At 37.3% G+C, this 288358-nt stretch overlaps 3 protein-coding genes across 6 annotated transcripts; 1 reads left to right on the plus strand and 2 right to left on the minus strand.

Moving 5' to 3' along the window:
- Positions 1-1211: 1211 nt before the first annotated feature.
- Positions 1212-122731, minus strand: tmtc2b (transmembrane O-mannosyltransferase targeting cadherins 2b). 2 transcript variants are annotated; one of them, XM_081372956.1, is made up of 12 exons: positions 122302-122731; positions 71632-72205; positions 29276-30098; positions 27435-27549; positions 26467-26552; positions 25143-25327; positions 24827-24905; positions 21490-21611; positions 13259-13340; positions 10776-10890; positions 6845-6908; positions 1212-3414 (listed from the first exon to the last, which is right to left on the minus strand). In XM_081372956.1, exons 1-12 carry the CDS (start codon positions 122382-122384, stop codon positions 3235-3237), a joined length of 2508 nt encoding a protein of 835 aa, XP_081229082.1. In that variant the 5' UTR covers positions 122385-122731; the 3' UTR covers positions 1212-3234. The 2 variants fall into 2 exon arrangements, with proteins under 2 accessions (XP_081229082.1, XP_081229081.1); XM_081372955.1 differs by having other exon boundaries at positions 29276-30101.
- A 63017-nt stretch (positions 122732-185748) lies between these two features.
- On the plus strand, positions 185749-211454 carry cracr2aa (calcium release activated channel regulator 2Aa). The gene is made up of 18 exons (XM_081372358.1): positions 185749-186043; positions 193946-194190; positions 196378-196489; positions 196636-196825; positions 198640-198786; positions 199777-199867; positions 200314-200409; positions 201486-201673; positions 203785-203856; positions 203933-203978; positions 204061-204152; positions 204421-204775; positions 205216-205348; positions 206859-206940; positions 207089-207203; positions 208398-208499; positions 208745-208821; positions 210197-211454. Exons 2-18 carry the CDS (start codon positions 193996-193998, stop codon positions 210279-210281), a joined length of 2178 nt encoding a protein of 725 aa, XP_081228484.1. The 5' UTR covers positions 185749-186043; positions 193946-193995; the 3' UTR covers positions 210282-211454.
- Positions 211455-215639: 4185 nt separating this feature from the next.
- Positions 215640-252586, minus strand: LOC308694499 (protein arginine N-methyltransferase 8-B; the record flags this gene model as incomplete). Of its 3 annotated transcripts, none has more annotated exons than XM_081372057.1 (10): positions 215640-216104; positions 218812-218933; positions 221021-221171; positions 226624-226739; positions 227790-227877; positions 227988-228130; positions 229829-229892; positions 237692-237847; positions 240539-240772; positions 252518-252586. In XM_081372057.1, the coding sequence occupies 10 exons, from the start codon at positions 252584-252586 to the stop codon at positions 216021-216023; spliced, it is 1227 nt and encodes a 408-aa protein (XP_081228183.1). In that variant the 3' UTR covers positions 215640-216020. The 3 variants fall into 3 exon arrangements, with proteins under 3 accessions (XP_081228183.1, XP_081228182.1, XP_081228181.1); XM_081372056.1 differs by having other exon boundaries at positions 240539-240778; XM_081372055.1 differs by having other exon boundaries at positions 240539-240778; positions 252509-252586.
- Positions 252587-288358: the final 35772 nt, after the last annotated feature.

The raw sequence follows: 288358 nt of genomic DNA on the forward strand, positions 1-288358 counted from the left end.
ATGTCCAACATTATTTTATATATAGTTTTTAGAAAGATCAGATTGTATTGAGTTATTTGCATTTGAGTTCAGTAACTTTGGAAGGAAAAAGAAGACCACAGAAGTAGAGAAATGTGAAGAAACGATCGTCTGAGAGACCATCAAGATGAATGCATGACAAGTTCTGGGTTTATTCCCTTTAAAATGCTCCCTTTACACATGTCTCAGTGAAACAATGGATGAATCAGTTCAGCGCAAAAATGTGTTATAATAAAGGGCATCTTGAATCAGAAAGTTTTAATACACTTTTAACATAACACAGAGCCAGCTGTTTTCTTTCTTTTTTCCATCAAGACAAACACAAAAAGGAATAAGTTAATACTGACTCGGCTGTCCGAAATGGCATTTGTTAGGACTTTAAAGGGATAGTTCACCAAAAAATGAACATTCCGTTGTTTATTCACCCTCATGTCATACCAAATACTAGCCTGACTACGTCAGACTTCGTACTTCCGCTCAATTTCAGTTCGCTTCTGTACTCAGTCTGAGACAGCGTCATAGCTTTCCGTTTTCCTCCGGCCTGAAAACAGCCGGGCCAATCAACGAACAGAGGGCGGGCTGAGAGCCGTGACGTAGACACTGATTGTACCGTGGATGCGTAGATTTACTTCACATAATCTGCAAAAGTCGTTCACAGCCATGTTCACTCCGGTATTTCGCTCGATGGTTTTGTTTTCGCATCATACATGTGTTTACAGTGGAAGTTAGATGCGGCTGAGCATGCGCATAACACACGCCATAACCAAACGTTATGTGATTGGCTTACGGGTAACTAATGATTTTAAACTTCAGACAAGCGACTATAGCGACCCCCCGCGAGAGAGAAAACACTTCTCTATGTTGCCATTCCAGACTCTGTCAAAGCGAAGTAGCAGAGGTTGGTATTACCAGGCTAACCAAATACATTCGGTTGCTTAATTCCATGCTTTTGCAATGAATGGGAACTATAATCATGAAAGTGGTTTATGTAACATTCCTATATTCGTTCCTGACACAAAGCTATCATATAGCTTCAGAAGATGTAGAATATAGCGCATGAGTCGTATGGACCACTCTTGTTGCTTTTTTGAAGCTCCATTGTAATAGCATGGAAAAGATACGTGATTTTTCACTGAAAGAAAGTAGGTCATGTGGGTTTTAGGGTGAGAAGATAAAGACAGATTTTCATTTTTGTGTCAGAATTCTTTAAAATAATGGAGAGAAGGCTCATATTACAAAAATCCTTCATAAAAATAGTTGGGATCACCAAATAAGAGCACCAAGTTAAAGATCAGGAACATGCACGGAATAAAGACTATCATGAAACAAAGTAATCGCTGAATGAACTAAACAAGTAATTCGCATATCGTGATTCTGGCTCATCGTTTTCTGTTTGAGCAACAACATCATACTGTGTAATGTGTCATTTTATATATTAGGCTCCATTTATACACTCAAACATAGAAGAAAATATTAAACCAACAATACATATAAACAATCCCTTACAAAACTATGGCTGTATATTGTTAGATAGGTACAACAAGTAAACTTATCTGTATTTGGTTAGGAGTTACCAGTCAAAACTTTGCATTTCTGGTCTGTTGAACCAATTCAGTCAAAAGGACATTACCAGCAGAACTAGTCGATGCCCATGGTCCTAATGTTCAGATCTAATAAACACTACCGTTCAAAAGTTTGGGATTTTTTAATAAGGACGCATTTGATTTGATCAAAATGCAGTAAAAACAGTAATTCTGTGAATATATTTACAATTTAAAATGAAGTTTTTATTTATTTTAAAATGTCATTTATTTCTGTTAAAAGCTAAATCTTTAGTGTCACATGATCCTTCAGAAATCATCATTCTAATATACTGATTTGGTGCTCAAGAATCAGTTCTTAATACCAATGTTGAAAACCTTTATGCTGCTTAATATTATATATTTTGTGTAAACTGAATAGAAAGTTCAGAAGAACAGCATTTATTTGAAATCACTTGTAACATTATAAACGTCTTTACTGTCACTTTTGAAGAAAGAAAACTTACTGTCCCCAAACTTTTGAATGGTTGTGTAACTGTGAATAAACTCACTTTGCTAAATGTGATATTCTAACAAATGCGAATTTGTATTAGTAACGCAACAAGGAAATCAAATCCGCTGAATCTATCAGTTACAGAACAGTTTTATGCAAAGTAAGGCAAAAATTTGCAAATTCAATTCGCTAATTTCCTTCAGGCTACATAGCTTATCGAATGTTCCTTTCCTGTCATTTTTGGCAATATGCAGCAAATGGATCCAATTTCTTGACCCCAGAAGTTACCGACCACTAGTTATCTTGTGTTGTGGGCGTGTCATGTCTGGATTGACAAAACGTTGATGGAATGTGTAAAAGCATTCGCTAAAAATTCTGCATCCCAAACCAAACTTCACATATTATCTGTGCTCATATGTACAGTGTCATTAAGGGTGTGTTCACACTTAGCAGGTTTGGTTAGATTAAAACGAACTCTGGTACACCCGGACTAAATTAATTCTTTTCTTTTTTTGGTCCAGACCAAAAGAACCAAGAGAACCAAACTAAAAGTGTGAACACACCCTAAGTCTACAACCTCACAAATCAATCATTTCGACACAATTGGCATTTGTTTTTACAGTTAGAAAGACTTATGACATGTTTGGCCTATTTACCTAATTATTTTGATGATGTTTAGACAATATGATTTGTTTTTTGTTTTTTTTTGCGTCCAGGCGTTTCTGTCAGCCATGATGTGCTCATTAAATATTAATGATTCCAATCATATGAATGGAGAAATGACATTTAAATGTACTGTACATGCAGAGTATAGCCTCATGGGGGTTGTAGCACTCTCAATTCCTTCTCAGTCTCAGGGCAAATATTGCCCTTCAAGACTATTAAGCATTGACTAACTAATTAACATCTAATCTATCATGAGACTTCAAGTATGCATCTATGGGCCACTTCAAGTTAAGGACTCCCGACACGTCTGAAGAGCTCCGCAGTTCTAGATTGTTCCAGAATGTCTCAGTTTTACCAGACGAAGCCGCTCTCGCATGCTTAAGCATCCCATGGGTAACCCAGGTTTTGAAGATGTTCTTTGTCAGCCCTAGGATGTCAATTACCTCATTACTGAGAGCTCAGAGAGAACATCTCCTTTACAACTTCAGAGAAGCGGTCAGATCAAATGTGTCCAAGTCAAGGAGCCATGGTCCTTAAGCCCTGTTTTTCCATGATGTTCCACAGTTTCCGCAGGTTGGACTGAGTGATGGTATCGTCCGGTTTCAGTTGCAAGGCTCGCAGGTAATTGGCCTCCGCTTCTTGGAGTTTGCCATTGAGATGGAGAATAGCTCCGAGGTTCATGAGGGCTGCGGGATACTGTGAGGAAAAAAAACACCAGTTTAAGGAAAACTGTCACAACGGTCACATTTACCGTTGTTCGACATAATTTTGCAAGCGAAATCCAGTCATTTTAATTGGACTTTGTGCGATTGAGAGTTTTGTGAGAGGATGAAATATTTCACCACGAAGATTGTACTCGTTCAAGTTGGTCATGTGAAATTGCCACGCTGACCAACAGAAAGTTGGTTGGTTTGAAAGTGACTTCATACTGTTTAAAATTGAACTTTTTTGGCATGCAAATTTTCACTAATGTGACTACACCTTATGGAAGCAAATAATATTGTTTGCATGCTTATTCTAAAACAAACCAAGGTTATAGCGAATCTTTGGCATTTTGGAAAAGTTTTCAGGTTCACATATCCATAAATTTAACCAGAAACTCTGTTATTCTACAGTCTATAACTCTCCTGGATGCACATCATCTATTTTACTTATGTCAGGTTACATGAGTGATGTTGAATGCATCAGGCTTCAATGGAAACAATATGTTGTCTACGCCAATTCTTCTCACATAAGGAGATTTCAATAGATACATAAATCAAAATGAACCGTAACTAAACCCAGCATACCATGAGTTCTCACATGGACATACACAAACACATTTTTTTGCAGAAGTTCAACACAAATGTTTTTAATGTCTAAAATATATAATTATAAGAAGTTACTGTGATTTAATACAAAACCATTTCTGCTTCACTTGCCACCTCTGAAGGGAAAGACTTGTATATTATCTAACTCTCAAGAGAGTAAAACTTACACTGACTTTTTAGGCCAGCTGCCATGGTTTCCCGCACGGAAAAGTAGAAAGAGACGATCGTTGTAAAATTACACGACGTGTAAGTAATATATTAGCACTATTTGACCCAACACAGAGAAGTCAAACCTCAAAACAAGACTGAGGGACAAATGAACTGCAAACTGTGGCATTAACTGCACTCAGGTGACACGTATACCTTCCTCTCAAAACCAAATATATTCAAAGACATATTCAGCCACTGTTTCACTATAGCTCCAAGTATCCAAGTACACTGTAGGAAAAAAGGTACTGGTAATTTTCTGCCAGGACATTTTCTGTTAAGTTTAAGGACATTTCCTTTAACCCTAAAACACAATACAATGTGCAATTAAAAATAAGGGTAAAACATCTGTGTAAAATCAATACAAAAATTTGGTAACACTTTATTTTAGTGCCCTTGTTACATGTAGTTACTATAATGATATCTATAAATTATGCATAATTACAACTAACCCTAAACCAAACCCTAATCTAACCCTAACCCTATAGCATGTAGTTAATTAATTTTACTCAGTACTTAAATGTACATTTCGCTGGCTATTTTATCAGACCGTTTTTAAAGTGTATGCATTTAAAATGCGAGTTTGATATGACCAAAAATATGCATCATTGTATGATTAATATATATAATAAATTAATACATTCATACTTTGGTTTAAATTGTAAAGGGATTATCCAGTTAATTCAATTATTTAATGAAAGTTACTTATCTAATTTTACCCATTTTATTTTAAGCCAAAACGATTAATAAAATAAAAAAATAAAATAAAAAGTTGATTTGAAAATGAAAAAGATTAATACAGTATATATCCTTAACAAAGGGTAAGTCTGGCATCAATGTAAAAACATCTTCATATTATGTATCAATAAAAAAAAAAGCCAAAAAACATCCTCATTTAAGGAAACAAAACGGACTTAAAAGTCAAGCCAACTCTTACATGTGCATATTTCTGTTTGTATACTTTTGAGAAGGGTGTAAAGGTTTGATTGTTCACCACAATATAGAGGCTTTCTAGATACTGTCAGGTGAGAGGAAGTGAGCAGTGGAGGGGAATCTGCCCCGCTGTGGCCTCCAGAAGTTTTCTGACCTCTTTCCTTCCTCTTCATCCTACACTCTAACCGCACAGTATCCCTCACAACACTATCACGGCATGCAGTCACAGCATCAGCAGTACCAGATGTGGAAAGGATCTTGGGACCTTTGTTGAAACAGCTGCTAAGGAGACAAACATCCCTAAAGACAGTGCAAAAAGTCCAGACACTGTACAATACTGAAATAAAGGTGGCATTTTTGAGATGGGGTAAATGTAGTTTAAGTGCACTTAAAATTAATTAAACATTACCGGAATAACTATATTTGACATTGGCTGACGCACATCAAATATTCAGAATATTCATTTAGCTACATTTAAAACAAGTCATGCTTGCCGGAATTTCAATAATGATTCTGTTCATATACAGTGCTATGCATAAGTTTAGACACCCATACTAAAGTTGACTAAAAAGAGGAATAAAAAAACATCTTTTGGAAACTGAACTTAATGCCTTAATTTAAAAAAATTAGGAAAAATCCAACCTTTATGGACACCAATTTTCTTTGTGAATGAATAATGTATCGTAAATAAATAAATATTCTTCCTTAAAATACAGGGTGCATAAGTTTGGACACCCCTATGTTAAATTCCCATAGAGGCAGGCAGATTTTTATTTTTAAAGGCCAGTTACTTCATGGATCCAGGATACTATGCATCCTGATAAAGTTCCCTTGGCCTTTGGAATTAAAATAGCCCCACATCATCACATAGCCTTCACCATACCTAGAGATTAGCATGGTTTTATTTCAGTTAGCCTAATAGCTGGTTTGATTTGCATTGAGAGATGATCTTATGGAAAATACTCCATGCCAGTCTCTAGGTATGGTGAAGGCTATGTGATGATGTGGGGCTATTTTAATTCCAAAGGCTAAAAGGCTAATTTCTCCTTAACAGAAATAAAATATAGAGTAGAGAAAAGAAAATAAAGTTATGCAAAGAATGAATATAAGCAAACATAACCATCACTCAGACAAAGCTATTTTTTAATATAATTATAATACTAATACCAATGATACTTTTTTTTTATAAATTAAACATACATAATTTTTTATCTGGTTAACTGTATGATAACTTACTCCACCATTGTTGTAAAGAGGGCTCATTACCGGTTTCCTAGTTTTTTGTTTCTTTTGTCTTTGCTTCCATACCAAAAAAAAAAAAAGTCAACCTCACCTTTCCATTTTTCCATTTTACACTTCTGTGTGGTTTACAAGGCAACTTCCTTTCAGGCAGCTGCACACCAAACATCAAACGCATTCACATATTCCAAAGAAATCAAACAACTGTGTGTTTTGCAAACCTCACAGCGCACGTTTCTGACACAATGCATCTCTTTAAAGTTTGAGACTGATGCTGTGAAAACAAACCCCAAGACCGCCAGCAGAGCTTGTACAGTTGGTCACTGATACAACTTATGGGGGATCATCTGAGTCACACCAATCAATTAAATTCAACCACCATGTGTGTGGATGGCACATGTCCTACAGTTTATGAGTGGGACTGCATGCTTACTTACATTGGGTCTCAGGCTGGCTGCTTGTCCGTAGTACTTCTCAGCAGCATCATTGAGGCTCGCTTGCCTGAAAGAGCACATAAACATAGTGTGTTACTTCATCCTGTCGCACAGGTTTATTGCTGGCCATCAAACCAGGGATCATTTGTTGACCAACTTTACTGCTACGGAGAAACTGAACCAAATAGGGATATACAATTTTTGAGCAGAGAAAAGTGCCTTTATTTCTCAGGTCATGACCTACAACCTACTGGATGCTCTTTGAAGATCTTTAGCGTCTTTACAACCTAAAGGTTTTGTTTTTTTCCATATAAAAACCACCCCACATGCATATTCTAGATGCTTGTACCTGCTGGTAGCAATAACTTCTTTGAGAAGTGAGTTCAATATGGAGACAATGACCGTCAGCCAAAGACAGGCTGGGTTGTAATGATGAAAGAGCCGAAGATTATTAATGATAGAAGACCGCTTGTCTTATTCTGGCCAGTTTTATAGACCCTCCTTCATCCTCAACAAACTGTTCTCGCTGAAAAGAGCTAAGGTTAAACGTTTCAAGAAATAGCTTTTTATTAAGAAAAAATAGGATGGACTGTACTTGAAACATTCAAGCAATGAGATGATGGATAAATTATGTCTGTGGAAAACATTCCGGTTCCAACCTTGACATTAAAGAGAAAGATGAATAAAGAAGAAGATGAATGAAGACATAGCATTAATATACCATTCAGGATGAAATTTCTACAAGTGTATGAAGAGGGTATATGTAGGTTAAGCAGAATTTCAGACACATGCTCTGTTGCTCATGTGGGTGACACACGTTTGAGTTCGGCTTGCAATATTTCCCAATCCCACTCTCAACTCCTCTCATTTGAATTTCCTGCCCTCATTCTGATATACTATGATTAAAAAAGCCCAAAATAAAATAAAATGCTGAGTGGGAGAATAATTTGGATCATGGTGAACTTTGAACAGCTAAAAATGGTGTATTTTCCGTTTTTGCAGTTGCTCTGTATATTTCTATTGCATCGCTGTTGAAGAGTAATTAGCTGGTGAAGTGTATTTACTTATTGTAAAGTTATTTAAAGTTATCATGGGCATTGTAATGTTTGAAGCTGATGTCATAAATGTAATTAGACCGGGAAGATTTTAAAATGAGCGGCTCATTCATAAATCCGTAAGATCTTACCTTCATGCTGTAGAAATACAAACTGGAAGACCGAACACAACAAGCACAGCGCTGAAAAGGGGCGGGGCTACATAAGGTCTATAATGATGCGACCTGATGTATATTCATGGTGTATCTTTATATTATCTATATTTACAAATGACTGAAAACAGCAAATCTAGATCAGTGGTTTTAATTCCCTTACAATCATTAGTGGTTTTAAATTACGGTGGTCAATGGTTTTAAATTACGGTGATGTCCAGTTGGCTTCTGTAATAAATAAAATAAAGTCAGTTTGAAAAAATATCATTTTAATTATTGTATGAGAATATTTTCTAATCATTTACAAATATTAACTTATTTAGTACATTGACTATTATAAAAAATGACTTTTTCTGCACTGTTGTTGCTTTCTTATGCAGTATAAATGAGTCTTAAAATATGCATCTGCCTTCATTTAAACTATTTAAAACCTCTCATTTAGATGTATCCAGTTTGAAAAATGTATGATTTGTCTTCCTTCTTAAACCTTGAATTTTCCCTAATGGCCCAACTTTTCGTGAACACAAGGGTCAAAATTATTTAAAATCTAAAGATAAAAAAGTTACATAAAGAAAAATCTAAGATAAAAAGTTAGACAAAAATCTGTGGGATGACCGGTTCTCAACAGTGGACTTAAGCATTTTAAGCAGAACCATGTGTTACTGTTCACCATCCCCAATTCTGTTTTACAATCCTTTCCTCTTAAACGACGAGTCGGTGTAATTTTCACATTCACATGCACACAAAAAACCATAGCTTGATCATAACCACAATTGTCTGCAGGGACAAAGAATTCCCTTATAATAATCAGCTGGAAAGTGACCACTCTTAACAGAGTCAAAATCCAACAGTATTAGGACTAGACTGGCCTCTATGACCACATTCCACAACTGCAATATATGGTGAAAATCTAAAAGACAGCATCCACTTGAACTCCCTAGGTCTGATCTACAGTAAACCTCCAAAATACAATAAAAACAAATGTTTAATATCTGGCAACCAAAACTGTTCCTCCATCTCACCGCAATCTGCTCATTATATCATTCCAAAGTGGTCACCAACCTTCAGAGAAAAAGCATAAAATAATTCATAACTTCATGTAACCATCTAAGACTGCATTACATGAGAGCTTCAATGGTAACCTTTTATTGTACAAAGCTACAGAAATCCTCTAAAACAATGGAGAGCTATGGATTATGGATAATAATGGGAACAATGCTCAAATGCAAACAATGCTAAAAGGCAATTTGTCTGAAATCAGACAGCAATTGTCATGAAATATATTGTGGAAGGAGGTGAATGTGTTACAAAAGTGGTGCTTAAACAGAGATTAATTTAGAGACGCAATGAAGGAGGGGTTTAGCATGCTGTAGACTTAAGACTTCCAGCACGCTATAATCCTCTCTAAGAAGATGCATTTATAAATGTATCCCCCTTAAAGTATTGCTGCTAAAAATACTAAAGCAGAAATGACACTGAAAATGATACTTTCACAGACAAACAAACTTGTTTGGAAGTAGTAAAATTAGACGTAGCTTTTCCTTAGCGTGGCAGTGACAGTTTGGTCGGGGTTTAGAATAACCAGCGGTCATTTGAAGAGGGCAAGGAAACTAAAACTGATAGTAAGGAAGCAAACTTGTCGGTGCAGACGGGCCCCTGAGAGCCGTAAGAAAACGCTGTACATCTGAAGCGGTCTCGTACTTCCCGATCCCACTCAAATTCGCCCCCCCCCCACACATCTGAGACCCTTCTGCATTTCCTTTCAAGACAAACACACCAGGAACCTGATCTTCAAATAAGTCGGACCGCAAGCCAATATGAAGGCAGGGGACACGGCCTAAGACAGCAATTAACAACCAAGTGTTCGTGTAGCATAAAGCCCCATGCAAAATCTGCTGAAGGGCTGTAATACTTTTTAGGAAGTGTGTAACTATATACCATGTGAACTCCATGTAGTAATTATGAGAAGTGTATTCAACAGAAACCTCGAGGCGAGGGTATTAATGCAGGCTTTCCATTACATGTCCTGTGGTGCACTGCAAAAGAAAGAAAGCATCCATACAAATGGGTAGGTGGAAAGAGTAAGAGAAAGAGAGACAGAGGGAGAAAGAGATAGAAAAACATCCTCTAATGCAGTGGTTCTCAACCGGTTTTGCTTCAGGATCCAGATTTTACATTGGACATCAAAGTGGCAACGAAACGCATGACCAATATTGTTCATCGTAAAAACAGGGTTGTGCACCATTCACAATCAAATTGACAAGACTCTTTAAACTCCAGTTTAATTTCAAGATTTGCACTGAATTATTATTATTATTGTCGTAAACAAAGTGGAACTGCAACTTGAATTTAAGGAATATTCACATATACATATATACACACATATACATATATACATACATATATATATATATATATATATATATATATATATATATATATATACATATATATATATATATATATATATATATATACATACATATACATATATACACACACACATATATACACACACACACACACACACACACACACACACACACACACACACACACACACACACACACATATATATATAAAGTTTGTAAAAAATGTTTTTAACTATAAATGCTGTATAAAGTCGAACCGAACCAGTACGACTGCTACAAGAAACATTCATGCTTTGTCCAGGGTATTTAATCAATACAAAATGTTGTCTATATGGATTTAGCATGTCCTTCTCACCTGAGCATGTGAGCTGCACTGAAAACCACATCAAATTCTTCACTGTCCAACTGGGCGGCTTTCTCTGCCATTTCGGCAGCCTCCAAAAGCCGCGAGTCCTCCAGCAAAAACTGACCTGAGGAAGAAAAGGGGGGAATTTCATTTTATATTTGCTTTTACTCCCTCAGAAAGACAAATGTGAAATATTTCCTTTGGCTGTTGGACGGATAGTTTGGTCTGCCCTCTCAATGATTCTGTGAAACATGAGATAGCAAGGGCGCTGCACGCCGCGCAAACCATCTGACAGACCATTTGTCCAATTGAGATTTCTCCGATAGGCATGTTTCCGTGACAAATTAAACGCTTACTCCTGTAAGGTTGTGGAAAGGGGACCGACTGGGATCTGAAACCTCTGCAGTATCGTTGCTAGAGGCATCGGTCAAGACCGAAGTGGAATAAACAGCCTGTTGCTATTTGGCGAAGCGGCTCTCCACACTCCTGAACACTGCAGGGCCAAAACCAAACATTTTTTCCCAAATAGCAATGGACCAAAGTAGAAACATAAGAAGTGATGTTATGCAAAGGAAGAAAGCTTAAAGTGCCCCAATTATGCTTTTTACAAGATATTACCTTTTTATGTAGTGTGTAATATAGCTCTTTGTGAATGTAAAAATGCTGCAAAGTTTCAAAGATCAAAGTTTTATTGTCTCCCTAAAGAACAAACTGATTCTGAACTGCCTGAAACTAGTGGTCAGTAATTCCAATCTTACTTCCTGCATGAACCTATGTAGGTTTTTGCATAATGCCAGACTATGGTTTTCATTTCACAAATGTCTACCACATAGAAATGTCCTGCTGAAGTTGTGCTCTGGTTGATCAGCTACTTTTTTCAATGTTTCATTATTGGACTCGAACTGATACGGTAAAACCAACACCATTGTTACTGTTCGTATCACTGTGTATACAAGTGCTGAGAAAGCTTCCAGAGCTGAAATTGGGATATGGTAATGGCTGTTTAGTTTACAACATGAGCTGTAAACCTTAGACCAATCACAACAAACTGGGCAACAGATCTGACCAATCAGAGCAGAGTACACTCTCGGAAAGGAGGGGTTTAGACAGACCGAATTTACTATACATTGAATTCCAAAACATTGCAAATTAGACATAAATAAAATTGTAATGGGGCACTTTAAACATTGTCATCAATTAAGGTATGTCTGGGTGGCACAAATATTGCAAAAATCAGGCATAAAGCAGCTTTCTCCCTTTGGTAAATGACGATGCGGTCGATCATGCAAAACGGAAAATACAAAGAAGGCGGCACGTTCTCCAGGACAGTGGTTATACACCAGAGAACAATAGAAGGAAATAGAAGATCATCCTTATGGCCTTTGGATAGTACGTGTTCTAAAGATGCCTGATCAGACACGTACTAAATAATATTACGCAGATGCCTTGGCAGCGATTGAGTGGAAAACACATTGTTGGGGTTAGCCAGTGATGCTGTGTTTTTCTGGACTAAATCCATACATGGGAGCATCCAGGGACAGGTCAACTATGAAAATCTAGGATTTGAGGGAAAACGATACAAGGAAGACCGATATGCCGAGATAAAACTAAAAACGCATCCTAAGGATAATTAACCTTTTTTTTAACATTCAATTTGAAACGACTTTAAATTTAAAACAAATACTGTTGATAAAAATACGATGGTAAACTACGAATAATGCACTTAGAATATTTTTTTAAATGTTTTAGTTTTACAGTTTGGTTTCTCACATTATCATCAACTAAAATGTTATTTTTCTCAACATTTCCATTTCAAGAACAGCAAAATGGACGAAATTAATGAAAATGACAGGACAAAAAGTTGATTAAACTCACATTTTCATCAAAAACTGTTAATATAAAAAACTATGTAAAAATTAACACGAAAAATGAGGATGTGATGCACAATAATAATTTAAGAAAGAGGTTCTAACAAAACAAAAATATTGTACAAGAAAAAAAAAAGAGTAAAGAAGTAAACTGAAAAAATGGTCGTAGGCTACAGTTTGGCTAAACCACATACATGCAGACACACATGAACCCTCGTATGCTTTTTCCTAAGAGAAATAAGGTCTCGTTATCTATCTTTGCTCGCTGAGGCGTGGGTGGTTATGTCTCCCTGGAATAACATCTGTATACAAGGTATGCTTCAGATAACACCCAAACAATGACTTCCTGCACAGCACCATCTATCTTGGTGTGAAAGAGCCTACAAATGTAACCTCAATTACAAGACTAAGCTAAAGAGTTAAATGTGAACAATTATGGCCAAAACGGATTGTAGTGAAATTGTGAAAGTATTTCACGAATTTCCCTGCATCAGCAAAACTAGAGCAGATGCAATGTTTGGAATCATATGACCTCATTATTTTTGCATTACTGGATGACTAGCTAATGTCATTTCAGCCCATGTGGGCACGTTTAGGAGTGATTAAAAATAAAGCACTACCAACCATAATGCATATAGCAGTTTCCTTTAGTAGGATCGAGCTCGATCGCCTTGAGAAAGAACTTCTCCGCTTCAGTTTTCTGACCCTGAAATGAAAACAAACAAATCATAATCAGGAATTTCTTCAGGGTGAGGTTTTCATGGAATCTTTCACTTTAAACCTGATGATTTCGGACCGTATACAGTATAACGTTCACTGGAACAACAGGAAATGTGTTTAGCAATTCCAGTGCCTAATGCTGTTATACTTTATACACCCTTTGACAGCATGATTTAAATGTTTTAAATGTAAAAATGTAATAGACTTCTTGCAAACACACACAAAATATCATAAAAAATATCATAAAATCATTTTATTAAGCGAAAAGAAAGTAACTTTAGAATGATGAGATACAAAAGTGAATAAACTTCCATTGCAATTTAAACCTTAAACAATACTCATTCCAGTCTGAGAGGCATTATCATTGCACGCTCCCACGATTCACTTGATTAACAGTGCATGAAGTTACCTTCAGACCAGCTGCAAATCAGTGAAATATTTTTATTTACACTGTATAATTTAAATCCCCAAAGCAGTGATGTGTAACTTTAAATCAATGTATTGCACTCACAGTGATGTCTACACTATATACAACCAGTGCTGTTTAATGTTAGACATGGATGTTTGCGAACTTACACAATGTTGAGAGAGTGAAAGAAATAAAGAAAACAGACACATGAGACACTTGACTTTTATAGTTTTTGCAACGGGGAAAAAGGGTTAGAGCAGTGGTGCAGTAGAATAAAGTACATGTTATTCACGTGGTGACAAAACTGAATTTTCAGCAGCCAGAAATCGTTCTAATATGCTGATTTTCTCAAGATACATTTATCTTCTAATTTATTATTCCTAAAAACAGTTGTGCTACTTAATAATTTCCGCCACAAAGTTAAATCTGTTAACGCCTAAAGAAAGCCAAATTCTGAGCACTTTTTACGGTATCAGTCGAACTTGGCAAATAGGACAATGCAAACAGCTGTATTGCACCATCAGTCCATTTCACGGCGTGGTTTCTCAGCCGTCACAGAGGATGTGTTAAAGCGGACATAATGCCGTCATATTGATATACTGCCCTAACGAAAGCCAAATTTTTAGCAAATAGATAATTCATGCGATTTTTTTTAAATGAATGCGCATCCATACTCTCGTTTTCTTCACAGTAAAATGGCAGAGATGCACAGAGGAAATACAAATAGTTTCTCATGGGCACGCGAAAGTCTTTAAATCTTTTTTTTTAATAAAAAAAAAAAAATAGTACGGCTCCGTACTATTGAATGGTACACTGGTGAGCCAAAACAATATGACCAGTCACAGGTGACGCGAATATCATTGATCATCTCCTAACAAGGCCACATATTAAGGTCTGAGTAGATTAGATGGTAAACAAACAATCGGTTTTCATTATTCGTAATCAGCGTGTTGGATGCAGGAGAAATGGCTAGGAATAAAAATCTGAGTGCCAAATTGTAATGACAAGGTGACTGGGCCAGAGTATGGCAAGGCTTCTGAAACGGCAAGGCTTGTGGGTCGCTCTCGGTCAGCACTGGTGAGAATTTACCAATAGTAGTCAGAGGAGGGGCAAACCACAATCCGGCTACATGGTGCTTGGAGGCAACGAAGGCTATGGTGCTTGAAGGCAACGAAGGCTATCACGCAAGTGTCGGAACTGGACCTTGCTGCAAACCAGGTACAACCCTTCATGACAAGGGTATTCCCTGGTGGAAGTGGTGGAAGTCACCCTGCCACCTTACACACATTGCTCAGGAATGGTTTGAGGAACATGATGGAGAGTTCAAGGTGTTGCCCTGGCATCTGAATTCCCCAGATCTCAATCCACCTGAGCATCTGTGGGATGTGCTTGACCAACAAGATCACTCCACGGTGGCTCCACCTTGCAACCTACAGGACGTGAAGGATCTGCTGCTAATGTCTTTGAGCAAGACACCACAGGACACCATCAGGGGTCTTGTAGAGTCCATGCCTTGGCAAGTCGGCGCTGTTTTGGCAGCACACAGAGGACCAACAGCATATTAGGCAGATGGTCATAATGTTTTGGCTTATATATATATATTTTAGAGTATATACATATACTGTATACTTTATATATTTGGGTTTTGATTCATATGAAAAATATGCGTCTCCTTATTTGAATAAGTAAGGACATGCATCAAGATAAGCTTCGTCAAGTTCCTGACAAACACATGTCAGTGTCATTCACTGAGGTCATGTTATCACTCTAAAGCAATATCCTGCTTCACCCCCCTTTCCTATGAACACGCACACACACCCCTCTCTGCTGGACCCCCGACCCCTTAATCTGAGCATGACATCAGAGAGACAACAGACACACTGCTGTTCCAATGTCTCCGAGGTGTTCTCGAACGGATTCTGAGCCTGATTAGCGACGGAAATGAGAGAATTCAATAACGCAGCTGAAGCACTCATAACACACACACACACACACACACACACACACACACACACACCCCCCTGGGGAGGGGCTCTTTGACCCAGTGTTGTGTTGAATGGAGGTCAGGGAAGGTCAGCACAGCAGGGGAAAGGACTGAGTTTCATCATGTCTCCTTCTTTCAACCCTTGACCGTGAAGATTTCCCTGCCCTCTCCTGGAAATGATGCCTGGGACAATGTGATGGTGACTGCATGAACAATTTCTCATTGTTAATGTACATTTTTTTACATTAATTAATGACATTAAGAAGACTGACAAAAGTGACAGTGAACACTTTTACACTATTGCAAAAAAAAAAAAAAATTATATATATATATATATATATATAATTTTTTTTTTTTTTTTTGCAATAGTGTAAAAGTGTTCACTGTCACTTTTGTCAGTCTTTTTAAATAAATATCAATTTTAAATAAATGCTGTTCTTTTGAACATTCCATCCATTCACAAAAATATTTCACAAAAAGCAGCACCGTTTTCAGCATTGATAAGAAATGTTTCTTGAGCACCAAATCCTCACATTAGAATGATTTCTGAAGGATCATGTGACACTGAAGACTGGTGTAATGATGCTGAAAATTCAGCTTTGCATCACAGGAATAAATTCCATTTTAAAATATATTCCAAAAGTCAACAAATATTTTAAAATGTTTTTAAAAAGACCGGGATATGAATATGTTGTATTATCTAAACCCAATTTAAAGGGCTATTATAATTATAAGGCTGCCAATTTAATGCTTTAATTCAGTGTAATTAATTAAAAAAGCTATAAATGAAAGCAATTAATCATGCCTTCTAATTAATTGCAAGTGTATGTATAGGAAATGTTTCTATCCTCAGAGCAGTTCAAGCATGAAATACGTTTGTTTCTAATATATGCATTTAATTTTATTAATTTGCATATCACAAAGTTAAACCAATTCTTAAATTTATTCAATTGACAGCCCGAATAATGATACATTTTGTTTACATGGGGAGAGTTTGCCCTCTCAACCATTCAATTTAGTTCAAGGTCAGAAAACTGATCAAATCACAGCCCAGGTTCCTCTCATCCCTGAGAAAGTTTTGTTTTCACCCAAAGGATTATGGCTACTCATGTTTTCCTCTGTTTCTGCATCAAGCAAGAAGAAAACACAAGGGCCTGAAAGCTTTGAGCTGAAAACTTAGTTCAAAATCAATACGGCTCTGAAGTCAAGACAACACCTTTTGAATTTGCTTTCACTCGAGCGAGTTTCATCACAGCAGTGCGGTTCTGTGATGGATTGACTGTCTCTGGTGGACTGACTTTGTTCTGGACTCTTCAAATTTTAACAGAAAATCAAGTATAGGCTACTGAATGCGTGATTTGGCATGGCAGAAAGTGTGCAAAGATTGCTCCCTTCATAATCACTTAAAAGCTGTCACTCAGCTTATTTTAATTTTAAACTAAATTAATCTAAAGTTCTGTTATAATCAATGAAGCTGACTGAACAATTAATCTCTCATAATGTCTAGACTTTATGATGAGAGGATTTGCGAGCGTACAGAACTCAGCACTGAACGGTGAGTGAATTCTAATTTGAATTCCAATAACACCTCTGATTGGCCATTGCGTTTAAGAAATCAACAGAAATGTTTGTGATTGGCAACATAGCTCAACGCCGCAAAAATGTGTACAGAAAAACGCTCTCCAGAGTGCCAACACAGACACGTATTGGATTGCTTGCAAAATCTGTTTCGCCCATGCTATTATTACGAAGAAAACTGATCCTAGACCATTAATTAAGGCCAGCTTTTCCCTATAAAAGTAATCAGAAGCAAATATGGGTGCAACAGGTCACAGTTGATTCGTGATCCAAATGGACCAGGCCCAGCGGTTTGACATGCATGTGATTCGCGGATTAATTGATAAGTTTGACAATTATAGAGAGAAAGTTTAAAAAAGTTTTGGTACTATACGGTTATCCGGACCACACCTGACCACACGTGACCACAACCGCTCTTGGTTGGTCGTAACCCCAGTGACGGGTAGGTTTAGGGGCGGGGTTGGGGTAGTGTGGTCCGGATAACCGTATAGTACCAAAGTTTTAATTATAGCAAAGTTACATTAACCCCCCTATTTTTTTTTTGCTGATCAGAAAAATTATCCAATCTGCGATTCAAAAACCGTAATATGATCTGAACCATGAGTTTTGTGATAGAAGCAAGAGCAAAAAAATAGAAGCAACAGCAACAGAACTTACCTAGGCTTACACACACCTCGTCTATGTTTGCCCCTGTGAATCGTTTTGAATTTTTTATTTTTTTTATTTTAATTGTTATTGTTGATTTTGTGCAATAGAGCAATAACAATTGATTTGTTTTTGGAAATTTTATTTTTTAGATATTTCTATTTTGTCTTATCATGCGTCTAGTGTGAGTCCCTGTATTAGTCCCTGTATGTTTGCGGACAGAGTGGGGTTTACGTCAACTAACATGAAAGGAATGTCAAAGAGAGAGAGGGACAGAGCCCTTTGATCTCACATCATTTATTCTTGGCTGTGTGAAATGATGTAACTGACAGAAATGTTTGGTCAATCTAAACTGTTTACGGAGTTTTATAAAAATAACTTCAGCCAATAGTGTTTCAAATTTAACCCATATTTGAAAAGTCAGTTATGGTACTAGCAAAAAAAAAAAAAAAAAAAAAAAAAAATATATATATATATATATATATATATATATATATATATATATATAATAATATTAATTATATAATAATTATAATATAATATAATATAATATAATATATATATATATATATATATATATTTTTTTTTTTTTATATATGTACAAAAAACTCCAAAAGCAAATATATATTATATCACTGACTATTAACCTTATCATTACCTTTGACACAAAACTACTGAACGTGAACATAATAGCCTGATATAAAAAAGAAAAGTCTGGTGGATTTAGAGGATTTTGCATCTGAACTCTTCATATATATGTGTGTGTGTGCGCACATTCGGATATATATACAGTGCTATGCATAAGTTTAGACACCCATGCTAAAGTTGACTAAAAAGAGGAATAAAAAATCATCTTTTGGAAATTGAACTTAATGCCTTAATTAAAAAAAATAGGAAAAATCCAACCTTTAAGGACACCAATTTTCTTTGTGAATGAATAATGTATCATAAATAAATAAATGTTCTTCCTTAAAATACAGGGTGCATAAGTTTGGACACCCCTATGTTAAATTCCCATAGAGCCAGGCAGATTTTTATTTTTAAAGGCCAGTTACTTCATGGATCCAGAATACTATGCATCCTGATAAAGTTCCCTTGGCCTTTGGAATTAAAATAGCTCCACATCATCACATAGCCTTCACCATACCTAGAGATTGGCATGGTTTTATTTCAGTTAGCCTAATAGCTGGTTTGATTTGCATTGAGAGATGATCTTATGGAAAGTACTCCATGCCAATCTCTAGGTATGGTGAAGGCTATGTGATGATGTGGGGCTATTTTAATTCCAAAGGCCAAGGGAACTTTATCAGGATGCATAGTATCCTAAAAAAATACTTAAAAATAAAAATCTGCCTGGCTCTATGGGAATTTAACATAGTGGTGTCCAAACTTACGCACCCTGAATTTTAAGGAAGAACATTTATTTATTTACGATACATTATTCATTCACAAAGAAAATTGGTGTCCTTAAAGGTTGGATTTTTCCTAATTTTTTTAATTAAGGCATTAAGTTAAATTTCCAAAAGATGATTTTTTATTCCTCTTTTTAGTCAACTTTAGCATGGGTGTCTAAACCTATGCATAGCACTGTATATGAAGAGTTCAGATGCAAAATCCTCTACATCCATCAGACTTCTTTTCTTTTTTATATCAGGCTATTATGTTCACGTTCAGTAGTTTCATTTTAAAGGTAATGATAAGGTAAATAGTCACTGAATAAATTAACTTTTTTTACATTTTTGGCTCATGTGGATGAAAGACAACAACTCCCAGAATGCACTTGCTTCGCTTCCTACGAGGCCACTTCCAAGCCATGCCTACTGGTTACAGAGGGCATTATCGGAAGAAATGATACAACTAGGCTACTAGTTGACTCGAAACTGAAAAGACGCCGTTTTAACGTGAGATCCCACCCCCTATGGGCGGGTTGAAAACATGCAGAACTAGCTCCTACTACTGGCTGTAGTCTCTAGCCTCTGGCCAAAAAAAACCTCAGATGGCGCAAAATGACGATTTTTTTCTACAGCTTCGGCCTTTATGCCTCATTTTAATGAAAGATGACAGAGCACAGGAAAAATGTAGAGAGGGATCCCTTATGGACACAACACACACATGATATGAACCAACATTTCCAAAATGAGCACCACAGCTTAACATGCCTGGAACATGTTCAACTGCTATTTCACAGTGCGATTCAGGAACCTGTATTAAGAAAGTATGTTGATTTTACACGATACCGCTAAGTAGTGGAGATTCCATCACATTTCTCATTTGATTTTATTGCCATAGTAGCTTAATAGTGAAGCTCCATTTCTGCTAGAATCCGTCAGAACAATCCCTCTTTCAAAAGCACACTGCTTTCCTTGTACTGTCTTGCTGAGCTTTCAAAGATGCTAAATTAAGACAGCCTGTATTTTCTTTACACAATCAGCTGGTGGTGGCCTCATGGAAGAAAAAGGCCCGAAGAGGACCATATGGCCAGAGTGGAAATGAAAGGAGACAGACACAGGTAAACTCTCAGAGCAATCGCCTCCCCTCAACCTTTTTTTAACACATCTTCTCTCATATCTGTCCACACGTATTTCTGCTGAGTGAATTCAGAACCAGGGCATATGTGCGAGTAATCCGGTCTTCTGTTTTTTTAGCTAGATCAGTTTTTCAGTTCTAAATTTTAAGATTAGAGAGAAAGAAAGAATGCCTTTGGTTTTAAGGCATGACTTCTTGGTTTAGATTTATAGATGAAAAAGGTTTCTTTATGTAATGGTATCTTCTTGCAGAAAGCCAATATGTGCTCAAGCTACACTATGCCTAAAGGGTATTTAACGTTCAATGAGAGAATTTTGACTTTCAGATAAGGACGTTTACGGAGTTACTAATAGGTCATTTATATCTGATGTCTCAGTTTTTTGTCTGTAAAATGAAAGAGGTCCAATGTTGTTTGGGAACCTTTTGACTTTTATTATATGGTCAAAAACAGTCCTCTCTATATCAGTAAGCACTGTTTCTGAACTCCCTGAAACGTCTCGATCATAGATTTTTTCCAGGAACGTACTCATCACAATATTCCTCATTTAAATAATTCCAACCCAAGGCATATGCAAAAAAAGAACAAAAAAGAACAAAAAAAGAAAAAGGGGTAAGGCCTGGTTGAGTTGCTTTAGTAGTGTGTTGTTGCCATGTCCAAGTGTAAGCTGAAACTTGCGGTTATAGTAAGGGATGTGACATTTGCGAAACACGCTTGAAGTGGTTGACCAATCACAACACACTGTGCTTTTCAGAAGGAGGGGCTTCATGGAGAAAGGTACTAAACAGAGCGTTACTGACAGAGTGGGAAGAGGGGTTCTGCAACAATGTAAAATGTGAAAAACAATGTGTTTCTTGAACATTCGAGCATGAAAACCTATTCTTATACACACCAAAAAGAAAATTAAAGACATTGTAAAAGGACATAAAATGGCCTCTTTAACAACTAGGTAACAACCCATTATTCGGTTAGTGTTCATTAGATTGTGAGTTTACCGTCATAGCCAGGAGCTTGCCGTAAGTGAGGTGCGCAGGTATATGGTCCGGCTTGGATCGGAGAGATTCCTTATACCAGTGTTCTGCCTCTGTCAGTTTGTTCAGCCTCATGTAGGCCTCTCCTATGAGGGGAGGAGACAGGGGTCAGGTCAACATGTCAAAAGTTAAGGAAGCACATAAACCCCCCCCTCGCCGTGGTTTATCCCATAGCAAAAATAGAGGTAATCAACTGAAAAAAACTAAAAGTCTGAAATGTGATACTGTAGCCTGTAAAATGAGCGTTGAGTGAAACCAACATTAAGCTGGGTGATTGTTTAGTGACCAGCAGACATTCAATTATTTATGAGATTACATTACATTATTTAAATTAGACAATTTTTGCATGGGATATTTAAAAAAAAAAAAAAAAGGCCTCAAAAATAATCCTGCCAATGGCATTTTGGATTTTTTAATGTTTCTGAAAGAAAATATCCTCACCCAGGCTGCATTTATTTGCTCAAAAACAGCTAAATATTAGTATAAATATAAAATATATTAAATTATATAAATATAATATATAATATTAGTAAAAATATAAATATTAATTATATATATACACACACACACATACATATATATATATATATATATATATATATATATATATATATATATATATATATATATATATATAATCATTTAATGCATCCCTGTGATGGCAAAGCTGAATTTTCAGTGTCAAATGATCTTTCAGAAATCATTCTAATACATTTCAGGATCTAATATGATGCTAGATGAATAGAAAGTTCAAAAGAAAAGTATTTATTTTAAATATAAATCTTTTTAATAAAATAAAAAAATTACTCAAACTTAGTTCAGTATTAATTTTGGACTGAGCATAAAAATTTAAAATAAAAGTAAATACATCACAAGCAAAAACGAACTTTAAAAATGTAAATACTTAAATTAATTGGTTAAAAATTCTCTAAAAAAAGAAAAGAAAAAGAAAAACTATATATAAGAAACGAACAAACAAAAAAGTATGTATACTACTCTAAAAATACAGCGCCCCTCTCTGGCCTTCAGCTCAGCAATTGTCCTAACGCCAACACCACTCTTATAAATCCAGATGTAAAAGCAGACTCTTTAAGACACAAGTATAAACACACACTCCTATCCTTTAAACATCATCTAATATAAACACCCATCTGCAATAACACACACGCTCCACTCAGACAGATTATTATAGAAGAGCGAATCACAGCTACTTCACTGAGATAACACAGCCTAAACATTGTTAATGTAATGTAATTAGAGCAAAAATAACATAAGCAGAGGGTACGTGACTACACTGGGGTTTCACATGACCCGCCAATCTGAATACAAGTCTGTCTGTGTTGTGTTGGTGTCAAATATAGGACATGTGAGTCATTAAAACAGCCTCAAATCAAATAACTCTGGAATTTTAAGTATTATTATTATATATCTAAAAAAAAAAACAGTAATCATCATCTAATCACAGTTCAAGAGAAGCATATCTTGCAAAAAGAAAAGAGAGAGGGGATCTTGTTTAATAGTTATTATAGTGCTCCATTAAAGTCCATTAAGTCATTTTGAGGGGTGCATTTTTGATCTTTTAATTAAAAATTCTTAACCGACTTGCGCTGTGGATTTTTTTTTGTATTGATTTAAAACATGACTTTGTTGTTATTCAATCACAATTATAGTGTATATAACCAATCTATTGCACTGTAGCCTATTCCAGTTCTTATGTTCTGAATGTGATATCATGTGATTTATTCTATTTTTGATCAATTTACCACTTCAACTTCAATGGAGACTGTTGACTAAAACACTTGTATTTGTAATTACACCCCCCCCCCCAGCTATTGTTTTGAATGCATTTATATGTATACTTCCATGATTATTTTTCTGTCTTTAAATGTAAAATCGAATGCTTAAGATATTAGTCCCTAGAATGCAATTACAAATTGATATGAATAAAATACACAACCACATAATAATGTGTTAGGCACTGTAGACACTCAAAGGGTTAGGATTTTTACTCAAAGGGTTTTTACAAATATTTGGTTGCACCACCTGACAAAATAAAAGTCAAAAAATGAATTTAAACACTTTGAAATGTTATTTAACAACATAATTCCCGACTCTGCATTTTGAATATGCAATACATCCATTTTGAAAAAAAAAAAACTTTTCTGAAGCTTTGTCATTGACCCAAATGTACAAAACGTACACATGTTGGTCTATTTAGCAATTTAAAAGGATTATTTAACATTTCAACACAATCTGATTTCCTCAGTAAAGTTGTATTTGGCTTAGTTGGTCAGAGAACACAGCTGTACATTTTGGCTGTTAAAATGAGCTAAATACAGTTGAAACAGCAAAAACAAACAAAAGAACACAGAAAAAGACAAGTGACCACAAATGAGCTTGGGGAGAAACAAACAGGGAAAGGAGAAATGAGTGTTATGATGAGATAATTGTGAGAAAATGGATGAGAGGGAAAGCTGTGGGTTGGTAAATGGGTTGCATAAGATATTAAAATCCAACAGTTTGCTCCCATGCTTTAAATAAAATGGGAAAACGATTCTCACGCTCTCTGCGTTGTACAAAGCGTCTAACTTATCTTGTTTGTGAAGCTGTTGACTCGAGCTGACAAAATCAATTCTATAGATCAAAGAAAGCTTTGGAAATGGGTTCATGAGAAAACGCACCAATAAAGTAACAGACCCAGACTTGTGAGACAAGATAAAAAAACAACAATATGGAGTTACACTTACAGTATGTAAGGGATAATGTACAGTGAGTCAGTCTTTATCACAAAATAAACCTGACACTGATGGTTTGCATCATCCTGAAGTGGTTTATTTTGCAACAATGACCTACTGACTGTACATTATCCCAGTTATTACACAAATGTGTATGGACATGAAATATTGATTTGAGTTGAAATATATTTAAATTATCTTGTGGACAGCTTATCTTGTGTATTTTATTATTTTGTACTGTAGCTATCTTAAAGCATAATGCATAAAAAAGCATAATGGTTGCGACAGACAAAACAAAAAACAGCTTTGCCATCACAGGAATAAAATACATTTATTTTAAATCTTAATAATATTTGACTATTTTTTATTATGAAAGACTACTTTTTTTTTATCTTACTGACTAGTTGGATATAAAAGTTCCATTGAATGTTTTATGCCCATTTTTAACAATACTATTCTCCAAGAGATACAATCACATAAATAAATATGAACTGCAGTAATATAAATATAAAAATACATATGACTCGGAATGAAGCATTCTTGAGAGTCGAAAGAGACATACTTACCCATCATATTATAAAGGCTCTGTGGGGCAAACTGCCTGGGCATATTCTGAATTGCCTCTTTATATACAGATATGGCCTCCTAAAAAAGGATTACACCATTAATTCAATAAAAAGCCACAACTATAAGCATAATGAAGCAAGCACTCAGACTAAAAGTCAATTCCTTTGAAACCTTTTTTTTAAAAGGTTTATAAATTACAATTGTGGTGCAAAAATGGGTTGAGACTTACACTTTCATGTCATTTGATCATGTCATCAGATTTGGTGTAAACAGACTTTAAAACTAAAGGGTTTAACTGTGCAAAGATCAGCTCACCTCCTGGTGACCCTGTTCATGAAGAAGCTTTCCCAGGTTATACAGGCAGCTGGTGACGGAGCTCTTGTGTGCATGAGGATCCTTCAGGTTTTCATCTGGGATATCGGCACAAGTGACAAAGGTGCGCTTGGCCTCCTCTAGACGGCCCTGGTTCATCAGGACAATTCCTGTGTTCAAGTAGGCGGCTGAATGGGAGAGAAAAACGGTGAATATCCATGCAAAAGGTAACAAGGCTTATTGAGGCTCAAAGAAAGACCTCCACTGGGGCTCCTGGAATGAACTAGTTGATTTATGCAGATTGGCGGCCTGCAGTCTAGTCGATAAGGTGCCAATACATATTCACTATCCTCCTGGCCAGAATCAACTCTGAATCAGCAGGGGAATATCCACTCCAGCTGCAAGCTTAATTCTGATTAACTTAATAGATCATAATATACACATAGAACCACAGATAGAAATGAGTTTACATCACAGAAAGGGACAATACATCACAACTTATGCAGCAAGGAATCAGGAAAAGTACAGTAGATATCCATCAGTCTCCTGAAGGCTGCTCTGATCTCACACTATTACAAATCTGTTACAGACGTCACAAAAACCACTGGCTGCTAAAAAGAAAAGAAAAAAAAAAGGCCAAATTCCTTTCACACTATCTGGCAAATACGGACGCATTTGCATTTAGTCTGAAATCAGGAAGTCAGCAGGAAATCAGGAAGTTGCACTAAATGTCTTATGCTTTTGTGAAGCAAAACTTAAACTTACAGGGATAGTTCACCCAAAAATGAAAATGATGTTATCATTTACTCACCCTTATGTTGTTTCAAACCTGTATGACTTTCTTTCATTTGTTTAACACAAAATAAAATATTTTGAAGAATGTTGGCAACCTAAAAGTTTACAGTAGTCATTGATTTCCATAGTATTTTGTCCCTACCATGGAAGTCAATGGCTACTGTCAACTGTCTGGTTACCAACATTCTTCAAAACAAGGGTGAGTAAATGATGACAGATTTTTCATTTTTGGGTGCACTAACACTTTAAAAATCCCAAGGCCCCACTGTACACTGTACAATATTTGCCAGATAGTATGAAAGGATTTTTTGGCCATGATTTTTTCCCCCAGTTGAAATCAAATCAAACGTCTGTCATTCCCTGACAAGAGTGGAAACAGAGCAACTGTTTAGGCCTGTGAATAATCATTATTTCTTTAATGCTGGACTTCATCTACACACCTACACACACACACACTCAATTTGTAGTTGCCTGGACACAGTAAAGACTAAGAAGGCTTGAAATTGTTCATAAAAAGAGGAGCTGTACTTACAAGCCAGTGTTGGCCTGCTTCCAATTGCCAGCTTATAGTAGTGGAGGGCCTCTGAGAATCTATTGTTTTCCTGGAGCAACAGACCCCTGCAATCCAAGGGAAGAAAACAAAAAAACAAAACAAGAAGAGTTTCAAAGTATAGTGTGACGACCCAATAGTGCAACACAATTAATTAATATTGACGAAAAAGGAAACAGGTCATAAATAAACCATTATAGCCACTTCATTTATATCCAAATTTGTTCAATGATATTTGAGATACATAACTATGAAATCGACTTCCAGAGAACAAAAACTAACATAAATCCCTTGATGTTGTACTAATATTTCAGAAGGCTGGAGTAATTTTTTTTTTTTTTTCCCAAATGCATTGTGATGGGTTCAATTATTCTGGAAAAATAAACAAATAAAAACACACACACACACACATATACAGTATATACACATTATAAATAAAACTATAAATCAGAATATAATTGTTTTATAGGATTATATTATTAATATATACTTTTCTTATGAATAATATAATGCTGTTTATTATAAAAAACATTTGCAGGATAACGTTCCATGCAGTGGGATGGAGTGTGCAAAATCTGTCACACTAATCTCAGGCAAGTGTGTATGTATGCGCTTGTTGAAAAATTGAGATGCATCGAGAATCGTTTTGTAATCACATCACGACTCTCTGAATTAAAGCCAAATCGAATTGTGAGGTGCCTAAGGATTCCCAATCCCACTGCTTTATATGGATAACTGAATAGCCCAAACGTGTGCGGTTTATGAATTATGTATTAAGTGCCTTAATGCCCTGACTGTGGAGGTTAATGTGTCTAGGGGGGTCCCTGTCACCGTCCTCTGGAAGACTGATGAATCTGGGGATAGTCATCGTCTGGCCTCTCTGAGATTTCCTGAGATTTAATAGGACAGATCGATAGAGTCTGCCGCGAGGAGGAAGTTCGCTCACTCACAGGTTATACAACATGTCAGCCATGTTCCTCCGGTAGTACAGAGCGTTCCTGTAGGCTTGCTCGGCCTCCGCCACCTTTCCCTGGTTCTTGAGGACGTTTCCCAAGTTACCCCAGGCTGAGGAAGGAGAATAAAACATATTTAAATGAATAGAACAAAAAAAATGAGTCTGGACACATCTGAAATTGATGGACAAACCACCTACAAAATACTAAAAAACTACCATTTTTTCCTCAGAAAAAAGGAGATGCAAGTATGCACTACGAAAAAAAATAAAACTTAAAATAATTAAATACAACTTTCCATGCCATTTTATCATGGTTGTATAAAACACATATTTAGCAACTAAAACGTAATATGCATGTTGCCGTGTGGTACATTTTTTTTCTGGTTATCCAAATATGTAAATTGCATGTACTTTCTTTGTTACATTAATGGTTTAATCTTTGAAGTAGTCTCCAGACTGTTGCATTTTGGTTGCGGTTAGGTTACAGTGCAACATTGTGAAATTTTATGAAAATGTTTTGTGCTTGCAGATACAGAAATTGAAATTCACAAAGGTTAATAGTGCTTATGAGAGGCACAAGCAAGGGGAAAAAAAGTAAATTACATTAAAATAATGCAATCTTAGACTCAACCCATGCATAGTATCTGTGCCATGAAAAGGGGTGAGAGTGCCATAGCCTGTAAAATTGGATCACGGGGAGGTAATTACAAAGTCATATTGATGCAGTCTGGCTTGATAAATGATTTAAATGAAATTGTGATAATCAGTTTGAGAGATTTCGCAAATGAAGATAACGGGCTGTCATTAATAGATTGAATTTAATAAGAGAGGATGATCATTTAACAGTTCGGTGGTTCTCTTACACACAACAAATGGATTTGATGCATAAATCAATGTGAGTGATAAACTGAAGGAACTTTTAAATTAATCTAATGCACTAGCATTAGTGCATTATGCTTTATGCATTATGCTAATGCTTACAATAAAATAAAATAAGTAACATTCTCAGTGTTAATGGAAAATAGCACTTTAAAGGCATTTGCGGTTCTTTTTTAGTATTTTTTACACTTTGTAAATGTCAAGATCACTTAGTTAAAAAAATATAAATTAATGTTTTATATTTAAATTAAAATCTTTGAGAAATACACCACTAAACTCTAAAAGAAGTACAGAAATGAAGAGATGCTTAGGAAACCTCAAATCTTTTCATGATGAGCAACTGCCATTTTTGGTTTGCAAAAGCATTTTATTTTTATTTTGGGGAAATAAATGATTGCAACACATCCTGCTTTCACATCGTCAAGTAACACTTTCCAACTCCTGGTTGTTGTTGATGGATGAGAACTTGACTTTGGGGAACTAAATACTACAATATGGCTGAATAAACTAGAATTATGGTCTGAATAGAGCAGGGTTATTACAGTCAACTAGAATTAAAACCATAAAAAACATTTGTCACATTAAATAAAATATTTGTTAATTGAAATATATATATATATATATAATGTAAACTTATTTAATTTCAGCTAGTTGCCAAGGCAAAATTTAACTTTAGCTTATGTACTAAAATAACTAAAACTAAAATAACATTTAATAAAATCTACATAGACATAATAAAAACAAAGATTTGAAATGAAACTGGAAAATATAAAAATACTATTTCAAAATATTAATAAAACCTATTATACAATCTCAATGATACTAAAATAACACTGGAATAGAGAACAATCTTAAAAGCTTCAAATGGTGATTATAATATCTTTGAATAATTACATAATAATAGGGAACAGAAAATAGGTTGAATCTTCTGAATTACTTGGACTATATTAAAATTACCTTTAGCAGGGTTCACAGATATTCCTGACTTGTATAGCATCTCCTCGTTCTGCCAGTCACGGTTCCTCAACACGGTCTTAATCCCAAAGAGAAGGACCAGGGCGGCAGAGCAGCCTAGAACCAAAGTTCTGGAGGACTTCCTCCTCAATCTAATGTATAAAGCTCTCATCCCCACTGCTACCAACAGGCAGAAGCCCATACTAGGGATGTACAGTACTCGCTCCGCCACCACAAAGCCCACATAGAAGAACAGGTTGATAGCAGGCAGGAAGGGAACGACCAGTAGACCCAATGAGAAGACCACCAAACTCTCTGTGGTGGGTAAAGATGACGAATAGTGTTTTGCAGTACCGTTTGTTCCATTCACGTGGACTGAGTTGGAGTAAAAACTCGAGAGTTCATAATCAGAGCTACAACTGTGTCCGTTCGTGGACTTCCCGTTTGCTACATGATTGGCTTTCCCGTTGGTCTCCTTGCTTTTGGTTGGGTATTGGCGAAGGCCAAACCACGTCAGCGTCAGAAGCGAGGCGTAGAAGGCAACGGTGTGGAGGTTTCGCCAATCTGCAATGCTCCTCAGAAGAGGCAGGGCGTCCATTGACCAATCAAAACTCAGCATGTCAGGGCACAGGAGGAGCCAAACGTTCATGGCGGGGAGGAAAAGGAACGTTAGCGTTCTAGTCAGGAAACAGGGACAATCGGCTGCAGGGTTGTCCGAGTTGGAGAAGTTTGGAGGTTTGTTGCCCATCCAGTAAAGACGGCAAGCCAGAAGGATGATACCCCAGAAGCCCAGAAGAAACACGCTCAACAGCAGGTGCAGGTTCTTCTTCTGAGAAACAAAAACAGAGAAAACAACATAGATGAGAGCACAAAATGACTGAAATATTTAAAAAAAGCAGAATCAAATGTATTCAAATGTATACACAATAAAATAAATTAGGCTGGGCACAATCAAAAACATGCAAAAAAGGAACTTGATTTCATTTAGAAAAAGAGACTAAATAAGTAGGCCTATGCAATAATAATAATAATAATAATAAAACATAATATATCCAGTTTAACTGAACAAAACAACAGCAAATAAATAAATAAAATCTTTTCAGGAACATTGTAGTTTGGGCTGACTTGATTTGAATTGATTACATAAAAATGAATGACATTTTTAAGGCAAATTCTAGGGAGGCAATTTCTGCACGAAAACAAAACATAGATGAGAACAAACTGACTGGAACATTTCAATAAGGAGAACCATTTTATTTTTCTGTATGACTTCAAACCCTTGAGCTCAGGTCTGGACAAGGTCTTGTTAGTAAATCAACACCAAGACTGACCAATAAGTCAAAGATTTCCAACTGCATTAAATATGAAATAGAAATGAAGAAAATAAGCAGCAGATCCAACAGCAAGTAAATTGAGATCGGAAAAATAAATACTGTAGCCCAATCTGGAACACAAGCAACCTTAATGAGAAATTTGTTGGGAGTTTTAAGTGTTATTCAATACGTACATGCACGTACTACGGTTTCATCGTGACATCAATCCTTGCAAGGCCTGCGATGGTTAACGAGAATCAGATCTTTGCATATCCAGTCACTGCAAACAATTTAAAACCGTTGGCCAAATGTAGACACACATTTTCCACATTTTTCAGAGAGCCCAGAATAATAAACGTAGCGTCACTGACTGCTGGTCAGCGAGTACAGCTTGACGTCACAGCACAAGGCAGCGCCGCATTTATCTCTGTCTCGTACAGCCGGCTTTTACAGACTTTATCAAATAAACAAGATATGGCCTCATAAAGGTGCCAATCCATCATACCGCAGTGCTGATATTAAACACTCCAACATGAAAATGATTTCAGAGTATTTATGGAGTGTTTGAATATTTTACATGTTAAGTAAAAGGGGGGATACATTGTATAGTTCCCAGTAGAGCAGCTGCAGAGTTCAGTACTCCTTTTTTTATGTTGATTTTGGATCGAGGACACCCTCGAGCAGTTTTATGACTTCCTCCAAACACGGAACTCATTCGGCACGGATGGCAAACAAACACACAAATGATTACTTCAAGGCCGCGTCGATCGCCATTAAAGGGATAGTTCACCCAAAAACGAATGTTTACTCGCTCTCATGTCGTTCCAAACCCTGTATTACTTACTTTCTTCTGTATAACACAAAAGGAAATGTTAGGCAGGATGTTAACAGTCAATTCCAGTACAATAAAAGTGAATGAGAACAGACACCGTTGAACCACAGAAATCAAATGACTTGTATGTCATATTCAAAGCCTTATGAAACCATATGCGAGGAATAGACCAAAATTGAAGTCGCTATTTGCTGAAAATCTTCATTTTTGGCATCAGTTATGATAAATTCATGTTTCGTAAGTTAAATAACGCAACACAGAACTGCAAAATATATTTCAGATCTGTGGCGGAGGTGAACATTTTCAGCTAGAAACATGCTTGACTCATATGAACTATATATATTTTTTTTGTCAGTTTAAAGGAGAACTCCGGTCAATTTTAACATTGTAATCGATTCCACAGTAATCGACTGTCGAGTTCACGCGCGTGATCATAGGTAACTAAACCTATGCGCGTGAACTCGACAGTCGATTACTGTGGACTTCGACCAAAAACAGGAAGAAAATACAGGTATGTGCGCTGGCTGAATTAACATCATTTTTATTAATATCTTTCACATCTACTGCAGTCAGATTCACCCGTGTTAACTATAAAGGAATCACTCACATGGCTGGGCACTTGTAATGACACTTCAAGGATGTTAAGAGGCTAAAAGCAGGTTTAAAACTTGCCCCATTGAAGTCAACAGGGTGCAAATTTTAAAAAGAGGATAACAAGGTGTAGGCAACACCGATTTTTGTCGTTGTTCTCTGTACTGACAGCACTCCAAATTTACAAAAAAATGAGCTCAATGTTAAAATTGACCGGAGTTCTCCTTTAAGAGTTTGCTAGCATTCACCTCCATTCACTTTCAATGTATGGAAAAGAACAGAATACATCTCCTTTTGTATTCCACAGATTTGGAACAATGTGAGTGAATGGCAGATTTTTCATTTTGATAAAAGATGTTATGTACAGTACATCTGGAAAATGCTGATATTAAAGATTAATGCGGGAAGAATTAACAAAGCATTCCCCCTAAAGGTTATTTGTGAAAAAATAGTCAGTCCAAGACACCATTATTGTAACTTAGAGAATTGTTTCCCCTCCCTGCTGACTCCCTAACAGAATATGAGACAGTGAGTATGTGTTCTGCATTAATGTCCAGCTGTTCTATACAATATTGATTTTTTTTGGTCCTGTTTTTGGTCATCTCTGCTTCAGACAAAGAGCACATTATTGCTCACAGGGGAAATGTCTGTAACAGGCCACTTCCCATGTAATCATGTTATGTAGCACAGATGTACAGAGCATATCCCAAATGACATAACCTGTACCATAAGTCCTGACAGGCACACATCTCTGAATGTGTGACCACATGCCACCAGAGAGGCTTAAAAGAGAGAGAGAATTGAATAGACAATCGTTTTAATAATATACAAATACTGTATATATATACTTATTGCAGTACAGTATCCATGTCTGTAAGACATATCAATCTGTCATCAATTAAAGTCTGGCACAACATCAAGTTAACTGCCTGTCTCTCTAGTTCCTGTGACATCTGTTTAAGTTTGCTGACCGAAGGTATGATGCGTGCATTAATGATCCTGAAAGATGAATAAGCAATACAACTAACTACAACAATAGCTTGAACATACATAAAATGAGTACAGTAAGATATTACACACAATAATTGTGTACATAAAAATGGTTAGCATGATAAATATTGATAAGATCTCAAGATATTTTGATTTCATGCATACAGTATGGTTGGCTGTTTCAGGTGGAACGCGCATGCATGTCCCGGCGGAGTGAACTGCAGGCTGAAGGGAAGAGGTCGTAAACGGGACGTCCCACAGGGGTCTTGAAGCGGCATGCTACAGAGGCCAAGCGGAACTGTCCGACTGAAGAGAAATACAGAACTGTAGCCAGGCAGGTTCTGCATCTTAGAACCTAAACTACCGTGGTATGAAGTTTAAAACTGCCCACATAAATCTCAAAAAAGTTAATTTCTTGTATTTCTTGTATCGTTTTCTATTTTTTTTATGGTTGCCTGTTTGTATGTCTTGCCGTAAAACTAATTGCCCCCTCTGGGGAGATAAATAAAGTTGAAGTGAAGAAGAAAATTAGAAGAAAAAACTACTGCAGCAAGTAGAGCTGAGCAAAAACAAGAGTTTTCAGAAATGATTTTCATTTAAACAATTTAGTATCGATTCTTAAAGAACAAATCGATGAAATCCAGAACAAATCAATCTTTTAATCCATGTCTTTTTCAGTGGTGTTCGACAACTAGCTAACAATGAAAACACAAATGTTTTTTTTTCCACAAATAAATGTGAAATGAATAATATAATAATAATACATCTAATATTATAAATATACATAAAAATAAAAAGTTTAATCTAATGTTTTGGGCCCTATTGTTCATGCTAAATCCACTGGAAATCAGTGCCAATACCAAGCTTTAGCAATTGTGTGCATATAATTAAAATATTTACCAAAAAAAAATTTTTTTAATAATATAAATAATAGCACACCAAAGAGTTAAATTATCTACTAAATAAAATTTGAATAAAGTCTGTATGTTCAGCATAAAGTGTTCACATATGTCCATTTAAACTTTGTTTTGTGGATAATTTCAGTCTTGCTTTTTTATTTTTGTTTTTTTGTAAACTTTATACTTAAAAAATCTAGATAAAAAGTTTAAAAAAGAGGTCACTGTAGAATTTGCACATATATGCATAGAGAATTGTACTGTAGTCAGCGAAGACATCGTGTTGCTTCTTCAACTGACTGAAAACAAGATGCCTGCCGAGTGTCATGATAATTGATAACATAAATAGCGGCTTTGATATGGCATTTTATTTATTTATGATTTTATTTAAAAGCAAATTCATAAGACTGGATACAACTCTAACAAACATTTTTTGCTGCCTTGCAAGATCTGCAATTTCCTTGGTTACACTTGAAAGTCCTCACATACTTCACTACATCTGTAGTACAGAGTTAGATCATGTCCCTAATTAGTGAACTGCACCAGTAAGCCAGCGACGATCACACAGCATATAAGCATAACTACATCCTCGGAGTCAAATAATTCACTGCAGGAAAAAAGCTTTCAAAATGTCTTCTCATCTAATGACACATCTCGTCTGAATGTTTCTCTTCATTGATATGGGATTTTTATATGGGCCGGGAGAGCTTTGGGGTGATGTATTACACAATCTTCATCTAGCACCGAAGGACTGTGAAGTCAAACAGATGAAAGTATGAGAGACGTTCATACTTTTCAACAGGTATAAATCTCTGCAAATAAGTATAGTAATGGGGACGCATCTGTCATTTTAGTGCACTTACAAGAGAATCACTGAACTCCACATAACCCTGTCAGCCAACACTCATGAAAAGCCTGCAAATATGGGCAGTTTCTTGCACACACACACGTATAAATATATAAATAAATAAGAACTCAACTCTATACATATTACCAGCGGTCTAACGCCGCTTAAGCCCAGTGGGGGTGATACTGAGCGAGAGAGAGCGATTGTGGAGCTCTAGCGGAGGCTGAAGATGTGTCAGTGAGGTCATGCGGGAGTGTGAATGCTTGCACACAGGATTCTCACTGGATTTATGAGGCGGCTGCAGGTTTGGGACTGTGCAGGCTCTCAAAAACCAGCATGGGTTTTAGCACTTGCAGGTTCAGAGCCAAAACACATAGACCCTGGGATTTGCGTAGGTTTGAATCTCTCTCTGTGTGTGTAGAAGATATTACACATGTACAATTCTGTATATTGTATAATTTTAAGATGAAGCAACTACATTACTAACTGAAAATAAACTAAAACAAAAATTAATTCAACCTAAACAGTAATACATAAAAAATATATATTAATACAAACAAGCATTAACAAAATAAAGCAAATTAAAAATATGAATGAAAACCATGATAATATTTAAATAATACTAAAATAACACTGGTTCGGTCTTGTGTATAATTCACCAGAGCACACTGTTGTGAGGAAAAATATCTTTATTGCATAATATTTCATGCAAATGCAATAACGTTCTCATACTTTCAGTATAACATATTGGGTTAGTTCTGCCAAAAACGAACATTCTGTCAGTAATTTACTCACCCTCATGTTGTTCCAACCCCGTAAGACTTTCGTTCATCTTCGGAACACAAATTAATATATATTTTTGATGAAATCTGAGAGCCGTCTCATTCCTTCATAGGCTACAAGGTAATTTCATCTGCCAGCCCAGAAAAGTTAGTAAAGACATTGTTAAAATAGTCCAAGTGACTACAGTGACTCAACCTTAAGTTTATCAAGCGACGAGAATACTTTTTGTGCGCAAAAAACAACAAAAATAACGACTTTATTCAACCATCTCTTCCATGTCATTCTCCTAAGCTGTTGACGTAGTGTAACTCAGCGCTTCTGGGTTGTATGTCAGAACGTACAGTAAGCTCACTATTGGCCGACGCTGGTCATGCGTGTGATGTGTGTGATGCTGGCCAATAGTGAGCCTACGTTCTGACGTACAACCAGAAGCGCTGCGCTGTTACACTACGTGAACTCACTCAAGAGGCCCACAGAGAAGAAAATGAATAGTTGAATAAAGTCGTTATTTTTTTATTTTTTTTGTGCACAAAAATGATCCTCGTCGCCTGATAAACTTAAGGTTGAGCCACTGTAGTCACTTGGACTATTTTAACAATGTCTTTACTAACTTTTCTGGGCTGGCAGATATCAATTACCTAATATCTTAATTTGTGTTCCGAAGATGAACAAAAGTCTTACGGGGTTGGAACAACATGAGGGTGAGTAATTACTGACAGAATTTTTTGGGTGAACTAACCCTTTAAAGCTGCAGTCTGTAGTTTTTCCTCTTTGTCGCCGTCTCTGTTCGAAATCTGCAATTGCAGTTATTCGCGGAATTACAAACTTTACATGGATTGCGTCTCGGCACAGCACAGCGCGGATGAATCCAATGTTTTGAGGAGAATGTGCGGCTGTCAGTCACCACGACGGTGTGGATACTGTCGTTCGCAATCACAGATTCTACTTTTTGGAAGTATGACCAACATAAGAATTTTCACCGGAAAATGTAATCTGAACAAGTAACATCCACTTTTGTTCTGACCAACTAAGGGAAAAAAAGCATTGCAGTAAATTGTGCTGGTTAAATCAAACGATCGCTGATCATATCATTTTAATTCAGTCATACATACACTCTTAAAAACAAAGGTTTTTATTTGCACCCTGAGTATCCCAACTGATAAAATCAAGTTCCATATATACATTATTCTCATTGCCACTCTGAAAATAAGTAAAGGATAATCCACAGCTAGCTGTGCATTAAAATTTTAATGCATGACATGGAGGCAAAAAAACCCCAAATTTTTCTTTTGACACCATATTTGGGCAAGAACGTGTTTGCCTTATTGTATCTGATGCACAATGCTGGATTAAATGTGGCTGTGTTTAACCAAGCGAAAACATCCTCAGGTTGTGCGGGGGGGAAAAACATAGTAAAACTTTTTCACACTACCTGGCCATCTAAAAAAAAAAAAGTCACTTCTAGTCTGTCTAGTAACTAGCACTGGGGAAAACACACGTTACTATATGCATGTCTATGCAGACGTGTCACTATAAAAGAATAGACTCTCAAAGCACTATCACACAGTACAGAAAAATCAATTCTATGCGCGATGTTCATTTCCCTGTAATGGCATTCAATTCTCTAGAGATGAGCTTGAACAGGGGAATAGAACAAGACAGAGAGGCAGAAAACCATCTAGAAAGGCAGAACAAAATCTGATAAGACTGAACCCTTAGAGAACGACCACCAGTCATAGACTGAAAGGGATTTTAGTGCTTGGCTCTATCTCCATCATCTCCTGCATAAACAAATGCATAAAAGTGTCCATCTTCATAACACAGGCCCTGTTTTCAATGTCAGGCCCTCTGCAGCCCAATGTGGAATTTAGCTTTTGTCTTTAATCCAGTTTGTCTTGAAATAAGTGGTTTAACACTGCCCGGTAGGAGGGATGCAGGCTTTCTCCCTTCCTCCCATTGTCAGATTCTCTCCATCAGTTTGAAATTGAACTACTAGAAACAGGCATATGAGGATAATATCCATGGAGATAAAGCACACAACAGACCAATTCAAAAGAAAAGTGAAAGAAAGAAAGAAAGCCATTTTTGGCAGAATTATTTTTTTTCAGGACATTTTGGAGGTTGCCAAAAAATCAATAAGCTTTGGATTCTTTTTTTTTTTCTATTTTCTGAGATTTATAGAATAAGAAAGGTATAAAAAAACTTTTCTTTTACTGTTATTTTGCTCAAATGTATGTAGTAAAAAAAAGAAGAAGGAAAAAGAATTGGTAGATAACAATTAGTTGATCATTATATTTATGTTACTACTCTTTTCATGGTACAGTAGCTATTAAAAGTATATACCAGAAAGAAAAAAAAAATACATTAAAAAAATATAAAAAAACAATTTTAAATGCTAAAAGGTGCATATATTTTTTTAAATTATAAATGATTTTATATTTTTTTATAAATAAAAAGTACAATATAAATAAGAATGCACAATTAATTATTAATACTGATTTCTTAAAAATATATACAACTTCTACTAAAAATAATATCAGCCGCCAAGAGAAATTAACTGTGCTTTAAGTTTAAGTCCTTTGGTGCTTAATATTTGCATTTCCAATATATTTATACAAATTTAATATTCAAAAGGCAAGCAGTAATGCATTGATGTAGCTCTTAAATTATGTTTTAAAAAAAAAGCAGTGAGGCCTGAAAAAAAAAAAAATCAATGCCTGGAGGTTTTAATATGCTGATATCCGACTGAGAACAACACCATAACTAAAAATAAATTCATAAAAAAAAATGTAAATAAAAAATTAATTCATTGGAGCTCTTATCTTCTCCATTCACAGGTATGCTTCAACCTAAATCAAAGTGCCGGCCGCTCAAACAAATAAAATGCACATGATTGAAAAACATCTAAGTCATTCTGTCAGAGCGAAAGCCCTGTGAGATTTGCAATTCAGAGCTGAATATTTACTCTGAAGCTGCTTTGAGCACAGTTATAAACGGATCAAGAAAAAACAGCCCATCAGCCAAGATGCCATATGAGGATTTAGCTTTTAAAATTCACTTAAACCAACAAGCCGCTCTCATATTAAGTCCAGACTGCACTTCTACCAGTGTATTTTGAGCTTTCGTCAAAGTTTCGGAGTAAGGATTTTTGCTGAAAAGTCTGTCAGTGTTTCCAGTTCCCGAGTGCTAACGCATGCTCTCGGATTTAACCTACATGATTGATAGAAGAGGGAAGTGTTAAATATTTCACTTTTCTTCATGAGTAAATGGGCTGTAACCAAGAGGGATTTGGTGTGAGCAGAGTCAATGGATAAAAGCCATCCGGGTCTGCACTCAATAATCCGCTGCTCTTAATGAGACTTTTCACATGAATCTGCAACTTTGGGGCTGAAGACAAGTGTAGAGCTAAGGAAGATGATTTACTGAGCTCAGCCTCAGACAACAAACCTCCAAGCACCACCAATAAAGATTTATGGGGCCACTGTCCGACCCTACGGCATTATTTTAACCTGAAACTATTCTACGGTTTACATTCATAATCTTAAGGTAAAATATCTTGAAAATTATAGATTGAGACATAAAGACTGACATAAAATGACTGGGATCGTTTTAGCTATGGATCAAAGTCTGGAGGATATGACTAAGTGAAACAATGAAATGAAACAAAAAAACAATTTGTAACTTATATTTAGAATAAAATAAAAAAGAAGGAATAGACCCCAGGATAGGACAAATAAAAAATTCACTGGAACAACATACTGTCCAACAAGAAAAGCAGCAGCAAAGGGATTGAAGAATCCAAATTTAAGAATATGTTTAAGATCTGCTGATCTTACTTCCTTACATAACATCACATGAAAAACTAAGGTGAATTACACTGTATTGGGCATTCAAGGTGAACATGATGGCATCAATTTACTGATCAGAAGTCAGCTTTAAGTCAGCTGTCTAAACATTGTAATAGTCAGGGGTTTTGTTAGCCTTTGATCTTCCAACTAAGAGTTGGACTGTGTGTGAATGTTACCTAGTCTTAGTTCTCGGGACCATTTGTGTTTATAACATTTGGGGAAGTCAGTTGGGGGCAATTACCTCTATTGTCTTTAGATGATTAGATTTAGTGGTTACCTCTAAGGCTGTGTGTATGTTTAGCACCTTTAAAGACAGCCCACTGAAAGGCCTATAAAGAAACCATGTGAAGTATGTTAGTTAGAATGATTTGGGAAGAACTGCAGCCGCGTACAGCGAAGTCCTCAATAAAGAATAACTTTGTTTGAACGTGATCCCCAACGTCTCCTGGTCTCTTGCTTCGACGAAGAAAAAGTTTTCAACAATTTGGTGCCGTGACCCGGATGGAGAAACTGAAACTCAACAAAGAATGAACTTTCCAGACGGAACCTTGAAAACTTCAAGCTCAAAGATCTTAACAAAGGTGACTGAGTCCCAGACTGCATCTTGAAACTTCAAGCTCCAAAAAAATCTCAAAGACTGAATTTTTCCAGACGGAATCTTTCTCTACAAATGAAAGACTCGGTGAGTTTCACTCCATTAAAAGAACCAATGCAGACCAGTACAAATGTTTTCCTCTGCGCCGTTCAGAGAAGTAGTTAACAAACAGCTGTAGAGTTTGGTTAACTAAAGATAAGCCTCTAAAAAGTTTTCTTTTAGAGATGAAATTGATCCTCTGTTGTTGACAGGGAAGATTAACAGTTACATGTTAATATTGTGTGTATGCTCTTGCTAGAGAAGACCTATCTGTAAGCTAGAGAATTAGCTTTAGAATTAGATTAGCCTCATGTGCTAATAAGATTGTACCCTCTGTTTGCAAGACAGTAGAGAGAATTTTTTTTAGTGTTTTGTGATTAAGTAACAAAGGAAGTCACAAAATGGTTAGAAGGAATGCTAGGCTGATACCCACGACAGAGAAAGGTGGATTAGCTAGCCTGTTATGGACAGACAATGAGTTTAAGTCCTTGTTAGGAGAATGCATGGACTCAATCGTGACTGAGGAAGTCAGATTGAATTTAACAAAGAAATTTGGCATTGATGCAGTCAAAGTTTGGTCAATTGAAGATTGTAAGAAGGTACTAGGAGCAAGTATTCGCAAGAACGATATGAAAGCTATTATCTGTTGTTACCGAGAATTTAGCTTATCCATTGCACAAGAACAAGCTCGTTGTATTGCTACGTTAAACGATCAGAACAAACAATTGCAGACTCACATGTCCTGTCTCAAGACAAAGGTGGGCCATAACAAAGCCTCAACCAAATGTGATTTAGAAGACCAACAGTCAGATGAAAGCTATCCTGATTTACAGTCTTTTGATAGTATAGAGGACAATGTCAATGCAGATGTAAATGCAGTTGAAGTGTGCGTAGCCAGACAAAAGCCTCAGGGAAAAGGTGTTGATACAGTTCCATGTGCAACCCCCATATTGCAGCCACAAGCAATCAAAACATCTTTAGGTCCTAAAGAGATTGAGAGAATTGCTGAAAGTTTGCCATCAGTGCAAAGAAATTTTTCTAAGTTTAGAAGAGCATTGATCAGCAAAATGCGGCTCTATGATATGACTCTAGCTGAAGTCACCCAGCTAATATCACAGATCTTGACTGAGTCAGAATTCAATGATTTTGAAAGTGCTGTAAATAATTCTGAACTGCAACAGGCCAGTAAAGATGAATTAAGAGAGGAAGTTGTTAAAGTGTTAAAGAACATTGTTGGACCGAAAGTGGACTGGTCAAAGCTCACTAATTGTGTACAGAAGAAGGATGAAACTGTTTGTGAGTACACAGAACGATTCTGTCAGATCGCTGCCGTTTACAGCGGAATTGCCGACACTCCAGAGAAAGTGTTAGGTCATAATGGTCCTCTAGTTCGCACATGGTCCGATGGTCTTTTGTCAGAACATAGAAATGCATTGCCTTTCTTAGATCTTACATGGTCAAATAGAACCCTGCAAGACAACTTGGACAGTTTAGCTATTTGGGAAAGAGACTTTGATGTCAAGGCAAGAGTAAAAATTGCAGCAGCATCCTTTAAGGTTAACTCAGAGAAGCCAAAGAAACGCAAAAGTCCTAGAGAAGCCAGTTGTTCTTACTGTGGCAAGCACGGACATTTTGGAAAAGAATGTCGAAAAAATAAAAATAACTTAAGACAAGTTAACAATGTTATGCAGCATTTACTACATTTGTTTGCAACTTTGAAGCAACCCCTCCCCTCGTCACTGGACTCGTGGGTAAGCTTTTTGAGGTGTTAACAATTTGGGCTGTGATTGCTTAATCTCCCCAGTAACTTACAACAAAGATGAAAGACTTATTTTTGTTTAATAGAACAAAAGAAAAGTGACTGTCACAGTCTTTGTTTGGGGGACATTCAGAAAACTCACAGCCTTAAAATGTTATACCACAGAATATTGCAGTTAGACAACCATCCTCTGTTAATGATGTTTATTAGGACTGATGTTTCACTGGAGAATGGAGATGTGTCAATTTTCTCACACACTGTACAGTGTGCACACAACAGGGACAGAATAGGACACGGTTCAGTGAGGGCCCTGGAAAGAACTGACGCAACAGGCGTCAGGGGCCAATCCAGGGTGAAGACAACCTCATAGGCCTTTCCCCATTTAGTCCATCCTTACCTCACTGGTCCATAGGTGTCAAATAAATTAAGAAATAGGGAAAGAATGAAACGACAACAGTAGACTCTGAAAACGATAGAACCATAGTGGTTAAACTGCTACAACCGTAGTGTTTTGAAGAAATACTGCTCTGTTTTGTTTTCTTTCTTCCTCTGTGCAGATAAACACTTGATGGCTGTTCCAAAAATCCATATGCAATGACGTCTCACCTGCATATGAAGCCACAACCTCAAGAAGACAACTACACCCATTGCTGAACGAGCCAATCACAAAAGAAAAAGAAAAAAATACACAACGCAGAGATAAAGAACCTTCAGTCATCCATCGATATGATCAAGACTACAAGCCTGCACCATTATCTGAGTGCTGCACCGGGTTAATGTCAAGTTAACCAACAAGCAATTTTGATCTTTCAACAAAATGACACCCCAGATGACTGAAGATAATTCTTCATGGTTCAGAAACTTGTTCACGAGAAAATTAGTTCCAACCATAAAAGAAAATGAAAAATACACAGCGCAGAGACACCACGGACCCTAATCGCATGTTCGTTTCTGTGTCAACATGCAATTACAGAAAATCAACACAGAACATGTGCGACTTATGGAAGAATGAAGTCCATGCATGAATACTGCTGGTCTGCCGTTTCTTTGTTTTATTGTGTTGCAGGTATGTGTGTATGCCATGATGTATGCCATGAGTCATCAGAGCGACTCTACATGACAAATGGACTCTACAGGAAACAGACTTCACAGCTATTCAGGCGCCATGGACTTTCAAGACTTCCACTCTTATGCTACATGGTTTTCTGTGTAATCATGTGACATTTTACACCCTGCGTCGCAGGTGTCAACAGTTATGGTTTTGAGAAGAACTATGACACTCATGTAAATCAAGGACACAACACAGAGCAAGTTATATGTGCCTGTAACTTACACAAGTTACAAGAATGAACATATGTGATGTGCCTGTAACTTACACCAGTTACAAGAATTAACTTTATGTGTTTAAATTTGTATTTTGTGAGAGTTTTTAAGAACTCTCAAACGGGGGACTGAAGAATCCAAATTTAAGAATATGTTTAAGATCTGCTGATCTTACTTCCTTACATAACATCACATGAAAAACTAAGGTGAATTACACTGTATTGGGCATTCAAGGTGAACATGATGGCATCAATTTACTGATCAGAAGTCAGCTTTAAGTCAGCTGTCTAAACATTGTAATAGTCAGGGGTTTTGTTAGCCTTTGATCTTCCAACTAAGAGTTGGACTGTGTGTGAATGTTACCTAGTCTTAGTTCTCGGGACCATTTGTGTTTATAACATTTGGGGAAGTCAGTTGGGGGCAATTACCTCTATTGTCTTTAGATGATTAGATTTAGTGGTTACCTCTAAGGCTGTGTGTATGTTTAGCACCTTTAAAGACAGCCCACTGAAAGGCCTATAAAGAAACCATGTGAAGTATGTTAGTTAGAATGATTTGGGAAGAACTGCAGCCGCGTACAGCGAAGTCCTCAATAAAGAATAACTTTGTTTGAACGTGATCCCCAACGTCTCCTGGTCTCTTGCTTCGACGAAGAAAAAGTTTTCAACAGGATGCAGGGATTACATTTATTAATGCAGAAGCTGAAATAAGATAAATAAATTAAATTTGAGATTTCACAAAACAAACAAAGACAGACTTATTTTCCTTAGTCAGTGGGAGCTCACCAAAATAATTATTATACCACAATATCTAAATAAACTGATATCTAAAATTACTCGTATCATGAAATTGATCATAATCATTGATTGTATCGCCCACCAATAATAGTGTCAAATAATTGTGATTTCAACATTGACCAAAATAATTGTGATTTTGATTTTTGCCATAATCGAGCAGCCCTAATTTGCTTGGCGTTGGTTAGTGGGACGTTTGAAGATTTCCATACCTGAAGATATGCCAGTGTTCCAGATGGTCATAGTCCTACTGTAATCATTCCAGCTCAAACGGGAATGTGCTCAGATAAGCTGGCTCTACTGATATGCCAAGCGTAACAAACTTCATAATCAAATGGCTAACAGATATCTAAACTCTCAAGGTGAATGTATGGGTTCATTTTTGCCTTGCATTGGATGGCTAAGCAGAAAATAAATGCAGTACTTGCAAAAGAATGAGAAAATAATAATGGATATGAAAAACATTAATCATGAGAAAGTAATAATCTTTAGATTGCAGGTATAGACTCATGCGGAGCTCTAGTTTGAGCCGAAGCGAATATGAAACTTTATATTTAACAAATAAAGAGAGACATTTATTACCTAGCAAGGCCATAACTGTGGAAAGCACAAAGGGGATGAGAAAGTTAAAAATGAAATTATTTTGGCCTTGGGTTTGCTTGCTTTCTAAACTGCTCTCTGTATTTCAGCCAGGTCAGCAGTCCGTTTTGATCACGGACAAAGAAGAATGACATTTGAAGGATTTTTAGGCCTATACGCCAAATTAGAGCTTTCCAAGGTAGCCAAAAGAAATGCCTTGCAGCTATGCATCACCATTCACCAAAAATATGAAGCTCAACCGCAAAAGATGAAAATCTGAAACGTAAATAAAGTGATGAGATTGAGAAACCTCAATCCATTCAAACTCAAAATTGCTCCATGTGAAAAATTTATTGAGTGCAGCCACAGAGAGACCTCCTAGCATAAACTTCTGCTTCCTAAATCGCTGCTGTTTATTTAGCCTGAATGGTTCGGTGAGCCTGTGTGTTTCCACAATCCTCCGTGGCAGTTACAAGATACTGATTCATCCCTTTCAGAGGTCACTAAGGTCGAGGAGAATTTTTTGCAAAAAACTTTGCCATTTAATTGACCACTCTGGAAACAACTAGCATGTTAAGCTATATTCGGACTGGACTCGTTTTCAAAACAGCACTCGAGTCAAAATTATTAACACAGGACGTCTGTGATTTCATGAACTCGCAAGATTTCTGTAGTTTACTCAAAAATTCTGAAAAAATATACTACTTTCTTCTGTAGAACACAAAAGAGCTCTGTTTATACAAAGAAAGTCATTGGGGTCCAGTGTTGCTTTGGAACTATTTGACTTTAAATATATCTTCCATTATGTTCTACAAAACAAAGTAAGTCATACAGGTGTGGAATTACATTGAGTAAATTAGATGAAAGAATTAACATTTTTTGGAGGACTATTTCTTTAAAGTGGGATTTATGAAAGATCACATACTCTGTATATGTGACTTGGATCACAAAACCAGTCACATGTCGCACGGGTATATTTGTGGCAATAGCCAACAATACATTGTATGGGTCAAAATTATAGATTTTTCTTTTATGCCAAAAATCATTAGGATATTAAGTAAAGATCATGTTCCATGAAGATATTTTGTAAATTTCCTACAGTAAATATAAAACATTTATTTTTGAGTGAATGCAGCACAACCGTGAACATAAATGAACAACTTTAAAGGCGATTTTCTCAATGTAATGGAAAGCTTATTTATTCAGCTTTCAGGTGATATATACATCTCAAATTCAGAAAATTGACCCATGTGACTGGTTTTGTGGTCAAGGGTCACATATGAGCAAAAATGTGATTAAATATATAATTAAAACATTACATATTTAATTAAAAGAAGGAATTGATTAAGGTGAGGAACAACAAAGGTTAAAATAAATGAGAAGTGTAAAAAAAAAAATATATATATTTAGCAGAATCACAGACATTCCAATCTGGATCAAATTAGATTTCTCAGAGGAACAGAGTTAGATGAAACACAGCCCAAAATAAGGCATATGAAAGACAAATTTAGCTAACCTTATCTCCTCGGGTAAAACTACTTTCTGGGTTTTTGCAGCTTAACAACTTGGCACTTTCACCATGGCAGAGTTTGGATGTTCTGTGGTGCCGAGTGAGACCTCCTGTGCACCGTCAGCACTGCTCTCCTAAACTAATAATCTGAAACGAACAGGACTTGTGATTTTGCTGGGTAGGTTATAATGTTTGGACTTGCTGAGTTTCCAGCCTTCCATCCTTGTTGCTGCATCAACATATAGCAAATCCATCCAGGGCTGTTTGCATTGGCTGCTCTTGACCAAAGAAAACACGCTGGACATGATTGAGTGCCATCAACAAGCTGTGGTATATGGCAGCCTGTTTGTGTACATGTATGTGGCCACCTTGAGGTCATACTGTGTTCTATTCTATCCTTCCAGTACTAAGTACATACAAAGAACCTGAATCTTTGACGAAAATGCTAAAAGTTCCCATAAGACATTGCTTAAAAAGCCTTTCTAAGGAAATTATGGATTCCTGAACACCACACTCCATCTTCAGCTAGACCAGCACTGGACCGGAGGGGACAGGCAACAATAAATTAACCAGTCAGCAACTACAACCCAAACAAAGGCTTACTTCGGGCCACGGTTTACATTAGGGCTTACAGTACAAAGACTCTTGCCTCTGAGACTCCTTTGAGACACAAAACGAGACTCAATCTGACTATTTCCTCATCATTAACCATGTACGGCTGTCTTTTTCAAATACAATGGAAGTGAATGTAGACCACAGACAGCTGTGTTCACTGTGTACATTCACTAATATGGGAAAAAAGGAGGTCATACAGGTTTGGAACAACATGGGGGTTCGTAATGACGAAATATTCATTTTTGTGAACTATATCTTTCACTAACTAGTATTTTGTAAAGAAATTAAGGACCAAAAGATAACTTGCACTTGCATAAAATGCACTTATTTTAAATGGGCCATGAAACCCACTGAAATAAACAAGATTTATGCGTGATTCAATTATAACATTACTGTATATAATAATGGAAAGGGATTAATTAATGTGAGGATCATTACCTGATCATTACCCAGAAAATTGGCGAAAATCTCTAAATCAATAATAAATCTGCACCAAAAAAAAAAATCATTATTTGATGAGGAGCAAAAATGCGTCAATCAAGAAATTAAGGATGTTCCAATGAAGATGGGATTACATAAGGACCCCTGAATGTGCCAGAATGTAATTTTAATAATGTAAATGGAATTTTCTCTGTAACTTTAAAACTGTAACTGTAAAAATCTGTAACTTTTACCTAGGATTGTGTGAGATAATCAAAACAGCCATGTTTGATTCGTACAGGATTAAAATCGCTACGTGCATCTGTGCAACACAAATATACAATCCTCAGAGACAACTAGTCCCAGCCTGCACTAAAAGAGAGAGAGAAAAGCAAAATAACAGAGCAACTCCTGCTTCTGTGGGCAAATATCTGCCAAACAGATACAAAGAGAAACATACAGAGAAAAAAATTATATAAAGGAATGGAAAATACACACGAGGGGAGAGACTATTATTAGAAGTAGAGTGTGGGAATATTACAACCTTTCACAGCTTTTTTTGGTTGTTGGTGTTTTCCTGTATTCTTGGCTTCTCTCTAAGCATCTTAACTTGTTAATAATACAAAAGCTGAGCACTTTCCATTGAGGGTTGGGTTAACTATTCCTTTGAGTTCTGTATGTGTTCAGGCACTAGCCTGGAAATCCAGACCTAAATCTGAAAGATTAGAATAATGAAAATCGTCCAGCTCGAGGGGCGGCACCAAGCATGCATTTGAAAATCTCACTGCACGCAATTGGATAACACTACGACCAATCACAACAAGCCCCATACGCTTAGCTACCAGTGGAGCTAACTGGTAGATTAGACTCGGCAAAACAGCAAAAACGCCCTTCTTGCAAAGGAACAATTCGAGCGCCGTCTTTTGTTAGCCTGGCTCCGCCCTCCTACGTACTTCCGCTCAATTTCATTTTCCTTCAGTACTACGTCTGGGACTGCTGTATATTCTTAGGTTTCCAGAAACCAATTTTTTTGTAGGACCAATCAGCGAACAGAGGGAGTGGCTGAGAACGATGACGTTGATGTAGTGCGTCAGTTTGAGTTGGAGTAATGGCAGCCGAGAAAGATGTGAGAAAAGCTATTCGGTCCGTTGTTGCAAAACTGCCGAATATACAGAAGTTAAAGCCGGAGCAAGAACAATGTTTGCTAAGTTTTGTTGGTGGCCATGATGTTGTGGCCCTCCTCCCCACGGGGTTCGGGAAAGTTTGATTTTCCAGCTCACCCAGCACTAGAAGTGCCAGAATTCCATCACTACTAGAACTGCCACAAGCGGTCATTTTGATCGCTATTCAAAACTCTATCTTTAATGATAAATCCCCAATTGAGAGATTAATGCATTTATTGTATTAGGATGTCTTTTAAAAACAAAACAACACCAAACTGTACATTTAAACAAGTTTAATTATAATTTATAAATAAATAATATTTGTAGATGCCCTGAACAAAATGACGGAGATGTTTTCATGTTTCCACTGTTCGATCGCGCCCGCGCCCGCCGACACACACACCATATTCCAGCATTGCAGCCTGTTCATTATAGCCATAATAAAATATAATAATAAAATAGTCAACCTAACATATAAAAATTCCACTGCTCTGTTTCTCAGTACTAGTAGGCTACAATTCGTACCATTTTATGCGTGTGAAGAGGATGATTTTTTCCGTCGATATTGGAACGTGAGTGAAGTTCAAAGCCTATATGATAAAGAATAGTTTAGCATCCAAATACATCGCAAATGTTGAAACATTTTGATTCTAATTAGAGAGTTACGTGAGCCCAACGCCGCTTACTTTCACTTTCGCGTATAAAGCATTTCATTTTGGCTTTAGTTATTTTTTCATTCTTGTTCTGTTCTGAATATCATTACATTTAAATTATTTGTTGTTGAATATGTTTAGTGTATTTTTTACCACATTTTATTGTTGCGTATATTGGTATAATAATACCGCGAAATTCAGTGCGGTCAATATGACCGTTTATGGCCGAAATAGGTAAATATGTTCATTTGTTTTGTTTTTTTGCCTTATGTGTAATTTACATAGGTAATTTATATGAAAAACATTTTAAATGAAAATACAGACACTTTTAGGAAAAGTCAGGTACCAGCAGGATTGTATTTATTTTTTCAACAAAGTTATTGCAGATATAAAATTCAAAACGGTCAAAATGACCGCCATGGCAGTTCTAGTGGTGAATGAGTTAGCTAAGGGGAATGATAGGGATGCAAAGCCGATAGTTGTTGTCGTCTCCCCTCTTGTTGCACCAATGGAGGACCAAGTGAAGGAGGCAGAAAAGTTGTTTCCGTATCGCGCAGTAGCCTGGTGATCACTGTACAGCATTTGCGGCAGATCCGAAACGACCGCAGCGGCGTATTGTTAATGATTAGACCCAGCTTCGACAGTTGACTGAATACATCACTGTCCTTATACATTTTGAATTTGTAAATGTTTCCGGCCGGTTTCGGCGCATGACATACGTCACGACCACACGTTAGCGATTGGCTATGGCAGATCCTGAGTGACTCTGGGCAGATCCAATAGTTTTGAACTTTAACAGAGAACCCGCCTACAAGGAAGTAAACGTTTCTCAATGGAGAGATTCCAGACTCTCTGTACAAATGAAATGTACAAGAGTCTGGTAGAACCAGGCTAGTCTTTTGTTCCTCTTTTAGATAAAAACAAGCCAAGTCTAACTCGTTCATTGTAGCGGCCAAAGCTGTTTCAAACAACTGGTTTTCATTTATAGCCATCTTGCAATGTTTACTAATGACTTCGACGTCACAGCGCTGTCGTCATCTGTTATCTCGCCTATATCAGATAACCCGATGTGATTGGTGCAGCTCGGATACAAGGGTATATTTAATGAGCATCATCAACGTCAGAGTAAACTCGCTGAGCAAATTCAACTTGTGCTCTCGCGAGAACTCTGGATTTCCAGGGTATTCAGGCACACTTCTAAGACACATATTTCATCTCACAATCTTCTCATTTTGTTGTGTGTACCACATTGCTGCTGAATTATAGCTAAATCAAAACGACAGCTCTTCAATACAAAAACATCACAGCGCTGAAATACTGCTGAAGTGGCAACCAACTCTGACATTAGAGAAAAATGGAGCCGTTCCACTCTAAGCAATATTAGCATTCATGTCATGGGTAGATTCTTCATGGTTCTGCTGCAGCATTTAATAATTCCAATGTTGTACAACAAAGAAATGAAAAATGGACCAAGAAAACTCACAAAATACAGAATGTCATGTCCCTTACCATAACTGTGAGTTTCAACAAACTACTAACGCAACACAACCAGGCCTCGCCCTTTTTTTCTGCATATGAAGAGTTCAGATGCAAAAGCCTCTAAGTGCCATCTGAAATGTTCTTCTAGAATGATCATTTTTATCAAGCTCGTATATTTTAGTTCAGTAATTTCACTTAAATGGCAATGAAAATTACCTTTGAATTGTCATTTAAGTGAAATTACTGTACTTAAATATACAAGCTTGATAGAAATGATCCTTCTAGAAGAACATTTCAGGTGGCACTTAGAGGCTTTTGCATCTGAACTCTTCATATATGCCTTATGCAGGAATTATTTAAATGAGTAAATTTGTAATGTACATTCCCAGAAGAAAACTCAAGACTATAATAACCCCTTTAATAACTGTTCTCAGCAACATGACTTTGCACAGCCAATCTGAATTTATTCACTAAATATGATATGTTTACTGTGATTGGATCATTGAGTCAGCTGAACTTCAAAACCGGATCAGTCCAATTCATGAAAAAATAAATAAATAAAGAAGAAAGAAAAGGATGCTTCCTCTATATTAGATACATCCATGTTTGTGAGTGTTCATGAAGTGCTAAATCCAAGTCATCAGGACACATACACGTTGTAAATGGACACAAAACTAACAAGACTGTAATAATGCTGTGAGAACTAGAAAAAAATGAAAGAGTGGGTTGAAGAAGATTAGAAAAAAAACAGCTGTAGAGCATCATGCAACCTTTTTGTGCACATTAGCATAAATAACAAAATATACACGTGAAATGGGAAAGTGGAGTTACCCCGCAGACGTCCCTGTGATCATTAATAATCACACTGCTTAAACTGCCTCTTTGTTTTGATAATGAGCATGAATTCATATTTCTCCATTCCCTCTTGGTTTTATAGAAATTAGTGCATAGCGTAGCACAGAGATATGTGGAGAAAGATTCCTACAGTACACCAACCACATAAGAAATCTCACTCTAGACCTTTAGAAATTGTTCAGTGAAACATTACATTTTACATATCCATCATACTCTCAAGTTACTCTTAAGGCCCGTACACACCGGGACGAATATCGGCGCGCGCTATTCGCCAGCGTTTTTCAACGCGTTTTTTGTGTTCACACCCAAGCGATTTTCGCTGACGATGAGCCGAGTGAACATGCAAATTCATTCCCTGACATTAGATGGCGCTTAATACCACTCCATAACAGTTCTCTTTTATCAAGATTTTTGTAGTCGCTGTCGCGTTTGTCACAGTTCTTTATGTTCCGACACCAACAAGACCAGCAGCTCTACATTCATCTTGCCTTGCATCTTCCTCGTCTTATTTCTTCCCGGCAGTGTTTAGACGCTACTCGGCATATATCTTCTTCGCCGTTACGTATGTGTGCTCGGCAAGACCGTTTTGTGTTTGAGCGCCCCCAAGTTGTGTTTTACTGTAACTTCAGAAGCTCCAGACACGTGAGCAAAAGCGCCAATCTCATTGGTTGGATAGTTTTTGACGCGGCGCGTCAAACCAAAAAAACTAACCCGAGGCGTTTTTAAAAAAATGACGCTTTTACGCGTGGCGTTTTTCACGTCGGTGTGCACACTCACATTGGGGCCCTTTGTTTAGTTACGAGGCGTTAAACGTCGGCGAACCCGGTGTGAACAGGCCTTTACTCTACTCTCAGGTTCTCTTAAATTTCCAGAGCTGATTTCTGCAGTGATGAAGATCTCTGTATTGGGACGTCAGATAAAGGGTAAATATAAAATGGTTTCAATAGATATACTTTAACTTACAGAACTCAACACCTCCCACCCACCCATGATTGTATGCAAATTAAGCCGCACAAAAAGGTTATTTAGAATTCATCGTAGTTGATTTCTATTAACTACTGATAAATCAATTATTAAGCCAATGAGTGTTTGTTTGGCCAATTAACAAAGTGCCAATTACAAAATCTATCGAAGAACAATTTGTTTTGTTTTTTAGCCAATACTATGCAGAAAAAGTTCTCATTTAATTCCAGTGGCATTTACAGTCAATAAATTAACCATTTGTCTTAAAGGTATGGTGGAAAATGGTCATGTAAAAAACAACGTTTTTGTTGTTGTTGTTGTTGTTGTTGTGTAAGCACCTTGGCTAACATTATACTGTAAGTGAAATAAAACGATACAAACATTACAGCCCCTTTACACACATTCCTAAAAGCAGTTTTAAGCCAGAATAAAGCACCAAGAGAAAGTGCCATCTCTGAACATTTCCCTTGAATGCAGCCAAATGAATGCATGGTTCAATGATCGTGCCATTTATGTGAAGCAAGAAATGCAAAATGGCAGCACTGTCTCCAGAGTAGGCTACGCAGTATCTCAGAGCTGCATGTCAGAGCTGCCCTTTAAAACACCATCTCAAGAACCATCAGTATTTACACAGCAATGCAGTGCACAATCAATAAAGACAGAAACATTCCCTAGCAAACATCGCATCAACATATTCTTGATTCATTGTGCAGGTTTTCAGAGGTAGAATGCAAATCTAATTTTGACCCCCATATGCTCTGCTCGCTGATCGAGTAATTACAAGAGTGAGTGAGTCGGCTGAGCATAATGCTAACTGATAATTAGAGAGTGAGAAATTACGAGCAGAAACAATAAAGTGAGCTAATCTGCAAGTAATTTATTTGCCGTCATTAGATTAATAAGATACCCCTCCGATAACAGATAAAAAGCTTTGGCTGTAGTAGCTCATTATGAGTGTGAGAGAGAGAGAGAGAGAGAGAGAGAGAGAGAGAGAGAGAGAGAGAGAGAGAGAGAGAGAGAGAGAGAGAGAGAGAGAGAGAGAGAGAGAGAGAGAGAGAGAGAGAGAGAGAGAGAGAGAGAGAGAGAGAGAGAGAGAGAGAGAGAGAGAGAGAGAGAGAGAGAGAGAGAGAGAGAGAGAGAGAGAGAGAGAGAGAGAGAGAGAGAGAGAGAGAGAGAAAAAGCTTTGGCTGTAGTAGCTCATTATGAAGGAGAGAGAGAGAGAGAGAAAGAAAGAGAGAGAGAGAGAGAGAGAGAGAGAGAGAGAGAGAGAGAGAGAGAGAGAGAGAGAGAGAGAGAGAGAGAGAGAGAGAGAGAGAGAGAGAGAGAGATTGCTTTTTTACAACAGTTCGATGTTTATGTGTAAATAAGAGACAATGTGTCTTTAAAAACCATATTTTGTGCGGAACTACCTTCCACCGCGGATTCATGTCAAGTTGACAGTTTAACAGATTTATAGGTGTTGTTTAAAGAACAAAATAATGTCTTTGTTTACAACATTTGTTTCAGTCCCTTTCCATATAAAAGTCTTTGCTACTGACTCTTTCATTGACGCCATCTAAATGTCATAATAATGTAAATTTCACTAAAGTCGAAATCAGTCACTAGCAGACCCTTTATTTATATAACAAAGTATTATTTATTGAACACTAATATTTAAAAAGACCAATTATACCCATTATAAAAATATGAGAAATTTGTATAAGCAAACAATTCAGTCAACATTCTCTCTACTAGCAGTGAATCTGTAAGTTTAATTATTTCAAATACAGTGACGTTAGAACCTCCTTTCTGAGTAATAGCCTATAATGAAGCAATTGAATAGAAAAGTTAATGTATTAATAAAAGTCATGGGGCAGAGTTGACAAGAAGTTTCTGCTCCTGCGTCTGTGTCTGTGCAGCGCGATGATGTGTGTGTGCGATTCAATGAAAGCAGAGCATATTAAGGTGATTAATATGACTTGGAACTAGATGTTAGTGCTGGGCGGTTTGACCAAAAATCAACATCACGGTTTTTTTCTAAATTATACCGGTTTCACGGTTTTTACCGGTTTTTTTATTTTTTTTTAAGCATGATGGGTGTTAACCACATTTTCTACTGAGTGAGAGAGGAAATACTGCAGTAGATTTACTTATAATGCCCTATTTTATTGTCATGAGTGAATATTATAGAAACAATCCACACTAATATTAATAATACAGCAGGTTTGCAAGGCTGTTTACAAAGAGGTGCCAGCAGGACGCGCTTTAGGAGCGGCAGAAACAGTGGTTTCCCCGGTAACGGCTGTACACAAAGCAGCAACGCTCATATAAACACTGCTTTATCAGGAAAGATAAAGAAAGATTCAATCGTAATAACAAAGAAACTTTTCTAAAGACCGTCAGTTCACTTCAGATACGTTAATACAGTATAAAAACACGCGCGCCGCGAGAAAAAAGACACTCGCACCCCCACACGTCTCGTGCCCATTCTAGTCAATGCTTGTGTTTCAGATCGAAGCTTCCCAGAAGCGGCTCTCCGCGCCGCTTCGCTAAATATAGGCGCCTAGTCTATTTTGACGCACCGCGTGGAGGACGGAATAAAACCTTGTCGCAGCTGTAATGTGCCGCAGACGTGTGTTGTAAATGAGGGGTGAGACTGTCGCGCAGCGCCGCGTTCCGATTAAAGCGACATACACCGGTATTGCGGTATATTAAAAATTCATATCGTAACAAAAATAAACACCGGTATTCGGTATGAACCGGTAAACCGCCCAGCACTACTAGATGTGCATAAAATGGTTTCATTGCACACCTATGGAATTGAGTCGCCCAGAATTGAGTATTCAGACAGGCCATGTTATTAATATAACTACATATATTAATCCAAATATTGGGTTTGCAAACACTGGATTGTGATTTTTGTTTATATAATTCAAAAACCTAAACAATTTTGAGTCAGATATTCCAAAACAAATTGTATTTTTGTCTACCCCTGTAAGAACAAAGCCTGTGGCTTATTGTCTATTGTGTGTTTATTGCAACACTGACTGAGTTCATTCAAAGGTGAAGCAAGTGTTGAAGCTGCCATCGTAACATAAAGGGTAGAAAGCCGGCTAACACATGACGGAGGAATAAACTCACATAGCCATCGGGTTTCGTTTGACTGGCGTGCACACACACACAGGGGCATGCAGTCATTTATTAAGTTGCAACACCTGAACAGCCACAATGAATGAACCACACCCCTTAGGTTCACACCCCCTTAGACAACAGTCATAATAAGAGCACACTCAAGGTAACCAATGTTCAACACCCCCACTTGCTCTTAGGCTGAATAACATACAGTTATCATGTACATTTACATCACACCAAAAATAAAACACACAAACTTATCAAGCATGACTTTGGTTACAGGTTTGGTCAAAATATCTGCAACCATGGATGCTGTAGGACAATACTCAATAGTTATCTTTCCATCTTCAAGTGCAGATCGAACAAAATGATACTTAATATCAACATGTTTACACCTTTGTCGGCATATAGGGTTTTTAGACAAAGCAATTGCCCCTTGATTGTCCTCATAAATTGTCACTGGTGTGTACATACATTCATTGTCCATTCTATTTAGTAACTGGACAAGATATAGGCTTTCCTGTACAGTAGCTGCCAAGGCCATATACTCAGCTTCACATGTAGAAAGAGCAACTGTGGATTGTTTCTTAGACCTCCAAGAAATAACAGGACCAGTGGTAGACAAACTAAAACAGTAACCAGTGGTACTTCTTCTGTCATTTTGGTCTGCTGCCCAATCAGCATCACTAAATGCAAAGAGATTAAGATTTACATCATTTCTCCTATAACACAATTCCTTATTCACAGTTCCCTTTAAATATCGCAATACATGCTTAGCAGCTACCCAGTGTTGGTTCTTTGGTTCAGAAAAGTGTTGTGACAGCTTACTGACAATGAAACCTAGATCTGGTCTAGTACAGGTCATTAGATAGATCAAGCTACCAACCACTTCTCGATACAATTTTGGATCAACACATTCACCTTCATTATCAAATTGCATTTTGTTTTCACATGGAGTTGACCTTGGTTTACAATTAAACATATCAAACTTCTCCAAGATCTTAATAATGAACCTTTTCTGGTTCATTTTTATTTCACCATCTCCTTGTGCAAAATCAATACCCAGAAAATGTGTAAGTTTACCAAGATCTTTCATTTTAAATCTTTCCTCCAACATTCTTTTCACATTTTTGAGTATCTGACTATCGCTTGCTGCAATAAGAAGATCATCAACCCAAACTATCAATATGATTTTCTCACTACCAGTTTGTTTACTGTAAACACAATGGTCAGCAGGATTTTGAACAAAATCATTTTGAATCAGAAAATCATCCAGCATTTTATTCCAATTCCGCCCTGATTGCTTCAAACCATATAATGATTTGTTAAGTCTACAGACAAGCCTCTCACTTGTTTCTGACTTAACCTCAAATCCTTCCGGCTGTTCCATATATAATTCAGTATCAATAGGGGCATGCAAATATGCGGTCTTTACATCCATTTGATGCAGTTCTAAACCATATTGAGCTGCAATTTGCATTAAGCTACGTATTGATGTCATGTCAGCAGTTGGAGAAAAAGTTTCCTTATAATCAATGCCTGCAATTTGACTATACCCTTTCGCCACATACCGAGCTTTGTATGTTGTTCCAACTGGGTTTTCCTTCACTGTGTAGACCCACCTGCCTCCCACTATATTTTTACCTTCAGGTAGTGTTGTAAGGGTAAACGTATCATTCTCTTTAAGAGAGTTCATCTCCTCCTGCATAGCTTTACTCCACAATTCTGACTCTGGTGAACTTATAGCCTCCTTTAGAGTATGGGGTACACCACATGCAACTCTATAACAATAATCAATACTGGTTAGTGCATGGTCATCATCACATTTCACTCTACACTCATAATCTCTCAAATATTGTGGGAGTCTCTTCTCTCTCTGTGGATAACGTCTGCTCTCAACACTTTCTCTTTCACCTGAATTGGGGCTTGGGTCACACGTTCCAGACTTTATGTCCTGGGAATTTATTATTTCTATTATCTCAGGTTTTGGCAGGTGAGTTTCAGCGCTCTCCCTACGCACTTCATCTTCACACATTAACTGATCTGTCTGAGTGTGGCATTCTGTCCCACTCTTTGTGATAAACTCCACCAACCTACTTTTATTCACTTTTCCTGAGTCTGGATAGAAAACTAAATATGCAGGGCTATTCTTGTCATAACCAACGAAAATCCCTTTTTCACATCGAGAGTCTAACTTTTTCTTGTTCTGTTTGTATGCATAACACTTTGACCCAAATATTTTCATTCTTGAAAGATCAGGCTTCTTTCCAGTCAACATATAGTATGGGGTCTGTCCTACACGTCTGTTAAAACATCTGTTGCGAATAACAGCTGCAGTCTGGATTGCATACGTCCATAACATTTTTGGTAAGTTACTCTCGATTAACATACACCTTGCCATATCAAGTAAAGTTCTCCAGCTCCTCTCAGCTGTCCCATTCTGATGGGGTGAATATGGAGCTGAGGTTTCGTGTTTAATTGCATTTTTACTGAGCAGGGACTGAAATTCCCTGGATGTAAACTCGGTGCCATTATCAGATCTCATACATTTAATTTTACCATAAGGTGAAACATCAGCAATGAACTTCTCTGTTCCTTTGACTGTATCACTCTTTGCTCTCAAAAAATATGTAAATATTGCACCTGAATAGTCATCAGTAAATGCCAAGATATATCTGAAACCATCTTTTGCTATTGGCTCCATAGGTCCAGCTAAATCTGTGTGCACAAGTCCAAGAGGAACTTTTGCTTTTTCATCCGCCTCTCTGTTCCTACTCTGAACAAATTTACCCTGTGTACACACTTCACATTTCAAATTAGACAGTTCAGTTCTACCTTTGATTTTCATCCCCTTTGTAACATTTTCCAGTTTCAATACATCCTCATAATTACAGTGACCGAGAATTTCATGCCATGTGTGTATATCATAACATCCATGACATTGATCAACATCGTCTGTAACAGTGCTTAAATAGAACAGTCTATCATACACCTGGATGTCAAATGTTACACCGTTCTTATGAACAAGTCTGTTCTGACCTTCTTTGAAAATGACCGTCGCTCCCTGGGACGTCGCTGCCTTGACTGAGAAGATGTCCTGTGGAAAAGATGGGACGTACAGCGCCCCCATCAGCATCGTTTCCACCACTCGACCTTTGTTGTCTCTCAGGCGAACTTTGGCTGTACCTTTCCTCAAGGCGACACCGCTGGTCCTCTCTCCATCAGCCAGCTCTAGGATGTGCTTGTGTGGCTCAAAACTTTCGTCAAAGTCTTTGAACTGTGTGATGTCCCGAATGATATGCGACGTGGCTCCTGTATCAACCATGAGGCCTTTTTCCTTCACTCCGCTGACCAGGACGGCATCCACTTGGCCCACCTTAAAAGCAAAAGTGTGGTCCTCCTCGTCCATCACCCGCTTCGCGTTGTCCCGCTTTCTCCGTCTACAATTCACATCTCTGTGCGTGGAACTCTTGCAAAGATGACACCACTGTCGCTGTTCTCTATGCTCGCTCGTAGCAGAAGTGCACTCCACAGCCTTATGTCCCTTCTGTCCGCAGTTAAAACAGGTCAGTTTCATGTTCCATCCGTCTCTTGCTTTCATCACGCTGTCGTCCTCTGAGCAAACAGCACTAAACTTTTCTGTGCTCTCATAGCTTCTCAGCTTTGTTTTAAACTCCGTGAAAGTTATCGTTTCATCACTTTGAGTTATATGAATGGAAAATGGCTTAAAAGAATCTGGTAGGCCCTTCAGAACCATTGCGATCAACAAGCCATCACTTAAAGTCTCTTCCGCATTTCTCAACGCTGTAATAGCGGTCTCTGCGCGAATGACATAATCTGTGACGCTCTCATTGACAGCTTTCTGGAGAGACGTAAGCTCTGTGTACAAGCTTATCACTCTTGGTTTCCCCTTACCAGCATAGTGTTCTCTCAGAATCTTCAGCGCTTTTCTTCCATCATCCGCTGCATCTCTCATCACGAGGGAAAGACTTTTATCATCCAACAGCTGAATCAGTTCTGCATACGCATCCTCATTTTTCTCTGCGTCTTCTTCTACACCGTCATCATCAGGTGGTTCGCTCAGTATGGTGCTCTTCAAACTGAGCAGACGCAGGTGCGCTAAAAACTTAGTTTCCCACAGTTCATAATTTTTCTCATCCCCGTCAAAGCATAAACGGTTCCACCGGCTTCCAAACTCCTTTCTGGGCCCATAACCTGTTGAAGCTGCCATCGTAACATAAAGGGTAGAAAGCCGGCTAACACATGACGGAGGAATAAACTCACATAGCCATCGGGTTTCGTTTGACTGGCGTGCACACACACACAGGGGCATGCAGTCATTTATTAAGTTGCAACACCTGAACAGCCACAATGAATGAACCACACCCCTTAGGTTCACACCCCCTTAGACAACAGTCATAATAAGAGCACACTCAAGGTAACCAATGTTCAACAGCAAGCATGTCAGATACCCAGGTCAGCCAAAACCAATCAAATCCACCACATGATCATCTTCATCATACCAGATATCTCCAAATTATCAGTGGATCATCACCGCTGCTGTGTGGCTGTGTGGGAGAGTGAGTCTCGTGTTTCCAGGCTGCATTAACTCAAGCCTGAGGATAGACAGCAGAGGAGAGACCCGCTCAGACACACTAACCACAGAGCACTATATATAGAGGATGCATGACAGATCATTGGATCTGAGCTCTCTTATGTAGAACGCTGGGAAAAACAAAACACTGAAGCTTTGCAACGCTTCACACACACCTCTCCGCAAAGCTGAGAACACATAAATTAAATCAGACAAGGAAAAGGCAGCGATACAGGATACATTTTCACAAGCACAAAAGAAATACTTCTTGTAAAATCTCAAAACCTTCTGCTTACACCATTATAGCTTTTTTTGAGCAGTGGTTTGAGTACTTCTAACCAAAATGTATTAAACTGCTCTGCCTCTATTATCTTATATATATATATGAAGAGTTCAGATGCAAAAGCCTCTAAGTGCTAGTGGTGCAACGAATCATCATTGATCCGTGATCCGTTCGGATCAATATCTTCGGTTCGGCACACACGTGATTCGCGGATTGATTTATATAAAAAAAAAAGTTGTGCGCATGTTCAGTCCACACACAGCGTGGTCATGGCGAGCGGAGGAACCGAACGGAGGAGCTTGAACGCCCCGCGTCATTTAAAATTACCTGTATGGGAGCATTTTGGCTTCCCTGGAACACGCGTCTAATTCGCTTCAAACGCTCGCTTTATCATTATACGCGCGCGGCGCGTCCTATTCGTCTTGGACGCGCGAAAGGATTCAAACTGTTCAAGCATCGAACTAGACGCGAATTTGACGCTCTATTCGCGTTTCGTGTTAACGCAGCAAAATGAACAGGCTGCGATGTCAAGATTGCAATGCTTGCGTGTGTGTGTGAGAGAGAGAGCGAGAGAGAGAGAGGCACGGGCGCGATCGAACAGTGGAAACATGTGGAACAGTCAAACTGTAAACTCTTGTCAAACTGTAACCTAACTGTCACTCAAACACACACACACACACACACACACACACACACACACACACACACACACACGCGGTGTTTAAAAGCAAAGATTATCTAATCTTTTGGACATTCATCATATTGCATTGGTTTTCATTTCTTGTCCTCAAACAGAATACTCTGTTTATTTTGAAGTTACACATTCTACATTGATTAAAAAAGAAAATCAAATGTGTTTTTAATGGTAGCATTATTTTATACAGAAATAAATTATTTATAATTCAGATGAGAATAACGTTAAAGTTTAATTTTAATTTTAAATTCATTCAGGTACAATTACCAAACATATCTAAAGGTCTTTCAAAAGGGTGGCAGTCTTTCATTATCAACTGTTGTTGTGGACTATATACTAGAGAAGTATTTGTTCTCCATTTGAGTGAGATGTTTTTATGTGGCTAATTGAGCAAAGTGCTTCCATATATTTTATTATTAGTAGTATTAGTTCAAGATTAAAATAAAAATGTCGGATTGATTTCGGTATCGGCAAGTAGCCAAAGCTGCGGCATCGGTATCTTATCGGAAGTGAAAAAGTGGTATCGGGACATCGGTGGAAACCTTTTTACAGTCTATGGTGGAAATACATCAAGCATGGCCACTTTACGTCATCCCGTCGCGCACCCACTGTTGATTTTATATATTTTTATTTAATATTTTAAGTGTTAATAAACAAAAAGACAAAACTTATGTTTATTTGTCTTGTCTTGTCTTTTTTTTTTTTTTGCTGATCCGAAAAATGATCCGATCCGTGACTCTGATCCGAGAAACGATCCGAACCATGAGTTTTTTGATCCGTTGCACCCCTACTAAGTGCCATCTGAAATTTTCTTCTAGAACGATCATTTTTATAAACCTTGTATATTTAAGTTAAAGGCACAATATGTAACTTTTTTGCTTTAAAAATAGCAAAAATCACTATATCTATGTTATATATATATTTTTTAGTTGTGTACTTACATTATGCCGACTGTTTCCAACAACTTTCAAACCAGGAGAAATTTGTAATTTAATTCGAGAAACGTCCCGTTTCTTTATTTCCGTTTTGTCGCCGCCAATGGCGTCATATCCACGTTGTCCCTGGTTTCCGCTCGTGCTGCCATGGCAACCAGAGCTATGAACCAGAGCCGTCTGATAGTAACCAAAGCGACTGACGCGGACAACTTTGTAGTTCGCAATGTCTATTTGCACGCTGTTGTTGTTTCGTTCAAACATTATGGACCATGGCAAGCAGACTTTGGATAAAAAAGGAGAACTAAAACAAGAATCAATATCAGCACGGTGTTTTCGAGATGCCGAGAGCTCCCATAGACAGTATATAAACGAGAGCTCCACGTCCGAGACTTCGACCGCTCCTACATGTACTTTATTAAACAGGTGAGCACATTTACATAAAACTAATCAATGTTTTATAGTTTAACAATGATACAATGTCAGAATATGATCTGTATGTTATTCTAATGTTGATCTAGTTTCCTGCTAGTCTCATACAGACAGACTAATGGCGCATTTCCACTGCATGGTCGGTACGGCTCGGTTTAGTACGGCTCACTACTGGCGCATTTCCACTGCATGGTCGGTACGGTACGGCTCCCTTCGGCTCGCTTTAAATGGTACCACCTCAGTTGAGGTTCCAAGCGTACCGTACCGATACTAAAATGTGACGTGAAAACACTGCAGATCATTGATTGGTCAGACAGAATCATCTCTACCAGCGTCATTGTATTTACAACACGAGACACTAAACCCGCTAGATTTAAATAGCCAGTAGACAACAGCCAACCCGTTTTTAAAGTATTTGCTTCAAAAAAAAAAAGATTATAAACTTCAAAAAAAGAAATGGCTGAATCGTGGTCAGTGGACGAGGTGCAGACGTTCCTCTCGTCAGTTGCCGAGGAGTGGATGGGGAAACACGGAATGAAAAATTCGCATTTAATATGATGTCATGGTCGTAGAGACGGCAACTATATAACGATCAGTCCCACCCACTTTGAAGCGGTACTAACTGGAGTGGAAAAGCAAACGAGCTAAACCAAGCCGAACCGTAACGAGTCCAGTCGTACCACGTAGTGGAAAAGCAAAGCGAGCTGAACCGTTCCGTGCCGAGTCAAACCGTACCGAGCCGTACCATGCAGTGGAAAAGCGCTTTAACACATACCGTACATTTCAACACATTCAAATGCAGTTTAGTGTGCTAGTGTAATGTTAGACCAAGTGAAACAGCGCTGCGTTACCTCACAAGTTTAATTTGTCTAATAAACTGACCTGTGAGTAGTAGGGCTGTCACTTTTGTGAAAAAATCCTGTTCGATTTTTGAGGCATAAGTGTTCATTGAATCGATTGTAAAATCGATTTTCCATGTCTAAAGACGTTTCCATTTTAAACGCAAAATATGGGCAAATCCACGGACAACGAACAGGCATTAGGACGAACGTAAAGAGGGCGCTTGAGACGCGCACAAGTCTGCAATATTTCTGATGATTTATTGGCGTGAAGTTTCGTACACAATGACAAACAGGAGTGCAACATTCTCGAAAAACAATAAGTAGAGTGGACTGCCATAGCATAAATGAAAAACATTACCTCAGTCTTCAACATGGCTGTGTTTACGATTAGAAATGTCAAACAAATTTCGCCTACGTTGGCGATTGTAGACGCGTAGCCAGAATCTGAATGCATGAGACTGTCTGCATACCGGCAGAATTCACAGTTTTGTGGTAAAAAGAGACGCATTATGCAGAAGGATAATTTGCTGTTATGCGTGTTTGTCAGAGCCTGCAGTTGCTGTGTGACGCGCGTTCGCAGCGGGCGTATCGTGACAAGATCGTGACGAGCTGGACGCGCTCCGAGAAAAGACCGTTAAAATCGATTCCCTATTTTCGTTTTCGAAACTTGCGTTGGTTGGTCCAATCGATTGTGCAATCGATTTTCGAACGTAAAGTGACAGCCCTAGTGAGTAGTAATTCTGCGTGTAGAATGAAATGTCCGTATTCCTTTATATCCGCGGGACTCACGTCGCGTTTGGAGCTGAAAGCTGTCTCTTAGCAATCCCAAACTGCTTAATATCACAGTCATGATAAAAGCATTGATGTATTCAGTCATCCATAAACATTATTAGATCAGTCGGCTTGACGTTGACGACAAGATCCATAATTCTTAGCAAATGTTGCGTCATCAATCTACTCCTTTGTTATTGTAAATAGGTTAGCGACCCCTAGTGGCGAAAAATGCCATACTGAACGTTTAAGTAATTTCACCTAAATGACAATGAATAGGTAATATGCATTGCCATTTAAGTGAAATTATTGAACTTAAATATACAAACTTGATAAAAATGATCATACAGTACTAGAAGAAAATTTCAGATGGCACTTAGAGGCTTTTGCATCTGAACTCTTCATATGCATATAAACATTAGGGCTGTGCATTGCCAAGAATCTGGCAATATGATATATAAAAAAATATACATAACACAAATACTCTTGTTGTTGATATGACATTTTATTGAACTTAAAATAGGAAGGAAGGAAGGAAGGAAGGAAGGAAGGAAGGAAGGAAGGAAGGAAGGAAGGAAGGAAGGAAGGAAGGAAGCTTTTACCAAAATGTATGAAATTGCTCCACCTCTGAAACTACTCCCCTTTTTACATGATTTCACTTATATTTCAACCCTTCAAGCCCTAAATTTAATAAATTCATAAACAAACCAATTTACTAAAACATTTTTTTATTGAAAAAATAAATAAATAATGATTTTTGGTTGTTAACAAAAACCAAGGTACTCTCTTAGCGAACAATAATTGATGTTTATTAAAATATGGTTATTAAAACTGATGTTTCATCTCTTGTACAAAACAGTCCAAACAACGTGAAGAGGGCACAAGGTGGCAGTGGAGAGCACAGCGTCCCCTCTAGTCCTAGACTCCGCCCCTTTATGCAGATCTGTTTCCTGTGTGTTAGGAAAACCAAAACGGATTTGAGTCCTTCACACATTGTGTTCATCTCTGAATTACTATCTCTGAAAAGTCACGGATATTGCTGTGCTCCTTTGAGAGAAGAAAGAAAGGGTGAGGGCAAAGGGTGAGGGCAAAGGGTGACATGCCCGAATGCACAGCAGGGTCACCGCTTCTGCTGACCTCAACGACACAGCAGATTATTTTAATTCATGATATATGCATGCACAGAGCTTAGCATTTACCTTAATTCAAATTCCCATTTATTGTGAAAAAAGACCGGAAAACAAGATAACAATAGAAAAAAGAATTTAGTTTGCAGCCATTTTGATTTTTGAAGCCGCTATACAGACTGATATAAATGTGCTCCTGGTGGGCAGGTGCTCTTGTACGGGGTGATGCCTACAAAGCATCACTTCATCATACACTGACAGAAGGCGTTAGAGCATTCACATGCCATCTGTGCAAGAGTGTGCATACAGTACGTGACCATGTGTACACACAAGGCCATGTAATAAATTCACACCTGTTCCCTAAAACACAGCAACACACACCCAGAGCTGAACTTAACACATGCTTCATTGACATACCAGGGCTTCTTCTGAACTGAACCACCCACACAGTGAAATCACCAGACTTATCAAATACCACATTGTTTTTATAGGAAAAAGATGGTAGAAACATGCTGCATTAAAACACAACTCTCATGGCCTTTACTTTGGATACCCGAGTCAAAATTTTCATTGATGTTATTAGTAGTTTTTGAATTTCTTTTCAATAAAAAAACATGTATATTGTGGTATAGTTAGACCCATTTTTTTTTTTAAAGAATATTATGAAATAAATGCATTATGGATGCAAAATGCTAAGATACTACAGATAAACAGTCAAAACTAGTCAATTACAACCAAAAACTCAACTTTTTCATGTCTTAAGTTAGTATCTCCTCATTGTCACTATTATGATCTCAAAAAATGTTATGTAATACTGAATTTTCATTTCATCATATAATTATGTTTGACAGCTATTTCTTGTGTGGCAGAAATGGAATTCATAATGTTTGTTTATATCACCCACTATTTCACATACTGCTATTGCACACTTTATTTCAATACATAACACTTATTTACTACTTTCTAGATTGTTATTGATGTCCTTAATTTAACTATGGAAAGCTGTTTCTCATATTTGTCTATTTACCTATCTATTTAATCTCTATGATTTGATTTCTAATGACATATTTACCAAATCAAAACTACAGTTCAACAAATTGTAACACAAATATAAAAAGATAAACAACTGCTAAATAACTTTTCCCTTGTAGAGCACAAAGCCATGCAAAATTCTGTCACAAAACACATTTACCTTATTAGCTTACCAACAATGCCGTTTGTACTGTGGAAAAACAGTAAAATTGCCAAGTCCTCAGGAAAGACATTTTACAGCTTAATGCTGATGAATAACCATTGTGATCTCACTCTGAAAGGTGTGTATGCCAAACGTGCTGTGCTAATTGTATCTAACTTCAGTATCTGTTACTGAAAATGAGCCTATTAACTTGTTCCAGAAAATGAGCTAATAAAACGGCATTTTCCACATAAAGATAAACTGATTACACCATAAATACAATACCTGCCAGTGCCAACAATGTTATACGTGAGAGCTAGATTTTTAAAACCTACATTCACAGAAATGCAGGTTTGACCTGCTCTAAAAATTCATTTTGTTTTAGACTGAGGGTTACAGATAAAGTTTGAAAATCTGCGTCAATCTGGGAGTATAAAATGTAAAACATCTCAGCAAGCACACTTTGATTGGCTGTGAGCGTGGAGGCTTTTTTAAAAGGGTGAGCAATGACCAAAAGCATCCTAGAGTTCTACCAGGACTCTTAATAAAAATCCCCCAAGAGCTTCGCTGGGAGACGCTGCCAAAGGCGCTTAAAACACAGCTCCCTGTTAACTCAACATGTGCTTATGCACTTAAGTCATTCCCTCTCCTTCTCATGTTCATACGCATGTGCAGACTTATGAAACATAGTGAACTGCCTACCTAGACTGCATTTTAGGCATCACAGGTGCCCAATGGAGGCCGTTTCAAAACGTACAAATCCTGATATGAAATGGAAGTTGCGATAGTCTTTTATTCCCTATTGGGACGTATATGATACGGCGAGTGAAACTGCTTCTTGAACAAGACAAAATGTAGTAGGGCAGGACTTTTTGGATTTTGTCCATTGGGAATTAATTGATTTGTTGGGATGGTTGTGGTTTGCCATTGCCGTGATCTCATGTGAGTGACAGGTTCTCTCGCCCTCATGCCAGTAAACACGTCTTCAGAGAACAGAAGAGATGTTGCTGCAAGTGGCGGAGAAAGCTATTATGATTTAAAATTACGAGGGATTAAAACGGATAAATCATTTATAATAAATACTGCAACATTCCATAAAAAAAAGAAAAACAATTGTCTTTTTTGATTAAGTATTCAAGATACCTAATTTTAGACAAATTCTAGCATAGCATATATCACATAATGCACTGCGACAAGGCAGGAGAAATAATGATTACACGTTTGACAATACACATTTTATACAATACTGTAAAGTATTCAATAAAATATTTTATTTTATTTAAAAATGTAATTGTTTTACTCAACATACATTGTCAAACTATTTTAGAATCAATTGATTGAGTAGAATATTCCACATATTTGGGTTCTACACGGATGTGTAGACGGAAGTGTACAAATCGGTCACTCGATGTTAGGATGCAGACAGCTCATTGGATTTTAAAACAGAGCTTTAAATTACTTCTAACATGCTCGTAGTGTAGAAGTAAAATGCAACCCAAGACGTGGCTTGATTTCCTTAAATGCAAGTGTGATTTTTCTCAACAATGAAACCATAATAGAGCCACAAAAACTGTTTGCAGGGATAATGGAATCCCGGCTCTAATGGAAAGAGAAAAAGCCCATTATGCATTCACAGCTGATACGTCTGTCTGGCTATCATTACTGTGGAGAGACAGCAGAGGTGTGAGGAATGCGCAGCCAGAACATTACAGCCTGATCCAGGCAAAAGAGCGTTAGTATGTGAATGATTACAACGATATGGAAAAAGGGTTTCTGACACTGAGTTACAAGTTAAGGGGATTAAAATGCTATTAGAAGATATAAGTCTATTTTTTATAGCCATTTTTGAATTTGCGGAAGAAAAATAGCCATGTCAGTGCAATCGAGTCCAACTCAGGTACAGTAATATATCTCTCAAAATGATTTCACATGAGTCAGGTGAATTGTAAAGCTGGAAATGTGTATAATTTAGGGACAGAAATGTATAAAATATCAGTACCATATCGGTTATTAACATTTTCTCATTTATCAATATTGGTCACTTTTGGTAAACATGAATTTGCTGATGTTGAATAGTTAATTTATTGCATTTTCTTCCTTTAGATTAACTTGCTGCCATTAACACTCTCTAACATCTAATCTTTAAAAACTAATGTTAAATGTAATCTTTAGCAAATCTCAAAACCAATGTTGATCTTCCAATTTTGTACATTGTAATGTTGTAACAATTTCCACAACATCACTACGTGCTTGTCGTTATGAGAATAATCTTTTTTGCATTGAAGTGCCATTTTAAGATGAAGCGTCACTAAATATTGACCACTACAGACGGTACCAATATTAAACGGACTGAACTTCTGTTCCTTTTAGCCTTATTTTCACTCGCATCAAATTAAATGTGGCATCCATTTTGACTTAACTCTACTAATAAGCATATCAAAACACTGCGGTTTTACTCGTATAACGTAAATACAAATTCAAGTTAGAGAAAATTGGAAATAAATTGAGTATTCGGAACAGTCCAGGGAGATTCTAAAAAACACTTTAATGCAATTTAGAAGCCTCACAACATCCAGACCCTCTTAAACTTGAGATTATTGAATCGAAAGCACCATCCATCTCCGTAAGTAATTGTCCTGAGTCTAGACCAGCTGCCCAGGGAGCATTTACTTATAGCAGACATCCTGATTTAGCATCAATATAAAGCTATGGGATGATGTCATAAACTGCATAGCGCAATCAGATAAGCAGCCCAATTTACGATCACACCGCTATTCTCATACACGCCTGCACATCTAATATGGACAGACGATGAACGGCCATTAATATGTCCCTGTGCCTCACACATTAAGCAAGCCCACAGACGTATTGCACCAAAAAGTGCATTGCAGAGAGAATTATAGACGTGCTTATTATGCCACATTGACAGATGTGCATCCAAACGCTGGTGTTTTTGAGTCTATTTCCCCCCTATTTAGTTTATTGTCTCATTACGTCGAATGAGTCTTCGGGCCCTTGGATGTAGGAAGCAGTTTGTCTCCTCACTAAAACCCATCCAGCTTTCATCTCTGGAATTATCGCCGCACTGTAGCCTGGCAGATGAGAGGTATTTGTCCTTGGGCTTGCGGATCGTATACGCCTTGATGCTTATGTGTTTACATAGTAATTCTGGCTTCCCCTTCGACTCTACTTTATGTTAAGCTGTCATAAGTCAGAGTGACTCGGTCTCTACTCAAAGAAGTAAATCTGGAATTATTTGCCTCTGACAACATGCTAAGACTTTTTAACTGGATGACAGCAATGTGAAAACACAGCCGGGACATGATGCAGAAAGGATATTTGAAGCACATGGGTTTGCTGACAAGCGAATGCTCCCTTGCACACTGCAGAGCAAAGCATTTCTACTGTATGGATTAATTAAAACGACAGCTGGGCTAGTAGAAGAGCTGATGATTGATGGGGAGATGGTCAATCAGAGTGAGAAGAGATGTCAGATATGAGAGATCGTGCTCTTTAACACCTATAGGCCAGGCTTCCCGGGCTGAAGTGATGTGCCATTAGAGGGCCTGTCTGCTGCAATCTATGAATAATCCAAAGGCAGACAGCATCACAGCTCAGCCTCTCTCTGAGATGTCACAGGCCATTATGATGAAAAGCCATGCTGGTCCAAAATCCACTGGTGTACTGTACAATGTTTGTATGATTTGTGCCCATAAGTGTCAGAAATAAACTTTAAGGTCTAAATTTGCCCCATTTTCTTCTGGTATGAGCACATTTCTGCCTAACACACAATAAACGCAGAGCATGTCTTCCATTTATGTTAAATGCATTTATTTGAATGAATAAATTCATTGAAATAAATTCTCAATCTAAACAACTGTTACCTACGGAGCCCCTGAAGGAACCTTTGCAAAACAAAAAATATACAGACTTTCATGTGCGCACAAGAAACTATCAAGTACTCTCGAGAAACGTATCTCATGTGCACGAGAAAACTATCGCACGATTTAGTAAACGTTTCTCGTGAGAACGTGAAATTTGTATATTTTTATTTTTGCAAAGGTCCCTTTGGGAGATGCACGATATTACAATTCTGGCCAATTATTTTCATGTTATGGCTGATAACCGATAAATGGCAGATATTAAAGTTCTATACTATTTTGTCTAAACAAATAAAAACTACAGTCAACTGAATTTAGGGATCACAAAATTATGTATAGAATGAAAAATGTATATTTATTTTGTGATCTGCTAAAGATCTGTTTTTAAACATTAACGCATTACATGATGACAATGGTTATCTAAATGTAAAAATACAGGAAATAAGCATGAACATTTAAATATTCAAAATCAACCAATATATCGAGTATCAACAGATGCAATAAATAAATCTGTAATATCACCAACAATCCAATATGGCACTTATTGTGGAATTGAGGAATTCTCCCCATGGTTTATTTCTGAGGAATATAAATACATGAATTTACATTATTAACATTATCTTTACACCCTGGCATGAGAATTCAATGGGTCTCTAATCCTAGTCACATTTGTGCACACGCCAATACAGCTTGCACTGATTGGCTGGGGGTTACGAATGTCTCTGTGTTCTGAGAGCTGATGGTAAATCCTTTTGACAAGACAGGGTTGAGCAAAACTCGACCTGATAGTCGGGTTCTTGGAAGAACAGAGATCTGCCCTAAGGAGCAGGGCACCTCTGTGTGCAATCCTTCTAATATCATTGATTTCCCTGTCTAGCTTTCTCCACCATAACTCTATACGCACACACACTGACTTCTAATGTTTATGAGTGATTGCTGCACTAATTATACTATTCTCATGTAAACACAATACATCCACATCATTAGACGTCATTAGCATTCGTTGCGATTTCACTCTGACCGTTAATAAAACAATTTCAGAATGTTAGCCAGGCTTTTCCGGCCTCACTTGAAAATTTTCCAATTATAAAGGGTTCATTAAAAACAGGAGTTTACAGGGGACTGACTTCACCCGTGTCGGGTTCAGATGAACGGTAGTTTGAGAAAGCAGAGCGGGTCATTGAAATTTAAGGAGCCAGTGTTCAGTAAACTCAAAATCAGGGCAGTGAAAATAGATGCAATAAGGTTACCGAAATTTGATGTGGTGCAGAAACGTTTTCGTGTAATTACAGATCGTCGTGTGCTGCCAAGTGAAAACACAAACATTTCTGGCCAGATGCATGTATGTTAATACACCAAACAAACACCAATTTTCTTTTGATTGCCCTTGGCTAGCATTTTTCTAGTCCATTACGAAGAAGGAAAAAAAAAAACTGTACGGTTTGTTACGGTTCACTCAGTTGAACATGCATGCCAAAATGTTTTCCAAATTTTATCCTGATGGAAAGCAAACACTACACATGAACGTTTATACAAATTATCCACCAGCACACACATGCACTATCCATAGTTTGCCGGGCCACTGCAAGAGTTTAGGAAATCAAATACATGCATAAAAAAAAAAAAAAAAAACACAGCTGGTTTTCCAAATGGCAGATAAAGACTGTTTACCTTCTGGAAGAGAGCGGGAACTTGCTGCAGCTTAAACCTGTGGAAGACAAACACATCGTACATGGCAGCCACAGCCAGCACCGTTACGCCTTGTTCCTTCCACAGCATGCTGAAGGAAGCACATGCCAAGGTGGCCAAAAACCACGTCCAGCTTCGCCTGTGGGCACTCGTCTTCATGGCACAATGGCATATGTAGCAGCGTAGGGCCAGAAGGAAGAAGAGGGCGGCTCCCACGTCGGCCCGGCCCACAATGCCCGCCACGGCCTCTGTGTGAATGGGGTGAGCGGCAAAGAGAAGCCCAGCCAGCAGGCTCCAGCAACCCGACCCAAGCAGCAGCCTTGAGAGGCTAGAGAACAGGGCAGTCGTGGCACAGTGTAGAACCACATTGACCAGGTGGTAACCCCAGGGATCTAAGGCACCCAGGGCGTAGTTGAGTCGAAAGGAGAGTGTGCAGAGTGGGCGATAGGACTTATGGCTACCGCTGTGGGTGAGAAGTGTCCCCCAGAAGTCATCGTAGAAGATGTTGATCCAAGGCGTTTCAGGGAGAAGGTCCTGGTTGGTCTTGATAGCACGGCTGTGTGGAGAAAAGAAAGAGTTGGTGATCCAAATAGAGTCAAATGGCATTAACAGAATTATTCAAATTTATAAAACTGTCAATTAATTCACTACAGTGCACACAAGGACATTGCTTTGAAGAGTGAAGGTTGAGTTTGTCCTCATCCCACATCACTTGCTCTGCTATTGTATGAGCTGCACTATGAGTGTTGTGATTGACATTCGTCACTTGCTAAAGCCTTTAGTCTTCCTAACACAGCAGTCTTCTTCATAAAAGAACAGGGGATGACTAAAACACACACATCACAGGCATGAGACCATGTGTGAAAGTACAAATCTGCATGTAAGCTGACAAAGTCATTAGTCATATAGCAAACTTCTCCTGTGTTTTTGTGTAAAGATTTATTCCCAATTTTTACAATGAACAATGAAACCCTAAATTTTAAGTCTAAAATTAAGTAAAAAAGAAAAGAAAAATATTAAAAAACAATTTTACAAATGATATATGCAGTTTTAATTATAATATGATGTAACCGTTCATAGGGATCATAAAGATCAATAGAAACTGCAAATCAATATGTGAGAATACCTTACATTGATTCTGACATTCCTCAACGTTTAGAAACTGAGGATATGTACCGCACACTTGACCAAAAATAAATAAGTGATAAACAGAAAAACAGGGACATCCATTTAGCTCTAAGCAAGCACGAAGTAGTACCAAATGTCTGTCAATCAAAGCGATCCGAATTTGCCAAAAAGAAACTCAAAGACAAAGAGAAAGATAAAATCTAAGGGGAATGAAAAATGCAGAAATGCAAGAAAAGAGCGAGTTGAAGGAGTAATCAGCCATTTTCTCCCTCCCTGGGAGAAGGCTTTGGGACTCTAAATATGTCTGAAGAAGGCCTCATAAAAGCATAGAGTTGTGCAGAGAATGGGGGAGGCAGGGCGGGATATGCTCTAGTGGCCATAGACACATACTGTGCCCACGTTGTCTGCCTGTGTTGCGCCGCCCAACAAGACTGAGAGCCCTCAAGGCAAACAAACACCACAAACATGTGTAAACAAAGCAACTAAGCAGTTACGTTATTCCATATGCAGTCATCCGTGCCAAAATCCATGTCATTCAAACCCTAGGCAGTGGTATCTTGCTGTGAAACAAACACCCTCTACCCCCTGTGATCGTGAATACACGGCTGCACACATGAAGATGGTGTTGAACCGTCGAGTGTAATTAGTCTCCTTAGAGAGCGCAAGCAATGACATAAGCTGTAATTAAAACATGCAATGGGAAATACGTGACAAGTGCGATAACGTACCATCTAAGCGACAGAATAATCAGTCTTCACAGAAATGGTGCCAAGAATGTGTAATTAACAACGAATGGAGACAAAAGGTTTAATGGAAACATGTTTACAAGAGAAAGATTTGATGCAAAAAGAGCAATGGATCCCTGGCTGTAGAGCCAAAGTCTTTTATCATTTGCTACTAGCTAGCACACTTGCACAGTCGCCAGCAGCGAACGCCCGTCTACTCCTACCCCATGAGAACAGATGGAACTAGGAAAAGTGAGGAGATATTACAAAAGACTAAACTGCCAAAAAGAACTAATGTTATGCTTCAGCTTCTTTGCAGTCTTGAGGGAAAATTTTGACAAGACACGTTGAAATTGCGGCCATTACTTTGTAAAAGTTCACAAGAAAAACAGATGCATCGAGAACTACATTTCTCCATGAGATAAAGCTCTCCATCATCGGACACATTTCAAATTTCTGCCTTGACTTTGATAGATTCACTGTCTTAGTAGACTTTCCAGATTTTTTTCTCCCTAAGGTATACCTTCTTTATTTTATTCCAAACCATTCAGCAAATTAGATCTTTATTCTTCCATACAAATGGATAACACCAGAGCTATTGTGGTTCAATTACACCTCTGAATCAATTGAAAGGAGTTGCCAATTTACTGGATACTTTGGAGAGCAAGAGAAAACAAACTCCATGGCCTGAAGTCTCGACAACCAGCAGCTCAGACAAGACAACAGACTGTGCCAGGGCCAGCAGGCAGGGGCTTCAGAGATCAGCTTTCGCATAAAGTGTGAATCAGAAAGGAACACTTGGAGCTCTAGAGCTGGATTGTAACTGAAGATCAGGAACAACAGAGGTTCTCGGATTGTATGACGAATACATGAATTCTTGAGCCACTGCCTGATTTGGCTTGACAGCACGAAGAAGTCTGACTCCCTAGAATGATTCTAATTGGTGTTACTGAGACAAATAACGTGAAACTCTGGCATGGGTTGATACTTCTTGCCTGTAGAGGATGTAGACAGGAATAGGAGTCCAGTGGCAGCTTTTTTATATGCAGGAGCACATTCTTACTCTCGACAACTCTCAGGGGACCGGTGGTATCACGCAATCCCGAATCTGGGCACTTTATTTCATCTAGAGTCCAATCAGCATGCTGGGGATACTGTGACCACATCTGTCAAAGCATGTTTGCTTATCACTCTATCCTTGCCGTGACTGGTACGTTGTTACATTTTGGATGACCGCAGCTCTAATGAGAAGTGAAATCCAAAATAAGTCCTGTGTAATCTAGATCCCAGTTCCCTCAGACTGGGAGCAAGATTAAGCTCTGCAGCCATGAGAGGAGCTTAAATGCTGCAGTGTTGATAGCAGGCTGCGACCTCAATGTTTTCGGACAAGTACAGCTTTGCTAGATCCAAAACAAAGGCTTATAATTCGAGCCAAAGGCAAAACAAACCATACAAAGTGTCTAGTCTCTGGAATCAAAAGCGACCAACTACAGTGCAACCATATTCCATGGGTTGTCTTTCTTTATGAATCGGACGGATACACTTCTTGAAGCATGATTAGCTTAATGAGTAAATTCGCTCTGCCAAAGTGCATGGATGTTAGCAAGTGTTCCTAAAATGCAAGTCCATCCGGGGTCAATATTTTTTAACTTAAAGCTATCTAAATAACTTATCTTAACGTCAAAAAATGGTTTCAGATATTCTTCTGAAAGTTTGAGTCACAATTGCACATGCACAATTGTTTTATATTTGTGCCAGCAAGTGAAAAGCGGGGGAGAAAGACACAGGCAGTGGGGAGATGTGTTTTTCAGTCTGCCAAGTATGTGTCATCACCCGGCTTCAGTGTCTGAAAGGGCCGCCGTCATATTTTGAGAGTGCCTACAGAGAGGCTGTCCGGTCTGTCCACTCTGCTCTCATGCCTGGGCTTTTGTCTATGGTTTCTACCCATGAGAATGCCTGCAGGTCAATAACAGAATACCTTCCCCTTATGTGGTACTTATGCGAGAAGAGCTCTCAGGGACAACAGCCTTGTTCCTTTGTGTAGTTTCATGAAGAAAAGCTGTATGGGCTATAAAGAGAGGAAAATCAATTAATTTGTCAGAATAAAGGACTGAACTGTTGAGGAAACACCTTCCATGCCGAGTGACTCACAAAGTACAAATGTCTTTCATTCTTTGAGTTATTCACTCCCTCTTTCTTTCAGTTATGCATTCATTCATTCTTTCTTTTGGCCAATCTTTTATTTTTTCCTTTGGTCAATCTTTCATTTGTTCTGTTCTGTCATTCTTTTTCATTTCAGTCATTCTTTTATTCTTTATCATTCATTTTCATTCTCATTCTCTCAATCATTTATTCATTGGACATCGTACATTGATAATACAAGTTTTGGACATGTACTGTGCTAATATCAGTTGGTTCAGATTTGTTTAACCTTGAAGTACCATATAAATGGCATAATACATAAAGAGGGTAATCGTTACAGTATTCTCGCAGGCGGAGCGAAGCCGAGAGCTGTGAGAACAGAGCGAGCGTGCCACACTGGCCTCGAGTCCCACGGAGGAGCTCTGGAAGGATAAAAGGAGGAGTGACAGCAGTGGAAGAGAGAGGACCAGGCCTGGAGTTTATGTTGTTGTTTTGTTTTAGTTTATGCAGCAGTCGTCTGTGAGGGGCTTTTTCTTTACTTTCATTTTGATGTTTGTTCATTGCATCATGTTTTTTCTTTCTGATTCCATCACTGCACAATGGTAATGCCACAGGACTTATAATAATAAAAAAAAAGATTCACGAGAAGAATGTTTTCCAGTAAAATCATTAATCCTTCAATATCAACCAACACCTAAATGAACAGAAATACATGAATTATTATTAGTCATATTAGTAAAATAAATTTAAGATAGAGGAAGTTGGGGTTCATGCTCAACAAATGTATGCAAGATCAACCTGAAATAAAAGTCTGTGCTTTACCAATAAGTCACCGCTAGCTACCACATATGCTATTGCAGTGAATACTTCCTATAGTTCCTCAATTGAAGAGCTTTAGATCATGCTTCAAATCACGTCAAAAGGTCTTAACACCATCAAAGCTTCCTCAAAACTGGAGAAATAAAAAAATATTTGCATACATCATTTATAAATGGCAGATTATGGAGGTGAAAAGACATTTCACCAGGCTAATCTTATAAATGCTGGCATTACAAATCAATTAATACGCCTGGAAAGAAAAATAAGCTATTGACATTTCAAAGTCACAAAATGCATTCCGTCACCAACTTATGCACAAAAAAATGTCAAGGAATGAGTGAGGTACAAAGTGCTCTCTTGAGATATTAACTAATAGAATTGACACTTTGAACTGTTCGTTGTTAAACAACACAAAATCGATACCACGGTAAACTCAATGTATTTCAATATGTCAGTCTGGCAAGTTAGTCAAAATGTCAGCTGGTGTATTATTGAATTAAGGTCAGACAGAGTGGGACTAAAGGCTTTCATTTGGTGGGCTTCAACAAATAGTGCAGCAGACACACACTGAAAGGGTCGGGGGCTCAGCAGTCGGAACAAACCATCTCGGGTCACCATGAAATCAACATGGTCATGGCTGGACATTGTTGATATAAATGCCACAATAGCCACATTATCTAGATTACAACCATGGCAAAGTAAAAAGAGAATGGGTATATAGTATATATTATACATTCAGGCATGATTCAATTTATGACACTTTCTACCTTCCACAAACTCTCATCCTTGAACCATTTTCACAAAATAATATGCACACATCAGCATCCATAACCTTTTCATGTGCATGAATGAATCAATTGTCCACTAATGGCAAATCAATGAAAGCGCCATTTCCATTTAGGCTTTATTGACCAAAAAGAAGGGAAAAAACGCACACTCAGCACATGGTTCTGTGAACTCCCACTAAATTAGCATAGTGAAAAAGCGACCACCACATTTCATTATATCATGCCACCCCTCTTGGGAAAAGCAGCTTTTACAGGACTCACTATTTACAATAGTTGTACCATGAGGAGACTATTATGCTGCAATTGAATTTTACTAATTAGATAACACAACAACTAATAAGATATGCATCTCCTAAAAGAAAAATACTGTATCAGTGCATGCAAAACAAAATTAAACGTATGCTTTAGTTGAAAAACAAATGTGTAATTGTAAAATAACCTAAAAAAAAACTATTTAAATTATTACAGAAAACAGAGGAGAAGAAAAAGGAGCAGAAAAAAAATAAGAGAAGGAGAAGAGAAAGTAGTCACTCCTTTATCCACTTCCTGTGTGCAGAATATCTGCTGTAAATAGCAGACAACTATATACAAAGCATGAGCAGCTTTGGCCAAAAGCGATCAGAAAAAATAAGTTACACCCTACATATTTGCTCTGTAACACTTTCATGGATGGTAACAGACTTTCCAGAAGGACTTCTGTGGAACATCTGTAGGAAGATGCTCTATTAAACCCAAAAGAAATGTCTGGCCTCTAGGAAAAATAGGGGTATTTTAGAGGTTAGCGATTATCACAAGGCGGCATAAAAGCCAATTAAAGAACATGCCTGTATTTTAGAGTCTCTTAAATCTGAGGGCATACAACAAGACAAACTGCTTCCTCACAGCAAAAATATACCAGCAAACCCTGTTACTGTCTTGCCTTCCCTCACTGTCTTAAACACAATTTGTAAAAAAGGCAAATTTTGGCAAAATGACAGGTAACTGAAAATATTCAATTAAAGGTGCACTATGTAACTTTTTTTTGTTCACATTTAACAAAATGTACATAAGTAAATACACCAATCCTTCTTCCAAAACTTTGTCTTTGTCTTTCCCTAATTGACTATGGTAAGCATGTTATAAGTGTTTATATTTTAGACCGAGCTGGATGCTATTCTCTTGAAATTGTGTACTTGTGTCACTTGTCCGTGAGTGTCTCGTGATATCTGTAAATAGAGAGAAGTTATTAATTATTATTATTAAGTTGCTCCTGCTTACTTTGACGCATGTGGGAGTGGCATAGGTTAGTTGTCACCTTGAGCGAGAAAGGTTGACATGGAGCACACTAATATAAACCTTTATTTAACCAGGAAAGAAAACTCACTGAGATTAAAATCTCTTTTACGGGAGTGTTCTGGTCAAGATAGGCAGCTCAGTATAGCTGCCAGTATAGGCAGGCCATAATGCCCCGTTTCCACCGAGCGGTGCGGTACACAATTTCCATTGTCAGAAGTTGTGAATGGTACCCTAATTCCACTTTTTTGGGACCCTTCCATTGGGGTACCTAGCACAATAGTTCGGTACTAAAGGGTGGAGCTAAGCTAGACTCACTGCAGAACTTTGATTGGTTGACAGAGAATCGTCACTACATTACTAGTGCACGTGCTACAAGGGGAATGGGGAACAACACAAAAGGGTGTCATTTTTTTTTTATAATGTTGAAACACAATACCATTTCTTCTTGTGACAAACAGCCACATGTCGAGAAGCAAGAACAAGATCTGTTGTATTTCCTCCATTGTTGTTTAGTGTGTCACTTTCTTCTTCGCAAAAGAATGATTGCTACTTGCCGGCATACACCACGCCTATCAAGTAAGGATACTATTGGCGGTGGAAACGCAAGCCGGATCAGAGTTTACCGTCCCGAATTGTAATGCACTGTCCTGTCCTGCTCGGTGGAAATGAGGCATACATCTCGAACCTCTGGGGGAACCACTTTTTTTTTGTAAAAAAAAAACAAGAAAAAAAAGGCAGAACAAAGGAGCATCTGCTTGATAAAAGAGAACGTGACAGAGCTCGCAATAAAACAAGAATCAACATTGTCTTGGCTTTTCAGAGATGGCAAGAACGGAGGTATTTGAAATGTTGTAAAAGCAACACACAGATTGCGTTTTTATGACTCAACGGGTGAGTAAGTTATTGAACAGATAAATTGCCATATGTAGCTTTCTAACAGAGACCATTGTACAGCATTATTTATTGTGAAGGGTCATTTCATTATGGTTGTTGTAGCCTTGTGCTGGAATTTATTTTCAAGGAAGTACAGTGTCTATTGTTTTTAACCATATGGTTCTATTAACCATAAAGGTTGAAAAACTCTGCTATATATACTCGTCTTTATTTTTTATATTGCCTGCACATACATTTGCTGGCTTCCGTGGCAGATCACACTATAAATAAATGCATCATCACTTACTTTATTTGTCCTCTGTGTTTACTTCCATATGACTGCATGCTGCGTGACGTCTTTTTATCGTTCTTTTGCACATGCAGGTCATTTCAGGACCATGATCTGTTCACACTGGAATCTGATATTGGCCACATTTAAAACAACAATAGATATACAAAAAAAATTGGAGCGATAAATCGGAATTGAGCACTAAGGCTCGCAGTGTGAACACAGCCATAGTGCACCTTTTAAGGAAATAGGAAAAAGCTCTACTGTTCAAATTGTGACTCGTGCCCAACATGGAAAAACCACTAAATGGATTCTTATGGTTTGCACTAGTATTAACAAGAATCAAAAGAGACAAAAAAGCTGAATTTCTGCCAGAGTTTAAGCAATATCATGCAAGATCTTGCACAAACCATTGTTCACAGAGATGTGCGAGCTTTGTACTATATCAGGTAAAACCTTTGGAGCTTAGTTCATTTCCTGGGGATCATAAAGTGGCATGTGCGCCCTCCCGGTCAGCACTTCAGACTGCGAACTAAGCCACCTGTTTGGCATCAGTGTTGACACAAGATACATCTTGCATAAAAGTTACAAATGTGCTGAACAGAGATTTTCTGAATAGTCATCAAATAGATTGTTAAAACAAATGTACTGTTGAACTACATGAGAGACTCGCACACATGCTGCCGACCTGCAGTTAAAATCTCTTAACTTCTGGGTTTGTTGCAAACGGCACCTGTCCTTAAACCATAGACAATACAAACAAAAACTCCCACTCCGCACTTTAATATTGGATCACCCACAACCAGTGTTATCAAAGCTTCTTTGAAAACGTATGCCAAATTCGCCAAAGCTACTCATCATTCCAGCGAAACTCCAGTCAAGCCATTCCTTTGAAAATGTAGGTAGCTAGTAACTAACAAAACAGCAGCTAAAATACACTAAATGGGTAAAAAGAAAAAAAGAAAAAATAGGGCTATCAATCATTTAACCTAGCTTAAATGAGATTGTAATAGTATAACGTTGTCAAAGTTAACATTCAGTTTAAAGAACAATAAATAAAATGTAAGCAATTGTTAGGTTAGAAATGTGTGTAACAGCAATACTATACAGTTTTGAAAACAGATGAGCTACTGTTCACTGCTACTACATATTTTAGTTACTCCCCAACAATGATAACAAACAGTTTTTCAAATTCCTCAGGATAAGCTTTGTCAAATGCTACTTAGCTGCAACAATGGATACAAAATATCATCCATTCAATCTCAATTAGCCTAATCTGCCAAACGTGTCATGCTCTGTGAATCCTCTGGTAAATGAAAGTGCCTTTGTTTTATCCAGAGTTTGACCCAGGTCTGAATACTCAGCCCACTCTCTGGCCACAGTACACAGGCCTCTCAACAGGAGGCTGTTTGTTACGGCTCGAGTCCCTCTGGCCGGAGTGCAATAAATTAGCTGGACTTTGTTCCTGCATGTTTGTGGAGCTTCTTTGTCTTCCCATGGAGCGAGAGAGTGGGCGGCCTGCTCGCTGCGTTTGAGTGCAAGGCCCATCCTGATCACCGATGGGATGGTTTATCATTCGTGCGGCTCTTGTTGACCCACAGGAGCACGTGGGAAGGAAAATGAGGAGAATGACATTGGATGGATGAGAACCAGCTGAAAGAATGCAGAGAGGAACATGTGGTACTAGGATGGGAATGAATGCCGAGGAGATACACACACACACACACACATACACAAAACTCTTCAGATGGGAGCGAATATATTGCGACCACTGAGCAGGCTTTTTTTTTCCCTTTTCTTCCTATGAATTTTCTTTTTTTTCCTTCATTTCTGGACTGGTGTGCCAGCAACATTCTCTGCTGTTGCCTTGTCAGCGGGGTGTCTTGGCTTTCCAGCCAGTTATGTGCAATAGTCTGGCAAATGTCTGAAATTTTCAAAAAGCACATCTGCATTGTAGACAAAAATCATCAGAAATACTTTGAGAGAGGAATGAAATGAAATGAATTCATCGGAGTGTCATTTGCATCTTAACTTGGCTTTGCTTCCTCCACTGGAGTGTACAGACTTCTGGTCTACGGACACGTGGCGGATGTTCTGCAGTTGTGGGTTGGAGTGACTGCCTGCATGCGATGCAGTCCATTTTTTATGAGGCATACCAGCAAACGGGCCGCGCCAGGCCTTGGCATGCTATTGGTTAGCCAAGACTCACTACAGTTAAGAGCACAGCACAACGACCGTGAATGCCAGCAACTCAACCGACCAAATCTGAGCATCTTCAGTAAAATTTTGGCAGCCAAACCCACTTTGCCACCCACACGCAGCTCCCAATGCCTTCAGACCATAATACTTTTTTTTCTTCCTGCTGCATATGGCTATTCCAGATCTTCTCCTCCATCGTGACCCCAAAAACCTTTGTTCATCATAAGTCTGATCTGCTAGGAGGGATACTGATTACCTCAGCCTTTTGGAGGACACCAGGTCATCTATCAACTAGATAGATATCCAAGAACGCAAATCAATCTAGAGGAGGCTGACTACAGCTCAAAGACCTCTAGGGTGATCTGTGATGTCCATGATTTATACTTACAAAAAAATTCCTCAAGAATGCATGGCATTTCAAAATTTTTTTTTTCTCGTGGAAAATCGGTAGTCCATGAATGAAAAACAAAAAACAAAAAAAAAAAAACACTTGCTGCATGTTCAATTTGGTGCAACAGTTCCTGACAATGCTTAATTTAAAAAATAAATAAATAAATAGAATAAATAAGCTGATAAAGAGAGCTGGTTCAGTTATTGGTCTTAACCCAGATGTATTGGAGGTTATTGTGGAGAAGAGGATAAGTTCAAAATTAAAAATTATCCTGCTTTTTGAAGGCCATCCACTACACAATTTGTTTAAGGGACTCAGAAGCTCTTTCAGTAAGCGATTGGTTATGCCTTTGTGCTCTAGTGAGCGCATGAGAAGGACTTTTATTTCCGCAGCGATCAGATACTTCAACGAACATTGTTAATTACTAAATATTATCCTTGTTTTTTATAGTGTTTGTATTTTTATACTTTTGAACTGTGATATTGAATCTTTTTTAAATTGTGTCTAATCAGGTTTTATTAGTCTTCTAATGCAGAATTATTTATTGTTTGTTAGTTGTGTATTGTGTTTGATGGCTGTATGGTTGGTGGCAAACCAGTTTCCCTACCGGGATTAATAAAGTTGTTCAATTCAATTCAATTCAATTCAATTCAATTCAAATAAAACAACAGTAAAAGCTCAGAAAGAGACTAAATATGTTCATTGTTCCTTTAAGTGTTTTTTTTTCAGTGTACTTCCAAAATCCAGTGTTCATTTTGACTGCAAATTTAGAGTTAGTTTTAGTCAGTCTTTTGACTAAAATTCCATAGTTTTAGTCATATTATAGTTATTTGAATTTATATTTTTAGCCGACTAAATACCATAAGATTTTAGTCTACAAAATACGACTAAACTCGTCAGTAAATAAGAAACAAAAATAAGAACAAATAGCCTAACCTAAACACAATATACAAATGAAATAAACAGTGCTTTAAGTTTGTCATGTAGGTCTAACAATAGTATTCAGGTAAGAAATAGTAGCCTACATACAGAAATTAAATAAAGCCATTAAATCTAAAATAAAAGTGCATAGTCTTCCCTGCAACAATCCCTGTTAAAGCTACTAAAGTTACTCATTCAAGAGCAGTGAGTGATTTTCTCTTTTTTCTCTTGTTCTTTGAATTAACCCTTTCACACGTACGATCACACCGGTGTGTTCAGTCTAGGCTGGTCCCTGGAGCGTACAATCACACCTGTGTGATTAGAACGGTCAGTGCATCACGTGATCAACTGCTAAATTCAAATGTGCTTTCGCGCGTTGGCTGGCACTGAGCCAGAGACAGGCACGCTCAGAGCTGTCATATATCACCACTTTTCAGTGTTTTCAACCACATCATGTTTATTTTAGGTTTTAGACATATAAATTCACATAAGTACTAAAAAAATAAAATACACACTGATGTCTATGGAGGTCTAAGGAGGCAATAATAATCCTTTCCATTATAAGTAGACACGTTTTATTCATATCAGATACACATTGTGTAAGTAACTTTAAAGTTTACTCTGTTCTTCTCCCAGTTAACCAGCCACTTACTTTTATGTATTTCGGGAGAAGTGGATGAATTCACGTGTTGTAAATCCAACAGATCCTATTCTCTGAACTGCGTCTGCGGCACAAACTAACATGGCGGCGCCCATCGCGCATACAGCTCAACTAACGCGATCGTTATAAAGGTGTTTAAACAAAACGCTTCCACTTGCATATATTTGACAATCGGAATATCAGATATTTCATGCCATAGCTAACAAATTTGTGAATATTTTGAATAAAAAAGGAAAAATGACATAAAAGCGCGGTGTGTCACGTGACAAGCAATGACGCGTCACCATGGAAACCATAAAGTGACACCTTCTAAATAACGGTCGCCTTGAAAAATGCTGGGGGGTCAGCCAGAATATTTTAAACTTACGTGTGAAAGGGTTAACATTAAGTACTCACACAAAGGAAGATTTAGGCTGCTGTCACTTTAAGAACTAATGCACAGATCCAATGATACATCTGCTTTCTCCCAACTGTTTAGTTTCACTTAAGACATAACCGCTTGTTTATTAGTGTATTTGTCCTTCCAAGTGTGAAAAGAAGCTATTAGAGAGGTGGCTTTCTATGTGCGCAGAAGACCGTCCCGTACGGAGTTCTCTTTTGCGTCGTCTTGTGCTTGAATAGTTTAAAATTCGCCAAACACCTGCAAATGCATAAACTTTTCCTAGGCCATTGTGCAGTCCTTGCTGTCGAGCCCTACATTGTACTGTTCATTTCTTTGTGTTTTTATGGAGTTTCTCAAGAGATTTATTGTGATTGAATCCCGTTCCAAATATTCCCTCCGTAACATTTTCGTCTCGTTCTATTCGTTGACGAAAAGGTCAATTGATTTTCATTTTAGTTTCTCATCAAAAACTGTTTTTATTTATTTATTTATCTCGTTTTCGAGATATTTTTTTTACGAACATTATTCGTCAATGAAATTAACTGCCAAAATCATGAATAATCTTCTTCCTTACAATGCAAAATCCAAACAACTCTCTCTATTCACTGATCTGTATAATGATCTCTATATAGATCAGTGTCTCTATCCCACTGTCAAGCAACCATACAACAATTCCCTTCGTTAATGAGCTCGCCTGAGCACAAAGCACACTTCCATTCGTGATTCCACATGTTCCATGTTAATTATAGACAATCACAGAGGATTGTTCATGGTGGTGCACAGTGTGATCTCATTAGAAACAATCACACTGTTATCACAGATGCCTCTTGTTCAAGCGCACAAGTTATTAGTTGAACATTAGGGGGCTTGCTCATAATTGAAGGTGCATATGTTTTCTGTCCCGTGTGAGTGTCCTGTGAGTGAAATCACAGATGACCCCCAACAGTACATACATGAGACCTTGACTTTGACCCCACCCCCTTCCTGCCACGGAACGCATCATCCTTTCAGCATGTCCAATAATGAATTCTGTGCAAAACATAAGACACAACAGTTGTGTTCCAAAACTTGGTGAGCTGCCTTGCTGCCTACATAGGCATTTTAACAGTCACAGAAAAAATAGGCAGCACAAATAGGCTCGACAAATTCAATAGAATTTTATGATAGCATGCTGCTAAGCTAACAGTGATACTTTAATAAGCATAAAAGCATTGCTCACAAATATTGGGTAATATAATCCAATTTGAATTCCACAGAGCAATTTTTTACCAATAATTTTCGTTATAGAATTAATTTCATTATATAGCTCACTGAGCTCATCGCAGTGCATCAGTTGCAGTTGATATATTATAATAACATATATATATGATATTTATGCTTTTGAAAATGTATCCACTTTAATTGATAAATATCCCCAAAAATTGATATATATATATATATTTAAAACATTTTATATATTTAAAAATAGAATTTATCATTTAAAGTTGATTTATCATTTAAAGAATTTATCACAAAGGCTCTTGTGCTGAAATATAATTGAATGATGTTGATGTTGATTTAAAGCAGCACTAGGTAACTTTTCAACCTTCATAATATATTTCCAAGACTCTTGTGATGGTACATCCACTTACAATAGGTTGAATGACATGTCTGCCATAGCCTGACGGGGTCTGTATCGTTTTTAATCGTACTTTTAAACTTCGGGGTTCGGGTAGTAACCCCCGCACACAAAAAGAACTACAAAATCCGACTGCTTTACGGCATAGGCTACCTCACTTCCCCCAACACGTCCTCAAATGCTGTTGGACTTGTATATTGCTTATATTGTATATCACTCGGACAAGCTTTCACTCGTTGGTGTGAGCTAAAAAGCACCTGGCGTTCTTGTTGAGGGATTATTAACTTAGACATCTTCGGAGGCTAGCTCGATGTTCGATGTCCGACAATTTGAAACGCGTTGTGTTTATTACCCAATTGAACTCGTGTAACTGTCTGTCACACGTTTTACCGTCCACAGCATTACTTGATAGACAAAAATAGGACAAGAATGAGCATCAAACAGAAACAATCCGCTTACGGAATGTTCGAGGCGCACATACAATACAGACTGCCGAAAGTTAAACAGGGCGCGCGCAGCTCTTAAAGGGGACACACCTTATTTCCACTCGTTACAGCTTCTATCCGACTGAACAGGGACCGGTATACAGGGGTACGGTGTACATTTTAGGACATCGTCAGACCTCAGTCATACAATGACAAGGCGTCATGCCTCAGACTAAAAGGCTTCAGTCACAGGACAAAACGGCATTGTGCCTCAGACTGAAAGGCTTCAGGTTTCAAGAAAAACTATGTCAGGTGTCAGGTCTGGTGCAATTAGACATCGGACAAAACGGACTCAGATTAAAAGTTATCAGACAAAAAGACATCAGCCGAAAAGTTATCAGACAAAAAGACATCAGACGAAAAGTTATCAGACAAAAAGACATCAGACGAAACGGACTCAGATTAAAAGTTATCAGACAAAAAGACATCAGCCGAAAAGTTATCAGACAAAAAGACATCAGACTAAACGGACTCAGGTGGAATGTGACGTGTCGCGCTGCCCCGCCCCATATGACGTCACGCGGTTCATAACAAGCAAACTGGTGTGGAACGGTAGATGATGGCAGATAGAGGTAAGTCGCTCCTGATATATTTAATTTAAACGTTTTTAATTAAATGCTAAACTAATTCAGTTGTACACACAGGAGAACATGCATTTCATGAGTATTGTGTGCACGTTTAAAAGTTTGTAATAATGCAATTAGCTAACGTTAGCTTGTACGTTGGCAAACTGTAGTAACAAGTTAAAGTTATCGTTAAAATTAAATCAGGAGCGACTTACCTCCATCTGCCATCATCTACCGTTCCACACCAGTTTGCTTGTTATGAACCGCGTGACGTCATATGGGGCGGGGCAGCGCGACACGTCCCACTCCACCTGAGTCCGTTTAGTCTGATGTCTTTTTGTCTGATAACTTTTCGGCTGATGTCTTTTTGTCTGATAACTTTTATTCTGAGTCCGTTTCGTCTGATGTCTTTTTGTCTGATAACTTTTCGTCTGATGTCTTTTTGTCTGATAACTTTTCGGCTGATGTCTTTTTGTCTGATAACTTTTAATCTGAGTCCGTTTTGTCCGATGTCTAATTGCACCAGACCTGACACCTGACATAGTTTTTCCTGAGACTTGAAGCCTTTCAGTCTGAGGCACGATGCCGTTTTGTCCTGTGACTGAAGCCTTTTAGTCTGAGGCATGACGCCTTGTCATTGTATGACTGAGGTCTGACGATGTCCTAAAATGTACACCGTACAGGGGGGAGGGGATCAGGCCGTGAGTGAAGAGACTGCTCTGCGTGAGTGGTATTTACGACAGTAACGTTAAATACAAGTAGTCCACAGCGACTCTAGGGGTCGTTTGACCAAAACGGAATTCCTACCTAGTGTGGCTTTAATGATGAATTAACTTTAAAATATATTAAAATATTTCCTACTTTTATTATATATTAATAATAAATTTCAATAATAATAATAATAATAATAATACAATAGTATATGTTATATGTTTTATGGAAATATTCAAAAAGTTACCATCGTTAAATAATTGTTCCTCACAAGAGTGAAAAACAAGAAGCCCTGATGAAGCTTCCGGAAAACAGTCCAAATCGCTTCATTCAGTGCAGACTGGCCTTTGACTTTTTAAACAAACAAACTTCTTAAATTAGTGGCTGGAAGGAAAATGAGGGGTGGAAAAGTTTGCAATAAAATGAAATACAACTAAATCTTTCCCCTTAAGGAGTGACATTAATTCAAGAGTTACCAAAATATACTTAGCGGTGCTATTGCGTGAGACGAAAGCGTCTGGTAATCCCGTAAACATTCTTAAAAGGAACCCAACCAGCCACTTAACTGTTTTTAAATGCTTTGTCTTCCACATGGTGTCAATTTGCATTTTTGTAAAGGAGCTCATTTACGCATTTTAGACTTTATAGTCACAAAAATCACAGAAACCACACCACCATCCTGGTAAGCAATTCGGTTTTACAGCCTTTTGATTTCGCAATCGACTTTTCAATCATGTTGGGACCACAAAGGAAAGACATCGGTTCTCCAACAAGTCCAAGCATCACTAAAATTCAAGCTCGAGTTACCAATTACCACCCAAGACTGATTAATTCTAAATCATTTAAAAAATAGCAAACAGATTACACTGCTTGGGAAATTTGGTTCATCATATGGTTTCAATGAATCAGAACCCTAGAGATCTTCAGTGCACGACTGCAGCTGACCACGCCGAGGGGGAAACCCATCAGAATAAAAGCTAAAATTTCATGCACCCTGCCCTCCTCCTCACTGCCTGAGATGGAGAAACAGAGGAATACTCGGAGTACAATCCATCAATCAATACCATTCTGAGCCAAATCTCCACCGTCTTCTGGAATCGAACCCAAACAGACAGGCCATAGCAAATACCTCACTTTGAAAGAGGCCAGTGGCACACCACGCACTCGTCATTATAACTGCATTATCCTGTCGTTAATGTGGAAAAAGACCTAATACACAATACATTACTGACTCACAAGGAGCTAAAATACATCCCACAGTTATAGCTAAAATGTGCATGATTGACTTTGCAAAAATTATGATGACAGAAACCATTTGTTTAAAATAAAAACTGAGGTATTGGGGAAGTCAGCACTTCAGATGAGGCCTTCTTGACAAATCGCTTACTACATTCCTCCAGAAGACAGGACGTACGAGCATGAACCTAGCTGAAAGTGCGTTACAGAGGTGTTTTCATTTCCTCTGGAAAGAAGCACAAACATTCGTCAGGAAAAAGCCATTTCCCATTGTCAAGCGTGCGTCTTTGAAGTCTTCAAACAAAATGTATTTCCTGATTAGCAACAGCCTTGTGCATGAGAAAAAGAAGCTTTCTGTGTTGCTTATGCTTGAGATTATTTTGATAAAGTTCATAAAAGAGGTCTTTCATAAACATCCCAATCAGTGACTGTTTACACGCACAGATTTTCGTCAATCCGAATTTAAGAGTCAGTGTCAAATCTGTGCAAATAGCGGCACAGGAATCGCAAAAACATAAAATGTTTCCGTCCGTCAGCAATTTTTCACGCAAACAGTTAGTCACGCCCCCAAATTCAAGCTATTGATGTCAATGTTGTGCTGGAAGGGATTCTGAACCAAAGAAAAGTTTTGAAATCATTACAGCCATCTGTTTATACTTTTGAGGGAAATCAACCTACAAATGGATTACTTTCATAATTCCAGAAAACGTTCAATACATCCGTTAATATTTCCGTCGATACAGGCCAGAGAACAAGTGATAAAACTTTTGCACTAATAAAAACTGCATGTTTACTAGACAATGCATTAATTCACATCAGTTGTTAAGTTTGCATGAAATTTATAAAATAATACCTTGGGTGAATATTACAGATGGGGAAAAAGCAACTACGCCCAGAGTCGTTTAAGACGAGACCCCAACGACGCAATGCAAGAGAAGGAATTTGCCAACACATCAAACGGTTCTTTGTTTTAACCAGAAAATGACCTTCACATGTATGAGGAATTATGATTGAAACACAAGTCATGGAAAAATATGGAACTAAGTGGTGTATATTATGTTGCAGAACAGCAGATGTGATTATGACAACCATCTGAAGAAGGTCGGGCTCCTTTCATTCCATATAGCACTGAAAATAAAGCTCCGGGTCTGACCTGCACTAGATGCATCATTATGCACTTCTGTAATCAACTGACATTGGGAATTGAGAAAATGTTATCCCTGTGCCACAAAATAATGCCAAGAAGCGTGATTCTATGGGGTTGTCCTCTAAAAGCATAAGCAAACATATGAGACAACCAGCATAGTCTGACATAGTCTAAATATGTGGCTGAAGTAAATATATAAGAATGCCAAGAATAGTTTTACCAAGACTATACAAGTAAAATCTTTTGAAGCATCTACGCGTCTAGGCTTTACAAAGAGGAAGATAAAATACTCAATTCAGACGGCAGACAACTCTGGGATATGAGACAAAACCTTGAGTGTCAATGTCTAAAATTGAAATGCCTGCTTTTCACTGCTCTATCAGGGCAAACGAAAACCAACAAAAGGGAACTAACATTCATAGCATGTCTGAGATGCTTGCTAGTGGTCTATTGTTGGATTGTAGATGGAGAGCAGAAAGATTAGGGGAGGGGGTTGAGGGAGGGTACTCCCAACGTTAAGGACAAAGAACCAGGCTCAGCTCTGCCCAATACACCAACCCTATGAATGGATGACACAAAGAAACAACTGAGGCTCTCAACTGCCGGCCGAGAGTGAGAACGAGGGAGAGGCGGAGAAGGAGAGGTGCTCCTCTGCCCACACTTGAGGGCACGGCAATAGAGGAGCAGTGTGAGCTTCGATTATGTGTGGTCCATTACTCAACCAGTAACAGCTTGACTATTCCCCATGCCTACGAGACAGCGGAAGCTCCCTCGGTGGGTAAATAGGCCTGATAACTAAGAAAAGCCCTGAGAAATAGTTAAGCCCATTCATCGTCGCGGAGTTGGCTATTGAATGCGTCGCAATATGCAGGCACTTCAAAATACCTCGGGGAGAGAAAAACTGTTCCAGGTGGCAACATGGAGAATGGTGAGAGAAAACAGGAATAGTGCAATGACTATCATAGGGCTTGCAAAACTACTCATTTTTACTAGTTGACTAGAGTTCTCCAGAAAACTAATAAGCAAGTCAGTGTTTACCTTCTGTAAATGACACATTAATACCAGGGTTGTGCGTCTTTCAAAACTGAATTGCGAATGACTGGTAGATTCCAGTTAATTTCCTTATTTCTAATTATTCTTTCAATTTCTAATAGGGATGCATGATATATCGGCCACCATATCAGTATCGGCTGATATATGATCATTTTTAATGTTATCGTTATCGCCCCGATAAGAAAATTTGGTCGATATATTACAGCCAATAAAAAATATATTATTTCCTTCAGCTGAGACATTTCAGGTGCGCACTGTTCACCATGATGGTTTTGAATTGCTTGAAATATGATTGGAATCACTTTAAAAAGGAAAATACTTCTATGCAACATGTGCAGCGCAAGTCTGTCATAGTCTACATAAAATTATAATGAGAACATCATAATAATTGTGTGTTTGGGACATGGCTTTAATGGTGAGAGTTTTGTTTTTGTAATCAGGCTCTCAAAAATTATATAAAAATATGGATTTAGATTTATCAGCCAATATATCGCTTATCGGCTTTCAAATATAAAGGATTCTTGGTTATCGGTATCGACCAAAATGTTCATATCGGTGCAATCCTAATCTCTAATTGAGGACTAATTTGTCATCCTGAATACAAGCAGAACTAAAATTTTTTTTAAATATCAAGTCTTTAAGTGAAGAAAGATAGCAAAAAGGTAGAGACGGATAACATTTCCCAAAAATGCATTATCTGTGTTGAATTTGTTTGAACAGTTATTCAGTCTTTTCAGATTCCAATAAAATTTTCTTTGATGTGTGGCTAATTCAATTCAAATTCTCACTCATGAATTAAATAGGAGCCAATTGTTCAATTATGAATTTTGAACAACGCTGGTGAACAAAACTCAAACCATCACAGGTTACCATACAAAACAAAAGACATGCAAATACACCAGGACACGAAGTGCAACTATGTAGATCCATTTGACTAGCCAGTACAAGTACTGGAAATCTGAAATGTGGTCCTTTCTGATAGAAGTAATGGCAAATATAATGTTTTCTTTTTATGTAAGGAGAAATCAAAACAATCTAAGAAGATCAAGAAATGCCTGTCAGAAAGCACTGCTCAAACACGTTAAACTTCTAAAATTACAATGTTTGAGGTCTCTGACTTTTTGGCTGCTCAATGGCTACTTCTGCCAAAACTTATTGCATTAAATAATATTATTTTGGGCTTGAAGAGTTTCAAAAGGTGCAAACTCAAGTCAGTTCTTATTTGAGTGAGATACTGATTAATGCACCTGACTTTTTGTTAAAGTGCAATGTCTTTTTAAAGTCAAAGCAAGCTAAATAAAACAGAGTCTGAGTCTCACTCGTCTCAGACCAAATATCTACAAACCCGTTCTTAAAATCTGAATCTGTGTACGTCAGTCTGTCGCTGCTTTTCCCATCCTGGCCATGCGCAGAACAAGGTCACAAGGCACAACTCAGGAAAACTCCTCTTAAAGAATTAGGGTCAAAGTGTGAGTGCGTGTACAAGTGCGTGTACATGTCAGCGGCGAAGGATGAAGTGTCATGCAGGAAGGAAGGTGTGAAGGATGGTGGCTAAACTAGCTCTGAGATAACAGCCTTGCACTTCCTCCTGAACGATGTTCACAGTCTGCTATATGTGCAACAGGCAATACTGAGAACATAAACAGACAGACACAGATGTCATCAGCCTGTTACCACCGCTGACAGAAGACCATGTGTCTGGGGTGTTTACTAGCATGGACACTATCTTGAGGGCATTTGCTTTGAGTGTGGGAAATACAAGCAGCTTATTCTGCAATAAAATGGTGATGAAAATATTGAAGCAGTAGTGTTTATTTGTCAACAGATTGTATATTATTCACTTAATACTGTGTGTGTGTGTGTGTGTGTGTGTGTGTGTGTGTGTGTGTATATATATATATACACACACACACACACACACACACACACACACACACACACAGTCAAAGCAAAAATTAATCAGACACCAGATCTAATTAGATTTTTTTTTCTTTTTTACTAGTGGGTGCAGGACACTATAGTTCATTTATATTAGTGAGGCTAGCAAAATAAAGTAAACGTGACATATTATACCCCAAAAAAATTCATACAGTGGACTACCAGTAAAATGTATACAAATTTGGGACCAAATATAATTCAGACACTTTGACCTGCCCATGTTTTGCTTAAGGGTTTTTTCTTTAATTGCTAATGCGACCTCTTTGCACCAGGGACTGAATAAAATGAAGCATTGCTTGGTAATTTGTTGACCTAAATTGGTATTATCTAATTGTGTACTTAAATTTAACAACTGACAACTGACAGCTATTCAACCCAATTCATTTGTGAGACAGTCTTACATAAGGATGGCCAAAACTAGTGAAATATCAATTGATTTGATAACTCAGTTCTTGCCAACAGTTATAGATATAGAGATAGATAGATAGATAGATAGATAGATAGATAGATAGATAGATAGATAGATAGATAGATAGATAGATATATAGATGATAGATAGATAGATAGATATAAATATATACACATACTGTACATGTATATAAATATGTACATATACATTCTGAACTTAACCAGATTTATCACTCCAGGGATACAAATGTTCAGCACAAAGACAATTAGTGTTGACAGCCCCACCTAACCACTGCACAATCTATTGCTTAAGCTGTCTAAACATTAGATTATCTTATCTGAGAGCTCAGGCAAAGAAACGTTTGAGCTGAGCCAAGCTACAGCGAAACATCGTGAAACATTACCTTTTCTTATTAGAGAGCTTAAAGCGCTTGGATAAGAAAGGCTCATTTAATCTTCCCCGCACTTTATAACTTCAGCAGGAATTGTGTTTAAAAAAGAATGCAGATAACCTGCAGAAGAAATGCTCTGATCGGGAATTCATGAACATCTTGGTACAAGGAGGACTGCGACTGGGAGAACATCATTCCATAACATGGTCTGTGAAAAGTTATCTGTATAGGTTGATAAATGCATTCATACAAGCCAAGTAAAAATGTAAGATAGTATATTTATGTACTGAGACATCATGGGAGAAAAGGTCATGTTATTCAAAAGGTATAATCTCTAGTTAATAAAAATAACTGGGATGAAAATAAATCAAGTGGTTCATGAAAAACAACAGATGATGCGGAAAAGCTAAAGCTCTGCAATCAGGAAGATCATGAATTAGCCCTTACAATTATATATATATATATATATATATATATATATATATATATATATATATATATATATATATATATATATATATATATATATATATATATATATATATATATATAAAAATTACAATATCATTACACACTGATAACACTGGAAAAACAGTTGAAAGTAGGCATATACTGTACATCGCCCTACCCAAGTGCATACCAATGCCAGTAGTCTACAATGTTCCTAAATTATCTTTAATTCAGGCTAATTGTTCATTGTGATTCTAATTGCTTGGCAACCGAGAAAGAGGTGTGTTTCTGGGTCAAGCTGCTGAGATTGATGCCTGTTTTTGGGAGGTTGATTGGGCTTGGCAAAAGAAAAAAACCCTATTGGTACTTTTTTTGCCCATCCCCCCTCTAGGTTAACCCTCCTTTTTTTATAAACACAGGAGTGCAAGAACAACAAATGATACAGTGACCTAGAAAGCACCACCATAACCGATTCAAAGGCTCTCAGCGGTAAAAGGCTTTCCAGGGTGCCACATGCACAAGCCTTTTAAAGAAGCACTACATCGGTGAAGTGATCATACGCTCATGATTATTTTATGAGGAGGAGAGGAAGACAAAGAAGCAAGCTAGACGAATTTCTCGTTAAATGCCAGTACACGAATTAAACTAACCCATTCTCCCAAAACAATTTTAAAAAATAAAAGCATAGCGTGAAAGGATTTTTAGGATATGTTTACACGACAACGATGTACTAAAAACGGAAAAGTTTTTCCTTTTCGTTTTTTCACGATACAGACGACAACGTTGTCAAAACGATCCCCCTTCACACGGATCCATCAAAACGACTAAAAACGCAGTATTATTCATGCCAGGCCAGTAGTTGGCAATGTCTCTTTGTAAAAAAACAAACAAACAAACAAACAAAAACACTACACATACCACGTAATACGTAAGCGCATGATGTCACCGTTTTCACAAATTCACTTTTTTTTTGGTTTACACAGAGACGATAACGGTATCATTTTCAAAAGCTTGCGTTTTCAGGCCCCTAAAACGTTGTTGTTGTGTAAATGAATGGCCAAACCGCATAAAAAAAGTTTTTCGGTTTTAATTAAAAGCGGTGTCATGAAAACGCCCCCTTTAGAAAAAGGTAAGCTTCACTTTAACTATTGCTCATACTTAAAGTAGGGTTGAGGGCTTTTCAAAAAGCAACCCCCTAGCAACCACCCTAGCAACCACATTAGGTTTGGAAACGCCATGTGAACCATTCCTGAAAATGAAGCGTAATGAGCATCAATTGGCACTGCATATTAAAAGCACATCACTGTGAAAAGCAGTTTTTCCAAAATAGCAGGCATCGGGTCGACTGCCAGTTTGAAAGAGTGACTTATCGCAAAGTTTCTAACAGTGCACTGACAACTAACTGCAACCCAGCGGTGCTTTCATGTGGATACGTTTACCACATTTTAAATCAAAACGACATGAGGGGCCAAGTTTAAAGAGCAAAGAGCACAAGAATTTCATGCTGCTGAAGTGCTGGAACCACATCAAGGCACAAACGTACACCAGACTCCTTTTCTGATGGAAATGTGCCAGTCATTTCCTCAAAATTCACTTTGCTCACACTCAAAATATAGCTCTGTATAGTTTTTTTCTTTTTTCCAATAACCAACTGATAAGGATTTGATACTCAACATACCAGTGGAAACCACTATATGAAGGTATACGAAGTGCTTCTAAAATGTTATAGTTTTGAATTTGGTCATTTTCTCAGAAACAAAGTGCTAGGCTACACCTTCTCGTACCAGACGTTATTTCACGGCAAGATGGCATGAAGGATGTACGCTGAGCCCGGGAAAGCTGGACAGCCAACTACTGGTTGCAATTAAAAGCGTTTTTATGGATGTCCGTCTTCTAGCTGTAACGTAGATGAGAGTCTTGTGTAAAAACAAAGCACGGGATTTAAAACACCTTGCATCTACTGAACCACACGGTATTATGATCGTATAACCCGAAGCACTTCTGATGCATTCAAATATCGGTCGGGGTGCTGAAGTCTTAAAGCAATAGTAGAGGAAGAATTTTACACAAAGGTCAGATCAAATAAATTTGTTTTAAACAATACAGTTTGTGACTTCCAGACCACCTGTATGAAACTCCCCTGTTAAACAGGGACTGGGAGGTCTGGGACGAGAGCTGGGGAAGCGGGCCTGCTCACCCTGTAGGAATCTGTCGCAGTAAATTCTCTCCGGGACATTACAGATGCAAGCTCATAAAGTAAGGACATAAACTACACGGCGGGGTGGCTTCCCAAATGCAAAAAAGAAAGAAAAAAAGAGAAAGAAAACAAACCTCCCAGAAAAAAAACTTCCATATGACTAAAAGTGTCAACTTGAAAAAAGTTAAAAAACCATGAAAAAAAACACAACTTGAATTCAAGATGTGTTTTTGTTTGTTTGTGCATACATTGCTTGCCTTCAGCGCAGACCTAATCGTCACGTCACCACAAAGGCACTTTCTCATCGCCACGGACAAATGAATAAAACACATCATGTGCTCTGTGTCTAGTTTGGGTTTAGGTCGAGCTCTTTTTATAAGCAAATAACATTGCACAGCTATGTCGGGTCGGGTGAAAATCTGTTTTATAGGCACACGTTGTTTGTGAGTCTGGGAAACAGATAGCGGCTGCGAGTAATCTTCCGCATGTTGCCGCATCAAAGCCTTTCTGGAGATCGTCTGCACATTTCCGTCAGTGCCGATGACAATTACACACAACTTCCTCTCATTAAGGACACAGGATAAGACTCTTAGTCTTGCATTTAACACCACACTACTGCACTTGCATCACATTTAATGTGTCTGTGTTAGCAATGCACTGGTATTAAAATTCTGAAATAAACTCTTATGTCCCATAATAAATGGCCTTATTAAAACTATACATGTTTTTGTCTAAAATAAATAAATCAAATACTCAAATCAGTTAAATGCTAAGTGAATAACAAAACATAGTATACAGCATGAAAAATGGATATTCATTTTGAGATTTGAGATCAGTATTATTAAATTATTGGTGTTTAAAAAATTAATTTTACATATTATTTATTTATTCAAATTTGACAATAATTATTTTCAATGGAATATTGCAGTATTTTGCATAAATTATTTAATCACATCATTATCTTTTTTTAATTCATGTTTCCTCAATCTTTAATCAAAATAACTTCCCCTACCACTTGCAGTGACATCTCTTCGAAACGAAATTAAATATCTAATATCTACTGATACACCTAAATTCTAAAATTCTGATTATAAAACCGCTAAATATAGGCTGATAACCTATGTTACCAATATTGTGCATCCCTAGTCTGTTTATTCTTAATAAGAAACTTATTTCGGTAAAACTTTTTTTTTAAAAACTAGTTTAGGGTCCGATTAACTAGTTGCTTATCAGAATGCATATTACTATGATATTGGCTGTTTATTAGTACTTATAAAGCAAATATTAATGCCTTACTCTGCATAACCATATTCTACATCCCTTAACAACTAATTTATTAACTATTACTAGACAGTAATTAGGAGTTTATTGAGGCTAAAGTTTTGACCCTAGAGAATTTGATCCTAATCTAAAGTGTGACCCTGATTTCTAAAAGTAATTTATTTCTAATTTTTTTTTTATATATTTTTTTTCAGAACTGGAAGCAAACTTGCTGCCGTGTATTTCCTCCTGTCAAAAAGAACAATGCTATATGTTCAGCCCAGAGGCAGACAAAACATTATTAAACATTAAGATGGCCTAATGTCAGAGATTTTTCTTCCTAATAATTCACTGTGTGAGCTCAGCTTTTCCAGCATGTACTTATATCCAAGGCCGATACAAAATCTATGCCTGCAAAAGTCATGCAAAAAATGTGAAGACTTTTGGATTGGAACACCGATCACCCAAAAATTTGTGCAAAAAATAAATAAATAAAATAAAATATCCCAGCCTGATCATACCGATACAAATCTTTCCAAGAAACCTTGACATTTCTTGACATATGCAAAAGCATGCCAACACTTAATTGAAGGGACGGAATATAAAATATATACATTGAAAGAAATAGACATCCGAAGGACTAACATCTCAAGGAGATTGTGACATTCAGATGTTTGCAGTGCAAATCAGAGCATGTCAAGCATAATTTCGTGTGTCACTCAGTCCAATGAGGTCAATATGTGACTGGATCAGTGTTTATTATTGCTCAGTGTGATCTGATTTGCGTGCTTAAGCTCAGGTCAAAGAAAACCCTCTCAACCAGACTTATAAAGGTTAATTAGACAATAAATGGAAAGAATGACGGCTTAACCAAGTATGTAAAGGCACCGATATGGATAAAACGGAGATCACAGATGACAACTATGTCAAAGGTCTGGGGAAAAGGAAGGAAATTCACCTACTTAATGTAAAATGTCTATAGACAATACAGATGTTCTCAAGTAAAAGCAAAATAACATTTGCGAGGAAAAACAAGAATGAAATTACCAAACTCAACCCAGGACATGAACCCAATATTTCTGATTGCTTTTGCATTTTTAGATAATTCAAATTCAAATGGGAAATTTGAAGACAGACTGAGCTGGGAGGTCCAAACCTGAGCTTTATGGACCAAACTCTGATGTCAAACAGACTCGGCACCAAAACCTTGCCTAAAAAAAATTTAAGAAAAAAGGAACACAAACCGGTGACAACTGGCACACAGATGACATTAAGTCTGAGAGTCAGGCTAAGACATTTACCGGTGCAGTGTCGAATGTCTTTTCACTGTGTTGCATCACACAGCTTAACAAAGAGTCTTGATGCAGATCACCAAATGTGACTTTCTCTAGGTACAGAGGTTAAGCCTCTCTCAGCAGGATGTGTGGAGGCACTTCAACGCTTTCCACGGCGCTCTGTCAGGTTAATCGGGATAATCCCATACCAATCTTGTGTTCTAGAATGATCACAGATGCAGCTGAGGAAAATTATGATGATAGTGGTCGAAAAAACATTTAGAATTACATTAAATACATTACATTAATTACATACACAATTCTAATTCTAATATTACCTAATTTGATGATACTGACTTCAAAAAAGATCTTTCCATTAAGTACATTAGTAAGAAAGAAGTATTGTATTTCATTCAGTAAATATGATGCAGGGTGATTTTATTTAAAAGCTGCAAAGAGTCTTACCATGTACTAAATAAAATTATACACAATTAAATGAGATAAATATTCTATATTTTTTCCATCAGCCTCGTTGAGAGAATAGCGGCAATTGTCTAACCACACTCCACCCGTACTGCAAAAATAGAGTTCAGATTAAGACACGTATAGCACAGATACTCTCTCTTAGAAGCATGACATCTGTTGCCGCCCATGTATTCTATTCTATTAATGTGCTGAATGAATTAAATCAGCACTTCAGCATATGGGGGTGTTTCACCCAAGCTTCTGCAGAATGATTAAATAAATGAGGGGAAAGAGAAAGAGAAAACAGAAGCGAGACCGGGGGAGTCCGATCGAGTGTGCGCATTCCTAGAGCTTAACTCTTATTAAATATTCAAGTCACGCAAAGTGGGTTAAAACCTCACACAGTACGCACATTCAGCTCTGCTCAGCGGACACAAGCATTTGGGATTTGTGGCCGAATGCAGCTAATCTCAGCACATAATGCCCTGCATCGCTCTGTCTTCCTGCCAAAGTCTGGGCTATGGAAACAGAAGAGGTAAAACATACCCAAAACTCTGTTTTCACTCTACCACAGTACAAGAACTGCTAAAAGATGGTGCTTAAGTCAAAAATCAGATTGATAAAGTCAAGCTGAAATGGTGTTGCTAACATAATTCATGCCTATAAATAGTCTACAAACTAAAAGGTGCACGTGCAAACTACACTGAAAAAAATGATTCGTTGAATTGAATACATTTTTTTATGGTAAGTGGTTGCACACAATTGATTTTAGCTACATTTAAACAAATGCATTAAGTTGAACTAAAATTGATTAAGTTCAACTTAATGCATTTGTTTAAATGTAGCTAAAATCAATTGTGTGCAACCACTTACCATAAAAAATGTATTCAATTCAACATTTTTTCAGTGTACATATTCAAAATCAAGTGGGTTACCTGAATGACTAGTTGATTAATTGATTTTATCTGGAAGCCCTGAAAAATTAGATGAGTTTCCAATTTGGATGAGTTTTTAGTGTTTACATGAGGTGATGCTATAACGATTTTTTTGTTTTACCAAGAAAACTGAAAACGTTCAGCACACTAATAAAACATCATCATTAAAAATACCAACACTAAAAAAAGTAAAGTACTAAAAAAAAAAAAAAAAGTGGGGCTGTAAAATATATATATATATATATATATATATATATATATATATATATATATATATATATATATATATATATATATAAATAACACACACACACACACACACACAATATCTTGTATATTGATATATATTGTATTGTATATACAATTGTATATATATTAAATATATATACAATATTGTATACAATCAGTATATTGTATTGTAGACGCGCACACACAGAGGAATTGATATCACACACATGCACACACAGTTCGATGTGATTAATAGATTTTACAGCCCTAAAAAATACTACTACTAAACAATATAATATTTATTTGTAACATTTTAATGTTTTTAAATACCATTTACAAACTCTTGTACATTTTCATATTGTGGCATCAGTTGTGATAGCCATTTCCCCATTCTGTACTGCTCTCTTAGTGCATTTTTAATTCTTGTTATTATGTTTATAATAGCTGTTTTGCAGATGTTTCTGTCATAAATTTCAATTAATGTTCTTGTTATTTGACTTTTTAATTGCTTATTGATTAAATCCCTTTATTGCTAGCTTAAGGGTTGTTCCATTTATTACGCAAATGTGATGTACATGTGTTTAACTGAACAAAAAAAAGTTTCTGTTCAAAAGTTGACATCGCATTATCATGGACCCACAATCTGCCACAATATAAATATCAAGATTTTGAGCAAGTCACATGTTAAACAGTAGGTTTGCTTCTACATGCATATAGCTGCCCAGACAACACTTTTTTGTCTTTTTATCCAATCGTATTTAACTTAAACAGAAAACGGTAGTTCAGAGAGTATGTCCACATAGTCAATTAAACTCTTTCTAAAGTTTTCCATGAAAGTTTCGCTAATGGAATCCTGACCAACATCCTGACCAACAAGCAGGTGTTTCTACTTTAATACACAAGGTGGTGAAGAGCTGCGAGAGTGTGGAAGATTTGTGCTCCTCTAACAAGTCTTTATCACTTCAAACAACACTCGGAGCAGATGAGTGATCTAGGATTGTGGATAACCCTACTTCACATGCAAGCTCCATTCTTTATGAGGTGCAAAGCAGAGTATTATTTCTACTTCCTCATCCCCTCTCATCTCCTCTCCTCCCTTTCCCTGGCTCAGGACTTCTTAAACCCAAAGAATAATACACATATAGAGATTTTATGATTTGAAAAGTGTAGGTGTAATTGACCAAACCCTGTTTTGGCTGTGAGTGTTATTGCTGGAAGGCGACGTTGCCAGGTATGGTAAGGCTCAGCACATGAAAACACAGGATTTGGATGTGTTTTGATCCAAGAAAGCAGCTGCTTTAACAGTTCCTTATTTTAGTCTACAGAGGAATAAAACCTTTAAACACTCAGAAATACCTCACACTTGACAACTATCTTGACTGTTATAGACTCTTCTCCTGGAAAATCAGTTATTTACAACATTACAACATTAGCTTTGAGTTGGATGAAAATTTACAATGGCATGCTGCTCAATGCATCTTTATGACAAGCACATTTCTCCACCCAGAACACCAGAGAAACTACCTAGCAACTCTCAAACAACTACCAAGATGCCAAGAAGCCTGGATGCCAGACGAACATAGCCCCGCCCACAACATTTGAGGTCGGGAATTTCGGTCTGAACTTGATCCGTTGTAGAGCAACTATGCTCGAACCAGAGCTGTTCGGACCAATCTAATTGTCAGGGCGGGATCAAGGCATTGGTCGATCGGTTACATTCGTAACTTACTCCGTTGCTCTGATTGGTTGTAGGTCTATCCAATTGAATGCAGAGGCATTTTCTTTCCTGGTTCGGTTGAAACACGCCCCTTAATCCCAGCCCAATGGAGCAGCATCAGACTCATATTCTGACTAGAATTTGAGTATGACGACGCCAGGCTAAGACTATGTACAAATTTGGTCAAGATTGCAAACAGTTAAAAAGTGCACTGCACTTGGTCCAGCATATGGTTACAAGAAAGCAAATTGGCTGTGCAGATACTGTATATGGACTCTCCAGTTGTAACACTAGCCACTGTGTGAAAGCACCAGCTTCAGATCATTTTCAATACTGTCAGGTTCAGAAACTATCATATCACTTTGAAACAGCCATCAAAACGGCCATCAGACTACCACTGTTTGCCATGGCCCATACACTTCATTAAAGCAGCAAACAGCATAGGCAGTCTTTGCAAAAAGGAACAAAATGATGAACTACATTCAGTTAAGTTTGCATCTGTGCTGAACAGAGTAATACAAAGTGACTCTTTCCCTATTTTTTGCCCTGAAATGACTTCTCATTAATTGCAAAATTGCAAACCTGAAACGACCCACATATGTCCCATGCTGACACAGGGAGAACATCCAAACTCCTGACAGAAAGGACTCCTGGCTCAGCCAGGGCTCGAACCGTGGACCTTCTTGTTGTGAGGAGACAGTGCTACACAGTGCTGCCCTTGTACACTTCTACACTGAACATGAAAAAAAAAAAGAAAAAAAAACGTATGTGGCATTTAGCTGCCATTAAAAGCTCAGTTGGATCCACTACAGCGATCCTTCCTAATTACCAGCCCTGTCCTCAGCATTGCTGTCGGCCTGTTGGACAAACAGGGCTGTTGTCCTTCAACATTCATTTGAGAGTGTTTTTTTGTCTTTGAGGAGCACTCTCTCTGAAGGCCAGCCAGGAGATGGTTTGCCCCAGGCAGGCCAATCACAGTTAAAATGGGTTAGAACACAGACAGCGCCTTAATTATTCTGCTGCATTGATGGCCTCCGCATCCGTCACTTCACGCACAATCAGAGCCAATAGCGGCACAACGGACATGAACTAATCTGGCCGATTTCAGCTCCACTGCCATTGATTCATCCTTTCCAATTAGGTAATGGAGGACAATGGATAGAATGCCCGAGTCCAAGCATTTATTGGGAACAGTGATGGCGATGACCTCCTTTGATCAATATAGAGTGCAAAGGCCTAAAGGACCGCTCACCGCTGGCCACCATCCAAGTCAGCAACTAATGGATGTACTTTCTCAGCAATGACCTAGTAGCAGCGGCCAAAACGCACCATTCAGCCACATGAATCATCCCTAGAAAAGGCACATACTTAGAAGAAACAATAGACATTTTTACCACTGATCCAATAAAATGGCACAAAGAATCTAAACAGCTTTGAATCAACCAAAATAAACAGTCTTTCGAATTCTCGCAGCAGATGTGAACGCACCGGATGGACACTTGCGGTTGTCTCAACATACCGACTTGAGTCAAAATAATCCCCATCCCAAAAAAAGCACAATCTAGGGACTTTAGAAATCAGGACATTTCGCGGTTTATAGCTAGCTACAAGTTGGGAATCAATATTGAGGCAAATAGCTGTTTGACACGAAAGCAGCTTTGGTTTTATTGGTTGGTCGAGACAATGTTCCACGCCAAGCTAACACCACACAATACATCCTAATAAGTTCAACGATCCTTCTTACGTTACAACTGCACAATTATGCCACTTAACTGCTTATTTAGAAAGTATGAACATTAAATTGTGGCATTGAAAATATCTCTGCAAACCGTAAATAAGCATGCAGAATCAAGACTTGGCACGATTCTTTGTTAGATGCTCAAAGCATTTATTAGTGCTCTTTTGAAATGACAATAACTGGCTTATATTACACTTTTGGAACCACTGACTGTGAATACTCATAAATCCGCTCAGAGTTGAAGGCGTAATAGCAAAGGAGAACTGAAAGATGGTGTCAAAAATATACATTTTCCCCACAACTACCTATTATCGACATGACAGGATTGCCAAACCCAGTAATTCCCCAAACAAAATACTATCTTCACACAATAGTGACAAACCACAAAACTACCTCAAACGTGCCGCTATATGAAAGAGTTATCATCAAATACATCTGGACACAGACATAGTTTGGCAGTTAAAGCAACGTCCTAATGGTCGGATGACAGAGTTAAAAAACAAAAAGTTAAGTCACAAATAAAAGGAATCAAAAGGATTTTCATGTTTTTCCAGTGTCACTTCAGATGCATCCTTTCGGCTGTTTAGGGCTTGAAATGCTACTGTAGTCATGATGATCAGCTTGTGTTATTTTATGTTACTTATTTTTCTATTCTAAATACATTTATGCAATCTCAATGCATCATACTGCTCACAGACAAAAATTCAAAAATTTCTACAAAGAACATATAATAATATATACAAAATATAAAGCGCTGTTTATTTAATTTGTATTTTTGTTCTATTGTATTTGCCTATGCTTGTAATTTGTTCATTATTTCATGCAGATTCACTCCCCTACAAATTCACCCCAATCATTCTAGAATGATTCTTCAAGTCATCTGGTGAAATTGTTTTAATCTCGCAATATGTATAGCAGAAAAACAAAATATTGCAATGTGTCTTGTCAGTGATTGCGCTTCAGATCTGAGCTTATTAAACTGCTTCAAGATAACTTTGAGTTTGTCAGAATTATCCCTGATGCTCTCTGTAGACAAACACTAAATGACTTCAAACAGTGGGAAGGACACAGAAACAAAAGAAAATGTAGGATTTGTAAGTGAAGAACTCAAATAGTGACTAGGGAATTTCATGGCAAGATGTAGAACTTTCATGGAAGGGGCTTGTCAATTTCACATTCATTTCTCACAGCTGGAAATGCTTGTCCCAGTCATAATAAATTCAATAGCTCTTCTCAATATACCCCTGGAGAAAGACAGTATTAGCCTTTGCATAAAATCACATACCGATAACTGACCAATGTGTCAAAAAGAAAGTGAAATAAAGAAAGAAAGAAAAGTGAAAGAACGAGCAAAAGAAAGCCAATTTCAATGGCAATTTCTGGTATAAAAACTAGTGACATTTCAGTATTGTGACGACCCCAATTACATTTACATTTAACTTTAAGCTTGAAAAAGTTCCACACTATACGTGCATGAAACATTCCCAATCTCAAGTCAGCATCTGTAGACTTTCAAGCTCAAGACTTTTCAAGCTTTCAACAAATATGTTTCCAAGTAACACTCTTCTGTGAATGTAACAGGATTAAACAACATGTTTCACTTATAGTTCAGCCTGTTCCAACAGAGAGAACCCTGTGGCAAAGATAATCAAGATGTTTCACGTGTTGTTTTTCTTTCTCTATAAACACAATTATGAAACGTAAGCCCTCCACGGTGTGCGAATGTAAAATTCATGGGAGAGAATGAGGGTTTTCTCAGTCCCAGACAAGGTGCCACTGAGGATTTAACCTTTAATCTGGTTTATCGGGAAAGTCTGAGCCCGTAACAGCTGCCGTTCATTCAATCGGCACCACTGATTATTAAACACCCCCCAAAAAGAGTTCAAATTTAGATGTTGTTGCCTTCATTTACTTGCAACTTAAAGGAACAATTTGGGAACCGAACTGTTTTCACTGTTTTCATGTATATATTGGTAAATTTGTTCTAAAAATATTTTTTTCTCAATTACATTGATTGGTATGGAGCCCCTAATGGGGTCTTTGTAAAAATAAAAATATACAGACTTTCGTGTACGCAAGAGAAATATGGGCGAATGTTTCTCATGTCCCTTTAGGGGCACCATAGATTGGCATGCAGGTATAACATGTTTTCCAATATGTAAAGGATGAATCCCTTTGGTTAAACAGAGTTGAAAAACCATAATTTGAAAGTACAGTATTACTTAAGCCAAGTCAACCTGAGTAGATGCCAAGTAGTCCTGTCAAGACCAGACCCAAAAGAAAGACAATCCTGGCCAATGGATGATTAAAGCATTTAAACAGAGCTTAAATTGTGATATTAACCAACGACAACCATTACACGAGCTGAAACCAAACCCTGTGAAAAGCCAAGTGCCTCCGCGGGTTCTGAGTATATACATTTCAGAGGGAACTGCCATTTCAAATGGATCATTCCGCTATAAATCAGATATGGTCTAAGTATGACAAATAACTCTTGAATGCTCTTCATGCTGCACAGACAATATCCAATTTAACTTGAGAAACTTCAAAGTGACTGGAACGTCGACTTGAACGTGTCGACGTTCAAGTCGACACCACTTGGGTAAAGGAAATAATGGAAAGATCTGCAGCCAGCCACAGTGCCGGTCAAGCCATCAGCGTGACTCCAGCAGTAAGAAATGCAGGGTCTGTATTGTTCACTCAAATGTAAATATCCTATTCATACAAAGCAAGATGATCTTTGTTTAATGGCTGCCTTCCAGATTAGATCATGTTTAACCAGACAAATGCAACGGGTGTCTGAATACAGAACTGAGAGATAATTACTAAAATTAATTTATAATGGAGCTGATTACATGCTCTTAGACACTGTGCAGCAGCAGCTCTGGATGATTAATTTTAACACTGGCTGTGAAATGAACATTTAACCCAAGAAGGCAAGATTATGTAAAATGTATAGTTAAATACATTGAATGGCAAGACTTGAAATAGGGTGGCTTAAAATAACAAATATAAGAAGTCTGAAAGATGTCAAAATATGTGTAGTGCAATATAATTTTAGGATTAAGACAACATATTAGCTTTTTCAACTCTGACCACAACCTAAATCCATATTCAGTGCATATTAAGCTCAAGTCAAAATGGACCCCATTTACTTTCTTTATGAATGATTCTGGTCTTATTACATTTAATTTAACAGGGCATGTTATTCTAACAAAAAATAAAACCATTTTCTATTTTGTCGATGTCACAAACCATATGGCACCATTCTGTTACTGGACTACAAGCTTTCACAATACAATCAATTTTAAATGTATAAAATCAACACCTTTTCTAGCTGAATACAGCTGTTAAACCGCTGTTTGTGAATGAATCGGAGTGGTTGAGTGATTGAGTGAGTGAGTGAATCAATCACTCACTCATAATACTCAAAAAGATACTTAACTCATCAACACCTACTAATGTAATAATGTGACCTACAGAAAGATTCACAGAATTAATTAGCAAACAAAGTGAACAATTATTTTTGGTGAATTGACCAAAATTGACTATTGCTCTTTTAGAACTCATAGTAGGTTGAAAAAATAAAATAGTAAAACAAAAAAAGTAATAGACTCTAGACACTTCAGAATGAAATACATTTATTGGGGGGGGGATCAACTTCGAGTCCCACACTCTGCAAACACCACTTTATTGTCTCTTGATGACATCAGCAGAAGACACAGAGGATGCAACTTGGATAAACCAATGAATTCAAGGTCAGTGTAAAATGTGTTTGGAAAGAAACCTCCCAGTTCTTAAGCTCCATTTGAGCATAGGCATCACTAAGCAATGCCCAATGGAAACATTGTCCTCTTAGGCTTGCGAGACGAAATTGGTCTTTCGTTTCTTAACAAAACCTGTTTTTTGGCTAATTGCCTTCTAAAGCTAGGAGCAAGATGTGATTACATTTCAATCTAAGTTCATGATTACCAGAGATCGCTGTCTCTCTCTCTCTTTTTTTTTTCATGTCAGGCCATTACTGTGCAATTAAAGCTAGATTTTGCCAACAAACATTTGAAGGCAGGAGCCTGCCAATTCATCTTACTACAGACAACCATTATTAATCACAGAGACAATTAACACACCCACATGCATAGACAAACACAAACCATTCCCCAGACACAGTGTGCAGGAAAGATGCCTTTCCCAGACACATTACGTTTATATGTCATTTAGGGCTGGAAAGTAGATGCTACAACCAACAGATGATGTCATTTTATGGCAATCTGCAAACAATGCATACATCTGCTGAGCTTTTCATCAATGTTTCTTGTAATAAATGTGAAAAGTGCTTTTGAAGTCCATGCATGGGTTTGCTATGAACTGGTAATGCTGTAATATGACACAAAACGCTTTAAGATGTGACTTGAGACAATAAATCCACTTCTGTCCATCACAGACAAACTGCATTACCAGGAAGCAACATCTCATCTTGACAGAGTGACTTCCATTACTGCATTAGATGTTTGAATTTCTGACCTTTGAAAGAGCCAGAGACGTAGCCTAGTAGTGTGCAGACGTTCATTCATTAAAAAATAAATAAAATAAAACACTTGTGTAATGTAACCTTACCACAAGGTTCAACAAAATCAATCACAGACAGTGACAGGCCAGCACAATTGAGAGTTCCCAAACAGTTAATTTATTTAAGTCCTTGATGAGAAGATGGAAACTTTGAAGTTATTGTGTTTGTCTCTCTGATGAGAACCATTGACATGGGCCTCAAACTTTTATAGCAGTCAATCACGCAAAAACAAACATCTTCGATAAGCTGAAGAGGGTCCGCATCATTTAAAATGGTTTTAATTAGATATGTTGACATTTTCAACATGTTGGCAGTAAAGCTGGTGGGCTACATCTGGTGGACTACATCTACTTATTGATTATTTAAAGATCCCCACCAAGTCATCAAGGGCGTTTCTTCAGTTCTTAGTTTGTTATTCTTTGAACACTTAAACCTAATCACACTTTTAGACTGAGCTAGAGTCTTTCACTAATCATGCTTAGAGTCTTTTCTGCAGAATAAAAAAGGCTCTTTTTTGTTTTCAAATCTGGGATATTCAGAAGAAGTAAGAACATTACACTTAATATTGTGGCAGGATCAGTGGCCAACCTGTCAAAAAGACACATGTACTCTCTCAAAAGCTAAATTTCCTTTGAGAGCCAAAAATAAACCTCCACTAACTCCCCCATCAAGGAAAGGAAGACCCCACTCTGCCTGATGTCCCACTGGGCAAACTAAACAGTGCGTGAGTTCAAGAGCAAGGGAAAACTTCCTGTAGTTCCGCTTTCTCAAGATCAATGCTCTGCAACACACACAATACACAAAAGCATTTCTTTATCTGGAGGAATGCTTGACTGGACATCTTTTCACAGTAAAGCATAGGATGAAAACTTTCCATTTGGTTTTATGACTGGTATTACTATTAATAATACTATTATTTTTAGTGTGAGAAGTGTAAAAATTTGCAGCCTAAACTTGATATAGACCTTTTAGAGTAAACAGTGGATGTTGGAATAGTATCGGTCTAAGAATGTCAAAAGTTGGTTAATAATAAAAACGCAAGTCTGAATGGATTGAATAAGCAAGGTCAAGCTAAGCACAATGCAAATAATGGTGTATGTCTATTATATTGCAAAAAATATTGCACAATATTATACTACAATAATCTCCAGAAAGAGCACAAAGACACCACTTCCTGAAAAATCACTTCAATCACGGTTTACTTCATTTTTAATATATGTTCCATTGTTTTACATTGTTATATTGATTGGAATTTGTTTCTCTGATCTTTATTGTATTACTGGCAGCACAATTGTTTTCAACACTGAGAATATAAATATTTCTTAGGCACCAATTTGGAAAATTAGGATGATTTCTAAAGGATCGCTTGACAACGAAGACTGGAGTAATGGCTGCCGAAAATTCAGGTTCACAAAAAACAAAACGCATTAAGATTTTACTGTTTAATTTGACTGTTTTAATGTAATTTTAATTAAATAAATGCAGCATTGGTGAGCAAAAGAATTTGAAAATCCTACTGAACTCAACACTTTTGAACGGTATACATTTCTTCTTACATACATGAGAGGGTTTTATTATTCATTAATTTAGCATTAGTTCTTTTTTCTAAATTGCTATCGAGACTTGTGCAATTTCACTTGTTTTGCTGTCGACTACTAAAATTACAGTGTTCTGACAACCCTAATCTAGTCTGTCCCATAAACTACTCTACAAATGCTCTTCCCTGTCATATTGCTGCTGATGTCAGACCTAGAGATGTTTGTATGCATTACAGTGATGACAGAAGAGATAACTTGGAAGTAGGACAACATGAACGCTGTTCCAAAAGCAATGACTCAACCTCCAAGATGTTCTATGCGATCACTCACAGCCAAAGGAAGCCTCGGTGACTGCTGCTGGGTTTGATTTGCTCCCTCCTTCGCTCATTTCTACTGAAAATGTATCAAAATTAAAAAAGAACAGACATCTCAGTGCAGGCTGTCTTGGTCTCCTCAGAGACTGACATTGGTATCACAGATCACAGACTGAAAAAAAGAAGTTTGATGTCTTTTGAATGTTGAAAGACAGAAAACTGGTGACAAACAGCAAGTGTTGTTTTAGACATTCAGAAGTGTCCTCCATGGGGCCAATTAACAAAAGCAATGTGAAGGCCCACAAATATATACACATATATACATATTGACTTTATAAAGAAAATTATTACAGACATGGCACATTTTAAAATTAGCTTTCAATTCGAAATACAAACTCAAATTTATTTAAATGAATTATTCACCAATAAAATGTCAATTTCATCATCATTCACTCACCAAATCTTTCCCTCTACCATAAGTTCTCAAATCCAATTCAGTGACGAGTCAAATTTCACAGGTTCTTGCATGTTTCATGACCGTCAAATTTTTCCACTTTTGAAATTTGACAAATATGAATAAAATGCAAGCTGAATGAAATCTGACAACTGCGGCAAATGGAAAAATAACTAACATTTTGGTATTTTCTTCATGCAGAGCTATCATATGAAATCAGAGGACAAGTGGACTTCTTTTATGACACTTTCATCATGCTTTTATTGTCCATCAGTAACCACTGGCTTTCAAAAGAGCAGCTACACATCTGTGACAAATTTTTTTTCTTTCTTTATCACCGATTTCACAAATTAACATTTTTATTTTTGTAGTTTACATGGAGACGTTAACGGTATCGTTTTTCAAAAACTTGAAACTTGTGTAAATGTACGGCCAAAAAGTTCTATGTTTTTAATTGAAAACTGTCGCGTAAACGGACCCTTAATTCTGGGGTAAATTACCCCTTTAAAGCAGTCAAATAACTCAAACCACACATTAAGATGTTATTTTTAAATTAAACACCTGTCTACTAGAGATACAAGAAACCAGACTGCCGGTAAACAAGGACGCCCTGTGCTAATCATACCATTTGGCCTTTACATCATATTCTAAAGCCTTTATTACTAAATACCAGAATCTAATCCTCCTATCCCCCTGATCTCTGTAAGAAACCAAACGGGCACTGCCCATCTGGCATGATGTCAGATATGGAAAGCAGACGCCGGCTCACATGCCCTAGTTTGCTTACATGAGGTTGGCAAAGTCATCTCTGGCTTGCAAATCCAGCCACAGGATTGCTGAATCAAAGGTAATCTCAATGATAAGATCAGTGTAGAAAAAGGACTGTGGAAAAAAAACCTTTAGAGAAATGAAAGCTTTACTGAGCCTGAGCCAAAAACAACATCATTTGTTGTCTTTGCATAAATGCATTAAAAGATTTGTGCAAATATTTAAAGATCTTTAAAAAGAAAGAAAGAGGGAATACTTTTTGGATTACTGAAAGTCTCAGTAAAATGATTTCCATTTCACTGATACTTATAGAAAGAAGTAAATGCAACAGTTCTGGTGTTAATATCTAATACTGATATGATCTTAAACAATTCAATGCATTTAAATAAATAGATGTTTATGTTGTATATGTGTCCATATATATATATATATATTTGGATTTATAACTATACTTTCAGGCTTATAACTATATATTAGGATTTGCATCTATATATTCAGGCTTATATTCAGATTCACATATTCGGATTTTATACATTTATTTCCAATTCTAATGAATCCAATAAGCAACCAGTACAAAAAACTGACTATACCCTATAAGGTAAAAACAACGCACCTAAAAACACCTAACTAATGCTCTGGTCTTCAAAGGAAGATGTCTGTCCTGGCACGTACATGTTTGCAGGGCTGATCAGATCGTTTCTGACAGGTTGATAGATACACAAAGGCAAAGCATCCATTCCCTGCTCCAAGGAAGAAGAAAAAAAGCACTTCATTGTCCATTTGAGCCAACAGGCAACACAACTGAGGCTTATTTCTCATCAGTGAGCGGCGACGCTAATGGTGTGCACAGGCGGAAGGGTGAATAGAGACCACACAGCTCTCCACTAAGCACAAAAGTTTCTTGGCCAGGTCATGTCGCAGCTTCCTCTGCAGGCATAGAAGCTGCATTGGAGACACTAGAAGGTAGACCAAAGAAAAGAGAGGCTTGCTTTATTTTTTTTAAGTGCACTATAGCATCCTCCTCAGACGCTAGCAACAGGGGGGTTTTGTGCTTCAAATGGATCAGACGCTTTCCTGACACAGCACCCCCCACAATCCACAGGGCACTGCTAATCCTATTAAAATGAAGGCAGGCCGGCACAGGACCGGAACATGGCAATAGATCCATCAAGAATATTAGATGGAAATCAAAGCTCTTGTCTCTGGCCTTTACCCAACTAGTGAAATGAACGAAAATGATTTGAGACCCATGTGTAATGATCAGGCCGTGACATCACATTAACATTTTGTGAAATGGCTTCCAACTAAATATCCCCTGAAGCATCAGCACACTAATTGACAGATAAAATCCATCTTTCTGTCAGTACAGCCAAGTTTTGTTGTTTATTCTTTTGCAAGTTCATTCTTGTCTATAATGTAATTTCAGAGAGTGGTTGTAGTGGTTGTGTTATTTTGACAAATATTGTGACTTCGACTTGAACTGTGATATGATACGTACGTGTAATATTTCCGCTGCTCAGATACAGCCAAAAAATAAAATAAAATACAAAATAAAAACACAAAATCCCACTGAAACAGCAGCTTGATGCACAAAAACTATGCAAGAGTGAAACAGAACTCGAGTGTATTTGGATTTACATTGTATATGAACTTTGTTGAAAGTGAAGTTTTGTTGTATTTAATTCATTTATATTATTTAGCTGCCAACTTTGCTTTAATAAAACTCTAGCAAAGCTAAGTGAAGGAATTGACCACAAATTACAATATTATAATACAATTCTAACATTCAAAATAATAATAATGTATTCTTAGTTATTATTATTTGAATATTATTCATTATGCATTTAACTTTTTTTCATTTGATTGTGTAACCCTAGTTTATAGGACAAAGGGAAGTACATGACTTACCTTAATTTGCATACAGTTTACAGTTTAAGCATAGGCTTAATTCTACCTTAATTAGTGGCTAAATGTGATTAGTTCAACAATTGAAGGGGGCAGAAAGAAGGCGGCCAAAGTAATGAATCTAGACAGATAATCTGTTAGGTTTAAATTAAAATGACAGCCACAAAGACGCAGCACGATTGCGGAGGTAGCCATGCGATCCTACAGCATGTCCAATAAAGTTAATCTGCACTGCTGTCTTCTACTGTGCAGTAAACCCGCCGTACATATGGCCTCCCTCTTCCAGCCCTGATTACGGCCTGTCTGATTTAGAAGGCCTGAAAGGCCATCAGCTGTGACCAACAGCCCATTTTAGAGCCCCTATGGGCAGCGATGGGTCAGGCCGCACTGGCCTGCAGTATATTTCGGCTCACACATCACAAATGACAATCATCTGCCCTGGCAATCAAAGAGAGAAGCTGCTCCCTCAGAGGGCCAATGGAGTGGGATGACGGCCATCCAATCTCAGTCTGTTCTGACAAAGCTTCACTTCAGTAATCAAGCTGGAGGGACAGCCCCCCTCTGCTGCTTACCAAGACGATTGAGGAGAGAGGGGAAAAACCTCGGCTCGCTCCCAATCCCGACATTTCAGTCTAGACGCCATCTGGACAATGGACATGGTTATCAAGAGGCACCTGCATGATTTAAGTATTTTAGCTGTTGCTTTTTAAAATAAAAGCACAAGATAATAGTTTGTTCCAATGTTTGATGTCTATAAAGAAGCCATTTGCAAATGATTAATCATAGTAAAGCATAATTTTGAGTTCAAAAAGGAATACAGAGCTTTGATCTGATGCTTAATAGCGATGCACTGTAAAACTTGAAGGGAGAGTTCACCCAAAAATGAAAATTCTGTCATCATTTACTCACTCAAGTTGTTCCAAACCTGTATGAATTTCTTTCTTCTAAACACAAAAGAAGATATTTTGAAGAATGTCGGTAACCAAACAGTTGATGGACCCCAATGACTTCTATAGTATTTTTTTCAACTGTTTGGTTACCCATATTCTTAAAATATATTCCTTTGTGTTCAGCAGAAGAAAAAAAAAATTCATACAGGTTTGGAACAACTTGATGGTGATGATCAGAGGAATTTTTGTATAACAGGCATTCGTACAGTTCATGTTTAATTCATTAATGTCGTTTCTTTGAAATTATTTGTGAAATTTACAAGCAGTTTCTGTGGTATTCAAATTCTAGTACACCATTTTTTCCCAGTGTGTAAAAATGCTGGAAACTGCTTTTGTTCCAATCCCTATAATCCCAATTTAATTTAATATAATTTTTACAAAGAGTGAATATATCAATGCATCACAAAACTTTGGATACTTTGGATCCCTGTTTTTTATATTTTGTTAAATATAATTATCAAGTGGCAGGTCATCTACACAAGTGTACTCTTTAAAAAGGTTTTTCAAAGTTGTTTCTATGCACAAAAGCGTGAGACATTGAAAGATATTCCTCAAATTCACTCTGATTATAATAGTATGGAAGCTTGTTTCCGCCACTGAATAAAACATTTTAAAAGATAATTGCGACTTTTTATCTCACAATTGCGAGTTTACGTCTTATATTGCGTGATATAAACTCGCAATTATGTGTTATAAAGTCAGAGTTGCGAGATATAAAGTCGCAATTGCGTCTTATAAAGTCAGAATTCTGACTTTTTTTCTCGCAATTGCGACTTTATATCACGCAATTCTGACTTTATAACACATAATTGCGAGTTTATATCTCGCAATTCTGACATCTTTTCTTTTCTTGAGAAAGTCCAATTCTAAGGGAAAAACTTTTTTTTTTACCTTAGAATAGTTTATATCTCACAATTCTGACTTTATAACACGCAATTGCGACTTTATATCATGCAATTTTGACTTTATATCTCCCAATTGCATGATATAAAGTCAGAATTCTGAGATATAAAGTCAGAATTGCGTGATATAAAGTCACAATTGCGAGAAAAAAAAGTCAGAATTCTGACTTTATAACACGCAATTGTGACTTTATTTCACGCAATTCTGACTTTATATCTCGCAATTCTGAGAAATAAAGTCAGAATTGCGAGATGTAAACTCGCAATTGTGAGATAAAAAGTCGCAATTATCTTTTTTTTTTTTTTTTGTGGCGGAAACAAGCTTCCATATGATAGTGTGAGGCAGCTGGAGATACCAATTGTAATTTTTAAGCTACATACCTTTACAGAACATTTCAGAATACACCTCTGCACTGGTATTTCTGTCCGAGACATAGAGAATGGTGTTTTTCAGTCAGTTTAAACCCCAGACACAGAAGAACCGCAGTAAATTGGAGAAATAGTTTGTCCAAGTTTACAGCCATGAAAGTTGACCTTACGAGGTCATGGCCATAGTAATTGTTAGTCAGATTACTCAGTGGGAGACACCAAAACCCCACACAAACACCAACTACAGTAGGGCGGGTTGTGTTTAATAGTGTTTGTGGTTTGTCAGAAGGCCCGCTGACCCAAAACTCAGAGGTTAGAATACGTCACAGAGAGAATGGTCCAAGAGGATTCTCAGAGAACAAAAATGTCTACAATCCACAACTATTAACGGTCCACAACCCTGGTGTTTCTGAGGGCAATGATAACAATGTATTCTAGTCTAGCAATACACTAATTTACACTTTATCGATATACTAATAAAATGCGTACCTTCAATGCTTTGGAAACCTTTTGTGCAATGTAAAGTTATGGATGTTAAAGGTTCTTCATGGAACCGGCAATACCAATAAAGAAGAGTGAAATATAATACAATATTACGTTTTTTTTTTCTTAACATATTTGCGACAGTCGAAATATATGTTACAGAGGGAAAAAAAGCGAATACTATAAAAACATGCTAAATTAATTCCACTGAAATTGTCGTAAAACACAGACGTCACAGATCTTTTCTTTAGTAGACAGTTTGTATGCCAGAGTCGATTCACGCATGTCAAGACTTACACCACTTATGTTGCGGTTCCTAATAAAGTTACAAGCCAACTGGTTACAGGTTGCTGACCAAAGCCAATTTAACCAGCATTTGTCACTATGACAGTGTTAACTTTGGGCTCTGATTCCATCTATACACTCATGCAATGGCAGACTACAGTCACGCCATAATGAACTTAAAGCAAAAATATTTATAATGCCGTGAAAGCGAATGCAGCTGTTTCACAGTGAAATGGCACAGGTGGCTGTTCGATCTGGTGTTTTATTTTATGACATCTCTACTCAAACCAAAAGATGAGGCAATACGTTTTCCTCATTCTGGATGTGCCAAAATACTCCCTGAAGTTATATGACTTAACCCACAGTTTGAAGTCTCTTAAACCTGCAAGTCACTGGCACGCACTTGGTGTAGTTTTGCACTGTCTGTGCATAAAAATTGATGAGCCTCGGTTTTAATCTTATCCCAAAAGATCTAATCATAGAAGTCAACCATTTCACAAGGAAACACATTGCACTAATTAATAAAGAGCAATGCAGAAAACACAACAGACTAACAAACAAAGAGTCTCTACACAGTGTCTGTCTGAAGTACGAACAGACACATTGCACTTGACCACAATATGCCAATGATCCGAGCGCCTTCTCGCAAGGGACTCTTTGAGTCAATGGCATAATTGTAGTCATATGGAATGCTGATGTCTACATCAAACTCCCCATGAATCCTCAAACAAAAGTACAGAAGAGGAGTCACAAAAATATAAAAAAAAAGAGAAACACCCACAATGCTTTGCAAACATGACCATCTGGACTGAGCTGTTGGAGGATTAAAAGGGGGCCGTGTAAGGGTGCTGTGAGCTCTCCCGCTCTAATTTTTCTCTCTCAGAGATAATTACAGGGTACCACTGGGATGGACGGATTGAGGAGAGAGATGCTCCGAGTCTGGGTTGCCGCCCTTGGATCTCGACATCACCACAGAGCCAAAGTGTGCGGTCGGATCCACAGGGTGGACACTCCAGCAGTGCCTGAGGAGAACAGAGCCAGACAGCACCACAAAACCCAAACCAACAGCACAGACTATTTAAAGCGCACACCAGCTCATCCCTGCAGCCTCAGCTAAACAGGCTTGGTAACTAAACTACCAATAGAAGCACTCGGAAAATTGCTTAATGGAGAGGAGTCAGTATGAAGATAAAAGCACCAAAGAAGTGCTTTTTTTTTTAAAGCACACATTTAATAACACACTTATAACAATATTTTGGATTGTTAATAAATTTTTTTAAAAATTCATTGCACTAACATTTTTCTGGAATTAATCCCACCTAAAAATACAATTTGTAATATATTTTTCTACTATAATACATATGTTCACACTGAATATCCTAAATAACGTAAAAAAATAAACAAAGACAGTATATGTTGCATATTTGTTTTGTATTTGTTTATTTACTTCATCTAAGTACTATGAATGAAGGGAAGTTTCACTGATACCAATACTGCTACTGATGTCTCTATTTAATGGAACTTTTCTCAAATTCTGGGGATGAAATGAATCATTTAACAATACAGTATAATTACAAGCCATCGTTTTAAACATTTATTGGGCTTTTAAAAGGAACAACATTGAATTTAAGTGAACTTGAAAATATTTACATAAACCTATTATAATAAATGTCACATAAATGCCTTTATAGTGTTGAAAATAATGCAGTAATATGATGCTGTTTCTGTCAATATTAAATCTCGGTCTGAACGAAAGCTGCCGCAAAGTAAATTACAGGTTTAAACATTTGCTATCAATATTTTAGAACCTCTCGATACAAGGTCAGAATCGCAAGTATTTACACACACATACAAACACACACACATACACATATTATACATACACATATTATATATATATACTGCTTACACAGCCAAGGTTGCACAGAAAGAGAATTTTGTTTTTTATTTACAACTAATATCATAGTCTACAATGGTTCATTTCACTGTACACACAAATCCCATTCTACATTATTTTCAGCTCCAAATTCTTTTACGCTCTGAAAAAGGTCACAATATGGAAGATAAATACATTGCAAATGCCATTTCGTGCTGTCTTCATAAGTACTTGTGGAGGAAGTAGTCAAAACTTATCTGATGCTATTTGACATGTGAAAGGAAAAAAGAAAAATTAGCCATTTAAGGAACTCCAATTCATCCAAAGCTGCCTTCTTTCCAAAACCACAAACCCTAAATAAATACAGCCTGCAAGAACTTGAAACGGCAATGGGTTTGCCCTCAATTTCAGGTGAATGACGACGATTCCTCATGCGACTTCATCTATCAGGCTTCTGGACAGGTTCACAGCAGGCCACGGAGATGAGGCCATAACTCAGCACTGGCATCTCTCCACTCTTTTCTCCATCTCTGCTCTGGGTGTGAGGATTATGGCATCACAGATATGAGCTCCACGAGTTATGGCCTCCACTCAGCGGAGCAGGTGTCAGGGTCGGGTGTGATTTGGAGACAGAGAGCAGATACGGAGAGCTCCCTGGGGACCGCTGGGACACACAGCACTAAAGTCAAGCTTACTGAACGTCTAATAGACCTGAGTGATGGTATGTCACAACAGAGTAAATAGTTCTCGGATACCAGCAGAGAAAGCAGCTGAAGTTTTTAATGAGGAAGCAATAGAAAATGTAGTACCGGTAATAGTTATTTCTCATATTATTAGATGGACAATTTCCTTTTAGATTTACAGCAACTGTCTTCATAAATGGATTTAACAGTGCATCATAAATAAAACCACAAGACAAAGAGATGCAGATGCACTTTTAAAAGGCAACTTATTTAAATCAGGAATGAAATGTTTTTTCACTTAGAATTCTGTTATAATCCTTAAGACAATAATTCCTGTTATAAACTTCTTCCAACATGAAACAGCCATGAGTTGCCTGAAAATGAAACTGCATGTCATGCTTAAAAAGTGACTAGACGTATAACTCATGCTGCCTTTGCCATCAAAATCTCACATTTTTCAGCTTTTTAGCCAGCATTTTGAAGCGAATGTTTTGTGCATTAAGCTGGTTGCAATATATATGTGCAGAACCACTTTGCTAAGTGCTCCGTTTCCTGTCCCCACATTAAAAATCATAACCCCCATTCCTCAACGCTTTTATTATGCTCCAAAATCAAACGCCAACCTCCCGTTTTTAATAAAGCCCTTATACGACTAGGGATATCTGATAGTGCTCTCTTAAATGTTACCAACATTGGTCCTCACAAGCCTGTGGTTCAATAACAGAGGTCAGTGCAGTGATTTAGGAGACGGTTCTCGCTTACACATGTGATATCAGGATTCAAAAAAAGGCTTCTCGTCCCCTACCACGTCACATCTGCTCTTTCTCAGCGCAAATTAAACGATAACTAGCACAGGGTGTGTAACACTGCCCAGGACCGGCCTGAAACTCGTTTCTGTGCTCTTTCCACCTCAAGGAACGCTGTGAGACAAAATGTCATTTCAGTTTTTAAATGACGCCTGCTACTAATTACAAAAATGAGGCATAAAAACAGAAGGTACTGCTTGAAAAGTCTACTCAGACTGCAACTTACACAAAAATACCAATATACAGTGCACAATTTGTATGCTACTATACGAGTAGTAACGGGTACTTTGGTATTATTGCCCAGAGGACTGTACTTGCTCTAATAGCTGAGGAAAATTTAAGAGAAACGCATGTCAGGACGCCCTGAGCCCATTTTTTTAAGATTCCACACATTTTTTGAGATAGTCAAGTGCACCAAGAAAGAAAAACATGATTAGCCTATGGTTCTTATTGCATAAGAAAGTTGTTAGACGTCTAATTAAATAAATTAGTCACAGTAAATTTAGGAATCTAACCCTGGAGACACATTAATTTCACAATCGGCGACAGTTGACGCGTTCATCGCTTGATTGCTCTCTGGATTATTACTTCTCAACTGTGCGGAACTGTCATGCAGCTCTAGGTTTCTTTAATGTTATTATAAAGTGCCCTAACACTACTTAGGAAAATAAATTTTTCATCCCCATGGGGTGGCAGGGTGAATAGCTTATGAAGAGCTACCGTTCTCCCTGTGAGAGTTGATGGATATTTGGCTTTGCCATCCATTAAAAACAAGTGGCTGGAGCAAGTGTTGAGATATTTGTTTTACAAAAAGTATTTAATATTACTAGGGTTTGGATCAGATATTTATGATATATTTTCATGACGTTCTGGTTAATAACTGGGTTCTTCTTATTGAATTAAAAACATGCATTGCGACTGGTCTTACTTCTAAGTCTGTTCCCCATAGATTACTGGTAGGGTTAGGAATAGGATTAGGTTTAAAGTCCATAAGAAACAAAGGGGAGCAGACTTCGACAACACCGGTACGGTCCGAATCAGTCCTATTAACTGGTTATGTTTGGTTGAATCAAAACCATAAAGAGCAGCCAGAACAGCGAGAACAGTGTGATTCCCCAACAGATGAGGAGTCTGTTCTTTTTAGGGAATTAAAGTGATAGTTCACACAAAATTTTTACATTTTCTTCATTTACTCACCCTCATGTTGTTCCAAACCTGTATGAGTTTCTTCCGTTGAACACAAAAGAAGATATATCAAAGAATGTTGGTAACCAGACATTTGACGGCACCTATTGACTTTAATAGTTTTTTTCCCCCCTTCTATGGAAGGCAATGGGTGCCGTCAACGGTCTGGTTACCAACATTCTTCAAAATATATTTTTTTTGTGTGTGTGTGTGTTCAACAGAACACAGAAAGAAAGAAACGCATACAGGTTTGGAACAACATGAGGGTGAGGAAGTAATGACAAAATTTTCATTTTTGAGTGAACTATCCTTTTAAAAACACGTATTAATCAGTCGTTGTGGTTCTTGAATTAATCTGACTCACTCACTGAAACGCAAATTACGTTCGTAATGTCTGATGCAAAATGAACCAAAAACTACGGCTTGTGAAACTTCAATCATAGGTTTTTGATATCACAATGTGTAATCAATTATATTTTATGAATGAACGAAATGTTGCCACATATTTTTGTAATGGAGGCTATAGGCTACAGTTCTAATTCGATCGCACTTGTCCCGCTTAAAAGTCACTAAAAATCTGTGATAACACTTTTTAATGATCTTTTTATAATTAAAATTATTCATTTGTGGCAGAAGACTGCTGGGGGCAATACTAATTCAAATGTATTTCTTCCTCAAAAGTACTAAAATGTTCATAAATGCAATCGGAACATAGCCTAATTCCCATTCCTAAATATCACCATCTGACACTAATCCTAAATTACCAGGCTCAAACACGGCCAGTTCCCCCGGGCTGACACAATTCCCCTGTAATAAATAAACGGACAGATTGTGATATTCTTAGGCATCATCACTTTACATTCAATCCCAAACAGATAGCACGTGATTCGCGTCCTTGAGCGCATTGCAAAACAAAACCAGCAAAACACGCGCAACACTCGAGGTTTGAAACTTGCACGGCTGGCTCTGTTTATCTCCTGACAGTTGTCATGCTCGCGCCGCCATTCCCTGCGTTGTCGCAACATGTAACAGAATCAAAAGAACAAAAGCCGCCGCTACTACATTCGGCTCAACGTTCTCCGGTTGCTACGAAACCGCGGAACTCACTGAGATGACGAAGAACGTGCTGATGTATCAGAGTCATTCATTGGCATACCTGTCATCGTAGCAGAAATCGGCGTCCAGTGTGTTGACATACAGGAGCAGTGCCACGGCGCTGCACACCAACTCTGCGATCATCTCTCAAAAAAGAAAAGAAGGAAAGGAAATGAAAGAGTTGAAGGATGATATTAAAGCCCTTCTTTGATTTCTCTCTTCGTCTTTGTCAAAATGCCTCTGCCAGAAAACAATATCCGAGTCCCCATCCTTGCAAAGAGTTGAAATGAATTATCCAGACATCCTCCTCTTAACCCATGTTATTTGCGGAGAGAATCCTGTAAGGTAGAGTGGATGGGGCACGTGTAGTATTTACAGTACGGTCTACTGTGTTTGGGCGTCCTTACACCGAGAGTGTTGAGGTGATGCATAGTGAGCGCCGAATAAATGTCGTGATTGAGCCGCGTGTGGTTAGTGGCTCCAGTGCGCATGCGCAAAACCCCTCCTCCTGGGTATGTATACACATGCACACGGTCTGACTTAACCCTCTATTGCACACATTATAACATGTTTACGCTATGTTTGATTCACTTTTCTTGCATAAAATGAACCTGTTTGGTGACCTAAAACGTTTTTGAGCAATAACATGTGGGTGTGTTCCTTTTTAAGTAGTCTATCATGTTTCAGTTCCAGAATTTAAAAAACATGACATTTCTGACCTTTTAAATAAAGAAAAATATCTGTGCTCTCTAATGAATTTGAACTTTTTAACAGCTATGCGTCTTTTGCCATCTGTTATATTTGCTCATATTTTTTCAATATAAGAAGGTTTATGTTACATTTCATGTTGTTTATTGCATTATTCTGGTGTTCGTCATTGTGTATATGACACTGTGCACTGTTTGGGTAATGGTTTACCAATTGCCAAAATTGGTAATTTTCTGGCAACAACAGCTGACGTTTTTATTCTGTAAACTTAACAGGATTTTTTACAGTAAAATGAATGCATGAGTAGGACCATATTATATTTCATACAGTTATCATGACCATTACCATGCTAAACGTTTATTCTGTCCTGACTGAGCTTTCTTCTGAAGCCTAAAATGTGTCTCGTGACATAAGAGTGCATGTTAAACAATTACTTGTGTCTCAGATTTAATTTGCTGTGGTGTTAACAGCAATTAATGATAAATATAGCAGTGTAAATTTAAAATGTGCTAAAAGTGCATCCTAGACAAGAGAGTGAAAATTCAAAAGGGTGTCATTTTGTCATTATGCAGTTACCATTGTTTCATCTGTTGAGAGCTGAGATTCAGTAGATCATTAAGGCACAAAATGCAATTGATAATTTTGACACATTGTCACACTTGAAGCAAATGTGTCCAATTGAAAGAATTGGTGCTGAAATCAATTATTTTAGATCTGCAACCATATAATTAGGCCTGTCACGATAACAAATTTTGCTGGACGATAAATTGTCCAAGAAATTATCGCGATAAACGATAATATTGTCGTTCTGAGACCATTTTCATTTAATATAATTATAATGGCATAATAATGCAGGTACACCTTTTCAACGATCTATAAACTTTTATTTCTAAAGAATATTAAACATTGAAAACGGAAAACATTTTAAATATCCAAAAAAATGAACAAAACAACCAAAAACAATGAAAGCAATGGACTCTTAGTGTCTGTTAACAAAATAAATGTCTGTTAATATATAAAATGAAACAAAATTGCACTTCAAAAAATATTAAACATTAGGCTTTAGACATTATTAAATGGTGATACATTCCATAACAGGCAAAACTGACAGTTAGGACCTTTGTAAACAAATAAAAAAAAGCCTCAACAAGCCATATCGCACAATTTTGCACTGTTACTTTGTCCTCCTGTTACTTTGTCAAGTGATTGTGTACTGTCGGGAAGACGGAGACGCACTTTATTGCGTGTGTATGCTACGCACTGAAAATACTTGGTTAGGATTAGGGGTGAGGAGTGCGTGCGTATTACACGCCATAAAGAGCGTATCATATGCACGCAAAAACTATTTTTGGCGTATAAATGGCACGAGAAATAACATTCGTGGTATAGATATGCATTTTCATGTGATCGGGCTCGCTGTCGCAACTCACAACTAGCGTCTTCTCTCTCTCCCGGCAGTAGCCGCAAACAGTCCCGCCTTTCCCACACAAAGACCATGTGACTGACAAGTGCCGCGCCGCCGCCTCCCCACACAAAGACCATGCAACTGACAACAAGAGGGTTCACTCCTCCTATACGCTAAAGAACCGAGAGTGGTCATCCAGTCTCTTTGGTAGAGAGAGAGAGAGACGAGGAAAACAAACAAGCATGCAAATGGAATTATCGCGGCCGGAAAAATTATCGAGCTCATTTTTTTTATCGTGCGATTAATCGACTTATCGACTATCGCGACAGGCCTACATATAATGATTAGTTTGAGTTTATAGCACTCATCTCTTCGGTTGATCCGTTAATTCTATAGCACTCGGATTTTGTCAAAACCAGGTCAGTAGGGTATTGGGGTAAGATAACCCCCAGGGCAAGATGACCCCCCCCCCCCAACCCCACCCTAATTTTTTTTCCTGACCATAGATGGCAGAAAATCTCATCTCAGCACTTTTGTCATTTCATCTGAATATCAATTTGTGAGATTTAGTTTGTCAAAACAGTTTTGAGGTCTCTGGAAAATATTGTAATATGTTGAATTTGCATTATGTTGAGATACGGGGGCCAATTCACCCAGCTTAACCCTCTTTTAATATTTGACATTTTGTGCTGTAACAGCTAAACTAGCAAATGTCTCTATTTATTTCCTATAATAACGCATTGGCTGATGCATCATCATCCTGCACATATCTAAATGTTACAATTTAAAAGTAAATCCACATTGTTCTTAAGGGGGACATCTTCCCCCATCCTGCCCAATAAAAACAGCCATAATGATGATAACAACTACTACTAGTACTACTAGTAACGCATAGTCTATCAAGTCTGTATACATGCAATCCTAAATTAGGTGGATTTTAAAACATCCAGTAGAGGGCCCACATTCAGAGCACATGCCATTGTCTTTGGCAAAAGTGGAGAAACACGAAATGTATCGCTCATATAATCAGGTCTTCCACCTACATACATTTTTCATTTAGCAGCAGCCATACAGTTTAAGCAGGCTTTATGTGTAATATGTACTGCTTTCTTCAAACAGCAGGGAGTATTTGGATTCCTTTGAAGACTTGAGAAATTGAAGAAAAGAAACCAAGGAAGAGAGAAAGAATCAATCTTGTAGTTGCTAAGGACACAAAGAGTGCTCTATGGTCCAGTGAATATTGATGTAATTCTAGTTCAATAGCGAGACCCGGGCTACTTAGACAGGCTTCAATGTGGCCATTCACAGAACAGCAGGACACTATGATGTAATTTATTACTGAACTGATGGAATCACAGGAATTGACCCTTTGTAACTCATGCACTTAGTTGATTTTCACAAAAATTGTTTTATAGGAATGGGTGTGCCACAAGACAACCATTTGTTTTTTCTGAGACTATAGTTTTCAGTTGACTCCTCATGACCACATGGCTTAATTTAAGATAATTCTGTGCACACAGAATAGGGATATACACGGAAACCTCAAAATTCCTGTCACTGTGATAATTCTACGTAGGTACGAGAAGTAGTTAAACTAAGGCCCACAAATTTTAGCTTAGCAAAGTCTCAAATCCCACAATCTCTTTTAGAGCAGAATAAGTACGCTTGAAGCATGTGGCCCTTCAAATTCATTTGCAGCACAGTGCCAGCTGCAAATTACATGGCATACTTCACATTTGAAGGTATAAATGGATTGAGTGCACAATAAAAAGCTCAAAAGCCTATAAGTAGCCATATCTGTTTGCTTATAACAATTCAAGATTATACGATGACTTATAGACCATGCTGAAATGTCATTAACTAAAGTATAATATCAAATTCCTGTATATGAAATAGGTGTAATCCCTCTTGTAAATGTATTATTTGTGCATGTCATTTTTCAATGTCAAATTCATATGATTTTCTAATAATCTGTTTCCTGTGTGGGGAAAAACCTCCGTTACTTTAAGGTGAATATAGCCTGCTATTTGCATATGGGCTTTAAACTCATTTGCCTAGTTTTTTACATTTGCAACTAGCGCTTTTTGGCACTTCATAAATAGTTTGTCTATTTACCATATATTTGTAAAGTACAATTGTTTCAATAGATGTCTTTTTGCATTGGAAGAAATTTTTAGTTCACGAAGTTATTTAAGCAATATCACATGGACATGAGAAACGGTTAATACCGACTGTAGAATAAATCATTGTGAATCTCCAAGAAACACAGAAGTGCTTTGTTGAATGAATCAACATTTTTGAACAAATTGATTCGCTTGACATAATGATTCTATGATTCACACCAATAAGACTGAATTAATCTGTTGGGTGAATAATTCAATGATACAAATATGATCAAATCCGAGGACTATCTGTTGTATGGATTAACGGCTATAACATATTATTTAATAAAAAAAAGAGTAATTTAATGGTTTTTAAAACTTAACACTTTAAGTTTGTTCTTTCTTTGTACTTTATATCCTCCTCTTTTCAAAGCTTCACCCCCTCTGTGTCCATCTGTTCCCATCCAACTGTTATATTTTAATAGATAACAGCCCATAAGATCACATGGTTACAGTTAAAGAGGTCATATAATGGTACATGCACTTTTACAAGTTGATTGTACTGAAATGTGTGTTGGCAGTGCCTGTACACAACCATCATAAAATGATAAAAATCCATCCAGTGTTTTTTTTTTTAAATCTTCTTATATGTTTCCACCCATCTCAAATCAAGCTGTTCGATTTTGTGACGTCACAAAATCGACGCCCCTCCCACGATAGTTGATTGACAGCAGCGTTTCAACACAGACCCGCCCTCGTGAGCGAGCTGTCAATCATAGCACGCGCCGACCGGCGCGTTCATTGTTGATAGCTGGAGCACTGACCAGAATGGCGTCTACTCTAAGCGATTGTGGTGTTCTGTTCTTGGGTGTAATAAGGAACACAGCAGTCATATTGATGTTCCTAAATCCGAACCGCTGAAGACGCAGTGGCTGAGTTTGTTTTCGAAGGGAATATTCCCCACGATCAACATCAATGAATTCATGTTTGCGCAAATCATTTCACCAGACTGCTTTATAAACGAGGGTCAGTATAAAGCTGGTTATTTGCTAAGAAGCTGCTTCTGAAAAAAGGATTGGTACCAACTATTCGTGTTCCTACTGCACCTCCAGAAGAACTGAAGTGAGTGTAACGATTTATTAACCTTTATATTAATATTTATATTAATAAATTTCACGATGAATGCGGCTATTTTTACACTCGGTAGGCTACATTACGGCATGTTTTCTATGTACGACGTTCTCAATATAATTCATAATTCCATGTTTATAATGAACAACGCTTTATGGTAATTGTGTTATTAAAACGGTGTACGCACAGAACAGCGGGGCGGGGCGGGGTGAGCAAAGCTCATTATCATTTAAAAACACATGCACTTAAATGGGGTGCTGAAAACAGAGCTGTTTTTGACCAGGTAAAATGAGTGTTTTCTTACAATACTAATGATAATTTTTAATTAAAGTATATTACAAACTTTGAATTTAGACCCTAAAGAATCATATTAGCTTGTACAAAAATGACATTATATGACCCCTTTAAAAACAGTTTCTTTACATGGCCTTTAGCCGCATAAGTGATATTACTATTTCATTTCAAGGCAGAATGATTTAATGTATAGGATGCGGTGATGGATGGGAGAACCTGGTGTATTTGTCACCATGAGATTAGAAAGAGTGACATTTATGATTGATACCATTTGCTCCTTCATTACTCATTTATGGTTTGCAGGCTTGGTAAGCCTGGAACCAAGGACTGTAAGTGCATGTAATTGACAAAATTTCATAATGCCTGTTTTATTATCAACTTCCCATCAGTGTTTAGAGATATAGAGATTTCCCTGGCCAAAAATAAATAAATAAATAAAACTCTGAATTAATTTTTAAAATGCTGAATTCAGTATAGAGTAGCCATTGAAAATGCCATTTCAATAACAGACCACTTTTGGAGAAGAGTTTTTTTTCTGCATAGTTAAAAAAGTAATTAGTGAGGCATTTATATGAAAGTAAAAGTCATTCATGAGCAAGCAGTCAGCAGGCCATCAACAGCCAACACCAGGAAAATGGAAATATACTGTAACCTTCCTCTATCACTTGACTTAACTTAAAAAAGTGAGGAAACCCATTGCCTTAAATTTATTAAGTTAAAAAAAACTTCATGCGGAATTGACAAAAAAGATATGTGGAATTGTCAAGTTCACATAACTTAATTTTTTCAATTACTCATGAAGTTTATTACTTAATCATTTTAAGGCAACGGGTTTCCTCACCTTTTTTAAGTTAAGTTAACTGAACACTTTTTACAGTACCCACTAATAATAAACTCAAGTAAATAATTGCATAGCGACCTTCAACAGGTTTTGGATGTCTTTCAATTATTAAACTCTAGATTGACTTTGACAGATCAGCATTGAATGAGTCACGGATGAAAAACATTTCCACTCACATGTCCACATGATTTTGACTTTGGGTAACCTTATCTGGGCAAAAAAAGAAGTTGTTTTGCAAGTTCCCTACTGAGCAACTTTGGTCTCGAAGACATGTGTGATGTGAAGTATGAATGAATTCTGTATTTGGAAAAGATCCACTCTATATTATATGAGTTGGCGTAAAGTGTTTCATGCCCATAAAACACAAAGAATCGGTATTTTACGCTCGAGTACCCGCACCTGCACACATTCACAACACATCAAAAGTAGTTAAGGTTATTTCCAGCAGAGATGGAAATCTCATATTACTCACAGAAGTGTGATAAAGAATGAACGGATGGACGGCACTAGCAACAGAAGAACGCAATACAAAATCTAACCCAGAACATCAGTGTAATAACAACTGAAGGCTATAGATAACCTTTCTCCAGGCTCATGTCTACATGAATTTATGTGTAAGGAACTTCCAGGGTGTAAAAGATTGCTTCCTCATGGTATCAGGTAAACGATCCTACCTTTTGCAAGAGAATATCTTCAATTTCCCATCTGTTTATACCGTATGAATGTAGGAATGTATGCATTTTTGTGGCTTTATTCTCAAACAGTCTTAGACAGAAGGGGGTCAATGACTGTCATTAAGAGGCTTGGATGGAGGCCTGTTCCCCAAAACCGGCCTGTTCCAGCCGCCCATAGTTTCTCTCCGCATCCAATGGCTTTCCCACGTCTGATTTACATAATCAAATAACCCAGTTGCACAGTTTTTCCACACTCAAAAAACTCGAATCGCTCAAATAAACCTTTCTTCCATATCCTCATACATTTTTTTTCCTCACATATCAGTCAAATAGAGCATGTTTTCAAAGTCAACTGGCATTCATAACCCATTTTACTTTATAATGTGACACATTTCCGACTGAAACAAGATGTTCAATGAGGAAAAAAGTAAGGTGGGACTTGATCTATTTTTGATTGAAAAATGAGATGGATTGGTGTTGTCAGCTGAAAAGGAAAGATGTTTTCAGCCTCACAAACTGCAGTTTTTATTCATTTTAACATCCAGTGATGAACTGTGCACAATAAAACCAGGAACGTCTATATGTAAGTAAAGAGGTAATTGTTAGTTTTTAACATTGATGAGAGTATCTTCAGTCCATGCACCATGATAGTCTCCTAACGTATGCTTTAAGCAGTTCTCTCTAATCCATCACACTTTAGAAATTTCCCCAGGTGTGATTCAGAAGGCATGCTGACATTTGACCTATCCATGTGCGCAGATGGTGCGCTGCAGAATGCCTTTCAGTCATTGGCCGGGTGCTTCTTCTGGTATCTAAAAGTGGGTCAGCAGACTCACTGGTGTTGACCTTCAAGTCTGAAACCAAGAGAGGGTCGCTGCAAGACATTTGGAATAATTAAGTTATCTAAATTTCTATTTATAGGCTAGCGTGGTTGCTAGGACGTTGGTTTTGGGAAAGATCATAAGAGTAACAAAGCCATGAAATAGAAATGGGAGTTTCGTGGCTTTTAGTCTATTAGCTTTTTACAGATTTTCAACTAGATTTGTATTGTCACACTGTATATGTAAATTAACATGTAAATTTGTCACCTCACCTGCTTGATTTTGACAGCACCAGGGCTTTTGTCAAACCAACAGATCGAACTGTATTTCCGCCCATGGACAGTCAGATCAACAGAGGGGTGGTGCCAAAATTAAAAGTGAATTATGGGTGTCTAAGTTTTTGGCAAAACTCAAGTTTTTTTTTTTTCTCTTGTCAAATAGGACCAGATTTCCACCGCCCTTTCTACTGCATACACAGCCAAGTTTTATTAAAACTTGTCAGCAGTGACTACTCAGTCAATATCTCTTAGGTTATCTGTCAATATGCTTTTATACTGCTAAAATGAGAAAATGTATGCATTTAAAATGTACAGAATTTATATTCCGGGAACAAAATATGCATGTTAGCAATTAATGTTTTCGACTAAATGCTTCTGGCTATTTTAAAAATGAGACAAGCAATTTGATAAGCCCTTCAAAGCCCAATTTTCCTTTGACACCATTTCATGAGGTCCTTAAAGGGATGGTTCGGAGTAAAATCAACCTAGGGTCCTTTGCACCATGACCTCGAGCCAAACACCCATCCAGAAGCTTTTTTTAGCTCGTATCTTGTAAATTACCCCACTAATAATGCCCGTAACACTTGCCGGATGGCTTATGCTACCGCTAACCCGGACATCGAGGTCACTTCCGTGATTTGGGAAAAGCCCGTAAAAGTCCTGGCAGAAAGCAATGCATAAGGATGTAGTGCAACGACGCACAGTTCCAGGAATGCACTAATATTTTGTTGGTAGTACCAGTTTGCAACAATTATTAGTTAACACTAAGTTGTCAACACTTCGGAAAAGTTTTCCACTTTTCCCTTACACTTGTGAGTTTTGCAAAGGACTTTTACGGGCTTTTCCCAAATTAATGATGTTAAGGGAACATTCCATTTGATCATTTTCCAAACATTATGGGAATGTTTGTGATAACCATAACCATCAGATAACTATAAGTAACAAGTATAACATTTAATACAAAAACAGATGAACGTCCAACTAAATTGTTTCAGGAAGAAGAAAAAAACGTTCCATGAACAATGTATAAATAATGTTTTTGTTTTTTTTCTATGCTAATGTTTTGAGAACAAATACCAGATAATTTTGAAAGAGCATTCTGTTAACATTACTGGAGGAAAAAAATTTCATAACGTTGAGAGAGCCTTGCCAGAATGTTATCCAACTTTCTGAGAACGTTCCCTGTTAGCTGAATGTGATAGACAAACATTTAACTGAGCCTCATTAAATTAGATATTAGAGCAATAAACCTTTATGCAAATGTTCTATATGTTAAGCTCCCCCTTTCCATAGGAAAAGCTAAAAGCTTTATTTGCATTAACTTACAGTTGTTTATTGGTGATGACAGGATCATTTCAAGGGTGTGAACAACTATCAACATTTCATAATTCTCTCATAGCCAAAGAACTTTTTTGATTATATATATATATATAAAAAAGAGATTGACAGCTTTGGTTGCTGCACACACCACTCAGCAACAAGGATCAATCAAACCTTCCCATCAATCATTCCAACATATCCAGGCTTTGGCACCCTTTGAACTGTCACTGACAACATGACAGACTCTTCAACAGAGCGTCTACAGAGGTATGTGAGATGTTTCTAGACTCAAATCCTTTTGATGAAGGTTTTTACAACCAGAGCATTGCTGGTTCTGATGAGCAGCATGCCATCATAAAGCCAAGAAACATGTGATGAGATTCCCAGCAGATTGAAGCTAATGTGTCTGGCAGAGGATCCACATGGAAAGCTGAATCATCCTCTAGACCACAGACAGAGCATTCAGGCGTACTACTGCTCTTTGTACGACACACACACACACACACACACACACACACACACACACACACACACACACACACACACACACACACACACACACACACACACACACACACACACACACACACACACACACCTGACAGAAGAGCATATTGTGGGGGTGCTTTACAGGATAAGATATCAAGACTGGCAGAAAACAAAAAAGTCTGAAATGATGTTAATTAAATAAAAATATGTCATCATTTACCCATTTACGTCATTTTAAACCCATATTATCTTCTTTCTTCTGTCAGACGTTTGAATTTATGTTATTACTCCTAAACTTTTAGCTTTTGATTTGGTTTTTTGACTAGCAAATTTGACTGTACACAAGAACATTAAGCTGCATAACTATAAAAATGTGCATTCACTTTAGAAAAAAAAAACCAAAAAAAACAAAAAATGGAAGGTGAATCACACTAATATGCTCCAAAAGGTAGTGATGGGTCATTCATGAAATTTTTTTTTCATCGCATCTGTCACGTGACAACTTAATGAAAGTCTCATTTATGGTTTTCATAATTTATTTGTAACTGCATAATGATTTCCTAATTTGGAATATGATCAAAGATTGCATATTTCAGTGTGTTAGGGGAATGCAGCTGTTGTAAAAATTGTAACTTAGCTCAAATGAACTAAATACCATAAATAAAGATTTACTTTGCTGAACGAGATCCAAAAATAGAGTAAAAAAATTGTAAAACTCAAGTCAGCAATTTTTTTTGTATGTAGCTTGTTTTATGTATCATTAATTCAGATGCATATATAATCACTGTCGGGGGATTTATTTTATTTATGGCGGGGAAACGAAGACTACGGGATTCAAATCGTTCATGAACCGACCCAAATTGACCCATCACTACATGATAAATGTTCCCTAAATGTATTCAACTTGCCTCTTGCACTGTATTGCAAGCCATACTGTATCCAAAATTGCGTACTTCCTGCTATAGTAGATGAAAAAGTATTTGAAAATAGAATGTCTGAATTCACAGTATTCATTAAACATAAAACCTGAATGACCAACTACTTTACTTTACTATCCCATGAGGCCATGGGAGAGGATTTGTGAATGGAGGTGAAGCGACGCAACTGGCAGTGGTAGGTCACATGACAGTGACAACATGGTGAATGCAGTTCGTCCAGATTTATACTATATAGAATGTACTCTTAGACACAAAGTAATTACTTAAAGGAACCGTATGTAAGAAATGTATTTCAATTAATCATAAAATGGCCCTGATATGTCACTAGACATTAAGAAATCATGTTCATTTCAAATACTTATATCACTGACAACAGTAGTACGGCCAGGATATTGTCATTTAAAAAGTGAAGTTGCAGCCCTCAACTGATGTTGATGTTGTCATGTTGTGTTTTGGCCTGAAGCCCCACCCTCCACCTATCTACCAATCACGAAGTCAGTAGTGTTTCAGCATCCGGGTTGCCAGCTCTGCTCTAGTTACCACAGCTGCAGTTACAAACGTTCCTGCTGGATCCTGCAGCATATCTGGCAACCTCGAGTCAGGGGGGAGGGGGAGGAGATACACTTCTCTACAGTAATTTGAAAGTGATTGCAGTACCAGTTTTGGCCACAATCTTACATACAGCTCCTTTAATCAAAAGAAGTACTTACTCAGAGTATGCGATTTCGGACACAGCCATTGTGTTCTGTGACGAACAAAAAATTGGCCTCTCTACCGCCATCTGTGGTTGAAGCATAAAACTGCAGGTAAATTGCAATAACGTTCAGATTTGATGATTAATGCTTAAATACAAGAGTTTTAATCTAGGCAACAGGGAAAATTTCAATAACCTCTACTTCAAAGGCAAACAAAAAAGCTTTAAAAAGAGAATGAATTAAGCTCTTCAGATATCACAGAAACTAGATTCAATGCATTTTACATTGATGTCTAGAGATCGATATAAACTGTAAGACGCAGTTATCTGGCTGTGAAAGTGAAATAGTGAAAGTAGTTAGAGGTGTTCTGGGAGTTTTTTAACGGGGAATAATATAATGCATTATGCATTAGAGTGAATGAAGGTGAGTGTGGACTGAACTTTCATGGGGTATAGAGTTCGGGAAGAGAGAGACAGCAGGTGTTGGCAGGTAATGGTGTGTTACTGTGAGCCGAGACCTGAGATTAACCAGCCTGTGACGCTACAGTGACTTACAATGAAGTGCACAAATCAAATGAATGGCAATTATCTGTCATGGAAATAGCCATTAACATGATTTGTGCACTTTATTTTAAGTCACTCTGGTCAGAAAGCATCTGCTAAGAACATAAATGTAAACTCATGCTGACCTCGCTGTATGTATAAAAGAAAGAAAAAGAGACTGGTGGCTAAAACTGCGTTTAGAAAACACATTATTGCTCATTATTGATATAAAGGCTCTGTTTGCTGTCAACTCTGATGCCTGAGATATACAGTAAGACAGCTCTTCACAGAGAAATGCTTTTCATTTTCAGGTTTTCATGAAAAAGTTGCAATAAAAATGATTCAACCCCCTTGACCTGCAAGACATTTTGCTGCTGAGAACAACATGTTATGAACAAATTCATCAGTAAACTATTAAAGAAAGCATATTAATACACATTTGAGTGATTCTGAGAACATAAAGTTGATGATAAATGAAAAAAAAAAAAAATATATATATATATATCAAATTGGCTCTAAACATTAATGTACAAAATTATTCCTTTTTTGCGCCAGACATAGGCTACCGTTGATCCATGGGTCCAAAAAGTTCCAGTTTGGTAATTTCACTCTATAAAATATTTTTCCAGAACTCCACAGGTCTATCCAAATGAATTTTAGCATATTCAAGTCAGCTTTTTATGTTCTTCTTGGTCAAGAGAGGCATTTGGCAAGATGTCCCAACATCAAGGCCATGCTTCTTCTTATACTCTGCATTGAAATTATTTTTCCTCCTTTCATCAGGTCATCAAGTCTTTGGCAGTAAATTGAGGGTTTTTTTCAGTTGTTCTGATCAAACATTTTATTCCCCTTAATGATACTGTGCTTTTTATACATTTTTATATATATTTATATATTTATTTTTATAAGTGCCCCTAGTATGCTATATTAAAGTTTCCTAATTTTGCTTTGGAGGTCTCCTACAACAGGTTTACATGAATCAAAGGTCAAAAAACACTTTCAGTTTCTCATAATGTACATTGCACATCACCACATTGTTAAATGATTCTCAAACAACTTGTGAGATTTTCAGTCTCTCTAAATCCCTCCTTTCCGTGAGCTTACACTGCTCTGATTGGCCAGACAGCCCAATCTGTTGTGATTGGTCTACCATTTCCAGCTAATGTCAGAAGCTAACGCTTATTATCATAACTGAACTTCAGCTCAGGAGGCTTCCTCAGTCCTTAGCGATTGTACACACTGTAAAGACAGTAACAATGGCGTCGATTTTACCATTTCAATCCGAGCGCGAGTCTGATGATGAAACATTGGAAGAACTTATTCAACCTGAACCTTCATCGCAAGGACGACTTGAGCAGGACGTTTCTCAGTGATAAGCTAATCATTTTGAGGTACATTATGGGATATTGCAACTGTAAATCAGCATTAACAAGTGTATGTCCATCAACAAACCGATGTGTGAGTATATTTCTAATATATTGCGGTGCACATGCGGGACCTGTCTCTCTAGGAACTTTTAGTGTTTTGGAAATCTTCTTGTAGCCATAGACTTTCTTATGTAATAAAACAGTTTGTTCTCTATAGCTTTTGTGAGAGCTCTTTTGACTTGGCCATATTTGCTTCTTTTTTTTTTTGCTATCACTTTTAATTTGCCACTAAACTGTTAAAGGTGCATTAAAAAACTCTGTATCTTTAGAAAAGCTTACATTTGTAAATTATTACAGTCTCCGGGTGGGTTGAATAATTTTGATTGCAACTGTAGCACCTCGCAGAATTGCCTTTGGTAACTTACAACTTCCCCTCCTAAGACCCATTACATTAAAAGCATTACATGAGGAATAGTTTGCCAAAGGCATGTAGCTTTTAAAAGCTTCCCTTTCCCACATAGGAAATAAAAACCTGTTCTTTCCGAATACTTTCAGATTGTCATTTACAAGCTTTAAAATAACCAAACACCTGCACATATGTAGTTCGCAGTTTGACTATTGGTTAACTAATGATTTAAAGGTGCACTAAGTACTTTTTTTTGTTTATGCTTTGTTGGCCGAGTGAGAATTATACCTATTATCATCAGGCATATTTGTCACCCCAATTGGTTTATTTATTCTGGTACCAAAAGTGTCTGATAAAAGGGAGGCTATTGAGATAAAATGAGTATTATTTGGCTGATTATTTGAAGTCAATTTTTGAGTTGCAACGAATACTATTTATCTTATGCAGTTTATTCATTAGATCTGTGATAACTGGGTTTTGTAAAGTTCGTTTAGTGTACAGGCAGACATAGAAAGCAAGAAAACTGTCTGAATTGTAATGAGTCCAGTCCTGAATACTAATGTGAGGAGTGACTCTGTTTTCTGCTGCAAGGCACCAACAATAGAACTGGCCCAGTTTACTGACTGCTGATTTACCACTGAGTGTGTGGACAAAATATACTCTCTCTCTCCTTCTCCTACTCTCTTTTTCAGTCTTTACTCCTCTGTTTTTTCTTTATTTTTCCCCCTCAGTCTTAAATATAAAAGCTTTAACTACACATTTTTTACAACACAAAAATTGTGAGAAAAAAATACCAAACATGCTAAACTTTGCTGAATATAGTACAAGAAATAATTATGCCTTTCGTAAGACAGAGTTGCAGACATGCTCAGCACAGTTAGCCTAAATTGGTGTTCCTTTAGTTGGAAACTTGCGCACCAAGCACCATTACTATGACAACCACTGCCATATTTGCACTATGGTAAAATGCTCCATATACATTTTCATATACAGAGAGGACTGTTACTTGAGGCAAAGCACCAAATGTCAAACCTTGGGCACCGAATTATGTTCAGGTCACCTGACATCATTTGGGGGTGATTTATTTATGTTTATCCGTCCAAACAAATCCAGTATTTAACTATGTGATTCATACCTTCATCTTCCACATATGGCAAAATATACAGAGCCTCATAAAATTTGGAGGGGCAAACACATAAGAATAAGAAAACAAGAATATGCTATATATATTTCACTAGTTCGTCAGCCATTCAGCCTTAAAGGTTAATAGTAAACTAACAATGCTTGCTGTCCTTGGAGGAGGCTCGAACCCGTAAAACTAGTCCATATGAATCGAGCGGTTTAGTCAAAATTTTCGGAAGAGACACAATAACTATAGTGCTATGCATAAGTTTAGACACCCATACTAAAGTTGACTAAAAAGAGGAATAAAAAATCATCTTTTGGAAACTGAACTTAATGCCTTAATTTAAAAAATTAGGAAAAATCCAACCTTTAAGGACACCAATTTTCTTTGTGAATGAATAATGTATCGTAAATAAATAAATATTCTTCCTTAAAATACAGGGTGCATAAGTTTGGACACCCCTATGTTAAATTCCCATAGAGGCAGGCAGATTTTTATTTTTAAAGGCCAGTTACTTCATGGATCCAGGATACTATGCATCCTGATAAAGTTCCCTTGGCCTCTGGAATTAAAATAGCCCCACATCATCACATAGCCTTCATCATACCTAGAGATTGGCATGGTTTTATTTCAGTTAGCCTAATAGCTGGATTGATTTGCATTGAGAGATGAACTTATGGAAAGTACTCCATGCCAATCTCTAGGTATGGTGAAGGCTGTGTGATGATGTGGGGCTATTTTAATTCCAGAGGCCAAGGGAACTTTATCAGGATGCATAGTATCCTGGCTTCATGAAGTAACTGGCCTTTAAAACTAAAAATCTGCCTGGCTCTATGGGAATTTAACATAGGGGTGTCCAAACTTATGCACCCTGTATTTTAAGGAAGAACATTTATTTATTTATGATACATTATTCATTCACAAAGAAAATTGGTGTCCTTAAAGGGGTGGTTCGGGATTTTTGACATCGGACCTCATTTTTAAGTCAGCCTGGTTGTTATTCATCAGTGGAGACATTTAAAAAAAAAAATTATCCAGTCCTTATATTTGGATAGTTAGCCGATGCTAGGCTAGCGCGAGTCAAGGGTAGATGTTAGCCAGCCATTAAAAACCGTTTTACCCACTCCACAGTGCACCAAACGCAAATCAATTATAACACTAGACTATCGATGCAAATGTACGTTGAGAGAATAATGTTAGAAATCAAACTTACCTTTAATCTCAATGATCCCAAAGGAACTAGTTTCTCAGCAGCTGCGGAATTTTACTTTGCTCCGGTTAGTAATGCGGCAAAAAGTAAACACAGAACAGAAGCGCACTACAGTGTGTGTAGTACATGTGTGTACTGGCTCACTCGGTTGCCTAGGTAATCAATATCACTCCGCTGCTGCTGTAGACAAGGCTTATGATTACAGGGAACAAATTATAACTAATGCAATGTGATGAAAGGTAAGTTTGATTTCTAACATTATTCTCTCAACGGACATTTGCATCTATAGTCTAGTGTTATAATTGATTTGCGTTTGGTGCACTGTGGAGTTGGTAATGGCTGGCTAACATCTACCCTTGACTCGCGCTAGCCTAGCATCGGCTAACTATCCAAATATAAGGACTGGATAATTTTTTTTAAAAAATGTCTCCACTGATGAATAACAACCAGGCTGACTTAAAAATGAGGTCTGATGTCAAAAATCCTGAACCACCCCTTTAAAGGTTGGATTTTTCCTAATTTTTTTAATTAAGGCATTAAGTTCAATTTCCAAAAGATGATTTTTTATTCCTCTTTTTAGTCAACTTTAGCATGGGTGTCTAAACTTATGCATAGCACTGTATATATGTTGAGCAGATTGAATTTAGGCTTTTATTCACATATAAACACTGATCAGCAAACATAAACCGAAGCTCAACCAAACCTGCTTGGCGTGTGAGAACAAACCTCTTGCGGAAGCTCAAACGTGCTGCAAAACTGAATGAAGCTCGTTGGTTCTTGCGGAAGCTCAAACATGCTGCGTAACACGAGAATGCACCTCATTGGTTTTGCACGTCAAGCAAACATGCTTGAGCTTCCGCTTACCACAACTGATGAGTGAGTTGATGAATGTTCATATGTGAATAAAAGCCTAAATTCAGTTAGTTCATCATAAAGTGATTGTGTCTCCTCAGAAAATTTGGATTAAACTGCTCGATTCATATGGATTAGTTTTACGATCTCTTTTACGAACTTTTTGAAGCGTCAAAGTGGTAGTTGCGTAGACTGTCTATAGAGGGACAGGAATCTCTTAAATTTCATCAAAAAGATCTTAATTTGTGTTCGGAAGATGAACGAAAGTCTTACGGGTTTGGAACGACATGAGTGTGAGTAATTAATGACAGAATCTTTGGGTGAACTAACCCTTTAACATACTACTTCAATGCATGTGGAAAGATTTGAATGGAAAAAATGCTGGAAATACATTATGACAAACTGAACCCCCTGTTCTGAAATTTTTATCTGAGTGATGAAACATGAAAGAGTCCAACTGTGGCCTGCATATTTTCCCTGCATGCAAAAAATAAAACCTAAGGCACCACATGGACAATGTCCTCAGCTCTACTTTTGTGCACCGCTTGAGGTGCTTTAATTACATCCCACTGGTTACAGTGCTGTCTGAGATTATAGAACCTCTCTGAGCCGTGGGTTCAGTATTGAGTCTGGGAAGTGATCTGTTTGTGTGTCGTGGGCTTTTATCTGGACGTCGGGTCAGCACAGTAGGCATATCAGCATAACACAGAGTGAGACAGATGTACAATGTGGGGGAAAAATATTTAGATTGGTCATATTGATTGATAATATTTTGACAGTCATCCAAAACACAATCTCTTTTTCCATAACCCAGAGCCATGTCTGTTTCCACTCAGCTGGACTAAAACATAAAGACCACTTTGAATTCTATACAGTAAACATCGCTGAAATATGCTTTTAGGTTACTTGGTGTTTGGGTTGCCACATGAACTATGCACACTGCCCACAAATTACATTTCACCAGTTACTTTAGACAAAAATATTGCACTGCTCTAACCACACCTTTGATAAGAATCCATTTTCAAATCTCGCTAAAATAAAGCCAAGAAACCATACTTGCACATGTGTAAACAAAGCTGACCATCACACTGTCAAACATGATACCCTGAACCTACAAACATAACACACCAACCGTCAAATGTTATCGTTGTCTCGTACATAAACTGCTTGCAATGAAAAACAGGATGGAAGATGATTGGTTATCTGTATGTGAGAGGGGCAAACAGCAGTGACCGAGCTGGAAATAGTTTTTCCATTGAGAGGTCAGCACAGGCCACAGTTCACACCCTGTAAAATAGGAAGATAAAGGTTTTACTCTATGTATTTACACCAAGAACAGTTCTTTGCAACTGGTTTTCCATACATAATATCCTCAAGGTGACTCCATGTTTGTCCAGTAATCTTAATGACCACTTCTAGTGTTAAACTCATAGTTAAGTATGCATATTACACATTACATTAGAGTACACGTTCCTCATTGTTGTTCCACAAGTGTTGACTTGTATAGCCTTTATTTGACATTAGCTGATAAAGGGTACTGATACTTTATTTCTAAAAATATGTAAGTACTTTCCTGTTCTATCTACATGTTAGGGTGCCTTCACCCTTGGCAGGTTTGGTTCGATAAAAGCGAACTCTTGTGGGATTGGTCTGTTAGTGTGGTTCATTTGAATAGGTTGTGAACGATGCCATCTGAACCCTGGTGTGCACCAAACAAGAGGACCCAATACCCACCTTTTCAAACTAATGAACCAAAAACAGGATGTGATATCACATGAACACATAGGACAAGATGGTTAATGTCCCGTTTAATCATAGTCCTAAGGGCGTTTTACACAGCACTAATGCTGGAATGCACCAACCACTACTAGATGCTGGGGGTTATCAGTACCCGTTCGCGTCATTCAGCCTTTTAAACATAATATCAGGCCCGGGTGTGTGTCCCCATGCATCTTTGAGCCCAACTGAGGTCTTTACGTCTGATCCAAAGCCACTGGCTACAGCGTTCTGCAGTCGTCCCTGTCTCCTTGATGGACTTGTGCAGGGCTTGGCCGTGGATTCCCAGCTCTTTAAGCAACCTGATGGTTGTTGTTGCCACAAAGCCCCTACAACCGATCTCTACTGGACAGACAAATGCTTCCCATTCTTGCATCCGCTGCCATCTCCGTCTCGTGCTACCTCCCTGTACCTTCTGCTCTTCCCGGATGAACGCCACTGCCTGGGTTGTACTTGATGTTCTAATGGGCAGGGCGTTGGTGGCTACTCCTTTGGTCTTAATCGTTGCGGCCAAGCATTTTAACACTTGGTTGTGTCTCCATGTGTACCTCCCTTGAGACAGGCTTACCTTACAAGGATGTGTCTGAGAGAAGCAGGAGATGAACATAGAGGATATGATGGATCTTCCCCCCCACCACTGCTTGAGGTTAAGATGCAACCCTAAAAAGGACAGATTGCACAAGCAAAACTAAGTTCTTCTCATTATAGGAGCCATGTTGCCTTACATTTCGGTACAGTTGTGGGAACTGCTGTGTTCTTGCAGCAGATATTTGTTTGCATCACATTTTCAAGCGCATTTAGCCCAGCACACGACATTGATTTGGATGTCTGGTAAGTTCTTTGCAAAATATATGTCATAAACATATGTCATATGCTGTTAAAAAATACAGTGTGACCTCTAAGCGAACCAGGACTAAATATGTACGATTTTCTTTTTTGGTCTAGACCAAAAGAACCAAGAGAACCAGTATACATGTATGAATAAACCCTTAGACTGCAAGTGTTTTGTGTATCCAAAATTCCTTAGCAAAAGAAGTGAATGTTAGGATACTTGAATCACATTGATTCTAATATAATCATAATCATCGCGTTTCCACCGAAATTACCCGGAACAATTTGTCCCAAGAACTTTTTTACCAGGAACTTTTTTCCCCCCAGACCTGTTGCTAGCTGCGGTCTAAAGTACCATGAAGATTAGGCAAATAGTCCGGTGACGTAGGACTGTGCGTGACTTTACAGTTCCCACTGGATTTCATCCTCTGAATTTAAGCTTAATAAAGCCTGAACCTCATCATCGGTCCATCTGTTGTATTTTTTAAACTCCATTGTTGATTCGAATAGCAGACGACTGTTGCTGCATGCAACACAACAGATGGTGGTTGAATAAAATGCTGCGTAAAGTCAACCAATCAAAATGCGGCATGAACTCAACCAATCAGCATGTTCAGCACCCAAGTCCCACCTGAAAGTTCTTGAACTTTGAAAAAGTACTACCTCGCGAGCAGGGACTTTCGGAGGGGGAAATATTTACCCGGAACTTCATTTAGACCCATGGTTCCTGCGGCGTAAACACACCGAGTAACACCCCAAAGTTCCTAGTTCCTAGGAAAGTTCCTGTGGTGGAAACGCGGCTATATGTGGTAATTGTTAAGTAAAACTAAAACTATTCAAATCCTTTTTATCAATTTAAATAAAGCTGCTATAGAATAAAATAAATATAGATAAAAATGTTCCCTTCGGAAACCAACTGAAATAAAATAAGTTTAAAAAGTAAAATGATTAAAACTAAAACTGAAATAAAAATAAATTAAAGCTAAATAGAAAGATTAAAAAATACTAATAAAAATAACAAGCACATTCCAAAATCATGATCATTTACATTTGATCATGGCATAGTCACTGCAAATTAAAAGCTAAATTAAAATATTAATAAATACTATAAAATGTATATAAATAATGCTAAACATGTTGCTAAGATAATGACAATATATGCTAATAAGTCAATTGTAAAATAAAAAATACAAAGTCCCTAGAAATATTGTGTCAAATGAGTAAATAATGGTCTACAAATTAGTTTAAGCGGTATACATAAAATATCAGTGTTCAGAAATGTGTGCTTGTCTTACGTTAAGCTATACAATAATGTGTTATATTATCGAGTCAGATTTGGCAGGAAATCATCAAACCATCAGAATTATTATCCATGCAGAAATGATGTTAAAAAAAAACAGCTCCGCAAGTAACTGTTTCAGCCACAGATGGCGAGATGCCAAAGTTCTTTAGTGTGCCTTTAAATTAGAAAGAATTAACTTATTAAAACCAATCACGTGAAGGACAAGAGATAAAAGCAAGATAAAAACACGTGACAAAACACGTGTATCTTTTCGTTGCTTCTTCTTATACCCCTCTGTTTCATCTTCGTCTGTATGTGTCTTGAAACTTAAGTAATGGAATGAATAATTGAACATATATGCTAGAAGTGTAGTGTACTTATGATGAGATATTCCCCTCATGATACTCAAGCTTGTCTGTCACGCTTTATCAAACAGTTAAGAGAAATCTTAGATTCCTGCAAAGCCTTTAAAAGCTGAATGGACGTGTCTTTTCAGTAAGTGGTCATTCTAGGATCTTGCTGTACCTTATTTCAGCATCTAGTGTGCTGTCAGCATGCGGCAGACTGTTGACAGACAGGCTTAAAAATGAGACAGGCGTTCTAATGTGAAAACAAAAAACCTGACAGGACTGAACTCTTTCAACACGATAGCCTTTTTCACAAATAAATGCACATGCACACTAACCATAAAACATAAACACAGGAATTGTCTTCTAATGAGACAGTTTAGGCAGTAGCAAAACAAAATCCCAGACAACATCACAAGAGCCAACTTATAAAGCCATGGTGGCCTGGGCATCAGAACTCTGGGCTCCAGTCCCAGCTAGCACAACTATGCTGTAAAATAAATAAATAAATACATAAAACAAAACCATTTTTTAAAGTTATAATAATACTACTACTACTAATAATAATGATGTGCTTTTTTCATATGCAGCCCCATATATATATATATATTTTTTTTTTTTTATAAATAAATATCTATCTATGCATATATATACTTTTTGCCATTTTGGAATGCGCACACACACACACACACACACACACACACACACACACACACACATGTGTGTGTGTGTGTGTGTGTGTGTGTGTGTGTGTGTGTGTGTGAGGGTGTGCATTCCAAAATGCCAAAATGTCACGTAACTGCAACAAAAATGCAACATTGTGTTGTAAAAACACTCATACAAAATACACTGCTTGCTTGGTTCAGTGAAATGTGCATGTGCATAAAATTAACAATTCAATTTTAATTAGGTTTCATCTGGTCAGCAGTCTGTCCTAGTCACATTTTTTAAATGTTTATTTTCCACTCCTTCTCAAAGCCAGCATTAAGATTCACCCAAAATATGAATCACAGAGCATCATCTGAGCAGTGTCCCAAGGCTAAATTTTTTTAATTAGCTTTGTGTATTTATCTTTCCCATATAATAGTTATGGGAAACAATGTTTATTTACTGAGTGACACATAAAGGCATAATGAAAACAACACAGCTCTGTTTACTGAATGGAACATAATGCATGTGGCTTTGTGCGAGGTGTGCACGCAAGGACCCGACAACCGGACGCAACAACAACGGAAGAGAGAAACAGTCTCTCTCTCACTGTTTGCCTAAAAAAGTACACGCACACATCTTGAATTGCTTAATCTCATCAGTGCAGTTTTATTTGTGTTGCGGTGTTCTCTGAAGTGGTGGGCTTCCTGGCTCCTGCCTGTTCCACCCATACATAATAAAGGGCAGCCAGATGAGGACAGAGGTTTCCAGAGTCCAATTAGTGTGCCGTTCATTATGGCTGATCTGGAGGCCCTCACTGTACTTACTGATTAAGAGCCATATCTACCAACCACCAAGCTTGACTTTTCACCTAACCCTGGAATCCAACACAGAATATTCTAATGTTTTCCAAACGGTGAGTCTACATGAATATCATTGATATCATTATAGCACACACACACACATATTGACTGATATGAGTGCATTTCTAATTAATCTAGTTAAAGGAGAACTCCGGTCAATTTTAACATTAAGCTCATTTTTTTGTAAATTTGGAGTGCTGTCAATACAGAGAACAACGACAAAAATCGGTGTTGCCTACACCGTGTTATCCTCTTTTTATCCCGTGTTATCCTCCGGGTATAGATATATACATAGATGTCGCCTTGGCTATGGGTTCGTTCCAATGAACTGCAGTAGCCAAGGCGACATCTATGTATATATCTATACCCGCCCGCGCCGTCAGATCATTTGGACGTGTGCTGTTTTCAAGAGATAACAACGATATAAATACTGTTCGTTTTCTCACACAAACCGCTCGTTTCGTGTCTTAGGCCATCAATGTGTACTTACGATGGGGAATTGTTTCATTTGGATGATGGGGAATTGTTTTAATTTGGACTCTGTGCTTGTGTTTTGAGCCAGTGACCATCGACCTGCATTATATGACTGGCAGACAAGAATGGTTTGACCTAAAAATATCAAAATTGAAACTACTGTGGAAACAAAGACACCTACATCTTGGATGCCCTTGAGGTAAGCTAAAACATATCAAAAATTAATTTCAAAGTGAACTATCCCTTTAATTCACAAGAATCAATTTTAAATTGCAATAATATTTCACAATATTACTGTTTTGACTGTATTTCTGATCAAATAAACAGCCTTTGAGCATAAAAAAATCTGCCTTAATAAATAAAATTATAATTAAAAACATTAGCCAAAAAGCATCAAATATATATGAAAATGATATTCCTTTGTCGTCGCTATTTCATCACGAGATGGGTTGATGAAGTTACGCCAATTGAAATACAAAAAAATAAAACATAAACATTGGTTTATCAAGTGTTAAAAGTTCTGACAAATACTGTCACATCCTGCAGCTTAAACTAGCAGGCATGTTGATATTATATTCATAAGCTTTCTGTATTTCAGAAAACCCTGTCCCTAAATTAAATGTAAAAACAAAACAAACCAGAATAAGGACTGGTATATTGCTGCAAGTGAAAAGTCTGACTATGTGAGAAGCATAAATCTCCCATCTTCTGCAGTAGACCAGTTTATTAGGACAGACCCAGCAGCCAACAGCATGTCCTCCTACCTATTGTGCTCTGAGAGGTTCTTCAGACCACGTATGGAGCAGGCAATTACCATGAGGCCCAGGCATACGTCTGCCGCCCATATCAAAAGAGAAGCATGTGGCTCTCACAGAGAGCTCTCATCCCACACGTTCACATTACAAAGCCACTGTTGGTCTGTAATACATTTCACGGCATCTGGAGCCAATCTCGGCACACTGACATACGAGCCCCTCTCAGGCACTGACCTGACTGTCATCCGTGTACTCAGCCTTTGTGTTTTATATCACTCCTAATGCATAGAGGAAAAGATTTAGCGTGGAGGCAGAATGTTGGAGAGGAGTGAGCTGGGACATAAGAGACACTTCTCCCTAAAGGAGTGATTTTGGTACCTTAATGAGGTGGTGAGCTCAAATATGCCAAAACTGAGTTACGGTGGTTTACAGGAAATAGGGGAACACGTCTTGTGTTTGTAACCAAAAATAATGACATGTATAGAGCCTCATTACGACATAAAAACCTGGGAAAGCTATTCCAATATGCTGATTTGCTGCTCAAGAAACATTTCTTATTATTATAAATGTTTAAAACTTAAAATATTTGTAGAAACTTTGTGGATAAAGCCAAAATTGGGGTCTTTGACTGCCCCCCCCCCAGAAAGAGAATATTAGAGAGTACCTTTCTATAATTGATTATGGTGATCTTTTAATGATGGATCAGCCCGTTCTCATCCTAGGGCGTCATATATTGACGCTTTTGACATTTCGTCGACATCGAACGCACATGGCACCCTTTAGCGTCAATATGAGACACAGATAGAAATGGGCCAGAAGGCGCCTCCTAGCGGTCTAACCTTAACCCTACACCAGACCCTAAACCTACCCATAACCGAACAAACCTCTGTGCGTGTCATATTGACGCTAAAGGGTGCCATGTGGGTTCGATGTCGACGAAATGTCAAAAGCGTTAGTATATGACGCCCAAGGATGAGAATGCGTTGGATGGATCCTATGCTTTCAAAGCTAGCTTGCTATTGCTAGCCTCTCTGAAATTGCCTAGCCTGGTCCTACCAGACTCTCGTACATTTCATTTGTACAAAAAGTCTGGCCACTCTCCATTGACAAGCGTTAACTTCCTTGAAGGCGGGTATTCTGTTGAAGTTTAAAACTATTGGATCTGCCCAGAGCCACTCTGGATCTGCCATAACCAATCGCTAACATTTGGTCGTGACGTAACCCTACAATTCAAACTAGCGCACGACCTCAACGTCATCGTTCTCAGCCACTCCCTCTGTTCGCTTATTGGAACGGTATAAATTATCAACCCAAGAATATACCTCAAACCCAGACGAAGTACTGAAGGAAAATGAAAACTGAGCGGAAGTACATAGGAGGGCGGAGCCAGGCTAGAAATTGACTACCCTTAATTTATTTAGTTGTTAAATCCTTATAAAAAAATTGTGACTGACAAAAAAAGTGACAGTAAATTATTTTACATTGTTATAAAATAACACGTTTCATTCATAAAAGAATCCATAAAAAATGCTTCAGAACACTTCCTTTCTCCAGGTATTATAGACCACCTTAGGACAAAATGATAAATGGATCAGAGCAAAACATATGGGAGGTAGCTATACAGGCTTAAATAGCATTGCTTCTGCCAGTAAATTACCAATTGTTCACATCTTCAGGGGGAGATTAGTGTAAGTATATGTTCAAAATATCTGCTGGGGGAAAAAATGTGTCTGTGTTTTTGTGAGTGTGTGTGTGTAAAATGAATGCATCTGGGGCCCAGACAAATCTCAAATACATCCATTCACCTCTGTTTGAGCGGGACCCTCCCCTCACAAAACTGCATTAGCACACAACCCTGGGTAATACAGACCCAATGATAAATGTATGTGATGACAGAAAGGATAAAAGCATAGTTATATGTGTAGTCTGACAATAGCAGACCACTACTCAGAAAGTGGGCCCTCAGCCTGATTCATTCTCACCCCTGGGTGATATTTGCGAGAAAGACAGGCGTTGGAAACGGCCAGATCCATTCTCACTCACTCGTCTCACTCTGCTTTCAATTTACACGAGGCTGGGAGATAGCGATTGATGTGAAATGGTCGACAAATTGGTCCTCTGAAAAAGGATGCTCTCAGGCTACATTTGTGATTGATTTAGCTCTTACTTTCACAAAAGATCTATTAAGATCTGGAGTTTGATAATCAGCCAGCACAGGATATTGCTCCATTTTGAAGGTTGTTTCTGAGATGGAACTGTGCATCGCTAATAACAACAGGCCTTTAGGAGAGGTGAACCTCAACACAGCAAAGATTAGCAATCTTATCACCTTTAGGAAGTTGCGCTTCCGCATGCAAATAACCTGTTTGCTTTATCTATGGAAGAAATAAAATACATCGAATTTTAAATAATTTACAGAGGTCAAAGAGAGAGTCAGAGAGTTTTCAAGCATGTTTGTCTGATGCACAATGCGTTATTAACCAATGATGTACTGTTGGTAGTAATGCTGGTGGTAGTTGTAACTGAATGATGTTTACACCCAAATAACATTACTAATGCATCACATTACATATGTATGCATTTTTACCATGTATTGCAGACAATTATCAAATACTATCACTAAGGTGAATGTCATGAACTCTGTCAACTAAATTTATATATATATATATATATATATATATATATATATATATATATATATATATCTAAAATGCAAAAAAAGACAAAACAACAAATTACTAACATTTTAATCTAAATAAAAAACGAAAATCTGAAAAATAAAATAAAAATATTGATATTTATCGATACATTCATGATTTCAACAGAAATTTAAAAAAGAAAAATAACTGGGATTAACCATACATGTTTATCATATGGAAAATAATACATCTATTATGAAAATAAAAGAGAAACAGTGTTTCCTCAAAAAACAACTAACTTTCACAACAACAGGAAGCCAGACCCTGCACACAATGATATGATTTCACACACTCCACAGCTGATAAGAGCTCAAAAAACAAAACAAAAAAAAACTTAGAGATATGTGGCTGTTCTGTGATTCAGAGCAATTCACAATTATGTTGCCAAATGTTCCTTTCACCCCATTTCAGCCGAGCACCTGTCCTCTCGCAGGGTGAATTGAGAATATACGATCAACATTAATAAGTCGAGGGAGTCTTGATTTTCTCCCAGCAGGACCGAGAAAACCCAAAGTTCAGGTAGTAAGTGTTTATGAAGCATGCACAGAGACATGGAAAACACTCCTTTTTTCATAAAGAAGAATTTCTCAGAGGTCTAAACTTTGGCAGAAAGGATTAAAAAGAGCATAAAAAGCCGCTAAATCACGAGACGTTTGGGAGTCTGTAGACACAGTGCAGACTCTGCACTCCAGCTCAAAGAACTGTCAAGGGACATTAGATATAATTAATTCCAGCCCACTGCCATCACCAATCAATACATCTGAGGTTTTTCCAAAGAAATACGCAAAATTAGATTTGCGTTGGTTCCAAAAACAAAATCAGAAATGCGTTTGAACTTTAAGACAAGCTGAGGATGTAAATAAATTAACCAATACGTATAGCCATAATGTTTAATTAATAAATTACATTTTTCCATTAGCACATGCATTGCTCAATGGAAAAATATCTCAAAACTTGGCTGAAAGTGCACAGTTCTGTTCCAAAACCCAACCCAGCATCCTAACCGAAACCGAAGTGTCACGTTCTGTTTGGTTTACATTCCAGTTAGTCTTAATTTTTACCTTCTTGATTAGTTCCTGTTCCCCGTGGTTCCTTTTTACAGTTTGCTTACTGATTATCATCACCTGTGTCTTGTTTTAGTCCTCATTTATCTGTGTATTGCAGGGTAAGTTTACACAACAAATACTAAAAGCGGAAAAGTTTTTCCTTTGCGTTTTTGAAAAGTTGTCAAAACGATCCCTGTTCACAATGACTAAAAAGTGCTAAAAACGACTTAAAACACTATATTATGCATGCCAGGCCAGTTGGCAATGTCACTTTGTAAAGAGCCAACACGCGCCTGAATGATACGCATTCTTCAACAGAGCGGTGAATGCAAACAATTAAGATGGTGAAAGCATCAAACAATTTTGTCTGGACGGACGCTGAGGGTTTTTTTTTTTTTACTACAAGGGACCCTGGACTATAAAATGGCAACATGTCAGGAAAATGTGGACTAGGTGTCAAGTACTCGTGCGTGCCTATAGACTGAACATGACATAATACACATGGCATCACAGAGACAATAACATTTTCAAAAACTTGCACTTTGAAACCCTTTTTCAAAGGTTTGCATTTTCAGGCCTCCAAAATGCAGTTGTCGTGTAAATGAACACCCAAAACGTATAAAATGTTTTCAGTTTTTAGTTGAAAACGGTGTCATATAAACGGCCCCATAGGCTCTCAGTTTCTATGGTTCTTGGTAAAATATTGTCTTTACGTTGTGTTAGTAAAGCTGTTGCGTTTGCCTTCTACTGTGTTCATGTTAAAGGAGAACTCCGGTCAATTTTAACATTGAGCTCATTTTTTTGTACATTTGGAGTGCTGTCAATACAGAGAACAACGACAAAAATCGGTGTTGCCTACACCGAGTTATTCTATTTTTAAAATTTGCACCCTGTTGACTTCAATGGGGCAAGTACTAAACCTGCTTTTAGCCTCTTAACATCCTTGATGTGTCATTACAAGTGCACAGAAAATGTGAGTGATTCCTTCTGAGTGAACACGAGTGAATCTGACTGCAGTAGATGTGAAAGATATGTATAAAAATGATGTTATTTAAGCCAGCGCAAATACCTGTGTTTACATCCTGTTTTCGGTTGAAGTCCAAAGTAGTCGATTGCCGAGTTCACGCGCATAGGTTTAGTTACCTATGATCACGCGCGTGAACTCGGCAATCGATTACTTTGGACTTCAACCGAAAACAGGATGTAAACACAGGTATTTGCGCTGGCTGAAATAACATTATTTTTATACATATCTTTCACATCTACTGCAGTCAGATTCACTCATGTTCACTCAGAAGGAATCACTCACATTTTCTGTGCACTTGTAATGACACATCAAGGATGTTAAGAGGCTAAAAGCAGGTTTAGTACTTGCCCCATTGAAGTCAACAGGGTGCAAATTTTAAAAATAGAATAACTCGGTGTAGGCAACACCGATTTTTGTCGTTGTTCTCTGTATTGACAGCACTCCAAATGTACAAAAAAATGAGCTCAATGTTAAAATTGACCGGAGTTCTCCTTTAATGTTAGCCTTTGTTATTTTAATTAAATAAAGAAACACTGAATTTAGATCTGCATCTCCTCTTCTTGTCAGTACAATACGCTTTTTAAATCTTTATTAAACCTCAAATAACAAACATCTATTATCACTTCTAAATAATAAATCTAATGTAAGCAGCATATTATGTATATCATTTCTTCATTTGTATGTTCTTGTTTAGTTCATGTTTCCTAGTTTGTTTCCATAGTTACTGATTATCATCACCTGTGTCTTGTTTTAGTTCTCGTTTACCTGTGTATATGTTTACACACCAACAATGTATTAAAAACGGAAGCGTTTTTCCTCTGTGAAAAAATTTGTGTCCAGACAACAACTTTGTCAAAATGATCCCGTTCACATGGACTAAAAATAACTATAGTTTTAATATGCACAATACATTGTTTTTAGTCATTTGAGTCAACTAAAAACAACGTATTATGCATGCCAGGCCAGTAGTTGGTGATGTTACTTTGTAAAGAAACACTACGCGTCTGCACACATATGCATTCTTCTACATAGCGGTATATAAACAAAATAATTTATACAAATTATAAATATCAGTTAATAAATTAATATCAGTATAAATTGCAAGTAATTTAGAGAGTTTTTTTTAAAGACATTCCTTTTTCATGTTTTTTTTATTAAATAATTTCCAAATGGCACAAAACTTTGTGTTTTGTTCAGTCAAAAAGTGACTGATTGGAAATGCTCTACAAATACACACAAGCTAATGGAGCTCTAACAAGCATAATAGTAATAATAAGTAGTAATAAGCAAATTGTATAAAATATATATTTTTTGCTCTTTACTATCAAATAATATTTTTAGTGTTAAATTAAAGGTGAACTAAGTAACTTTTTTACCTTAACCGAACAGCTTCGGAGTCATTGGAATAGTTATATGACTTTTTTCGGGTTGAATGGTGGTCGTCTCGCACCCCCCAAAGCGCATATGAGCCGAAAAACCACCCTTGCAACTTAGGGCCGGCGGGCCGCGTGATATCAGGTCTCGCGATGTAACAAATTGCTTTACGGCACTGCACACATACACTATATAAACATTTATAAGCTAGCCGTCTGTGTATCATACATACCTCAGTGGACATGGCTCCGTGCGTTCGCCGGGTTCTTTGAAAACAAATGCACATGACCAGCGGGAGAATATGGGAGGGGGGAGAGTCGTCAACGAGTTTTGACGACAGTGTTGTCAAATATCTATTCCGAAGCTGTAGGGGGAGCTCTATAGAGAAACTCGCGAGCAAAAAGCGAGAAAACAGCAAAGAAATCGTCAAAGCTGCATAGCGCTGCTTTAAATATATATTTACATAATAAACATTTCTCTCACCTCATCCTCCATGTTGATTTCTTTTTTTTGTTGAAGTTTATTGCAATGCATGTGGTTGCCTTTTCCATTAAAAATGTATCATGTGATGTTGCCTTAGAATTTGGCTAAAACAAGGTATCTTAAGAGGCAGCATAATTAAGTCATCTGTGCTGCCCTAAGATGCTGCCTAGGCACCTCATCAGGTTTTGGAACAGAACATACGTCAGTCTTTTCTTTTCTTTTTTTCATGTCACTGTTTGTAGTCTGAATGGAGCCTGTAACCACCAAGACAAAAATCAGAGATCCTCCACCATTAAAACAATACAATAACAGGCATTATGTGGCTTTCTCACAGTCTGTAATCTTGCTATGGGTATTGCAGGCTATAGTGAAATACAGCATTAAAAAGAAAAATAGGCAATTACTGGATTGGGTCAGCACTAAGAATACCTTTTTTAGTGTGAATCATGAATGGCCTCAAGGTAAGGATGTAAACACGTTTTTGCACAAAAACTTTTTTTTTTTTTCATTTTTACTTTAATAATAAAGGTGTTCCAATTTATAATTTAAGGCAAACGGATATCCAGAACTACCCCATTTTTCACTAAAAGTGTTTTAAAAAGCCAAAGGAAAAATACAATTCAAGAGTAATAATCTTAAGTGAAACCCTGTGAATTATCTTCACTGCTTTTTTTTATACGTATAATTTACTAAGGGCCAGAGGGTTTGGTTAGATGAGCTCTTGAATACAGCGATAGATCTCTGTGCATCACTAAAAGTGATAAATGATCTCTTGTGTGAAGCATTTCAAAGCTTTCTTAGTTAGGAGCCCTAAATTCAGACATTTTACTTTTGATATGAGAGGTGAACATGACAGTTTACAAATATATAGTGATCTTAAGTGATTTTGGAAACAGTGTGATAGCATCAAGATAACGTTGTATTACTTTTGTTCTAACTTATTGTGCACTAATTCTAACCAATTACATAAGTAAAATGTGTCATCTCTGGCACTGACGTATTGCACATCTGCAGAAAATCAGATGTAACAGTGAAGCACACATCTCTTTCATTCTTTTCTGCTCTGTCATAGCCATGTCTAACCTCTACAGTAACACTGTGGTTTCCCCGCCATATGTTTTGAGTAACTCTGTGGTCATATCATTTTAACACTATGGCAACCCTCTTGTATCACCGTAATAAAACAACAGAAGACTCTTGTTACGTCAATAGGTAGTTAGTGTAAAGTTCTCATACTGTACCTCTAGGGTGACAACAAGTCAATGTCAGCCTTGTTGTGGTAATAGTCGCAAAATTCACTGTAACCTCATATTTCCAGGGCTAACAATTCTTTAACTCATTGTTAACTATATGTCTTTGCTAACTTTTTTTGAATTTTTTCCAGTGTCTTAACTTTAGGTTACTTTGTTATTTGAGTGAGTCAGTGAATCATTCATTCAACCGATTCGTTCAAAATATTGATTCATTCAGGAATGAAACAAGTAACAAGTGAGTTAAAACAATTCAGATAATCAATTCAGTAACAACACTGATTCATTCAGGAACCAAAAAAGTGATTGTCTTTATGAATGAGTTGCTAAATCATTCACTCAAACGACTCATTCAAGAACATGATTCATTCAGGAACACTACTGCTTGTTCAATGATGCACAATAACTTCTGCTGTAGCATTTGCCTTTTTTTTTGGCAGATCAAATATAGGAAAAATAACTGCCAATATTGTGACAAAAATGTACATTTCTTAATATCAATGTATTAACTGCATACTATGAAGCCTGGTTTCTAGACTGTCAAAAGACTTCGACTGCGTTTTCAATCATGAAAGTCTCCATAAGGATAACATTACATGACTTCAAATAAGTGGCATGGCGTCCCTGCTATAATCAGCTAAAGCTAACTTAACTCCACTTAAACCACAAACAATGCAGTCTGTCTTTTCTAAAACCTCACCAAATTTGCAATCCAAAGCTTCATTGGCTCATCTTTCATCATGTCAAAATATGCAAATGAACACAAAAGCCTTACCGTGCAGATGGCGAATTATGAACTTTCATGATGTCTGCTCAGATTTCCCTCATTGGAGCTTGCTTGCATGTCTGTCGTCAAGACAATCCAACTAGTATGAAAGCTGTGTTGACAAGAGGGGTAGAAAAATGGAAAAACAGACTTTTCAGTTATGATATGCAACATACGTTCACTTTTTAGAGGGTCATATGGGCATTAAGGAAAATGTGCAGACCGGTACTGCGTGGAAGATCTGAATCAAGCAGTTTTGTGTGTCTACACTAAAATAAAGGTTCTTTAGTGGCATTAATGATTCCATGAAGAACCTTTAACATTTATGGAACCTTTCCATTTCCACAAAAGGATCTTTATAGTGGAAAAGGGTTCTTTAGATTATTAAAATGGTTCTTTTAAGAACCGTTCACTGAAAGGGAAACTATATTAAATACTGTCATACATACAACAAATAGCTCACAAAACTGTTCCACGACTGCATTTTCCCTTTGTTTCCTAACTCGCTCACATCCTGGATCAGTGTAATTGTGGTTTACTTTGTCATTGAGCCCTCACAGACTAAATTTAATTCATCATGATTTTCACTTTAATGAATGAGATGGAGATAAGAGACCAGCAAAGAGAAAATTATCCAAACATGCTTTATCTTCTTTGTCAGACAGACATTACATAGAAACCTAACGGATGGCAACAAAGTACACACTGTATCAATTTGATCCATTGAAAACAGATCTCTGTGGGATGTGTGACGTTTTAGGTTTTCAACCAGCATCGCTGAAATAAACTGACTGACATGCCACATGTATTCAGTGTTCATATGTGAATGCTTATTCGTCCTGGTGTTCTAGGGCGGCAGGCAGACACTTGTAATTATAGGAGAGGAATTAAAGAAACATCAGGTTGTGTGTCTGTGGCTTAAAGATGTGAAACCGCACATCTGTGCTGCATATGTTTAAGAATGGGCATACTCTGTCACATACTGATTGGTCATACAGAAATGCCCTATAGGGAATGAATGGATTTATACAATGGCCCTGAAATGTATTTGGACTCTTAGGCCACACTTAAACTGTATGAATTAGAAATATCAAAACTGGTCCCAAGAACCAAACTTTTTTCTGCATATATGCTATTCAAAATTTAAAGAAACTAATATTTTTATTCAGCATGGACACATTAAAGACATTTATGATGTCACAAAAGATCTTTTTATTTTCAAATAAATGCTCTTTTGACATTTCTCATCATGAAATTATCCTGAAACAAATATAAATGAGAAATTAATAAGAAATGTTTCTTTAAAATTAGAATGATTGCTGAAGGATCATGTGACACTTACAAATAGAAACTAAAGCAGAAAAGTTATTTGAAATATTTTACAATATTAGTGTTTTTACTTCATTTTTTGATCAAATAAATGCCTTTGTGAGCAAAACATAAAAAATTCGTACTGACCAAAAACCTTTGCATTGTAGTGTACAGTATATACATATTTTTTAACCTAAAAACCTCTTTTTTTGTGTTTTTGAGTTTTTGCTTTAAAATAAATGCCACTTAATATATCCAAATAATTTTGGGGTCCACTGTATGGTATTATTTTTTACTCAAGGCTGAAAACTCTTCAATGGCTAAGATTGTGGTCTAGATAAGGAAAATCAAAAGCAGCTCAAGTCTCAGCCAAACCTCAGGGTTGTAAAATTGGACCCGCACATAATCAACCAAATCTGAGGTAGCACTAAAATAATATGGGAGGAAAACTGCACGAATTTGAGCCAAACGGGTAAAACCTTATGTGTACCATCACATTTTGTCGTTAAAGGAATAGTTCCCCCAAAATTATTTACTCAACCTCACATTGTTCCAAACCTGAATGTCCAGGGACCTCTTTTGTCCTTTTTGGAGCTTGACAGACCCTAGTCACTATATACTTTTTTCTCATTATTCAAAAATAGAAGTGTGCATTCAGCAAAATTAATCATACTGTATTCATTGGAAGAAAGAAAGTCATACAGGTTTGGAACGACATGAGTGTGAGGAAATGATGACAGAATTTACACCACTTCCCAGCATGCACTCTTGACAGTCTATAAATGAGTGTGTGGAAAAGCATGTCAGTAGTAAATAAATCAGAGGACAGATCACAGCATATTTACATTGAGCCCCGAGCGTGTGTGTCGAGCTCACACGGCTTGATGTTGACTGATTCTGGTCTGCGACTCTAGTGTATGTGAGTGTTTATGTGACTCAGTGTCCGTTTCTACGCGTGCATGTGCTCTGGCATTGTCTGCCCATCTATATGAAGCACAGATTTGCCTGGGAACGTATTTCTACAAGTGGAAGGAGCAGCTGAGAAGTCTCCGCCACAGGATTAGAGCCTGTGAAGGAAACACGGTGGGTTTCCAAAAGTTCCGTGCTGATGTAAAATGGATCGATCCTTCATGTTAATCCCAGTATTTACCCAACACACTCCAGTAACTATAAACACTGGCCGGCACACACAGCGAAACGGATATGTGTGATCAATCAGTGAACAACTGTGGGGGAAAAAAACGGGTTTGTTGATAGGTACTGTAAAAATGGCGATTTTATAGAGCTTCATATGGTAGAGGACTTGAATGAGGCTATTTGTCTTGCCAAATCAGCATTACCACCTGATCCATCTCGTTCTCAAATCTGTGATGGTTTCTTAGTAATGCTTGACAGATTTGCATTACAGAATTTTATGTAGGAATAGATCTTACAAAGAGAAATCAATCCATGTTTAGTTAATGAATCAAGGAGTGGTTTGTACAACAAAGTATTTTCTCTTACCAAATGAATTTTTTTAATATATTTTTTTAATAATACTGCACAGAGGTTGCTCTCATAGCTTAGGGGGCTAACAGGGTTCTCATTGTCTTTTAAGGATAATTTGCTTTATTAGATTTTTAACTCAGATTAGTAGTTTAAAGGTTTTGGGTCGGTAAGATTTTTAAAATGCTCTTGAAATCTCTTTTGTATAAAAAAATACAGTAAAAATGTTAATATTGTGAAATATTATTACAATTTAAAATCAACATTTTCTATTTTAATATATTCATTCCTCTGATGGCAAAGCTGAATTTTCAGCAGCCATTACTCCAGTCTTCAGTGTCCCATGATTCTTTAGAAATCATTATAATATGCTGATTTGAAACATTTCTTATTATAATCAATGTTGAAAACAGCACTGCTTAATATTTCAGGATTCTTTGATGAATAGAAAGTTAAAAAAGACAGCATTTATTTGGTAGGATTGTAAATATCTTTACTGTCACTTTTGATCAATTTAACACATCATTACTGAATAAATAATTCACGGAATAAAATAATAAAATCTTACTGATCTCAAATAGTGAATAGTGTATTGGTCCTAAAAAGGAAAATAAAAGTGATACGGTGGAACATTTGTTAACATACTTTATAATAAAACAGAAATATTAATGTGAATAGCATACAGTAACCTATATTTTTGGAAAATATGGTCTTAGAAAAATTTGATAAGAAATGTTTGAGCTGATTTTGAGATGTATGACTTTTGATTTACAGACTTTTAGATTGCAAATATGATTTGTGACATCTCTTCCGGAATTTGTGAGGAGACTTAAGTGTTTCTAAGGAGAAACATCTGAGAAGCAAATTGCCCTGTCTCATTGCAGTCTTGGAGAAATGATTGAGATTTTAAAGAGACCTCATTAGCGATTCTTCTTATTTATTATAGAACCATCAAGAACTACTATGAAACACGTTCATTTTTTTTCTTCAGCATTCTGAATGGATCCACTCACCAAAGAACTGTTCATTTAAATGCAGTGCCACAGGGATCTCTCAAGGGAAATTATTTCATATGGAAATCAGAGAGGGCAAAGGAAGCCCACCTTGCCTTCATCTTCTCTTATGGTTGTATTTGAATGGATCTGTCAGAGAACAGCAAACGACATGTAATACATATGCCCTCTGGTCCAATCAAAATGACAACATCATTAATCCATCATTTGCAGGACTAAAATAAATGTCCACAGGCATAACTTGAAAAGAAAAACAGTTGACACACTTAAACCTTCTAAACAGAACGTCAATGCGATTTTAAGCACACATTAAACACTGACAGAAAATGAAATACTTTTTTATAGAACTCAAATTCAAATAATTAATTGCATTTTAAGCATTTTAGGGCATGTGTGCAAAAAAAGAAAGAAAAAAAAAACTGCTACAATCCACACTACACAGTGTTTGACTAACTCAATAGATTCTGTCTCCTTAAAGGGATAGTTCACTTTGAAATTAAATTTTGGTATGTTTTAGCTTACCTCAAGGGCATCCAAGATGTGAACGAAACGAGCGGTTTGTGTGAGAAAACGAACAGTAATTATATCGTTGTTACCTCTTGAACACAGCCGCGTCCAAGTGATCTGAGGGCGCGGGTGGGTATAGATATATACACTAGATGTCGCCTTGGCTACTGCAGTTCACTGGAACGAAACCGTAGCCAAGGCGACATCTAGTGTATATATCTATACCCGCCCGCGCCCTCAGATCACTTGGACGTGGTTGTGTTCAAGAGGTAACAACAATATAAATACTGTTCATTTTCTCACACAAACCGCTCGTTTCGTGTCTTAGGCCATCAATGTGTACTTACGATGGGGAATTGTTTAATTTGGACGACAGGGAATTGTTTTAATTTGGACTCTGTGCATGCTCTTTGAGACAGTGACCATATACCTGCATTATATGACTGTCAGACAAGAACGGTTTGACCTAAAAATATCAAAATTGAAACTACTGCGGAAAAAAAGACACCTATATCTTGGATGCCCTTGAGGTAAGCTAAAACATATCAACATTTAATTTCAAAGTGAACTATCCCTTCAATTATCAGTGCTATCGTTTATATTTATTATCACATCTTTTTTTCTTCAGTCAAATCAACTTAGATAATTAATGTGTTTCAGATAACATAATATCTTGAGTTTTGATTAAACCAATCTCCTACATTGCAATAAATCAAAATTTTAAAGCAACCAGGTAACTAAACTTACTTTTTAAGTTAAACCAACAATCATTTTTTACAGTGTGATATATTAAACTTTGGCATGCAACTCAACCGAAATTGTTTCTGCTAAAGAAATGATCAAATTAAGCAACTGCTATGCAGATACTGCACTATTGTTCAGCAAGCACTGCAAAGTAGCATTTCAAGCAGAAAGTTTTCTTTGGAACAAAGAAAAAAGAGATTTCCTGCTTACCTTTTCAACATAACCCTTGGTTCATTAATAACATCTTAAAAGACATTTGGCATGTGAAAAAAACAAACACCATCTTTGACTTTGTGAGCTGAACCTCTGCTGTCAGTGACATTTGTATAAGATGACTAGTGTGATGTTTTCAGCACTCATTTATCATTTGTTCACTTTGGAAGCGATTCAAATTCTACTTTACAATGCTATATGGCCGAGCATCCAATAAAAAGGGGTCAGGACTTTCCATAGGTCACGACAAGTCAGACAAAAACATTCCATCACCTCGGCTGTAATATAACTGTTGATGGATGTGTACAATCTGGCATTATATGCATAGTTTCAAACTTAATGCTTATAAAGGTAGCACTTTAATTTACAGTCATGTTCCCCATGTATATATGTACTTATAATAATTACAATAACTGGGTAATAATTAGGTACTAACCGAACCTACCCCTAAACCTAACCTTAACCAGTTATATTACCCAGTACTATTCTTAGGTAAGTTCACTGTAAGTACACATAAGTGCACATACTGTAAAATAAAGTGTGACTGAGAAAAATAGTACAGAAAATAAATGCCGCCACACATGGTTTATCTAATGGTGTAGTAAGGGAATGATGCAGTTTATTTTGAGGATATTTAGCAGTGTGATTATGCCTGGAGTGGCGCTAAGGGTTTGGGTCTGGTTCACATTAAATTGCCCTGATATTTAGGTCTGTTATCAGACAAAAGTGTCCAATTCAGACTAAAAGATTAGTCATCTTTTGCGTAAATGCATTGAACGTAAATAACATTAATGACAGAAGTTTTAGTTTTATGGTCACTTACTGTAATTGCATATATTGTGTTTGTCAGAGCTATCACTGCCCACTGATACTGTTACTGATGTGCATAGGTGCAGTGTAATCCAAAGGTTCAAATCCTTGGGATTCCTAAAGACCCAGATAAATATTAGTTTAATGAGAAATGTATGATAAATGCATATTTTTTAACATATTAACATGTATGTATAATACTATATATATATACATTTTTATAGACATTAAAATATGTAGCTTCTCTTGCGCTTACTATATTATGAAAACCACACTGTTATCCACCCTATAACAGATTCAAAGGTGACCTATAGGCGAACTCAATGTAATGAGACGGCCGTATTAAAATGTGAATATACGCAGAAGTGTGATATACGGAAAAGCCGAAAAATGCTGCTAATGCTACCATCCAATGTAGCTGGATGACAAAATACTACTTGAGGTTCATCCTGTTGGGCATTTTATTATAAGGGTGTGCTTGGCCAAGACAAGTCACATTTCAGCAATTAGCTAGACTGGAGTCCATGCCTTCTCAACATTGCATAAGTGGAAGTGGAAATTAAACCACATTTGCGCATGCATATGCTCAGAAAATCTGATGGCAAACCGAAGTTGCTGACTCTTTATTTGTTTGTGAAAAGCATCTTTCCTCATAATACAGTAAGGCTTTTGTCTTCCAGTAAACCACAGAAGATTGGAAACACTTATCTATATTGTCCATGAAGCCAGCTTCCTTCACAACAGCATGATTAAACGCAAGCAACACAGCTGAATTGTGCAAAACCAGATGTGAACTTGTCATAATGTTGTCACCACTTGAAACAAGCACAGAAACTTGTTCTCCACTCCTAAACCTTTTGCACTTTTAATTTAGAACTGTTGTGAAACCTAAAAATCCACACTAGCCATTATCACAAGACATTGTTATGTGATGCTTCATCAATAAGTAAAGCTAAGAAAAGCGAAAAGTGCACAGAAAAGCACTGCCATTATGAAATCTTGTTTTGTTCTTTGTAGAATTTCATATTTTAGCTTAAGAGATCTTCCCTCCCACATTCCTTGGCTCTGAAACAGAGAAAAACTGCGTGATAGAGAGAAAGATGTGTGAAAGCGCAGTATAATGTCATATGAGCAAGGTATAGGATTTATCACCCATGTGGTGACCACAAATCTACCTTTCAGAGGAGGACATTTGATTCATGCTTGTTCACTCAGTCTGATTGACTTTATCTGCTTCGGCAGCTTTCTTCATTCCATAAAATAGGTGAAAAAAAATGACCTGAAAGCACATGGGTGAACTGGAATATACTCAAGATAACTTGGTGTGATTGTTTGAGGGTTATAAAAGCATCTTTGTTGAGTTCTCATTATTTATTAGTAGGGCTGCCAATCGACTAAAACAAATAACGCCAACACACTGATTGATTAAAGGTACACTATGTAACTTTTTTGTTCAAAATTAACAACATTTCAATACAATGTCAATACATCATAAATCCTTCTTCTAAAATATGTTTTTGTCTTACCCTGATTCACTATGGTAAGCCTATTATAAGAGTTTATATTTTAGACCTGAAGGGATGGTTTTCACAAGAAATTGCGTACATACGTCACTTTTCCATGTGTGCTTTGTCATATCCATAAATAGGGTGAATTTACGGATACTTTGATAAAACAAAAAAATACTTTGATGCGTGTATGGTGTTGGAATATGGAGTTTCCTTTGTGTCTTTTTTATTCAATCAAACATACTGTGTTTGAGAGTAAAATTAATTATTTTGTTATTTAAAAAATTAAAAGATTTCAAAAAAGTCTTCTTAAGGCTCAAAAATCAAGAAGTTGATAACAAAATTATTTGCAGTGCATGTAAATCTTTGAAAAACTTTGTTTTTCTTTGTGCATTTCGAACACTTTTCATCACAAACGCACTCTTTTTTGTGGGTCTAAATCTTTTGCTTGCAAGTTGAAAAGTTTTGCTTGCGAATGAAGCTGTGTCTGAATGGGCGGTCTCTACCAACCGGCCCTTTTCTATTCGTCACCCTGGATCGAAGTGACAGGTTGACCACGGCCACTACGTTTTCCCGCTGCAGTGTGTCTGAGAGAAGAGCGAGCGAACTTGTAACATGGCGAGAAACAGGTCCTTTACTGGGTAAGGTAACTGATTTAATATCACTGTGGTGAGCAGGACGAGGCCGGTGGCGTGATAACTGATGAGCGACACCTTTGCGACACACTGGTCTCATGTTTCTTACGGAGGAGCGACGACAGTGAAAATGGAGAGAGGACAGGCCTGGATTTTACATTGTGTTGTGTTTTGTTTTATTATGTGTGGCGGCAGTCGTCTGTGAGGGGCTGACCAAATGTCGAACCTCCGGGGAATCACCCATTTAAAAAAAAAAAAAAACACAGAACAGAAGAGAGTCTGCTGGCAAAAAGAGAATGTGACAGAGCTCGTAATAAAACAAGAATCAGCATTGGCTTGGCTTTTCAGAGATGGCGAGAGATGAGGGATTTGAAATGTTGTAAAAGCGTCACAGAGATGGAGTTTTTATTATTTAACAGGTGAGTAAGGTATTTTATTGAGCAGATAAATTGCCATATGTCGCTCTAAAAGAGTTAATTGTAAAGCATTATATATTGTGAATGGTCATTGCATTATGTTTGTTGTAGCGCTGTGCTGGAATACATTTTTAAGGAAATACCGTGTATATTAATGTATATCAGTTAAGCAATTATCATATACCAGGAAGAAAAACAGGACAGGAAAAGAGGATGAGAACATGCAACATCTACAGTACATGCATTTTATTGGTAACTGCCAGAGGAACTCAGTGCTGAATTTCAGTGCCAACACATTTTAGTGTGGATTATTTCCAGGTCTGAGACATCACAGTACTGATGAGGCAGGAAATTGGACTGTAGTGCAGCATGGTGCAATGACCACAGACTCCCATAGGACATTACAGGTGGAGTGACATCATCCTTACAAATAGCCAGCAGAAAAGCAAAACATACTGCAAGTATAGGCTACTTAGAAGGATCTGGCTGAACTTCTTAACGTTCTCTGCAACAAAGTAGTGGGAACCCTAAGGCACTAAAGGGAAACTAAGACTTAGAAGTAGGGCTATTTGTGCCAAATGTGAAGCAAAAAGTGCAAAACTAACTGAGGAAAGGTTTATTCACACAACTGAATATTCATCTGGCTAAATGGAAACCAAATTCATTCTTGTACAGTAGGTGGAGCTGATCAATAAACAAATATATTTAATATATATTTAAGATATAAAAGAAAAAATACGATACAATTGGTAATATGAAAAAAAAAGCTGTTTGTAAAAAACTGTGATTGCGAATCCATTGCTTTTAAAGAGCCCATATTATGCTATTTTAAAAGTTCCTCATTTTGTTTTAGAGGTCTCATTCAATTATGCATCTCGGTTCAAAAAGACCTTTAATTTTCTCATAATATACATTGCTGAAACACCTCTTTCCTCATTTTGTCTTAAAGGATCCGGCCTCTCTAAACCCCTCCTTTCCGAGAACCTACTCTGCTCTGATTGGTCAGATCTGTTGCCAAGTCTATTGTGATTGGTCTACTGCTTACAGCGTGTGTCGTAAACAAAAAGCCCATTACCACATCTGAATATCAGCTCCGGACTCGTCCTCAGCACTTGTATACAAAATGATACGAACAGTAACAATGACGTCGGTTTTACTATATCAATTCGAGCATGAGTTCTTTTCACAGCACAGAAATGTCGACAAACATTTCGACAACACAAACCAAAGTCTTCCAGCCCTTAGCAACAACTACAATATTTGAGCGCAGGTCAAAGTAGACGTTGTTCGTGGGCAACCAATAAAGACCATACTATTTGCATTATGCAAATTTTTTACAAACCTACATAGATTTGTGCAGGAAGTAAGACTGGAATTATTGAGGCAGTTCAGAAACGGTTCTTTCTTTTGGGAGACAATAATTCCATTTGTCTTGCACTTTAATCTTTCAAATGCTGCAGAACTTTTACATTCACGAACAGCTAATTACATGAAAGGAAATATCCACTTTAAACAAAATATTGTTCACAACAAACATTTGCAACAAATATTCATTCTTGGTGTGAATAGACCATAATACTTGAGGTTTTGGTTGTCATAATCATACTTTAAAACTATAGCAGACTTCACACAAGGAACCCATCAACTCAATGAGACGAATTAGAGACTCTCTGCACCCAATCAGGCAGCATCTGATTCGTATATATAAAAAATTGTTTAACTGACTTAAAATGAAGAGGGTTATATAGTCATCCAAGAAACACATAATTAGAAACCTCTTGCACACTGACAACAGGAATATGCCATACAGAGTAACAGCACAACAACAGCAGGGTTTATCATATGCACAGATTGGCAGTTCATTTTAGTTTTGGCTTTGCATAAGAAAGTTATAAACAACCAATTTATGATTCCGCAGTCCAAGACATGTCTCCCACCAACACCTATAAAGAATCTTCAGTCCGAGATTTATTTCCTCAGAGTTTATGTATAATCTGCCAGAGTTTGTGTTTCCAAAATATTTCTTTTTCCATCGTTTTTTGGCTGCTCCCAGCAGCTGCCAGGATCTAAAGCATATTCATGTTTTTCTTGACCTCACAACACCTTTGACGAACACACAGGCAGAATTACAATGTTCACCTTCAGCAAGGATTTTGAATGAGCTATCCATCACAACTAAAATTCAATATGTTTGGAGACTCGGGTTTGAGGGTCTGTCTGAGACATACTAGTTTGTCTTTCCCAGCAAATGTCATAATATCCAGCTCACTGCTAATGTAGTATTGTGAATAAAGTGTCATTTCCCAAAGTGAATTCTGCTTGAATAGACATTTACCTTCAACCAACAAGCCACTACAACAATATTCAATTCAATCAAATTTTTAAGAGTATCTCACGGGACTCTGAAAATAATTATAGGGAATAACAGCATTAATTTGTGTAAGTTCATCATAAGTTTGGATATCAAAATACACTGACTTTTGCACAAAAAAAAGAAGGGGTCTATTTCTGTCATTTCACATTAAACTGCACGGAATCATTGTGGTGTTTTTTTTTTACAGTAAATGAGAGAGTATCCTCTCCTAAGTCCTCGGCTCAACTCGAGTAAAAACGTCAATTGAAGCGTGGGAAGCAAACGATTCTCAGCCAAACATTTGTTTTCACTTTAGTCTGCTAATCTTTTTTTTTCTTTCAGTGTTAAAATACTTTCTATCCTAGTTTCATATGCAGAGTCAACCATAAAGAATTCAGAGGTTGGTTTCGTGAAGAGAGTACAAACTGTGGCACAACGTTGGCTTGTGGGTGGGACTATCTGTTCGTCCGACCAATGGAAAAGTGGGAGGCATTATTTTCTGCAATTCCTTTTGATAATTCTAGTGGAACAGAATTTTTTTATTATTATTATGTTTAATTCTGAAATACAGTATGTCATATAATGGGAAAAAAATGGGTTGCAAATGTTGTTTTATGTTGACTTATATATGTTACCGGCAAAGTGTGTAATCCGGCATTCTATAGAATGCCTAGGTAATGTATAGAATTAGGTAATCCATTTTTGCCAAAAACCATCAGGCATTCTATACATTGCCTAGGCATTCTATACAATACCGGGATTTCACACTTTGCCGGTAACATAAATATATAGTAGCACTGATTCTAGAGATAAGGGACAAAACATGTCCTACACACAAAAGCCCTTTATGTTAAAAATTAAGAAATTAGTTAAAATAAAAATACTTAAAAAGTTACATCTAAAGGAAATCTGTATACTCAGGACATTTTTATTTTTTTTAGGCTTTTATTTTTAAATAATTCATTTTTATAGTATTATTTTAAATACATGTTGTTGAAAAATACATGTAATTTAAAGGTACAATATATAAGAATTTGGTATCAAAATATCCAAAAACCACTTGCACAGTGTTATGTTTCTTTCAATTGTGTACCATTATCCTAAATGTTTCCAAGAATTTGTAAATTCAGAGAAATTCACAATTTTAAAAAGTGCCCAGCCCTGTTCACTTGTCGCCTATCAATAGGCGCGTTTCCATTAAAGATTTGCGCAAAACTTTTGCGTTTTTTTCTAAATATCGACAAAAAACGATTGCGAAATGGCGCCGTTTCCATTAACCGATGTTATGCGACTAAAACGTAATTTTTTCCTCTCGCGATAAGTCATTCCAAAAATCATGGCAACGGACGTTGGTAAGTTTATATATATATATCGGAACACGCCTCCTCTTTGCGCTGAACTGCCCTGGGGAGCGCAAGTGTATTTCCTAAATTAGAATCCAGTATTTCTGTCATTCTTTCTTCTCAAGAACTGTCTCGTATTCTGTCCAAACACACCGCGCCTTCTAAGTCAGCTGACCTGTAAATGCGCAAAAACTGTTTCCATTGCCGTTTTGCTAAATATTCCTTTTTCGAATTGCCTGAAAAACCACCTCATGCGATTGCAAAAACTTTTCTGCGATAAATTGATAAATTTTCCGAAATTGACGTGTTTCCATTGAGCGGATTTTCAATTCGCAATTTCAATTCGCGCAATTTGAAGGGTAATGGAAACGCGGCTAATGACGTAATATCCGCGTTATCCCTGGTTTCCGCTTGTACTGCCATAGTAACCATGGCGACAGACATGGACAACTGCGTAGTGCGTAACGTCTAGCAGCACACTGTTGTTGTTTCGTTCAAACATTATGGATCACGACAAGCAGACTTTGGGACAAAAGGAGAACTAAAACGAGGATCAATATCGGCGTGGTGTTTTTGAGATGCCGAGAGCTCCACATCCGCGACTAACTTGGACTTGACAGAGCTTCACGACTCACGACTAGACAGGGACGCCGCTCTTGCATGTACTTTATTAGACAGGTGAGCAAATGTACATAAAACAAATCAATGTTATATAGCTCAGCATGATGAAATGTTAGAATATGATCAGTATGTTATTCTAATGTTGATCTAGTTTACTGCTAGTCTCATATAGCAAACAAACTAAAACATAGAATAACATTATAACTTCAACACACTCAAATGCTGTTTAGTATGGTAGTGTAACATTAGACCAAATGAAACATCGCTGCGTTACCTCACAAGTTTAATTCATCAAATAAACTGACCTGTGTGAGTAGTAATTCAGCACTTGCAGGTAGTTTGTAGAATTAAATGTCCTTATTCGTTTGTATCCGCGGGACTATCGTGTGCCGCTGATATCTATCTCTTATCGTGACCTGCTTCATACCACAGTCATGTTAAAAAACATTAATGTTTTCACTCATCCATAAACATTATTAGATCCATCAGCATGACAGCAAGTCTCATCATTCCGCTTATCACTGCGTCATCAACCTACGCCGTTGTTATTGTTAGGTTAGCGATCCCTAGCGGTGAAAACAGTTTAACACTTTAACAGTCTTCCCGATTTTTCCAAGTAAGACATGTTCCTGGATCAACATATTTTGTTGATCCTGGAACAACATTCCTGTCCAACAATTTAGTCCTAACTTACCCCTACCGCTAAACCTTACAGGGTGGCTGATCTGACCATTTTAAATTGTCATCGATCTTGAAGATGTCCACAATCTACTTTTCAGGCGAGTCGCAGTGATTGTGGTCTTTTATGTCAGCGTAATAATGTTAAAATAAAGCAATGATTGCCACCTAGATGGCTGCGCTGACTGGTCAAATTATATCATGTGTCTCTATCATGTGCCTTTCATGTGTGGTGACACATTTGAAAAAAAAAAAATAATTCAACAGCAGTAGAATGAGGCACTGATCATGGCAAAATAAAATAATAGTAAAATAATGAACTTTTACATTTTAATGAACACCATTCTATTCATTTGCAATCCTCTGAATATATCTTCTTGTCATTTATAGACCACAAAATCATCTCCAAGACACCATTAGTAAAATGGAGAGAAAACTAAAAAAAGAGCTCTCCATTCTAAGCGTCATATTCTCCATTAAACTCTGTCCAGAAATCTATGTGAGTTACAGCCTATGTCCTGACATTTACAGAATCATCCCTTGAAGCCAAAATTTAGTACGTCCAATTGTTTTAAATTATCTTTAAAGCTTGCCTAAAGACAAAAGGCCAGTCATCTAAATCAAAACTGGCGTGAGAGCAAGAAATGTCTCATAGACAGACATGTTCTCCAAAAAAGGGGGGTGCGGTTACCTTTTTTTAAGTGTTGGTATATATAAACCCAATCCAAAATAATAATATACAAAAATATAGGATGTGCTACCATGGCGGCTTTTCATGGACATCACAAGCCGATAAAATAATCATGTCTGCAAAGTATGCGCTAACTCCACACACAGTTACCATACTTCACTGATAATCCTTACAACCTTGAAGGTCTCTCCTTCACGTCTGCGGGGCTCGAAATTACAAGGGGTTTTTCCACTTCTGTCTGAATGACAGCTTGGCGTTCACCAACCTCAAACCAAAACAGGGTTTTCAATGGATCGTGGTGTCTGACTGTCGGCGAAAGCAGGGAATTTACCCAATGTGCCACCCATGGAACCAGCAATGCCCACTCAGCACAGCCATGGGTGGTCCAACATCATCTGGGAGGGCTTGAATCAAGTTTTATCTAAGATAAAGCACATCCCTGAGCACGGACAAGAGGAAAAGCTTGGTATAATGAGATAACCTGAGCATTTTGGTCTAGGTTTAAAGGTCTGTCAATTTTTCTTTGCCTGAATTACGTGAAATGGCAACTTCCTTTTGGCTCAGGTACAGATCTAAAGCCTGCAATGGAAAGAATTGTTTCAAGCTGAGAGAGAGAGAGAGAGAGAGAGAGAGAGAGAGAGAGAGAGAGAGAGAGAGAGTCCTAGAATTTAAACAACCATCACCCACCCTCCGTTTCTGGGGATATATGCTTCTCAACGCACTTGCACTTCGTTAAGTTTCAGCAAGACACAAAACCTTTTGTGACACTGAGGAATCCAACTGAATTTAATACCTCCAGGGGCTGAACGAAAGCACGATTTACCACTTCTGGCAAGGAAAATAGAAGGTGCAGATAAACCACAGCATACATGCTGGCCAACAGGTACTATCCTCAGAGAGCAAGAGGGGAAAAAGACAAATGAAAATAAAAACATTGCTAAGATTAAGGCTTCAGGGGAGACAGAGAGAAACAGAACAAAACAGTGGCTCACATTCCAGCAGCAACCAAGAATCCAAAATATGTTTGTGCTCCTGAAGAGAGAGAAAAAAAAGGAAGGGGAAAAAAAGCACTAAAGCTGTCAATCAAGATGATGTCTGTACACAAGAGACAAAATGTCTATTAATTTCAAAACCAATTTAATATTTCACTTTAAAGGCAAAGTGTCGTTTGTCGTTAAGGCAAGACACTCCAGATGGACAGGGAAGATTTTTAGGAATAAAATGTTGTATAAAATCCGGCAAATTATTTATGAACAAACCCCTCAGTAAAAACCTTCAGAATATAGATAGAAACAGAACTGTAAAAGTTTGGTTTAAGTAGTGCTATTGAAGTTTTTGCCTTTAAAGATGTATTGTAATGTCTATCGTTTTCTTTCTAGTCTGAAATAACATGTTATGAATAGCAAAACAGCCCCCAAAAAATGTGCCTGTAGTGTCATAGTTGATGAATACAAATAAAAATTCTGTCATAATTCACTCACCACCTATGTTGTTCCAAACCTGCATGACTTTCTTCCTCTGTGGAACACAGTGTGTAGACTAATATAGTTTATATTTAGATTGGCGATTATAGAATTACCTGATGATGTCTGCACACCAGATCAGTCACACTGCTCTGCTCCGTAAGAATCCTCATGATGACCACCTGATGGGTGAATGTGGATATATGAGCCCGTTTATTATCCAGCACTCAACTGTTAGAAGTGCATTCCTGAGGAAAAATGAGCTCAGTTATGCTCATTCAAGGCAAAAGAAAAGTGATTTTCAAGATGGTGTACAGTTTGGGGAGAGAGAAAAAAACAATGCAAGCCAGAGCTCGGTTTTACAGTAATGAACACTGAGAGGGGTGCACTTTTACCTCTGTGACACAAAGTTCTCCAGCTGAGAGTTTTGCTTTACAGGTCAGGTGCATCGGATATTATATTTACATATTACCTTTATCATTTTATGTACAAAACATGCATTTACTTGTACAATTTAGCACCCATGAAACCACACATACATATATAATCTATACACATTACAGTGTAATTGAAGTACTTGAGTAAAAGTACAGATAAAAAATGACTCCAGTTAAAGTAATAAGTAGCCCCTTGGTTTTTTATGTACTGAAGTATGACAAGTAAGAAGTATGATTGTTTATTTATTTAGCAATTCTATATACTCCATCCTGCTGCTCAAAATACGTGTGCGGGGGTGTAATGTACACTAAAAAAAAAAAAACAATGAGTAAAATGTACTTAATTTTTCTTTCGCAAGTTTTTGCACGCATATTTTTTAAGTAAATTTCACATATGAAATTAAGTAAACTCTACTTAACTAAGTTAAGTAAAAAGAAAATAAGTAATTTTAACTTGGCCAGTGTTTTATTTACCTTTTTGGGAAACATCATTTACCCTTTGTCTCTAGAACCTCTTTAGGATTTTTTTGTGTTGACTCCTTAGAACAATTGGAGATTCTGTTTGGAATTACTTCATTTTTTACATTGACTTTGAACTATTTTAATCTTCTGTTTTGGAATTATTTTCTAGACTAATTAAATGAGACAATAAGTGTATTCATTGACTGAGCTCTCATTTCTGCAACTGGGTTCTCAACCTTCTCCTACATTCAGCCCTCACAGCCTTTTTCTAACCTTAGATTTCATTAACTTTTTCATCTAGAAATCAAATTAGTTTTTTTTTGTAGTATTTATTTCACCACAGGCTACTAGACACTAAATAGTTTATAGCTCAGTCTGACATCATTATGAATTGTCAAGTAGCCAGCACTAGTTATGCACTAGAATATGATTTTCATTTACGATAATAAATCATAAAATTCGGCATTTAGTAACTCTTCGTGCCATCAGTCGTACACTCAAGCTTCGAGGATTTTTCGTTCATGGCTCATTTTGTGTCAGACTTGTGAATTCAGTGAATTGTTATTAACTGGCGTCTTGCTCTGATTGGATCATTTGAAACAGTGAGTTGTTGATGTTGTATTACAAATTTGTTTGTATTACAAATGTTTAATTTAGGTTCCAATACAATAGTATATAAACTGAGAAAGTTTAGTAGACTGAATTTAGCATTTTAGGTATAAATGATGATTACCGATGATTATGATTTCTCTATTGTAAGTTAAATGAGTCAGATTACTGAGACACTCACCTTTTGTCTTTAATGGCTCTTGGAGCCCGAGCCCCAGCCCCAGTCGTTGAATAGTTAGGCTGATTGGATTAGCATCTATGCATTTGAATAGTTATGATGATTGGATTAGGATTGGTAATACTCTAGAGTCTAGGGCGGGTTCCTAAACCTGTATACTTCATTTACATGCTTTGTTCCGAGTGTATCCACCTCTATGTAAATCCCTCCCACTTGAAATGTATATAAACTAATGTCTACTGCCCTAGTTTAGACTTGATGACTACAGCGACGCACAGCGAGTTCTCAATAAAGAGTAACTTGTGCTTGAAAGATATCCCAACATCTCATGGTCTCTGCTTTGATGAAGGAAAAGTTTCCAACATTGACTAGAGAACAGATGCAATCGTATCGGTCCAATTCACAAATTAATCATTCAGTGCGAATTGTAAATTGGACACAGCTACATGACAAAATACAACCTATATAGGCGTTTGGAAAGCTGGCATGACAATGAGAGGTCAGAAACACATTTGTGTGCAGTCTAGTCCCAAACAATTTTGTGTTTAAACTGATTTTAAGAATAGCGCAACATTTAGCAAAATTTCTTTCTTCATTTATAATAACTCTGATTCTTCAATATCAAGAACGATAGGAGCCTACCTACAAATGTGTAGGCCTACATGTACGCACCTGTTGTAAATACTGCAGACAATTATTTTGCGTGACAACTTTTACTTCACATGTAAATGCAAGTTGTAAAAAAATAAATTAATGAACAAGGCCCAAAATAAGATTTGGAGTCACCACAGCATTGCTGACTCTACTCTACAATCTTAATAAATGTTTGAGTATTTTTTACATGACAACCAATGTTTGGTGCCCACTGTTTTCACAGCTGGTCTTAACACTTCAAATGAAACCAATGCAGTTGTTCATGTACTTATTAGGTTGTTGCTACGTTACATTGGTTAACCCTTTGAAATGTTTTCAGAGGATTCAGTTATTTTTATAGCCAGGACAAGAACTAATTTAAAAACTAATTATAGTGTGAGCATGATACCACATAGCAAGTAAAGTTTGATCTTGCAAATACGCCTCTTCCCTGTGATTATAAATCATGTAAGGATCTGACTATCACTATCATGTCAAAAACCTCTTTATATTAAAATTTCGCCTTTTGGTTAGACTGCAGACGTTTTAGCAAATAACTAGGTTGGTCACACCATGGTAGTAAATGTCATTTGGTGACTCAGCTATCATTTAAAAATATAATTATTAAATCAGTACAAAGTTCAATGCAGATTTTCTATAATAAAACCCGACTCAGTCGTGGCACAAGGGACTTATGCTTTTAATTGGCCTGGGTTCTGCTGAGAAATGAGTTCTAAAACTGAATGTCCAACATTGGCGGTAACAAGCACACGCAAGGTAGTGATTACTTTTGCATTGTTGAACCAAATTCGCTGGAAAACAAACTGCCCTTGCATCTGACCTGCAGTATTCACAAACAAATATATTAAAAAAACACTGCAGCAAATGCTGGCCTTATTTAGACACACACAATAAGGCTTTTGTAAGTCTCCACAGACATTTTCAATGTTTTGTGAAGGAAAAAATATCTGAAAAACTGTTTACATGACGGTTTATTCAAATAGCTGTAAATGACTGAAAACTCTATTTTTTGAAGGTTATATATATATATATATATATATATATATATATATATATATATATATATATATATATATATACAGTGCTGTAGCACTGAATAAAGAAGGCACATTAAAAAGTTAAAACCTTCATTTAACAAAGAATAATGGTTCTTTTTCAATGAGATGGCTCCATAAAAGGGGACATACAAGTGCCAATAGTTGAAGAAACACCTAACCAAGAATTTTTACCAAGAAAATTGGTATTGCAAGAAAAAAAAAAAAAAACATAAAAAGAAGCACAAAAGCATTAGGAATGTAACAACATTGTATTTTTATTATTTTTTGTTTTTACATGTTACAACCATAACATTTCCTCAGTAAATTTGTATAGTAACATATTTTTCTGAAACCTGTTGTTATAGTAAATCATTCAGAATGAGATTCAGAATTCAAATTGACATCAAATTGACTTGTGCTAAGCTATATATATATATATATATATATATATATATATATATATATATATATATATATATATATATATTATTGTTCTGCTCTAATTTCATGGTTTATAATATCATTTCTCAATGAATTTGTTTCCCTGACTCTCTTTTCAACAAAATATATAATGCTGGGTCAAAATAACACACAATAAACACAAAACCGCAATAATTTTCCATAAAAAGTGTCATTTGGATAGGCAATATGGCTTTCACTCATTGAAGACTGGCAGCACAGCTTGACAGAAAGACGTCATACTGCAACTGCTTTTAGCTGCTCATCACAATGTCATCTGACTCCCTGTGGTATGTAATAATGGCGCTGACTCTCACTTCTGACGAATTTGCACAGTCACTCCTACTATTATAGCACTGCCATGGGTGAATGCCTTCACAAAATGAAAGAAGACTGAGGTGTCTGACACATTTGAATTCTGAATCTCATTCTGAATGATTTACAATAAAAAAAAATATACGTTATAATGCAAATTTACTGAGGAAATGTTATGGTTGTAACATGTAAAAACAAAAAATAATACAAATACAATGTTGTTACATTCCTAATCATTCTATATGCGTTTGTGCTTCTTTTTATGATTTGTTTCTTGCAATACCACAACAATTCATGGTTGGGTGTTTCTTCAACTATTGGCACTCTTATGTCCCCTTTTATGGAATATTCTTTGTTATATGAAGGTTTCAGCTTTGTAATGTGCCTTCTTTATTCAGTGCTAGCTATGGAATTAGTCTTAGCAAGACAAAGGTTGGCTATCATATTATTCCCCCCTAAAAAAGGCATTCAAAATGAAAATATTGAATTTATTTTCAAAGGCCTCAAGACCTCTATTTAAAATGTATGCCTTCAAAAACACTGAATTATCATACAAACTAGTTTATCTTGAACGTAAATGACGCTTGCATGAAATTAATACATTTTTGCTGACACAAATATTATTTCACTAATAACAGAGAGTGATAAATGACTCAAAGAGAAAACTCAGAGATTGATTAATACATTCATTTTATGATCATCATATCCAGGCAGCTTCCCTCCAAGTTAAATATTGCCTCTCAGACCAAGTAATGAACTTAAGAAAAATATTATTAAAATGACATTTAAAGGGCAAGCTGACTAAAACCTATCAATCTATTATTTATTGCAGGGTCTGTAAGGCATATATTATGTCTGAAATTTCATTTCCGTGTTGGAACAACTTGTGAAAATCAAATGCAGCGCACCTATCCTGAGGGATTTGAAGAATTATAGGACAGATTAATTTAATATTTTTAGCTGACCTAGTCAGTATGTTAAATACCACCATGGAACATTACTAAACATTTCATATGTGCAAGTCCAAGGGTAAATCTTTATAACATCACATTGACTTGTTGACTGTTATTGTCCACATTTTATGTATTGCATGCTTATATATCTATTCTATATTATATATATTATATAATAATATATATATATAAATTATTTATAAAATAATAAAAACAAAAATTATAAAATAATATAAATTGTTATTTTGAAAGGTGTTTTCTGAGAGTAGAACTTTGACATTTCCGAATGACTCACCATCTACATTTACGAAACCTGGAATATTTATAGATTTGTAATTTAGAACAGCACCAAAACCAGCAGCGTAAGTATTTCCTATAGCTGTTTCGTGGTTTCAGCCTCAGATGTTTGTGGTCTTGGGATGACAGTGACTCACAAGCTGTTTGGAAGTGTTGGAGGAGAAATGTAGAGTGTGTGCAAAATAAGAGCAAGCCAAACTCAGGCCTGTTGGTGAACTATACGAAAGTAACTGATATGAAGACAAGTAGAAAAAGAACAGTTTCACCTGTCGTTCACTTTATTCAGAGAGCCAAAACACATATACCGCATTCTGAACGGTTTAGCAAACGCTTTAAAATATTTACGTTAAAATACAGACCGTGAAATTCATTGAAATAACACCTGCTGTTCATTTATATGTGCAACATTTATATTTATGTAGTGCAGGTTAAACCATTCAGTCTCTTTCCTCTGTGGAGTCTTGGGTTCTGACTCCGGTGGGCTGTAAAAAAGGTGATTTTTGAGGAACTAAGCCAACTAAAAGGTATAAGGATAATATTTAAGGTAAGAATTGGACCTGAAATTAAAAGGCAGGTGTTTAAAACTACACTCTTGGCGACAAACTGAACAAAACATGTGGATTTTTAATGCACCTCTGGCATCAAGTGAAAACACCACACAAGAGAGAATTTCTACAGCCACACAACTACTGTATGTCTTCAAATAAGATTTTGACATTTTTGCAGACATAGCAGAAAGGGGACGCCAATCAAAAGGTAGCTTGAAATAAAATTAAGTGTTTCACTTTATTTTGATTTTAAGCTCTCTCTCTCTTACTCTCTCTCTCCCGCTCGCTCTCTGTCTCTCTCTGGGTACTTCATTTGAATTCATTAAAATATATATATATATTGGGCTACTTTATTTCACTTCAGAATTTTAGATCTGAGCATGTAGATAAACAAAAAAATATTTCGTTTTTATTGACTATATCTGTTCTGTCAGATTTTGCGCTGCAAAACATTCATGAGTCATGACAGTTGTTATCTTGTACCTGCTGGAAAATAATCATGACCACCCAACATGTCATATAAATAATTTTAATATCACGGCCATTCAAAACCAGGGTCTACCATATGGATAGTAAAACGATCACCAAAAATCATATTGGGCGGCAATTAATGTAAACACAATTATCGGATACCAGTCCTGTCTGAAGTGAGTGTAAACAGTCGGGCCAAAAAATCGGATCTGTGCAGTGTAAATGCAGCCATATTGATGCGTTGTGTATTATACAGTATATAGAGCTGGTAAGTCCCGCCCCTTCCGCTAACCCCACTGGACCTCTAGGTTGAAAAATCGTCAATGCAAGTGAATGTGCCACATTCATGGCACAATTCAAACGGGACCAGAAAATAATTATTTTCTCACATTCACTTGCATTGACGATTTTTCAACCTAGAGGTCCAGTTGGGGTTTTACGGATGGGCGGGACTTACCAGCTCTATATCTATGCAATAGTTTATTGAGCCATTTCTTTTAACAGTTTTAAATTTCAGTTAGGCTACTGTTCGCGTGAAGAACAATTATAGTGTTCTCTACTCCTGTGTTGTGATCTAACCACTGATCTATATAGAATGTCATTATATAGATCAGTGGATCTAACAGACACCCGGTAGAAAGTGATTAAGGTACAGCAATAAAGTCCAGCAAGATAAAGTCATTCTATGTGAAACCATAGACTTTTAACTACACATTAAGTATAGTAACATGAATCATCTTGGAGAAAGTTTCATCGTGTTGACTGTTGTAACCGAGCGCGGCGTGCTGTTTGAATGCTGAACGGAGAATGTTATGGTGCTTTATAATGTTTTTGTGCCTTTTGTGGGGCTTAACAATAACACAGAATAGTAGAGTATACACACAATATCGGATTTGGATGAGTCTCGTCTGACCGATACCCGATCCGGCCAAGAATGGTATCGGAGCCGATACCGATACGATACTAAGTATCGGATCGGTGCATCTAGTTAGAATAAGTTGGCATGTACTTCAAAAGTTATTTATAGTTAGTAGAATGTCTGGGACCATCACAGAAAAAGAGTTAGCAGATATTAAGCACAGTCTACTAATACTCTAATGGGAGTTAGTTGACAAGTAGCCTAGTTGCAAAGTTACTTATAGTCAAAAGAATGTTCAAAAGGGACCATCAAAATAAAGTGTTACCAAATTGAGCAACTGAATTTTGGCATTTACATCAACAGCAAATGTTATTTACATTAGATTGTTTTACCAAATGCCATACTCTATATCATTCATTATATGCAATTATAAAGCAATTTTATTGCATTAAACTTATCTGTAAAAATGCATCTTTTGTGGTATATAGGCTGCTTCCATTTTGCACCCCATGCAGGCCCAAAAATTTAACTCAGCCTGTGTAGCTAATGGTTATTGGGTTTATGCAATGTTAATTACATTTTAATGTTGCAATGGAAACCATATGTTATTATGTTACATCCGAGTATAAAAAGTGACTCTTTCCCCTATTGCAAGCAGCCCAAGAAAGTGCCATCCTGCTCTTTGGAATAACAAGTGCCTTTCGATCAGTGGTGCTTTCACAGGCTAATTAATTACTAGTAAAAAGCCTGTGGCTAATCTCAATTGGAAGCAGGCAAGGTTTTGGACCCCTGACAGCTGGTTGGGGCAACTGAGACTTCTTATCATAGAAGGATCTGGCAACCCGCCCCAGCAGCTTGCTTGAAAATGGGGCGTATAATTACCTTGTCCAGCGCAGTGAGGCAGGACACGCTTAGATAGTAAGTGACAGCGTCACCCAGAAAAACAATACCATATAAAAGATTACATATATTTTCTCCTCTCATAATTTTATGACATTCTGCTCCATAAAAGCTCTCATGTCTACGACTGCAGTAGTTTCTGTAGGCGATTGTGTAAGCATCAACTCATGTGGTCTTGCCCACATTTTCCACTTACAGGCTATTTACAGGTAATTCTTAAGTTGACACTTCTCTCACTTTACAGCATAACACTTCATACGCATTACTCAGGCTCCTTTTCTATCGATATCATTCATGGAACAAATTTCAACATCTTTTGCAGACCTGAAATAAGAGCAGACTCAGGGACACACGCAGCTTGGCACAAGACTTGGAAGTTAAAACACTGCATTGGCCTATCTTATAACCTTAAGGATTTAAATACTGTAATACTCAATATACTGGATTAATCTATCTAATCTATCTAGCACAAAAAATATGAATATAACTTAAAAAGGGTCTATAATACAAATACAATTCATTGTATTATGATTGACATCTTTGCTATTTTTACATAAAATATTGGTTTAACAGCACTACACACATTGGGAAAATGTCATTTTTTACTATAAAAAGGGACAGCTATTGCTGCTATTCCTGAACACGAATATCCTAGATGAGACCTTTCAATTTTAAAACGACAAAATGCAGGTATTATATCCGGGAACCTCAAAGACCTCAACTAAGGTTGTGCTTCATTCAGAATTTATTTGAAAATGCCTTTACATAATTCACTACCTGCATTTGAATTGTATTTGAAATAAGGAAGCTTAAATAGACTAGATTAAATATTAAATAGAGATTTTAAAGTTGGCTTCACTAAGCCTTTGTTTGACAGATTTAATAATGTTTAAAAAGTCTTAAGGTTTAGACAGACAGACAGACAGAGAGACAGATAGATAGATAGATTTTCTATAAATCCATCGGTTGCTATAGTAACGACTTTAGCACAATGCCAAGAGACTTTCCTCTACAACATCTGAAATTAGCTGTCAGCATGGATAGAGAGGACAGAAAACTGGACATTTTGCTTCTGTCCATCATGATATTTTTGTGTCGTGGTTCCCATATGCATGTCATACAAAAGTATAGGTCCTGTGTTTATTTACACAATCACTCATATGCATCTGAAACCGCTCTGTCGTTCACTCATTCACCATTCAAAACACAGTTGATGCCTATCGTGAGAGAGATACACAGAGACATCCCTGACAACAACAGTATTGAAAATCTAACTTCAGACTGAGTTCAATCGGAAATACACGTATGAATTCCATGCGGTTTTTGCTGATCAGACAACAAACAACTAAACAGACTTTAGCTGAATAAACACACAAGCAAAAAAAAAAGCGCTTTTTTGCAGCCTGTCTGAACAAAGCCAAAGAAACCCATCTATTTTCTCAGAAGGACAGGCTAATGGCTTGTTAAAACCAACTCCTTTGTTCCTGTGCAGTCTGGCCTGTGATTACTCTCACTCTCTCTTCTTCTCACTGTTTCCATGCGCTTTCAGAACTTCTAGGCTTATGGAAATTGCTCCTACGGGTACAGTTTGACTCTTCTTCTTCTATATTTCATAAAGCAACATGATTCATAAAGTAAACAAGTGCTTTTCTGTAAAGTGCTTTTGTGTGAAGTATATTTAGACAATCAAATCTGAGTCCAGATTATCACACTGCAACTTTTAGAGGAAAGGTAGCTAAACCTTTTCTTTCTGCCAAATAAAATAAGCGATCTTCCTCTTATTATGAGTAGTGACCAATAGCATACGAGGAGCTGATAAGGGTGAATCACCCTTTGCCTTTTGACAGCTTGTAAGTAAACATCTGTAAGCATTTTCTTTCAAATCCATCTTTGAATAATCTAATCGTTTAGCGCCATCAAGTGGAGGGTTAGTGTAAGGTCACGTGTGATTCTTAAAGAGATAGTTCACCCGTAAATGAAGAGGCTGCCACTGTCATTTGCTGTCAAAAAGAACTGTTTTTGTTAACATAATGAAAGATAATGGGGTCCAAAACAAAAACAAAAAAATATATTCTCCGCGTAAGAAAGGAAATCATGTACAGATTTTTGGAACAACACCGCACATTATACCAAAACAATACTAGAGAAAAATGTTCAGATGTAGGCTATGAACTTTCAAAATTTGCTAAATATTCTCCAACATAATCTGAACTGCAGCATGAGATGAAAATAAATTAAAATGTAAAGAGCCACAAACATGTCTGAATAAACACAAGTAAAAAACAAAAAATAAACACAATCTGTACAATTTATTCTGATCGAAGTGCATGCTGGGAACTCAAGCGGACCTATAGCATAATTTAGGCTACATTATTAAAATCATTACAATTATCCCAAGTTCCCAACTTCTCTAAATTTACCTACTTGTGATTAAACTAATAAAAATAATCAACTCTCCAAAAATAATGCAAATAAAGCAGAATGAGTGGGGGAAAAAAACATGTTGATGTAACAAAATGTATATAATGCTAAATTATGCTATATATATATATATTAGGGCTGTCAAACGATTAATCGCGATTAATCGCATCCAAAATAAAAGTTTGTTTTTACATAATATATGTGTGTGTACGGTGTATAATTATTTGCTATATATAAATACACACACATGCATGTATATATTTAAGAAAATTTTGTTATTTATATATAAAATATTTATATATAATATAAATTATATATAATATAAATATATAAACACAGTATATACATGCAAATATTTCTTAAATATATACATGCATTATATATAGAAAATAATTATACACCGTAAACACACATATATTATGTAAAAACAAACTTTTATTTTGGATGCGATTAATCGCGATTAATCGTTTGACAGCCCTAATATATATATATATATATATATATATATATACACACATATGTATATATATGAAGAGTTCAGATGCAAAAGCCTCTAAGTGTCATCTGAAATTTCCTTCTAGAATGATTTTTATCAAGTTTGTATGTTTATGTTCACTTATTTCACATTACTGGCAATGCAAATTACCTTATTAATTGTCATTAAAGTGAAATTATTGAACTTAAATATACGAGCTTGAAAAAAATGCTCATTTTAGAAGAAAATTTCAGATGGCACTTAGAGGCTTTTGCATCTGAACTCTTCATATATATATATATATATATATATATATATAGCTGGTAAGTCCCGCCCCTTCCGCTAACCCCGCTGGACCTCTAGGTTGAAAAATCGTCAATGCAAGTGAATGGGAGAAAATAATTATTTTCTGGTCCCATTTGAATTGTGTCATGAATGTGAACATATGTTGTCTGTGAATTTTTAATATAATTTTTCGTGTAAAGAATGCTACAATTTAGCGGGTAGAAGTTTGATACGGTTAGACTTTGTGTGTGAGCACTTTGTGGACTACAACTCTTCACTGCTTTCGACACGTTTGAAACGTCACCACCACTCGCACACGGACACTAGCTCACGGATCCCGCTAAACATGTCTGTGTCCCACCGCCTTCTTTCAGGGAGATGACAAAATCGTTGAGGTTGGCAAAAACCACGGGTAAGTCAACTTTATGGGGTGACGTCACATAGGCGACATGTAGTCTTTCTCGTTATGTCTTTTCCACAACTGCTAGCAGAAGAATCATACCATATACTGTCAAACTCGTAACATGAAAAATTATATAAAAAATTCACAGACAACATATGTTCACATTCATGGCACAATTCAAACGGGACCAGAAAATAATTATTTTCTCCCATTCACTTGCATTGACGATTTTTCAACCTAGAGGTTCACTTGGGGTTTTACGGATGGGCGGGACTTACCAGCTCTCTCTCTCTCTCTCTCTCTCTCTCTCTCTCTCTCTCTCTCTCTCTCTCTATATATATATATATATATATATATATATATATATATAGTATATGCATTTTGTTATATCAACATGTTTTTTACTCATTCTACTTTACATGCATTAGGATGCATTATTCATAGAGCCCCCAATCACCACTTCCTGGTTAAAGTATGTCCTTTGCACAACCACAAACCCCCACTAGCCAGTGTTCATTCTGTTTATCGATCATGCACAACCACAGATGCATGTGCATACAGTTTGCAACTGTGCAACTATTTGTCAAAGAGAGAACAGAGAAATCATATGTTTGGGAGAAGGGAAATGTTTGCATTGTGCTCTGACACAAAATGCTGATTTATAAGGGGTCAGACATTCACAAGAACCGGTATAGTGAAACATCTCTAGTAGTCTACAGGTAGGTAACCTGCTCTGATGCACATACCCCACATGTAGAGCACAGTCTGTGTTTTACAGACAAGAAAACCATAGTTCGAATTACAGGGGGTACTGGGGGGTACTATACCCCCCAATGAAGACCAAGTACCCCCCAAAGGGACAGAAATATCAGTTTTGGGGGGGTCAGATAATTTTTCTGATATTGTGAAAAAATGTAATTACAGTTACAATACAAGTCAACTCACTGTAGGATAATTTTAATGTAAAGCGATTTCAGACACCCCTATTGTGGACCGTACCATTTTTAACCACCGTGGCGCTAGAAGCAACGGAGATAGAGAACGACTTCAACTTCTCACGCAAGTGTCAGTTGAATGACAAAACGCTAGTTTCATAAAGTAGCCTATCATTCTTTTCAACATTACTTATTTCTATATACAGAAATATTTAAAATAATCTAATACAGTTATAATTTTTCAATGTAAATTATTTAATTTTATTGGTAACAGCCTAGTGTCTAATTATTTTATATTGAATTATATTGAATATATTTATCAAATTTAAGAATTTGAAATGAAAGATGGAGCATTCATTTAATAAAATTAGGGGAAAATGCCCTTTATAAAGGTACAAAAAATTATTCTGAGTGTTTTCAAACAGTGACGTAATGAAACATTGACAATTTAAGCTTGAAGGGAGTAAAGCCTCTGTTTAGGCTATTAAGGAAATGTAATTTTGCCAAAAGAAGAACTTTTATTTTAAATAAATGTTCATTTTAAATCAGCCTACTTCAGTGTGATATGTTACCATATTATCATGCTTAACACTAAGAATTTGAATAATTGTAATGTGATGATCAGATGCAGATATCTAAATCAAAGAATATGGGCGGTTTGCGGGCGGATTATTTATTTTTAATAGTGGATTCGGGTGACTCAAAGTGCACCAGATTAATGAATTTATCTTTAAAATGTACAAAATTTTCTCCCGGGGGGGGCATGCCCCCGGACCCCCCTAGAGATACCAAGCTCCTCCAACAAAAAAAAAAATGTGGGAAATATATTAGGCTATATTTGATGATCTACAAAAAACACACATTTAATTATCTTATTTTAGACCATGTTTACACCTATAAAACATGTATATGTGTGTTGCACAACACATGTTCCACTTGGCGATCACGGTAGGGATTGATATGGTAGTGGACCATGATGGTCATAGAAGAAGTGAAAGAGCAGTAGCCTACCCCCCAATTATGGTGGGGTAATTCGCACTCTGAAGAAAACCAACGTGGCCTTGGCACTGCTAATAAATGAACGAATGTATAAACATGGCTGGGTCTTCCAAACACTACTTGTAGGCTACTAACTAGCACACAGCAACTACTACTGGTGCTAGTAACACACAATAATCTAAATACATGACATACAGCATCTCAATGTCAACATTTGCAATATTAACATCATAAACTCAGCACAAAAGTATTTTTTTAATTGACGTTCCCTTAAATATGCGGTAAGTGTACAATTTATGCGTCTGTTTTGCCTTGTGAATCTGCACTCAAAGAATCCACTAGGTGGCACTGTGCATTATACATTACCCTCATTCAACTTTCTAGAAATAAGTATATTCTGGTAACTGGTATTGGTGGAAACAACTGCAATGGTAACTTTTGTTAGAAGCACCCTATTTCTCCATTCATGAACAGTACATTATATTTCTATTGTTGATTATTATGTAGCTATCTATGTATTCTGTTAAGAAACAGTTAACTTATACGAGGGAAAATATTTGTATACAGCAAAATGCAATAGAACAGTGAAGGGATTCTAAGTTGGGACTGGGAAATAACAATTTTGAACTATTTGCAAATAATATTTACATTAAAATATGAACACATAGCCTACTTTTATTTGTGTGCCTAGATGTCGAAAGCGTAAACGTTTTTTGTCTCGTCACACTCATTTCAATTCAAAACGGCCATATTTGAGAAAAAAGTCGAGTAGTGTGCATCACTGGGTGTTACTGTCGGTCGTTTAATATTTATATCGTAAAACAGTTGACATGTATTAAATGTTTCGCTTTTTACATCTTACCTCTTTCAACGTTAAACTGACGCTTCGCGCTCTGCTTCTGCGACCAGTAAACCCCGCCTACTTTGATTTGATTGGTCATCTCAAACATATTAGCGAGCGCTGTTGGACCGCTGACGTTGACCAGAATAAATGTAACTTTTAAACCTTTTTGTCATCCAAACAATATACAGAGCGCTGTGTAACGGAGTGCAGCAGAGCAGTATAATACATTCAAATATTCAGTTCACTAACTTACTCTGTCATTTTATTGCGTAACTTGTTAGTTCTACTAATGCACACGACCAACTTCCGCGTGCGTTCCTCCGTTGCTATAGGAACAGACGGATGCAGGTCCACGTGGACGCGAGTGTCCCTCCCCGTGAACGCGCAGCAGTGAGTGTTTGATCAAACTTGTCGCCAGCTTTCTGTTCTCATGTGTCCTTAACGCAGTCAGCTTCAGTTTCAGGATCTTTTGGACGTTCAATTAAACTTCAGCCTCAGTCTTTGCTTTGCAGAAATTTTCTGCAGTCAATGTCACTTCAAGATTGTGAGAAAAAGTTTCACTCTTAATATTAGGTAGACTAATTTTCAATACGAGATTGTCGCTTCATGGGTGGATTTTATGAAGTAACATCAACGGCTGCCTGTTTAAAGGTAAAGTTGTTGTTTTTTCCCCCTAGATCTGCGTTTAACTTAACCATTTCTGCGTTCTGTGCTTTGGTAACTCTGAACAGGAAGTGTGAAAGAAAGTGTGTGAAGGAATCTCCTTCTGAGAGGAGGAAACTAGTGTTCCTGTTTTCATCAACTGCTTGTAGAGTTGCATATTGTTTTTCATGTTGTACACGACTTTTCCACTTTGGTCCATCTGTGAAAGTGCATTTTTTTTTTCTTTGACATTGCACTTCACTTTCTACGTGATAGGCAAGAACAGTGTGACAGTAACAGTTAGTAACACAACTGTTTTGTTCTCTTTTAAATGTAGAGCATCGTCTTTAGCTACTGTGTCAGTCCAGTGTTGTCTAACTAGACTGGCAAGAAAAACTTTCTTGATACAACATAATGTTTGCATAGTGTTAGATCTTTGGTGAACCTACAGGGACACACAAACTGTGGATGGTTTGTGTTAAACTAAAGAATCAGCTGATGATAGTGTTCCTGTAGGTGTACTGCTGTACTGTATATATATATATATATATATATATATATATATATATGTGTGTGTGTGTCAACATTTGAAGTGGAACAAAACCTTTCATCAAAGTTATACATGAATTTTGAACAATACCTATTCTTGCCTTAGGACAACTTTGATTAACCTTTTTGATCCACTTCAAATGTTGACTACTGTATCCAGTCTGGTTTTTAGACGTGATATTTAACTTTGTCCAAGAACCTAAACTGTTTGAACTTCATAGTACAGTACAGTGTTCTCTTCATTAACATGGCAGTATAGATAAAGGTTTCATGCAAAGCAGTAATGATATTCCTTCTGAAGGAAGTTCACAAAAGGATGAAGTAGCTCTGGTGAAAGGACAACTCAATAGGCTAAGATCAACTTATTTTCATTTCCTGAAATGTAGTAAAGAATTTACAAATGATTCAAAGAAATGTCAATAGATAGACTGGGGTTCTTTAAACTTTATCAGGACTGGCGACCATTTGGTATACAGTACATTACCATTAAGAAGTTTGAGGTCAGTAAGAATTGTAAAAATACCTTTATTCAGCAAAGATACATTAAATTGATCAAAAGTGCCGGTTAATAGCCTATATGTTAAAATTCTATTTCAATTAAATACTGTTCGTTTTAACTTTCTATTCATTAAAGAATCCTGAAAATATTAACCATGTTTTCAACATTGATAACAATAAGAAATGTTTCTTTGGCATAAAATCAGCATATTAGAATGATTTCTGAAGGATAATGTGACACTGAAGACCGGAGCAATGATGCTGAAATTCAGCTTTGCCATCACAGGAATAAATTACACTTTAAAATATATTAAAAATAGAAAACAGGTATTTTAAATTGTGATTATATTTCACAATTTTACTGTATTTTTGATCAATACAATTACAGCCTGGGTGAGCATAAGAGATTTCTTTCAAAAACATTTAAGAAAATCTTGCTGAACCCAAAACGTAATGTTGCATAATAGTCTGGCCTATAATTCCATGTGTAAACACAATACACATTTGGTACTACTGTATATTTCGTTATGATACTTATATTGCAAAACCTTTAAATTACCTTTACCTCAAATTTTACATTTTGTTAATAAAATTTTTTTCTGAATAAAGACAAACATAAATAGTAATGAAAGCCAAAATATGAAATGCCATGGATTACTGAATAATCCACTATTTTGTAGAGGGGGGTCAAAATTACATTTTTCACTTAAAATTTAAAGCCAAATTGTAGGGAGAGAAAATGACTTTAGAAAGATGGCAGCATCATTTTATTTTACACAGATGCGTAGGTCTATTAGTAAATTCTGTTGTCTTTAGTTATCCTTGTTGCCTTAAGAATGAATAATGTTAAAAGTGAAATTGTCTTTATTTATTCACATAAAAACAACAATGTTAATATCTTGACTTTTTGGAGGCTAAAAATATACTGTTATAAGAATAAGAAAAACATGGCTATTTAGATGGTGCAATACTTTTTTTCTGACTTTTGTATTTCAGAAATGTCAAAAATCTCTGGAAGGAAGTTAATGTGCCTCTACTTGGCCATTTCGGTGTATTTTTGGTACTAAAATATTGTTAAAATTGGTAGGTTTATTGCAGTTGTTTTGATAAAAGGAAAGAAGATACAATCCTAGTTTCAACATTATTCATTCTTTAGACATTCCTCTTTAAAGGTGCTGTATGTAGATTTTCTACCAAAACGAATCCTTTTTTTATTGCCTGTGTGTGAAGGGGTTGTAATCTCACTTTAAAATGATCCACTTTGCGGGTTTTGCTATTACCTCTGAAAGCAAGTATTCTTATTTTTATGTGAAGGTCCCGGGTCGGATTTACCGCCAGTGACGTGACCTGCATGCGCGCTCCCGAGCCTCTCGCCTCGTCTAGCTTACTGACTTTGCACTCAACAGCGACGACACTGCAACTTATGACATGGACTTATGACTTATGCAACTTATGACATGTCTGATAACATTAAGAAACGACCTGCGCCCAGCAAAACACAGACTCCAACACAAACTCCACATATTGAAGAAAAAAATATATATATTTTATTTTCTGCTGAAGCTCGTAAGGCCAGACGTGAATCGGATGAACTTCGGGTAAAAAACACGGATCAACATCGGCAGGGCATTTGAATAATGGAGAAACCTTATCTACAAACCTAGAATGTACATTTCCTGAAGAAAATGTGAAGTAGTGCTTGCAGTGGCACAATTCGGCACGGTTGATAGGGTTCCATACTTATCATGGTACAAGCATGTAGCATTAGTTCAACGTCAAGATGATAAAAGTAGCCAATTATTTTAACATTGCAGTGGGAGTTTACCTGAGTTTCCAGCATGTTGTGGGATGCTTTGTGTGTTACGTCCGGTTGCGTCTCAGTCTGGCCGGTACCCACAGTGCTCGCTCATAAATTCCAGCACGCGTAAGAGCACGCGCTTGTAAACTTATTGGTTGCCATTAATTAATTAACCATATAGGGCCTTTTAAAATGAACTTACCAAAAGAAAAGTTTAAGGACCAGAATCTAAAAGGATATTGAGATATCTTTAATACTTCTTGAGGTGCAGGTATGCACACTTTGAAGAAGAATGCTTTTTACCATTTTTTTAAATTGTCACCATTGGAATGTAATGAAACAAAGATTGCTAAAGTAAACTTATTTAACTACTGACATGCTGCCATTTCTTTCTAAAGTCATTTTAGGAATGTATTTTGGCTCCATTTTGACCCTAAAGTCATTTTGGGTTACTGAAATATTCATCCAAATCCATCTATTATTTTGGTGTTCATCACTATTAATGTTTGTCTTATTTCAGAAAAAAAAATATGAACAAAATAAAAAATGTGGAAGGAAGCATTTATCTGAACACATTTTTTTTTTCTTTTTTTTTTTTTTTTTTTCTCAAAATGAGCTAGTCTTGTTGAAGACCCTGTGACATAAATTCGCCTGTGGAGGACATGATTTTGGTCTTTCCTTAGTGGGCTATTTTGGAGTTTGTTATTAGTGGTCAAGTTTATAAGGCCACTGAAAGTATCGTTCGGTTTCGCAGCAAACTTGTGGATTTCCCAGTCAATACCCCAGACGAAATGCAAAGCACCACTCTGTGGCATGGCTTGTCAGCTTCCATCAATCCCATTAACGTTCAGCTTGTGGTCACTGAACAAATAACATCTGTATTCCATTAATAATAGAGACAGTCCTCTAGTTTCTGCTATTCTTGACAGCCAAGGACTGATTGGTTTTTTGTCTCTCCAGATGTTTTTATCCAACAAGACCCTGATGAAAGTCATATGCAAGTGCCACACATATTATAGGGAAACTAGATAACTTTTCATGATGCTTTGAACAAGTGCATTAGCTTAAGTTGTGAAATATTATGTAGCTGACCACCTTAAAAAATGTTGTATGCATAAAAATAAGTTGATGTTTAACATTTTTGTTTGATAAGCACATTTTTACATACATATTGTATGATATAGCCTAACTGATTGCCTTCTATACCCTTACCTGCAATATTACAGCTAACTAAATCAATTTGTGGGTAGTAATCTAGCAGGTGTCAGAGAAAAGTTATCAGTGCGATGTGATGCGTTGCCTACTAATGGGCTTTACAGACTTTGAAATTACTTTTGTGCAGTGTAAATGCTAATTAAGATTGAGTTTTTAGACAACAGAAATCAATGTTGCATGTATTCAAGCTGTTTTGACAGGAAAACAAAAGTTTTAATCAAAATGTCTGCCAAGAACCCTGAGGTGCAATCATCATGTATTTCTTATTTCTTCTGCTTTATCTGCTTGCTTCATTTTGCATTAAAGTACCTTACCAGGCTGGCAATTAAAAAAAAAAAAGTTCTTAGTGACTAAGGACCCATTAGAGTTGCTAAGACTTAAATATCCAAGGTTTGTAGAGTATTCTTTGAATGGAAATGTCTCCACTTAAAATTATTTATTCAAAGATGATACATTTTTGAGAGTACGTACATCTATGATACATTTTAGGCTTTACCCTACTAGGCCAGCAGCCATATCACCCTCTAGCCCAAGACTGGATGCCCACTGAAGCTAAGCAGGGTTGAGCCTGGTTAGTACCTGGATGGGAGACCTCCTGGAAAAACTAGGTTGCTGCTGGAAGAGGTGTTAGTGAGGCTGGAAGGGGCGCTCACCCTATGGTCTGTGTGGGTCCTAACGCCCCAGTATAGTGAAGGGGACACTGTACTGTCAAAGAGCACCATCCTTCGGTTGAGACGTTAAACCAAGGTCCTGACTCTCTGTGGTCACAAAAAATCCCAAGAGTAGGGGTGTAACCCCGGCATCCTGGCCAAATTTGCCCATTGGCCTCTGTCCATCATGGCCTCCTAATCATCCCCATATATACTCATTGGCTTCATCACTCTGTCTCCTCTCCACCAATAAGCTGGTGTGTGGTGGGCGTTCTGGTGCAATATGGCTGCCGTCGCATCATCCAGGTGGATGCTGCACATTGGTGGTACATTTATATGACAACGATGTACTAAAAAGGAAAAGTTTTTCAGAATCAGAATGAGCTTTATTCGCCAAGTGTGCACAAACACACAAGGAATTTTTTGTGGTTTTTACAGGAGCTCTTGGTACATACATACATATATTACATTAGAACAAGCATTTAAATGAGAACATAAATAAATAGAATAAACAAGAATAATAGTTTTAGTAAACATCTGAAACAGAAGACTTATGTACAGATTTGTGCATTGTGTGTGCAGCTCTATAAATAAAATTTGTATATGTAGGCTATTTACACACACACACACAAAAAAAAAAAAACCTCTTGCTTCTCTCTCAAGTACTGAATGAATTATACAGCAGGTGTTAATTGCTGTTTTAGCTGTTTAAGCTGGAGATAGCATGGGGGAAAAAAATGTTTTTGTGCCTAGATATTCTAGTGCGCAGAGATCTGTAACGTCTGCCTGACGGCAGAAGTGCAAACAGGTTTTGGCCGGGGTGGGAGGGGTCTGTGATGATGTCCTGAAGGTTGGGGAGGTGTACACCAATGATCCTTTCAGCTGTCCTAACAGTCCGTTGTAGTCTTCTTATATCTGATTTGCTGGCTGACCCAAACCAGACAGTTATAGAAGTGCACAGAACCGACTCAATAACAGCTGAGTAAAACTGAGTCATCTGCGCTTGTGGTATGTTGAACTTTTTCAGTTGACGAAGGAAGTACAACCTCTGTTGGGCCTTTTTGACAATGGAGTCAATGTGATTGTCCCACTTCAGGTCCTGAGAGATGGTATTGCCCAGGAACCTGAATGACTCCACTGCTGTCACAGTGCTATCCATGATGGAGAGAGGGGGGAGTGCAGGGGGGTTTCTCCTAAAGTCCACTATCATCTCCACAGTTTTGAGCGTGTTCAGCTCCAGGTTGTTATGACTGCACCAGACAGCCAGCTGTTCAACCTCTTGTCTGTAAGCAGACTCGTCACCGTCCTGGATGAGGCCAATGACTGTGGTGTCGTCTGCAAACTTCAGGAGCTTGACGGAGGAGTCTTTGGAGGTACAGTCATTTGTGTAGAGGGAGAAAAGCAGTGGGGAGAGAACACACCCCTGGGGGCACCAGTGCTGATGGTAAGGGTCCGAGATGTGACTTTTCCCAGCCTCACTAGCTGCTGCCGGCCTGTCAGGAAGCTGATGATCCACTGACAGATGGAGGAGGGCACAGAGAGCTGGGTTAGTTTATTCAGGAGGGTATCCGGGACGATGGTGTTGAAAGCGGAGCTGAAGTCCACAAACAGGATCCTTGCATAAGTCCCTGGTTTGTCCAGATGTTGGAGGATGTAGTGCAGTCCCATGTTGACTGCATCATCCACAGACCTGTTTGCTCGATAAGCAAACTGCAGGGGGTCCAGCAAGGGTCCAGTGAGGTCCTTCAGGTAGGCCAGCATCAGTCTCTCAAATGACTTCATGACCACAGATGTCAAAAGCAACAGGTCTGTAATCGTTAAGTCCAGAGATTTTAGGTTTCTTGGGTACCGGGATGATGGTGGAGTGTTTGAAGCAGGGGGGGACTTCACACAGCTCCAGTGATCTGTAATTTTTGTAAAAGTAGGCTAACGATTGCGTCATAACCACGCGACTCTCTGTCGCACAGTAGAGAATTACCGTATGGACAGGAGGAGAAGCTTGCGCGCAATCGGGGGGACGTGGAGGCAAAGTGACAAAATAATGAATCAGAATACATAGCAAACGTTTCTCTTGCTCCTAGCTCATGGACAGCTCCTATTCACTCTCTCCGTCTCTGCAAGTTTCGGAAGGGAATGATTCAGATTTCTCTTGGCACAGCTACTAGAAGACAGACGGGTTGCTCACGTCACATCTACGTCGTCAAGCTCAGTTTAAGTCTGCGCAGTACGCTCGACCCCCAGGAAGTAAGAGTTTCTAATTGACTTCACTTTGTCTCCGTTGAATCCAATGGGGTCGCTGTGTCCATTTCTTTTACTGTCTATGGTTTATAATAACAACCACTCAGAACAGAAGCCACATAGAAACACCCTGGCAACCACTCACAACATCCTAGAATTGTGGCAGCAAGTTTTAAAGAATGTGCACCACTAACAGAAAATGTCTATGGTTACCATTATAGTTTTTTTCTTGTTTTTGTTTTTTGTAATAGAACTGTTTTTAAAATAAGTTTTTTATACTCACCAATGCTGCATTTATTTGACTAAATACATAAAAAACAAGTAAAAACAGTAACATTGTAAAAAATTATTAATATTATTACTTTTTTGTGTATTGCACTTTTTAAAATGTAACTGATTCCTGTGATGGCAAAGCTGCATTTTCAGTCTCACATGATCCTTCAGAAATCATTCTAGTATACTGATTTGCTGCTCAAGAAACATTCTTATTACTATCATCAATGTTGTAAACACTTGTGCTGATGTATTTATTCGTTTTTTTGTAACGCCTTACAGACCACAAACTTTTGGACACAGCTCTCTAGCAATTGAAAGCAGATCCATCTGTGGTTTCTCTTAAGATCATTTTCTGTAAATACAGCAATGTATGACAGTCCAGCTATAACATGCCAAATGGGCTGTAAATGCAATGATGCTTTCTCTGAATTCAGAAAATGGACAAGTGTATGACCCTCTTTACGCGAAAAACATAACCTGTCTAAATATACACCTTGGCACTTTCTCTCAATCTGTCGTTCTCTTTATTTTTAATGCTCTTTCTTTTCCTGTGCCCATCTCCGTGCCCTCGTTGTCTAATTAAAGAGGTGGTTGCTAAGAGATGGTGCTTGGCGGCACTCTAAGAGGATGTGATGTGGTGTAACTCAAAAGCTTTGTTCTCTCTCTCTGCTCTTCTCTTCTGTCAAGGGCTGACCCATGTGAGGAAGGAGAGTTCGCACACACATACGCACACACACATGGACACCATGGCATCTTTCTCCACCTTCAACACCTGTGGCTCTAAGGTGGATCGGGCGTCCCATCGTAGGGGAGAAGACAGGCAGGGGACGCCCAGTGACAGCAACTGCAGTGCTGTGCTTGAGAAGACCAAAGAGTTCTTCCAGATTTGTGACATAGAGAGCAAAGGCTTCATTACACGACGGGATATGCAGGTAAGGATGTTGGGAAGGGAAAAAACTAGGCGTCCATGTAATTTGTAATTAGGGAGTTTTATAGGTAAAGAAGAATGGAAACCCCCAAAATGTATTATCTGGTTATCCTGGCATTCTTTCAGCTGCGAACCATGAGCTAATTGAGCAAATTTGTGTTTGTTCACCCATTAAATTGTTTACTTGCAACAGAACATAAACGGCGATCTGAAGTAATTCACTGTATAATAATAGTAATTAATGACACAGATTGTTAAATATGTAATTGGCAATTTGGTCTTGGAAAAAGTACAAATTAAATACAACATGCTTCTGTACAGAAACTTGATTCTTTTCTTTTTACCTAACAAAAAAAGAACTAAAAATATATGTGTTCCCACAGTCTTGGAAAAGATGGATATATCAAGATTTTTTAACTGTAATTTCCAGGCCTGTAAAAAGCATTGAATATCTATCTATCTATCTATCTATCTATCTATCTATCTATCTATCTATCTATCTATCTATCTATCTATCTATCTATCTATCTATCTATCTATCTATCTATCTATCTATCTATCTATCTATCTATCTATCTATCTATCTATCTATCTATCTATCTATCTATCTATCTATCTATCTATCTATCTATCTATCTATCTATCTATCTATCTATCTATCTATCTATCTATCTATCTATCTATCTATCTATCTATCTATCTATCTATCTATCTATCTATCTATCTATCTATCTATCTATCTATCTATCTATCTATCTATCTATCTATCTATCTATCTATCTATCTATCTATCTATCTATCTATCTATCTATCTATCTATCTATCTATCTATCTATCTATAATTTTGTACATGTTTATTTTAACTCTAAAATATTTCATCAGCCAAAAATTGCTCTTTGTGAGTGAATTTTATCTTCATCCATCCATCCATCCATCCTACCTATCTATTCTATCTATCTTTTACATGTTTATTTTAAGGTCTAAAATACTTCAGCTATCAGATTTAAAATATATCAGCTAGAAATTGCTGTATGTGTGTGTGTGTGTATATATATATATATATATATATATATATATATATATATATATATATATATATATATATATATATATATATATATATATATATATATATATATATATAATATGTGTGTGTATGTATATATATATATATATATACATGTGTATATATACATGTGTATATAAAAGAACTGGGGATATATATATATATATGGTGGATGTATATATATATGGTGGATTTTCAGCTTCTGATGTCAGAATCGAAGGAACATGTGAGACCGTCCTGGAATTGGGGTAGGCGTTTTGAGACCACCCCTTCAGTTGTATTATTGTGCAGATTCGATCACCTCTTCCATTGATTGTACAGGCTTCCTTTGAAGTCCTGCTCTGAAGAGCCTCTTTCAAAAGCATCACAGCTTTGATCCAGTGTCTGTGGAACATTCATTAATAAACATTGGTTCCTCATCTTTATTTAAATTATGGCTCTTATTATTTCGACCAGTTTGGAAATAGATCCCACGGTTTTAAATCTTTCTATTAAATCTTTGTGAACATGCTATGAAAACTGTGACAAAACATTTACGTCTTTGGCAAAGTAACTTGCATCATGGGTCTACCACATGTTGCGTCTGACAGATAATGCTGACAACACTATTGATGTTTCAAAGAGCAGCTTTTTTTTCTAAACCTTCAGGCTGTGAAAAAAAAAAGCTACAGGAGGTTTATTACTGTTGTTAGAAGTTGTCACGTTGGTTTGCGGAGGAAAAGGGTGATGGCTCACAGTTTGTGTGCATCTTTACGCAAATGTTTTCACACATCTGTCAGCATTTACAAATGACTTCTACAAGTACAGAAAAAGTCAAAAGTTGTATGGGACAGCTGATACTAGAGCATATCTGAGCAAACATTTGTCAGGTTCCCACACAAGGGTGTGTTGTTTGCTTCCTAAGAATAGTAACGTTCTTGCTGTGTGTTAACTGGGTTGATCACTGAAAGATACAGCGTGTTTGATTTTAAAGGTGTCAAACGTCAGCCTTGTTTAAAACTTTGGTCATGACACAAATAACCTAGTAAAGAACTGGGGAATATGTGGTTTGGTTTGTTTTCATAGTGAAATTCAAAATGCAGTGTGCTTCTCATAACATCTGTATCATTTGTCATGTTGTTGTAGAGGTTAAATGGAGAACTTCCTCTGAGTGCTGACGAACTTGAGAATGTGTTTGACACTTTGGACACGGATGGCAATGGATATCTGACCTTTGAGGAGTTCTCTTCTGGCTTTAGTACGTTTGCATTGCATTGGCGGTTCAGATTTGAATCCATACAGCAGTCATTTAAAAAGCACACACACTTTTTCCTTGATTTATACTATATGTATATTTTGGGTTGTCTATATAATTTACTTGCTAATGTGTTTATGTCTATTCAGGTGAGTTCATGTTTGGCCCTGGTGTGGTGCCAGTAGAGCCGCATTCAGGTGAGGAGCCGGTCTCAAGAAATTCTCCGGAAGTGCTCTACGAGAGCCAATGGGAGGAGAGAATCAGCAGGGCAGAGGATGATGAGGAGAAACACTTCTGCATGCTAATGGAGAACCTGGGGGCGAGCAACATCTTTGAAGAGTGAGTGTCATTTCTGTCAGCCACACTTACTGGAAAATCTACTGCCCTTTGAAATGGATCCTATAATTGATTTTCTTTTTTAGGCTGTTATATATTTTAGTTATTGTTTAAACATCAGTGGACGTTTTCTTGCATGGAACTACACTAGCTAAGATACTGCTTTCATGTTTCAAACGCATTAGTTGTGTATTTCTATCTATAGCCTAATATCTACAGTTATTGTAATTCTAAAGTCGTAATCATATCATTTAAATAGTGTATTTACTCTAAATTAACAAGCCATATGAAGTTAACATATAGATATAAATTCCCCCCAAACAGTCAATAGTAAGAGATAACACACATTGTTTTAGATTTTATATCAAATAATTTTTATATTGTTGTAAAAAAATAAGAATACATTGTTGTATAGAAATGTCTTTATTTTGTAAAGTTTTTCCTTTTGATATTATGATTATTTAAAATTTTACTTTGAGTTTGTCATAAAATTAACCTTTCTTGTTGATTTGACGTTAAATAAATAAATAAGAGACAGCACATTCCCAAAGGAAGGCACCTTTGATAAGACCAAGGGATTTTAATACAGATCAATTATTGTCTTCTCATTCACCATATGGTGAGTTGAGCCCATTTTTGTAACGCATGACCGGATGCACTTTCAGCAAACTACCGCCACTCCTAAAAGGCAAACGGTGATGGTGGAAGACATCAATTATAAAAGTTCATCCTTCTGACTGACTGTAATCCTTGTGTACAGTTATTGCTTTTTCAAAGGGGAGCTGACAGTTTGGATTAGATTCTGATATGCATTTCTAGTCTCAGCCTCAGACTTCGCCACCACCGACCGTTTGCTGAACGTCTGATGCATATGGCACACAACACTTCAGGAGTTTTAGAGTCGTCATCTGATTGGTTGAATTCTCCAGGATTAACGGGAGACATGTGTCACGTTCTTTGACGGTCCGTCTGGATACAAAGCCGTCATAATGCCAAACCCCCTTATGGAAGAAGAAAAATGTCGTGTTTACGAATGTGACAATAAGCACTTATCAGGATCAACTAAACGTTGGATTTTCAAAAGTATGTGAAGTTACCAGCACCATTGTTGCAGTCTGTTATTGTGGGGACATCGACTTTACATTTCCACACCCCTAAACATGACGCGGAACAAAATTAACTGATTGGTTGCTTTACATGTTGGTCAGATGCAGGGCAAATTCCTATTGGAAGTGAGCTTCCCTATGCTTTACTCACTCCTAAGGGCAGAACATGACCATAATTAATTAAATTACTTCCTTGAAGGGATTTAGTTGTTCACATTCAATTAGAACGTGCCTACAAATGGCACCCCCTTCTCGAAGTGCCCTTCAAGGGTGCAAAAAACATCATTTAGAATTCACCCATAATCTTGGGCAGTCCTTGGACAATAAAAGCTGCTATGGAGTTCAGACATTCTGCTGACAGTCTGAAGGTCTGGCTACGCGAGACTAATGCATATGATATATCATATCTGAAATATGAGATGGGAGGAAAAATAATAAGTGAAGTAAATGCTTTTGAGTTCCCCAGATAAACTTTGCGTTTGCTCGCAAAACATTTGCATTCCCCCGAGAAACTTTTCATTTGATTGTTGGAGCACATTGTTTGTGGAGTGTGATGCAAGATTCTACAATAGATAAAACTTACTTTATGTAAAGATAAAACATACAGCAAACTTTAAAAACTGAGTTGTTGTGTTTTTTTTTGTTGTTTTTTTTTTGTTTTTTACAAACAATAATTTGATATGATGCAATAAGTGTGCTGTGATGTCTCAGTCCAGGAGAGGTGCGGAGTCTTTGGGCCCAGCTCAGAAGAGACGAGCCTCACCTCCTGTCCAATTTTGAGGAATTCCTTTCCAGGGTCACTTATCAGATCAAAGAGGCCAACCAGGAGAGGAAAGAGATGGAGACTGCCCTTAAAAGGTCAGATATCACTTTAGCACTTTTTTACCTTTTAGAATGTTAACATATCATGCATTTTAAAAAGGATTTTATATTTGTAGTCATATACAACAAGACATTACTACCATAAATGAACATTTTCTTAGGGTGTGTTCACACTTGTAGTTTAGTTCTTTTGGTCTGGATCAGAAAAAAGAAAATGATACATTTAGTCCTAGTTCGCTTAGCTTTTAAACTGTCATTTTTAACACCGAACCTAAAGATACTAAACAAAAACAAAAAACCTGCTTTTATGACGTATATACGCACATACGGGGGAGCGGCAACTCATAAAGAGCTTATAAAATGTGTAAGTGAGTCAAAACAGTGTCAGGAATTCCTCCGTTGCAAACAAACTAAGAAGGAGATGTGGTTCTGATGCCTGTACCAAACTGTGATGGGCAACATTGTGACTATGACAAGAAAAAACGGGTATGCTTGAGCATTCTGTCCTTTTTGGGGTTCATCTTGTGACATCATGTCCTGTTTTTGGTTCATATACATGTCTTTGGTCTGGTTACGTTCATATTTCCGTCGAACCGCAGAGTTTGTTTAAAAGCAGACCGAGACCCATCTTTTCAGCGTTTTCGGTCCACTTGTTTGGTGCACACCAGAGTTCGGATGGCAGGGAGACTGCTGGCTTGATAGCAATGTCCACTGTAGCTTTTAAAGGCATATTTTTGAAATATGTCAGTCTGACCTGCCAGTTATCACATACGCATGGCATTTATTGTAAATGAAAGATGATATCTTGCTGCTTTCTCTGGCTGCCTTTGTTTCTAACTTTAATATTCTCTCCCAGCAAACCGAGATAATAAAAACATGGGAACGAGTTAAAAATAGAGAAATCTTTCTCACTCCATGAATGCATTGAATAGTGTTTAATACTTTATATATAATATATAAATACTTTAACACTGATGTGACCAAATGACTTAAAAGCTTTTTGATTGATCCTGACATCTTTAATAGGAAAGCGATGACACATGATGATGAAATCCAGAGGCTGTATGAAGAAATGGAGCAACAGATCAAGAATGAGAAAGACAGGATACTCTTAGAGGTGAAGCTTTTATTACAATTGGCCATTTGAAATAATCCTAAACTCTGAGTATACAATATATTAACATTAACCTCAAATTGTGCACTTTAAAGAAAGCATAAAGGAGGACTATACAATGAAGAGAATAAATCTCATAGAACTGCATTGAAGGAGGGATCATCTGAGACAAATGTAGAGACCAGAATATCATAGAGATTTAGGAGAGGCGTCTTTTTACTTTGACCAATAAAGAACTATGTATGGTCTTTAGAGATTAAAACAGTTCTTGATGTTGCATTGTATGTTCCTTTGATCAGATATTTGGTTCCTTGTAATCCTATTTGCATTTTCTTTAAATTAAGTTATGATTTTACAGGAGGAATAATAACTGTTTCTATGTTTTTTGGTGGAAACTGTAGTAAATTGTAAAAATTGGTAAATTTTCGTGTGATCTTTATGTTCTCCAGGATTCCGATCGGTTCTTGTCTCGCAGTCAGGACTTGGAGCATCAACTTTCCACTAAGGAGAAAGAACTGGAAATTCTTTCTAACAAACAGAAACGGGTTGGTCACAACTAATACCTTTGCTTGTTTACGTAGTCATCAAACCAGTTCAACTAGTTAAATTTATCAGGTAATTGCTCGTACACTCAATATTTGAATAATACATTGTAGTTAAATAAAATGAAGGAAATGACAACCAACTGCAGTGAAATTTATATATATATATATATATATATATATATATATATATATATATATATATATATATATATATATATATATATATATATATATATATATATATAATGAAGATATTTGAATAGGAATCTTTTCCAGAAAGAGTTTTAATTCTGAAGTAACTTTTACTCAAGAACAAATTAACATCTACATTTTAAGAACTCTAACTCATATAAATCTTACTCAGCTTTGACATATTTTTCTCAGATTGTGTAACACAATCAGCAGGTGTTGTAGATCATTTGCTGGAAATTTATGTTCAAATTTTAGAAAGCCATGTCTGACGCACACACAAATAAATGCTGATTTATACACACAATAAACAAAACCCAGCAAAGCCTTTCAATGCTAATGAATGAACAGAAAGTAACAAGTCTTAATGCTTCCTTTGCTTCTCTCATTACAAGCTTCATTTTCTTCTCATCTGTGAACAACTAAACCAAATTACTTTTCTTTATTGCTGCAATGCAACTTTGTGCAAAAGTGATTAAACTGACTTTATGTCTGCGCTAATGTGTTTGACTTTTATGTAAAGATCGAGCTAAAGTTTGGTACTGCATGTTTGGTTAAAGACATGGTATTGTGTCCTTTTTGTGTCTAAATTTAGCAGCATAGCTGTGTGTAAAAGCATGAGTGCAAGAGCTTTCTTATCAATTCATTCCTCCCACAATGTCCCAGCCAAACATTCACAATAACACTTCCAAGGCCATCTCATTTCTTGATAGTGGTGTAAAAATGCATGTCTGGCATATATGCCAAACATTTGTGTAAAACCTGATGGTCATTTTATTCAGCATGATTTGAGACTGTTTTAAATATCTTTTTGTGCTTCAATTGTTTTTGATGATAGCTCAAATGTTTCATTTGTGTGTACACGTGTGATGTTTGATCTCCGTTAGCTGGAGAGTCAGTGTCGAGAGCTGCACAGTGAGCAACGAGAGACGGCCGTAGAGAACGTCAAACTCAAACAGTATAATGACGACTTAAGCCGTGAGCTGGAACACACCGCCCAGGAGCTGAGCCTGGCCCAGGAGCAACTCATGCTGCTGCAGGATCAGTCCTCACGCCTGCACGAGGAGCGAGAGATGTGAGAATGTTATGAAATGTTAGGATGTTGGATGTTAGGAAATCATTTAGAACAGTGGTTCTCAAACCTGTCCTGGAGTACCACTAGCCCTGCACATTTTGTATGTCTCCCTATATCTGACACACCCATTTCAGGTCTTACAGTGTATAGTATAGTAGTGTAGTATAGTGTAGTACAGTATAGTGTATGTATATGTATATATGTAAACAAAATTATTCAACCCCCATTGCAAATCAGGTTTATTGGGAAAATTGACAGACGTCCAGCTGTTTACAATGAAGAAATGAAACAAAAGTAATTGAAATAGCTCAACACAACAAATGTTTCTAGTGGTTTCCCTCAAATATATCTGAAAATGCAACTTTTAATGACTTCTGCAGTCTCAAAATGATTCAGCCCCCTGAATAGAATCCCTCACAACAGCACAAATCTGTAAAACAGGTGTTGTCTCAAGCACACCTGATGCAACTAATCAAGGGTTCATTAGTTGCACCAGGCGTGCTTGAGCTAGAACACATGAAATATCTGAACTGGCTAGGTTTGTTGAGTGTCACGTTTGACTGCATGTTAGAAATATGGCTAAGTCAAAAGAAAGGTCCAAAAAGTTAAGAGAAAATATCATCGCTCTTCACAAACAAGGAACAGGATGCAAAAAGATAGCAAAGGCATTAAATGTTCCTAGAGAGACAGTTGGAAGCATAGTTCGCAAGTTCACAGTTAAAGGAATAGTGGTTACACTACCTGGACAGGGCAGAATAAGGAAGCTATCAACGGCTGCAACCAGATTTCTGAGAAGATGGGTTCAGAAAAAACCTTGAGTGACTACAAAAGACCTGCAGCAAGACTTGGGGGCATCAGGCACTGAGGTTTCAGCTGCACACTAAGAAGCGTACTAAACGCATGCCAGAACTCCAAGACGTACACCACTACTGACCCAAAAGCTCAAGAAAAGTCGGCTCCAATTTGCTAAAAATCATATAAATAAGCCACAGAAATTTTGGGATTCTGCTCTGTGGAGCGATGAAGCAAAACTCGAAACTTTTCGGCTTTTGTCTGGAGGAAGAAGAATGAAGTATATGCTTAAAAGAGCACACTGCCTACAGTTAAGCATGGTGGTGGTTCGGTGATGCTCTGGGGCTGCTTTGCGTTCTCTGGCACTGGATACCTGCAGTGTGTTGAAGGCAAGTTTGGATTCATTTTTGTATGTCAGGAAATCCTTGGAGAAAACGTCATGCCTTCAGTGAGGAAGCTGAAGCTTGGGCGTCATTGTAGCTTCCAACGGGACAATGATCCCAAGGATAACTCAAATTCCTCCAAGGCTTGGTTGCAGAAGAAGTCCTGGAAGATTCTAGTGTCCATCACAGTCACCTGACATGAACACCATAGAAAATCTGTGTCTGGTTATACATCTGCTCATCTTGCAGCAGGACATAACACCAAAAGGGTGTTTCACTTTGTACTAAAGATGCTTGCCATGAAGGGGTTGAATCATTTTGAGACTGCAGAAGTCATTAAAAGTTGCATTTAGAGGTTGAATTTGGGGAAACCACTTGAAACATTTGTTGTGATAAGCTATTTCAATTACTTTTGTTTGATTTGTTCATTGCAAACAGCTGCAAGTCTGTACATTTTGCCAATAAACCTGATTTGCAATTGGGGTTGAATAATTTTGTTTACAATTGTGTGTTATACACACCACAAATGTGTCAAATGCTCACCGAGGCTGCATTTATTACATCAAAAAAAATACAATAAAAAGAGGAATCTTGCAAAAATATTATTACAAATTAAAATAACTGGTTTATATTTGAATATATTTTAAAATGTGATTTATTACTTTTGATGACAGCTTAATTTTCAGCATCATTACTCCAGTTTTCAGTGTCTCATGATCCTTCAGAAATCATTATAATATGCTGATTTATGCAGCATAAAGTTAAATAATATATCACAATTTAGTTTCTTGATATTACAGTAATGAAAATTTTATTATTTACTTGTTTATTAATAATGTTGATTTCTCATAATGTCAGTTCAATTAGCCTTTTTTTTCAATTTTTTTTTGTCCATCTTGTTGCTAAACTCATTAAAAGAGTTTGTGTTTTCTTCAGGGAGGTTTATAGGGTTACAGAAAGCCTGCAAAGAGAGAGGGCAAGTCTTCTCAAGCAGCTTGATTTACTAAGGTAAGAAATTACTAAAAATGGAGAAGATCTTTATGTTTGGCCAGAATTGAAATGTGTTCTATTTAATTCCTCCTAGGGAAATGAACAAACACTTACGAGATGAAAGAGATATGTGCTATCAAGTAGGTTCATATAGACGTTATATAAGATATTGTACTGATCTTGCATTTTGACTATGTCAAGTCATTGTTTGCTGTCTCTCAGAAACCAAAAACTGCTGCTGCAAAACTCTCATGGACACAAAGGTCTGGATCAATTACTGTGAATCATGCTGAGCGGAAGCAGTCATTCAAGAGGTAAGGCTGTGTGAAAATGCCCTCTGTACATTCAACGGTACTCAAGATGAAAGGATACAATGAACTTGCAAAATCAAAAAAGATTTGAGTCTCCTGAGATAAAAGAACTAGTCATTTTATCCAAGTTACATCAAAGTTTATTGTGAAGACGTCAATAAGAAGAGGTTTTCTTGATATTTATAGTTTGAGTTATCAAAAAAGATACTACTACATCTTGCTCATGTAATTTTGGTGAATAAATTTAAATATAGGCTGTTGTTGTCTCCAGCGAGGAGGATGAAGGAGTTCTGCCGTATTCCAAGCAGAAGAACGTGAGTGGCGAAAATGGGCGCAGCCTGAACCTGGAGGACATGGTAGATGGACGACCTCCTTCAAAACACCAGCTCCAGAGGATCATCTCAATTGAGGAGGACCCCCTCCCCCACCTCCTTCAGCAGGGTTATCAGGCCCAGCTCAGAGAATGGAGTGAAGATGAGGAGTTGGAGGAGGAGGGCATTGATCTCCAGATGAGCAATATTTACCCCACAACCAGCACTCCAACCTCTGTTTCACCCCCTCTAGGAGTCGCACACACGCCCACCTCACCCAGGGGACAGCCGGTGGGCAAAGAGACAGTCCACTCAGTGAGAATTTATTTTGATTGGTCAAAACCTTGGACATTGTTGAGGTTTCAAAAAGAACCTTTAACCACTTACCATACAGCCTCCATTTTGGCAATTTGACATACCCGAAATAAAAAGGTTGCTGCTCATAATTAATTCTGAATAGACAAGTAACCAACATATATTTAGAATATATCCATTGGATCTTTCCATTGCACAAAAAAAGGTTCTATAGTGGAAATGGGTTATTTAGATTAATAAATTAACCTTCATTTAACCAACTTATTTTCAACAACAGCTTGGCTGGAGAATTTAAATCTCCTGAAAAACATACAGACACACATTGCAATACACACACATATATACATTCAATGAAAATAAAATCTTTAATTTAATTTTGGACTTTGGGAATAAGAGCACTGCTGATACCCTTCCATCATTTTTTTTTTTTTTTTTTTCAGGATGAAGGGTCCAGTTCAGGTCCAGATCGTTTGTTTAAGATCATTCTTGTTGGGAATTCCAGCGTGGGAAAAACGTCTCTTTTACGTCGCTTCTGTGATGACTGTTTCCACTCTGGTACATGTGCTACTGTAGGTCAGTGGCCTTCCATTTACTTGTTAATGTTTACTAGTGTGTATATAGGTATTTTTGATTTATTTAACCTAAATAGCCTCAATAATGAACTAGTTCACCCAAAATGAAAATTGTCATGGTTGACTTACCCTCATATTGCTTGGGTCTGTTACTGTACGTTCACACCGCCGCCGGCGAGAGTGGCAAAATTCGCTCTCGCTGCCCTGCCAACGGAGCCGGAGAAAGATTCGGGGACGCTCTTATGCTTTGACGTAGATCGAAGGCGTGATCTTTTTAAACCAATGTTTACAGGATTGCGTTCTCTGGAATCCTCTCAGGCGGAGGACTTCTACATTCTGATTGGTTGCCGCCGAACCGCGTCTTAGCTTATTACCATAAAGTTGATCTGACTTCAACTCTTCTCGCCGCCCTCGCCGGAGCTCGCCGCCGGCTCTCATTGAAAATGAATGACTTCCGGCCACTTTGACGCTCTCGCCGGCGGCGGTGTGAACACACAGTTAATTCTCCACATTCTAATGACAGTGACACTGTCTATTGATTGTCTATAATATAAAATATATTTAATCTCACAAAACGAGGTTTTACTGACTCTTGATTTCATCCTTTAACACACTCAGGACTATTTCAAATATAACACTAAGTATAGATGTCGTTTTGTCATAGCCTTGCCCTTTACTGCCCATTTCATTGTTTTTTGTTTGTTTTTTGCGTCAGTAATAATAATAATAATAATTTCTATTTTTATCTCTTATATTCACCATTTATTTAATAAGAATACTGTAAAAACATTAATATTTTGAAATATTACCATTTAAAATAACTGTTTTCTATTTAAATATATTTTAAAATGTAATTTATTCCTGTGATGGTAAAGCTGAATGTGTCACATGATCCTTCAGAAATCATTCTAATATGCTGATTTGGTGCTCAAGAAACATTTCTTATTATCAGTGTTGAAAACTGTTGTGCTGCTTAATATTTTTGTGGAAACTGGAACATTTTGATGAATAGAAACAGCATTTATTTGAATTAAAAAAAAATTTTTTACTATGTTAAAGTCACTGAAAGGATCAATAATGTGTCCTTTCTGAATAAAAGTAATGATTTCTTTAAAAAAAAAATCTTACTAACCTCAAACTTTAAAAAATAGCAATGTGGCAATACCATGATACAGTAATACCACAGTATTTTGAGATGTGCTATGATATTGATCGATTATCATATTCAGCACCATACTATTTACATGGCACTTATAAACAATAACATGAAAATAATGTGTCATAATGTGTCTCAATTTGCATGATTCCTATGTTGAGCTGGTTTTAAACATTTATCAATAACTTGGTATTGACTAAAACCTCAAATCAATTCCATCTGCCCTTTAGTCAGGGCTTGTGCGTGTGGAGCTTCCTCTGGGAAGAAAAAAAAAAAAAGCATGAAGACATTAAATGTCAGACCCCCTTCCTCCTCTTTCAGACTGACTTCTTTCATGTGTGTGACGTGTGTGCAGGTATTGACTTCAGTGTGAAGACTCTAACAGTGGACAACAGCCAGGTAGCCCTGCAAATGTGGGACACAGCTGGACAGGAGAGGCAAGTGATATTTTCTAATAAAAACCAGTTTAATTAGTCATAATTTGGATGTTATCAGTGGCCTAGTTGATTGTTGATCGTGCCATTGTGTCTGCTAACTAAGAAAACAGATGAATGCAAAAGTTTCATTGTGGGTTTCCACCGTCAGGTATCGCAGCATCACCAAGCAGTTTTTCCGCAAGGTCGATGGTGTGGTAGTGGTGTATGACATCACTAGTGAGCAGACTTTCACAGCAGTAAGGCAGTGGCTGGCCAGCGTGCAGGTGAGTGATTCATTTCCACTTTCTTCAGGAGTAAAAGACTAAATGTATGCTTATGTACACATAAACCTCTAGAATGAAGTTTGTTTAAGATATTGATTGGAATTTTAATGAAATATTGGGGTAACGATGTATTTTGTCCAATAAAATGCTCTCTAGTTATGAACATGTCTTTTCCACTTAAATTATAAATACGTCCTACTTTCGACTAGTAATAGCAAGTAGCAATTGGCTTTTTTTTTTGTTTTCCTTTTCCAATTGTTTCCATCAGTGGTACACAAGGTTATTATAGTTTTGCATTTTTAAAATAGTTTTTATTTTAATATTATTTTAAAATTTTAGTTCAGTTTTAGTTAGTTTCATGAATGGTTTCATGAATTCTATTTAGTTTTTATATATTTAATTTTAGTTTTAGTTTTTAATTTTTATATATTTAATTCAAAATGTTCTATTCAGACCAGACATTTAGTTTACTTCTACTCTGACAAATGTACATCTATTTCTGGGCTAGACATTCTGTTTGTTTTTTCTGTTTTCTGCTTAGTGTGGTATTTTGTTTAGTTTCACGTGAGATGGTTATCTTACCTGGAATTAAGGTATAGCTATTTTTGCATAAGGTCTAGTCATGATGGAAATACTTATTTGGCCATTTCTGCTTCTTAGGGCTGGTTATATATATATATATATATATATATATATATATATATATATATATATATATATATAAATGTATGTATGTGTGTATATATATGTATATAAATATATATATATATAAAATGTATGTATGTGTGTATATATATATATATGTATATAAATATATAAATATTTTTATTCAGCAAGGATGTATTAAATTTATCAAAAGAGACAGTAAAGACATTTATAATAAAAGCATAAAAAAGCATAAATGATTCTTCTATTCATCAAAGCGTACTAAAAGAATTTATGATTTCCACAAACCTATTTAGCAGCACAACTGACTTTAACATTGATAATAATAAGAAATGTTACTTGAGCAGCAAATCAGCCTATTAGAATGATTTCTGAAGGATCATATGACACTAAAGACTGGAGTAATAATGCTTATATATATCTTATATATCTTAACCAAAAAAAACTTATTTCAAGTAAGCAAACGGTATCATCTCTACAGTTTTTAATAGTTATGATGGGAAGGGGTTGTCATTTTTCATACTACAGGAGGGAGCAGGTGAGGACATTCCCATCATGCTCTTGGGGAATAAGACAGATCTAGACGGCCAGAGAGCAATTCCGCTGGGAACGGGAGAGAAACTAGCCAAGGTGAGTGAATCTGGGCCCTGGAGTGGCACTAATGGATCACCATTAAACATATTAAGCATGGCACTCTTGAAATGAACAAGTAAAAGAACAGGCTCAGACATCACGAATCATTGTGTAGTTTGATGAGATATATTAAGTGGTTTCCTGTCAGTTACTGTTGCCTGTACTCAGCCAACATTAAGAACCATAATGACATAAGAATGACTCTTTATTCTTAACATAAGTCATTCTGTTCACTCTTTCAGGACTTTCAATTGATCTTTTATGAGTGCAGTGCTTTTTCAAGCCATAATGTGACAGAGGCTATGATTCACATGGCAAGGTAAGAGTTTATGGTCACACTGTATTTTACAGTGTTACATGTACTTACTGTACATTACATGTTGCACATTATATTTTACATGCTAATGTACTTACTGTAGTAATAACAGTAAATTATACATAATTACAAGCAACTTTCTGTTCCTAACTCTACCCTATAGTAAGTACATGTTGTTAATTGATATTACTCAGTACGTAAATGAAGTTTATTAACAAATTTATTAAATGACTAATTTCTTTTAAAATCAGAATATGGAAGAGTGTTTTTATGTTCCGGGTATGTTCTGTGGTTCACTTTGCAGTTTAATCTGACCAAGAACCTCCCTATTCACACTAAACGCATTTTTGCTTTTTACTGTGTAGAATTGCCATGTTTTTTCTATGTAAACATGCGCTAGACGGATGTATTTGACATTTGTGTTCATTTTTCGTGCATGACATGCTTGATCTGAAAATGCAGAGCTCAAGGCTTAAAGAAGTTCAACATTTAAAAAATGCATCTCTATTCCACTGCCCTTGAATGCAAAAATGCATTCTGTGTGAACGGGCCCCTTAGACAGGAAATGACAGCCTGACAACCACAAAACAAACCACAAATTGTTTCATTTTCACATGTTTAGTGCCGGGTTTATCTGTAATCTATGATACCACAATAATAGATCATCATTCAAAAAATGGCGCAGTGGTCCCAGTTGTCAAACAGTTTTATAGAAAAGATTGAAAAATAAGAAATTTTGAACATGAATTTCTGTCCATGCCAAACAAATAAATACAGATTATTCCACTTGCATAAACACATGATGAAATATACACTTCTACTCATGACTTTTTTTAAGTTTGCTTTGCTTGCTCTGAAGTGAATCTTAACATTTTATGCCCCCAACTTTAGTTTGCAATCTTAAAATCCAGTGATTAGATAACTTTTTTATAAAAATAGTTTTAGCAGCTTGTGCCTTGTAACCATGTCTGTTTCTGTATTGTTATTATTAATACAATATAAATATTAAATGAAAAAAAAATGTCTTAGCAACTAACAGAAATAAGTTTAAGTTGAAGGATCAAAATTATATATATAAAAAAAACGTAAATAAAAAAATGCATGACAAAAATACTAAAACTAACATTTTGATAAACATTGATAAATACTATAATTATATATTAATAATACTAATACTAATAATAAGCTTCAGTAAGTGAATAGACTGTTAGCATAACAATTCTTAATACCTGGAAAAGTCAATTGCATATGCAACTGCAAAAATGATGGATTTTCACCACTAACGTTTCCGCCAGCTCATAATTCACACATTATTATTTAGTTACATTGTACTGTACTGCACCTCATACGATATAACACTTTTTTCCCTCTCTGCCAGAGTTCTGAAAGAACAAGAGGATAGAGAAAAAGAGAAAACCGTATCGCTAGTAGACAGCGCAGCTAAGAAGAAGTCCTGCTGCTAGTAGAAAGCCATCCCTTAACACTCACAGAAACCTTGGTGTTAATGCTGATCTGGTGTGTCTTGCTCTTATCTTCCTGTTTTCTTTAATGTCAGCATTTTTGTATGACCACTGTAGAGTTAAAAAATGTTTGGTCTTTTTTTATATAAACCACGACCTCTTTACAGTGTGAAACGGACGAGTTTTCAGTTAGATGTAGGGCTTTAGCGCACTATAGTTTTGTACACACTAGAATTCATCAAACGCGTCCCTATTAAGTTCATTTCAAACACCCGTCACACTGTTGAAGTATACAAAGTTGTATTTTCGTATTGGCTGTTGTGGTACTTCATCTTTTTAATATGAAGGTCTAGGAAAGTGTATTTTAAATGAGCAAAACAAGCTCCTACAGACGCTAGTTTGTTTACAGTCGTTTGCACAAATGTATTTATTTATTACTTATGCGATGGATTGAACATCTTGAATTATTCCTTTAGTATTCCTAGCAAGGAATCATGGAAAAATGTCTCTATTTGCTCTCACCAGCATCAATATTTTTAACACACTGCCATGAAGCAAGCAGATAGTTTGCATGAGGATTCGGTTTTAACAGGGTTCAGTGTTGTTGTTTTTTAACTACATTGAAACGATTGATCTATTGAAGTAGATTTTGTCTAACATTGATTTCAGAACACTTTTTGATTGTATTTTATGTATTGTGCCAACAGTGATATATATATATATATATATTTGTATTGCCTGTATTTGTAATTTAATGTAGTCAGTGTTAAATCAGTGCATAAAGTCTCACAGAATTTATTACTCTTCACACTTACCATAAATAACAATTTCCTCACATTTTTAAGGAAGCATTAATTGTCCACCAGACAGTGGACTTATGCACATCTAAGATGAACAATAAGGCTTATACTGTGTTTTATCAAGTCGTTCAGTTTTTCAGTAATCACAATATGAGTCTTGATCTGTAAATTGAGTTTTCATGTGGATTCACACATTGATTCTCTATCACAGCTGGGCAGAATGCACTAAGCTTAAACACCATGTGAACGTTTTAGATGATTTCACGCTCATGGAGTCTTGTAAATGTTCCTGCTTTATTATATACATGTGTAAATATTAAATAGAAATGTATTTTGAGTGAAATGTTGGAATAAAGAATACTATGTTTGCATTCATTCTGGTTCGAGCTTTCAAGGAAATAGCAAGAGGTGGCATTACATGCCAGCTAACAATGAACACTGAAAAATAAGAATTCAGATATTGAAAAGGCATTGTTCTTAAAGCTTAGCCTGAGGTTAAACCGGTTAATCCGGTTTTACCCGTTTAATGTTTAAAATGCATAGACATTTCATCTATTTTTTTTTTCTTGGAAATATTTTATTTATATTTTTTTATCTTGCAGATACTTTGTGGGATACACTGTGGGTTGGTTTCCAAAACCCCCTTTAAATAATACAAATAATTATTTATGATATACACAATGGCTATGTTCGATATAGCGTACCGTATCTCTTAGTATGCAGTGTGTATAATGTACACAGTATGGACATTTCCTGTATGCAAAGATTAACTGAAAAATTATTTTCCAAACTGTGTAATACACAACCAAAACACACTGTGTGGAACAATGTATGCCACAATGCAAAGCATTTAACTTTAGTATATCAAGAGTGATGAATGAAATGGAAGTAATATCAACTGCAATTTTTTAAAGTTTCTTTTTATACTAATTATTTCCAAGAAGTTAAGCCAATTACCCACACGTTGGATTACAAATTCAGTATTGCTGTATTTATTTATTTTTGAAATACTTGAACTGGCCATACTAAAGGAAATATTGAATATTGAAGAATTCATGTGACCAATGGAGCCTACTGAAACATTTAGTGCTGCATATTGCATGTTTCCCATACTAAGTATATGTGACCCTGGACCACAAAACCAGTCATAAGGGTACATTTTTTTTAAATTAAGATTTATACATAATCTGAAACCTGAATAAATAAGCTTTTCATTGATGTATGGTTTGTTAGGATAGGACAATATTTGGCCGAGATACAACTATTTGAAAATCTGGAATCTGAGGGGGCAAAAAGTTTAACCTTTAAAGTTGTCCAAAATGAAGTCCTTAGCAACGCATATTACTAAAGAAGGGAAATAAATGAAATTTACACCATTGATTTAACACAACTAAATCTTTATACACACAAATTTTCATTAAAATATGTCACCAGGAACACATACAATTTTACACTTAACTCTTTCACATTTTTTTCATATGCTCTCTATCAGGGATGAGGTTACGGTCTAAATCTTAAGTCGCATCTGACCTTAAACGGTCCACAAAGTGTTCTTTTATTGTTTTGCCATTGTCCCAGTGGCCTAGTGAGGGCTTCGACTCCTGTATCTCGGTGGCTGACCACACTCACGGCCAAGGCCCCGGCCACACGCTCGCGGTTCAGCATCCTTAGTTTGCTCCAAGAACAAGTTCACCACAATGTCCATTTCTCCAGCACTTTTGTTTTCAGAACCATCAACTGGTTGGACCCTGGGCAAACAGTATCCTTGTAGGGATCATCAACGAAAGGGCGGATGTTCTAATACAGATGCTGTTGCCTCTGGAGTAATAATCCAGGAGGAGTCAGGATTACCGGTTCTCCATCTGGGAAATCCATGCCTTTCAGAAGGATCTGGAAATGCAATTTGTCACTAACTGCCTCTTTCTTGCCAAAAAACATTCCAGGATGCTCAGCATCAAACCTGAAAATTGAATGAGACAATGAGAATTTTAGTGCTTATAAGCAAGTGATGTGGCTGTTCTGAAGGTGTCTTGACATCAACACACACACAAAAAGTATTTTGATAGAGATAAATTAAAACATGTACCAAACAACCCATACTTCCTTGGAACTAGAAAATAAATTGGTCCTGGCTGCAAGGGGTTACTTGGCAGGTGGACTTGCTGGGCTTAGTCAAACGAGTAGTGCATAGTGATGTTGCGACTACATGGCCGATTGCTGCTTATGTCTTTGATGTCATTCTCAACACACACTTTCAAGAGTTCACACTTACATATTAGTGGTTAGTCCATCCTGCTGTGGAAGGAACAAGCCAAGAGTGAGGTGTCAGGGTGGTGGAGGGATGCTGAAAACTGTCAAGGTGAGTCGACTGACTGAATATATATATGCTTCCTCTTATGCTGATGGGATAGACATGATGATTGTTGATGACAAGTTAATTGGATTGATTATTTGAGCATGCTCCTCCCAAACTTTGTTTAATGAAACATCATTTATTGGCCTCTGTGACCATGTTATTGTACAGGGACATCTCAGTTTTAACAATCAATAGATGCTTCTAAAATACAACACTATCCTATTGCTTCAGTATCTTGAGCATTTGGTCCCCTAAAAATGAAACAGCAAACTAGCTTAAAACGGAATTTTATAGATCTGGATTTTGCCAGAGAAAGGCATAGATTATTGTATTTCATTGTTTTTCACTGGACAATGACAAATAACTTCTATTCTATTCGATATTCCTGACATCATGCTTGTTAATGAAGGAACAGTTAGAAAACCGATTAAACTGGTTGATATATTAGCAAGCAAGAGTTAACATGACGATTTATAAACTTGTCATGGTATTGACATGTCTGTACAATTTTCATGAATTATTTTTTTTTTACCCCGGCCTACTAACTGGATGTCAATTCTCTCATGGCTGCTCTCCTATGTTATCATTCCCTCTGGGGTGAAGAGGCGATAGCATGGCTGCCCATCATTGTACTGACAATTACAGCTGAAAACAAAACAATATCACTTTGTTAAATATAGGAGCTGGCTACGGCAAACAATCATCATACACACCTACAAGACATCATCAGCTAAGCTGATGTTTTGTAATTTTATAGTAAGCACTGTATACTGTGCAAAATGCCATAACCAGTGTGTCTGTTTTTCATAATCTTTTCACTCCCCCTTGTGGTCTACAAGTCGTACTACATTTAGAGCACGATCAAGTATTACACTGCACGTTAATGGACAAATGGCTTTTATTTTTTGCTTTACCATCCAACATCTTACATCAATAGATACATATTTATCTTTCATTACAGCATTATGTCAACCTTTACAAACAGTCAAGGACACTTTCAAATATGGCATGCTATTACACCTAAACATTTTACTTGGCTTTAATATTATTAGTTTTAAGCTATGTTATTTACTATTATCTTGCTGAAATCATGGCAGAATTATCATTTTAAAACATTTTTAACATGTAAACCTCAAATTTCAGTAACAAACACTCTATCAGACCTAATTATGAACAATAAATATTAATAAAGGACAATGTGCTTTGCTAGTGAACCGAATGTCTTTGGTGAGGACTTGAACAGTATAATCAGCTGTGACACGGGGGTCACAGATGTACCGGGACGGGACGGATCCCAGTCATCGCCTTGGCAAAGACTCTAATAAGAGCACAGGTGAAGAGCAGCATGCCATCTGAGTCCAGCTCATCAAGATCTCACCGCAGACAGAGCCAACATTCCACATGGCATATTGTTTGATATGTATAAATGATGTACTGTTTCTCTTTCTCTATTTTCAGCTCTGTGCTCTGTTAGCAGATGCAAGTGGAAATGTAATTATCACACACCTAGAATCATAATTAACACTAACATTACATATTGCAATCTCATAAAGCTACTAGAAAAACAAATTCACAAGTTCATCACATCACTGTATTGCAAACTCTCGTTCGGCTTGTAATTTCCATTATTAGCTTTTGATTGATTTTCCTCTGTTATTCTTATAGGCGAAAATATTGTAGGTTTAAAACTGTCATTGATGCCTCAAATCTTATTTTTTTATTATGGATGGGTTATTCTCAGGAAATGGTGTCCACATGATGCACTACATATAATTGTCAGGATACAGAACTTAATGATTTTATATTATAAAAAAAATACTTTGGTGTGTAATGCACAGAAATTTTAAAATAAAACATTCAGTATTAAATGTGTAATTTTCTTTGCAACATGCAAATTGCCATGCAGTTTTATTCCAATGTCCATGCATTATAATATAATATAATATAATATAATATAATATAATATAATATAATATAATATAATATAATATAATATAATATATATGAAAAATGTTCTAAGCAAAAAAAAAATTATAATGTGGTATTGGCCAATGACATTTAACCCTAACCCAAACACAAATGGCCTCGTTTCCTGAGAATGACCTGGATTTTGTCAAAACCTGATCCTAAATCTACAAAACGACTTATCCTACTGCAATAAAGTTGTTCAATTTAGTTCAAATGAATTATTACTACAGGTATGTAAGTGGAGTCATTCTCTTAATACAATATGTTAAACTTCGCAATGTCTGGGACTCAGACGCACACCTTAAAAATGAACTCACACTCCTAATATAAAAAGCAAAGTAACCATAAATTAACACTTAACATTCATAAGCCCATGACATTCTTTTGTTTGCAGTGGGGTGCAGTCATAGTTGGCCCCTGAACAGTCGGAGAGATGGCGTACTAGTGCAGGCTATAGTTGGCAAAGGCAAGGACGCTATTGCTAGAAGTGCCACCCCGCTCCAAAAAACATTGGCAAGACTCCCAGGAATAACTTCTGTCCTGGTCTTTCTCTCTGTGTCGCTGTAGCTATGATCTGGAGCGGCTCCTGCATCTGCTTCTCTGAATGCTGTCAAGAACTTAGCGCATCTTATAGTCGTGAGCGATGGCGGCCTCACATAGCTGACCTTTAAAATCCAGCTCAAAGGTAAAGTCCAGATCACGCTGGATAGAAAACAGGAAGAAGCAGAAACGTTAAATTGTAGAATCATTATAACAATTTGAGTAAATAAAGTTTAACTGAATAATACACTACCATTCAAAAGTTAGATTTATGTAAGGGTTAATGCCCGACGAGGTGTCCATTATCAGGTATTAATGGACGACGGCGAGGCGTGAACCGTCCGACGCGCAGCGAAGTCCATTAATACCTGACAATGGACACCTCGAAGGGCATTAACCCGCTTATACCATGGTCACTTACGAAAGAAAGAAATATTTAATCAATTAATAATACTTTAATATGTTTTAGAGTAAAAATCGTGAGGGTTTTTATTTATTAAGTCGAGCGCACTATTTAATATCTTCCGTATACAGGCGTTGCCAAGCAACGTGGCCACAGCGACCCGACCGCAGCAGTTGATCAGTGAGTTTGAGCCAGCGCAATCATTTAGAACTGTCATCAGGCAAATTGACGGGACGCCTTTCCTAGGTGTACATTATCACTTTTTAATGGACACCCTGCAGCCAATCAGAATCGAGTATTCACCCAGACCATGGTATAATGCATTATAACTGATTCATTTAATCAAAAGTGACAGTAATGACTTTAAGGGCCCTATTTTAATGATCAAAGTGCATGGTCTAAAGCGCAGGGCAGAAGTGCACTTAGGTCATGTCTGACTCCACTTTTGCTAGTTTAACGACGGGAAAAATGGTCGGTGCGCGCGGCGCGTGGTCTTAAAGGGTTGTCCCTATTCTCTTATTGAGTAATGGGTGTGTTTTGGGTGTAACGTGCCAAAAATTAATCAGAGTCTCATCTCCCATTCCCTGTAAAAGCTAGTTGCGCTCGTGCCGTGGTGGATTGCTATTTACATGACGGAATTTGCAAGTGTAAAGACTGAACGCGTCTCCAGAGAGCAAACGGATCTGCTCGCGAGCAGACCCTCTACGGGACAAGCCGGATTCCACCATATATTTTTGTACACTTTAATAATCTTTTACATTGTACTCCTTTTATTTTTAATATTTGGCTAGTTTGTGTGCTGCTGCGCGTCCCTGTGTGTGTGTGTTTAATAAGCAGAGTGGACGCACGTTGTGGACCCGCCTATAGGCGCATATTACTAATGCGCCCTTTAAGGCAAGACACGGCAGGTAAAAACATCGATTTTCATGGAGTGGTCAGTTTTGAGATTTTGGGCTAGTTTAGTCCTTCAATATGTGTTCTTTCAAGCTGCTATAAAGAAAACGTTGAAAATATGCATTAAGATGTTTATTTTATTACATTTTGTTTACTTGCGGCAGTAAGTTTCTCCCGAATTTACCAGGAAGTTTGCATTCCAACGCGACACGCAGAGCTCCGTCTGTTTACTGAAGTCTGTCATGACCGGTATCGTTGTAAAGCTCTGAGTCTCCTGCACAACGCTATGTAACCCAAATATGGGCATTTCCTTTCTATCAGTAACCAATCGTGAATGTCCAAAGGGGGATTTAAAGCTAATGACGGAATCTCATTTAGAGCTATTTAAATCTTTAACTACCGTTTTCTCAAAATGATTTTTTTGTCATTCTCCAGTACAAACATCTCAGCCTGTGTAGCACCTGTGTACACCAAACTTTCCAGTTATACAATTAGCAGTATTCTGAAGATATTTTCAGAGGGATTTGTTAATCAATCATTCCTGGTCTGATTTATGTGACATTTTTGGGGAAAAAAATATGGCGAAAATCGATTTTTTTATGGCTATGGACAGTATATTTTGATTTCCTAGGTAATGAAAGCATATATCCTGAAATTTTGTTTTCACCTTATGTGTAAATAAAATGAAAAAATTGTTTTGCACATGGCTTTAAAAACCTGGTCTAAAGTCAATGGCGCAGTCTATTTCTGTTGCCTCAAAATAGTAACGCGCCAACAATACACCTCGTTTTCAGACCAACACGCCAATGAATTGCAAAAGACAGTTATAATGTCAGAATTGTGAGATATAAACTCGCAATAGATAGTTATTAAGTCAGACTTTTCAGATTTTTTTTTTTCTCACAATTGCGAGTTTATATCCTATGGAAGCTTGTTTCTGCCACAGAAAAAAAAAAGGTAATTTCAACTTTTCATCTCACAATTCTGACTTTGTTTCTCGCAATTGCGAGTTTATATATCGCAATTCTAACATTATAACTTGCAATTCTGACTTTTGCAACATAATTGCGAGAAAAAAAGTCAGAAATGTGAGATAAAAAGTTGAAATTATCTTTTAAATAGTTTTTTTCCGTGGCGGAAAGAAGCTTATATAATATACCGCAATTCTGACTGACTGATTTTTTTCTTACAATTGCAATTACGAAATATGAGAATACAATATGAAAATACAATATGAGTTTATATCTCGTAATTCTGGCTTCGCAATTGCAAGTTTATATCATGCAATTGTGAGGGGAAAAAAGTACAAAAAAATTCAGTGGTGGAAACAAGCTTCCACGGAAAAGTTTTTTTAAATGATAATAATATTTCGCAGTATTCCTGTATTTTTAGATCAAATAAATGCAGCTTTAGTGAGAATAGAAGACGTATTTTCAAAGCATTAATCAAATCATACCGACCTCAAACTTTTGAACAGCGTATTTAAAGAGTCTGGAAAACATGTTTTGAACAGTAGGCTACTTATATTAATCAAAGAAAGAAAGAAAGCATATTAGTAATGAGGGCACATACCACGTTCTTCTCGTTTGGCTTCATGCTGACGGTGCCGACTATCTCCTCTCCTCTTTTCACAGTCAAATACTCCTCCAGATAAAACACTGTCTGCTTCCAGTGTGTGTACGGGGCATCTGGTGCTACAGTGGAGTAAACAGAAGAGAACATAAATAACATTAAATAAATAATAGGCTATATCACACATTGTTACAGCCTTACTGGACTCTCTGAAACACTTAATTCTGATTGGTTGCTGCATTTTGTAGGTCAACTATATAATGGCCCCTACTGACGATTTCGTGCTACCTTTTTATCATATATAATTCAAACTTCAATCAATAAATCTATATTTCATGTTAATATATTTATTTGCAAGGCAGCCATGCAATAGTTGATTAATATTTCAAAATATCAGGGTCCTGATCATCCTGTCTGTCTTTATTTTGCAATAGACGTGAAACTATAACAATACAAGTGAATCTTGTACTAACCCTGACAAATTCACTTCACATATTCAGATTATGCTTTCCCAGACATAAATCTGTGTAAGCCTGTACTTAGTTCAAGATTGCTGCCAAATAAGATGCAAATGTTTGTGTGTGTGCATTTGAGAGAGGAAGAAAGGACTCTAAAGGAGTCTATGTGTTAGTTTTCTTGCCAGCTGAAAGATCACTTGTGCTTCCGTTCCACCCAAGAGGAAACGTCTATAAGCTGACTGAGCAATACGCAAGGCCTGAAAGGTCAATAGAACTTAACAGAGCCCTCAGATAAAAGTCCCACAACACCTTACAACACTGCAACTCGATATCCAGGAGTCAGGTACTCTCTTGACTATACAATGCATCACACTGCTAAGGTACACAACAGGGGGAAAAAAAGAAATGCAACAACCAAACCCCCACACAAATCCTCACTGTAAACCAGGAGCACAAATCTAATTTGTGTCCAGGTGCTAAAAAAAGACTTTGGGGACAGAATTAATAACGCAGAGAACATTATATAGCATACACAAATATTTCACGTCATTGATTTACAGTATGATGAATTGTGGAAAGAAAGACAGCAGACCAACAGAGGGCGCTACTTGCCATTACATTCCAACTGGTGTAGGTTTGCTATTGTTGACTGTATTAAACCAAACGACAGCAAGAGCACCATCATCGTGTCTGACTTTGCTTCAAAGTAAGGTGCATAATAATACACATAAACTCCCTAATATAACCCTATACACAAATAGCGTAACACGCGTTTCATGAATAGCGCTAGATCGCGTTTGTTCTTTATGGGAGGCCAAAAGGGCCAAAACGTGTGAAACTGTCATGTAAACACGTAATTACGTCTTAACACGCAATTTACGCGTTAAACGTCATTTACGAGTTAATACGTAATTAACACGTTTTGGCCATTTTGGCCTTCCATAGTTCTTTAGCATCTTGCGTCATTATTATATAGTTTTTTCTTCAACACACAACGCATAGACTGTAAAAAATAGGCACTTGCATTTCTGCATTCCGTCAAGATGTAAAATTAGTAGCCTACCCTATCTATATGAATGAAATCAAGGTGCGTAATTATTAATTGAGTCATTAGGATATGGCTTAGTTAACGTATGTAAAGTCAAATAGCTTAAAATGTAGCCTATTCATTTGTTTAGCCTACTCAACCTTACCTACATTATACTATAATTAAATAATAAATACATAATTATTATAGTGGGATTTTGTTACTTACTAGCTGGTTACCAAAGTATTATTTTCAGCCCAAAAAGGTTGAGCCTACTCGGTGAATGTCAAGAAAATGAATATTAATGTGCAAACTCAGCAAAGGCTTCACCTCAAGTAGTAGGACTTACAGACTCTGGTTATAGCCTATATGAAATTGTCATAGAAATTGTACTGCTAAAAGTTTATAATAACTTTAATATCGTTAACAAACTTTATAATACTAAATTGTGATAATTAGCAATTATGAACAATATTTTTTACAATGACAAAATATAGGCTATTTTATTTATTATAGAGTGTAAATAGCCTATATGTGTGTATGGAACTATTTTTCAGGTTTACTTCATCCTTGGTGTCTGTTTTGGTTTAATGCAATGTCTTTGGCATTGCTGTTTCACAACTGAGCCACTAGAGTGCATACTTCGACCACAAACTCAAAGTACACATTCACATATGCCACTGTGGCCACAGGTGTATAACATAGAAGTTTTTAAACACGACACCTGTGGAGAAGCCAGTCTTTTTATGACACTTGGTGAATTCGATATTAAAGTAGGTGACCAAAGCATGGACGTAATCGTTCCTCTGGATCTGCAGACAGAAGGAGGAGGTGAAGGACAGTTCCTCTGGCTTCACCGTGTAGATGTCCACTTCCTGAGGAAAGACAAGCAAAGCCTAAGTTGCTATTTCATGGTCAAATGAAGGCTGGCCATGTGCCAGTGGCTAATAATGTTCTCAACTGTGTTTCTTTGAAGTATCAACTATGTATCAAGAAAATTGAAGCAAAAAATAAAATAAAAAATAAGACCTATAAGATTTATATGGATAGCATAACAGATTATTTGTTCTTGGTAGAATGATTATGATAATTTAAAAATCATAATTGTGAGATAATGATTATTTTAAATGTATTGTTTTATTCCATGGCAAAAACAAGCTTCCATTCATTTCTCTTTCCTGTGGGAGAGAAAAAAATCATCCAGCTTGATCTCTCTCTATCCATTTCTTCTATCTAATTCTTCTGAAATGTCATACTGTACTGGTAGCATTACAGTAATTATGTTAGGATGTTATTACTGCTCTTGGATCAGTACGTTCAAACCGCTATTTCAGACTCCATCATTTCCCGACAGTAAACTGAGCCCTGTCTCTCTGTCTCACCACTGATATATTTGCCTGAAAAACAATGGGAAACTGTTATTTTCTCTCTCTCTTTGTGTTTTCCTCTCACTCTCACCTCCATTAGACATCAGGCTTCCCATTTGTAAATGTGTCCGATCTACTTTAGATTCAGTTATGAAACACAAAGTTTGAAATGGAGCATTAATCACTGTATCAAACAAGGCGATAGAGGAGGTCTGTGTGAGTACGTGCTTCACACTTCCATTTAGCACTTCATTTAAGTGCCTTCATCCATTATCCCCCCGCTTTGCTTCATTGGACAGATCTGATCTTTAAAGTAAGTTACTTATCTAAACTTTAAAGAAAGATGGATGCGAGTAAAGGACAAAATGTGACCCTGGACCCCAAAACCAGTCACATGGGTAAATTTTTTTAAATTTGATCTGAAAGCGGAATAAATAAGCTTTCCATTGATGTATGGTTTGTTAGGATAGGACAATCTTTGGCCGAGATACAACTATTCGAAAATCTGGAATCTGAGGGTGCAAAAAAATCGAAACATTGAGAAAATCGCCTTTAAAGTTGTCCATTTATGTTTACGATTGTGCTGCATTCACTCACAAAAATGAGAAAAATTACGATAATTTTGACCCATACAATGCATTGTTGGCTATTGCCACAAATATACCCGTGCGACTGGTTTTGTGGTCCAGGGTAATTTAATTTCCTCATATCATAAGAGGAAAGGTCAGTTCAGGACATGCGTCAATCAGTAGAAAAAAAAGGGTCATACAATGGCTCCAAATGGTATTAGGACAATTAAGTGGCCCCTAAAAATGCATTATTTAAATTTAAAACATTTTTTCTTTTGGAAAGACACCAAAAGCACACTTCTCAGGCAACATATTTTCAGTCAGGATATAATAATATTAATAAATCAATATTTATAAAATATTATCAATTTGTTTTCATTCCATACATTGATTGATGTTTTATGTATATGTGCGTGTTATATATATATCAGTCCCTCCAGAAAACGCTGAGTTTTTTTGTGATTGTTGCGGGCAAAAATCCTTGATTATGCGGCACGTTTTCTTAAAAAATGCGATGGAATATGCAGGATATTTATGCAATTTTATGCGATGAAATTGCGGGAACTTGCAAAAACTGTGGTTTGATGAAAGAGAAAAAAAGTGATTCCCCCAACAAATATATAAAAAATACCTATATTTTTGTGAATTGGTGAATATTCAGGTGAATATTGTTTCGTGGCCACAAATTAATAATACCTCAGCAGGTTATACTAATTTGTTCCCTCGTTTTACTATATTGTGGCCATGTAATTCGTTAAATCAAAATGAGGGAGGGAATTGGTTCAACGTGTCCACGATTTATTAAAGGAGAACTTGGTAACTTTTTTAACTTAATAAAACTGTCTAGAAATCATTTGGATGGTTAAACAACCTGTTCTGGTGATTCTGGTGACTTTCCCCGCTCCCCCCAGCGTTCCCAGGCGGAAAACCAACCTTGCAACTTGGGGACTAGCGTCCCGGCAAAATAGAAATTGGAAGTCTCGTGAGAAGCGGGAACAAGAACGAGAACGAGCGCGAAACACGAATCGCTTTACGGCAATTCAACATAAACACACACGCATGTATGATGTATTACCAGATTACCCACCTCGGTAGACAAAGCTCCACACGAATCGCTTTACGGCAATTCAACATAAACACACACGCATGTATGATGTATTACCAGATTACCCACCTCGGTAGACAAAGCTCCACACGATTCAGTTGGCTTGCTCCGACCAAAACAAACACACATGAGCAGCGGTAGAGAGGGGGAGGAGGCCGCCGCAAGTGAGTTTTTTACGACCGTGTTGTGACATATACGCCCCCCCACAGCTGTAGGGGGAGCTTGTGGGGGAAACATGCGACAACAAAAGGGAAAATCAGCGAAGAAGTGACTAGAGTTCGCTAGAGTTGCCGAGTTCTCCTTTAAAACGAGGGAACAAATAAGTTGTCGTAACAACTAATTATTTAGATCAGTGGACACAGGGCGCATAAAAGAACAAGCAGAGAGAGAGAGAGCGCCCCAGCCGCGCGCGCGCACTCTCATCGCCTTCAAACAATATGCTGTATATAGCTGGTAAGTCCCGCCCCTTCCGCAAAACCCCGCTGGACCTCAAAGTTGAAAAACCGTCAATGCAAGTGAATGGGAGAAAATAATTATTTTCTGGTCCCGTTTGAATTGTGCCATGAATGTGAACATATGTTGTCTGTGAATTTTTTATATAACTTTTCGTGTAAAGAATGATACAATTTAGCGGGTAGAAGTTTGATACGGTTAGACTTTGTGTGAGAGCACTTTGTGGACTACAACTCTCGACGCGTTTGAAACGTCAACACCACTCGCACACGGACTAGCTCACGGATCCCGCTAAACATGGCTGTCTATGGTGCACTTCACAGCCTTCTTTCAGAGAGAGGACAAAATCGTTGAAGTTAATGAAAACAACGGGTAAGTCAACTTTATGGGGTGACGTCACATATGCGACATGTAGTCTTTCTCGTTATGTCTCTTCCACAACTGCTAGCCGAAGAATCATACCATATACTGTCAAGCTCATAACATGAAGAGTTATATAAAAAATTCACAGACAACATATGTTCACATTCATGGCACAATTCAAACGGGATCAGAAAATAATTATTTTCTCCCATTCACTTGCATTGACGGTTTTTCAACTTTGAGGTCCAGCGGGGTTTTACGGAAGGGGCGGGACTTACCAGCTCTATTGCTCTCTCTCCCTCGCGCATATCAACATCAATTGACACAATAGTAGGTCGAAAGACCGATTGTGTTTTATAGATTTAGTAGTTTGTTCATATAAAGTGTTTGATTAAAAAGTACATGTTCAGGAAATGCATAATACAAATTGTATGGGTTAATGTAACGGAAACGGACTGTTTTATCGTTGTTTTTTGAAGCAGCAGCATTAAGGTACGTTTACACTACACGCGCCCAAGCGACGCGATACCATTCATTTTCAATGGGGAGCGGGCGACTTCCGGCGACACGCGCCGTCGCGACCGTTGGCGACTGGATGGGGCGTGTCTGGCGACGCGACAAAGTTGAGAAATGTTTAACTTTATGCAAATGAAGAGCGACTTTCGCGAGCGACAACCAATAGGAGTGAAGTCAGTGGAGCAAATGTGATCCGTCACTCTTCAGTGCAGCGTCTGACCGAGGCAAGATGAATGAGAAGTTTATTTTAGCAGTCAGAAACTGTCCAATAGTTTATGATATGTGTCTGTGTACATACAGTGGTACTCGCCGTGCTGACTCCGAGCCCGAATGGTTTCGTGAACTCAGAAAGACCAGTATTTGCCCATTTTCTGCAGTTAAATAGCCGCGATAGCACAGGGCACTCGCTGTTTCTCATTCATCTTTAATATTATGCATTTTATGTACTGATTCCATTTATATTTAGACTTTTCCTTCCAAAATGTTAGCTTGTAGCGGCAAGAAAACAGATTTGTTGTCTACAACACGTAACATCCGTGAATGTCACTCACAAACATTACTAGGCAACCAGAAGTGAGAACGCCCACTAACGACCTCACCGCCAGTCACTGGCGACATGCAGCGATAAAGTCGCTTGTAGTGTGAACGGGGCTTTACTCTTGCCTCGGGATCAGGGGGTGGAGTTGGGTAGGTTTAGGTATGTAAGGTGGGAGGAGTTGGATCTGGATCCGACTCCTCCCCCCGGATCTTTTGTACTGCATTGAGGACCATCTCGATATTATTGGAGATATAGCCTGTCAGGGGTTGCAGCTTTTCAATGATGTCGCGTAATTTTGTCACTTCATAACGTTCCCATGGCAACAGGGGAAATGGCTGCGCTTGTGAGAAGTAAACGCAACATTTTTCAACTTTCTGCTGAGATATATGTGACTTTTTGCAACGAAAATGCGGGGATTATAAAATCATGCAAGCCCGCATATTTTTGCGCGCGGAAATCTGCAATTTATGCGACGAAAGTGCGGCGTATTTGAAAAAATGCGTCCCCCGCATAATATGCGAACTTTGGCTGATCATGCATTGAATCATGCGATCGCATAATCACGTTTTTCTGGAGGGACTGATATATATGATAACTTTTATCAAGCTTGTATGTTTATGTTCAGTTCAGTTATTTCACTTTAATTGTCATTAAAGTGAAATTACTGAACTTAAACATACGAGCTTGAAAAAAATGCTAATTTTAGAAGAAAATTTCAGATGGCACTTAGAGGCTTTTGCATCTGAAGTCTTCATACATACACATGTATATATATATATATATATATATATAACATGAAAATAATCAATCAGATTTTTTATATCAGTGTATCCTTAGCTAAAGGTGACTAGTTAGTTCAGAGAAAAATATAGCATTATTTGATTGTAGATATGGGTTTAATATTATCTTATATGAAGTGAAATTAATGTACAGACAATGATTGACAGTGGTAGCCTATATATAAAATTCTTAAATCCCTTTATTTAGTCCTTTACATATCAAATTGTTTTCCAGCTTTGATTTGCATCAAAGTTTTAAATTGAATTAGTTGTGACAGAACTGCTAAATTCATATCTGGGAAAAGCTGAAAAGCCTTTTGTTTCAAATATATTTATTCTATATTAGAGAGGTTTGCAGATGCATTTCACAGTCCATCTGTGGAGCCATAAACTTTCCAGGCTTGATGAATCCGATTCAACCAATAATCATCTCATCAGCACCTTCCAGTGGTTTATAATGAAATGAAATTGCATTTCAACGGATCATTATGTAACTGTCACACTGAGTGATGCAGCTAATGATCAGTTACACACTAATGCTGGTGTATTCTCTGTGGATCTTTATCTTCTCATCTACCACACACGCACATGTGAGAAACACGCACATACACATATAAGAAGTGTTTTAATGGCTGACCTTGATCAGGCAGGCGTTGGATACCATTTGCTTTGAGTCCACGATGTCCACCAGTGGTTCTTTCATTGCTACGTTCCTGATGCAGGTCATGTCAAAACCATAAACGTTCTCCCACCCTGCTCAAACATAGACACGTTTGATTTTTAATAAACAGAGCATGACTAAGGCCCAGAAAATACTCTACACAAATGTAAAGATTAGCACTCTATTTCATGTCTCAAAATGTATTTCCAATTTATAGTGCAAGAAATATGTACTGTAGAAGATATTAGCATAAACTATCCTATGGTTTTCTCTTGCTCACTTTAACAGTTTGAAGAAAATCTTCCTGAACAAGTCTGATCTTATGATTAAAGCTACGCTATGTAACTTTATATATATATATATATATATATATATATATATATATATATATATATATATATATATATATATATATATATAATTTCACAAAATTACTGGTTTCCCTACATTTTTTATCTAACAAGTGCTACCTAGACTTCTTTCAAAAACATTAAAAAAAATAAAAATAAATCGTACTAACCTCAAATGCCAGACCGGTAGTGTATAAATCAAACATTTAGTTTGTTATAGTAAATGTATTATAAGCTTTTTTTAATAAGTTTTTAATTGAGTCTTTTTTTTTTTTTTTTGGCAGGAATATCAAAATCAATATAACAAGAAGATAAATTAACTTGAGAAATAACACGGCATAAGATTGCTGCTTTCATAGATTGTAACTTTTATCTCGATTATATTTTGTCTTAATGTATTGGCAAATTTCCCCCCCATTTGCTTTTAACTTGTTTATGCTTAAAGAAGTAAAAAAAAATCTGCTGGTAAGATCTTTGTCAATGACACTCAGGATTCTGTTGCGCACCAAATCCTCCACCATCATCCTGTCAGTCATCTCAAGTGATAAGTGAGTACTGACTCCAGCTGAACTGAGCAAATGCTTTCAGTTTGTAATTGTAGCATATGCTGTCCCAACTGAAGAAAATGGTTTTTATTTCTATTTAAAAAAAGAAAAAACGACAATGGGGTGGTGCTGCGGCGGGCAAGTAATGTAATCGGTATACTGTCGAACACAGTGTAACACCAGTAACACAGACTACCACAGCAAGCCTAGTGTGTGTGTGTGTGTGTGTGTGTGTATTGGGACTCACAGTGAATCTTGAAATCCTTGTACTGCCTGTCTTCAATGGCCACCACATAAAGAGCAGCCCTGTCTGGGAACATCAGACCTCCAGGTTTCTAAAGATGAAGAACACAGAGTCTATGTTCACTCTCTAGAGACATTGGCTGTACCTATACTCTCACACAAAACCATGATTCCTGTATTACACACACACACAAACACTGACCAGCCACTTATCTCTGGCGTAGATGACCGTATTCAACATTGACTCATAAAAAAGGCAGTAGCCCATCCACTCTGAGATGATAATGTCCACCTGATCTACCGGCAGCTCCGTCTCTTCCACTTTCCCTTTAAAGATGGTTATAACTGGAACACACAGACAAATAAGGCCATGCTTGACAGATCCTTTCTACTCTTTGAATTTTTAAGGTCAGTTAAAAGATGTGGGTTAAAACGTGTGTGTGCGTGAGTGAGAGAGAGAGAGACTCCAGCTGAGAATGTAAAACATCAACTTTTATTGCACTTCCACGAAGAGATACTGCAGTGGTCTAATGCCTGAATGAAAACTGAGCATGTTATAGTGATATTATGTTCTAGCTAATTGAAAGAGCCATAACCTGTTAGCAATGTGCTGTTTGCTTGCTAACCGATGGCTAACTGAAAACAAAAAGAAAGGGAAATGTTTAATTGGACCATTTTTAGTTTGGTAATATGTGATGCATTTTAAAAGATCTTGACATGTTTCATGATAATACATGAGCATTACTAGCCTGGTAATGCCAAACTCTGCTACTTCGCTTTGCTTCGTAGACAGAGTCTGGCATGGCATAATTGAAAAGCGTTTTCTTTCTCGCAGGTAGGGGGCGCTTGTCTGAAGTTTAAAATAATTGGTTACCCGTAAGCCAATCACATAACGTTTGGTTATGGCGTGTGTTATGCGCATGCTCAGCCGCATCTAACTTCCACTGTAAACACATGTATGATGCGAAAACAAAACCATCGAGCGAAATACCAGAGTGAACATGGCTGTGAATGACTTTTGCAGATTATGTGAAGTAAATCTACGCATCCACGGTACAATCAGCGTCTACGTCAGCGTCTACGGCTCTCAGCCCGCCCTCTGTTCGTTGATTGGCCGGCTGTTTAGAGGCTGGAGGAAAACGGGGAAAACGGTCGCTATCTCAGACTGAGTACAGAAGCGAACTGAAATTGAGCGGAAGTACGAAGTCTGACGTAGTCAGGCTAGATCATTAAGGCACTGTGCAGCAATTCTTTTCCATCATTTCCAATCAGATACTGAACAGAATTAACCAGTTTTAGCCAATCGAATCGCTTTTTTAACACTGTCAAATCACTAGCCAATTTGGCGTGTTACTTATTATGTTTATTCACTTTGCTGGGGAAGTTTATGTCAACCAAATATGCGCAGATTTAGCGCAAATACTCAACTCGTGAGTCAAGCTATATATAAGCTATAAGCTGTGACTTAGTAAATTCATTTTATTTCTTTTTTTCCTTTCTCTTTTTCTTTTGGCTAGTAGAAGTTCTGAATGGCCAGTAACTTAAAAATTTTCTAGCCAAATTGGCTGGTGATTGAAAAAGTTCATTTCAAACCCTGAATGTAATATTCAATTTAAAAGTTTCATCATGCATACTACATTTCTATATTTTGTCTTGCTAGTAAACCAACACCTAAACTTTATCTTATTTGGATGTCAGATTCAAGTGACATTAAAGACATTACATCACAATATATTTAATATATTAAAAAAAAAATAATACTGATTAACAGTTGTTTTTGGAAAGACCGTGTCCTAGTCATTTTATCATTTATAAAGCAGAATATTTGAAATTTAAATCCTCTCTTAATATTCAGATTACTGCAGAGGTTTTAAATTAAGTATATTTAGTTGGCTGAATAGAAGAACGCTCGACGACCACTCTTTATCCTATCAGTGTCTCATCCTATTTGTCATCCTGCTTTTCTCACACACCCACACAAGCCAGCCAACTACACAGCAAACACACACTTCTACAACATCGACACACATCGAATCTGCTTACCACTGTCCAGATGATTGGCCTTGATGATTTTCTCAGAATATTCTGATATACTTGAGCATTCAATCTAAGAAACAAAAAACAAAAAACAGAACAATATAAAAATGTAACTTACAGTTGTTATTCCCCGCTGTCTTGTGCTTCAAGCACATAAATGAATGGTTGGTTATAGTTTAAGTGGTAGACAGTGTTTTACCTTCCATATCTATATATCGTCTTTCAGACAAGACATAGCTTATAGAAACACTGTGATTTGGTTAATGTTAAAATAATTGGTTCCTAGCAGTCACCATTTTGTTCAGTTTAGCTCATTTCATGGACTTTTAGTTTGTATTAAAAATGCGCATAAAAAATGTACGTGCTCAATGGAGCTCAATTGATATGAAGACATGCGCATATACTACGATGGAAACTATAAATCCTTCAATGCGAAACAAAAAAACTTAAAATAAACTTAACTAGAACTAGAACGCAACATCAGGAATCCAAATGCAAGATAACATGAAAGCGTTTTCTGCATTTCGTCATTTAATATGTACGATAAAAGAGCCACAGTGGCTTACCTGATTGCAGCAACTTCCATTTTTATTACAGAAACGTACAAAACTTCCCCGACACAGCAACACTGGCTCAACCAATGGCATGAGTTTGTGTTGGGACGTTCTGCTTTTCTGACCAACGTCTCTATTTTTGAAGTTCTGTTTGGTTAGTCTAGTGGTGCTAAAATAACACAGAGCTAAACAGATTTAGAAGTTTGCAAAAATGTGTGTTTGTCTGCGGACGATAGTTAATTGTTATATATTATGTTTTGTTACCCTACCATTCAAAAGTTTGTGGCTGGTGAGATTCTTTAATGTTTTTGAAAGAACCCTCTTATGCTCGCCAAGGCTAAAACATACAGTAACAACAGTAATATTGTGAAATATAATCACAATAAACTGTTTTCTATTTAAATATATTTTAAAATGTCACATGATCCTTCAGAAATCATTCTAATATGCTGGTGGTGTTAAGGAAACATTTCATACTAATACTAATGTTTGTTGAAACTGCAATATGAGTTTCTTTATAGGATTTTTTTAAATAGAAAGTAAAACAAACTGAATTTTTTGTTCTCAAGCACACAGTAACAGGGCTGTCAGTGGCCCGAGGCTTAAGGGAAGAGGAGGAGTGAGTAAGTAGGAAGCTGCCAGCAGTATAAGTGAGAGGTTGATTCCTGACAGCACAGATCCTTCTGCCTCATGACATCCCTTGGGTTTTCTCAGCGATTGTTTGTGTCCAAAGCCATCGCCGTCAACTCGAGTGTTCCACGAGGAGTCAGTCAGCATCGCATCAACTGACAAACTCTCAGAAGCCTCTCTTTCTCCTACATGGCAGCCCCATTGGTTTCTGTAAAAGTTTCACGTACTGCAGAGGGTCAGCATTGAGTTTAAAAGTAATCAGAGGAGCCCATTACACAGTCAGCACATTTCCACTTTCAAAAGAAAAGTTTTTGATGTGCATGATCAAGGTGAGAGGAAAGTGCCTAAGCCTGAGCTGCAGTAAACAGAGATGAAGGGCAAAACTTTGGCAAACATGACAAGTTCAAATATTATATATATATATATATATATATATATATATTATGAAGTATCTTGTTAAGCATTAATGGACTTCCTGGTTTAAAGCATGTTGTCAAAGAAAAAAAAAATTCACAGTAAAGCTCTTATAATGGAAGCATATAGGTTTTTCAATCAGGGTAAATGTTATACAGTTTCATTAGCTAATAAACCCATGGCATGACATGTGAGGACACAAGAAAAGGACTGTTTTGCAAACTGAGGGAAATCAAAATAATTTCAGTGAAAAGGCTTTTTAATCTTTCTTAAAGAGAGTGCCTTGGAGTTTCCTTTTGTTCTAATTTCAGTGATAAATGACACCAAGTTATAGGCGCATGTTACATAACATGTATGGTATAGGGCTGCATGCACGATATATAAAAATGATCGAAATAAAGCAAATGTGCATATCGCAATGGTTTGTGATTAATTAATGATTTAATACTGCAAAAAGTCATTTATAGTTAAAGTTTTGGGTCAATGCAGTTAGCATAGCTACTGGCACGCAGATATTAGATTTATTAACAAATTTGTGAGGAACACGTTCAAATTATATATATATATATATATATATACCGCACCGTCAGCTTTGCTCTCCACAATTTTTTGGGGGGTTGTCAGTATCGTTTCATTGCTGCTGTCCCACGTTGGTTTGCAACTTTTTTGGGGGAGTACTCTGGTTTCGGGCCAAAATACTGAACCCGGAGCCTTCTCCTTGGACAGCACGCCAAATACGCATACTCTTTTACTCTATCTGATTATTTGTAATTGTGAACTATGAACTATGAGAACCATGTGTGAACTATGTCTATGCTCTTTAGGTGTCTTGTAAGGGGATTATTTGTAAGTGTGAACTCGTGAATTGGGATATGTCTGCGTGTGTGTGCATGATAGCATGCGCGTGCTCTGACGCAAGACAATCAACAAGCCGCGATGCTCTCGTTGCAAACTAATCTGAGAAGATGAGTCAGCCCGAGGCACTCGCAGCTGCTGCTGCCGACGATTTAGTGACAAAATGAAAAGCACCTCAAAGATATGGCAGTATTTTGGTTTTAAAAGAGATGAACACATGCAGACTGAAGCTATTTGTAAAACATGCAAATCTCGAGTGGCAACGCGAAAGGGAAACTCTACAAATCTTTGCAGTCACCTCAAGACCAATTTGTATCAGCTATGCTTGGCAGAAAAATCTTCAAGCACAGGTGAATCAACCCTCGTTCCCAAACCTAACACTCCATCACATCAAACATTGAAAGATTAACACTGTATCCTGCAAGCTCCTGGCATCATAGAGAAATAACATGCTATCTGGCAAAGGATATGGTTCCAATCGCCATAGTCGGGAAACCAGGTTATGTGCACTTGATGAATACCCAAGACAAATGGTATAACATTCCCTCTCGCTCTTATTTTTCCATAACTGCTATCCCCCAAATGTACGAGCATACTCACGACCGTATCGAGTTGGAACTGAGAGATGTCGAACATTTTGCATGTACGACAGACCTCTGGTCCAGTAGGACAACAGAGCCGTATTAGTTTAACGGTTCATTTTATTGACCAAGACTTTAAAATGAGAAGTCTGTGCTTACACACAGAATATTTTCCCAGTGATCACAGCGGAGCAAAACAGCTCTGGGACTGCGAGAGGCTTTGTCTGATTGGAATTTGAGTGAGGCGTATCTAGTGAGTTTTATCATGGACAACGCAACCAATATCATGGAGCGAACTTAACCTGCCAGAATATAGTCTGATCACAGAGTGCCCAACATGATGTGGCATTTAGCAGCAAATGATGGAAAAGATACTGGAACAGCAGAGGGCATTGTCACAAATTCTCTCTGAAAATCTGAGCACACGACATCTGGTTGAGGCCCTTGAGGTCAGTAAACAAGGAATTGAAGCCACTTCAAGAGTTTACTGATGCTCTGTCTGCGGAGGACTACACGAACATTTCTTATCTACAGCCAGTTCTTCATTTACTGAAGACAAAAACAGAGAACACAGTGCTGACATTCTCAACTAAAACCCAAAGTGCTGGCCTACATGGAGGCAACATATGAGGATCACCAACCCGATCTCATGGCAATTCGTACGTATTTTACGAGGTGGCTAATTTGTACGAATTCATACGACCTCACTCATACGATTTTTGATAAATCGTACATATTTTACTAGTTGCCGAATACGTATAAATTTGTACGAATGACCTGACTCTGCCCCTAAACCTACCCATCACTGGGGTTTAGACAAATCATACGAATTCGTACAACCTCACTCATACTACCACCTCGACAATTAGCACCATACAATTAGCCACCTCGTAAGCACTCGTACGAATTGGTCGTGAGATAGCGTTGGGATCACACAACCCAAACTCTGCTGAACATACTGTAGCCCCTTTCCTAGACCCAAGGTTAAAAAAAAGACTACATTTGTGAGGAAAAACTGCCACAAATGAGTTCAAGGGTAATATCAGAAATGAAGGCAATTCAGAAGTTAAGAATATTTTAAATGGCAAGAATGATTTGAGTGCCTCCATGCTTTATTATTAATTATTGTACTTTCTTTTCTGGGAGGCACAGCCTGCTGTTGACGTCCCATCATCAGCAGGTGCTGAATCAGGGAATCAGCCAAGCCAAAGTGCCATAGCCACAAGTGCAAAGAGGATGAAGTCTTTAAAAAGCCTTTTACAGACCTCAGTCATATCTACATCTCCTTCTGAATCCTCTGACCAATCATTGAAGCAGAATTTGACAGCTACATTCTGATGCCCAAACTCCACACTGTGTCTTTGTGTGTCTGCCACCAGCACACCCTCTAAAAGACTTTTCAGCACATCAGACAATGTAGTTACATGTCAACACACATCTCTGAAATCAAGCAAAGTGGAAATGCTGGGCTTCTTGTCCAAAAAAATCTGTAACAATTTTAGCATGCTGAATGCTGAAACGTGACTAAGCAAGCAAGCCATGTGAGGAAGACAATAAGAGAGGAAGAGAAGTAACTCCACTCTGTTTCAAGTGAGATCGAAGAGTAGGGGTGTAACCAAATTTGCCCATCACGTCCATCATCATGGCCTCCTAATCATCCCCATATATTGGCTTCAACACTCTCTCCACCAATAAGCTGGTATTTGGTGGGCGTTCTGGTGCAATATGGCTGCCGTCGCATTATAATATAGTACTTGATGTTTTCATGTTGATATACAGGTAACCAAGTTGAGCAAAGTGTTGGTGGTATTTAAATAGTTTTTGTTTGTTTGTTTCAGATTTTTTTTTTATGCAACAGTAAAACGTGGCTGTTCACTTTCAGAAGTTGTAGTGATGTTTTCTTTTCCCTGAAATAATGTGAAACAGATACAGTATGCTGGTCATATATTTAATTTTTTTTATATATATATTTTAATTGATTTTAGAAACTTATAGCATTATTATATCGAATATTGCATTATTTATCAAGTTATCGCATATCGCATTTTTCTTCAATATCATGCAGCCCTACTATACACCATGTGAAAGCAAATAAACATCTAGTTTTAAACCTCATAAAAACATCATTACAAAGTGTAGTATTAGCATTTACATTTATGCATTTGGCAGACGCTTTTATCCAAAGCAGGTTATATTGTATTTCATGCTATGCAATTTATCAGTTCATGCATTCCTTGGGAATCGAAACACTGATTTTGGTGTTGCTATAGCGCCATGCACTATTAAAAAAAAACTATACTATATTTAATATTAGTCACATGATCAGCAGATGATAGGTGCAAAACAATAAACTACTCAACTTAAAATCTATATTGTTGTTGTTATGTCCCATCAGCTCAAATTTGAGTCTTGGTGACTTGATAGACTAAAGAATTGAAAAGGATTCGTTTTTGTACTACTCTGATGAGATCCTCCAACGTCCATCTTGTCGTTTTTTGTAATCATATCAATCCATATCATTGGCGGTCTTCCACCTTGCACCCTCAGATTGTGATATCCTTTTCCAGTGATCTTTCCCTTCGAACCATGTGGCCTAAGTATGACAAACACAGTTTCATAATTTGTGCTTCGAGTGGCATTTCCGGTTTGATTTCCTCTATGATTGACTTGTTAGTCCATTTCGCTGTCCATGGCCCACGCAGGATTCTTCTCCAGCACCATATTTCGAATGAGTCAATCTTCCTTCAATCTTACTTCCGGATTGTCCAGCTTTCGCAACCGTAGGTGACAACCGAGAAAATGAGGTCCTGAAATATTTCATCTAGAGGCTGCACAGCATATATATATATGTGTGTGTGTGTAAGATTTACATGTGTGTGTGAAATTTAAGATTTATATAAAAGTTATTTTTTTAGGGTTTGATAAGGCACTAATTGTCCATACACAGTTTGTTCTAAAGTATTAAACTTTAGTGTGTAACTCATTCTGCTTCATTTAAGCTGTGGTTATGTATGATTTTTGCCTGGCAGACAGTAAAATGGGCAAAAAAATCATATAAACTGGACAAGAACAATATATTCATCTTATTTTTCAATGAACCTGAAAAATCAAGGCATTTGAATTTGTCTGACTTTTGATTAATTAAGAATCAAGAAGAATAACAAATTGCAGTTAACTGTAAAACCATTTGTGCTATGAAAGTGTGTGTTTATGATTATGATAACACATTTAAATAATATGATTTGGCTACAAAAAGACTAATAATGGCCACAGCTGCTCTTACATTAAAAATAAGGTGGATATCAATATCAAAACACCATAGAATACCCTAGTAGTGTGGCAGCCAATTTTGCACAGGAAAGCAAAATGTAAAAATCTAGTTTATATTCTGCACTGTGCAAGTGTTTTTCGTTTGCGATGAGCACTGTAACATAGACACTGAGGAGAGTTTGCACTCTCTGGCATTTGATGAATATGATGAAGCCATTCAGAGAATTGTTCATTATCACAGTGCAACTGGATAAGAGCAGCGAGGTGCAAATCACATCAGCTCAATTACAGCAGAGACCGCGACTCAGACAGACACCAACACATGGCTAGGCTTCCCGAGGTAGTTTCGTTCTCTTCTGAAAACTGAGAAAAGCTCTTGAACATTCTGTCCCAAGAGGATGGCAGGACACATAAAATCGAGTTTTTTCTCTCCGTTCATACTCTAACTTGGCTTAACAAGCTCTGGCTTTAGTTCTCAAAGAGAAAGTGCAAAACAAGCACCACATGGTTAATGTGGCCCTTCTGACCTTTACTGATTTCTTTGGTGTGCCTTTTCCTCTTGATTTATCCGAAGAGCCAATTACCACATCCTCACAATGTAGTGTGTTAGAGCCTGATACATCAGCACGGCCAATAAAGGCTGCCCGCTAAAAACCTTCACTAACCACTGGGGAGGAATGCATTAAGGGGGAGAGGTCTGAATGGATAGGTCAGGAAGTGAGGAAGCGAAATGGAATGAAATTGCAAGAAAGAAAAACAGAAGGGGTCCCTTATAAAAAAAAGTACTATGGTGGTGTCATGGTATAGTGATGCTATCACATGGTAGTTCAAATCACAGATACCAGTCCTGCAGAGAGGGATTTTGAGCCATTCCTCTTCCAGATCAGTGCCCAGGTCGCTATCTGATGCTGGTGGAGGAAAACAGTTTCTGACTTGCTCCTCCAAAATTCCCCAAAGTGGCTCTAAAATATTTAGATCTGGTGACTGCGCAGGCCATGAGCGATGTTCAACTTCACTTTCATGTTCATCAAACTATTCTGTCACAAGTCTTGCTGAGTGTATTGGTATGCTACAATGCTGAATTTGGCACAATGTTACTAAATTATTTTTAAAGCCTAATTAAATCTGTAACTAAACTATACTAATTTTTACTGTAAAGCTGCTTTGAAGCAAGTGCATGAAGTATGGTGTAAATATTGCTATATAAATAAAATATTGGCTGATATATAATAAATATTGAATGATAAATTAGTGATAAGGTGTATATACACATATATTTGTGTTAAAATGCAATCATTTTTAACAAACAATTAATTTGTTTGTCATGGCCTTTAAACATAATTTTTTTCAGTTTTGAACTTATATTTATGATCCTTATTAGGAAATAAGTTGGTGGTAATATATGATCATATCTCTCTAAAAAAAAAAGAGGATTATTCGCTTACACCTTCAAAAGCTCTTGGTGCGACTGCAACACATGATGCTATTTTGGGCTCTGTGGATCATTCCAGCAGGGTAGGAGGCTACAGGCTCATGTGGTTTTAGGCATAAGGAGGGCTTCTTACCCCATACACGTGCTTGGCTCCGGCCTTGGCAGCAAACATGGAGAGGATGCCAGTACCACTCCCCACGTCCAGCACGATCTTGTCCTTGAAGATGTGTTTGTTATGGTACATGGAATTCCTGTATGTCATCGTCCTCACTTCATCCTTTAGCATTTCCTGTACATCCATGCATGCACAAAAAACTTTTTACTACTTTGTAACATGATTGTGCTTCAAATTCTGGTGAGCTGACAACGTTTGAAAATGTTTCTTTAACAGAAAAGTACCATAGTATAATCATGGTTGTTTGGGCACGGTACCATGGTTTATTGTTCTTTTTGTGTGCCATTTAAATACAATGATATATTGATATGGTAATCACTTGACATGGAAATATCTTTTGATTTGATGCATCGGATGCAAGACCCCATGAATGCTGAAAAAATATTAAAATAAAATAATTATATATATACAGTGAGGAAAATAAGTATTTGAACACCCTGCTATTTTGCAAGTTCTCCCACTTGGAAATCATGGAGGGGTCTGAAATTGTCATCGTAGGTGCATGTCCACTGTGAGAGACATAATCTAAAAAAAAAAATCCAGAAATCACAATATATGATTTTTTAACTATTTATTTGTATGATACAGCTGCAAATAAGTATTTGAACACCTGTCTATCAGCTAGAATTCTGACCCTCAAACACCTGTTAGTCTGCCTTTAAAATGTCCACCTCCACTCCATTTATTATCCTAAATTAGATGCACCTGTTTGAGGTCGTTAGCTGCATAAAGACACCTGTCCACCCCATTCAATCAGTAAGAATCCAACTACTAACATGGCCAAGACCAAAGAGCTGTCCAAAGACACTAGAGACAAAATTGTACACCTCCACAAGGCTGGAAAGGGCTACGGGGAAATTGCCAAGCAGCTTGGTGAAAAAAGGTCCACTGTTGGAGCAATCATTAGAAAATGGAAGAAGCTAAACATGACTGTCAATCTCCCTTGGACTGGGGCTCCATGCAAGATCTCACCTCGTGGGGTCTCAATGATCCTAAGAAAGGTGAGAAATCAGCCCAGAACTACACGGGAGGAGCTGGTCAATGACCTGAAAAGAGCTGGGACCACCGTTTCCAAGGTTACTGTTGGTAATACACTAAGACGTCATGGTTTGAAATCATGCATGGCACGGAAGGTTCCCCTGCTTAAACCAGCACATGTCAAGGCCCGTCTTAAGTTTGCCAATGACCTTTTGGATGATCATGGGAGAAAGTCATGTGGTCAGATGAGACCAAAATAGAACTTTTTGGTCATAATTCCACTAAACGTGTTTGGAGGAAGAAGAATGATGAGTACCATCCCAAGAACACCATCCCTACTGTGAAGCATGGGGGTGGTAGCATCATGCTTTGGGGGTGTTTTTCTGCACATGGGACAGGGCGACTACACTGTATTAAAGAGAGGATGACGGGGCCATGTATTGCGAGATTTTGGGGAACAACCTCCTTCCCTCAGTTAGAGCATTGAAGATGGGTCGAGGCTTGGTCTTCCAACATGACAATGACCCGAAGCACACAGCCAGGATAACCAAGGAGTGGCTCTGTAAGAAGCACATCAAGGTTCTGGCGTGGCCTAGCCAGTCTCCAGACCTAAACCCAATAGAGAATCTTTGGAGGGAGCTCAAACTCTGTGTTTCTCAGCATCAGCCAAGAAACCTGACTGATCTAGAGAAGATCTGTGTGGAGGAGTGGGCCAAAATCCCTCCTTCAGTGTGTGCAAACCTGGTGAAAAACTACAGGAAACGTTTGACCTCTGTAATTGCAAACAAAGGCTACTGTACCAAATATTAACATTGATTTTCTCAGGTGTTCAAATACTTATTTGCAGCTGTATCACACAAATAAATAGTTAAAAAATCATACATTGTGATTTCTGGATTTTTTTTTTTAGATTATGCCTCTCACAGTGGACATGCACCTACTATGACAATTTCAGGCCCCTCCATGATTTCTAAGTGGGAGAACTTGCAAAATAGCAGGGTGTTCAAATACTTATTTTCCTCACTGTATATATATATATATATATATATATATATATATATATATATATATATATATATATATATATATGTAATTAAAAGGCCTTTAAGTATACTTCTAAAAAGGTGGCACATGTGTCTTTTTGCTGTGAAATCTTTGCTGATTTTTAGTAAACGAAAGAATAACTTTTATGTTGTTAGTAATAGTAATCAATAAAAATTAAATACAGTAATCTGTCAATAGATAGGTGAAAATTTTGGGAATTGTAGGTGCGTTTGAAAATGCCTACGATAACAAAGCATCATGGTTTGTCTTGGATTTTTGGACATGGACAAGTACTTTGGAGTACCATAAAACTATGGTATATTAATACATAATCATCCACTACCACGGTTTTATTCAGCATTATTGTAAAAACATAAAATAAGACGTGGATCTCTGACAACCTGTGAGAGCGTAAAAAACTTGCTGTCACCATTACAGCATGTCTCCTCAGATCTATGCAGCTTTTTTTGGTGTACGACTCTGTCACATTTAGATGAGAGAAGGGAAAAAAAGATCTGACCTATATACTAAAAATGAGTCTGAACAAAATTAATCTTGCAGGTCTCGCCTGAACCTCCCGTTCTCTGCACGTTCTCTCATCCTATAATTCAATGACACCCTCTCTCCTGCTCCATTTCTCTGCATACTCTGCATTATATATAACTCCCAGCATAAATCAACATGACTGATGCTGATTACCATGAGTACTTATATCCTACAGTACATCATATGTCTCTGCATCTATGTTAAATGCAAGCATCAACTGCTCTGAGGTGCTCATACCTCATGAATACCGAAGTGGGCATACGAGTCAAAATAGTAATCCCTGGAGGTCATCTCATCGGGGTTGAGGAACTTGGCCATCTTTCCTCTGCCGGGGCAGCTGGGTAAGCTGGCTGAGTGAGGGGTGTGAGGCGCGAGGGACGGGTGTGTGGGCCGCTGGGCATGATGGACCGATGACACTGGTTTGGGCAGGGGAGAAGGCTGGACCGACTGGGATGGGGCGGCACTCAGGGGCTGTTGCTAAAACGGGGAGAACAAGAGAAATTCTCATCATAGTAATGTGAAAAAATGATGGTATACAGTGAAAACAAAAAGTATTTTGACACTTAAACCATCCTGAAAAATGTTTGAATGTTGAACAAAATATCAAACTAGGAAATATGAACAGAAAAAATAATTAAATGATAAAACAATTGATATACTGTTAAAAATTAAGAAAAAAGTATTTGGACACCTCCTGGTTATCAAACATCTGCTGGGACATCTGTGTGAACTTGAGGGAACTGTAAAAAGGTCTAATGTATTTTTTTTTTGCATATGCCATTTGGTTTGACATGTTTCTATTGCAATAACATTTGTTCACATAAGTGTCGAAATACTTCTTGGAGTGACTGTATAATTTAAAAGTAAGGTATTTATAGATTATTTGTTATATTATGTTTATTTATTCGATGATTTTATAATGTTTTAATAAATGTATTTTTATTTGAATTATAATTATAATTATAATATTAACATGAATTATAACTGATGTGCTTAATTAAAATAAAGTCACAATGCAAAAACAAATCATAATGGTCCTAAATCAGGATCTTTAACATTTTGTTTTTTGTTTTGTTTTGTTTTTGTAAAAAAGGAAGGAAAAGTTGGCACACCACAGCTCCAAAAATATAAAAATATTTATTTCATGTTCTCACCATAGGTGACATTTCGAGCCCAGTGGCTCTTCATCAGACAATGAATATATACACTGATAAGCCCTTAAATACACCACAGAACTACATCACATGATCAAATTTATTTTGTGGTTGAGCACTCTCATTGAGCTTTTTAACCGTTAGATGCACGCACTTTGTATTGAATCTTTGTTTTTGTCACATTCAGGCTTGACTTGATAATCCAAACAAAGATGCTTGATGCAGAATAATGATAAACTCACATTCAATAAACACCTGAAACAATACAATACAGATACACAAGAAACTTCAACACAAGACAATGAACAGAAGATAACAGGGTTTAAACACAGAGGCTGATGAGGAACAGGTGAGACACTAATCAATAAAACATTTAATCACTATGACAACCAAGGAAACAGAAACTAAACAGGACAAGGGAAATAGGCAAAACGGAACAGAAAGAACTTAAGACTTAGGGTACGTTTACACGACAACGATATGCTTGAAACGGTGAAGTTTTCCGCGTACAGACGACACCACTGTCAAAACTATCCCCATTCACACTGATCTGCGTAAACGACTAAAAACTCTGTATTCTGCTGCCAGGCCATTAGATGGCGATGAAACACTAAAGACTGAACATGTAATACGCATGTGCATGACATCATTGTCTTTAGAAATTTGCGTTTTTGTTGTTTACACGGACACCGTTTTCAAAAATGTGCGTTTTCAGGCACCCAAAACGCCGTTGTCGTGTAAACAAACGGCCAAAACGCATAAAAAGTTTTATGTTTTTAGTTGAAAACGGTGTCATGTAAACAGCCCTTAAGAGTTCCAACACACACAGACCAAAACTGGGAGAGTTTTGTTTTGGGGTGAAATATGATCTGGACATTAATTGATGAGATTAAAAAAGCAAAATGAACAGTGATAATTCAGTGCTGTTTAAAAATAATCCAGTCCAATAATGTCTAGCACTTGTCTCTCACATTTCTGAGACCTGGCAGAGGTGTATTGTGCCTTAAGAGCAAAGGGAGTGCAGGACAGTTAGATTGCCGTGGAAAGGACTTAAGACAAGTATTACATATGGTGAGCCTCTCTGGCTCTGATTAGATCTTCTACGTCCTGCAGAGAAGCTTGGCCCTTCCTCAACCTGGCAGAGAAAATGCTAATGAACAGTCATCCCACATTACAGATAACAAACGGGTATAAACGGGCCATTTGAGCCACTGGAAGCTTTGACACATACATAAAACACACATTTATATATATATTTCTATTTATATTCCGGCATTTCTGAATGGGCTGAGGCTGGAATTTTGTGAGTTTGAAGTGAAATTATTTGATGAGCGTATACTATGTGCGGAGAGCATTCACTCAATATTATTATCTCATTTTTGACAGAGGTGGCTTTTAGAGGCTTTTGCATCAGAGATCTTCTGATATACAGTATATGTATGTATATGTATATATATATATGTGTGTGTGTGTGTGTGTGTGTGTGTGTGTGTGTGTGTATATATATTATTTGATATATATCCTAGATATAATGTTTTCTCATATATTTCTCATGTTTTGCAATTTTGTGATAGAGAAGATATGCAAATCGGTATGTGTGTGTGCAGCCTTTTAGCTCAGGGGATTTAAAATAATGAGTGTCAGCAGAGGGGAAGAGCAGCTGTATCAAGAGGCATGAAGGTGTTCGGATCTATTAGAAAGACGGGAGAGGGGAACACATGTCCTTGCCCCTCCAGTCAGCTAACAAATCTCATTTCACATTCTATTTTTAACCTCAACAAATGGCACATTTCGGCAACATTCCACCTTTCAACCATGCTCTTGAGAACTCTAATAGTTTTTTTTTCGTGGCATTACTGGATTGATGTTTGTAAGGGGAAAATAGGTGCTCTTGGGATCCTTTCACAAATAGAACTGCCATAGCTTTTCTCTGGTGTTAGTTTATGACAGGGAACAACCTAAGAGTTTAAGAGTTGTTTTGCATTGCATTTCTAAATCATTAATGTATTCAGAACAGCTCTTATGAATTTTGCAGATTCATGGGCAGCACTCTCTGCCTTGGCTGGGCATAATATAAAAAGGCTGAAACTGCTAGAGTGCATTTCAGAGCTAAGTGGTATTCTCAAGGAAGAACCATAACTGTAAGCTTTATACTTGTGAAACCCAATGCTGACCTTGAAGAGCACAACAACATCTCTATTGAAAAGGCTGTAAAACCTCTCAAATTGTTACAGGTAAGGCTTCCTCTCCGTTTCCTCCGGATCACCAGAGGGAGCTCTCACCAGAATACTGACTATTGCTATTCGGACTACAATTCCCATAGGCTCTCAGACCTGGGACTGATTGTGCACGCACTTGCAGTTAATCACACACACACTATTTAAGTACACCACACACACACCACCATTGCGAAGTCTTGATTTGCAAAGGTTGTCAATTCTGAGAGTTTTTTCTGTGGACTGTTATTCTGTGTTTGATCTTGGACTGTTTCCCGTTGTTTGATTCTCTGCTGCCCGCCTCGATTATTGCCTGTCTATTGGATTGTGATTGTCAGCTGCCTGCCCAGACCTCTTGCCTGTCCTTTTGAACTGTGTATTCGAGTTTGGCGGTATCTAAATTTTGATACCGTCAAACCTCCTCCATATTTTACCGCGGTATACGGGATTACCATGACTAATTAAAAATTATGACGTAAGGCTCAGACGGCGTCACCAAACTGTTGGCTTGTGTTTAAAAAATAAAATAATAAATTATTATAATAATAAACGAGCCTCAAACATCCATTTCATAACAGACATGCTGTTTATTTGAGCAATTTCGTCAAAGAAACAACACACTAAAGCTTGTAAAGCATTGAAATACGCTACATATTAGGGATGGGAATTTCAAGCAAAAATAATATTTGAAGATCGCTGGGTATTATTTGATTATTATTCGAAAATCGCACCTCTCCTCCCCCACACACACACACATACAGGCAAACACCAGAGCATGTGAGCAAAACGGAACGGTGTGACGCTTAAATATAACTTACAAAACTTAAATATATGTTTCATATTTATGTTTAAATAATATACTTTTTTTTTTTTTTTATCTATGTTGATTATATGAAAAGGGAACCGCATGAGATGAGTAAGATAGGATCAATATATCGGGAGACATTTGGAGTCAGACATGATTTTGACCACTTAATTAAAGGGATACTCCACCGTCTTTTCATATTAAACTATGTTATTCCCTTAACTAAGACGAGTTGATACATACCTCTCTCGTCTCAGTGCGTGCACTCAATCGCTCTGGCGCGCAGCGAAACTTTGTTCACTCAGTTCATTCAATATGGGCCAAGCAGAGAAGCTACCAAACACCTCCACATTTTCCCTATTTAAATACAGTTACTCGCGTAGTGTAACTCGACCTAGGACGGTGACACAAAACAAAACGTTGCGCTTTTCTAAGCGTGTAAAATGGATAACTATATTGTATGGCGGAATACCATAGCAAGTGCTTATGAGCACTTTGACTTGGCGGAGTAATATCTTCACTCGTGAAAAATCCTCTCACCGGCCCCCGCTCCCTCTGGTGAAGATATTACTCCGCCAAGACGAAGTGCTTACAAGCACTTGCTATGGTATTCCGCCATACAATATAGTTATCCATTTTACACGCTTAGAAAAGCGCAACGTTTTGTTTTGTGTCACCGTCCTAGGTCGAGTTACACTACGCGAGTAAATGTATTTAAATAGGGAAAACGTGGAGGTGTTTGATAGCTTCTCTGCTTGGCCCATATTGAATGAACTGAGTGAACAAAGTTTCGCCGCGTGCCAGAGCGATTGAGTGCACGCACTGAGACGAGAGAGGTATGTATCAACTCGTCTTAGTTAAGGGAATAACATAGTTTAATATGAAAAGATGGTGGAGTATCCCTTTAAGTTTTGTTTTGTAGAAAACCTTTCTTTAAAGTGAATTTCGTTTTGTATAAATTGTATCTTAATTTTAATCAATGTTTCATCATCCAATTGCCTGGATTTAATAAGTAAGAAGCAAATATAGCAGACAATAGCCTATAATCAGGACACGGAGGCGCCGGTGTGTGAACTGGAGCTTGCCTCATAAATGAACCGAAACTCAGCGTAGGCCTATATAGAAAGCTTGAAATGTCTACTTTTAAACAAAACACTTCAATACATAAAGAAATGGCTGCTTATGTAGGCAAATTCGTATGAAATGTGCATTTCTCTCTATAGGCGCCTTCACTAAGTACTGCGAGGATGGTGAGTCAGCATCGCCAACTTTATCTTTGCAACCGACACTGACACACTAGTTTATTAATAAACAATTAAAATGTCTCATGCATAATCATTACTTTTGCCGGTTCTTTGTGGCAAGCGTTATTCCTGCGCTTGAGATACGGAATAGGCAATATATTATTTGTGGTTTACAGCACAGACAGTAAGCCTCAGTAAGGCATTCAAGGATCTCAAGACTCGCTTCACCTCTGCACCCATTCTCCATCATCCTGACCCAGATCTTCCCTTTATCGTGGAGGTGGATGCTTCTCTCTCAGCACCATGGGTCCCCAGCAAAAATGTTTCCTTGCGCCTTCATCTCTAGAAAACTATCCTCTGCAGAGAGAAATTTCGATGTCAGCAACCGTGAGCTCTTGGCCATGAAAGCTACCCAAGAAGAATGGCGCCACTGTTAAGAGGGGGCTTAGCATCCATTTACAGTAATCACTGACCACAAGAACCTAGAATATCTACGTTCAGCAAAACGACTAAATTCTCATTAAGCAAGATGGGCCATGTTTTTCACTCATTTCAATTTCATTGTCACCTGCAGACCTGGTTCCAAGAATACCAAAGCCGATTCGCTATCACGACAACTTGAAGACCCAGTTCATCATGAAACTGATGAGAACATCATTCCAGAAGCACTGCTCATTGCACAAGTTCAGTGGGACATCATGATTGAAATTAACCAATCCAAGAATCCTCCACCATCAGACTGCCCACATGATCTCACCTTTGTGCCCGAACATCTGAGGGAAAGACTCCTTCATCAGGTCCACTCAACTCCCAGCTCAGGAATCACAGCAACTCACCATCTTGGGTGGCCCCCTTTTGGTGGCCCACAATGTCTACAGACACCATAACCTTTGTAAAGAACTGCACCACATGTATTACCTCTAAAACTCCTCGACAATTACCCGTCGGTCTACTTCAACCCATGCCTATTCCTCAACGTCCCTGGTCCCATATCGCCATTGATTTCATCACCAACCTCCCCAACTCCCAGGGCAACACCACCATCCTGACAGTTATTGACCGTTTCTCCAAAGCATGTCGTCTCATTCCTCTGCCTAAACTCCTCACTGCTTTCGAAACAGCCGAGGTATTATGTAATTACGTCTTCCACTTCTATGGACTACCTGAAGACATTGTGTCAGACAGAGGTCCGCAATTTACCTCCAGAGTATGGTCGGCTTTCTTCCAACAGCTCAATGTAAACATCAGTCTCACCTCTGGTTACCATCCGCAGTCCAACGGCCAAACGGAATGATTAAATCAAGAACTCACACGTTTTCTCAGATCCTATTGCCAACATAACCAATCTGATTGGAGTAAATACTTAATGTGGGTCGAATATGCACAGAACTCGCTTCAGAAACCCACCACTGGTTTGACTCCCTTCAAATGCGTTTTAGGCTACCAACCACCCTTGTTTCCCTGGTCCGTCGAATCATCCGACCTACCATCTGTCACTGAATGGCTTTAGCTTCTAAAAGCCACTGCTGGTCCGAGAGGAGAGTCGGAGAGTGGAGCCGGAGTTCAGACCCCTCCGCCCAATCTGGTCGAAGGCGAGGAGGCGTGCCAAGTTTGTGAGTTACTCGACTCCAGACGCCGGGCGGTATTCTACAGTATCTGGTGGACTGGGAGGGGTATGTTAAAGGTGAGGCTTCCTCTCCATTTCTTCCGGATCACCAGAGGGAGCTCTCACCAGAATATTGACTGTTGCTATTTGGACTACAATTCCGATAGGCCCTCAGACCTGGGACTGATTGCGCACGCACCTGCAGTTCATCACACACACACTATTTAAGTACACTACACACACACCACCATTGCGAAGTCTTGATTTGCTAAGGTTGTCAATTCTGAGCGACTGTTTTTCTGTGTTTGATCTTGGACTGTTTCCTGTTGTTTGATTCTCTGCTGCCTATCCCTGTTTACGATTCTTTATTACCTTCTCCATTGCCCCTGTTGTGTCTCGACCCTGTATTGTTTGACTCTGACCAAAATAAAGCTGCAGATGGATTCTCACTCTGCTGACTCTGCGTTACACAAAGGACTGCATTCAAGTTCATAGCCATTCAAGAACATTCAGATGCAGATTTTGACAATTAATTAAAAGGATACACTTAAAGAAATATATATATATATTCCAAAAAATTGTTTTTGCAGCAATGCCATAGTGGAACCATTTTGGGTTTCCCAAAGAACCTTTCAGGGAAGTTCTTAAAATAACCATTTTTTTAAGAATATTTCAATAATCTGAAGAACCTATTTAACTATAAAGAACCTTTTGTGCAATGAAAAGATTCCATAGATGTTAAAAGTTCTTTATGGAACCATAGAAGCCAATTAAGAACCAATATTTCTAAGAGTGTAGTTCACCCAAAAATGAAAATTCTGTCTTTTTCTCACTCTCAGTCATGTTATTGATTCCAAATATTAATATTTTTTCTTTTGTGGAAAATTGTCTGTGTTTTTATTTTCTTTTTTTGACTGTTCAGCAAAAGTTAATGAGGTCCAATGTTGTTTTGAACACATTTGGCTTTCATTGTGAGCAAAAACAATCTTCAAATTATCTTCTTTTGTGTTCTGTAGTATAAAAAAAGTCATACAGGTTTGGAATGACATGAAGGAGAGAAAATGATGACAGAATTATAATTTCTTTAGTTTTTATTTTAAAAGTCTAGTTACCTTACACTAAACACACCACTTCTATCTACTCTCAGTAGAACCATATTTGACTAACAGCCCTAGTGCAGAGCAGTCTTCAGTGTCTGCTATTTTGGGAGAGGTTTCAGAGGTCAGGCAGCATCTATCAGATGGTTTTAAAGATCCCTTGACATTATACGGTGGCCTACTGCTGCGCTGAACTTTGCGAGGAACTTTTAACAACAGCTTCGCCCCCTTTCTTCATCCTTTAAAGAACATGGATTAGATTTCATGCTTCCATGACTATGTCAATACATTCCAGCTGGCTAATCCCTCATTGAGGATTGCATTAAGTTCAAGGCCACTAATGAAACTGGAATTCATCAAAGCGTTTTGCTCAATGGCAGCTCTGGATTGCAACCTCAGTATTGTAACGTGTAGATGAGCACGCATGTATCTGATTCTGATTAGTGTCAAAGTAACAAGGACAATACTCAGGTGAAAATCAACAAGGAAACTACACATTAACATAAACAAGACTGAACAAAAAACTGTGAGGAACTAAGGGCTTAAATACACAGTGTGAGGTAATCATCTGGAACAGAAACAGGTGTGTGATAAATCAGAAACCGTGGAAAATAATAACAACCAGGAACACAGGCAAAACAGGAACAGGGAAAATGAAACCAAAACCTGATGACTCCGATTTTTAGCTTTCTGCCCTACTGCAAACGGACTTCTTTGACATTCGCTGCCCTCCACTAAAACTCTGGCTAAATGCTGTAATGGGACACTCAAGTAGAAGTGCTCACGGGAGTGGGCCGAGGGCCAATTTCGATTTTAAGATGACTTTTTGACATAACTTTATGACAACACAAAGTTATTCCAAAGCATTGATACAATAGTTTCCAAGCCTGCAAAATCTCAGTATTTCAGTAACAAAAAGGTTTTGAGTCAATAAAACAAGTGCAATTGAATAAATGCTATGTTGTTTTCACCAAAGTCAATTCATCTTAAATAAGGGCATCAATAAGTTTGCAACACTGGGCTACATTCAGGCAAGGTTAAACTAATGAAAGGCAATTTTAAACAAAAGTTACATCAGGTTAGTGCAAGTTGTCACATTTCAGGGCAAAATGTCATGTATGTTATAATATTATACAATAAATTAAGTCTGCAATTATTTTAATATGGGCAATATCAAAGATGTTTTTTACTTAGGATTTTTACATTATTTAATATTTTCACAGTATTTAACATAAAAAAAACTTTAAAAAAAACTTTAATCTGTGTATAATTAAAAGTTTAGTTCACCAACTCTCAAGTTGTTCCAAACCTGTATGAGTTTCCTTCTTCTGCTGAACACAAAATAAGATATTTTGAAAAATATCGGTAACCAGTATTGGTGGAAAGTGTACTGAAAAAATATACTCAAGTAAAAGTACCATTCCAAAAAAATGTAGTGTGAGTAGAGTAAAAAGTTCTTGTCCAAAAAACCTACTTGAGTAAGAATAAGTAACTTATTTAAAAGTACTCATGAGTAGTGAGTAGTGAGTACTGAGCTGCGCATTCTACCCCCTTAAACACTGTGCACTACAATTAATAAATTAAAAAAACTTTGTACATACTGTAATTCACATTATCTTTTTGTTCTTTGTCAGAAAGATTGAAGAATATCCATCATCCATCTTTTTTAAATGCATCAAAACAGTACACTCATCACCATTTTAATCATGTTGTTTGAAAAATAATAATAATAATAATAAAATTAGGTGTAAGGCCACTTAGCCTGAGCATGCGATAAAATATCAATCAATATCAATGTTCATAACTGTGCAAAGAACTCAAATACTTTTCGAAACTCACACAATAGCTCAGCATCCCACACCATGATATGGGTTACATAGAGAGAATAAAAAATACGCAATTTCTCTCAAAAACGGTACCAGTTTTTGTGGTTTGAAAAAGAAATGAGAATCACTAATATTATAAGTTTACCTCAACTAATGCACTGAAAAAGGCTAAGATAGTGAGCTAACACTATTACACTGTAATTCCAAGCCATTAAATATGTAAAGAATTTATATGGAAAATTATGCATTAAATAGGGAAGTATAACTGGGTAAACTTTTACAAAAGAAACACACACACACACACACACACACACACATACACACAAACAAATGCATGTCTCTCTGTAGTCTCGGCGAAGCTGTTTTATCAGCAGCATCCACAACACCAAAAATGTTGAACTTGAAAAATTCTTGTTTTTGTGCAAGTGCACATGCTAAAATGTATGCATTTAGCAACTAAATGAAGGCGGATTGTACGAAATTGATCAATCAAAAAACGTTGTTTATTAACGAGCAGTCACGCACTGACAGAAACGCAGTTCAAGTTAACGTCATAGGTCATAAGGTGCAGTGCATACTGAATCTGGTCCTCCAGTTTCAGTACAGAAGGTGTTTTCCCACAGTTTTAGAGTGTCCCGAACACACCTTCACAGCGCGCTAAACTCCTCAAGACTCAATAAGCTGCCGACTTATCCAAGTGATTCTGCATGACGAGCGCGAGGGAGAGACGCAGATCGCGACGCGCGTCTCTCTATGAAGTAAATGGGAGCGTCGAGCGTGAATTCACCGCATATTATGAACGTAGCACTTGAGGGAGTTTACACTGTACGCAGTACCCCCAACCTCACACCAAATGTCAGGCCCTGTAGATAGGCTAGCCTATATAAAGATCATTTAGAAAGCAGAAATGTGAAATGTACCGTAGCATATTAGAGGAAGACGCTGATATCTCGATTGAATTGATGCTTGAAGAATGCACTTCCACAGTAGCCACGCCCAAGAGTAGGCTAGGTTAAAGAATTTCTATGCAGAATTCGATTTGACAACAGTCACGAGACCGATTTCTCGATCCAATCCCGTTGATGGATAATAATACAATTTTAAAACAAGCATGCAAGGAGTATCGACCACAAACGGAAGGAAAATAGCGGAGTAAAAGTAGACGATACATCACTTAAAATGTAGGCTACTCAAGTAAAAGTAAAATTACGGTCGACATTCTTCAAAATATCTTCTTTTGTGTTCAGCAGAAGAAAGAAACTCATACACGTTTGGAACAACTTGAGGGTGAGTAAATGATAGCAGAATTTTTATTTTTGGGGTGAACTATCCCTTTAAGTTATTTCCAATTATCCTACTGCTGCGCTCCTCAACGCAGGTGCAGCACCAAGGACAGCGACCAGACTCTAGCAGAGCACAAGGAGCTTTGCTCAAGACACTAATTACGAATCAATCACTAATTAGTCATCAGCTTATGCTTTATAAAAGTGTCTCACAGACAGTACGCTTAACTATTACAGGAGCAATCCCTCTGGAGCAGACTTGTGGATAAGTGTCTTTCTCAATGGATCAACCATTGCAGAATTTGCACAACGGTACAACATGTAGTTTACCTGCCCATATCTTTAACCATTTGTCCACCCCAAAGTAGCATTTGATGACGCAACCGTTCTCAGACAGACCTAGTCTATTGCAACCGACTTTCTTTGCAAACAATAAACGTCCTCTCCTAATATCGCACGTGGCTACATGTGTTTGCAAACTCGTGTAGGTGTAAAGTTAACAGCGTTTTCAAATAGTGTATCAATAACGTACCAGTATATAGGCAACATCTCGCTACTCACTACTCATCACCAGGCACTAAATAAACGCTTTCGAATGCTGAGGTAACCATTGCAACAGTGCGCCGCTAGAACGCCTCCCCTTAGGAAACAACACGGTCAATATTTACATTAGCATATTAATGGTTTACATTTCCTTTAATAATAATAATAAAAAAAACTTTATTGTTTTCCTTCAAATATAGTACATTTGAGGTGACCTGTGAACTGTGCAAGTGATGGCAAAAGACGCGAGAGAACCATTGAGCCGCGAAATAGAAGTTCGTTTACACACGTTAAACAGTCATTATAATTCGCACACTGGTATAAAAACTCAAAACCTCGAACCCAATGTTACTTTTAAATGTACGTTTTGATCTACTGGGGCTTCATAACTGAAATCAATAACAATCGTTATTTGATCTGTTAATCCACGTACGTCGCTTACCTCAGTGCTCTCCGTATCCGCCATTTTTCTCCTAAGGAGCAAACAGCGGGAGGAGTGTTTAATTCCCATAAGAGCCAACGGGATCTGCTCCGGATCGTGCGATAAATGAATGATAAAAACCTCTTCAAAGTCTTTCCCGCAGCCGTTTGCTTAATAACCTCAAACAAATCACAGAATAAATTCGAATCACGTTCCAGAAGATAAACGAGCCCTAAAACTTGTTGAAAGCCCTCCTAAATCCATGGTGTAAAAGTTACCTACAGCAGTGGTTCCCAAAGGAGCGCATAGCGAATTCTCCATATCGTGGGAAAAATAGTATGTAGCCTACTTATTAAGAGGCTCCACATCCTTCCATGGCTTGAGGAATATGAGATCAGCTGGGCAGTAAAAGTGTTAATCATTCACGTCTCCATCCTTTGGATCGGGAATAAAGTCCCCAAGTAACCCTTTAAATATGTTATGAGGAAAATCGCTCTCTTTATTATAATAGGCTGTTTCAGTGAGGCAAGAAAAATGCTTTCTGCTGCTCTGAAATCGTTCGTCGATCACTGAAGAGATTCTCTCACGTATAAAAGTGACTCAAAGACGTTGCTCCACGCTCCAAATCGGATCTTCGAAGATTTTCAGAAAACAGCCAACGTTTAAAGTTCCTCTTATGAGATGCTGAAGGATCTTAAACGACGAATAAGTTGGATTCCTTTAAATGGAGCAGCGGGAGCCAATTAGGTCTGTTTTCACCTCGCCTCCATCCTCTGACCGGCTGAATCAAATGTGATTCAGGAGCTGAGCAGGTCCCAGTGCTGCTGTAATACTGAAGCCCCCCACACACAGTAAACTTCAATTAGTAGACTAATAATGTAGCCTACTAAAATTAGGTTTCTGGTTCGTTTTCTCTTGGACTGAAATGTTTATTTATTTATGAATGCATGTATACTGGTAAAAAAAAAAAAAAAAGAAGACTATTTTTAATGTTTTTGAAAGAAATCTCTTGTGCTCATCAAGCCGGCATTTATTTGATCTAAAATACAGAAAAAACAGTAATATTGCGAAATATTATTTCAATTTAAAATAATGTTTTTCTATTTGAATATACTTTAAAATATCATTTATTTTGAATTTTCAACAGCCATTACTCCATTCTTCAGAATCATTAGGATGCTGATTTATTATCAATGTTGGAAACAGTTGTTCTGCTTAATTTTTATAACCTGTGGATTCTTTGATAAAAGAAAAAGAAAAAAAAAGAACAGAATTTATTTAAAATAGAAATCTTTTGTAATAATATACACACTATATTTAAAAAAAGTTTGGGATCTGTAATTGTTTTCTTTCTTTTTTGAAAGAAATTAATACTTTTATTTAGCAAGGATGTGTTACATTATTAAAAAGTGATGATAAAGACTTTTTGAATAAATGCTGTTCTTTTTAACTTTTTATTCATCAATAAATCCTGAAAAAAGTATCACAGGTTCCAAAAAAATAAACAAAAATTAAGCAGCACAACTGTTTCCAACACCAATAATAACTGAGAATCAAATCAGCATATTAGAATAATTTCTGAAGGATCATACAAGACTGGCTGAAGAAAATTCAGCTTTGCATCACAGAAATAATATATTAAACCATTATTTTCAATTGTAATGATATTTCACAATATTACAGTTATTTTTTTCTTCATTTTTGATCAAATAAATGCAGGTTTGATGGGCATAAGAGGCTTCATTCAAAAACATTAAAAATAGTAATGTTTCCAAACTTTTGAGCTGTACTGTATGATTGAAACCTTTTAGAAAAGATTAGCACTTTCAAGACATATCATTAAAACGTTGAAATCTCCAGACATGTCAATCTTCTAGAAATAGCTGTTTTTATTACTTTATTATTTATTTTACATATACTACCCCAAGATTTTTATTAAAATAAAATATGATATGCACCCCCCTCATAATAAATTTTGCCCCTTCATCAACTCAATGCTTTAGTGTCCTGATATTTATATCATCTCTCTTGTTCCTTATAGTAAAACCATAGCATTTCATCTGAGACACTGCTGAGCTCATCTTTGAATCTGGTTGCCAATGATGTTTAATCCTGGTTCAAAGAACTAATGACAGCAGGGTGGATGTAACATCCGCTCTCTCTTTGTACTTCGCTGAAGAGCTGTTTTCTGTGATGTTCTATGAATTACTTTTCAGATCACTCTCATCTTACAAAGCACAGCAATTCAAGATATGACTCTCTTATTTGCATACTGTAGGTAGTATATATATATATATATATATATATATATATATATATATATATATATATATATATATATATATATATATATATATATATATATATATATATATATATAAATGCAACAGGAAGGAAGGAATGATAATGGTAGTCTGAATACTTCAACTGATAAATATCAAGAATAATACAGAATGATGTCTGTGTTATTAGCACTGCACTCTATTTAATCATATTACTGCATTGGTTTTATTATGCAACATATTGTTGCACACTATATCTAAACTCTTTTTTTTTTTATTCCGTTTATACCATTAAGGAGAACTAAATATAGAAATGAAGTGTTGGGAATTTGTGTGGGTTTTCAAGACTTAATTATACAAGTGAAATGTAAGTCAATGTAAGCCACTTGAAATAATCTGGCTTTGCTTTTATTTGCATTAAAAGATAAGGATTATGGCAGCCAATAATTTTCAGCGGAGCATGAGGGGATATTCTGCACTCTTCTGAGAGCTGTGTGGGAGTTGTGGTGCTAGAACAGGAGCATGGGCTTGTGGGTGTTTCAGGACGAATAAGCCAAACTGTGCACCAAGTGGGTGGACAAGCGATCTGCCAGGTTTTTACACAATCTCAGAGTTTACAGAAAAAATTCAAACTGACTGCAGATATGCTGGGTTACGGAAAATCTAGAAGTATGTATATACGGGGCATGATGAAGTTTCTGTGAATATGTTGTTTAAAGAGCATTGGTTGATAAGTCAGTTTTTGCTCATTTGTGACCCTGGACCACAAAACCAGTTACATGGTTCATCTGAAAGAGGAACAAATAAGCTTTCCATTGATGTATGGTTTGTTAGGATAGGACAATATTTGGCCGAGATACAACTTTTTGAAAATCTGGAATCTGAGGGTGCAAAAAAATCGAAACATTGAGAAAATCACCTTTAAAGTTGTCCATTTATGTTGATTGTGCTGCATTCACTCACATAAATAAATGTTTTATATATTTACGGTAGGAAATTTACAAAATATCTTCATGGAACATGATCTTTACTTAATATCCTAATGATTTTTGCATAAAAGAAAAATCGATAATTTTTACCCATACAATGTATTGTTGGCTATTGCCACAAATATACCCGTGCTACTTGTGACTGGTTTTGTGATCCAGGGTCACATTTGTGGGTTTTGCGTTGTGGAAATCCTGGTTTATGATCCTGGGTTCATTGGGTTCATCTCACACTCACTTCTCACGATCGCCCCCTAGTGTTTAGTCACTTCTGTGGCATGTGTGGTGCAAACCACAATTTGCTACTGATGAAATTTCTCATTATAAAAAGTAAAAAGATTTTTTGATAATATAATATAATATAATATAATATAATATAATATAATATAATATAATATAATATAATATAATATAATATAATATAATATAATATAATATAATATAATCATTTAAAACAGATATTAAACTAAATTATTATATTACTAAAGAAGATTATAATATAATACATTTTATAGTTGTACTATAACTGTATTATATTACATTATAACTATAGTTATATTATATTTTGTGACAACATATTTGATTCTCTATAAGCATCAATTTATGAATATACCAAAATAGGCTTATCGATATTTATCAGTGGTGATAATCATACCCAGCCGTGACACCTGCTAACCCACAATTGAGCCATCACGCCAAGCCCAAGCTTGAGAGCTCTTGTAATTGGATGATTGGCGGGTGGATGTGGCATGTGTGAAAGCTCATTAACCTTGTTGCATGTGGCTACGAATCAAAGTTTTATAATTTGTCACCATGGACCTCTTCTGATGTAAAGCATTTGAGACAAGAACCCAAAGTGTTTCTATTTAAAGAATGATGTTGAGGCTCTACCCCAGCTGTAGTAGTTTTGCCAGCAGTGTTGGTTCTTTGGGATCACTAATACGTTTGTTCTGACCTTTTACAAGACTAATCAATAGCCTCTATTACCTAAAACATTCTGGCTTTGCAGTGAAAGGTATGATGCCTCAAAATGCAGGCAGCTCACTGGGTTTGAGAACAGACCATCTTAGTCAGATAGGGAAAGGTGAAAGAGGACTTGATTTTTGATTTAGGGGTCTAATAGGATTTCATGGTTGATTGTTCAAAAAACACATTATCATTCACGAATTTTACATTGTTGCAGCACCTCTCTTCCCACTCTGTCAGTAACGCTCTGTTTGGTTTGGAAGCCCCTCCTGATTGGTCGACTGGACCAGTATGTTGTGATTGGTCAACCGCTTCAAGTGTGTTTCTGAAATGTCACTGCCCTTACCATAACCACGAGTTTCAACACTATCTATGCAACTCAACCAGGCCTCTTCCCCCTTTTTTATGGTGCCTTGAATGCCTTGGTCGGGAATTATTTAAATAAGGAATATTGTGACGTGTATGTACATTCCCAGAAGAAATCTCAAGACTTCAATCGAGGTGTTTCAGGGAGTTTAGAAACAGTGTTTACTGATAGAGAATAACTCCATTTGGAGAGGATTTTGTGCTTCGTAACTTTGAAGACCTTTTTCGTGCTCAAACAGCAACATTAAAAAAAAAAAAGATGAAAATGAAAAAAAGGATAATACACCCTTCAATTTGAATAAATTATCTTGGAATTAGTTTTTTGAAAACTTAGTGCTTATGGAACATTGTGCATTTTGACGAACCTAGTCATTCTAGTCTAGTCATTGTGCATTTTGACGAATCTCATGCATCGTAATAAACAAGAACATTTACATATTTTTCACAGTGTCAGCAAGGTTGCTGCGACACTTAATTAGTGAGTATAAAGTTCTGAGTCGCAGCAGATTGTTCTAGAAGTTTTTTGTATCGTCTGTGCTTTTTCATGATGTTTCTGTACTGTAACCAACACAGAACTCAAACAACAATTCAGCTCATTAGCAATGGTTTGTTGTTAATAAAGTGTAATGTCTGGTACTTTTGAGGAACACCATTTCAGGGGCAAGCTGCTCTTGTTTGCAGTAATGGACTCTTCTGTGCAAACTTCCCTACAGCAGTGTTGCACTTTCACATTAGCACCCTCTGTGCTTTTATCCTGTGAATGTTGAAGTGTTTGAAATGGTTTATCTATGTCTTTGACAATCAGGAGTGGGTACAGTGCCTTACAGAGTAAAGAAATATCTTAAAAGCATTTGAGCCTTTGTTTTCAACATGGCACGTCATGACAAATGCATCAGTGTGATCAGAAATGGGACTTTTCCACAAGACTTTGCATTACGGTGCTGTGTACAAATGCAGGAGCCATTACACACAGGCACATCCACTCAGTATAAGAGGATGATTGTCGCCTAGAAAGTCTTGGCAGAGTGGATGGCATCCATTTGCTCCATAACCTATGCCCAACTGTGACTTTGAGAACTATCATTGGCTCTCCGTTTCTAGCATATATTTAATCTGGCAGCACAGAGAAAGGAGCCTCTTTGACGCTGACTAATCTGAGTCCCTGCAGGAGGAGACAGATAGACCAGCTGAGTGTGTGCGATGTAAAGGCCGTCTGGTCTATTTTCCAACCAGAGATTCTGTTCCAAAAGCTAGAGAGCTGCTGGCATTTTAAGGCATCATAAGCAGATCCTCCATGTGGAGGCCTTCCAACAGGTATTTACCTTTTAAGATAGCTTCCTTTGGCCAAATTCTGAAGACACAATGCATGTATCAATTGCAGAGAACCCTAAGGCAATCCCAGAATGTATTGCGACAATCTCCGAAAAAATACATCATTATATAGAGTAGACGAAGTAAGAGAAATTTTGAATATAAATATTTATATGACAAAATATAGATTACAAAAAAATACATAATTCAAATTGATTATTAATTATAATACCTTAAAGGTCCCGTTCTATGCCCCTTTTCACAAGATGTAAAATAAGTCTCTGATGTCCCCAGAGTGTGTATGTGAAGTTTGAGCTCAAAATACCCAACAGATCATTTTTTTACAGCATGTTTAAATTGACATTTTTTGGGGCTCAGAAAAACGAGCCGTTTCAGTGTGTCCCCTTTAAATGCAAATGAGGTGCTGCTGGACGACCCAGGGGGCGGAGCTTCATGAGCTCGTGCTCAGTCTGTCAGGAAAAATTCATCTCACGGAATGATGATAATATCAGAAACTCTCAGTAACGGTGTTCAGTTCGAGTCAGACAATAATGCCTACAGAGTCAGAGTGCTGTATAGAGATGAAACAGGTATGGTTTAGTAGTTTAATTACGGTTATTATAACGTATTTGTCATCTGTTTGTAGGCTATGTATCCATTATTTATTAATAGCCTACAAGTCTGCTGTCTGAATGATGATCAAACATGTACTGATGAGTTTAATAAAGTTTATTGTACATCACACAAAAGATGAAGCGTCAGTTTTACTTCAGAAAATCACCGTAAGAGCTGAGTAAACACAGTAGGCTAAGTTATAAGAAGTGCGCAAGTAGCCAGTAGAGTTGAGGGAGCATTCCTGTGGGCGGAGGTTAGTCAAGAAACGGTTCTAGTGACATCATTAAAGCAGGATGTAGAGGGGTGTAATTATGGGATCAAATTCCCGCCAAATATATAGCGGTCGCGTATAAAATAATTATAAGCGTGAATCAAAAATTTAAAAACACATGTAAAAATATATTGCACAAACTGAAAAAAAGAATGCAAAATGATCAGAATGGCAAACAACGTGGTCACGGATCAAAATATAATAAGCGTGAATAAAGAAATAACAAGCATGAATAAAAACTTTAAACACATTAAAAGTTATTTTGCACAAAACTTAAACTTATGGTCATGCTTTGTTAAAAAGTATGGTTTTATTACTGTGTACTTTGTGCTTTCTTGCATTTTCTGCTCATATTTTACTCTTTTGTACGCTTGTGATGTTTTTCTCTTCGCTCTTCTTTCTATGTTCTGCGCTTGCTCTTCCAAATGTTGCAGTTCGAGTTTCATGTAAATTAGGGCGGGCTTAAGCGTCACCATTGGTCCACTAGTTCTAGATTGACAGATACTCCTCTAGCCAATCAATCGAAGAGGGGAGTTGACGTCACACCAATGCGACTCGTGGTACAAGCTGTTTATGTTTGTACAATTTCTTCAATTCCATTATAATATACTAAAATGTTATTTTTCTAATACTTTTACATACTGTTCAATTTCTTATTTGTGCTTTGATATGTGCATTTATTAAATTAATTATTTTCGCTTGGCATACCAGCGTGATTGCGTCACCGCCATAGACTGTAAAAAAATAGGTCACCGCACACTTCAGTAGGTGGTGCGCGCCCGTGATGCACTTCATTCTGAGTAAATATAACAACAAAGAAGCTCTGCTGCACTCTCTTTTATTTCATTTTTCTTTAATCATTATACTCCTTTTCAGGAGTGCTACACTTACAAGGGAAGACGGCAGTTCAATTTAACTTTACAAAGACTTTCAAGCAGTAAAGCTATCTGAACTCTGGACATAAATAATTATATTCATTTTTTTTGAGATACATGAGAATGTTAATGTGCACACTGGTAATTGGTGTTAAACAATATTACTTGGCTCATGATGTCAATATGCTAAGGCTGCTGTAAGTAAAACATCCTGCAATTATGAAACACTACAATTCGTTGCAAAAACTAAGTTAAAAACGGCCATTGTCTGAAGACTTTAGGACTTTGACCTGTCGCCGCTACGCATTGCCTACCTTTTTTTATTAACCTCGCCAAATTTGACAAGATTATTGAAAATGATTGTGTTACAGAGAAGATAGAGAAACCAGTTGAATTTAATACAGTGATTTATTACAAACTTACTGTGTTTACTTACATAGCTACATAATTGCATATTACTTTAGAATTAATGTTTTAAATATAGCTTAAAATTTGAATACAGCAACATCTCCATCAGCGATAGGTAACGTTGTTTCTAGAGTGCCGCAGCTGTCCTGCAGAGTTTAGCGTCAACTCCGATTAAAAACCTCACCTGTCTTAAATATCCTAAAGACGATGATTAGCTGGTTCAGGTGTGTTTGATTAGGGTTGGAGGAGCTAAACTCTGCACCCAGGACCGACATTACACATCCTTGTTATTGATTAAATATTAAAGTAAAACGGCCAGTAGGTGGTGGCTGCTCGGAGAAGATCGACGCTCGCGGTGCCAGGTCAAGTGCATTAGAGGTGAATGATGGATCATCAGACAGGCATAACTGTAACAGGTCGTTGTTAGGATGACGAATTTAACTATACCATATTGCCAGGTATACGTATACCGGCAACAGTTTGAGTTGCAGGCACACATGCAGTTTAAAGGTGTCCTGTTGATGGTCGTCTTCCCCTGTATAACAAGTAAGCATCAGTAGCCACGAGTCGCATTGGTGTGACGTCAACTCCCCTCTTCGATTGATTGGCTAGAGGAGTATCTGTCAATTTAACTAGTGGACCAATGGTGACGCTTAAGCCCGCCCTAATTTACATGAAACTCGAACTGCAACATTTGGAAGAGCAAGCGCAGAACATAGAAAGAAGAGCGAAGAGAAAAACATCACAAGCGTACAAAAGAGTAAAATATGAGCAGAAAATGCAAGAAAGCACAAAGTACACAGTAATAAAACCATACTTTTTAACAAAGCATGACCATAAGTTTAAGTTTTGTGCAAAATAACTTTTAATGTGTTTAAAGTTTTTATTCATGCTTGTTATTTCTTTATTCACGCTTATTATATTTTGATCCGTGACCACGTTGTTTGCTATTCTGATCATTTTGCATTCTTTTTTTCAGTTTGTGCAGTATATTTTTACATGTGTTTTTAAATTTTTGATTCACGCTTATTATTTTTTTATACGCGACCGCTATATATTTGGCGGGAATTTGATCCCATATGTAGTCCAATCGAGCCGTTTTTTGTAGTCAACTTCTGTTAAATAAAATATCTCGCTTGGCATTGAACTTTGAGCTTTATAATTTTACAGATATTATTTATGCTCTAACAGCAACATTACACACTAACTAAAGTTTGAAACATGGAATCGCATGCAACGGGACCTTTAATCTATTTTTGCCACATAATGTTAATTATATGTGATCACAATATGTGATATTCTGTGATCCCTGGATCACAAAACCAGTCATAAGTCTCACGGGTATATTTGTGGCAATAGCCAACAATACATTGTATGGGTCAAAATGATCGATTTTTCTTTTATGCCAAAAATCATTAGGATATTAAGTGAAGATCGTGTTCCATGGAAATATTTTGTTAATTTCCTATCGTAAATATATAAAACATTTATTTCTGTGAGTGAATGCAGCACAATCGTGAACATAAATAGGCATCTTTAACGGCGATTTTCTCAATGTTTCGATTTTTTTGCACCCTCAGATTCCAGATTTTCAAACAGTTGTATCTCAGCCAAATATTGTCCTATACTAACAAACCATAAATCAATGGAAAACTTGTTTATTCAGATGACCCATGTGACTGGTTTTGTGGTCCAGGGTCACATTTTATACATTTATTATGTACCGGTATATAAATTATTTAGATATTTTATGTTGTTTTTTAAAAGTCACATGCTCAGCAAGGCTGAATTTATTTGATTAAAAAATGTAGTAAAAAAGTAATATTTAATTTAAAATCTACTGTTTTCTTTTTAAATGTAATTAAATCTGTGTGTATGCAGTTTAATGGAAGGAGTCCAGGTGGCATGTTAGGCCTACTCTCAGGTTAATTAGACTGCTGCTGTGTCATGTTTAGCGGTTTGTGGGTGTGTAGTTATGTGTGTGTGTCCAGACTGGAGTGCGTTACCTTGTGGCAATGACATTGTGATGTATTTGACATATTTAGCACTAGGCATCTGGCCCTGGTTAATGGTGTTCCGAGAGAGAGCTCTACAGCTGGTGTTACCCTGCAGTGCTGGAGCTGATCCAAACTTTATAGACATGCAGATGCGTATATATTGGATTTAAAATCGGACCGGAGATCTCATAAGACTAAACAAGAGATGTGATGAATATGGCATTTGATTATTCTCTATTTCTCTCTCTCTTTCCCATTCACCGTGATTTTGCCAAGTAAGACATGTTCCTGGATCAACATATTTTGTTGATCCTGGAATAACATCCCTGTCCCAAAATTTAGCCCTTACCCTATCCCTACCCCTAAACCCAACCCTACCCATAACTTTTCCCTAAAACCAGAGGGAAATGATAGGTGAATAACACTGATGTTGAAGCACCTCACCCTAAGTCTATACTTGACATAAACTGTAAACATGTCCCTCAAATCTGATTGGTTGATTGGAAAGTTGTTCCAGGATCAACAAAGATGTTGATCCATGTGGTACTTGGTGAAATCACATCCACCCTCTTTCCCCCGTCTGTCTATTTTAGGATGCGTGACTCTTTTCCTCTCTTTACACTTTGACGGGGTGGGATTCATATTTAATGATCCATGAGAAATGGGCCACTGCAGAGCTAACCTGAGAAAAGAGCAGCACTCTCTTCAATAATACAGTTTGCCATTAGCCCTTTTGAGTCAGGCAGGAAACCTGAGGTAACTTCAGCCACAGTAGATCTCTGAGTCATATCTGTTTGACGGCTCTGAGCACAGGTGAAAAGAAAAGTCAGGACTTGGCTTTATGAGGACAAATCACAAAACAGCATTAAATTGTAATGTTGCGGCTGTAGTAAAGCGCAGAATGACAAAGGAGATCAACAAAAACATTCTTTGATAAGTAAATCCAATACATAACACGCAGGAGATCGATGGGAAAACAAAAGAGCACATGAATATTAACAAGACATAACACTGAACAGAGAAAACAAGGGCTTAAATTCACAGGGGCTGCGTCCGAAAACTTAGCTGACTTGTCTCGCTGCCTTATCAGGCAATCATTTTGTAGGCAGTGTTTGCGCACAAAGGTGATTTGAGCAATGAATGTTCTGTGGTGAATCTGAAAAAAATATACAGTTGAATTTAGCATGTATTTTAATTTTTTTTAATCAGTGCAGCATAGTTTTGCCAATACGGTTGTCATAGTGACCTACTTGTCACTAGGACTTGAATACTTCCCCAGTAGATTTAATGCCAGCAACACAATTTTTCACAAAAAGTGTCACATTCTGGCGTCTGCCTAGTGCCTACAGAGCCAGCAGATTTCTCCACCGGTCCTTAGAGCGCATGGATCACCTTTGTAACATGCAACCTGTTCTCTATCTCAGATGCATAATACAGCTGCCTTTACTGAAGAAAAGCCCATCTAGTACTCAAGAGTAGATGGCCTCACTACTTGCTTTTGGGAAAACCATCCCCCAAATCATAAATGCATGTTTTCTTTAAAGGGTTTTATGAACTTAAGAGAATTTTCTTTGTTTTTGGCAAGAGTATCTTCATACGCTGTCTCTTTTCTTCAAAGGGTTTCGCAAAAAAAAAAAAAGAAATGAAAAAAGGTTTGATTCTACCAGAGGCAGACCTCACAGTCATCTTCCAAGATTTAATCGAAGCCGTCAAGCTAAGTTCACACCGGATTTGCGACGCCCCTTTGCTAATTATGATTCTCTTTATAATAAATCGCTTATCTGAGTGTTTTCATTTTAGGCCCAGGATGTGGAAATTGATTGGGTTCTGTGTTGATATAGAGCCAGCTGTTTGTTTTGGAAACTCTATCATCTTTGATCTTCATCTCATTAGGGAGAAAATGAGCCATGGACAGATTAGTCCTGTGTGCTCAGCTCGGTATTCTGAGACAAGGACTCACATCCACTGAGTTCATTTGTTCATTCTGCATGAGAAAAATGAAGGCGACTCTACAAAGAGGTCTGTAAAACAATATTTGTGGTGTTTAGACATGTGGATATATAAAAATGAGCATAACGTTCTTTATCTTTTCCCCTCGTCCATTAAAGCTAAAACAATTAGTGTAAGATGGAATCTCTTTATTAAGAAAACAGCTGTGTTGAAATGATAACCCCAGGGGGCATAACACAACAGCATTAGCAGAGTAAACAAATAGCACTAGTCTTCAACAGAATAACATAATACTGTTTCAATGAATTACTTGAAACACTTCAACTTCAAGTGACAACAGTATATTTATTGACTTTTTTGCTCAAGACCACCACAGGAATGAAATGGAAACCATTTGCATTGTTTTTATGATTTACAATTTGTTATTTGTAAACCCTACCCTTCACTGGGAACTATCTTGAGCTTAGCTATGATGTGAAAGCTTGCAGACTGGGATAAATGTGTTCATTTTATCCTTTATGAGCAGAATAGGAGGGAGAGCTAAATATAAAATGGAAAACTCTTATATATTGGAAATCTAATTGTCCAAGGTCTAGTCACAACAATGGGACTGATTGTGATCCAATTTTGGAATCAATATTTCACTAATGTTCTTGCATTCGTTTTATCACATTATATAGTCTCTGTATTTTGCTAAGTTTGTGTGGCAGAAGCATTTGTCCTATACTGAAAAAAGTTTGGTGTAGAAACTATTTTCTCTCTGGCTAAACCAGACTCAACGACATATATAAACAATCCAAACAATCGTTTATTGAACAGATGGACGAATGGGACAGCAAATGGCGGATAAACAGTTACTGAGTTAAATAATGCCGGTGGATAACTTGCGTTTCTTTTCGTTGCAGGTAGTGAATTGTGATGATGGTAGAAGAACTGGATGAAGCACACACCTCTTGATGAACACGGTGAGTATACAGGGTTCAGGCACGAAGACGAAGGAGGTCGTTGGAGAGACGAAGGGAATACAGGTGAATCAACACAGGAGATAAACAAGGGTTATAGCTGAAACAGTAAAGAGATAAGGAGTCAGTTTTTCACGTTCAAGGCCAAGGGTATGTTTACATGACAATAATGTATTAAAAACAGACAAAAACGTTGTCAAAACCATCCCCGTTCACATGGATCTGCAAAAATGACAAAAAAGGCTGTATTATGCATGCCAGGCTGTATTATGCATGCATTTCACTTTGTCAAATAACACCCCTCAAACACATAATACGCATGCGTGAACATCTAATATGCTTTAGCATGACGTCACCGTTTTCACAAATTCACATTTCTGTTGTTTACAAGGAGACTGTAAAGACATCCGTTTCAAAACCTGTTTTCAAAGGTTTGCGTTTCCAGGCCCCCGAAATGCTGTTGTCGTGTAAATGAACGGCCAAAACGCATAACATGTTTTCTGTTTTCAGGTGAATACGGTGTCGAAAACGTACGCCAATAATCTGTTTTATTTACAACTTCAAAAAATTATTACAATGGGTTTACTTATACAATAAATTCACTACATCCAATACATTACGTTAATTTAGCTTCCCCTAGTGGGCCAGAGCACTTCTATAAAAGGTAGCTCACCCAAAAATGAAAATTCTGTCATCAATTACTCACCCCCATGTCGTTCCAAACCCATAACACTTTCGTTATTCATATATTTTAAAGAAAGTCTGAGATATTTCTGTCCCTCCATTGAAATTCTATTCACCCACAACTCGTTCATAAAGAGATCATAAAATAAATCCATATGAATCAAGTGGTTTAATCTAAGTCTTCAGGAGAGACATAAGAACTCTTTGATGCATTCATTTAGGTAATTTATATATATACTGTATATATAATTTTTTTTTTGAAGAAGAAGAAATTGGTAACCACCAAGAATGTCGGTAGCTAATGGTGGCCCACAACCAGCATGTGAATTTTGCATCAATGTTCTCATTTTAAATCTGCTTATGGCATACAACCCACCATACTGCCCTTTACAGCTTTTGACATTTACAGAGATTTAGCAGTGGTCTCCTAGCAAGTTTTGTCCTGAGGCATGTGATGTTTTTTTTAAGGTCGTTGTATAGTTAGCGCTCACCCATTACAGCCACACAATCACAAACCATTAGAATCACAGTGTTTGACAGGAACAATGTAGCATCCAACAATTTTCAAGGCTCATACCCCAAAATATCCTTCCACTGAAAGTAGTTCCACTTACAAATCAATACAGATACAATACAAACTGTATCAAGTTTATTTCTGACCATTTGACAGTTTCATATTCACAAAATGACAGCCAAAATTCTTCCACACTGTGACAAATAGGCAATAATTCAGGGAGCTCAGATGAGCTGCAAATCCATATTTTCCTTGATGGCACCGATGCAGGTGGATGTCAGACATTTCTGATGTTTTTGCCCACATCTGAGACAGCAGTGAACAAGCTAAAGATTGAAGTTTCATGTTCTTCTGGCTCTCTGTCCCAGAAGTATAGCTTCACTGGAATAAGACATGATTAATTGTCATGCCACAGGCAGACAACTGTCGATGACAGAGATGGATATTTCACAGATTCCACAAAACTTCTACAAGATTTATGGCAAATTAACATCTGATAATCAGTAATAGCATATCGGAATGCGATGGATGGGTGACTGATTCTGTAGGTCTACTTGTAGGCGATTTGTACGGAAGTTTGGTTGATTTTCTACGTAGTGATTCCATGATTACTTTGAATGATTTTTTTGAGAATCCCATGATGCAGTTTTTGGTCCTTTTACTAAAAATAGGTAACACTCAAAGTCAATAATATTGTACACAGGTTTCATTATTTTAAGTGTTCAAATCACAAGCCTCAAGTACACATAATACATACCAGTTCTTGAGTTGAGTTGGACATGATAAAAGTAATGACGGTCACCGTGATTTTGCCAAGTAAGACATGTTCCTGGATCAACATATTTTGTTGATCCTGGAATAACATTCCTGGCCCAAAATTTAGTGATAACCCTATCCCTACCCCTAAACCTAACCCTACCCAAACTTTTCCCTAAAATCAGAGGGAAATGATAGGTGAATAACACTGATATTGAAGCACCTCACCCTGGTTTTAAGCCTAAACTTGGCATAAACTGTAAACTTGTCCCTCAATTCTGATTGGTTGATTGGAAAGTTGTTCCAGGATCAACAAAGATGTTGATCCAGGAACAGGTGGTACTTGGTGAAATCATGTTCTCCAAGTAATGACACAACTCATAAGATTCATTCATTCTGCCTGGTTTTGCAGTATTTTTGCTATTGTGTGCGACCAGAGAGAATAACACAACAGAGAGATATGTATATCTATTTATTGCTTTTGTACTACTGTGTTTCATGGCAGCTCCATCCATCACATTCAATCTACAGAGCATACTCCTAAATAAAACAGGATTCTAGACTAGAAAAAAAAAAATCCTAAATCAAATATTTAGGAGCCAAATGACTTTTAGTAGACAAATTACACAATGGCTCAAAAAACGTGGTGGGTGGTTCAAAAGTGATTTAATTGCCTGATTATATGTGCCATTTAAATGTCACTTTGTTTTTCAAGAATATTTATATTAATATATTTATATTTATAGCACGTCTCACATGCGGGAAACGCTGGTGTGCTCTCTATAGATCTGATATCTGTTTGTCATGAAACAGAAGTTAGATGTTTCTTCACTATTGTGACGTATATCTGAGTGAAACAGTTTTTGAAGAAAAAATGTAAGGCAAAACTTGATTTTGTACATCAGGAATTGATTGGATTGTTGTGGTTTGCTGTTGCTGTGATCTCATGTGAGTGACAGGTTCTCCCACCCTCATGTCAGTAAACACGTCATCTGAGAAGAGATGTTGCTGCAAAAGGGAGGGAAAGTTATTTTGATTAAAGATTACGACGAGGACACATGCATTTAAAAAAAAAAAGTGCACTGATAAAGCTTTCATAACAAATACTGCAATATTCCATAAAAAAAAAACAAGAATTGTCAATATTGTTTGTATGGTGACTTTAACAAGACCAAATGTCACTGCTTGTGCTGATGACAGCCCACTTATTAACCAGAGTCCAAATGAAGGGCAGATAACTAAAGCTGAATTGGATCAATAATGATTAAAGGGATTTGTGTTTTTCCTCAGAAAAAAAGCTTAATTCTTAAACCTTAGTAGATCTAAACTTCTAATCTAAACTAATGGCATCTAATCAAAATGCCATATCATGATCTTCAAACATGAAAATTAGACATCTTCCAGTCCTGTGATTAAAATCAATAGATTTCTTACAAAATTAACAATAAGAAGTGACCTCCTTTTTTCAAAATTTTTCCTGCTTGGTTTGCTGTCCAACAATCTTGAAAGCATTTTCATCATATCCATTGCACAACTGAATGTGGAACTGTGGATGTTTTCTCCCCCAACTGGCCTCTGGACTTTAACTGGATTAACCCTGGGCGATTGTGTGAGTTTAGATGCGCATGATTTCTCAGCTGTTTGTGATTTATTGCTGTGCCATTATCCATGGAGTGGCATTATGGAGCACTTCCTGATGGTTGAAGCCTTTGAACTTCAGCTCGAGGCGAGAGGAGTCCTATCTGGTGTGTGCTGATAAAACCCTTGATCGACTCTTGCAAATCTGACAGTCCTGTCAAACACTCTCAGGGACTCCGACATCACCTAGCCAGCAAGGACACCTGGAACTAAGAGGCTAAGAATACCACCTAAACTGCTAAAAATAAGTTTATCTGATGGCTAACATTTCTTGTCCTTTTGATATTGCTGCAGAGTCTCACTTGGAGAGCAGTGAGATGCATTTGGCAAAGTGTGTGTAAAACGAGTGGAGAAGACAAAGAGTTTTGGGAAAATGGCTGTGGAAAACGTTCCAATGTTTTCAAAGAAATGTTCTCTGATACTTCAGTCAACCAAGGTCACCTAGGTTTTTAGTCTCTTAAAGGAATACAGTCTGTCATCATCACATATTTTTGATATATTTATTAATTGTATATCATAATTGTATATCATAATCACTTTCACGTCACTATATACTGTAATATACACAAGATATGTCATGAAACTAGATGGGACAGGCTGTCTTATCTGTTTTGACAAAGTTCTGTCATGAAACTCTAGATGGCACAGGCTGTCTTGTCTGTTTTGTCTTTGTTTAATGTTTCTTTGTCTGTCTTGGGCTTGAGCACATGGCTCTGTCTTTGTTTGTATTGGCCATGTGCTCCTCAGTGCTACATTTAGTTTCCCTTATAGTTATATATCTTCATATAGCTTTGCTCTTGTTTTCTATTCGTCAAGTTACAGTCTTAATTTTGCTTTAGTTCTCCCAAGCCAGTCAAGTCAGCTCCTATCATCCCAGAGTCCATACTGTGAGTCAGCCATTCCAGAGTCAGCCAAGTCAGTTCCAGTCACCCTGGTGTCAGCCAAGGCAGTGCAGTCATCCCAGACTCGGACGAGATAGTTCCAGTCATCCCAGAGTCAGCCGAGTCAATTCTAGTCACCCTAGTGTCAGTCGAGTCAGTTTCAGTCACCTCAGAAGTGGCTGATCCCGCATTGTGCCCCTGGAAGCTGAAGAGGTCCCAAAACCATTGGTCCAGAATAGGGTTGGGTATTGGTTGGGTTTTATCCGATACCAGTACCTACTCGGTATTTTTCAAACGGTTCCGGTGCTTAAACGGTTCTTGAAACGGTACTTAAGAAAACTAAACCGCACACACTTTATCAAAAAATAATACCTCTGTGTCTGTGTGTGTGTGTGTGTGTGTGTGTGTGTGTGTGTGTGTGTGTGTGTGTGATTTTCTGAAAAAGATTTTCTGATTTCTGATTAAATGAAAAATTGTGCCCTCTAAAAGGCTACTGATGTAGGCGAAAACACTTGAGTTAAGATCAAAATTTTGTCTTCTTATATTATGACTTTTACAAAACAGAGAAATATCTGACACTGAGCAGAAATATTTAACACACACAGTATAGCCTCATATAAATATACTTGATAGTGATATACTTCATACTTGATATGCAAGATTTGCAGTTGGCATTAAAATACTAGACTTACCCGAAGAGGAACACTGGCAGCTGAACTTGAACTTTAGTCAAGCGTGTCAGACTGGTTTTGGGTTCTAATCCGCATTCATATATATATATATATATATATATATTTTTTTTTTTTTTTTTTTTTTTTTCAAAACCGATTATGCTCATCAGTGGTTGTATATCAAGCAGGGACACTTTGTGTCCATTATATTTTGTGATTTCACCAGAACAAATAGATATGAGGCGCCGTCTAGGGCTTAAATCAAACTTCATTCACGCACATATGAAACCCTTGCATACACATATACTAACTAGTCACACATACATGTATACTGCTGAATGCTCAAACTAATACATATGAAATGCACAATGCTCACGCACACACACGCAAACTCTACACACACGAGACGCGCGGAACTCTCCGCGCACATACTCGTCTGAGACGCGAGCACACACACACACAAACTCTCCGCGCACATACTCATCTGAGAGGCGAGCACGCACACACAAACTCTCCGCTCACATAATCATATAGACGGCGCCTCATAAATAGATCGATCTCCGCAACGTATTGAAGCACGCGTCCGAGTGAAGACAGTGCGGTGTGCGCGAGCCACAAGAGAAAACACTGTATCCGCGCCACTGATCGCAGCTGCAATGAGCACTTTGATCACTTGATTTAAAAAAACACATTTCACCCTATTGGAACCGGGTTTCGGTACCCAACCCTAGTCCAGAAAGACCCGAATCACGAGGTCCCAAAACCATTGGCCCAGGAGGGCCCAAGGTAGGAGCCCCCGAGTCCAGTGTCGGAGGACCCGATTCTGATGGTCCCAAGTCCAGTGGTCCCGGAGGACTCGAGTCAGGAAGGCTCAAAGACATTGGTCCAGGAGGAACCAAGTCACAAGGTCATAAAACCATTGTAGTTCAGGAGCCCCCAAGCCCAGTGGTCAAGTGCTATATTGTGCTATATTGCTCCTTTCCCTTATGTCTTTGCTGATTCGTTGCATTCATTGTGTGCGAGCATTTCTTGCTTGTCTACAGGCCTTGTCGGTCAGTGCTACATGTAGTTTTCCCTGTGTCTTTCCCTGGTCGCTGACTCTCCTGACCTGACAGTCAGTCTGGTGCTTCTGCAGTTTATTTCACCAAATGTTGAGCCTCTGGTACCCTGAGTCGCTGCCATGGTTGCCTTAGCATCTGGAGCTGCCTCATCCCCGACCAGCCTGTTCTCCTGCTGTGTACCCTGCCCTTTTGTTTGAATTCTGTTCCCTCCTAACATACCTTGTGCTGTGTCTTTTGGTATTAATAAACATCACCCCCCTGCTCTCTTGACCTGAGAGAAGATTTTATTTTTACAAAATATATAAATTCAATATCAATATCAATATATGAAGAGTTCAGATGCAAAAGCCTCTGTGCCATCTGAAATTTTCTTCTACAATGATCAGTTTTATGAAGCTAGTATATTTAAGTTCAGTAATTTCACTTAAAGGTGCTGTATGTAGGTTTCAGCGACCTCTAGCGGTGATGTTTCAGATTGCAACCAATAAGTTTACAAGCGCGTGCTCTTGCGAGCACTGTGCATAGACAGTATAAACGACACTGTGGGTACCTTCCCGATTGAGACGCAACACACCGGAGAAAGCATCACACAACATGCTGGAAACTAAGGTAAACTCCCACTGCAACGTTACAATAATAGGCTACTTTTATCAGCTTGATGTTGAACTAATGCTCCATGCTCGTACCATGATAAGTATGGACCCTATCAACCGTGCCGAATTTTGCCACTGCAAGCGCCACTTCACATTTTCTTCAGGAAATGTACATTCTAGGTTTGTAGATAAGGTTGAGTGCAAAGTCAGTAGGCTAGACGAGGCGAGAGACTCGGGAGCGCGCGTGCAGGTCACGTCACTGGATAATATTGGATAAATCCGACCCGGCACCTTCACATAAAAATAAGAATACTTGCTTTCAGAGGTAATAGCAAAACCTGCAAAGTGGATCATTTTAATGTGAGATTACAACCCCCTTCACACACATGCAATAAAAAAGGATTCATTTTAGTAGAAAAGTTACATAGAGCACCTTTAAATGGCAATGAAAATGACCTATTAATTGTCATTTAAGTGAAATTACTGAACTTAAATAAACGAGCTTGATAACAATTCATCAAAATCATTCTAGAAGAAAATTTCAGATGGCACTTAGAGGTTTTTGCATCTGAACTCTTCATATATATATATATATATATTATTTAAATAGATTGAAAGTAATAATTTAGATTATGTGAAGAAAATTTGGCTCATTAAAATGCATTGTGGTCTGTTGAACTTTCATAATAATTTAGTTCTATTTTCACAGTATATGAAAACATATATTTTCTGACAAATATAATATAAAGAAACCAAACAAAGCATGATTCAGGAGAGGCAGGATTATCATCAGTGAAATAATAAACTGCCAGCTGTGTTTGTTTTTATGTCTGGCGAGGGTTTGGATCTTTTACAGAGGCTGAGCAGAATGGCAGCCTTTATCAGGCAATAGATGCCGGTGTCATAACTCGCTGCATTCGCTCTCATGTGGCAGGCCATGTATTGTGGTATCACATTTGATCACTTATGTTATCTTGATGTTATGAGGATGCTTGCACAGATGGGGCCTCCTATAAGCAGCTATACCATTCACAGTGGACGGCCTACATCAGTTATACAAATTGAATTTGACTGCTCATAATTATGGGAAAACCAGGGAAAATCATATATTTATTTAAAAATAATGTTCAATTAGTTTTTTGTTTTGCAGGGTTGTGTGTTTGCATACATCTGCCCCAAAAAGTGTGAAATGCCATTGCATTAGATAATAACATGTCAAGTGGCATCTATTTTAAAGTGAAAAGTGTACATTTTCATGATTTTTTTTTTTTTTCACAAAAATACATTCGATGGGGGATCAGTAGACATTATAAGCTTGGCTCATGAATATTAATTAGGTGACTTTATATTCACGGATTTACTGAAAAGCAGGTACGGTAAGTGGATTCAAGCCTTACACAGCATTGACCTTGATTCAAACTGGTTAAAAGTCATTGCAAAAAGCAAAGTTTTTTTTAAAAAAGTGTTTGCAAATACCACTCTGTTTGATTCTTTATTATTTAATGCAGTAAAAATCTTAAAAATGAAGGCGCCTAAATAGGATCAAAGTATGTTTGTGTGGACCTAAAAGCCAGATGAGAGAGAAAAAAAAAAACACACAGAAAGCCATCAAGCATCCATTGTGCCACAAGGCAGGCTGTACCATTTTATTCCTCCAAGCAACATGAGTGTGTGTGTTGGTGGTAAAACCAAATGTGTTTATCTGGATTCTAATGGCTGCAATCTCAGTGATGGGAAAGAAAAGCCACAGAGCCATTTCACTGTCAGTCTATTCTTGCCTCTGGTCATAGTGGTTTTAACATGACAGTTCCCCAACTTTATAGTGGTTGTAAGTTGCCCTCTGATTCTTTGATTCCGAAATTCAAGGATTTCTTGTCCTGACCAGTGATCTCTTGTGATATCACTGTAATATGTGGTATAGTGTCACACACGCATTGCTTCTAACTTTTCCTTCAGGTCTTCACTCACTCATCCCACACCCCATCTACAGCTAATTAAAAGCTTTCCCGCCATGTGAAGAAAGATTTATGAGCATTCACATAATGTCTGTCTCTGATCACATAAATAATTGATTGTGGAAAGGATGCTTTTTTTCATAGCTAAGGAGATTTTAGGGAGTTCCCATTTATTTTTCATTTAAGTATCAACATTGTCTCAGAGATGTTACACCTAAGATTCCTTTGAAGGTCTTAAAATAGACACAAATTTGCGAGACAATTGTTGACCTATGTTATAAATATAGGCCCGGTTTCACAGACGGGGATAGATTAAGCCAGGATTAGGCCTTAGTCCAATTAGGGCATTTAAGTATAGCTTTTATAAGCATGCCTTAGAAAAAAAACTTGTGCATCTTGAGACAAAACAATGGCTTTGACATATTTTGAGACATGTCAGGGCAGTTGTTTTCAGTTAAAATAGCTCAACCATGCATTTTAATCTGGGACTATAGGCTTAAGCCTTGTCTGTGAAACCAGGGAATAGAGTTGTGTAATGTAGACAGTAGAGTTTATGTAATTCGAACATGGAAGGATTTGATCAGAAATTAGTTCAAATGGGAAATTATGTGCAAATTAGTAGTGAGGAATTTTCAGAGAGTCAGTCACTTAAGTCTTATAAACATGTTTAACATAATATTTATTTCGATTTTTTGATTTATTTAGATGATCTGATTAATTTAGTGGCACTTTTGCTGAGATTACAAATTCACGCCAGTTGGTGTTTCATCATTAGGGCTGCACAATTTGAGGGATAATAAAAAAGTAATGTAAATTCCAGGTTTGCTGTGCTTGGTTGTAGGGGTGCACAGTTTGGCCAAAATCTTGTGATTTTAAATCAATATGGTTTAAAAAAAATATTAATTATTATTACTAAATAAAAAAATAAATAAAAAAACATTACTATTGTAATATAGTTGTCACAATCTCCAGTCACAGTCACCAGCCCATTCACCACATAACAACATTTCCCAGCATCCCTCCTGGTTCCTACCTGCACTCATTCAGCCATCACACAACCTGCCTCTGCTTATGTGTGTGTCTTGATGAGGTGATAATCGATCACCTTGCACACCCTCATTGTCTGGTCTCGTTGGACACCAGCATGTGTTTTATTTACCTGTTTATCCATAACAAGCTTCTTACCCGGCTATCTTCCAGTGACACTTACCAGTTACAATCCCATCTTTGATCATCTTCAGTCTCCAGCCATCCTGTTTGCACCAATCTGCACCTACAATGATAAGAACTGTTATTCATAGCTAAGTGTTTGCTGATATTTAATGAACTCAGTCACTCACCTGCTTGGTTCATTTGTTTCCTGCACTTACCTGCAAATAAAAAATATATTGCTTATGTTCTATGGTTGTGTGGATCTTACTCTACAGAAGAGGAAGCAGTCCCAGAGTCCATTCCAGTGAGGGAAGTCCCTGAGCCCTCTCTAGTGTTGGCTCCAGCCCAGTGTTGGGTCAGAGTCCAAGAGTCCACTCGTTTCTCCGAACTCAGTCAGAAGCCTGCTCAGATCCCCGAACTCAGCCAGGAGTCCACTTAGATCTCAACGATTCGTTATGAGTTCACCCCTGCTCTAGAGCTCAACCTAGAATCCAACTCCTGGTTGAACACCACCCTAACCCCAGCACAAAAGAGGAAGAAGAGATCAACCTTTCATCACTCTGATGCAACCACTGAGCCCAATCCAGTGATGGCTCCAGCCCCTGACCAGAGTCCAGTGAAGGCTCCAGCTCCAGAGCTCAGCCCAATACTTGCTCTACCATCAGAGTCCTCAACCAACATTAATATTTGATGATCACATTATTTTACATATCTGAAAGCGATACTTCCATCGCTTGTTTCTGCTGCTGCTGCTTCGCCAGTGTTTTGATCCTGGGGATTCTGTACTCTTTCAGAAAATGAAAAACGGCACCCCCATATAACAGTGAAAACATGGATTGCCAGGAAAATGTTGTCAATGGTGGGGAAACTGTTAAGCAGACAGTCTACTAGTAATCTCGTATTGACATGTAGTTGCAAAATTACTTATAGTTAGCAGAATGCCTGAAGTATAGACTATAAAACAAAATGTCTATTGTTGTTTAACAAAAGGGTGTGGCGCAAAAGGGTGAACTACTGTATTTATTTAAGCAAAACTCTCCATTTGGTCCCCATTTTGTTGTATGGTACAAACTTTTTAAAAATTAGATATTAAAGATATTTCAGTTGTAATATTTCTTTTCTAGTCATGAACTTAAAGGATAATTCCGGTATTTAGCACTTTGAGTCTATTTTCTAGTTTGTTTTGGATGAACTAGAGTGGTGGACACAGAAATTTTGACGATGGGTCCTGTCTCGACTTTTTGACTCATTTAGAATCGCCTTTGACCGCTTCAGAGTGGCTGTCTATGGGCATGCACGAACATGTCCTTAAAACAACCCTTTTCGTTCGTTTTCAAAACTGTGCAACTCACCGAAAGGTTAGTGGTGTTCGTTGATGATTAAAAACAAATATATCGGCGCAATGTATGATTTTAATCCGTGTTATTTGCTATAGTGGAACTATTTTTTTCAGATACCTCACAACCGCGTATAAACTTCCGCTCGGTATTGGAGTCTGAAGCGCAGTAATATCAACGAGCAATGAGTCCTCAAACAGAAATCAATGGGATTTTACAAAATGCCAAATAAAACACAACAGAAACTGTATTTCGCTACGCTACTTGTTTTGGAACATCAATGAACACCACTAACCACTCGGCGAGTTGCACAGTTTTGAAAACGAACAGTCTTTAAGGACATGTTCGTGCATGCCCATAGACAGCCACTCTGAAGCGGTCAAAGGCGATTCTAAAAGAATCAAAAAGTCGAGACAGGACCCATCGTCAAAATTTCTGTGTCCAGCACTCTAGTTCATCCAAAACAAACTAGAAAATAGACTCAAAGTGCTAAATACCGGAATTATCCTTTAAGGATTTCAGCATTTTGATATTACACATTTTTTCCTACCCTGTTTAGAAGAGCAAATTAGGTGGAGAAAGAAAAAATCTCACTGCTATTATTCGTTTATATAATTTCAGGACTGCAATAGTCCTGTGCCATTTGCTGAATTACTGTGTTGAGAGCAGTGGACCCTGTGTAACTCTCCTCCCAGCAAAATGGAGCCACTCACTGTATTTGACAGGGCCCGTAATGAGTTCCCTGGGAGAGGGGGCTACATATCAGACCGGCCTCATTAACACCTCATCATGCAGATGGGCATATAAGCTCCATTCCTGTTCTCTTCCTGTCTGGAGGACATCTGCTGGAAGCAGCTCGAGGACCAGACAGGTGGCATTCCAAGCCCCTGTGACATTTTGTTCACTGACATGTCATTTTGATGATGACACATCATTTCACTCGATCCCTCGGGTCCTTGCTTGGAAAATAGTCCTTGGAAAATACTCCGGAAAATAAGTATTTTCTTCTTTTGCTGGTGTTTTAATATTTTAATATCTTATATTGTTTTCTTCACTTCCAGCACATTGAGCTCTCCCAGCCACCGTACAACTGTTTTCAACATTGATAAAAAAACACAAGAAAATGTTTCTTGAGCACCAAATCAGCATATTAGAATGATCATGTGACACTGAAGATTGAATTTTCAGCAGCCATTACTTCAGCTTTGCCATCAGAGACATAAATTAAAATTTAAAATATTGTTTATTCAATTATAAACAGTTGTTTTAAATTGAAATTTATTCTGTCTTATTTTGTATTAAACAAATGCAGCCTTGGTGAGCAGGGAGTTCTTCCAAAAACATAAAAACAATCTTACCGACCACAACATTTCTTAATGGCATAGTGCACATAAGTCTCGATATCTATGGATCAGCTATATGTCAAGAAATTGAAATGTATTGTAAAGTGTTTCTTTATCGGTTGGCATCACCAATCACTCTTAGTTTTCAGTTAAGAGTCTTAGTTTTCAGTCTTTGAACAGCAGTCAAACAACAGCTATTTTTCTTCAGTTTGTTTTACCAGTTTGGAAAGGCTGATTAGGTGCGCTGTAATTGTTCTGTTATGCAAATGTTACTTTTAATGACTCACATAAGATTAAATTGTTTTGCTCTTGAGAAAAGGCAAATGAGAACTGCAGACACATTTGACAAAATCAGATGCAGTAATTGTATACACACTTGGCAACAACTTTCACAAAGAGACAAAATCTGGCTCCAAGCTTGTCAAATAATGATCTTGGTCTTATTCAGGAGAGAGTGCATTCCTTTTAATACTCATTTTTGTAGGGATGAGGAAATTTAATTTCCACTCTGCCCCTCAGTCATTTCCACATCTTTTAAATTTTTCATTATTCTAATTAAAAGCTGAAGTTAAATGTAGAAACTGTGAATGTAGGACTATTGTGAGATACTATTATGTGTGAGAGTAGGTCTGAATACACGTCTTATGAACTTAAGAGCTTCAGCAAAGTCTTTATTTTATCTGAAAAGTGTTTGTGTCATTGTGTCAAGATTTGCAGAATTTTCTTTAATTTTAATCTCCTTCTAAACTGCTTTATTAATCGTGTTAATGGAAAGCAGGCAAATGAAACCTCTTATTAAATACTTTCCAGTTACTCCCACTCTTTTTTTCTCTCATTCACCAGTGAAGAATGTTAAATCTGTCATAAGTCTTAGTGCTACTAGTATAAATCAATTTTCATCTGATATTATTTGCCACCTTATTTCGACAGGCTTTTAGCCATGACACCAGTGTCTGCACTATCAAATTGCTTTAAATTTTGAGGCAAAGTGCAAGCACAGAATAATACTGCTGTCTGAACCAATCTCACGGTTTATATTATCCACTCATATTTCATTCTAATATTTTTATTTTAGAACTCCTTTAGGGGGCACAGATGAGGACCTCTAACATTTTGCACTTAAAGGGTTAGTTCACCCAAAAATGAAAATTCTGTCAGTAATTACTCACCCTAATGTTGTTCCAACCCCGTAAGTCTTTCGTTCATCTTCGGAACACAAATTAAGATATTTTTGCTGAAATCCGAGTGACTCCAGTGGCTCAATCTTAAGTTTATAATGCGACAAGAATACTTTTTGTGTGCAAAAACAAACAAAAATAACGACTTTATTCCACTTTCATTTCCTTCTCTCTGGGCCTCGAGTCTTTTCACGAAGTGTTTTTGCGCAGCGTGTCTGTGTTGCACGTCACCACATAGGCTCACTATTGGGCGATGCTGGTCATGTGTGTGATACGTGGTGACGTGCAACACAGACGCGCTACGCAAAAACACTACGTGAAAAGACTCAAGGCCCAGAGACACAAAAAGTATTCTCGTCGCTTTATAAACTTAAGATTGAGCCACTGGAGTCACTTGGACTATATTAAGGATGTCTTTAATACATTTTCTGGGCCAGCAAGTTATAGTGTCCATAAGCCTGTGGAGGAGTGAGCCAGCACTCAGATTTAATCAAAAATATCTTAATTTGTGTTCCGAAGATGAACGAAAGACTTACGGGGTTGGAACAACATTAGGGTAAGTAATTACTGACAGAATTTTCATTTTTGGGTGAACTAACCCTTTAAAGTATTGTGCAAATGCATCTCAAAACCTTAGTTCTGTTAGTCAAACTCTGACATTTTTCTCCCACATTTTAAAAAATGCATCTTCCTTCCTTCCTTCCTTCCTTCCTTCCTTCCCATTTATGTCTGTTTATAAAAAGTCAGAGTTTGGCTACAGTCCATGCATCACCCTACGGTGAGGGCAGAACAGTTTCTCTGGGTCTCAAAGCCCTGATGTGTCAGCCTACATAATCAGTAGGGCTTCACCTGTTCTTAGACAAATGAGCTGACAAACCTCTTGTCGTCCTCATTTTCCAAAAGGACCTTATAGAGGGAAACTAAAAAGTAGGGAAAGAGAAAAGCAGAGGAATAGAGACCAACATCTGTAGTTGGGTTTTATGTAACCTATATAGAAAGACCTAAATGTGACACATGCATGCTGGAGCACTGTATGGAGATGAGGCTGAGGTTAGGATTTGCTGCTATTGCCAATTTCCTGTTTCCTGCACACCACACTTTCAGCAATCACCCAGCAAACACAGAACGTTGGCACAACATACCCAACCTTCTAACGTTTTAACAACATGACCAAAAGATTGCTATACCTACGTTGTGTGGTGAAGGTTGTTACAGCGTTGTCACAATGCTTGCATTGAAACACTGTTCAGGGCCATTGCTTAAGGTTGTGCCTGGGGTGTCTGGACAACCACTGGATGACATATGTAGGCTACTCGTCACTGCCCTGAAGCGTGAATCAGCCTTTTAAATTTCAACCGGCCATTGGGCAAGGATACGTGAGTATTGCATTTAATTTACCTCAGCTAAATTCGATATGTAATTATTCAAACACATTTTACAACTTCCTTGTCTAATGTGACATTTATTTGTTCTGTCTAACTGAAGGGACAGAATAACGTTAGCTGATAATTCACAGAGTTTGCGATCTTGTGTAAATTGTGTATGCTAACTTTAGCTATATTTCTTTTAGCATTCAGATATCCTTTAATCCTTACCGTTAGGAAAAGTGTTCAACATCTTCTGGTCAGGTATGACAAATATTTTAACTTTATGCCAAAAGTTATAAGCCATAATGAAGCCAAAATTACTTTAATGATGAGACATTTGACATTTCATCACTCCTTGAACAGACAGCGACTTAAGCGCGTATACTTACACGTTACTGTTTTTTCCTTTTTTGGAAACGCTATTCAAAACCCGGTTTTGTTCATTAGATTTTCTGATCTGCCTTTGCTTTTAATGTTTTATTTATTATACTTAAAATAAATTTGTATATTTATATTTCTTTTTCCACAAATGTATGACTTTTGGAAGTGCAATTTGATTACCATATGCAGTTTTAATAACGTTGAATTAGCTAACCCTCTATGTCATTTTTACTCTCTACCCTGTCTCCAGCGATATCCTCCAGTGTCTGTCTCCCTGTTGTTCCTCTGTGTATCTCCAAACTTACTAGTCAGCGAGGTATGTATGTTCTTAAGCCATCCATCTATCCATCCAGCCATTCGTGATCCCCCACATCTGTAAGAAAGGACATTTCAGTGAATATCCATCTCCATCCATCTCAAGTGTCATTGCTCTCTCTACTCACCTGATTTCTGCCATAATGCTCAGTGCTGTCAATAAAACATCCTGTTCACCTAATAATTACTCTGTCTCTGAGTTCCGTAACAAGTGCAGTGGAATGGAAAAACGTGTTCTGTGTGAACCGGGCCTTACAATGTTACGGCAAGTTACTTAGCAACTAGCAACTAGAAAATGTGTCAATTTGAGTTAAGACTATTTCAGTATAGCTTTAAAGTCCATTTAGGAAAAACTTGATTGTACATTCAGCAATATATAATACATTGATGCGCAATGCCTTTATGTAAACATATTGCATGCAGTGTTCACTTAGTCAGTAACACTGACACCATTTATGCAAATAAGAACATTAACCCAGGGTTTAGGAATGTACAGTGTGAAACAACAGCTTATGAATACCCAGGATTATTGTTAACCCTGGTAAATTATGAGCAGTGTGAAATGTGAAACAAGATAACCCAGGATTCCATTGATCCAGGATTAACTATTTCAAGTGTGAAAAGCCATACAGATAATGGCTCATTTTAAGTTTTGTTTGGACTGCATGTAAACAAATGTGAATCGAATTGCAAAGTTTAGGTTTCATATCAACAGAGCTTCCTAAATCTAAAATCGGATTCACGAAAATCAGTGAATGTAAACATACCTAACAAAGTCTCTGTGTTACTATGTTTTTATTGTCATTTCTGAATTTTTAGTTCAGTAAAAAGTCACATAATGCATAATAATGACATTATTTTCATGATCATTAATTAGCATTGTAAGCTATTTTTACATTCACCTATTTTAAGAGGAATTGTGGGAAATCGCATAAAAACTTATTGTAACGGTTATGCTGAGTCCTATTTTAGTTTTGTTTTCACTCTGTTTCACTGTTTCCCATTTCCTGTGTTCCCTAGTTAGTTTCTCTGGCTGTTAATTAGTTCCCACACCTTTTTCTGTTCTACTGACCTTGAGTTTTCCTTAGTTTTTTCTCCGGTCTCGTTAATGTATATGTGGTTGTTTTATTGCTCCTGCCATCTTCTGTGTTTTCATTTTAGGATTTATTAAAGACTTGTGTTCTGCTACTACTCCTGCGTCATGTGCTTCATCACAGCCACAAACCCTGGCACTTATGTGCTCAATTGAGGCGGATAATTTTTTTATCTGATAAGAAGACATGCAAAAAAAACTATGATAGAAACACATTTACTGAATAAATCCATCGACATGGAACAAAAAAAGTCATATGACTTTGCTTCAACAGATCATGTAATTAGAAAAATAGCAGAGAGCAAAAGGTATATTTGGATGGGTGACGAGGCCTGAACATTCTTAAACAGCCTTTTTTGAAAAGAAAACACTTCAATTCTTGATGGAAAACAAAGTCTGTCATCAAAATTACCTCCCAGAACTTTCTCACACAATTGTATTCCCAAACACCAGACAACAGCCTCTGAATGCAAGATAACATGGCAGCATTTATTGCATTTTGTCTACACGCTCTGAGGCGCAAGTCATTTTGATGTATGAAAAAGGCTTCCCTGATTGCAGCAACTTTTTTTTTTCCCAGAAATGTTGAACCAATTTCCCAGGAAGTGGTAATTTTGTTCTCATGAACACATAAGATGGAAATGGTGCTGTATTCACAAATGTATTATATGATATTCCAATTTTGCACATAAGTTAAATTTGCAACTTTGGGTGGAAACATGGCTACTATTACTCTTACACATCCTTAATTTGGAATAATGTGCATTCATGGATTGAAAACAAAAAGACTAAAAAATACATTACAAATAAGATAGGAATACAATATTCAGTATCCACATATCTGGATGTGATAATGACCTCAACATCAAATTAAAATGAATCCTATTATTTAATGTATTATGAAGTCTCGGTTACTTTTGTAACCTCCATTCCATGATAGAAGGAACGAGATGTGGTGTCAATGACTAACACTAGGGGTCATACTTGGGAGCCCTAATCACCTCTGATACTTTGAGAAAAGGCCAATGATAAGTGGAAAGTGGAATTTGTATGTGCCACTCCCCTGGACATATAAAAGGAGCCATGTGCAATGGGCATGCTGGCGATATTGCTGGCCCTACGGAGATACGGATGGACAACACGGCCTGCCATCTCTACTCGCCTACCATCTCCTCCTCTGGAGTCAACCAGTCGTGGATGTGTCTGTTATGACAACAACTTGCCTGGACACTTGCTCTAAGGGCACCCCTGCCCATAGAAATGCAAGGTCTGTCCCAGGGCTGAAAAAGCAACGACACATCGACGTGATGGCCACACGATGTGCCATGCCCATCTCTGGACTCAGTTCTATAGCCAATGCTGAAGCAGTCTCATATGCATCAACCCAGGTGGCATAACCGCCACCACATGACCCAGGAGCCTCTGAAATAGTTTCATTGGAACCGCTGTTTTTTCCCTGAACATCTTTAGGGAGTTCAGCAACGACTGAGTACGTTCGTTCGTGAGACGATCTGTCATAGTGACCAAGTCCAACTTCATCCAGAGAAAGGAGATGCTCTGCACTGAGGAGAGCTTGCTCTTTTCCCAGTTGACCTGAAGCCCCAAACGGCTGAGGTGTCTGAGCACCAGGTCCCTCTGTGCACACAACAAATCTCAAGAGGGAGCTAGGATCAGCCAAATTTTTAGATATCATTCAAATGCCCACTTCTCTTAACGGGGCAAGGTCAACCTCTTTTGTGAAGACACGAGGTAACATGGAAGCTGCCCAGAAGGAAGGGCCTTGTACTAGTATACCTGACCCTTGAAAGCAAACTGAAGAAACCATCTGTGTCATGGCAAAATTGAGACATGGAATTACCCATCCTTCAGGTCTATCGCTGCAAACCAATCCTGTTGGCGAACACGTCAAAATGCATTTCTGCATTAACATCTTAAATGGGTCATCTAAGATTAGTTGCAACCCACACCTTTCTTTGGCACAATGAAGTAAGTCCACACAGGCGGAAGGGCATCTTTAGAAAGATGCTATTCGTCTGTGCTTGCTCTTTTAGAGGAAGCTTGCTCTTTTTAGACAGCTGAAGTGCCCAGGGGAAGCTCTCTCTACACTTATTCATGCGAGGTGTGGAGAGAGACCGTTGCCCAGTAGCAGCAAAAATCCTTCTCAAACAAGGCAAATTGAATGAGCTTGTGTATAGATGACACTTCACTCGGCTCCGAAGAACAAATCTGAATGAGTGGATGTACTGTATGCCGGCTCCTTTTATACCTATATGTTCGGGGGGAGATGCGCATGCAAATTCCACTCGCCAATATTAATAGGCCTTATCCCCTAGTGTCAGTCATCTACAACACGTGGAAACTGATTGATATTGTTTGTTTACTTTAACTTACTTTGTCAATGAAACTGAATTAAAGGATTGAAAGTGTTAAGCTGCTCTCAGAAATTACACTCCGATAATCTTCTCTCAGTAGTGGAAATCACATCAAATGTGTTTGTTTTAGAAAGAGGAAATTGTGTTTGGATTAAATATGTTGTATGTCTTGGCAAAGCATCTTGGAAGCACTGTGCACTGACTGACATCAACCTCTTTTCTTTAGACCTGTGTGGTCTCCGATCTAAGTCTGGATTCCTTTTCTTACAATGTGTCTGCCTGCCAAGCCATTAGACATGGTAGTATCAAACTCTAGTGAATAATGTAATGTTCTGCCCATGCTGTCAGTTAAATGGACATTTTAATGTAAGCTATTTCTACAGTTAACAATTATAGAAAAACTATCTCTGCATTTAAAAGGTGGTCTTTTGAGCTAAGATGAAATTGGGGCCACTAACGGTGCAGTTTGCTTCAAGTTACGCATCAAATGTTTTAATGCTCTTCTTGTGTCCATGCACATCCTAAAATCTCTATGGGTGAAGTGCTTCTTTGGCTTTGCCTTTTACAACATGCAATTAAACCTGCTGCATCTTTCATTGGAAGTGATTTGTTTCTTTAAGGGATGCTTGCATGTGTACATTCAGTTTCACAAATGAATCAGGAGGCTGCCAGACACTGATTTACCCTTGTTCTTTGATCATAATCTAATATTAATCTAGTTTAAGCAAAGACCTGATGCCATTTTCCCATACCAATCCACAGCAAAGGCCTCCCTTACACCAAACCAAAGGGTTATATAAGTTATGGCAACTTGACAACTTGAGTTATTTAAAAAATAATTAAGTAAATGGATTCAACTAAATTGAAATAAAGAAATTGTACAATATTTAGGCGAGATGTTTTTACTTCCTTCTCTTGAAAACACAGATGCACGGCCATCTGATTAGGACAGACAGCGTTGATGAAGCGATACTGATATGATAGAATAAAAATAAAGAAAGATGTCATCATTAGCGTTTCATGTCTGTCAGAAACATTGCCATGCGTTAACCATCAGTCTCCTTTGTTTCTAACCCCACAGTATTATATAACTGTATATCTGTCTGTATTTCTAAATCACGGTCTATGAACTCTGGCTTCAAATATTTCTTTATTGTGCCTTGCATTATTGACTGACTGTTTGACTTTTTAAGCTTTATAGATTACTAATGCTCTTTCTATAACTTGGTCTGTTCAAAGCAATCTCTTCCAAGCAATATCTCCACTTTTTTTCTTTTTTTTTTTTTTTGGAGAACAAAACACTTGCCCGTATATGGTTATCAGGGCAGCTATACAGATTGCTTTCATTTACCCTGAATAGACCTTTCTCACCACAGCTGGTGTATCTTTCAAGGAATAACAGCAGTATCTGATGAGATGATACTTGAGGTCACAGAGAAATAAGACTCTTTTCTGAGACCTAGAATGTGGATATTTGGTGTGATGCCATGGAGGATCACAACAATTTCTTGTGTTTATTTAAAGGGGCATTTCACCCATTTGAACATTGTTTTTAATTTAAAGTGGGTCATATATGTAGTCGAAATGTAAAATAAATTTTGAATTTGGTGCCTTTGTGACCGAGGAAAGACAAAAAATAACTTCAGGACGCATTTGTATGAAAGACAACAACTCCCACAATGCACCACATTGCACAGCTCCGCAAGCCACTCCCACTAATCCAGAAAGCGCATATCTGCCTAAAAGAGAAATAACTCTTACGTCTACAAGGCTAGCTACCACCAGAGCTTGAAATTCATTTCACATTCACACAAAATGTCTAGTTAGTTGGCGAACTCAATAGTGCATTACTCCTCGTTTGTATTTCTTTCGAAAAGGTGAATTATTGCATGGTACCTGGATGTTCAGTCAGAACATATGCGGTGCGAAACTAGGATAGTTCGCAACACAAACGTCCGTGTCCTCGTCTGATTCAGAGATTTCGTCCAGGAGAAATTGTCATCGTTGAAATTCTTTGCCGCAGACGGACTCTATCTCTGTGTTCGTAGCGGTTCGTAGTTGCATAGTGAGATCACCGGCGCCACCAGTCCGCCCTAACTCGAGCCAGTCCGGCTCCTCGTCCGCGGCAGGCAGGTCTTCTGCCTCGGCTGCTCTTCGCTATAATGCGGCTTGTAAAGGTAGCCACAAACACCTGATTCAAGCATCAGACTTCCGAAATCCTCTTCCTCTATATCATATTGAGCACTCTCCTCCGCTATTGTCATAACTTTACATCTGTCTCCACAGCGCCTGTTAGCTTAGCTTCAAACAAGATGGAGGATATTGCTTTCAGTTTCAGAGAGTAAAGTCCAACCCACTGATCTGTAATAGGTCTGTAGCGTGAGCGGGTCCGACTCCCGCCCCCTGGGAAAGATGAGGATCTAGTGCTTGTAGTCTCAACAGAAATCCCCCCCTCTTACACTTCCTCCGACAGTGACGCAAAATGATGATTTTTGCGTCATTGTAGGAGGAAGTGTAAGAGGTAAATAACGGATTTCTCCCATCTCAGGGGAAAATGAGAGAGTGTTGCACGACCATTCAATAGTATGACTGGGTTTCTAACAATGCAAAGCTTAATGCAAATGGGTGAAGTGTCCCTTTAAGAGAATCTTCGACTTAACCAGCAGTAGATGAAGCATGAAAATGAACTGGCTGTCGGATAATGACATGATCAACCCTTAAAGGCATGAATGTTTCAGCAATCATAATTACATATTTGAGTCTTCAGAGAGTCAGATCTATATCTAACACGGATGGATCTCTACTGCGATAATATAAAACTCTCCTGATATTAGAGTAACAATTACAAAAGAATAAAATAAAGCATATTTTGTTACCTTTTGGAGCTTGGAAGAGTTCAGTTTGAGCAGATGTTTTATACCATCATCACTGTCCTCATCAGAGCTAATTTCCCAGTACATTCAGCATCTGGCTTGATCACAAGCATATTCTCAAAAACTATCATTTTCAACATCTTCAAAATCAATATTTTATGGGCATTCTCTTATTTTATTATGTTTTACTTGTTATATTGTTTATAATGAATTGATTGAGGAATACTAAAGGTTGATATCCAACTTTAAAAAAAATGAACAAGGAGGGGGGTAGTGAATGACGTCTAGGGTCACTAAAGACCCCCAGGTATGCGTTTAAGTGTTAATTGAACAGGGATAAAACTAAATTAAAATGAAAGAAATTTAATTTAAAATAATCTGACAGTACAAATCAATGTTTAAGTTAGTTTGCTTGGTGTATGAATGTGTATACATTTTACTCTTATTGCAACCCATTACTAAATGCAACTGATTACTTGTTATAGGTCTATGTTTTATTGTAACCATCAATGCCAAATTTTCTAAAGAGATTGGCAAATTATACCCTCAGTTTCTTCTCTAAAATAAAACAAAATCAATAAAAGATTTTAGAAAAGAGCCCCATGAACCAAGAAAGACAGCAAAAGTCACATGTGGACTCATTCAACGAAAGCTAGTTAATTCTCCTTTAAAAGCCAGACTTCCAATGCTCCTCTTCCCAAAACCCCTA

Source organism: Scardinius erythrophthalmus, assembly GCF_964197995.2.
Source record: "Scardinius erythrophthalmus genome assembly, chromosome: 8".
In the NCBI taxonomy this organism is placed as follows: Eukaryota; Metazoa; Chordata; class Actinopteri; order Cypriniformes; family Leuciscidae; genus Scardinius; species Scardinius erythrophthalmus.

Coding starts and splice junctions, on each gene's coding strand:
- tmtc2b (XM_081372955.1), bottom strand. CDS start 122,384: ATGATCGCAGAGTTGGTGTGCAGCGCCGTGGCACTGCTCCTGTATGTC. Junction 72,206..122,301: donor GATTTCTGCTACGATGACAG/GTATGCCAATGA, acceptor TTCTCCACACAG/CCGTGCTATCAAGACCAACC. Junction 10,891..13,258: donor AAACTGCTATATGCATTATG/GTTGGTAGTGCT, acceptor TTTCTTCCTCAG/GTCAGTTTTTGCTGGAGGAC.
- cracr2aa (XM_081372358.1), top strand. CDS start 193,996: ATGGACACCATGGCATCTTTCTCCACCTTCAACACCTGTGGCTCTAAG. Junction 203,857..203,932: donor AAGCAGCTTGATTTACTAAG/GTAAGAAATTAC, acceptor AATTCCTCCTAG/GGAAATGAACAAACACTTAC. Junction 204,776..205,215: donor GCAAAGAGACAGTCCACTCA/GTGAGAATTTAT, acceptor TTTTTTTTTCAG/GATGAAGGGTCCAGTTCAGG.